This window comes from Myotis myotis, unplaced genomic scaffold, assembly GCF_014108235.1.
Source record: "Myotis myotis isolate mMyoMyo1 unplaced genomic scaffold, mMyoMyo1.p scaffold_m19_p_2, whole genome shotgun sequence".
Classification (NCBI taxonomy): domain Eukaryota; kingdom Metazoa; phylum Chordata; class Mammalia; order Chiroptera; family Vespertilionidae; genus Myotis; species Myotis myotis.
The window spans coordinates 159,547,062-159,835,419 of record NW_023416324.1 but is presented as its reverse complement, the minus strand read 5'-3'; the positions used below and the strand labels follow the sequence as shown (position 1 = coordinate 159,835,419).

General features: G+C 45.3%; 4 protein-coding genes and 1 long non-coding RNA gene across 10 annotated transcripts; 2 read left to right on the top strand and 3 right to left on the bottom strand.

Moving 5' to 3' along the window:
* The first annotated feature begins 18,644 nt into the window (after window positions 1-18,644).
* SEMA5B (semaphorin 5B) lies at window positions 18,645-134,335 on the top strand. The gene is made up of 22 exons (XM_036351839.1): window positions 18,645-18,904; window positions 95,109-95,313; window positions 100,757-100,856; window positions 105,999-106,044; window positions 116,481-116,543; window positions 116,899-116,997; window positions 117,719-117,932; window positions 118,625-118,910; window positions 120,757-120,892; window positions 122,301-122,508; window positions 122,618-122,825; window positions 127,602-127,719; window positions 127,876-128,057; window positions 129,183-129,326; window positions 129,526-129,673; window positions 129,790-130,015; window positions 130,169-130,387; window positions 130,851-131,021; window positions 131,125-131,274; window positions 131,494-131,538; window positions 131,983-132,188; window positions 132,413-134,335. The coding sequence occupies exons 2-22, from the start codon at window positions 95,160-95,162 to the stop codon at window positions 132,569-132,571; spliced, it is 3,282 nt and encodes a 1,093-aa protein (XP_036207732.1). The 5' UTR covers window positions 18,645-18,904; window positions 95,109-95,159; the 3' UTR covers window positions 132,572-134,335.
* A 6,189-nt stretch (window positions 134,336-140,524) lies between these two features.
* Window positions 140,525-149,532, bottom strand: LOC118677029. 3 transcript variants are annotated; one of them, XR_004974299.1, is made up of 3 exons: window positions 149,340-149,532; window positions 147,975-148,015; window positions 140,525-142,673 (listed from the first exon to the last, which is right to left on the bottom strand). It is a non-coding gene; the product is annotated as an uncharacterized LOC118677029 (long non-coding RNA). The 3 variants fall into 3 exon arrangements; XR_004974298.1 differs by lacking the exon at window positions 149,340-149,532 and having other exon boundaries at window positions 147,975-148,174; XR_004974300.1 differs by lacking the exon at window positions 149,340-149,532 and having other exon boundaries at window positions 140,525-142,618; window positions 147,975-148,174.
* A 10,209-nt stretch (window positions 149,533-159,741) lies between these two features.
* On the bottom strand, window positions 159,742-231,723 carry SLC49A4 (solute carrier family 49 member 4). 4 transcript variants are annotated; one of them, XM_036352192.1, is made up of 9 exons: window positions 231,110-231,715; window positions 222,612-222,705; window positions 204,748-205,013; window positions 199,975-200,104; window positions 194,998-195,106; window positions 188,299-188,366; window positions 184,056-184,183; window positions 167,925-168,107; window positions 159,742-160,834 (listed from the first exon to the last, which is right to left on the bottom strand). In XM_036352192.1, exons 1-9 carry the CDS (start codon window positions 231,450-231,452, stop codon window positions 160,719-160,721), a joined length of 1,437 nt encoding a protein of 478 aa, XP_036208085.1. In that variant the 5' UTR covers window positions 231,453-231,715; the 3' UTR covers window positions 159,742-160,718. The 4 variants fall into 4 exon arrangements, with proteins under 4 accessions (XP_036208085.1, XP_036208087.1, XP_036208086.1 ...); XM_036352193.1 differs by lacking the exon at window positions 159,742-160,834 and adding an exon at window positions 165,897-165,922 and having other exon boundaries at window positions 231,110-231,719; XM_036352194.1 differs by lacking the exon at window positions 167,925-168,107 and having other exon boundaries at window positions 231,110-231,722.
* A 1,244-nt stretch (window positions 231,724-232,967) lies between these two features.
* HSPBAP1 (HSPB1 associated protein 1) lies at window positions 232,968-280,272 on the top strand. The gene is given in 8 exon segments (XM_036352196.1): window positions 232,968-233,559; window positions 248,631-248,816; window positions 258,834-259,015; window positions 269,732-269,868; window positions 272,472-272,643; window positions 275,233-275,316; window positions 279,435-279,545; window positions 279,659-280,272. Coding segments are annotated over 8 exon segments (1,695 nt in total). The 5' UTR covers window positions 232,968-233,270; the 3' UTR covers window positions 280,193-280,272.
* A 2,020-nt stretch (window positions 280,273-282,292) lies between these two features.
* Window positions 282,293-283,318, bottom strand: LOC118676340 (protein mono-ADP-ribosyltransferase PARP14-like). The gene is made up of 2 exons (XM_036350099.1): window positions 283,060-283,318; window positions 282,293-282,717 (listed from the first exon to the last, which is right to left on the bottom strand). The coding sequence occupies exons 1-2, from the start codon at window positions 283,301-283,303 to the stop codon at window positions 282,428-282,430; spliced, it is 534 nt and encodes a 177-aa protein (XP_036205992.1). The 5' UTR covers window positions 283,304-283,318; the 3' UTR covers window positions 282,293-282,427.
* Between the last annotated feature and the right edge of the window lie 5,040 nt (window positions 283,319-288,358).

Sequence of the window (288,358 nt, the reverse complement as noted above, 5' to 3'; positions counted from 1 at the left end):
ACGCTCTACCCACTGAGCCAAACCGGTCAGGGCTGGGTGATTTTTTTGAAATGCCTGTATTCCTCACTGGGCTGTAAGCGCCATGAGGATGGAGAGTGTGTATCTCAGCACCTGGGACAGGCCTGGCACCGAGCAGGCACTCAAGACACGCTTGTTAAATGCGTGAGGGAGAACCTCCTGTTGTATGATGCCCTATATTAAGAAGGGCTCCCTTGGTTGTGCTGGAAAAGGACTTTTGCTGAGCTAGACAAAAATGGAGATGTATCAGAGAGATTTCTGGGGTCTCTAATTGAGTCCAAGCACTGGGAATTGACTGGGACCAGGCTGGAGCCCTAAGATTGGGGGCGTCCAGGGAAAGTTCCTTCTTCTCCTCTCTGCTGATCTTTGGGCTCCTCCTTCCTTATTTTCCTTTATTGCTGACAATCTGTTTCTGCTCTGCAGATGGAGCAATCTTCATATCTTCAATTTATTGGGCCTCAGTTTCAGTATGAGACTAGTCCTTCTCTCTAGGTTGTTTCAGTTCCTAAACTTCCCTGGATAGGACTCTAGTTGGCCTTGTTTTGTGGATGTGCGTCTTGGACCAATCTGCTGTGGCAAAGGGTCAGGGGTCATGGTACCATCAGGATGACGGCCCTGGAAACCTTGCAGGTGTAATGAGGGCATGGTCTCCAGATAAAGGGATATGAATCCACAAATCTACTTCACCTTATCTCCTTTAATCCGTAAAATAATCTTCTGAGGCAGGTGGGTCTGTTATCTGCTTTTTAAAAAAATAAAATATATTATTGATTTCAGAGAGGAAAGGAGAGGGAGAGAGAGAAACATCAATGATGAGAGAGAATCATTGATCGGCTGCCTCCCGTCTCCCCCCCTCCCCCCCCTCCCCCTGGGATCGAGCCCACAACCCTGGCATATGCCCTGACCTGGAATCAAACTGTGACCTCCTGGTTCATAGGTTGCTCAACTACTGAGCAACACCAGCCGGGCTATTATCTGCTTTTTACAAGTAGAAAAATGAAGGTCGAAAAAGGATAAGGAACTTGCCCGAAGTCACACGACTAAGGACAGGTGGATACAGGAGGCAGGAGTGGTAGGAGATAGGTGGCATCAGAGTCTGGGGTGTCCCCGCATGTCACGCACTCTCCGGTCAGCCTCCCCAGCACCAGCCGTCAGCTTGCACGGCAGTGCTTGTGGCAGACAGGATGGCCCGTGGGGATGAATGGCCACTGACCCCGGAAACGCTCTGCAAATGGCTCTCTTGGAAGAGCCCCAACGTCAGCTTGCTTTTTGGTTCTTTGCTTCTTTCTCATAAAGTGAAGCGAAGGTTGTATCCTGTCTGCTCTTGGGGGCAAGGTACTGCAAGTCACCTTTCTGAAAAATTAACTAGCCAATTAAAGGTCAGAGCTGCCTTCTCTCCAGCATCACTGGGTCCTACAGAACAGCTTCTTCTTCTTCGCCGTGGCCTTCCATGCCTTTTAACCCCCGGCAGCCATGGAAACCGTATCAGTTATTTCTGCATCTCTGCCGCCATTAACTAGACTGGGACCCCCCATCCCCCCCCCCCCCCCCCCCCCGCGTGCCTTCATGTGGAGGAGGCTTGTGTTTGGATGTGAAGGAAGGTTACCTTTTGCCATCGCCGAGAGATTGTGCGGGAGTGTTTCGGCACCAATGTATTCAAAACATCGTTGACATGATCATTCTCCTCCTCCTTGGGTGACATGTCTCTTCAAATACGCTTCTAGTCGTGATGTCCTCAAGTTCTTTTGAATGTTTGACTTCTGTGACAGACTCTCGGGCCCAAGCAGTGTGAAAGCCACCTCTTAATATTGTCATAAGGCAATCCTCTGTAGTATCTACATGATAGAGCAGCTTGCTCATGACATTTGTTTTGTAATAATACCTCATATTCAGAATATCCCCCTGGTCCACAGGTCAGATCAGGGAAGTAACACAGAGCGGGGAGGGTGACGGGCGATGGCAGGAAGCTGGTAAAAATATTATCAGACCATAACCTCGGGGAGCATTTTATAATTACCTAGTAATAGGACAGCTTTGCTTACCTAGGGAGTTCTGTGGTCTCAAGCAATTTTTCATGTAAGGTTCAAAAGGATGTTAGGGAAAAATATCTTTGTCTAAAAGAAAATGGTACCATATGTTTGAAAGATTCGTTCTGTGAAATTTATAAAAGGAGATTGCAAACTCCCCGGGGGAAAAGGCTTTCAAATAATAGAAAACAACTTAAAATGACTGAAGTACTAAAGAGACTTACCATGAATTCACCTAACAAAAAGGCGAGAGTAGAGGTAAGGCAGTTTTAGGGTTTTCAGTTAATTGGCTTAACCTTATTGATGGTCCAAGTTCTATCCTCCCTTTCTGCCACCCCAAGCACACTGGCCAGCTTTCTTCATAGTCACAAGACAGCTGCACTGTCTCCAGGCATCACATCCTCATACACCGCCACCCAGAGGCAGAAAAGGGGCACCCTCTGTCTTGTGTTTCTGTTTAAGACTAAGAAACCTCTCTTGGAATTCTGCCAAGCGATGGGCACTATGATCCCCCTGGACAGAATTCAGTCACAAGTCCTTTTCAAAGCCGATCACTAGCAAAATAAATAGAATTCTTTGGGATGACTAAGACTGTCCATTGGAATGGGACTGAGGTGACCCACCCCTGAGATAGGACTGCTTGACATCTGAACAGTACACATATTCTATTAGCAGTGAAGTGATGGTTGGCATGGGGAGGGCTATGGGGCAGGGCACCAACAATGTCTGTTACAGGGCTCAATGCACATTTCTTGATTTTAATCTGTTTTCTTCTGCTTACACCCCAGGATATTTGACTCACCTACTGGGGTAGAGGTCATTAAGCCTCACATAATAACAAACAAGTTTCAGAAACACTATAAAACCACTCAAGAGAGACAGTATCGGGAAAAGATTTCCTTGAAAAGGCCACAAAATGGGTCTACAGCTTCATGAAAAAGGGATTTGTTTTCACTAATTTGGTATAACCTAATTCTGTAGCTCATTTGGAAATTCCAAAGCAGCCCTTCAGAAAATGCACGACTCCACCCCTCACTGCTAGTTCAAATCCATTTGCCATCTCAAGTGACACTGGGCCAGAGAGAGGATGATCATGCAATCTAAGATATAAAAATATCCCTACCCACCCCATATGCCGGGCTATCTCTCTACCTTCCTACCTGCCACCTTTTATAAATCTCCATATCCCACAGAAGCTGAGATGTGCTCTGTGACATTTTCATTAGTGGAACTGGTCATCCCTCTGATAGGATGACACTTGTCACATCGCCAGCTCTGCTCTGGCACATACAGTTTCCCTCTACTTTGACTTAGGATCTTCCCATTGCAAGCAGGAGATATTGGCAGTGGCTACTTCACATGGAAAAGAAATTTATTTGAAGGACGTGGGGGTGCCCATAGAATCAAGGAAAGTTCCAGAGATCGGGCAGAGGAGCTGATCGCAGTTGCTGGAATGAATGAACTCCAGCATGCCAGTCCTGTCCTCAAGGTCTGAAGTCTGGAGATAAAGTCCAATTGGCTTAGCTTGGGCACATGTCCTTGTCTTAGGGCACCTTGATTAACATGCCCCCCCAAACTGCAGCACCCGGGAGGAGTCATTCCTCACAGAGAAATCCGGTGCTGCTACCAGAGGGGGCGGGTTGCTGGGTAGCAACAGCTGAGCACTGCCTAAAACAATACCCAATTAGTAAACAGTACTCATAGGAGGGAGTAAAAAAAAACACAACAGTTTGTTCTCTGCTTCCCATGTCTCTTTAAACCTGCTTAGGGGAGGAAATCTATTCCCTGTCCCCGACTGTATAAACTCTACTCACTTTTAAATAAAAAACCGTCTATGCTCCCTTTTAGATGATGCAGACACAATCTTAAATTCAGGAATAGAATGTTAATTCTATTAACACTTCAATTCTTATCTTTCATTCACAGATAAGACTTCTCCCCCATCCTCCCAATGGGATCAGTTGCAGGCAAGCTGTCTGCCTTTGGCAATGAGAGTAGCCAGCCTGTTTTTCCTTCTTCTCACTACCTGCTGCTTCTCATCCCTTTGTGGTCACAGCAGGAGAAGGAGTGGGATGGAGGAAAAGAAAGTTTTGATTTTTTTAACTGACACTGACATGCAATGGGCTTGTGCTGTCACAGCACAGTAAATATTTAAAGCTGCCCCTTTCTCTTGGGGGCACTTTCATGTATTTTTTCAAGACTTCCCTGCTGTGTCTCTTTGAGGGCAACACTCTCACTCTCAACCCTGAGTGGTCCTGTTGAATCCCCTTCACTGGGCTGGAGTGGAGGACCGGCACTGGCATCCCACACTAGTGGTGTGTGTGTGTGTGTGTGTGTGTCTCAGCACAACTCTCCCCAAAGAAATCCTCTTAGAAGAATCCTTTCCTCCCCAGTCACCATCCCCTCAATTTCATTTATATCTTTATAGAATGTGAAGGGTTCAAGAATTGTAAATAATTAAAAAAATAATTTCACCTACAGGTGACAATGGTGTTTTGTTTTCATTTCCATTTCCATTTCTTTCTTTTTTTAAAAAAAAATATTTTGATTGCCTTCAGAGAAGAAAGGAGAGGGAGAGATGGAAACATCAAGGATGAGAGAGAATCATTGATCAGCTGCCTCCTGCACGCCCCCTACTGGAGATCAAACCTGCAATCCGGGTAGGCACCCCATCAGGAATCTGAACTGTGACCTCCCGATTCATAGGTCGATGCTCAACCACTGAGCCACACAGGCCAGGCGCCATTTCTTTAAGTATTAATAGATGTACCAATTTTTCATATGCCCTGTAGATATAGCTAATAATAGAAATAACACACATTGAGCTCTTATTATGTAGCAGCTTCTTCATCTATGCTAACTCATTTAATCCTGGCATGCACCTGGGAAAGTAGCTACTATTACTATGTCCAAGGTCATATAGCTAGTGGGTAAGTTCCCTAGTGCTCCTGCCTGACGTTTGCACGTTTCCTGTTACGTTCCTCTACTTCCTGCCCCATTTCTTTTCCTTCTTCTCTGTATCTCCTTGGATCCTTCCTTTTCCCAGGAAGCATTTTGAATTTACTAGCTGACATTAACCTGTTCAGTTCAGTTCAGCTCAACACTGATAAGGAACATTTTGCACAGGCCAAACACTTTATTGGGGGCTGAGGGACAATTACAACCCCAGTGTGACCTGAAGTGGTCAGCTCACAGGGGAGTTATGCATTGCACATGTACCGCTCATCATGGTTTCCCAAGCATGTTCACAGTTCTCTCACCACAGGGCTTGTCTCAGAGAGGCTGCATGACTTGTCCAAGGTCATACAACTAAGAAGTGGGAGAAGAGAGAAAAAAAATATAAGGGCACCTGGCATACAAACCAAGTGGTCTCAGTGTGAGCTCTTCAGACCTTTTCTACTTTTACTGTTTTCACTGTCACCTCCATGTCCAGGGACTACTTGCCATTTGAAATAGTTTTCATCTCCATTTGGGGGCTATTCCTGAAACGCAAAGCTCCGGTTAATTGAGGTGTTGCTATGGCAACAAGGACAATAAAAACCAGAATAGCAGGTACAAATTTCACATCCAGAGACTATGATGTGCAAACATGCGACTTCATTCCCTTATAACTCAAGTTAATATCTGACCTTGAGCCCCTATTCTGCTTGGTGAAATAAATATATTCTAGTCACTTTCAAATAAACTCAATAAAATGCAGTATTTCTTAGCCATTTTTATGTAAAACTTAATCAATTCATGATGATTTTCCCTTTCCCCTTGGGACTGAATTCCTGGAGGAAGATGGGATTCTGCAAATGCTCCCCCAGGAGTGTTGTAGGTGGGGTGGTGTCTGTTTGCAGCTTTTATGGGCCTCATGGTTGGCACTGGCCCAGGTAAGGGTAGGTCTTCCTTTGAATGGAGACTGGTGAGACGGATCCCTGAGTTGTGGTCACATCCCCATCAGATTTGCTGGGGAGACAGTCCAGACCACATCCCTGTGATGCATGTCTCCTTATTCTAACTGAGCCATCCCTTCCAGCTCTCTCTCTCTCCTCCACCCCCACTCATAGAAACTGGATGTACCTTCTTGTGCCACTCCCAAGGTCTAGAAAATCCAGGGGGCTTTCTTTTCCTTTGCCCTGAGGTCAGAATGAGATGGAGAAAATGAAAAAGAGAAGAAAAAACACCGTGGTTAACATCCCAAACATCATTCTGTGGCATCAGTACAAATTGCTTTCTTCAAAGCAGTACTATTTTTCCCTTCCAAGTTCAAATTTACTGACATATCTCTTTTGTTGCCTTTTAACCAGCTTTGTACTTTCTTCTCAGATTGATCAAAGAAACCTCGAGCACTTCTATCCCAGGAACTACCACGGATGGGCCTCTTTGGTCTCCATCCAAACACACAAGCTGTGACACAGTCATCCACTGACACGGGGCCCTGCACCCGGGACCTGCCACTCTGTTCTCAGCCTCGCTTTTCACTCTCTCCATTCCTGACCCACATGAACCCAACCCAACGTTGATAGCTCTATGCTTCCTTTCCTTCCTTTCTTATACATAAATGTGTGTTTTCTAACTTTGTTACTTGCCTTCAGTTCTCTTTGGAAATAGATGATGTCTAAAGTAAAATTGTAATAAATAAAATCCTCGTGGAGCCTTTTAAGGTTTAGTGAGTTAGAAACCTTAGGCCAGACGTGGAGGCACCATAATTTTCCTGACTCCAAATTGCTTTCATTTTGAATCAATTTCTTTGTATGAACCCTTTGATGTCCCCCCCACCCCCTTCTAAGTGATCCTATAAGGCAAAAGAAAGAGAAGGAATTACAGTGTTGAGTTATCTCTGCTGTCCTGGGCTCTATGCTGGACACGTTCACCTACATGATCTCATTGCAGGCACCCTAGATGTATAGGGTCCTAGTTGGAGCATACGCCATGTTTACTGGAAGGTTCAGACACGTCCATCTACCTGGCAGCTGCAGGGAGAATGAGGTGGGCAAGGATGCAGGGAATGATTTGAGCCTCCTGGGGAAAAATTAATTGTCTAAGTTTGAAGAAAGAATCCACTGGAAGAGATAAATTTGCCCACTAACTCATTTAATAAATATTTGTTGAGCGTCTACAATGTACCCAATGCTGTGCGAGGCACAGGGGATACAGTCATGAGAAATTCAAGGGCAAGGAACTTTGGAGTAGAGGGTGGATTCTAGTGCACCAGGGAGTGTACCACTCGGATTGCCCTGTAACCCAGACCCCAGTCCTAAGGCATGGAAGCTGCAGAACAGAACAAACAAATGCCAAATGTTACTCTGGTTCCATTTCCAAGAAACAGTAGAAAAGAACAGTGAGAGAAATCCGGGGCCAGCGGTTTCTGCATCCTGGGAGATCATCCTTCTGCGAAACTTGGAGATATTGTTGGACACCAGGAAGGCATTCACATGGGACATGAGTGGAAGCTGGGACATTACCCAAACAACCATAGTGAGGAGAAGGAACAAAACAGGGGCAGCTGACAGGGTTGTGCCAGGACTTGGCTGAGATTTATGCTGGGGCTACCTGGGGAGAATTTGGGGAAAGCTACAACTGCACAGAGCTGAAGGGGGTGGAGCCTTGCAACTGCTGCCTTGTCTTACTTTTTCCTCTCAAAATAATGTGGCGGGGGGAGGCTTCTGTTACTTCACAGAGGCTCAGAGGGGCCAAGACACTTGCTCAGGGTTATTGATTTAGCGCAAGGTCTTTCTCCACAGTCCTTTCCAGTCCCAGTCCATCATGAGGTGTAGTGGCAAAGCCTCAGGATTCTCATCTCTTCTCTGTTGTTAACGTGTTATGGGGCCTTGGGGGGAGTGAATTTATCTCCTTGAGCTCTTTTTTTTTTTTTTTTTTTTATTCTTCTGATTAAAGGAAGGGGTTGGACTAGAAGAGCTACAACATTTTGTGATGTTTGGACTGATTTTAGCTCCTCAGCAGTGGTTCTGGATACTCTTTTTTAAAGTATATTTTTTATTGATTTCAGAGAGGAAGGGAGAGGGACAGAGAGAAAGAAATGTCAACGATGAGAAAGAATCATGGATTGGCTGCCTCCTGCATGCCCCCTACTGGAGATCCAGCCTGCGACCCAGGCATGTGCCCTAACTAGGAATCAAACCGTGACATCCTGGTTTATAGGTCCATGCTCAGTCAGTTGGGCAGTTCTGGATACTCTTAATAATCTAACCCAGTCTTTCGTATTCAGATAAGCCTCCCCTTCTTCCTCACATGGCACATTTGCTCCTGCCAAACCAGTGTTCTCACTGTCCCCAAACATAGCCCATTCATATTCACTCCTGACCTTCTGCCAAATCCCCCCATAGGGACGCTAAGAAAATTGGAATGCACATCCTGGTCAGGCCACGGTCTCTCCAGGAAAGGACATGGCCACTGCCTTCCCTGATCCCGACCTGCAGGCGGACATATGTCAGCTCCCCCGGGAATCCATTTACATCTCTGACATGAATTTGCCCAGGCCCTTGTGAATTCATTTATATTTCCCTCAGGTGCTACACTGTGGAGCAATGTGTTTCACAAGTTTATTACCCATTTCTTTTATTTGTTCTGACTGTTCCCTGCTCATCTTCCCCTCCAGCGAGTGTTTGGGTTAAATAAGTCCTTGTGTACCTTCTCCTGGTTATTGATGAGTTTATTGTGTCCTTTTTCAGTCTGGAGAATTCTAACCTTTACGGCCTGCCTCCCTTCTGTAGCTGGGACTCACCACAGATCAATGAGGGGAGGGGGTATCGTGTTTAGAGAAACGCAAGGGCGGCATGGACTCAGTTATTTCGTCTCCCCAACCCCTTGCTGATGCCTGATGTGTTTGCTTGGCCTTTGGAGCAAAACAGTACTTCAAACACATGAACTGGAAGGGAAAATACTTCCTAAGACACGAGCCCTTTCCCTGCTATGATAGAGATGTTAGTCACAAAGTTTGGATTTGTTTATTTTTAAACATATTTGCACATGCCATGTGAAATTCATCTGTCCCTTTTCTGCCAATTTAAGCAAACTCAGCTGATAGCAAAAATAATTAACATTTAGCGAGCTCTTAAAATGCCTTTGGCACTGTGCAAAATGTGCAGTATTTTTCTTAATCCTCTCTGCACCCCTTTGAGGTAGGGATTATTATTATTACCCAATTTCGAAGACAAGAATATTAAGAAACAGAGAAATTCAGTAACCCGATCATCAAACAGCTGGCAAATGGCAGAGCCTAGAACCCAGCCGGGGAGACTGAGATTTTCAGCCTTGATGCTCTGCAGTTACTAGTAACTCTGGCTATAGATTTGAATCATCTGGGAGTTTTGAAAAAAACACACAAAAAAACCCCACCCTCCAGGCCCCTCCCCAAGGCAGCTAAATCAGACTCTCTGGGGGCTGAGGTCCTGAACCAGACACCTTTAAAAGCTCCCCCAGGCAATGCTACTGTCTATCCAGGGCTGAGGACCACTGCTCTGGTGCCTCCTACTGTCAACGCCTGCCAGTTGATGTCTATTGCAACCAGGAGAATGTGTTTAGTCATCTGTAATAGGAGGTTTGCCATGTGACTTTCCCCTCCAGCACATGGATAAGGGTGTTAAATCTGATCAATCTGGCCATAGATTCTTTTGTTGTTGTGGTGGAGAGGGTGGTGGTAATGTATACATAATATAACATTTAGCATGTTAACTATTTTAAAAAAATACCTACTTTTAAATATATAAACTGGATCATCCTACAGATATTGTGTTTTTCCTCTTTTAAAAATATATTTTTAATATTGATTTCAGAGAGGAAGGAAGAGGGAGAGAGAGATAGAAACATCAATGATGAGAGAGAATCATTGATTGGCTGCCTCCTGCACACCCTACACTGGGGAATGAGCCTGCAACCTGGGAATCTAACCGTGACCTCCTGGTTCATAGGTCGATGCTTAACCACTGAGCAACATCGGCTGGGCATATTGTTCCTTTTTAATTGTGGTTAAATACACAGATAACATAACATGTACAATCTTCCTGATTTTTAAGTCTACATTTCAGTGGCATTAAGTACATTCATGTTGTGCAACCACCACTATTATCCATCTCCAAAACTGTTTCATCATCCCAAACTGAAACTCTATCCTCATTAAATGCTATCTCCCCATTTTCCAATCACCTTAGTCCCTGACAACCACCTTTCTACTCTATTTCTCTATAAATTTGACTATTCTAGGTACTGCATATAAGTCGAATCATACAATGCTTGTCCTTTTCTGACTGGCTTATTTCACTCAGCATAATGTCTTCAAGGTTCATCCATACTGTAGCATGTGCCAGAATTTCATTCCTTTCCAAAGCTACATAATATGCCACTATATGTTTATGCCACATTTTGTTCACCCATTCATGGCATCGATTCATGAGGACGGAGTTTTAACAGTGCACCATCTAGAGAAGCCAAAATTTGCTCCTACTTTTTTTTTTTAACTGCTACCTTTTGTTTTCTAAGACATTTGCTAATCTTGATAACAGACACTATCATCCCCTCCTTTAGCCCCATAGTGACTTACCCTTTTAAAAGAGCTTTTTAAAGAGAACTTTGTCAAAGCTTTTTAAAAGTCTAAGTATATTGTACTTGTTTCTCCCTTATATCTTTTTTTTTTTTTTTTTTTTTACTTTCTCAAAGACCTCTACCAAATGTGTCTCTTCCCTCCCCTGTGCCTGTTCACTCCTACATTTTCTGGGTGGTTCATGGCAATTCCCACCTCCTTCAGGAAGCCTTCCTGAACCTGGCCCATGTGACTCAGTTGGTTGGGCATCCTAGGTGCATGGAGAGGTCACAGGTTAGATTCCGGGTCAGAGCTCATGCCCGGATTGCAGTAGGGGGGTGTGCAGGAGGCAGCCAACCAATGTTTCTCTCTCTTTCCCTCTCCATTCCTCTCTCTCTAAAATCAATAAAAGCATATTTTTTTTAAAAGAAGAAGCCTTCCTGGACACAGTTCTGTGGACACCCCCACTCTTGAATTTGTGTGGTGTTTATTGCCTGGAGCAGCTGGTTTGGCATTTACCTGCTATTTACTTCTTGTATGCACCTCACATTCCCAATGAGATATTTGTCCTTTAAGCACTGCCCATCTTCTATCTGTGTCCTCTCTAGCCTCAGTGCAGACCGAGCAAATAACAGAGGTGGAAAAATTTGTATTTAATTGAAATGAAGGAGCCCGCTGCCTCTCCCTGAGAATTGGTACTTCTCAGCTAATGTCTGAGAACCGAGTTGCCTGCAGCAGCAGCACCAGAATGTGTTCAGGGCACATCCATCCCCCTCCACTTCTCAGATTTGGGGCAACATTATCAGGGAGCAACATTCTCTTCATCAAGCCTTCTCTTATTACTCACTTGGCTCACACCCCCAACTGTTCTAGGCATCCATATTCCTGCTCTTATGTTTTTTACTCCTCTCCACCTCAGGTCCCTATTCTGTATTCCAATCCCATAGGGTTCTACCTCATGTTGCTAAAGTAGACAATGAGTTTTCATTATTTTTGTCATTGTTGCCCTCACCAAGGTCTCAGTGAGTTGTAGGGGTTGTTGTAACAGTCTTCTAACTCAAGTGCACCCACTGCCACCCATCTCACCCCGTCAGGCTCCGGCTCCAAACCTCAGATGACGCTCCTTGCCTGGCCTGTAGGATAAAATCCAACCCCCACTCCATAACATTTGAGGCCTCTCTAATCTGGCCTGCTCTCAGTCTAGCATCATCCATTCCCTCCCGTATCCCTTCAATGTATTAGCCTATAAGAATGTGTTGAGCCATAACCGGTTTGGCTCAGTGGATAGAGCGTTGGCCTGCAGACTGAAAGGTCCCAGGTTCGATTCCGGTCAAGGTCATGTACCTTGGTTGCGGGCACATCCCCAGGAGGAGGTGTGCAGGAGGCGGCTGATCGATGTTTCTAACTCTATCCCTCTCCCTTCCTCTCTGTAAAAAATCAATAAAATATTTTTTTAAAAAAAGAATGTGTTGAATGATTCCTCTCCATGGGCTGGAGCTCTGGGTGTGTTGCGTGGTTCTGGTATAGTGGTGTGCTCACTAGATAATTTGGAGGGAATTACTGTTTATTCCCCACTCCTGCTAAGGTGCAGTTAATATATAGATTGCTTGTCTAAATCAGGCATTATGCTTACCTATTGTCCCCCCTCTGTGAGGATTTCAGGGGCAGTGACACACCTGAGGAGAGACATGTTGTCCAGGACAAAGGAGTCTTTCTGGACCTCTCAACCATGTTAGTGGGCTTCTCCCCTGATTCGGGCAGCAGGATCTCCTGCAGATTCCTCCTTGCCTCCTGTTCCGAGGTCCGGCCCTGCTCCAGTCCACCAAGTTACAACTTGGGATCTTCTTGGTTACAACCTGGGATCTTCTTAACAGGATTCTGGGGACACTGCCTCAGGTTTCCTTGGCCAACACCCGTCCAGATCCATCCAGAACCTCTGTGGCTTCAGCCTGGTCCTGGGAGAGAATCATAGGTCTCTTGTTTTCAAATGTCTTCCAGAAGGTGACCACACCTTGTTCTTCTTTGGGTCCAAATGTCCTGAGAGTGACCCCTCTCTCCTGGCCTAGAATGGAGCACTTGACTTGGCCTTTATCTAACTCATCTACCAGGAAGCCTGGTGTCATCTGCTGGACCAGCTGTGCTTCCTTCTGATCTTCATACCCCTCCCATACCTCACTTCCTCCTGACTCATCCTCACCCCTTGTCTGACCGTGTTTGCCAGAACAACAGGAAAGAGGGAGGTGGAGAGGCACTGAATGAATGAGGAAAGATGTGTGATTACTCCTGGGTGTCAGCCCAAGGGCAGGCTGCAAATCCAACCTTTCTTCTCTCTCATCACACCCCTGGTTTCAGAGATGTGAAAGTGGTGTGTGTGTGTGTGTGTGTGTGCGCGCGCATGCGTATGTGTACATTTATTTACACATATTGCCAGAGATAACATGTGAGGATAAATACGTGAAGGCCTGAAAGGAACTTTTTTTTTTCAGGAATCAAGAAAAAAACACACTAGAACTATAACAAGAAACAAAGATGCCGCCAGGATGAATGTGCACTGTGGTGACCACTTTAAACATTCGGGTTTTCAGAGCTAACTCTTCACTCTGTTGTGATTTACAGAATTGCTGTGTGGGTCAGGGACCCATGTGTTTAATTGGGTGGGAAAGATTTAGTAGTTGTTTTATGCTAATATGCATTTTCTATTAAAACGTTTTTAAAATGCAAGTATAGAGATTGATGAATAACCACTTGGAGAAAATAGTTTGATATGGAAAACTAAGTTTAAATCTCAGCTCTAAAAATGACCAATTGTGTCAGTGTGCCTCAGTTTCCCTATCTGTAAAATGGGAATGATAGTAATAATTTGCTCATTAAATCATTATTGTGCACTTCCTTTTACCAAGCACTATTCTGTGGGCTGGGATTATAGCAAAGAACAAAACAGGCAGTCTCTACTTCCGTGGAGCATGACAGGGGTTTGTAATTTTTTAAAGGATCATAATGCCTCGCTAATGAACTGATATTTGAGCAGAGACTGAAGGAACGACCTGTGTGGATATCTGAACGAAGAGCTTTCCCAGCAGAGAAAAACATCAAGTACAGAGGCCCTGAGGTGGCCTTAGGTGTCTGGGAAACTAGAGAATCTGGTGAGGCTAAAGAGAGGTGAAGGAAGGTAGATGGTCCAGGTGATATAAGAAACGTCCTGATAGACTTGGTGAGGATGTAGCTTTTCCTCTATTGGGCTGGGGAGCCATAGAAGGTTTTTGAGCACAGGAGTGACAGGCTCTGACTTAGGACGGCTTCTGTGTGGAGAAAAGACTGTACGTATAAAGGTAAAAGCAGGCAAAGCAGACATCCAGGTGAGAGAAGAGAGTGGTTTGAATTGGGGTGCTGGTGGAGGAGCTGGTGAGAAGATTCTGAAAACATTTCACAGATAGAGACCATGGCATTTATTGATGGTTTACACATGGAGGGTGGGATGGCTTCAAGATTTTGACCTTGAGAAATTTGAAGAATGGGGTTTTTGTTTGCTAGGATGGAGGAGTCAGAAGGAAAAGCTAGTTTGGGGAAAGAATCAAAAGTGAAGTGTTGGACATACTAAGTTTGAGTTGCCTATTGGATGTGCATGTGGAGAGCAGCAGGCAGTTGGTTCTCTGCATCTGGTTTCAAGAAAGAGGTCAGAGCTGAAGATACAACCTTGGATGTCATCAGCATAGAGATGGTGCTTATAGCCACGGGCCGCACAAGGTCATCTAGGACAGCAGTGTAGCGATCTTCACAGGGGTGTAAAGGTCAAAAGATATTGTATGGAAAAGACTTTTGTAAACTGCGAAATGTTATACACATGGAAAGGGCTACATGCACAACTATGGTAAAGAACATGACGTAAAGAAGTATCCGTGGGAAGAGTTAGGGTGATAGAACGTGCATGCAGGAGGACCTCAGACACCAGTTGATCAAGCCCTCTCATCCATGAGGAACTGAGGTCAGAGAGGGTAAGTGCTCATTCAAGGACACCCAGCTGGCCAGTGGCCAAGCTGGTCCCAGAACTGAGAAGCCCCAACTGCTGGTGCGGTGCTCTTTCCACCACATGATGCACCTGCTCACACTTACCGCTTCGGCTCTCCAAATCGGTTAACCAGGGCCAAGCAATTATTCCAAAGCAGAAATCTAATGATATCACTTGGTGCTTTCATACATGCTATTTCCTCTGCCTCCTCCCACTTCTCTGTCTGGTAAATGCCTGCCCTTGTCTCCATTCCCAGCGAGAAGGCCCTTTGCTGTGAAGACTTCCTTGCCCTGTTGGATAGAGCAAGTCATCGCCTGCCCACTTTGCTGGGTTTTATGTCTGCCTCTCCTGCCTGCCTCGGAGGCTCTGGCTTTCTCTTCCTATGACCTCTCCACCTGGTAGAGTGAGTGGCACTTAAATGTTTGGGGAGGAAGGAAGGAAGGAAGGTCTCTTCTCTCACATTAGCTCAGGACAATGGCAGAGCTGCCATTTAGTGACACTTCAGTTCCTCTGACCTAAGTGTGCTTTTGGTTCACAGGTTGGCAATGACTCCTGGAGTGGGAATTTTCTTTTTTCTTTCCCATCCCCAGGCACAATGGGCAGATAGTTCAAAAATTATAAATGATTGCTGCCTTCTTCTTTTCAGTTCTCTCTATCCTATTCTATACAAGTGGATGGTGTTTGTGTGCCTTTTGCTGCCTGGCCAGACTTGTGTTTGTGCTTGGGCTCTGCACAGGCATGCATGAGCACGCGCGTGCACACACACACACACACATACACACACACACACTCCTGGGAGAGACTGCACTCTTGTTTTTCAGAGGCAGCCAGATCTCCTAGAAAATGCCCTCTGGTGGAGGCAGGAGAGGTCAGGTTTGTCACCCTGAAGCATAAGAGTTTGGGCTTACTTCTTAACCCCTTAGCACCTTAGTTCAAGATAAGTTTGGAATTTCTAGGTCAAGAGTGAATTCTAAGAACTCTTTCCCACCCCTGTTTTTGCTATTCTTTAGCGTGTTTGTTTTGGATAATTCTGTGTTAATTATGGTATGTACACTCTGCTTAATTAACACTATTCCAGCCGAAACCGGTTTGGCTCAGTGGATAGAGCGTCGGCCTGCAGACTGAAGGGTCCCAGGTTCGATTCCGGTCAAGGGCATGTACCTGGGTTGCGGGCACGTCCCCAGTAGGGGATGTGCAGGAGGCAGCTGGTCGATGTTTCTCTCTCATCGATGTTTCTAACTCTCTATCTCTCTCCCTTCCTCTCTGTGGAAAATCAATAAAATATATATTAAAAAAAAAAAACCAAAAAACAAAAACACTATTCCAGTAGGTGGAGAACTGCTCCTAATAGAAGTAATCATTGCACAGGTTATTGCAAAGGTTTAAAGAGGGCGACAGAAAGTGGTGGTGACACTGTCCTGATGGGGTCAGCGCTCCAGGTTTTCTCCAGATGATTCAGAGATTCTCATGAGGCCGGGCTTGCCAAATTCTAGGGGTGCCTGAAGTGGTGGCGAGCCAGGCTAGTAAAGCAACGGTCCCTTCCTGAGGGCTGGACTTCAGAAGCTGTCTTGCACTGAGAGCTCTTGAGTAATCACTGTTAATCAATACAATACTGTGGGATGCAATTAGGATTAATTAGCCCAGCATCCCAGGCAGCTCTGCTCCTCCGTCTGTGTCTCCTCGGGTGTCTCCCCTTCTTGGCTCCTGCTTCCCCTGAAAAGGGAGGATTCCTTGCCTGTGTCCCCAGACTGGGGTCTGGTGTCTTCTCTTCCTGAACCAAGACCCTCCCACAGTCATTGATAATGGGGAGGAGAGCCAGGACGGGGCAGGAAATGACGGTGGGAAGAGAAGAAAGAGAAAACCATCAAGGCATGGTGGAAAAGAGAAGGAGGCTGAGAGAATAGGGTGAAAAATGGAGAGGATTTTTATTGTCTTCCAAGAGAGAGCTGCTGCTAACAGAACAACTCAGAAGGCATTTTATCTATGCTGCCAACTAGACAAATGGGAAACTCTCAAGTCTTCGTATTAATTAAGAGGTGTCTATATGTCTCACGCACTTATATTGTTGCAATGACAAAAGCAGTCCCCACGGTTCTGTAGGGAATGGGGATGAGGAAGGGAGACAGCACTCATAGCCCTGCTCCCACCCCAGCCTGGGACTCTGGGAGAATTGCTTCCCCTCTTTAGGTCTCATTGCCCTTGTCTGTAAAATGATATGTTTGGACTGGATGCCCTGGATTTACCTCTTCCAACTTGATTTCTACCCTTAATTAAATGTTTGGGCTGCCAGAGTGGTATGCCCCCACACACCCATTTCCTTCTTTTTATCCTCTTCTCTACATCTCTCTCCTCTAGGCCAGAGTGTGTCTTATCTTTGCAAGTTTCTTTCCATTCTGCACATTATGAGTTTCAGCATTTCTGTTGCCCTAGAAAGTCTTTATTTCTGAGATTGTGCACTGTTTCCCTTTTTAGAACATCTCATAAACTCCCTTCTTGCTTTTCCGTCATCCTGACCAAACTGCTCTCACCTTGGTTCAGAGGGGAGTGTGAGTGTGTGTGTGTGTGTGTGTGTGTGTGTGTGTGTGTGAGTGTGTGTGTGTGTGTGAGTATGTGTGTGTGTGAGAGAGTGTGTGTGTGTGAGAGTGTGTGTGTGTGAGTGTGAGTGTGTGTGTGTGTGTGTGTGTGTGTGTGTGTGTGTGTAGGGGAAGTTGCTTCTCTGGGATTCGTGCTGTCTCCATTCCTCAGCTTTATCTGGAAATTTCTTTACCTAGAATTTTGTTATGTAAAATGCTTTACTCTACTTCTTCAATTTCTGGCATACACTAGAAAGTCTTTTTAATGTCTTCCTTCTTCCAACGTATCTATTTTTATTTCATAATTCTCTTTGTTTATCTCTTAAAATCATACTTCTGGAGGCTTAATTTTTTCAGGTCCTTGGTCTTTCTCCTTCATTCTTTGTTTTGTTTTCCCCCAACCTCCCCCCCCCCGCCCCCCCCCCCCCCCCCACACACACTTAGGTCACCTTTTTTATTTTAAATACCTTTTTTTCTTCACCAGAGGGCTCCCTTCCCCTCCCTCTCGCAGCTCGGGCACAGGATTTGAAGCTTGCCCCTCTCCTTCCCTCCGCTTTCTCGCCACCAGAAACACTAGACATTAAACTTGTCAACAATGCAGCCTTCCTCAGCTTGATCGCTAAGCCTCCTCCTCAGCTCCGAGCGCTCGCCGGCTGCCTCCCAGAATCGCTAATCTCTTGGATGCCCTCCCAGCGTTCCTGGTGTTATTTTACTCACTGTAGCCCCCTACTTGGTCTTCAAATTGTTCTGTATGGTAGGTATTGCCCACCCTGATTTACAGAGGAGGAAACTGAGGCTTGGAGAGGTTCACTTAAGGTCGTCCAGCTTGTCAGCCCTAATGCGGCCAGCTCTGGCTTTCCAGCCCAGCCCGGCAGCCTCGCCGCCCTCTCTTCTACTGCAGTTCACACCAGATTTCCTCTGTGCTGCACGCGGTTCTTTCCGCCTTCAAATCCACAGGCAGGAAGATCGTCCCTAGCAAACTGGGCTGGGGAATTTGGGAACGGGGGAGAAGGGAGACGTTCTTCAGGCCCCAAGTTTTGGGTGGGCAGGGTGAGGGTGGGAGGAGGCCCCGGGAGGAAGTCAGGTTCCAGATGGGGATTCATGAAAACGGGTGGGCGGGACGTACCAAAAGGCGGCAAGTGCTCGGGGACTTGGGTCTCACCGCTCCAAAGCCGACTGCTGAACGGGACTTCAACCCCCCACCCCTACGCCCGGGTGACGCACCCTTGGCAGGCCAGGGGCGAGGGTCGGGCCGGGTCGGGGACGGGGAGGTGCAGGGCGCCCCCTCGCGCTCTGGCGCACGCCTCGGGACTGGCGACAGACGCGCGCGCCGCGGCTGGTCCTCTCCACCCCCTCCTCCGTTTCGCTCCAGCTCCCCTCCTCTTCTCCCCTCGCTCTCAACTCCTCCCCCACTGCCGATCCCTCCGTCCCTCCCCCTCCAGCTCCCTCCGTCCCCTCCTCCCCGTTCTCACCCGCACGCCGGGTCGGGAGCTAGTTGGAGCGCGAGGACTGCCGCCAGCGCCCAGCGCCGCGGAGCCGGGCGGGTCGGCCGCGCGTCCAGCGGCGGCTAGAGGAGCCCGAGCCTAGCGGGCGCGGGCCCGGGTCGGGACAGCATCGGAGCGCCGAGCCCAGAGTCAGAGGCCGTTCCGCGCGGCTGCCCAATCCCCAGACCGGCCGCCAGCCCTCCGGGTTCGCCTCCGCCTCTCCCGGAGCCGGGAGCCACCGGGGACCGGGCACCTGCGCCCGCAACCCGGAGGTGAGTCCCGGGAACCGCGGGCGCTGCCCGTGCGCGGGCTGGGGCTGCAAGTTTCAAACTTCAGCAACTCGGCGGGGAGAGGGGTAGGGGCCAGGGACGCGGGCAAGTTGGAACCAGGTGGCAGAGGCGTCGGGCCGGCGAAGAGGGGGTCCTCAAGCTTCCGCGCCGCCCGCAGACACCTCGGCTTGGGCGCCCTCCGCGCTGCCTTTTCCCCCGCCGCCCGCTCGCTCCGGGCCTGGCTGTACGGGGTCCTCGCCCGGCCGGGGTCGGCGCGTCTGGGCTGCCTGAGGGGGACCCGGGGGCCGGCCTGTAGGAAGGGGACGGTGGAATGAATGGCGGGGAGAGAGCGGGGCGGAGGCTCTGAGACCCGCGGAGATGGAGGTTCAGAGAGGGCGGGCGAGTAATCCCGGCGCAGGGCGCGAGCGGGCGGGCGAGGTGCGTGGGGACCCGTGACCCACGCGGAGTGTAAAATCTGTTGCTCGGGGACGTTCCCGCTCCATTGCCACCTTCGGGGCCCCCGCCCTGGTTGTTCCAGGACCTTTGCCCGGGCCCGGCCCTGCGGAGCCCAAACTCTGCCCTGCCAGGCCCCGGACGCAGCGGCCGGGGAGCCCCGTGTTCCCGCCTCGGCCAGCGGAGAGGGAGGGGTGCGGCGGCGGGAACCGGGGCGCGAACGGCGATTTCTCGATGTATTGGTCTCATGGTAATTTGTCTTTGTGGTCGGGCTGCCCATTCACTTTCCGCTCACGTCTTGTCGGAGATCCAGCGCGGAGGGAGGGAGCGGGGGCGCGGGCCCTGGGGAGGGATGGAGACCGGAGAGGGGATCCGGGACCCGAGCGGGGCGGGGGACCCGAGGGGAGTGGCCGCCGGACGCGCCGAGGGTGAGGGGAGGCTGAGTTGATCCGGCCGAGCCGCGGGCGCCGGCTGCAGAGGGTGGACGGAGTCGGTTCCTTCGCCTGCTGCAAACTTTAAACTACGAGGAGGAGCCACCTGAAGCGCCGATCTCGCCTTCTTCCCATACCCGGTGGCCCAGTCCTCCGGTCGTACCGCCCGCCCCCCGCGCCCGGCCGCGGCGGGCCCGAGTTTGGACGGGGAGCAGTGACCGCCGGACTCTGCCCCACCCTGCGATCCTCCCCAGGCGTCCGCGATGGGAACCCGAGCGGCGAGAGCGGGAGCGGAGCCGGCCCTCGGGATGTGTTCCCCCCCCCCCCCCACCCCCGTCCTGGAGCCTACGCAACTGCGATGGGGGCGGGGAAGGGGGGCCTGGAAGCCGGCCTGCGTCTGGACCCCAGCATGATCCCACTTTCCCCGGCCCCACCCGCCATAGTTCCCCCTCAGCCCTAGAAAATCCAGTCTCCTCCCACATTTCTCAGCCCCCCACCCCTCGGATTCCCATTTAGGGCTCATTCTGCTCCCTAGGGCTAGGCAGAGACTCCGCCTCCAGCGCCCCCTGCATTACCCCGCCAAGCCCGCCTCCCAGTCCTCCCACCCCCTTTCCCCCTCATCTTTTAGGCTATTCTCTTCCCTTCCTTCTCCTCACTTGCCCCGACCCCCTCCCGATTTCTTCTTGACATTAAAAAGTGGCCTCGCCTTTTCTGATCCGGGATAGATGACCTTGAGGAAGGGGCAGAGGGGAACTTGAGTTTGAGAAATGGACCTCACTAGAAAAAGGGAGCCAGATGAAGCAGCAGCTTGGGAAAAGCTGCAGTACCCTGCCCCAATCTAGATTCCCAACCAAGAAGGAAGGGAGAAGGCAGGCGGATAAAATATCAAAGAGAGAGAGGGCAGAACCAGCAGGAAGAACCCTTTTGGGAGATCACTCAGGAAGAAGGGTTGCCCCTGGTTGTGCCATGTGGGGGAAGGTGTGTGTGTGGGGGGGGATTTCTTTCTTCTGGGCCCATCTCTGTTCTCTTTCCAGGGAGTCAGGCCCTTTCCAGGGAGTTAGCTCCTCCTCCAGAGCTGCAAACAGCCATCATTACCATCACTATGGACATGGTTAAGCACCTGGTGTGTGCAATGTACCATCCAGGTTCTGGTAGATACCAGGCTGAGCCTGTGCTAAATTCACCAGCTTTTTTTTGGGGGGGGGGCAGGGGGAAGAGTGAGGAGAACATGAACAGAAAAATGCAAAGGCTGTACAAGGCAGCAAGGGCTCGGTGCCAGATGGTGACCCAGGGCTTAGGGGAGGACTGGCTGAGGAACGCCTGATGACTCAGGTTCGACTGAGAGCTGGGCTTGTAGACTGATCCCTTCCCCACAGCTGTGCTGATAGGGAGGGTGGGACAGGAGAAGGGATGGACAGGGAGGGGATCCCTTCCCACTCCCGGAGTGGGACTGGAAAGGCAAAGAAGCCAGCTGAGAGGTCCAGCCTGGCTCTGTGGCTTGCCCCTCCCAGCTGGGATTGGAGGAATCACAGAAGCCTTTTTGTCCTAGGGTATCCTTCCTGGCCTGGTTGAAAGTCCCTCTATCAGTTACTTCTTACTGAGGTTCAAAGCTGGAGGAGACTGTCATGCCAGGGGAGTCACAAACTCAAATGCCTACAGAGGGCAGGCAGGTAACAAGGTGCTAATCAAGCAGTTTAAAGTGGCTGGGCCTGGGGACAACTGGTTATTCAAAGTTAAACTGGCCAAATAACAATGTCCAAACAAAACCAATGTGCAGCCCTTGAGTGGTCTGACCCCTATATCTGCAGATTAAGAAATTATGATTCTGCCCTAGCTGGTTTGGCTCAGTGGATAGAGCTGTAGGATAGAGCTGCGGACTGTAGGGTCTCGGGTTCGATTCCAGTCAAGGGCACATGCTCTGGTTGTGAGCTCGATCCCCAGTAGGGGGTGTGCAGGAGGCAGCCAATCAATGATTCTCATCATTGATGTTTCTATCTCTATCTCCCTCTCCCTTCCTCTCTGAAATCAATAAAAATATACTTAAAAAAAGAAATTATGATTCTAAGATGTGATCTCGTCTCGTTGTGTGCACATGGTATCATGTTTCCCTGTACTTTGGGGATTGATTGGAACGCCCCACCAGCCTGGTCCTCCCTCTGACCTGGTGGACCCCCAGCTCACCCTCACTCTCAGGGCCACCAGGACTCTTCTATAGAAGATGAGTTCCTTGAGGTCGGGGAGCTGTCCTATCTTATACAGATCTAGCACTTCATATCCATTGATACAAGATTTTAGACGCAGAGTCAAGACTGGAACTCAGGTCTCATGTCCCTCCCCTCCCTCCTCCACCTGTGGAGCCCAGTGGGTGTAAACCAATTTTTTCCTTTAGGAGAGAAAAAAAAAAATCCAAACCTAACTTTTTGCTTCTAATATAGTAATGCTGTATGCAGGGGTTGAAAGAGAAAAGGCCAGAAGCTCATATTAGGTTGTTGGGGGATCCCAAGGAATATTCAGAAAGCCCTGGGCCTCAGATTTGGGTCTAAAAAGGGAAAGAGGAGCTCTATCAAGGGGGCAGAGGGATGGCAGACGTTTATGGAGGAGCAGCCTGGTGAGGCTGAAGATTGGTGGATGGAGTGTGTGCACTTGGGAAGAAGATGCTGTCGGGTTGAATTATTTTGAACATCGATCATGACACTCCTGTTCTTAATCTTGGTCACCCTCCTGTATCCCACAGGGAAAGTCAACAAGATAGCAACTCAGATCACGGCTATACAATCAACGAATTCACCACTTTTATTGAGGACTGAGGTGGTAGAATGGACACAGAAGGCAAAGGACAAGATCCCTGATTAGAAGTGCTTGTTACCTTGTCATCTTGCCTTAAAGGACCCAGAGCTGAGCTCTGCTGCCCCCCAGTCAGGTGTTCCCCATGGTTCTCAAGCATTGACTTTTTATTGCCTATAAACCAGGTAGATGAGATAAACCAGTGGCAGTAAACTAAGGTGTTTGTCAGTTACTGAGCACCTGCTGTGTGCCAGGCACTGTGCTAGAAGCTATGGATACAACAGTAGACAAGTTTTGTCTCTAAAATCCCTGGATGGAGGTGAATCAGCGTGCTAGGGGAGCACAATTACTAGCATTGCCTCAACTTCTAAGATGAAATTTACTGTGGGTTGTGTTTTACCTGTGGGTTTGTCTGCGTGACCTGACCGCTAATGTGGAGTTGTCCAAAGGATTTGGGGGGAAGGCTGAGAGAGCTAGTTGTTTCCCTATTTCCAAGTCCCCTCTTCATGCCTCAGATTCCTCACTCATTAAGTGGGGTTGAACACCTGCCTTGTGCCTGGTGATCTGGGGATGAGAACTATTGGGAGGCAGTATTGGTTATTTATATTTCAGGGTCTGAACCCCAGTGTGTCCTGGGACCATCCTTTGCCTCATTCAGTCATCTTGATGACTAGCTTGTTTTCATCAACTGATGACTTTGTGTGAATGTGTGTGTGTATATTGGAAATAACTACCTCTAATGAATGAGTTTTCTTCACATTCATACCTTTGCATTTGAGTTGAGCCATCGCTAAATTGGTCTTAAATTTATGACAAAGCCTAACTAATTTGGTCTTAAATGTATAACAAGAGGCCAAAGCAAGTGTCTTGACGAATGGTTTCATTGAGTTGACCGAATTAAGCCTTTCTCTTACAGCGTGTGTGGGCAACCCCTGGATTTGACTGGTATAGTGCATACATTTGGAAACTTTCTCTTTGAATTTTGGTTTGGTGACATCTGCCTCAGCTGAGGAGATGGCTCCTTGATGGGTAAGCTGGAAGGGGATCTCTGTGTATGCCATTCTCTGTCTCCAATGGAAGAATCTCCTTTAAGACTTTCTGAAGAAATCCCCCTTACAACAGGCTGGAAAGCTAGAGAGTGGCAGGGGAGGGTCCCAGCTGGGAGCAGAGTTCAGAAAGGGAAAGGGGTGCTGACTGCTCTGTGGCCTTGCATGTCACCGTCCTGCCCTTCTGCTTTCGTGCTGTGCTTTAGTGAGCCTGAGAGATGAAAACCAAACCTTGCAGAATGCACTCTTTAATTCGGTCATTACTTGGGGGCTCACCAGTGAGAAACTGCTGTACATGGTAGCTTCAAAGTAGAAAAAAACGAGATGGCACAGTGGGGAAAGCCAGAGAAGGGACCCCTGGGCTGGAGACTGGGCTTGGGAGAGTTTGACCTTGAGCACATTTCCCCACAGTTGGGCTGGTCATCCTCCTCCACTCTGACTTGAAATAAGAGGCCAAGGATTTCATTGGGCTTTTCCCTGAGCAAATGAAAGCTTGGAAGGCAAGGCTGTGTGCCGAGTCCTGCCAGGACGGTGTCATGGTGGGACTCAGCCCACAGCATTGCCTTTCTGCGTTTGTTAAGGATGACTTAATCAGCCTTGCACCTGGAACTCATCTGAATTTGAAGCCTTGTCAGTATTATCGGCATATCTTTGCATTTGAAAGAACAATATCTCTGTGGCCTCTCCTGTGACAGGAAGGGTTTGTTCTGGAGGATGGCTGGTGACCGTCTGTTCTGCCAGTCCCCCGAGGATCAAATTCGAGGAGGTAGGTTTACTTTCCCGAAGGAGGAGGCTGGGTTGGAAACGAAGGCGGCTTCTCCACGGGCGCGTTTCTGCTTAATCCAGACTCCCCATCTGTAAAAATGAGGTGTCAGATGAACCAACCCACAGGCTCTTTCTGACCATCAAGGCCAGTGGTTTTGGATGGAGTTTATAGTCAATTCTTGATTTTCCAGGAGTGGTTCATTCCCCTCTTTGTGGATTATTTATTATGGATGTTTAGTCTCAAGCCAGTTTCTAGTTACTGTCCAGCCCCACTGTTGATAACCCCCTGAGTGCCAGTCCAGGCATCTTCAGAGAGTGCATTTCCCGCTATCCTCCGCCTGTGCCAAACATCATTTGGAAGGTAGATCTGCCATATATGTGTGTGTGTGTGTAAATATACTCACATACATGCAGGTATAAACTTTGTGTATGGTTTGATCACCCAGCATCTTGGGTTATCTGCAGCTTTATTCTTTCGCAAGAGTTGATCTGAGGCAGGCAACTTCAGGGAAATGGCTGGTAGGGTAGCAATTTAGATCCATCCCTACTTGCCAACCCCACTAGTCCACCGGAGCCAAAACTCCCTCCATACTGCCCTGGGCATTGTCCTGAAGGCCCCCCCAGGGCCCCCACTTTAAGGAGTACAAAAGAGCTGCAGTTCGCCCTTAATTATTCAGGGATGTATGGCTCCAGTGTGTACACCACCCGACCCAGGCCTCCTCTTTCCCTTCTTTTGGTGCCTTGAGTAACTCTATGCCTGTAATGAGAGGCTGGGAGATCTTATCATTTAATACAGACTTTTGTTTCCAGCAACCTGTTCCCTCTGCTCCTCTTCTCTCAAGGCGCCTGGGAGAAACTAGGAGGCCCTGGGAGGCCTCATCCACTCAAAGCAGATTACGTTTAAGGTTTGCACATGGCTCCGTTGGCCCGAGTGTGTTTCTGCTCAAAAGCAAAACAGAGAGGAAAATACCACTAGTTCCAGCTTCTGCAGAGTCAGGTCCCTGTAGATTTCCCAGGATCCCGGTTGCCTTCCCTTCTCCCTTTTGTAGACTCACCTGTACTTGCAGTCTGTGGAGTCAGCTGATAACAGGGTCCCATCAGGACTCTCAAGTGGAGAGCAGTGTCCTTGTGGCAAAAGCTCCCAAATAGGCCAGCTCTTAAGGAGCACTTCTGTGAATTGTCCCCCAAAGCTTAGAGTCATTTCCCTGCGTAGACCAAGTGTCTTGGGGCCACCTGCTTCCTTTTAGCTTCTTTCTAGCTTCCAGGATGAGTCTCTGTTCACATGCTGGGCTCAGTCTAAATGGGTTCACATGGACCATTTAGAGAGCAAGGCTCCAGTGTCCTCTGTATACAGGTAACAGTAGCCTGGTCCAGCGCAACATGAGTTCACTGGTCCCTGTTAGAATCACCTGAAGAGCTTTGAAAACCATAGAGATGACCAGCCTTATCCTAGACCTCAATGAAGACAGAATTCCTGAGGATGGACCTGGGCATTGGTATTTTTTCACCTTCTAATATGCAGCCATGGTTGAGAGCCACCGACCTAAGTCTTCTTTCCTAGGCTCCACCTGGCCTCACGCCACAGGCATGCCAAGTCTCTTCGCCCTCAGCCCTTCCAAACAGCCAGGGCCTCCCTCGTAGGTACTAACAAAGCTCCTGGCATGCAGCTCACGCTACTGTGTGTGTTCCCGTGTTCTGAATTTAACCACTTTCTATTTATAAGCTGATTGTGGGAGCTCCTTTCTCGAGTAACTTCTTTTTGGTCATTTTGTCTTAAAACATTTATGAAAGTAATATGCAGTCATTCGATATTTTAAAATTGTGACTGTACTGTCTGTGCTCTTTTGTAACCAGCCTTTTTTATTTTGTAACATATTGTGATAATTTCCCCACGTCTTAAGTATTCTTCTAAAATGGGCTTTTTAATGGCTGCCTGCTATTCCATCCTATGGATGTGCCATAATTTATTTAACGAATCCCCTGTGGGTCAGACATCTAGCTTGTAAATCATTCTTTACTATTATAAATGATGCTGCAGCGAGCATCCTTATATATAAATCTCTGTGCCTATTGAGGATTATGTCTTCAGAACAGGTTTCTAGAGGTGGAATATTTGTACTTCTTAACATGGACCATTTAGACAATTTTTGACTGATTTCCTATAGCAATTAAAAATTGTTGTGTTCAGAGCTGAAGCAAACAAACTTTTCACAGAACTCCTCTGAGGCTTCAAACTGGCTGCTCTGTCCGACCTGACCTGAAGGTCCCATCCTTATCTAGCCTCATGCCTAGGCTCCACCTTCAAGTCAGTTTCACAAATTGCTGCCTCACCCCTCAGGTGAGCTCCACTCTGCTCCCCCTAACCCCAGACTTAAGTTTCTTCTTTTACCTTCTTAGCACTTTTCTCTTCACACCTCCAGCCCCAGAGCTAGCAACACTCAGTGCCCTCGAGCTGTTGTTCCATATACAGCTGTTATTTATTGAGCTGTTACTATGTACCAGACGATCTTCGTACATGCATTATCTCTTTTAATCCCCATGTGCCTTGTGTGCAGGTACTATTTTTGTCTCCACTTTCCACATGAGGAAACTGAAACCTTGAGAGAGAAAAACAATTTGCCCAAGGTCACACGGCTAATAAGTAGTAGAGCTGGGGTGTAAATCTAGATTGTCTGGCTTCAGAGCCTACACACTTCACCACCGCATATACCTCTCTCCATCCTTGGCTCATGCTCCAGCAGCATCCCACGAACGTATAGCATGCCTTTCTGCAGCAGAGAAGGGCGGATCTCACATGTGAATGGCAGAAGAGGGGGGATGCTATTCATCAAGGCGCCCTTTTCCTTTCCACTTCCTTGAATCTGTCCTCACCCCTTTCTCCAGGGATCCCACGCCAGAAAACATTTCTTGCCTCCTCACTGACCAGCTGCCAAGATCCCAGCATGCCTTGCAGCTGAGCAGGTCCAAGTTGTGACATATCCCTATGACAGCTTCCCCACCCAGTTGGAAGCATTTGGATGCTACTTTCCCAGTCTGGATCATAAAGCTGTCAGGGAGGCATGCTATAGTAATGATGGGGGGATAGATGTCCTGACTTCTGTTGGATATCAAATACTGTTTTAAGTGGAGGATCAGATACATTTTTGCGTTCTTGCCTTTATAGCATCGTCATTGCCCAGAAGGTAGAGAAATAGCAATGGACCGTCCTTCGGATATGATTCTGACCATGACCAAGAACTAGGTGATGGTGTGATAGTACTCAGATGAAAGTGACCACATCAGCCTGGCATTTAAAACAGCCAAGGAAAGAAGTGACATGCCCAGAGATCTTCCCTAGACTCTAGAAAGTCTGTTTTGGAGAAGTATGATCATATGATTAGGGCCTCCAAAGGGGAAGATGTTTTGTGGCAGGTGAGATTCTGAATAATGAAGCTTCACATTTTTGGCATGACTTGGATGAAACTGGAGTAAGCGAGCTTATCAAATATGTTGGTGACAAGGCTGTGATGGGCAGCTCCTATAAAAGCTAGAATAAATATTCAAAATGATCTCAGCAGACTGCAATGCTGGGTTTAAACCAACAAGATGAAATTTAACAGGGGCAGATGGAAAGTCGCGTTAAGATGGAAGAAATTAATTACTCAAGTTCATGAGGGGGTTGTGGGTGGCGCAGACTTGATTTGGCTGCAGATCCTGAGAAAAAGATCCGAGGGGTTTAATTGTTCACAGGCTTCATAGGAGCTGACAGGGTGATGGGATGGCTCACAGCACCACCATCTTCCACCACCTCAGAGACGTGCAGGGTCCAGATTGGGTTCTCTCTGGTCACTATGTTCTCATTTCCGAGAGGGCTCAGTGGAGGGCATGCAACATCAGCCACACAAGGTCTGGGAAGGCAGCCTGTCTGTTTAGAGAGGGAGAAAACCCTGGAGGTCGTGATGGAAGAAGAAACTGGACTTTCTATAGAAGAGAACAGAGCTTGTCAATCTGGGAGAACCAGGAATTCCAGAGTGGAAAGTACAAGACGCTGGAATTTTTAGGAGGAGCATCTCCCCAACCAGACGGGTTCCTAGTGAAGCAGCACCGGCTGGCCGTCCTGCTGCCTGAGATGCTGTTGGGGCCCTCCCTCCCCGAGACAGGTGACCCACCAGGCAGCACACCTCCATCTCTGCGGCCCTGAGTCTGGAGGACACCGCTCTCTTTCCTGATTGCTCTAGAGCAGTGGTTCTTTAGGTGAGGTCCCCGACCAGCAGCACTGTCAAAACTTGGGAGTTACATTCTTGGGCCAAACCCCAGACCTACTAATTTGGCAACGCTTGGGGAGGGGCCCAGCCACCTGTGCTTGACCCAGCCCCCAGGCCATTCTGATGCATGCTGAAATGGGACAGGCTACTTTAGATCACACTAGGTAGGTCTTTCTGTTGTTGGACGTTTGTGGCACTTCTACAACCTGCAGTCCTTTGCTGAGGAAGCTGTGTAGAACCTTGGGAAAAGCATGGGCTTGGGGATGAGACAGATGTGGGTTCAAACTGAGCTTGATTGGTTTTTGGTTGTGGGTTTTACATAAATTCTTTTCCTTCTCTGAGCCTCCGTTTTATACTGTAAAATGTGGGAGGCCTAGTTTAAGGGAGGATTAAATAAAGTGGCATAGCTCATGTGGGTGCTCACTATAGTATCAGGTCATCTTGGGATGGCTCATCGTATTAGCATGAGCGTTGCCTCACATGCAGAAACCTCTTTCCAAACCCCTAGGCTCCTTTGTATCCCCTCACAGCACCCACCAGCATGGGGCTCCCTCAAGTGAGGAGTTGGTTAAGTCTTGGGCTGACAGTTCCCTCCATCCCTGGACAATGGAGATCCAGGGCCACTTTCCTTCCCACCCCTTGTCCTTCTGGGACCCCTGTCCTTGTGAGCTTGAGCAGGTTCATCCCTCCAGTGGACCAGGTCTGGCCAAACTATAGGTTTAGACTCACTGCCCTCCACAGGCAATTGTATTTGCTAAAGCCATCAATGAAAAGTCTTGGGGCTAGGCCATCTCACCATGGCACTTTACTTTAAATGGGTAAAAAGCCTGAATTGCTGGTGTCAACTCAGGTGGAGAGTGTGAGTGTGCCCTTCTTGGTGCTGTAAGACTGTGGAGTCACCTGTACCAGTCCCTGCTGAGTGGTCAGCTGGTGGAGGCTTGAGTTCCTCAGAGACAGAAAGCTCATCTCCCCACAGGGTGGCCCATTCAAGTTTAACATGTCTAGTAGAAAAGTCTTACATTTCTCTGCAGTCTGTGTCTCTTCCTATGGGCTCTGTCTCTTCCCCCATGTGACTGTTCAGGCATAGCCAGTCACTGCATGCCACAGCTTTGCAAATACTGGAGACCAACTGCCTGCCACCTCTTCCCCACCTCCATTAGTTCTTCTCTGACTTGTCTCACCACCTCTGGACAACCTCCTACTTGTCTTAAATTGAGGTCATCAGGACCAAACCTGGTCCTCCAGGTGAGATTCAGCTAGCACATCTTCAGCAGTCCAGGCACCACACCTGCTATTAATGCAGCCTCAATTCTGCTCTGACTGACTGTGGCAGCCACACCTGGTCCTTCTGACTTTTACTGAGCTTACATCCAACCAATACCCCCAGGTTGCTAACGTGATCTGGTAGTCAGTTTCATCTTCCAGTTGTGTCTTTGTGCTTGCGTTAGTTTGCTTGGGCAGCCTGATGAAGTACCACAAACTGGATGGCTCAAACAACGGAAGTGTATTGTCTTACAGTCCTGGAGACCAGAAGTCCCAGGTGTTGGCAGGGTTGGTTCCTTCCGAAGACTATGAAGGAGAATCTGTTCCCTGCCTCTCCCCTAACTTCTGGTAGTTTACTGGCAATGTTTGGCATTGGTTTATAGAAGCATCACCCTGATCTCTACCTTCATGTTTGCATGGCGTTCTCCCTGTGTGCCTGTCTGTGTCCACCTTTCCCCATTTTATAAGAACACCAGTCGTATTGAATTAGGGACTACCCTCCTCTAGTATGACCTCATCTTGACTAATTACATCTGCAATGATCCTATTTTCAAATGAAGTCACATTCTGAAGTATTGGAGGTTAAAAGTTGAACATACGAGTTTTTTGGGGGGACACAGTTGAACCCATAATAGTATTGTACTTTTTTGGGGTCTTATGTTTGGGACTCTCCATTTTTCCCTAATTCACTTCAGCAGTCCATCTCTCCAGCTAAGATATTGTGGATCCTGTCTCTTCCCATATGTTGACCTAAGGGTTTGTTACAAGTTACACGTGGTGGGGTAGGTCAGTGCCTTCCAGCACACGCACACTTCCCGCCCAGGGGCCTTGACCCCCTGGTGAGTAATCTTGGGTGCGATTGTGTGACCACCTCCTTTACCCACTAATGCGACCACCTTCTAGCTTCCCTTTCTAGCTTGTACACAACAGTTTCAGGAAGAGCCTGTCAGATGTTTTCAAGATCAGTTACATGGGTGAGCCCCATTTCCCTCATCTGCCAGCCTGGTGACCCTGTCAGCGGAGAAGAGTTTTGCCTGACAGGACTTCATTACTGAGCACACGCTGATCGCATCTCCGCTGCCCTTGCTACGTGCCCACTGCCCTCCGTGCATAGTCTCTTCAGTAATTTTGCTCAAGAGGCACATCAAGCTTTCTTCTTTGTGTTTGCAGAAACCACCTCAGACCCCTCTCTGGATGTGAGGACGGTGTGGCCGGCCTGAGGCCTCCCAGCCCTTCCAGTGCTTGCCAGGATCCTGTCAGGATTCCTGCAAGATCCCCACAGCTGTGCTCGGCCTCATTTGCATGTTTCAAGTCCCTGGGATGTGCACCGAGCCAAGTGGCTTGAACTCATTCGGAGCAGCTGGAGCTTTTGCAGTCCTTTCACCAGCTCCGGCTTCGGCCTCCTCTCTCTTTCCTTTCCGTGGAATACCTTGCCCGGATGAGAGGCTAGATCAAGCTAGAGACTGTAGGGCCTGCCAGAGAAGTCCCCCAAATCTGTGGACACCATGCTAGTTACCTCTCAACATTCTTTTCTTTTCCAGCTGCTCCCTTTCTGAAATTTCTCTCATTCCTAAAATCTCTCTTTGTCTCTTCTCTATTCTTGCTCTTTGATTCTGTGAGGGTGAGTGCATATATGAAGGTGAGGTGTGTGCATTGGACTGGCAGGGCATGAATCAGGGGCAAGGAGGGATGCTAAGGCACAGAAGGCCTCAGGTGCTTTGCTGAGGAGTCTGGCGTGGAAGGTAGCCTGGAGCTGCCCAGATCTGGGTTTGAATTCTGGCTCTGCCGTTTACTCGTAGGGTGACTTTGGGCAAATTATCTCTCCTCTCTGCAGCTCAGTTTCCTCGTCTGTAAAGTGGCCATAATACCTTCAGAGGGTGGTTGTGAGAATTGAATTAAATGAGTTCTTTTTAGTAAAGCAGGTCACCTGGAAAAGTACCTGGGGCCCAAGGGTACCAAACGATCCGGTCTGCAGAATGGCCTGGTGAGCTGGAGACTGATGTGGCGGGGGAGAGTGAGGCCCATGGGGAGGAGGGAGGGGAGGTCACAGACTGGGCCCAGCGTGTGGGGTTGAGGGACAGGACTGCAGAGCGGCCATTGGAATGGAGAAGGAGCGAGTCTAAGAGAAATGGAGAGGAAAGAAGCCCCAGGACCCTGAGCAATTTGCAGAATGGGGTGGAGTGTTACGAAGTTTCCTAAAGTTTACTGAGAACTTACTAGTATATTGTGCCAGGCCATTTAAAAGCTGTATGTATTTTAGCTCCTGGAAACCCTAGAGCAGCTATGACTTTTTACCCCCATTTTACAGATGGGCTGACTGAGACACAGGGGTATTAGGTAACTAGTAAGGCAACCCCAGACATCCGACCTAAGTGGGCCTGCTGCCTCCCAGCTCTCTCCGCCATCTGACTGAGGTGCTTTCCTGCTCCCCCTTCCCCTTCATCCATCACATTGCCTCCATCCCGGGCTTCATCCTGCAGGACCACCACACCATCTTCTCATGGTTGGGGGTGGGGTGGGGCTCAAGGCTCTGCCCTTCTCAAGGACACTTCTCAGGGCACCTTCATGAAGCCCACACTCACATCTGTGTCACCTGTCCTCCTCCCTCCATCACTCTGTAGAGGGAAGAATTTAAGTTAGACTGCAAGAGAAACTTCTTGAGTGTGAACTGCAAGAGAAATTAAAACAGCTGATTGAAGACAGCTGTGGCGTGACTTAGGTGGAGGAGGAGGAGGAGGACCGGGACTTGGAGAAGTGCTGTGGCTTCTGCCTCCTGGACCTTTGGGCCAAGTCTCTGGGTGCAGGATGAGTGGTGGTGAGGTGCTCCTCTTGGTGAGACGGCTGCCACTCCTAATGCACCCGTGGCTTTAATTACACTTCACAGCCTTGTCCTGCTAGGTGAGAGATTGCTCTGAGATTGGCACACTGGGCTAACTGTCTGAAGTGGTTTCCACTTCAGAAACTTCTCTCAGTGAGAGCCAGGACCAGGGAGAGGTCTCCACATAGGCCTGGGCCTGGGTGGGACAGGAATGGGGAGGGGGTGCAAAGGAGCATGGGGGGGGGGGGCGGCGGGTAGGGGAGAAGAAGGCACAGGCAGCCCAGGGTGGAAGAGTGTTCCAGTCCTGGGAATTAATGCAGGTGGAATCAGCTTTGTATTCTCAGTAATGACTGCCATGTGTGAGGACCTACTGTGCACATCTCATTTTAGTTCTCATGGAGGTCTATAGGGAGAGATGAGCCACCAATTTGCACATGAAGAAAGACTTCAGAGAGGTTAAGAAACCGTTCTAACATTGTGCGGCCATATAGGGGTAGAGTGCGTGACAGGATTTGAACCCAGGGCCCAGTGAACAGAAGCAAGTGCTCTTTCCACCTGACAGAGGGCCTCTCCCAGCAGTTGGCTGGCTGCCTGCAGACTCCTGTCGATCAAGTGTCAGAGAGCCCCAGCTGGTTTGGCTCAGTGGATAGAGCATTGGCCTGCGGACTGAAGGGTCCCAGGTTTGATTCCTGTCAAGGGCACATGCCCGGGTTTCGAGCTCGATCCCCAGTAGGGGGCGTGAAAGAGGCAGCCGATCAATGAGTCTCTCTCATCATTGATTTTTCTATCTCTCCCCCCCTCTCCCTTCCTCTCTGAAAGCAATAAAAAATATATATATATTTTTTAAAAAGAGTGTCAGAAAGAACCAGGGAAATGCATTTGGTGATGGAGTGGAGGTTGGACGCTAGGGGTTCGCGCATGTTGGGTGTGCAGAGCTTTCCTGATGGAGGCTGTTGAGACTGCAGTTGTTCAGAAGCTCTGTCACTGCTGGGAAGCCCAGGGCTCCCGGTTTCTCTGGATCATTCTGCGTCCTGAGGGGAAGGTGGGGAAGCTTTTATGGGAAGCCATTCTACCCTTCCATGACACAGCCTGGTCTCTGCCCCCAGCCCTGCCCCCACCCCTATCCTGGTTCCCACGACTGTGACCTACTAGGGCAGCAGCCTCTGTGCCATCCCAGCCCTCTAGTGACCACACCCAGGCCTGCATCCCTGCCAGGAGCCTGTGTCCTGGGCACTTTCTGAGCCTCCAATAGGAAAGTTAACCGTGTGTGTGTGTGTGTGTGTGTGTGTGTGTGTGTGTGTGTGTGTTGTTTATTTCACGGAGGCCTGAGGGGTGTCTGCCACCTTGTCACTCTGGTCTGAATTCAGATTTCCCATTCTTGGGCAAAACTCCAGACTCCATCTCCTGTTTTCTTATATGCACAGGGCATCAGGGTAAGTCAATGGCCAGGCTGACCCCTGATGTCCCACAGTCTGCTGTGTTGGACCCACACAACCCTGATCTTGCTCATGTGCGACTAGGCTGCACTGGGGCGACCCTGCCTTGGACGCTCACTGTGCCTGACATTCTCATCTCTAAACTCACATTCTCTCATCCCCAGGGGACCATCCCAAGAGTTGTTCCCTATCTTATGAATGGGGAAACTGAGGCTCTGGTTGTTAAGTAACTGGCCTCAGGTTGTAGTCTCTACCTTATTGGTTCTCTCCATTCCCTTGAAGCCCTGACAGGTGAAGGGGCTCAGCAATTCCAGGAGAGGGGCTTAATCACCACCTCCTTCTGTGCATTCAGCAATGGCCTGTGGGTCTCCCACGTGAGGACAGATTGTCCATATGACTGGTGCTCCTGCCCTTGCCTTTGAAGGAATCCCCTAACCTCAGTGACAGAGCCCCCTGGCTGCACAGCCCAGATGTGTAGCCTGAATCACACCCTGTATTGGTCTTAGAGGTTTGGGGTGATGGGGCTGGTGAAGAGCTTTAGAGAGGCTCAGATCTCAAAAGCACTGACAGAAAGCTAACCCTGCTCACCGCAGCCCTCGGGTCATTTCATCCGTGATAAGGAGACCCGTTTCCTGGGTCTGACACGTCTGGTGCCCTTTCTGAGATGGGAAGATCGGTGGGTGGGAGGCTGAGCTCTGGGCTGCTGAGTGGCCTGTGCTAGAATGATCCATCATTTGAGGCACCAAATAAACCATGTTTCTCCTGTTTGGGCTGACTCTGATGGGACTGTGCCCAAACTCTGCCTGGTTCTAAGTTAAAACCTTGTGAAGCACTTGCATTATGGGTAACGGTGTTTGCAGTAAACTGGAGAATCATGGTGGCATCTCTGTGTCAGGACCCGTGCAGCCTCAACACCCTACATGTGGGTCCACATTCAGAAGGAAGAGCCGGCCAGGAAAGAGAGGGTGGAGGCTGGCGTTGGTGCCCAGGATCCGGAAGCCTGTGGTGCTGCCTGCTCAGTGCTCTGGGCACTAGCAGCTCTCATGGTGGTGTAACAGATGGACCTTCTTCAAGTTCACAGACTCGACCCCTCGACCTGTGCTACCAACCTCTCTGATTCCACCTCAAACTGACTGAATGTCCAATAGTGACAAACATTGACTTGAGCCTTCACCATGTGCCAGGGTTGTGCTGGATGCTGCAGAGGTGGGGTGAATAGCGCTATTCCTTTCAGACGCTAACAGCTACCAAGTGAAGCAGGAACCAATGATCCCACTGAAGTCTGCTGAGCTCTGGGCCACACCTCTGCCTGCCCTGGGTGCAGGGTCAATCCCTGTGAACAGTCTGGGCCCCTCATACTCTTTGTGGTCGCAGATAATTCACTTTCACCTGCTCTGGCCTCCGTGGCACTGATGATGTTGACAAATCCCTTTTTAATGGAGTACTTTACTGTTGTCCAAGAACATTTTCTTCTTCCAGAGGCCACAACTTCCCTTTACGGAACCCCATGCCGGACACCATTCCCATCACTTTCTGTACATTATCTCATTTAATTCTTAAACCAATAGCAAGCAATTCTGCATCTGGTACAGCAGATGAAGAAATTCTCCAGAAAGAATGAGTCCCAGGCTGCACGTCTACTAAGAGGCAGTTTCAAGCCCTTGTTTCCAGTTGCAAACTCCACGCTCTGTCCCATAATAGCCCGAAGCCCCTGCTGTCAGTGTGAGGATCCTGGGGGGCTCTCGGGTGCCTGGCCTCTGCTCTGCCCTGAGCCCTGGAGTTCCAGACGCACCAGGGACTTCCTGCTGTACACCCAGCAGGGTCAGCCGCCTCAGGTTCTTCCCCATCCCCCCAGGGTAAGCCCCGCCTCTCCTCTCCAGACCTGTGTGGGGTTGGTTGACCTTGAAGACCTCTACCCAGAGGGCCCACCAGCCGCAGCAGCAGCCTCTCCCTTCTTGGGCAGCTCTAACATGGAGTCATCCCTCCGGCACACTGGAGTAGTTTTTAATTTTTATTTATTTATATATTTAAATTATTTTTATTGATTTCAGAGAGGAAGGGAGAGGGAGAAAGAGATCGAAACAATGATGAGAGAGAATCATCGATCGGCTACCTCCTACACGCCCCCCACTGGGGATGGAGCCCGCAACACAGGCATGTTCCCTGACCAGGGACCAAACCGTGACCTCCTGGTTTATACGAAACCATGGAGCCACGCCGGCCAGGCTGCACTATTTTTTTTTTTTTTAAAGGCAAGAAAAGAACTCAGAAGGAGTTTCAGAAAGGGAGGGACAGGATGCTTCTGGGCTCTAGGTCAGCAAAACCACTTGGTCTTGCCCGCTTGGTCAAGGTTGTAAGGAAAAGAGGCCAACCTACTCCCTTCTAATTCTGGGTTGTGCCGGCATTGGGTGGGGTGCCCCTGGTACCTGCTGGGCCATGCTTGGAGAGGAGGCCCATATTTGAGCTGAAGCATATCCCTGAGCCCTGGGCCCTGTTTTCTGTTGCCATGCCCATTCTGAAAGGGATGCATGATTTAACTGTTCTCCCTGGCAGCACGTTAGAATCCCCTGGGGGCTTTAAAATCGACTGCAGCCCAGGCCTCACCATCAAAGAGGCCTTCCATATGTCCCGTCACCGTGTGGCGTCTGTATTTTCAGGGCTCCAGGTGAATCGCAGGGACAGCGGGGAACGAACCCCTGGCACCTTCCCTGCCTTTGCCTCGGCGCCTGGGGCCCTCTGTATGGCTGCACAGTTGCCATGGTCTCCCTGCGGGAGCTCCAGCTGCCAGGGCAGGGGCAGGGACAGAGCCATATTTATCTTGGTGTCCCTTTGCCCAGCTTGATGCCTGGCACCAAGGCCTCAGCAAATGTGTGTGAGTTGTTAATGAGAGAGCTGGTGTCAGAAGACATCCTGGTTTCCCCTTCCCATTAGCTCCCTCAAAGCATGGATGGGACATGTTCTCAAAAAGGGGTCCTTGATTTCATGTCTCTGGTGTGGGGTGAGCAGTGGGTCCTGAACCCCTGTAGGGCTTCACAGTCTCTGGTGAGTTCTCAGGGGCAGGGTCCTTCGGGGGCAACCAGGGAGCTGAATTCTCTCGCAGTCCCTGTCTCAGCCTCTCTCACACGGGAATATGAATGCAGATGGAGGAGATCTGTAAATATAGGGGTCGGGTGGGGCCTGATGTGCTCTCTGCATTCATACCCCATGTAATCACAGGCCCCTCATTGTCCGGTCTCAAGGGGAGACTTGGATCATTGAAACACACAGAGATAACGCAGACCCTTCCCTTAGCCCAGAGTCGCTCTCCTTACAGACATCCACACGGGACGCTTTTCCCGTGAAGGAAGTGAGGAAAGAAAGTGGGAGCCTCTAAGGCCCTACCTCCACTGAGACACCGCCCCCTCTCCCCAACCTCCAGAGTAGACGTGGAGTGTGGGTGCCTTAGAGGAGTCTGGGTAAAAACTCCCTTTCAGCTCTGGCTGAAATGCTGTGCCTTGGTTTCGTGCCAGCTGCTCTGTCTATAGAGCAGTTGCCCTGCCACCGGCCCACGGGCCCACATCTTCTGAGGCCTCATTGAAAACTGGGTGGCATTGATGCAGTGGGCACCACTGGGAAGCTCCGGTTTCCTCTGCCCAGCAGCCAGAGCCACATCAAAGGCGCACCTGACCCTAGCTGGTTTGTCTTAGTGGGTAGAGTGTTGGCCTGCGGACTGAGGGGTCCCAGGTTCGATTCTGGTCAAGGGCATATGCTGGGGTTGCAGGCTCATTCCCCAGTAGGGGTTGTGCAGGAGGCAGCCAGTCAATGATTCCCTCTCATCCTTGATGTTTCTATCTCTCCTCTCCCTTTCTCTCTGAAATCAATAAAAAGTATATATTGGGGAAAAAAAGGCGCACCTGCAGTGGGGACAGGGCACTGCCCTACAGGAGGTCTAGAGACTCCCAGCCCTGGGCAGCTGCAGGCCCCCCTCCAGCAGGACGCTCAGCCCCCACTGCAGCTCCTGAGCCTGGGCCCAGGGAGACCCCTGCCCTGTGGGCCTGCATCCCACCTGCCGCTGGACAGCCTCATCTCTCCAAACAGGCCTGATTTGGCCCTTCCCCAAAACACTGCAACCAGCTCGGCTATCTCTGGGTTGTCTCTGCTTTCTCTCTCAGATGCCAGGTTTTCAAATGTGTGGTTTCTACCTGAGACATCTGTGCAGAAACCACACATTTGCTAAAGGATTCTTCAAAGAATCCTTTAGCAAATACCCACTGTGTGCCCACAGGTGCCGGATGCTCTTCCATGCCTGGAAGGGAAAGAACCGGCCAGGAGCCCTGCCCCCGTGGAGTGTATAGTCTAAGCAGGGGAGACAGAGAAAAACCTGTAAATCTTAGTGTATGAGAAGATTACAAACATGTGATAGGACGTTGTTGTTTTAACTATCACCATGAAAACAATTTGAATTTACCCAAAGTAGAGAGAACCATGCGTGAATTCCCACGTACCCTTCAGTGGACTTCAACCGTTACCAATATTTTGCCCATTGTTTTTCATATATTCTCCCCCGAACTTCTGTCTGTAAGCAAATCCCAGACGTCATGACATTTTGTCCCTGGCTGCTTCAGTGTGCATCTCGATGGATCAGGATTTATTCACATTGTACACAAACACTGTGCCATTGTCAGGTCAGGCCTAACAAAATGAACAGTGATCCTTCTGGGACCGGTTAACATGAGTGTGTGTGATGGCCTTGCCTCCCCAGGTATTGAAACTGCTTGAGGGCAAGGATGGTGGTGGTAAGAAAAAGCACCCAAAACTTGGAGACCAGGCAAGGATGACTGCCCATCCTGGCTACCTCACACTGCCACCCAACAGGTCCACCCCACGGTCCACCCAAAGGGTATCTCATTCTCAGAGGGTACTTTTGCTTGACTTTCAATTGATTATTGGTTAAGGCTGGACTTTATGAAGTTAGATGTTAGCATATCTATATATATCTATATCTACATCTATATCTATATCTATCTATCTATCTATCTATCTATCTATCTATCTATCTATCTATCTATCTATGGCTAAGTGTCCAACCATGTTTGTTGGACCGACTGACCGGCTGGTACATATGACGCGCACTGGCAATTTAAAAATAAACATTGACTCGCACATGCACAATACATATAAAGCTCTCGCTGGCGCCAATCTAGACAGAGTAGGAATATTCCTACCTGAACCCGTTTTCAGACATGGTCAGTTATATGTTGCTTTCTCTCAAGGTCGAAGAGTGTGTGATATTAAAGTTGTGAGTACTTCATCGTAAGGGAAATTAGTCAAGCACTCTGAAAGTGTTTTTTACTCTTATTGTGGTATAAAAGGAGATATTAGAATAAGTTTAATCAATTTATCAGTCATTGTTTTTATCAATGTTGTTCTTATATCATGTTTTTATATCATGTCTTTGTTGTTATGTTATTTATTAAGCAATTTATATATTATTTTCATACACATTTTGCTAATTTTCTTTCATCTCTGACACTTCTATTATAAAGGGCAAATAGCGATATTAAAATATTTCTTCTAATTTCCTTTCAATGTGCACAAATTTGTGCACCAGGCCACTAGTAGATTGATAAGATAACACTGCTCTTTACCCAGTAGAGATGCAAGTGATTTCTGTCCAGTGAAAAGGTATCTCCAACAGTTATGGTTCTATTGCCCTGTAGGACATTACCAGTTTTCTCCCTACTTAGCAAACTCATTTCTACATGCCTTTCCTGACTGATTATATAGACCCGTGCTCTTCATATTCTCTGCTGAGCTAGCCTTACCATTCCTCCTTAATGATAAAATAATTCTATGGGAGCATGTTGAAAACTGCACTTTGAAGGTGGCCTGTGGATTTTCTGGGTCTTTCCTTAGTCCAGTCCACCGCCTGGCACTGATCATATGTCTATGGAATTGGATTCATACTTGATGTGGGATCTATAAGGGAAGGATCAAGGTTTCAAGTTGAGAGATGCTCAGCAGATGTTGTGAGTTCTGGAAAGAGGGTGGAAGCGGCCAAAGCAGGCCTCTGCCCCCCTGGCTCTGCCTCCCTGCCGTCTCGTCTGAGAGTGAGGGCTGGGGCAGGGTCTGTGAATGTGGGGCTATTGAGAGAGCCCTTGGCCACCCCTGGCTCCAGGGAGCAAGGTCCCATCCAGCTCTAACAGTGGGTGAGGAGAAAGGAAATGGGGCAAGAGCAAGGGTGTGCCCAAGAGGGTATGCTGGCTTGCCAATGTTCCCTGTACTCAGAGGGCAAGGTTAATGTTGTGGGAGGGTTCTTTTATGTCTAAAAATTACCACCTCTGAGTCCACGTGCTTTTCCGGGTGGGGAGTTCTCTTGTATATCTTGCCCCAATGATTGCATTACGGTTTAGGCCCAGGGGTGCAGAGGGGGCAAGAATATCTAAAAACATAGCTGGGACTCGTGTGTGGTGGAAGGCAGCTGCCCTTTTCATCTCTGAGAGGCTGTTTCTGTTCTGAGGACAGGGTGGTGGTGGTGGTGGTCGTGGTACCAGTGGTGGTATCAGTGGTGGTGGTAGATCACTTCACATTGCAGAGCTGCTGAGGGGTAAGGACTGCCCTGTGGTTCCCAGGACTGGAGCTGTTCCGTATGGAGAAACAAGTTCACCCTTCACATACCCAGTTGCCACCCTGGCTCGTTCAGCCTCCCGAGGGCCTGTTCCCCCAGGAAACCAGAGCAGTGAGGAGTCAGGGAAGGCTTTGCCCTCCAGGGCCCTACCCAGGCATTCAGTCTCCCAACCATTTTGGGGTTCATGGCAACACTAGCCAGGGCAAGCACGCACCTGAGAGCGTTGTTAGCTAAAAGGGATTTTCCGTTGAATTTAAAGGTTGGATGTGTTCCATATTTTATGTAAATTGCCGTGGAAGAGCTTTAATGACGTCCTTTTCTGTATGGAGCTAGAGCAACATTTAAAAGTTATCTGTCTGATCAATGAGGGAGGCACTATGGGAGCATTGTCAGTCCCCGCAGACGAGGGTGGTGGGAAGGGGGCGCATTTCTTCCATCCCCGACTCTTCCTTGTCACCATCCTGACTTGTCAGGCACCCCCGTCCTCCTCTGATGCCCTTTCCTCATTCTGTTCGTGTAACCCCGCCATTCCTCGGGAGACATTTGCCAACGCCAGACACTGGCGACACAAGATGAATGAGATGCTGCTCCCAGCTGGAGACGCTCTGAGCCCGGTGGACAGCGATCCTTCATGAGTGAACATTGCTGTCTGGTTGACGGAGCACATTCACATTCGTTGTGGGTTTGAAGCCTCGCGAGAACTGGGGAGACAATCCTGATCCATCCCAGAGAGGAAGCCGAGGCTTTGGGTGCAGGGCAGCTCCCAGGACACACAGGTGGTGCTCAGTGGAGCCAGTGCTGGAAGAGCCTCTGAGTAATGGTCAAGCCTGGAATCTCCGGTCACAGAGGCTGGTGACTGAAGGTCACAGGAGTTGGGGAGGTGGAGAGTCAGAAGCTGAAGGTTGACTTGCAGGATGTGATGCAGGGCAGGCTCCTGACCCAGCTCTCCCTGGCTGGCGTGTTCCAGGGGTTGGGACATTGCTCTCTTCCTTGCCTGGAAAAAGGTGAAGAGTATATATCACCGCCTCAGGCCAGCCACCTGTTGGTCCCTGGTAGTGACATGCCAGTGACCAAGGGATCCCTGGTCCCTATTCCACTCCCTTTCCTCCAGTCCTCAGCCAGTTGCAGTGGCAGGACTGGGGCTAGACATAGTTGAAGAGGGAAACGGGATGGGGTGGTGGGTCAGTTACAAAAAGGAATGTGTGAAGTAGAAACTGGCAGAGGTGCCATTTAATAGGTGACATGGGATGTCCTTCCTGGCTGGGGAGGGACCATGTTGTCTAGCTGATCCCCCCCAGGACCCTGATGCTGTTGGGTGGGGTCTGGGGTGTGTGTGTGTGTCGGGGGGGGGAGGGGGGGAGAACTATGGGCAGGAAGAGGGTGAGTAAGCAGTTAGAGCCGAGAGGCGATTGGCTGTGGCTCTCAAGCGAGAGCGTTACTTGGTGGGTGGTGTGTGTCAGGAACTGCTGGGCCTGTTGCCGGGCAGGTGGATTGTGCTTGTCCCCAGCAGGGCGAGTGCCTAGCGCTTCTGCTGTCAATGCTGGCCTTCCTGGAAGCAAGAGGGAGTACAAAAGAGATGACCTTGTAAAGCTCCAGGAGGCCTGGCTCCTACTCAGAGGGCTCTTCCTCCAGAGCATGCTGGGTTGGTAGGGAGGTAGTGTGAGGTTTGGGCTGGCTGATCATCAGATTTACGGGGGGAATTTTAAGGGAAGACAGAGTATGGTCCATGCCCATGAGATTCCGATTTGATAGGTCTAGGGGGGACTGGGAGTCTACATACTTGTTCTAAAGAGCAACACCATAATGCAAATACCTACTATTTGTTTGGCATTGGTAATCAGCTACCCAGCCGTCGGGAGATGAGGAGCAATCAATTTCCATCAGCCGAGGAGCCCGGGGGAAGGCCAGCATGACATCTCCCCGCGTGCGGTGTGACTGCTTGCAGGCTGCACATTAAAGCCCAGCTTTCCGGAGAGGCTGGTGTGGGTCATTCCAAATTTCAAAGTGTTTTAACTAAGGTGCGATTTGTCCCTTTCAGCAACACCACTTAGAAATTGTCAGCGACTGTGTCTGTGATTTTCTATAAAATGTATTACATGCGTCCCTGCCTTTTTAAAGAGTCGCACAAGCATAAATGTAACCTTTTCTTGATGTCCCACGGGTATGTTAGGAACCTTAATTAATGTACTGAGCTCTAATTCAGCGGGATGACTTGCTTACACCAAATGGCCCCTTTGAGGTTTTGAGTGGCTGTGCCTGATTTTTAGTTTTTCCCCGCTATGCTTCTTGCTGACTGATGTCCCTTCTTGCTAGACACAGTGTACCTGTGCCTAAAGCAAATGTCTCTTCGCTTTTAATTCCCACTTATTATGTGGGCTTGGGAAGTGGGTAGCTGAAGTTCTTATAGCTGAGTGGGGCATCTTGTGGTTAACTTCCCATCATCCATTCCGCACCCCCTCCCTGAGTAGCAATAATGAAATTTGGGATTGACCTCAGCCTGGTTGGGGGTGGTGGTGATTGGTTTAAGGGGGACCCTCTTTTCCTTTGTCAGCGGTTGGCTCATGGATGGACACGTGACACAATTTTGACTAATGGGGTTTGAAGAGAGGTTCTCAGCTGATTTCTGGGCGTCTTCTCATCAGCCACAGAGCGCCACAGGGAATCATTCTCCAAGGAAATGTAAGTGAGGGGACACAGCCCTGATTGCTCTTGGCAGCCGAATGATAACTTCCAGAACTTTCTTTGGGAATGAGCCTACTGGGGATGGCAGAGTGGGGCTTGGCATTCCAGAGGCGGGCACAGTGGGGAGATGGAGAGAACTGTGAACTAACTGGATGGTGTGTGTTTTGAACCGCTCAGGCTCCTCTCCTGTGAATTATGTGTTCTTTGGTGTAAGCCCCTTTGAATTGAGTTGGGTTTTTGGTTATTTGTAGCTGAAAGGATACCAGTGGGTAAATAGCAAATACATGGAACAGTAGAGTGGGTTCCTAGTGAAGCCGGAAGGTTTTGGTAGGTGTACTTCATGACTGCCTTTTGTTCCCCAGGAATTTGATTTGGGCTTTGACGTGGGGGCTTATTTCTTCCTGAGCTTTGCTGGGTGGGTAGTGACTGCTCCTCAGTCCCCTTCAGGTACCTTTCACAGTGCCTTGCAGTTAACTGGACATTCAAAAAACTCTTGCATTGACTTCAACTCAGCAGCCTGCGTGTAGCTGCAGGGTGCTCTCTCCTTCCTGTTGGCAACTATAGCTGCTCGTTGCGCTTTACCTATCAGTTTTATTAGGATGTTAAAGACACATCACAAACTCTCCGGGCTAATTATTTTTTGTAGCGCTTTCTAGCTTACAAAGTGCCACCTCATCCTTACCTCAGGCATAGGTAGTGCCAAGATCCTCACCATTTCACAGATAAGGAAACCATAGGTCAGTGTATGTACACGAAGCTTAATTATATAATTAGCTCTTAACAAATTTAATTTCAAACTGGCATCCAAAGCACTTTCTTGTGGAATAAATAATGCTGTGCTCAAACAAAGAGCCTCTCTTATGCGATGTCTCCTAAGCAGGTGCTCCTCTGGTCGCTGAGAGACATAAGTCATGTAACGATCAGCCTGCAGTCGGGTCTGCAGGAGGGGGCTGCCTCGACCTCCCACCGCCAAGAAGAATTGCAATTTGCCATTAGGTTAAAGCTCTTCAGGATTCACAGCTTGAGCTTCTCAGGAAGCTCATTGGTGCTTATTCTTCAAATTGGGTTGCTCTCTCCAATGGAAGAGAAGCAGGGGTTGCCTCTGTCTGCTCTTGTAAGTTGTGCAGCTAAAAACGAACTGTGAAACTTGAGTGTCTCTTGCTGTGGACGTATCTCACAATGGTTATCCACACGGAGGGGTTTGGGGGCTCTGAAGTAGATCTGCTTCAGAGGCAATACCTTTCCCAATCAGAAACGAGATGTAATTCCCCTGCCCACAGGATCAGAGTAGGATCTTACTATAAGTTGAAGGGAGTTTTGCCCTAACTCATGGATTGTGCAAGAATGGACTTGCTATTGGGTTGGACTGATTACAGTTAGGTTGTATATGCTGTACTGAAGGCTATTGAATGAACTTACAATGCTTAGGAAAAATATTTACTCTTTTTTAAAAAATGTTTTTATTCATTTCAAAGAGGATGGGAGAGAGGGAGGGAGAGAAAGAGAAAGAGAGAGAGAGAGAGAGAGAGAGAGAGAGATCAATGATGAGAGAGAATCATTGATCCACTGTCTCCTGCATGCGTGCCTCCCACTGGAGATCGAGCCTGCAACTCGGGCATGTGCCCTGACTGGGGATCAAACCGTGATCTTTATTCTTTTAGTATAAAAAATACCTGAAGAGCTCCTTCAGTGTGCAATGCACTGGGTTCACTGAATAGTTAAAAGTTAGCTCTACCATCACCCCTAATCATGATGCCTGTCTGTCTGGACCCAATGCAGAGCCCCAAGAATGATGCTCTCAAGTCGTCTCTTCTCTTCTCCCTCCCCAGGGCCCCATGGACCTAACCATTTTCATTCTCCTACCCTTGGACTTCTCCCACCAGGACTGCTTTCATGATGCTTGACACACTGCCCTGCACAGCCCACCGAACCGATCTCTCCACTTCCAACTATTGATAGAAATTTTTGTGTAGAACATTTATTCTGACATTGCTCTGAAAGCGATGTGGTGTGTATACCTTGTTTCCTGGAGGGCAAGGATTATGTTTATGTTGCTCTTACATGGTGCGCAACACCTAGCATTTACCTTTCAGCGTAGAAGTTGAGTTTTCAAAGGAGTGTGTTACCCTGTAAACACCCAAGGAAGGACATCGCCTCTTAGTGATCTGCTTTATGGATTATCTGCCCTCAGTCCTCCTGCCTCTCAGTACCGTGTCTGGCCCCTCACGGTGAGGCCGAATGGAAGCTGGGGCTCTTAAGGGGATGAGAGGGTGGAATTTAGGTTATACTGTCTGCATGCTTTCTTCGGTACATTACAAATACAGCCTGGATTTTTGGTCCCTGGACATTCTGAAGCGGAGAAGGGTGGGAAAGAAGAGCTGGGTGCAGTGGGGTTGGTGTATTGAATATTATAAGAGTGAGGTTTGAAGGGTTCTGACACCTCTGAGGCGGAGAGCAGGGGGTTCCCCACAAAAGGCACAAAGGCCCTCCAGCCCACTAAGCTACCGCAGCTCTTTGTGAATTTTCCGCTGCCAGCAGCCAAGGCAGCAGTTCTCAACCTGTGGGTCGCGACCCCTTTGGGGGTCGAACAACCCTTTCACAGGGGTTGCCTAAGACCATCGGAAAACACACATATAATTACATATTGTTTTTGTGATTAATCCTATGCTTTAATTATGTTCAATTTGTAACAATGAAATTGGGGGTCACCACAACATGAGGAACTGTATTAAAGGGTCACGGCATTAGGAAGGTTGAGAACCACTGAGCCAAGGTTAAAAACAGTGGTGGGGCGGGGGAAATTCTTTCCTTTCTAGTCTATGGCTTGGGTTCTCAGACATGTCCCCTTTTTTATCCACGATATTATCACTGTTAACGAGGCCTCTGCAGGAAAAAAAACAAAACACTCACCAGCTGAGGTTCTGAGAGCTATGGCCAGTCTTTGCCACCGCGAGAGAGAATGTGGAAGTGAGACCCAAACTCAGATTCGCCTTCAGTTTCCCTTTCAGGCCTTGGGTGTCTGAGTTTATGGCTTCTTCTCGCTCCTTTTTTTCTAGCCCCAGCATCGTCCTTCCTCCCCCTTCCTGCAGCAGCCCAGTACCCTGAGCTTTGGGGGCCCTTGGAGGACTGGGGTGCCCTTCCTGTGGTTTGGCCGGCTTCCTTTCCAGCACAGCCCCTGGAGAGAGAGGCCAGGCCTCTGGTACCCAGTGCATTTTCCCACTCCATCCTTGATCCCCACCTCCAGCAGTGTTCCTGGGTTGGACCCACTACCACACACGTATCTGGAAGTGTGGGACTGTGTGTGGTTGACAAAGTGACTTGAGAACCCCATTGTCATTTGGTGACAGAGGCCAGGGACACGAAATCCCTGCAGTGCACAGGGAAGGTGCAGCCCTCAAAACATGCCACAGCTCCCTTGACAAAGAATACTGTGCACCCCACGCCGAATGACCCGCTTCGGATCTTCCCCGGCTGGAGGCTGGAGGCAGGAGGCTGCGTGGAGTCAGGGAGGGTCTCAGTCCTGCTCTGCCACCCCTGGCCCGGTGGCTAGTTTCCTAGCCTGTGTCCTCCACATGACATGATAACAGTGCCCCCACTTCACAGTTTAAATAGGATCAGATTTGTTAATCTACGTACAGATTTGGGACAGAGCCTGGTGTGTATTGAGCGCTGTGGAGACATTTGCTCTTCCTGCCTGGGCCTCCAGGGCCACCCCCTTGGCCTCAGGTTGGAGCTGTTGTCCTGGCAGACACTGGTCTCATCAACAATGGGCCTGTGGCCACCATGACTGAGAACCTTGGCTCCAGGTGTGGGCACTTCCCCAGGGCCTGGACCCGCGCCACTGCTGGGTACCTGCGCTTCCTCGAAGCCGCTCTCGCCCAGCTTCTCCCTCCAGCTGCTCTGGCTCCCTGAGATCACTGGGAGGGCTGCTCCTCTGTTCTCCTTCTCAGGTGTCTACCTCTGCCACACTTTCTCTTTCCTTCTCTGTCTCCATAGTTGTATATGTTTGCTGGTTTTCTCTTTTTAGAAGGTCTGGCTTGTGGTACTCAAAATGCAGATCCTTGGGCCCCGCTCCAGAGACGCTGAGACAGAATGTCCAGGCAGGGACCACGGACCTGGATTTCACCGGAGCCTCTAGCTCCCTTGGTCCAGGTTGCATGTCTGCTCTTCCCCAGGAAGGGGAGGCTGCTGCTGCCCTCACCACCATTTGCATGTTACAGCCGGTCAGATACTTATACCCTTATTCTTAGTGGGGTTTTAAACAATCTACTTGAAATTCTACATTTACATTTTCCTGCAGCTGGAGCCAGACCTCCATCTAGCATGGCTCCTTTGGAAGAAGGACAGAAGATAGACGGTGAGGGGTGACAATGCTTTCCTTTAGAAGTGGTGTCCTGGGAAGGAGGGGAGGAACGCTGTGCTGGGACTGGACTTCATCGCCAGCCTGCTGTGTGGCCTTGGTTGGGTTACTTAATCTCTCTGGGCCTCACTCTCCTCATTTCTAACATGTTGGGGTTGAACAGGTTGGACCTGCCAAAGTTCTCTTCCAACTCTAAAAAAGTCTGTAAGTCTGTGAGTCTATTGAAATGTGCTGACAGCTTTAGAATGGCTAATTAATGAGTTTTTAGTGGAAACACAATTAGGTGATAATGAAGGCCTCAGAAGTAAATCTCTCCACTTGTAATGAGTGAGCAGATGAGACTTGGAGTGTGTTTTCACCAAATGGAGCCCCTGGGACGAGGCCGCTAAAGTGACAGCCTCCTACCTGGGGACTCAAGGAATCCACCCAGAGAGGAAGCGAGGCGGCACCATGGCCTCGCAGGATAGGCTCGGAGCTGTGCTGATGGAGTGGGACATTGGCAGCTCTGCAGACCATGGAATAGCATTCCTGCCTTATGGCCATTCCATTTCCAGAACATGATCACCTGCATGTCTTTTTAATCCTCTTACACTTGGTGAAATAGATACGCCTGGGCCTTTTATCTCCCCCATTTAATGGATGAGACATGGAGGCGTAGAGGACTGACTCGCTCAAAGTCAAGGAGCTCAGAGGGGCCAGATCATCCAGCCCAAGCCCCTTGACTCCAAAGCCCATGTGCCTTTTCTGCCCAATGCAGCTAGCTCCTCTTGCCTGGCAGACCACAGCTGCTGACTGCTCCCTCATAGGGGTGAAACAAGCCTCCCTGCTTACTCAGAGCACTCCAAGGGGGTTTGCAGAGTCACCCTGGGACACTGCTTTGTAGGACTGGCTCTGGGAATGGGAAAGATGAGGCTGGTGTGGAGGTTGGGAGTGTCCAGTCTGTGGTCAGAGGGCCCCAGAGAGGTAGTCGTGGCCAGCACAGCAGTGTCCAGCAGGGCATGCTCTGACGGTTTGCTGACTGCATCTAAGGGGAGAATGCCCTAACTCGGGTATAAGGACAAGAAAGGTGATGCATAGAGGTGGGGGGAATCTCTATCCCAGGGAGACCCAATAAAGAAAGAAACCCATTGTGCGTGGTATGAGGGAGCAGCAGGGTTGCCTGGCCTGGGGTACAGGCAGGTTGCTGATAAACTTCTCAAACACTCCTCCTGAGGCTGGCTTTGCCTGCAGAAACACGACCTTGACCTTTCCCTTCTAAGTGAAATAGGCCAGAGGTGCAGCATTTTTGCTGCAGAAGGAGGGAGGGAACACACCAGCGAGCATTTGTCTAGGTCCTGCCCTAGAAATGCTCCAAGTAATAAAACCAGGATGACTTAAGCAATCTGTGACCCCTCCTGACCTCCCACAGCCACCTGCCCGCCCTGGTGGAGACAGGGAGGGGCCTGGGGACCCAGCTAGGTAACATGGCCTCCATCTCCTCACCTGTAAACCCGGGGATGTGGTGAGATGGTCCTGAGGTCCACCTGCTCTGACCTTAGGTGGGTCTCAAGGAGATCTTTGGGGGTGGGGGACGCAGAGGAATGATTGAGAAGAGATGCCAAGGAAAAGGGGAGGAGAGAGGATGGCAGTGGTAGAGGAGAAGAGAGAAAAGTGAGGGAAGCTGAAGAGAGGTGAGGAGGAGAAAGCCACAGTAAAGTGAGAAACAGACAAGGCAGTTCGGGCTTCTGGCTGGATGGGAGCGTCCCAATTTGTCAGACTTATAACTCTGGTGTGACAGGGCGTGGTAAAGGCTCATGGTAGAATCCCGAGCAAGAGGGAAGGATTCAGAAGGCAAAACCAGAAAAATCTGGCTGAGGAACATTCTGAAAAGCCAAACCAAGACAGGACCCTGAGCGCATGTGGGCCTAGCTCCATGCACAGTCCCTTCTGCTGCTCGTGCCTGGATCCCCATCTTGGCATGAGGCGAGGCCAAGAACGGGGAAGTACAGGGCCGGGGTCAGGGCAGCCAGCTCCCCTGGCAGGCGAGATTTATCATTTGGCTGAAGCTGGTGAAAGAGGGAGCCTGTAACGATTCAGGGTATGAAAAGCAGCCCAGTGTTTCTTGAGGAGCCTCGGTGCCAAAGGCAGGAGCATCCATCTGGCATCTCTGTGCGGTACATTTGTCACCCTGGAGCCTGGGACCAGGCTGCCATCTGTAACCACAGCTCCCACCTTCAGCAGCCTCTGCTGCAGGGCCTACAGCCCCACAGGTGCTGTGACTGGGGAGGGGGCAGTCTGTTCCCTCCCTTGGGACCCTGTCGTGCTGGGTCCTCCAGCTGGTGCCCTTCCCAGCTGGTACCTAGTTAACTTTCCCTGAGGACCAAAAACTGTGGCATCAGAGAGGTGAAAAGCCCTCAAAGACAGCCAATTACTGTAGTTTCATGCTGTATTCTAGAGCGCCCTGGGGTTCCTCCAGCTGCCATGAGAGCTGCTGAGAGAGACTGAGCATCCAAGGACCAGCCCCTCCCCATCAGTGCACCTCTGCTTCTATCTGATCCAGATCTAGATGTTCTCGACAAGCTTTCCTTTGAAGAATGGGTTCTGCTGATGATAAAAAAAAAAACAGTTTGAAGACAACAAATCTGGTCTCATTTCAAAGAAGAAGACACAGAAGGCCAGAGAAGACCAGTAGCCCATCCATTGTCGGCAGAATGGGGATTAGGATGCAAACCTTTTAGGTCCCCCATTTCTCCACGATATTGGGCTGTTTCTTTAGAGGGGCCAGTCTGAGCATCCATGGCCAACACCTCTTCTCTATCCCAACAGAGCTTCCCCTCCCCTTCACTAGCCAAAAGAGCAAGGCCCACCTCACAAGCTTGGGTGCGTGCTTTCTTAGCTTTTCCTCTGCCAGAGACTGTTTCAGGATGTAAACCATGTGCAGCCCAAGCAAACCCATTAAAGGTATGAAGCGAGACCTCCCTGGTCAACCCATGATTACAGCTGCTTCTTCTCAGGGCTATCTCTAGGCCCAGATCATTAGGGTTGTGGCGCTCCCATCACCCCTGTGGGCACTGGTTGTTATCGAGGGTTTTCCTTAGAACATGGGTCATTTTCTTTATGTCCCTCTTGTTTCTGGAGAAACTTGGCTCTGTTCTATTTAGGCCTCAGGTTGTCCATTTTGGCTTCTGATTGTAGTTGCTGATCCAGCCACTCTCTGCCATGGTCCCCGGATTCCATTCCAGAAGATCCCACACTAACATTTCTCCTGGGCAAGGGACTTTTCCCACCCCCAACACTGTGTCCTGTTCTCTCCTGTGTTTCCTCCAGCCCTTGCAAGGGTCCCATTCCCCAGCATGATTGGTTTTGTATTCTGCCTCCTCTGCTGGACTTGCTTTTCCAACACGCTGCCCCTCAGCCTCTCCTCTCTGGATTTACACCCTGGCTCTGCTCCTCCTAAATGCCTCTCTTAGCTCCTCAGAGCCCTTCTTCTTTAAGCAGCCCACTTGGAAGCTGTTTCCCATGGCAGGAGCCACTGCATTCATCTGGATTCTGTAGAAGAAGAAAACAGGAATTCTCTGAGGGCCTCATGCAGGCCAAGCATGTGGGTAGCACCTTACATATTTTATCTCACTTGATCCTCATGACAATCCTAGAAAGTAGATAGTAACATTCCCAATTTTCACGTGGGGACACTGAATCTCAGAGATTTAGCAATTTGCTCAAGATCACACCGTTAATAAGTTTTAAAGTCTTGGTTTTGCCTAACCCCTGAGCCCAGGCAGTTACCCACAGTTCCCAGCCACCTAGGTGGTCACCTTGCATGGTCAAGCTAATGGGGTTCCTCCAAGGCCTGGGCTGTCACAGCCTGGGGGTGACCTTTCTCCAAAGCACCTTTATCAGATCCTTTGCCCTGGTTACCATCTTTCCCGTTTCTCTCTAAGAATCCATCAGCCCAAACCAAGTGTGGCCGGGAAATGTAGGAAAGAGACCAAAGCCCCCACTAGTTTCAAAGGTCAAGAAAGGTTCAAGTTGCCCGGGCAGCATGGCTCAGTGGTTGACTATTCACCTATGAACCAGGAGGTCAGGGTTTGATTCCAGATCAGGATACATGTCCAGGTTTTGGGCTCAATCCCCAGTGGGGGGTGTGCAGGAGGCAGCCGGTCAGATTATCTCTCAACTACATTGACGTTTCTATCTCTCCTCTCCCTTCTTCTCTGAAATCAATAATATATATGAAAGGCTACAGTTGAGAGCAAGCCATAGTCATCTCCAAAGAAGATGTTGAAGCTGCAGGTGGAGTCCTGGACTGCTCTATGGTAGCCAGGACATGACAGGAGAGATGTTCAGGCCTGTTGGCAATTCATCTTATGGAAGCGGGGAGACAAGAGGCTATGGAATATCCTTGACTCCTCACCACCACGCCCCCAGTCCTGTGTTCTGTCAGGATGAGCTGTGCAGACAAGGTGAAGTTACCGCTCACCCTGTTACTGTGGCACCTCTTGGTGAGGGCTGTGGTGCATGATGTTGCAGGAAGTCTGTGGTTCATTAGAGTCCTGCTGACAGGGACCTCCATGGTGGCCAGCCTCCCTCCCCTCAGCCCAGGACCCCAGGAGTGGGGTGAAGAGGGGCATGGCCCTGAGATGGGAGCAGGTGGGGGAGGCTTCTGGGTTCTCCGTTTTCTGGAGAATGGGCACTGGGACGGGGAGCTGGGAGAGCAGTGACCAATGGGGACAGGGAGGGACCTGGGCTGGAAAAAGGAGGGACTGTGCTGTAGATGCTTTTGTGAAATGCTGCTTCTTCCAAAGTCATTACCCAAGAGTGTTCCGCAGAGGAAGCCGCCTGCTGACAGCAGCAGCTGTGGAGGCGGCAGGAGGGAGAGGGGTGGCATCATCACCCTCCAGTCAGGGAGGAGAGGATGGTGTCTCCTGCTTCTTCTGGAATCTGTGAGTCTCTCACCACCCACCCCACCCCCACCCCAACCCAGGCATCTCAAAACCGGGGAGGAGAGAGGGATCAGAGGGAAACCAGAGAGGAACAGACACCCCAGGAAGATGCACACAACCTTTCTCTCACACTCGTCCCCTGGCCACATGTGTGTGCAGACACACATACACACACACACACACACACACACACACACTGGCAGGTCTGTCTTTACCCATTTCCCTAAACTAGGGCATTATGCCACTGCTCTCTGGTCCAGCTGAAGTTGGAATTATTTCTGGGATGAGCAATCCACTCCACGAGGATAAATTGTCCTCAGCCATCCTCAGGCACCTTTGAGGAAACTCAGGAAAAGAAGCCAGCTGGGGTGGCTGGGGCTTGGCTGGAGGACAGCCTGGGCGCTGGTGATTGGTGTGTCGCTAGGGCTGTGAGCTGTCTCCAGCGCTTTTGTCTGGTGCTGGGAGCAGGCTCCACAGTGTGAGGGACAACTGGAGCCGTTCCAGCCGGCTGCTGCCTGGGCCCTGCTTTCCCTGCAGCTGGACCTGCCACCTGGAGCCACCAGGCAGGATGGAGATGTTTTCTTGCTAACCTGCCCGCAACAGCCTGATCTTACAGAGAAGTGTTTTCTCTCCAAAAGCAGTAGCAGCAGTCCTGGTCCCCTGCACTGAGAAACACTGGTGGGGACTCCAGTCCTCATCAGCCCAAGGAAGCCCCAGCCCCTTTCAGGCACCTGGGAGCTGAGCGTGTCTGCAGCCCGGGTCTGCTCCCTGCCAGGGCTGGGGTCCTGCGCTGGCACTGGGGTGAGGAGTGGGAAAGCCCGCAGCTCCCCAGGCTCTGAGGGACTGCCCGGCTGACTGTGCCGGCTCCCCCAGGATGCATCTCCTGCCGGCTGCCTCTGATTTCCCCACCCCCGGGCGGAGCTGCTAGGGGTGAGTACTGGACAGACGTCCCTTTCCGTGCACTGGCCGTGCCCACGTGAGTCACAGCGGACTAGGACTGCAGCTTGTTTTTCAGAGATGAGGCACTCATTTCCCTCACCTCCTGCCAGGTGGGTGGGGTGGGACCTGGGAGGAGGAAGTGCGGCGCCAAGGAACCAGACAGGGGCGAGGGGACCCTGGAAGGAGAGGCATCTCTCGCTGCTTTCCTACCCTGGTTAACAAAGATGTGCCTGAGGGCATGTGGAGGGATGGCACCCGAAATGCCCACCACTCACAGGTGGTTCAGGGTTTGGGGCTAACTTGCACTCTTGCTGCCAAAACCCCGCTGAGTGAAGGGCTGGGGACACGGCGAGGTTGCCCCTTGCTTCCCCTGTTGTGTGACACATTGCCTCCTCTGCCCTGACATCACCATCCCGGGGCGACTGACAAGGCCCCTTGAGTTCTTCTACTTGCTCACTTGGACAGGTGGCTGCTGGCACGGCCAGGAAAGGGCATTGGAACAGTGGCAGGGCCCCCCTGGAATGTGCAGAAGGAGACATGATGAAGCTGGGAGATGCAGCACTTGGGACCCAGGGACCCTCAGCCCTTGCCTGCCCATCTAAACCGCAGTCCTCGGTCATGTTTTCAGCCTGGGCTGCCCCTGGGAATAGGAGGCCACTACCTGCTGAGTAAAGCTGCGCCTCCTGTTCTCCTGCAGGGCCCTCCCCCCACCCTCCTTGGACCCCACGGGAATGCCCATCTTCTCAGCATTCCAATGTGTCTGGGATCGGGTTTTCTGCTCTCTTGTAACCGTAGTCTTTACTTGTGGTTCCATAAGTTTCATATAAAGAGTATAGTTGGATGTGATGACTTCTGACATCCCCTTGGGGAATATCTCCAACTTCCCAGAGGTTTCTGAGGGGGCAGCTCTGCACCCTACGCTTCCAAAATATCCTGATCCTTTGGGGCCTGAAACCCAAGGCAGGGATGGAGGGCCGGGATGCTGACTCATTTGACAATTCTGAGCTGGGATTCCAAAATCATGGTGAGAGTGAGGGGCACCAGTGTTTAGGGCAGGACTTTTTAAAAGTGGTGCCACTGACATTTGGGGCTTGATAACTCTCGGTGGGGGGACTGTCCTGTGCTTTGTAGGATGTTTAGTAGCATCCCTGGCCTCTACTCACCAGTAGCACCCTCATTTGTGACAATCAAAAATGTCTCCAAGTATAGGATTATCTAACCACTTTGTTGTACACCTGAGACCAATACAAAATAATATTGAAAGTAAACTGTAATTGAAAAATAAAAATTAAAAAAGCCTCCAGACATTACCACATGTTCCCCCAAGGACAAAATTACCCCAGTTGAGAATGCTGGTCCCTGTTAATTCTGCCGCTATTGCTGCTACGTTCTCTCCTTTGAGCCTCAGTGGTGTTGGCCTTGTAGGGCAGGGTCTCAGCATGGCCAAGGGCAGTGTAGCCCTCTCTTCATGGGAGTGCGGACACCTGGGGCTCTGGGATCGTGCGATCTCACTCATGTTGCTACCCAGTTTAGGCTGAGTCCCTTCTTGTCCTCCCAGCCTCCACCAACTTCCAGGTCTTTCCAGTGGAAATGTGGTGGTGAGGCTCAGGGGGGCCAGGTTGGGCCTCCATCCAAGGGGGATGAGGTCTGGGGAGGAAAATCCCACTGCAGGGACCACCATTCTCTCATGACATTTGCCTAAAAGCCAAAAGTGGAGAAAGGGAGAGAAATCTCATTGTCTGGGCAGCTTTGGGGCAGTGTGCAGCTCTGTGGTTTGTGGTAATGTTCTGCGGTTTGCAGGGGTCCCATCTACCATGTGTCCATTCTGTTCTGGGCTGCCTGGCCATGGGCAGGGCCAGGGTGGGCGTAACTTCCAGCACTGACATGGGACTCAGCCAGCGTGGAATAGGGATAGAGAAGTGGGCCAGTTCGAGGTTCTGTTGCAGGGAGCAGCCACGTGCAGCTTCTCACGAAGGACTCTCTCCCCACCATTGAGCCTGCTCAATAGCAGACAATGACCCAAACTCACAGCCCTCTCTAGCCTCCCAGGGGCCTCTGTGTGGCCACTGGAAAACAGGGGGCTGTGTGCCTGGGAGTGGATGGGTGAGCATGTAAAGCTTCTGATAGGTTCAGGGGTCCCCAGCCCAGCCCCCCACATCCGGGTGTTGAATCTGTCAGGACATGTGCTGGCCAGAAAGATTTTCCCGAGTGGAGCAAGGAGAGCGATGTAGAGAGGCCATCTTGGAAAAGGGGACTCCTGCCCATATGTTACGTGCCAGTTAGTGACAGGGCCTCCCTGGCCATCCCCACACAGGGAGATGTGCTCTGAGGCTTCAGCAGATGCGAGTCCTCTCGAGGAGAGGAATTATACGGAAGCAGCGGCCGCTTCCTCTGGAGCAGGAGGGCTGCATTCATTTCTTTATTCAACTTTTATTGAGATTATACCCGCTCTGTGCTGGACGCCGCCGCCTCTGGCTTTGAGCAGCGGTCCCGGGCCGACAGAGGCTGATGGCGACGTGGTGGCCTGCACAGCCCTGGGAGCCCCGCCCAGGTCCAGGCTAAGTGGTTTTCTGGCCATTCTCCCAGCAAAGCTTTCCAGGCCCCACCTAAGTAAGACTTGGGGGAGATAAGGGAGATCTGGGGTCAAGTCACAGCTGGAAGCAGCAGGGCTGCTCCCCAACTGCCAAGTCCTGGAGGAGCTTGTTAATCTCCGTCCCCCAGGGCTGGCAGGAGGCTCCCCGGGGCCCCTCCATTCTCAGTCTGGGTTAATTGCTTTCCACAATCTGTTCCTTCTCTCTCTCCCTCTCTCTGCTCTTCCCGCTGCTGCCTGCCTGTGCGGCTTTGGGACTGATCCCTGCCTCCCCCTGCCCCCCACCCCCACCCCCTGCCCATTCGGACCCTCCAGCAGGATGTAGGCGGCAGTGTTGCTGTGGACCCGGCCTATACACACGGGAATAGAAAGAGCGTGTGCTTGATTCTCACGGTGTCGTGTGCGTTTCCTCACCTTTCAGACTCACCTCCACATTCTCCTGTCCCAGTGGAGGAGGGGCTCAGGAAAAGGGGCTCAGGGGCTCCTAATTAGTACCTGGCTCCGCCGTTGAAGCCCCGTGCCTGCTCCTCACATATGAAATGAGGGGGTGCTCTGGAACCGGGGTCCTCACGGTGTGGACCTCGGATCAGCCACATCAGCGTGGCCTGAGAACTTGTTAGACATGCAGGTTTTCGGGGTTCATCCCTCTCCCCCACCATACACACAGAATCAGAAACTCCAGGGTTGAGACCTAGCCGCCCATGTTTAGCGTGTCCTCTGGCTGATGCTGAGGACTGCAGCCCCAAACACTTTGGGGGCCCCCTTCCAGCTGCAGCTGTGTGGCTGGTCTCATCATTGCCCTCCACAAAAGCTTCTCATTTACATCCTGGCATTTTCCAGAAGGGACTTGAGGTGGATTCCTTGTCATTCCCTTTAGGGAGGAGCCTGCTGAGCGGGCGGCGGTCTGGTGAACACAGGGCATCTGCGGTGCACACCATGGGCCTGGGACCCGCCTGGCCTCCAAGACGCCAGCTCCACCCTCCCCACACGCTCCCTGTAGCAGCGGAGGCCGCAGCACACACTGGCCTGCCCTTTCGGAGCCTCGGTGGGAGCTCTGCCCGGTGACTTGCCCACCACCTCTCCCCCGAGGAGCGGGTGCCCTAACATCTCTCCCCCGCTGCTGGCGTCTAGCCCAACGCCGAGTTAATTCAAGCAATACTAATGACCGGCTTGCCTGTGCGAAGGCCTCTTGCAGACCCCTAAATCCTGCTCGCTGAGGTGCTGATAACAGGCTCAGAATCCTGTCTGGCCACCTGCAGTCATTCACAAAACAGAATGAGAAAGGCCCAGCGCTGGGTGGGATTCGGTGATGACACCAGAAGAAAAAGAACTTTGTCCCTGCTCTCCCTGCGCTCCGGTGTGAACCTGCTCTTAATAGGGGTCCTCCCTCCTGCTCTTTCTCCCCTAGATGCCCTTCCCCTCGCCTAAACCCTCTCTCCTCCCTCAGTGCAGACCAGCACAGGTTTCCTGGAGGTCCTCAACCCCCCCCCCCCCCCCCCCCCCAGGTCGGGCTCAGCATCCCGCTTTCCACTGGTTCAGTGAGCCGCCCGGCCTCAGCTGAGACCTTTCCTGGCCTTTCTCTGGTCTCCAAGGAGCGTGCAAGAAATGCAGCCTTAGAAAACAGCCTCCTTCCCTTCCCCCATGGCTCTGTTCTCCGCCCCCCAACTCCCCAAGGCTTCCCCAAGCCTGCAGCTCCCGCCCCACCCCCACTTGCTCCCTGCCCTCCCACACTCATGTTTTATGCAGGAACATCCCCATTCTCATGGAAAGTGCAGCAAAGTTTGGGAAAGAATGTTAAATCTCTTGTGAAGAGGGGTGGAGCGAAAGCAAGGTTATGGGGTTAACCTCAGCTGAGAGTTTTGTCCTGGCTGAGTGGAAACCCCGTGTGTGTGTGTGTGTGTGTGTGTGTGTGTGTGTGTGTGTGTGTGTGTTGTCCTTGTTTCCCTTCTACCCACCATTTGCACTGCAGGGGGACGGGGGGGAGGGCCAACACCATACACGGACACACAATGGACCCACACCAACACACAAAGGGATCCACATATACACACATGTGCCTGGAGCCTGCCTCAACCCTGGTGCCCATCCTGCCTCCCTCTGACTTCTGGGGAGCAGCAGGAGTGTCTTATAGGATTTAAACATTCTCAGAAATTTGGAAGGCACGGGGAAAGAGAATGATTTCGTAAATACTAGAAAGATAGCGAACGTATGTATAAAACTTTCTTTATTGGTTTTCATAAGCTCTGATGCCCCTTTGTTTTGGGACCTCAAAATGATTGCCTATAGTTGATTTTTTTTTAAATTAGCTTATTGGGTATTTCAAATTGTATGTTACAGTTTATTCTGCTAATAATTCCAAGTTTCCTGTTATAGAAGTGCCTGCCCTTTCAAAAGTCTGTCATCTCTTCTGACAGTTAAGTAGGCAAAACCTTGAACAGAAGAATCTGTCTACAATATACTTAGAGTAAGACAAAGGACAGTATTATGTTTTCTGGACCTGGTGCTGGCGAGGAACAGAAAAGCGCTTATTTTCAGAAGAGGAATTGTGGGAAGAGAGGAGAGGGGAACCTTTAAATCCCATTGAGCACAACTGGCTCCTTAGAACTTGATGTAATCAGCCTCATTCTCTGTGCCTTCACCTGGAGTCATTTTTGATTCTTCTAACACTTCATTTTTATCATCTTCCCAGAGTCCTGAAAACAAGTCCTGAAGATTTGCCTAGATTGAGAGGAGTCTCTCTCCTTTTTTCACATGCTCTTTTACCTTTTGATTTACACCAGGTTTTTCTAAATGTCTCCATTCCTTTCATATGCAGTAGGAGACTCAGGGGCAGGTTGGAGTCTATAGTAGTGTGGCCACTGTGTTGGGGGATTTGCTTTCTCCAGACCCAAACCCCCACAGATGCCCACTGTCTGCAGCATTGAACAGCTGGGGCATGTTCTGTGCTGGTTTTCGTGGATCTGTTAAATGCTGTGGCCATTTCCCTCTCCCCTCTCTGCAGGTTTGCCTCGGGTCCTAGATCCAGTGCTTCTGCAGCAACATGAGTTGCGGAGGACAAAGTTTTCCACATACTTGATAGTAAAGAAATTTATTTTACTTCCCTCTGTACTTATAAGTGGAATGTACTTGGATTCCCAGGAACAATTGATTTTTCTGTAGGTCATTTAGAAAGGAATGTCAAACAGGTGCATCATTATATGCCGACGGAAGGATTGATGCAGCTTGTTCAACATAAAATCCTACTGCATAATTTTTAGAAACAGTCTGGGAATGTAAAAACACTCCATTCTAAACACTTCACTCATTCTAAAACGTTGCAGAATACAGAAATATATTTGAAATATTTCGTTTCAAGGAAGTCTTGGGACCAAACAGACCGGGAAAGGATTTTTTTCCCTAATGTGCTTTTTTTTCTGGGCCTTCACATTTTCAGTCTTGTCTCTGGGGAATCTCCTGTATTGAATACATTTAGAATTAAAATCCATCCTGCTCTTTCTTCCTCTGTGGCTTCCTTTGCCATTATTGTTAAAGAAAAACATTTTATGATGTGCCCAGAATTCCACCATGACTCTTGGCTGGAGCAGGAGAGCCCAGAGAGAGAAAGAGAAAGACATGGGCCCAAACTGGAGAACACCGGTGGACATAAAGAGGCATGGACAGATTGGCAGCTCCCAACTGACAAGGGACAAAGAAAGAAGACTTTAGTGGAAAACCCAGACACACATCTAACCATGGGTCCATCCCCTGGCCATCATGGGAGTGGTTAGGGCATTTTCATTAGCTGTGGGGGTGGGAGGTTGGGCAGGCAGACCTGAGGGGAGGGCCCCTTCTGGGCATTTGAACCCACAAGTGATGCTTCCAGTCTGGGAAACGGCCTTTTGTGAATGAGCCTGTGTGGGTACAAGGGTTCCAGTATGTGTTTCCAGGCCCTCCCACACCAACAAGCAATTCTTGGAGGCCAGCAGGGTATCCAAGAATTCAACTCAGTTCTGATGCTATCTACCTAGAGATGCCAGCAGGTTCCACAGGTTGAGGGTTCAGTTTTACAAGACGGCTCACCCCTCACCCCCCCCACCCGCTCCACCCACTTCAGATGCCGGGTGCAAGCCCAAGTTATTACCTGTGCTTCTGATCAATTAGCTACAGACTGCAGGTTTAACGACCCCCTCCAAATCAGAATGCCAATTGCAAGTCCAGGCTGTTACCTGTACTTCTCACCTACAGGCTATAAATCAGAGGCTCCCACGACCCCCTCCTTGGGTTGGATTAATTTACTGCAGTGGCTCACAGAACTTAGAGGAACATATGATTTAGTAGATCACCACTTTATTATAAAAGGATATAACTCAGGAACAGCCAGATGGAAGAGATGCATAGGGCAAGAAGAGGGTATAAGGAGGATAAATGGTGATGGGAGGTGACCTCACTTGGGGTGGTAAACACACAATACAGTGTACAGATGATGTATTGTAGAACTATACCCCTGAGACTGATGGATTTTATTAATCAACTAGTGGCCCAGTGCACAGATTCGTGCACATTGAAAGGAAATTAATTAGAAGAAATATTTTAATATCGCTATTTGCCCTTTCTCTATAATAGAAGTGTCAGAGATGAAAGAAAATTAATAAAATATATATGAAAATAATATATACATTGATTAATAAACAATAACAACATGATATAACAACAACAAAGACATGATATAAAAACAACAAAAACATGATAAAAACAAAAACATGATATAAAAACAATAAAAACATGATACAAAAATGACTGATAAATTGATTAAACTTATTCTAACATCTCCCTGTATACCACATTAAGAGTGAAAACACTTTCAGAGTGCTTGACTGATTTCCCTTGTGATGAAGTATTTACAACATTAACTTTTACGTCACACGCTCTTTGAACTCGAGAGAAAGCAACATATAACTGACCATGTCTGAAAACGGGTTCAGGTAGGAATATTCCTACCCTGTCTAGAGTTGTCCTTGTGATTTATTAATAGTCATTGCAAATGCTGGCATCGCGGGAAATTGTCTTCGAATTAATTTAAATAGGAGGCCAGTGTCGAAACACACGCGTGCGATTGGTGCCAGCGAGAGCTTTATATATATCGTGCATGCGTGAGTCAACGTTTATTTTTAAGTTGCCAGTGTGTGTCATACGTACCAGCCAGTCCATCAGTCAGACAGTCGGACGGACGGATGATAGGTCACTTAGCCTTTTATATATATAGATGTCACCCCATTAAATTCAGTTTTTTAAAAAAGGTATGGGAAAAGGACACAGAGCTTCCATGGCCTCTCCAGACATAACTCTCTCCCCAAATCTCCACGTGTTCACCAACCCGGAAAACCCCGTAATCTTGGATTTTTATGGAGGCCTCTTTACATAGGCATAGGTGATTGGACCATTGGGCACTGATGATTGATTACACCTCCAGCCCTCTCCCCACCCTAGAAGTGAGGAGATGGTGGGGGGGCGCGGGGGGGACTGCTGGGAGCTAAAAGTTCCAACCCCCTTATCACAAGGCTGACTCCCCTGGCAACCAGCTCCCAACGTTAGGTGCTTTCTAAAAGTCACCTCATTTAATAACCAAAGACACCTTTATGCTCTCATCACTTAGGAAGTTCCAAAGGTTTGGGTAGCTATGAGCCAGGAATTGTAGATGAAGACCAATATTCAGATGACCAAATACATATTTCTTACAAATCACAAGATCTAAGAAGGCCACTTGGGGGAGGCAGCCAATGCGAAGAGAAGGGGGAAGGTTAGCCAGAGATAATGGGTAAACTCTCTGTAGCAAAACGCTGTAGGGATGGTGAGGGTGGCCTCCATCAGCCTTGCTGGCTGTTTATTTACCCCTCTTCTGAGCAGGACCAATGAGGAGGTTGATGAATTCGTATCTTCTAAAGGCCAAACCTTGAGGGTGACCTGCCCTTGCTTCTCTCTCCTCCTTCCTGGTTTCCCTTCACATGCTGTGTTCCCTGCCACCCTCCCCTCCCCTTCACATCAGTGGTAACAGAGAGAATCACAATAGCTAACATTTATTGAGCAGTTACTAGGTGTCAGGCTGAGGTGAACTGCCCCTGGCCCACCAGGTCCTGCCTGGTTCTTAGGTTCTTTTGTAAATATCAGTAGCCTCCAGCAACTTTTAGGGGTAGGTAAGGAACATGAGTCTCCTCCCCACCTTACAACCAGGTTACCAGGAAAGGCAGCCTCAGGCCTCATTCTCTCTCAGATACTGACCAGTTAGCCAGCACGAAGCAGTCACACAACCTGTTTTGGAAGCTCAAGGAAGTCCCAGCTCTCTGTCCTTCTAAGTGGTCCAGCAGCACCTGGCCTGAAAGCTTCCCTTGACACGTGTCACGGCATTTGGCTAACCACCTGGTGCCGGGGTCCTGAACCTTGGAGGAGATGCTAAAGGAGTTGGGGTTGCTCACCCCAAAGGAAAGCTAAGAGCAGGGAGGCCTGGGTGATGACACAACTGATTGGCACTGACAGTCGTGTTATTTCCATTTAATTTTCCTCTTTCAACTTTAAATTGAGACATTATAAAACAAGTATCACAAACCACAAAATAGATGTTTTAGTAACAGGTTATATTAAGGTTAGCCCCTCACACCACCACCCAGATGCAGAAGGAGAACTTGGGCAGCCACTTGCTCTAGAAGCTCCTCTGTGTCTAATCTCAATCTCCACCCCTCCACCCTCCAAATAGCTTGACCTCCTTGTGTGTCATTCAAGTTTATTTTTTTTCCTGATGGTTTATTATACAAAGGAAGGGGGCGGGGGGCTGTTTCAGCTTCCTGAACCCAGAACTACCCACAATTCCTCAAACCCTCAGCAGAAAAGATTTCAGTTAGACTGCAGACAGAACTTCTCAGATTTTAGAATAGAAGTCAGTGACCGGGAGACAAAAAAAAAAAAAAAAATGCTTGTGATGACTTTGATGTGGTTCTGGTTGGGACAGGGAAATAAAGGCGATCACCCCCTTCCCGGGGCTGCCCTCAAAGATTTAGACTGACTGGACACTCCCTGCCTTTCTGATCAACAGGACTGAGGAGCCCCCGCGCGGCTGGAGGGATGGAGACAGGTGGCCCTGACTGGTATCCTCTGAGATCGGCCTGGCCTCAGAACCCGCTTCTATGATCAGAGGCCAGCTCTTCCTCCTCAAGCCTCTAATCCTGCCTTAGCCCCACAGAGAGAGTGACTCTCGAAAGAAACAATGGCCAGCTGGGGGACAGGCCCGGGATCTGAGCCCACTCCATTCCCCGGTGACCAGGGCAGCCGAACAAACACACTCTGGCCCCGGGCCCGAGGGACACCAGGCAAGGTGCCTGGAGGAAGTGGGGCAGTGGAATAAGAGGAAAGTGAATGGTCTCCTGCTTTCCCTCCATTTAGTGTGTGGTTTCCATGGAGCCCCAAGTGTGTTTACAGGCAGCAGACCTGGGGGGCCCTGGGGGACCTGGGCTGCAAGGCTGCGGGGATAAGAAAGGGAAGCCTGGGAGGGGGAGGCGGGAGGCAGGGAGGGCTGGGGCACTTGAAAAACCAAATACAAAGTTGGCTGTTGAATGCTTTTTGCCAACCATAGTCAATTCTTAATTATCCCCGTAATGGGAGGGAGCAGTGGCAGGAATGATTCAAAGCAGCAAATAATCCCAAACCATTTAAGCTACATGATTTTTAAAAGAAAGGAAAAGAGATTTCCCTTCCTAATGATGTCTGGCTCGGGCTGATGTTAAATGAGGGAAGTATTAACAGCGAGCTCCCCAGGGAGCAAGGCCAGAACCAGTCTTATTTAACATGTTTCTAAATTATTTAGAGTTCACATTTCTCGATTTTGTGAGCAGGTGTGGGAGGGGCTGTAAGTCCTCCCAGGAGCCAAAAGAAGCCTCCTCCAGGAATTCCACACTCACAGGAGGGAATCCCTGAAGTGGGAAATGAAGCAGTTGGAGGTGTCAGGCCAACAGGCCAACCTCATGGGAAGGACACAGGTCCAGAGAGCCCTCCTCCCCTAAGCCTGTGCCTAAGGAAGAGGAGTCTGAGTCTAAAACACCGAATGGCTCCCAGCGTCTTCCTGAATTAACTGCATTCAAGGCCCGCCATAGCATGGTCCCAGCCTCCGCCCCCCTCACTCTAGCCCTGCTCCTGACATTAGCCTGCAGGGCCTGGTGACTCGCCAGTCACGTGGCTAAGTGCATAGCACTTGGAATTGTCCCCAGAATTCTGACTCAGAGTGTCTCCATCCATCCATGTCCCACTGATCCTGGCTGACCCCCAAAGCCACACCTGCTTTCCTGCTCCTTCTCCTGTGTCTACTGGCAGGATTCTGTCCACCTCAAGGGCCATCTACTCTGAGGAGCCATCCCTGCTCCAAAGTGCTCGCTCTCTCTCGCTCTCTCCCCCCCCCTCTTTAGAAGGCCAGCGGCTAATGTGCCTCTCTCATGGCTCGTGTTGGGCTCTAACGGTATGACAGCCATGGTGTTCTTGCCTTATTCCACTCAGATGCCCCAGAACACCTCTCCTCCCTGCAGAGCCCCCAGCATCCCGCCTTGCCCTCGGTGCACAGGCCAGCGGTGAGCTGAGTGGGGAAGCAGTGAGAGCTGACTCTCATAGGGCAGGCGTGCCCTGGGGCATGTGATGACTCGATTTCCTGCCAGATCCCTCACCTTTTGGTTTTTCCAGAGAAACCATCTAATGCAGACCGGCTGCACGTGAGCCAAGGCTGGGGTCAGGTCCTTCCCTTGTTGCATATGGAGCAACCCCTGTGACTACGTGCCTTCCTAAGTGTGTGGCCCAACCGCCTTCACCAGCATCACCTGCTGCCTCCTGCCCCAAAGGGATCTCTTCAGGCCTGGGGCCCGCATCATGACCAGCTCTACAGGTGTCTCTCATGCACAGGGAGGGCTGAGAACTGCTCCCAACGTGCGGGAGGGCGGCCCTCTCAACCTCGTGGAGGTCATGCAAAGGGGAGTGTGCAAGCACAGGCACATTTACACACGTGGAGCAAGTGTGTGCACACGTCCACATTTATGGGTGCTACTCCAGTAACCGCACCTGTTCTTCCCCACACTCCTGAAGTGCCACCTGGTGCCTTAACAATAATTTGGTGAGCATGCTACGGCATGGATAAACCCGAGGACCTCATACTGAGTGAAAGTAGCCAGTAACGAGAGGACAAATGCCCCTTCAATGAATAGTGAAAGTCATAGGGACAGAAGGTAGGATGGTGGTTACCGGGGTGGAAGGTGTGGGGAAGGAGGAGTCAGTGTTAATAGGCAGAGAGTTTCCATTTGGGAAGATGGAAAAAGCTCCAGAGATGGATGGTGGTGATGGTAGCAGTGTGGATGTACTTAATGCCACTGTGTGCTTAAAGGTAGTTAGAATGGTAGATTTATGTTAAGTGTATTTCAACACCATAAAAATTATAATAATTTAGGCCATTGCCCATCTCCAAGAGGAGCCCTGCCAGCCAGAATGATTGGTTTGCTTTACACTTTTGACCTTAAAGCTTTCCAGGGAAGGTAGGATTGCATTCATCCCTGCCCTGCCCAGCATGTCATTCACGCACACACACACACACACACACACACACACACACACACACACAACCACCCCCTCCCTCCCACCTTCCTGGGTCCCTTAGATCCACACCACAGTAAGCCATCCTGGGACAGGAGGGGTTTGGTGTTGGGAGTCAGAGATGAAGGGAGCATTTTTGGCACAGAAGAAGCCAACCGCAGAGTCCAAACGAAAGTGTGGCGTCATCAAAAGCTCCCCAGTGATGGGCTATCCGGTCAGCTGGTGGTATGGCCCCAACAGTGTCAGCCTCATTTCAGCCCATTGCCACACATTTGGGGAAAAATAAACTGGGAGTTGCCAATGATCTGACACAGTCCAGCAAATCTAAGGAGTTGCTGGGAATGTCTCCCTAAAGCAGCGGTTCTCAACCTGTGGGTCGCGACCCCTGAAAATATATCCTGCATATCAGATATTTACATTATGACTCATAACAGTAGCAAAATTACAGTTATGAAGTAGCAACGAAAATAATTTTATGGTTGGGTGTCACCACAACATGAGGAACTGTATTAAAGGGTCGCGGCATCAGGAAGGGTGAGAACCACTGCAAGGCTTTGGCCTGGGGTGCCGGTTCTGCCAGGAAGAGCAGACATTATAGTGAGGGGGTTGGAAACAACGTGGCGTTTGGTTCTGACCTCAGCAAAACCGAATGTGTGGCCTGTTTTCCTTAAGGATTGTCTTTCTGATGTGAGACTAACAATCTATCCGGACTCCCGTGCAGGCCAGAAGAAGTGAGGTGGGCCATCCTAACTGTGCTCCCCTCCCCATATTAAGGCTGTGGTGGAGGAGACAGGGACTGGGTCTCCAAGTAAGTCCCTGAGATCAGGACTGGGGGAGGAAGTGGTGGGGGGGGGGTGCTTTGAAGCTGGTAAAAGGCAGCTTTAGCACAAATGAAAGTAAGTGCTATTTACACAGCAGGTAGTAAACGTATATGGGACTTATAACCCCCAGCGGTGGCATAAGCTAAATATAGGAGCAGGCTCAGGGGGCCTATGGCAGTGTTTGTGGGTGACAGCCGTCATGGGCGGGCAGGGGGTGCCGGGCTGGCTCCTGCCACCCCTGTTGTCAGACAGAGTTGCGTTTCCTCCTGGGAAGGGGCCTCTCTGCCGCACGGCTTCGCTTCTGATGTCCTCTCTGCCTTGCTTTGTCCTCACAGCAATGGGCATCCCCGGGCATCCCCTCCAGGCAGTAGCCCTGCAGAAGCTGGGTGATTTTGATTCCCGCCTACCTCTCATCCGTTGATATTTGTGTTCCTTCCTCAGCTGTAGCATCCCCATCCTGTATCCTTTTAAGGTGTTCTTTGCACCCCACATCTCCCTCTCTGAACCCCCTTCCCAGCAACTGTGCAATCACAGGGCTGGTTCAAGAAGGTCACCAGGACCTGGTGGAGGGAGCACGGTGGCATTGAGATCACACAAGGGGCTGGAACAGAGCACCCAGAGCTACAGGACCCATCACAGGTGCCCAGGGAGCACAGGACAGCCATCCATGTCCTATCTTGCCCTGGGCTTGACCTTCCCCTTTATCCAGTTGAGCTGAGCATGTGTTTGTGGAGCTCCTAGGCTCCCTGCAGTAGGCAGGGCAGGCTGCTGAGGACAATGAGCCTTCCAGCAGGTAGTCTCTGTCCTCGCTCTCTACCCCTTGGAGCTTCACTCTTCACTCGGGGCCACCTGGCCTGTGATGCTGGTACTGGATTCAGGCCTAACCAACCACTCCCAGGCTGTTACCTATTTCGCTGTTAGTTTTTCTAGGACATAACTTTGACCCATGGTCTGTGGGAGTGCATTAAAAACAAGCTGTGTCATAATGGGCTTCTACTGTCCGGGGTCGATTTTTCCTCCTTTCTGCAGGAAAGGAAGAATGCTGGCAGGCCGGCTGTTGGTTGGGATGCTGCAGGGCCCCAGCAGCCCTAGCCCCGCCTTCCCGCTGGCCTGCGAACATTCAGCTGCTCTGCTCGCTTCCCCAGCTGAGTGAGCGGTTCTTTTCAGGGGCAACCGACTACACACAGATTCCTGAGCCATGATCTCATCGGACTCTCGTGAGCCTGAGCACGTCCACCGACGCACACAGAAGATAGAGGGGCACTCTAGGGTTCAGATGGGCTCTGGAGTTTGCCCTTTGGGTTAGTGTCAGGTGGGACTAGCCAGCAGGCTCCCATCTGCCACTGCTGCACCTGCACCACAGCCCCCAGGACATAGTCTTGGAGGGTGGCATGGCCCTGGCGTGGGTGCCTTCCTGCCCATACTGTTGCCTTCAGCGCCCCTTGACTAGGCAAATATTTACTGAGCTCCAACTGCAGTGCTTCCCAAAGTGGCCCATGGAGCTTTAGGATTGGAACCATCTGGAATGATGGTTAAAAGGCTGGCTCCTGGGCACTATGCCAGACCCGCATCAGAATTTCTAGGTGGAGCCTGGGGAACCTGCATTTTAATTGTTCCCCCAAGTGATACTTTTGTGCCCTTGTGGTTGGGACTTGCTGACTGTGATGGTTAGTTTTGTGCCAACTTCGCTGAGCCACAGAGCCCAGGTATTTGGTCAGATGTTATTCTGGACTTTTTTTTGAGGATGTTTCTGGAGGAGATTAACATTTAAATTGATGGACTTCGAATGAAGCCAATTGCACTGTATAATGTGGGTGGGCCTCATCTGATCAGTTGAAGGTCTTAACAGAACAAAGACTGACCTCCCTTTGAGCAAGAAGGAAGCCTGCCAGCTGATTACCTTCAGACTTGATCTGCAATGTCTTCTCTTCCCTGGTCTTTAGCCCACCAGCCCACCCTCCAGATTTTGGACTTCTAAGCCTCTATAATCACATAAGTCAATTCCTTAAAATAAATATCCATCTATCTACCTACCTACATACACACACACACACACACACACACTCACACACACACGGCCTATTGATTCTGTTTGTTTAGGGAACACTGATTACTACATTGGCTCGCTGTGTGCAAGGCCCTGGCCATCATGGTCACACCTAGGCAGATGTCAGCTTAGAAAAGACCCCTGACTGACCCTGTCTGCCAGCCAGGCCCCGCGGGCGCATGCTCCAAGACACCAGAGGGGCAGAGCAGTTGTTGCTCTGGTTCTTCCCTGGGCAGAGGGTCCCAACCCAGAGGCCCCCACAGAACAGGACTTAGCTCCTATGGCCACACTTAGCAAAGAAAGACACGGGATGCCCAGTGAAATTTGAAATTGGAATTTCAGATAAGCAATGAAACATATTGCAGTATAAGTATGCCTCCTGCGGTATTTTGGACTTACTTGTACTAAAAAATTGTTTGCTGTTTATCTGAAATTCAAATTGTGCTGAGCATCCTGCATTTAATCTGGCAGCTGCATGACAGCTCTGGACACTTCTTTCCAGCCTCCGGTCATTGATTGTTTCCTATTAACCGCAAAACGTTTTACATAGGGCTTCCTCAGCTGCGATTTCATGCCGTCCTTGCGATGGTGGAAGGCAGAGCAGGCCTCCTTCTCCTCCTCCTCCTCTGGACTTCACAGTGGGAACTGAGGCTAGGAGGCTCTCAGAGCCCCAGCTGAGTTCAGAGCAGACCTGGCTGCACAGCGGAACCACCTGGAGGGTTTTTAAATTGCTCACACGTGTTTGGGTGATGTGTGTGATGTCTGCAACTTCCTTTGAAATGCATCAAAAAATAAAATGGATGAATGCATGGTAGAAGGATGATAGCTATGTGGTAAAGCAAACATAGCACAATGTTGATGATAGTATCTAGATGGTGGGTATATAGGTGTTCACTGTACAGTCTTTTTAAAGCTTTGTATGTTTGAAAATATTCATAGAAGGTTGGGAGGAAAAAAGGTAGTAGATGCATAGTCCCCGCCCCTCAGACCAATGACATCTCTGCAGGTGAGGGCCAGGCAGCAGTACCTTTTCAGCATCGTTTTAGGGAGAGGATACCCTACATCAGTGGTTCCCCACCCGAGGTGTGTCAGTCTAGGGCATGTTAAAACAGGTTACTGTGCCCTGTGCCCAGACTTTCTCACCCAGTGAGTCAAGGGTGGGGCCTGGGAATTTGCATTTCCGACAAGTTTCCTGGGGAGGTAGATGCTGTTGGTCCAGGGACCACACTTTGAGAAGCACTGCCCTCACCTTCACAGCCAGGCACAGGGGGGAATGGTGCCAGGAGCAGGATAAACCACACGCTGCATCCGTCAGCAGAGGAAGCCATGAGCTGAGCAAGGGTCAGAATGGGCTTCGCAGAAGAGAGGGCATTTGTGTGAGCTGGAAGGACGGGAAGGTTTCTCTGGAGGAGAAGGCATTCTGCGTGGGGGGAGCAGGAGCTGCAGAGGCACGGAGCTGGCAGCTGCACGACTCGATTCGGGATGAGCTGAGGCAGTGAGGATGCAGAGGGGATGGCCAGAGAGGAGGCAGGAGGGTCGTTTGTGCCAGATGCAAAGAGCATTTGGATTTGATCATGTAGGTATCGGGGAGCTGGCATATGTTTATTAGCAGCAGAGAAATGCGACCAAATCATCGCCACTGCTGTGGACTGTCGTCCTGGCAGCTCAGTGAGGACGGATGGGAGCAGAGATGACAGACAGGAAGCGCACTTAGGGGCCTATTGGGAGCGTCTGGAGTGAGTGATGTGATGGGTCCGCACAGTCACAACACTAACAATGACCATAAAACAACGACTGACATTTATCCGGTGCTTTCTAGGTGCCAGCCAGTGCGATTGCAGACATTATCTTTTTAATCTTCCCAACAGACCGGTGTGGTCTTACAGATGAGGAAAGCAACTCAGAGAGGTTAAGGGGTGCGGATGCTGGGATTTGAACCGAGGGCCATGCGTGCGTGTGTGTGTGTGTGTGTGTGTGTGTATGAGTCTGTGTGCATGTGTGTGAGAGAGTGTGTGTGTGTGAGTGTGTGTGCATGTCTGTGAGTGTGCGTGTGTGTATGTGTGTGTGAGTGTGTGTGAGAGTGTGTGCATGTGTGTGAGTGTGTGTTGCACAGACAGGGAGGGGTGGGGAGGAAGAGGTGGTGGGCAGGCTGCTGCCTTGGTCACCTCTGCAGGCAGTCATCAGTGTTTCCAGGCTTAGGGTCTCATTGTCCTTCCCCTGCCCAGGCTCAGGCCTGAGCCTGGAGGGGCACAGCTGGACAGGGGAGCTTCCACCACTTCCCTTCCCCACCAGCTGTGCCTCCCTCTCCCCCACTCCCTGCCCCTCCTCCGCCAGTTCCCCCCACAGCTGCCTGCAGACCACACCTGCAGCCACTTGACTAAAGCTTCTAGGAGAAAAATGACACTGCTTCCCAGCCCCTTCTACATCCCTGCTGTCCTTGGGCCTGAGCAGAAGACACTTGCAGGCATCCCCCCTGAATTTTTGCACTTCAGATGCTGCAACTGAACTCTGTACCCAGGCAGTTCCATTGTGGAAAAGGAGATGGGGGTGGGGGGAATGGGGGGCAGGACCTGCATGGTGAGTTAACAGATAAAGTCCTTTTAGAAAAATGCCTGCAAATAGTAAGCCTGTTAGTTATTCTTCTTATAACTGGGCTCTATGAATGCAGAGCTGAAGGGGTTTTGGCACCAATGACCAGGTTTAAACAGAGACATTCATGAAGCACTGGAAGGGCTTTGTCAGAGCTCGACCATCTTTCTGTCTCTAAGAAGGGCTGCTTTTATACGGGTCAGAAAGAGCTCGCTGTGCTTCTTTTAAAGACCCCCTTCTCGCCTCTCATCCCCGGGCCCAGGGCTGAAGCTCTCTGTTCTGCCCCCCACCAAGCCCCAAGGCCCACTCACCTCCTAGACACTATCCCCTTGAGAGGTTCTCTAGCACGTGCCCTGCCCTGCCCCCCCCCCCTTCCCCCAAACTAGACGGGCCAGTCACCTGCCTTGCAGCTGCCTACAGCTGGGGAGCAGTGCGGCTGCCATATTGCGCCTGCAGGGGAAGCCTTGTAAGAAGGAGCCTGGATCGTGGGCATCTTAGCGTGTGTGCATGTGCACAGGTGAGTGCACCCAGGTACACATTTGCATGTTGCAGGGGTGTGTTTGGGACAAGGGTGGTGGTGTTGTCCTGGAAAGACCAGTCTAGCTGCGTGTGTCCTGCTCTCTGTCCCCTCTCCATTAGCCAACCACCTGTGGGCCTCCTCCCTCCCTGGACTGCAGAGAGTAGATGGGCGGGGAGCAGATGGGGGATGGAGAGCAGATGGGGGTGGGGAGCCTGGGCTCCTCCCAGCTTCCCTCAGCCAACCATTTGCTGCCACATGGGTCTGAGTGCTGACCAGTGTGCTTGGGGAATGGCAGCCAAGTCCCAGCAGATCCATGGCCTTACCCTGATGAGGTGGGACACAATTATATTTTGGAAGTTCAGGAATCTGCACTGGCAGGGCCCAGATCAACAGGATCTGAGCCTTTTGTAGAAAACTCTGAACCCTCCAGGAGCAAACCCTGAAGGATTTGCGGAACCCCAGGACCTCCCCCACTTCCTCCCCCCCCTCCCCCCCGGGCTCCACACCGTCTGCCTTCCCTGGGAATCTGCAGCATCACACAACTCCAGCCTCCCATGCCTTCACTGTTTTGTTTAGTGCACAAACGTCATCATAACAGCAATAACAGAAACCAAAGGAAAACCTCCCTTTATCTCATGGCCTTGACAGATGAACTTCTCTTTCCTTTGTTCCTTTCCAGTCCTGGTCCATAACACACCCCTTCCTCCTCCCACCTCCGTGTCTCCCACTCCTTTTAGTATCTTCCTCTCTACAGGAGGACAGGGGCGGGCTCCAGCACCTTCCAGGGCAGGCCAGCCTCTGCCCCTCTCACCTTGGCAGGACACTCACCTGCAGCGCTCGGATTTGGAAAGCTGTCCTCTCCTGGCTGCCTCTCCCTGGGTTTGAGAGCTCATGGCCTGGGTCCCCTCAGGGCTGGGGATGCAGGCCTGCCTGGCACACCTGCTTGAGAAGCAGGCAGTGGGAAGGGAAAGAAGGACAGAAACATAACCTGGACATAGGCTGGTGTCAGGGGCCAGGGACCCAGACTGGCAGGAATAGCCATCATTTGTTCTTTCCCGCCATAGTCTCACTTTCCAAAGAAGGTATTAAGACTGACTCTTCTGGGGATCTTAGGATTCCGTCATTTTGAGCTCTCAGGTCCCCAAACAAGGCATGGAGATTCTCTGAATGACCTGCCACCCATCAGTGGGGGCTCTCTCTGTTTCTGGCTCCCAGCCCCAAGTCATTGAGAGCCATATCCAGGGTGACCCATCCAGACTTGCCTGGGGAGAAAGGGACTCTCCAGGAGCTGCAGCGGGAGAGGGTAGCTCGGGTTAACTTACCTTTCTGGGCTGCTCTCAGAGCCTCTGACGTCTCCTCCATTAAGTGGAAGGGATGGCAACCTGCCTCAGACCCCACAGGGATCTGACTAGGTCCTGGTTGTAAAGAGCAATGGAGCCGGCAAAGAGAAGGGGTTATGTCTCATCCCTGACACTAACCTTTCTGCTGAGTCATTTCAACTGCTCCCAGCCCCGCATTCTTGCCACTCTCACGACTCACGACTCATGGCCCCCTCTCTCCCAGAGCTGGCCTGTTTGCCCAAGAGCATCAGTGGGATCAGCCAGAGCTAGTGAGTTAAACAAAGAGCAGAATAAAGTCAAACCACAGCACAGGCAATGCAATCCAATGTGTAATCCAAGAATGACTGTTATTTGACTCAAGGTCTGAGGTGGCTGATGCAGGCTGAGTTCTACGCACACACACACACACACACATACACACACACACACACACACACTGGATGAAGGGAGAGATCCAGAGTGTGCTGGGTGGCAGGGGAAAGATTGGCATGCTCCCCTGGGGAGCAGAACCCTATGTGTTACCATGTGATTTGGAGTTGCATTGATTGGGCTCATCCGACGTTAAGTCGATGCACGCTCTTCACAGCATCAGTGCATGACTGCAAAGAGTCTGTTACTGCTGGTTTCCTGGAAATGCTGGAGAACCATGATTGTGGAAAGATCCTGCCATCTGCCATCTTATTCCCTGTCACCGTGGAGGGTAGAGTAAGGGTTCATGTTGCAGTAGGAGGGAAGCAAGTTAGACGACGGAAGAACTTCCTGTCTGGAGAGGTGAGGGACCCTATCCAGCCTGGAGAAGAGACCCAGACATGTGGGTCTCAGTGAACTCATCTGGTCAACAGCATCTGCCGAGTGTTTGTTCTACTCACCGTGTCACCATTTCCACAGCATTTCATCGTCACAACAAGTCTATGAAGCAGTCGTCATTATTGCTATCGTTGCTGTTACCATTATTCTTCTTTTAAAGAGAGGAAGGCAGCAGGCCCCAGGGGTGAGGAGCACAGTGCCTGGCACTGCACCCACTGGGACTGTCTATTGACTGGTGCAGGGCGAGAGCCAGGGCTTTCCACTCGGTCCACATCCTTCTGAAGCCTTGGGGAAGGCTTCCCCTGCAGAGGCAGCCACCACCCATGCGGCAGTGTGGGAGCGCCTTCCCCCTGGCTTTCAGGATGGGAGGCTCACATCCATTCACTCAGCAGACACAGTGGCTGGGGACCCAGAGGGGAAAACGTTCTTGCCAGTTCTCAGCAGACCTGTTAATACCTTTGCTTTTAGCCCACCCTGGATTTGGAAAACCTTTCCTGTCGATTCCATTGAGCAGAATTATCACCTGCCCACATCTTCCTTCTCAAGGCTGGCTGCTTTATGAGTGGGCACATTAGCCAAAGTCCCTTTGGCTAAGAACAAAATTCCCCTACCCTTTGTTCCACCATTCAGCCATTCTCATTCAACAAGTAATTCAGTGTCTACTCTGTGTCAGGTGTTGTGTTAGGAGCTAGGGATATAATCTGAGCAAAATAGACATGGTTCTTGCTCTTAGGAGTTTATGAACATTAATCAGTCCACTCTATCCTGCTCTGATGTGTTTCCAAGGACTAAGGAGCTTGGTTCAGGGGCAGCTTCCTCAGGCATGGCATCCCTAGGGCACTATGCCACCCAGAGTTGGCCCATCCTGCCTTCTGGGAACTATAGGCCACTGGGCCAAGGACAAGTCTTGGTTGGCCATTCCCTTTGGAAGAAGGCAACCGATACCTAAAACTCTCCAGGTCTCCTGGCTCCTGAGTCAGCCCTTCCCGTGAGAGTTGCCCTCTTGGGCAGACTCAGAGGGCCCCTAAACAGGAGACCATTCTACGCACCCCCAGAAAGGGGACATTTGTTGAAGAGGAGCCTTGTTTCTCTGGGGAGCTCAATGACTTGGGGAAGGGGGCACTGAAGTTAGGCTGATGTGGATTCCAGTCCCAGAACTGTTCCTTATTAGCTGTGTGACTTAAACAAGTCAGAAACATCTTTGTGCCTTAGAACCAGCAGTCAAGCGGGGACAGTAAGGCCTACCTAGCAGGGATGCTGCAATGATTGAATGAGATATTGTTTATGAAAACGTCTGACACATCGTTGACATGTAAAAGAGGTAGGCCCACCCTTCCTTCAGTGTACATCCGACTTTCTGCTACTTAAAGACATGATTGCCTCCTGAGTTGACACTTGCTGGGGAAAGACTAGCCAACGTTAAGAGGTAAGGAAAATCAGGTTCCCCAGTTGTACAGGCAGGAGGCTAGAACCACAGTTCCCAAAGTGGGTCCTGGACTCAGCCTCACCTGGGACCTTAGAAATGCAAGTGCTTGGTTCCGCAGCTCAGGAACCACTGAATTGGGAACTCTGGGGATGGGCCCAGCCCTGTTTTAACAAGCCCTCCAGGCAATTCCGAGACTTGCCCAAGTGGGCTGGAGATTGCAGCCCAGTTGTCAGTGGGCCAAATTCTTTCACAGGTGTGTTTTGTTTGGCTTCTGTCATCGGCTGGAGCTGAGTTGCAGCTACCCTTGAGGTGTGGCTGTGCCCTTCTGAAGGGGTGACACTCCCTCTGAGTTATACCCTCTGGCCTCACTTGGCTGCCCAGCCCCTGTCAGCATCTGAGTTTGCAGCCAGGGCTCCAGGTCAGGGGACTATATAGGTCTGATTTCTAGAGAGAAGGAGCAGCTCAGCCGGTGTGGGACCCCGAGCTACCCAACCGGGCAGGAAGGAGGAACAGGGCATATGGCTTTCTACTCCCTGAAGCCCGCAGTCAGGCCCTGCTGGTTTCTCTTCAGGGTTTGGTTTGAAGTGTTGTGAAGTCCCAGCACATCGCACACACCCACATTCAACTGTGGGTCCAAAAATACCTTCCACAGCCAAGTAGAGAGGATTTTCACATTCCCACTACCTTGGATTATCTGCCTCACTGCTCTCTGCCACCCCCGCCTCTGGCCCAGCTGATGAGCAGTGACTGGAAGGGGATGGCTGACGTGGAGGAGCAGCGGGGCCAGGGCCTCCAGCTCCTGCAGCAGTGAGCAGCTCAGCGAGTCCCTGAGGACTCAGCCCCCTACACCCCCCCCCCCCCCCCCCGTAAGTGAGGCTCTGAAGGGCAGGAAGACCTGGGGCTGGATGTCTCGGGGTGGAGCAGGATGGAGTGGAGCTGAGAGCTCTCCTGGCAGAGGCTGAATCAGAGAGGCTGAGTGAAGGCCCTGACTCCAGCATTCCAGCCAGGAGAGGAGAAGGAAGTGGGTCTAGAGCCCAACATGGAATGGGATGTGGAATGAAAGCTCTGAGCGGCAGGGGAGGAACTGAGCTGGACTCAGCCTTGGGTACAGGGGTGAGGAGGAGACCTGGGAAGCTGCCTGCTCTGCACCCATAGCTGGCGAGAGCACCAAGCCCCACCTTCCTTCCTGAGGGAACTGGCACTACAGAAGCCAGGTATGAAAGTGGGAAGCAGGCTGTCCAAGAGTTGGGCTTTGGCACTGAAGGGACACACGATCAGACCCTCGCTCAGCTACTTCCTATGTGACTCTGGGCAAGTGACCCAACTTCTCAGTTTTCTCAACTGTCAAAAGGCAATTAAACCCATTTTAGAGGCATATGGTGAGGATAAAAAGAGACAACATTTGTGAAACCATTAACACACTGTCATACAATGAAAAACTCAATAAAGCTTAGATATAATTATTTGAGATCAGAAACCACATATTTTTATTGGAAGACCTGGTATCTGGAATTTGGCAAGTTGGGGTCATTGGTGAGGAAAATGGAATCAGAGGTGAGTATTCATACATGAGCAGAAAACCATGGAATTCTCAAAAGAGGGGCCCTCCAAAGAGAGATAGTGTCCTCCCCAGTACTTGGGGCCCATGACATTTATTAGGGCCCTTGATAAATGTTGGTTCATGGAGTTGAAAAGATTAAAGAATGTCCTTATAGTGACAGGCCACTAAGTGCTGTTGACCTGAAGTGGCCCCTCCCCAAATCCAGCTGCTCTGGAGTGAGGAGCTGCGGTCTTGCCTGGAGCCTGAGGGAAGGGAAAGGATGACCTCAGTTGTCTAACCTCAGGAAGATCCAAATTTACCTGATTTCTCCATTTTTTTTAAATAGAGAAATATTTCCGATTGTGTTGGTATAGAGGGGAGGTGGGGTACACAATTGTGTAAACAGCTTCCTCCTCTTCCCATCTAAGGGGCACAGTACCTGGGGGCTAGACCTCTCAGGCCCCTTCGACCCCCACCCCACCCACTACTCCGCCACCCCGGGACCATGTTCCTTGCTTCTAGGGAGACCAGTTCTGAAAAGAGGGCCTGGGCGGGGGGAATTAGCATCCATGCATTTCCCACTCTGTCCAGCTGTGGTAATGGCTTAGAGGGGAATAAAGCAGACCATAATTATAACAATTATAACGAGAAGGAAGAGCATGGGTACAGAAGTATAATCCAAACTAAACTGTGCAGGGGAGTTACACTGTCTCCCAAGGCCCTTTCTTCACTAATACCAGGAGCCTATGGGCCGAAACGTTCCTGGGGCCCATCCCGATAATCTCCTGACATGGAGGCCAACTGATTTTTGGATTTACAGCTTTCCAGGAAAATGTGGAGTCTTGGAGAGGATTTACACATTTCCATGGAGAGAGGGGAGGTGCTGAGGAGAGCAGGAGATCGTGGAGGATGGAGGTGTAGATACCAGCTCTGGTCAAGGCTCCCGTCCTGGAAGATTGAGGGCTGGGCCGGCCCCATGCTTGTCTTGCATGCAGGGTGAGGGGCAGAGCCCTGGGCCCACCAAGAGCTGTGCACTTGGGTCCTGACACCCGCTTCTTGTCAGCCCTCCTCTGCAAAGGGCTCCTGCAGGCTTAGTCTTAGCACAGGTTTCCTAGAAGCAGAGCCTGAGGCGACACTGGTGTGCAGGTGGTTGCCTGGGAGTGCCCACAGGAAACACCAGAGAGGGTGAGAGGGAAGCAGTTTCATAGAGGCTTTTATACCCCTGCACCTGGCATCTGGCAGTGGTTGCCCAGGGCTCTGTGTGAGGGTGAGAGCTGCAGTCTCCCAGGCATCTCTGGGGAGGAGACTGCCCTCGGCTAAGGGCCAGCCCCTTGAGAATGTTGCTGGGGGATGGGAGGAGGGTGCTGAGCCAGGGAATGAGGATCTGCGCAGGGCACCCGCAGCACCTGCTACAAAGCTGTCCCTCCCCCACACGGTCCTCTCCTCTTTCTCACCTATGAATTGTCACATCAATTCAACTCAAGAAGTTCCTCACATACTTCTGAGATGGCCCAGGGGGCATTTGTGAAGCGGGTGGGAAGGTGGAGGTCTAGGGTTCGTCTCTATCCTAAGAGCTGCAAGATTACATTCAAAAGGAATAACTGTTCGGATAATTCTTCCAAGACTAAGCACATTGAAAGGCTTGTTTTAATAAGCGTTCTCACAATGTACTTTGGTGCTGATTTGGTTCTCACAAGAGCAGTTTGAAAGGGGTTTTATTATTCTTCTTCCCGTCATACAAACTACCGCTCAGAGTGGTTAAGTGTTTTACTTACGGTGACCTATCTAGTCAAAGTAGTCCATGTCTAATGGTACGTTTCAGGCAGTCCTACAGATCTGGGGACTGTTCCTTTTAGGGTTGTCTCTTTTCTGAGCAGCTCTTTATATCATCAACCTCTTAGCTTTGCTCCAAAGCATCAACCTGAAATGAAAGTACTTGGCAGCTACCTCCGGCGTTCTAGACACTGATGGTTTCTGGAGGCTTCAAACGCATAGTGGCATCTGCCTCAGGGCTTCAGTCAACACAGGGAGCCGGATGTGTAGCAAGCAGGGAGGTCTGATGGAATTCTAGGTAAGAGGGTGGGTGGGCATCGCAGGATGGTGGGTGGGGGACTTTTGAAGGGCAGGAGTGTTGCAGGCTGGCCTGTGCGGAAGGGTGGCTCTTGAATCAGCTAGATTCAAGCTAGCAGCTGGGGGTCCCTTCCTGCCTGCTGGGTGTCACTGGGACGGACACCTGTGCCAAGCATTGGCACATCCCTCCATTCATGTATTCATTCACACGTGGGTCAGCTGAGCTCCCACTGCATGGCAGGCTCTGGCTTGTCGCTGGAGAGGCTGTGATGAGGGGCTTTCCTCGGAGCCCACCATCTAATGCAGCCATGCCCACACTGCTGTCCACGTTCCAGTCCCTAGTTCCAGGTCCTGGGCAGTCCAGGCTGGGAAATGCTCTGAACAGCAACCTCTGCTCATGACTTCACTCAACTCTAATTAAACAAGTGGTCAGTTTATCTCCCTGGAGACAAGAGGGTTTAGAGGCGAGAGTGTATCACTAAGGAATTCTTTTGGCTGCAAGTAACAGAAAACACTACCTACAAGAACTCAAAACATAGGGATTCATTTGATCACTTAACAAGAGGGTTGGAGATGGCAGCAGCTGCTGGTCTTTGCACACTGGCTCAACTGCATCAAGTGCATGACATCCCCTTGTTGCCTCGTGCCTTTTGTCTCCTAGTGTCAAAGTGGCTGCTGTAGCCAAGACATCACATTCTCTGGAAGGCAGGAAGGAGACGGGAGGGAGGGGGTGGTGTCCGCTGAGTCTGTTCTCTCATAAGCAAAGCAGCACTTTCCTAGGGTCTGTAGCAGACTTGTGCTTATTGTCAGAACTAAGCACATGACCATCCCTAACTGCGTGAGAGACTGGGAAAGTGTGTCACCTGGGGCTACTAGGCTCATTGCTAGTCTATGCAGCTTGGGGGTTGTTACAGAGACCCCGGTAGAGGAATGAATATCAGGCAGGCAACCAGCAGTGTTGCCACAAGGAGAGCCATGGATTCCCAGGTTCAGTCTCCTACTGAGTCATAAACCTGCTTCTTCCTGACCTGTCCTCTTCCTTTCGGCACAGGGAACCTCACACCCTCTCCTCCCCTGCCCTGCCTCCAGCCGGGACCTCCCATCCCATCTCCCGGTCTGCCCTCCAGCTTCCAGCTCCTGTTTCCTTCACCCAGGAGCCCTGCTGGGAAAGGGAAACAGGAGGGAGAATGAGAGAGGAGGTAGGGTGTTAATTAAGCACCAGATGTTTAACTCTGTTAATTAATGGCTCTGTCACCCTGAGTGGCATCAGCCTTCTTTTCCATCTCTCCCCCTCTTGGGGGCTGGCATCTAAAGCAGAAGAGCCCAGCATTGTTTCAGGGGGAAGATGGAGAAGGTAGCCCTGAGGAGATGGTCGCGTCCTGAGGTCACAAACAGACATGTTTTGTTTGGTGTAAATAGGGGTTTCAAAAAATGCAAGTAATTGCAGCATTTAGAAACAAGGGGATGTCATAAATCAGATGCATAGCCTTTCTTTAAAAATGGACAGATCTGGGCCCATGTCCTGAGAAGGCAACAGTCGGCTGGTCAGAGGAGAGCTGAGTCACTGCTGTCGTGTCCACATGTGCACCTGTCCTCCAGCCTCCCCGGCTCCTCCCTGTGCACTTAGCTCAGAGGTCCCCTGCTAGCCCTGAGCACAGCTGCCTTGGGATCTGCTGTAGAGGTGCAAGTGCCATGACTCAACAGTGGGTTGGATGTGGGAGATGAGGTAGAGGGGAGTCTGGGAATGCTGAGATATGAGTCAGGTGGGGGTTGTAGTTCTGGTGACAGAAATGGGGGCGCAGGAGGAACAAGTTAAGGGAGAAAGGGGACAAATTCATTCTGGGCAGCCTATGGCGGGGGTGTCTGGGTGACGGTGGAATGGCATACAGTCTAGAGTCCAGAAGAGAGGGACTGGAGGTCTGGGGAGCCGGGTGGAAACAGAAGCCCTGGTGGCCGCTGAACCCCGGCTGGTGTGGCTCAGTTGGTTGGAGTGTCCTCCCGTACACCAAAAGGTCACAGGTTTGATTTCCAGTCAGGGCATATACCTGGATTGCTAGTTCAGTCCCTGATTGAAGTTTCTTTCTCTCTAAAATTAATAAAAAGTCTGTCCTTGGGTGCGGGCTTTAAAAAAAAAAAATAGAAGAAACCCTGGCGGGCTGCTGAGACCCCCCTGGGAGCAGTGGAGTGAGAGAGGGGAGTTGGGAATTGGGAACTGAACCTTGAGAACCACACGTTTGGGAGAAGGAACCAAAGGTGAAAGTTAGGGCTGACTGAGAGGTTAGAGGGAACCTGGACGGTGAAATGGCACAGAAATATGTACAGTGGCCAACATTTTTATGGCACCTTCCTTTACATTATCTGCTTCGAGGCCAAAGGAGGATTTCCAGGGCCCTGTGCTCTGTGGCCATGAGAGGGAAGGAAATGGGGCCAAATTCCTGGTTCCTTCCAGTGCCCTGTGCTCACCCCAAAGAGACAAGGAATCAACTATTCACATCAGATTTTACCTGTTTCAGGTCATTTGGATTATTTTCTCTAATAACTTCAGGATGACAGGCTTTGTCTGTAAGTAAAAGTTTCAGTGAGACCTAGTAGGCAATGTGGGAAGGGTACAGCTTCTGTTACCAACACACTCAACCTTCACCCCGAAAAATCTCTCCTCCCTAGGAAAGGCGGAGGGAGCAGAGGCTGGGGGTGAGAGAGCCTGGGCCAGCCAGCCCTGACCTGCTGTTTTCCTTTCCCTCGTCCCTACAGGCTTGGTTTGTGCCTGTGGAGTGAGGACAGGTGCCCGGAGGATGAAATGGATGGCGTTCCAGGGCCCAGCCTGGAGTCTGAGCCTGTGTTCTCCCCCTCAGTGCTTCCTCCCCGCTCCCTGTGACACCACGCACAGAAGGCGGCAGATGTTACCGCTCTCACTTCCTTTCAGTAGATTTACAAGCATCCCTTTATGTGCTTGTAAAAACTGGGTGTAAATCCTATTTTAAGAACACAGTGGAACTCATTACTTGGAGAATGCTCTGGAAGACCCTTTGGAGAAGTGAATAATAATCGCCCTTTGGTAAAACTTTTGTGCCAGTGTCATGAATTTCTTTGAAGTGCAGTTCACCTGTGAGCCTTTCCCTCAACCTCCCCTTTGTATTCCGTGGGTCTTCGTTCTCATAGGACACACCACTCGCCTTCCCTGTGCGTGTCCTCTCCCCTCCGCCCACCACCTCGTGCTCACACCTCATGCTCACTGACACCTTCCTCAGCTATAGCTTCTTCTTTCCTCCCTGAGACTGTGGCCATGACCTACCAGCTACTGGACTTCCTTCTTCAGAAATTCAGGCCCAGATGGGTCTTGGTGCCACGTGTGAACAACTGGGTGGGAGTGCGGGTGATGGGTGTGGTCGACAGAACAGCCCGCCAAAGGCCTCCATTTCTCTGGAACATGGCATACAGTCTAGTAAATATGTCAAGAGATGCTGCTGATGTGATTCTGTTAAGGACGTTGACAGTAATCACCTCAGGTTACTTGGGTGGGCCCAGTGTAACCACACGGGTCCTTGAGAACAGAGACCCTTTCCCAGCTGTGATAGAGGCGGTGCTGGGGGCCTGGAGATGGAATGTGGGCGGCCTCCCCAAGCTGGAAGAGCAAGGAAACCAATTCTCCCAGAGCCTCCAGAGAGGAACGCAGTCCTGCTGACACTTTGATTTTAGCCCATTGAGGCCCATGTTGGATTTCTAACCTAGAGGACGGTAGGAGAGTAAGTGTGCTGTTTGAAGCCACTAGGCCTGTGGAAATTGGTTACAGCAGCAACAGGAAATGAATACAGCGTCAGGCTCGCTTCACTCACTGGGCAGGGGCAGGCGTGCCCTGGGGGACAGGGAGGGGCTGGCACTGGGCACCACTCTGTGGTGGGAGAAGATCCCATGATCTGGGGTGTCAGCAGCACGCCTTCTGGCTCTCCTCAGTCCCCTGGGTTTGAGGAGCTCTTTTTTAAGAAAATTATAATAATATATACATGACATAAAATTTACCATCTTACCCGTTTTTAAGTGTACAGCTCGGTAGTATTGAGTAGATTCACATTGTTGTGCAACCGTCACCACCGTCCGTCTCCAGCACACTTTTCGCCTTCTCAGACTGAGACTCTGTACCCAGGAAATAACCACTTTCCCTTCTCCCCTCCCCCAGCCCTGGCAACCACCATTCTACCTGCTGTCTCTAAGAATCTGACTGTCTTAGGTCCCTCACTAAGTGGAATTATGCAATACCAGTCCTTTTGTGTCTGGCTTTATTTACTCAGCATAATGTCTTCAAGGTTCATCCACGTTGTAGCGTGAGTCACACTTTCATTCCTTTTTAAGGTTCAAGAATATTCCGTTGCATGGATAGGCCACACTTCGCTCATCCATTCATCCATGGATGGGCATTTGGGTTGCGTCCCTCTTTTGGCTGTTGTGAATAATGCTGCTGTGGACCCGTGTGTACAAATATCCTTTCGCGTCCCTGCTTTCATTTCTTGGGGTACATACCCAGAAGTCATTGCTGGATCATATGGTAATTCTATGTTTAATTTTTTGGGGAACCATCATACTGTTTTACATAGTGGCTGCACCATCTTACCTTCCCACCAACGCATTTTAACAACATTTTTAAATATGTTTTTATTCGGTTTAGAAAGAGAAACATGGATGTGAGAAAGAAACATCAGTTGATTGCCTCCTGTATGCACCCAACTAGGGATCGAACCTGTAACCCAGGCATGTGCCCTGACTGGGAATTGAACTGGCGACCTTTTGGTGCATGGGATGACGCTCAACCAACTGAGCCACCTGGCCAGGGCCATTTTAACAATGTGTAAGGGTACAGGTCAGTGGCGTTAAGGGCATTCACACTGTCCTGCAGCCATCAGCACCACCCATCTCTTTAGAAGCTCTTTGAAGAAGAGCAGAACCAGCTCTCTGGTGCCGAGGAGCCATGCTCCAGAGAGTGAGGGGACTAGGCCCTCCCACACGGGTTTATGTTGAGCAAGTGGGTCTGTCACTGAAACCCCAGGCCGTCCGCTGGATTTGCCGTCTGCTTCTGAGCTGTAGGCATGGTTTCCAAAGCAGTTTCATTTTCTATAGCAATGGACTCTCTGATAGCAGAATGCTTCCACGGAGAGAGCTGGCCCATGGGGAGGAGAAAAAAGAGGCTGCTCTAATGACTAGATAAGCTTGATTTATGTTTAGCAACATCCTTAGCATTTAATTCCAGCAATTAAAGCAGGCAAGCCTCCTTTGTTTTCGTTTTCATTGCAAAAACAATAAAATATTATAGAATGTTTGGAAAACAAAACAAAAAAAAAGAAATCCCTACTCATCGTCATACCACCTTAGTGCGACCACCACCAGCACCATTCATAGCACTTACCTGTGCAAGCCGTAATCTAACGTGTTAGTTACTGCGATCCATTACAGCTGCTCTGCAGCTGCTAGGCAGGGTCCTGCTTCCAGCCCATGGTTTCTCCCTCCAGCGTTCTCTTCCCCAGGCTTTTGGTCGCCTTCCTCCACGCGCGTGTCGTCACCTACAAAGTTACCCTCACGAGGTTCCCATTTGCTCATTTTCCCTAGTGATATAAACATTCCCTTTCTATTCTTTTCAGTTCTGACCTTGTGTTGACATATGCTGTTCACAGCAGCAAGTCCGGACTCCATGATTAGAAATACCGAATGGGTGTGGCCGTGCTTTAGAGGTTTCCCCATCTGCAAATGATTGCTGGAGCAGCCTGCGAGCCCCGGCAAGACGCCCACTGGGCCTGTGCTCCTCTCACAGGTGATGTCAAGTAAAGCCATGTTCCTGTGTGGTCCGCTGAGACTGTGCAAGGGGCAGGTCTGGAGCCCCACTGCCCCAGTTTGGATCTGGCTTCTATGTGTTTGGCTTTATGCAGGTTACTTAACTGGCCTGTACCTCAGTTTTCCCATCCATAAAATGGGGATGATGACAGTATCTGCCTCACAAGGTTATCTATATATACGAAACCCGAACATGCAAATAGACCCAACAGCAGAACAACCGAACAACCGGTTGCTATGACGTGTGCTGACCTGAAAATTCTTTGCTCCTGTGCACCATGGTCCCTCCTGGCACTCGCACCTGCTGCCAGCGCTGGCCCCACTTGCACCTGCTGCTGGCATCGGAGCTACTGCTTGCACCCGCTGCCGGTGCCTGGCGCCAGTCCCAATCTCTTCTCGGCGCCATCAGTGGGTGCAAGCAGTGGCTGCTGGCCCTGATTGCTCCTGTGGGGTGATTGGGGCAGCAGCCGCCGCTCGCACCCGCTGATGGCACCAACCCTGCTCACACCCACTGCTGGCGCTGGCCCCAATCGCTCTGTGCCATCAGCGGGTGTGAGCGGGGCCAGCGCTGTCAGTGCATGGGAGCTGTGGTGGCAGGAGTGGGCTGCTGGCAGACAGCACCTTGGCGGGAGGGTCTGGGCGGGGATGCGGAGGATGGGTCAAGACCTGCCCCTGTGCCCACCGGTCGTCTGTCGGCCCACAGTTCCTTTCAAGGTGCATGAATTCATACACTGGGCCCCTACTTTGAAGATAAACAGCATAAATGTAAAGAGCATAGAACACTGCCTGTTGCATAAGAACATGGTCTTTGTTGTTGCTTTTGTTGTTATTTAGTCTTGGTTCTCCCACCAGCTTCCTGCTCAATACTCTCTCCCAGGCCTCAGTTTCCTCACCTGTAAAACACAGGGTTGAACCAAATGATCTTTCAGAGCTCGTCTTATTAAGCTTTTGGGGATCACATTTTTACTTTTAATTGCAGCCGGGGGGAGGGGGGACTGCAGGAAGGACTGCCAAACACTGATGTGACAAAGGCACATGACTTTTAGTTTGCTAGGAAATAGAGGAGAGGACCCAGCCGGGCGGGGTCTGGCCCAGCCCAGACCTGAGAGCAGAGCTCAGAGGCAGGGAATGAACTTGCCCCTGGGAAAGGGGGTGGGTGGAGGTGGCACCCGCACCCTCACCCCCAGGTTCCAGAGCTGGAACGTGCTGGGCAGTCTTTCAGAGCCTCTTCCCTCCCCCACCTGGTCCCAACCTTCCCTCTGGGCCCCAGTCGCCCAGATGGTCTAAATGGGAAGAAAAGGGGAAAATCCGTATCCAATCTGCTCTATTCAGAGCAATGGGAAGGAATCTGCATCTCAATTTTATCTTTGTCCTGGGCTTGGCTAAACGTTGCCCCCCAAGTAGTGAGTGATGGGTGGGTGGGAAGATGGCATTCTGGCCCTGGGGGGGGGGGGGGAGGGCGAGGGAGGGAGGGGCCCCCACACCGTCCCCTCCCCACTAAGTTGCAGACAGAATACATTCTCTCCTGCTCTTGGTTTTCCCCCTATTTCCTCTTCTTTTCTTTTCCTTCAATTTTTCTCCCCCTTTTCTAGGCAGGCAGCCAAGTGGAGACTTTGAATGGAGGCGGGGGGGGGGGGGGGGGGGACCCAGGAAGGAGGATCGTTGAGCCCCCTTCCCCAAAGTCCTCAAGGGCTCAAGGGCCAAGCTTGAGATGGGGACAAAAGGAAGCATCTGGGTCCCTGCCCCCACACCAGCCCCCACACCGGCCTGGCTGTCCCCTGGGCTGGGGAGCCTCCCAGGCAGTCCCTGCTGTGAGCTGGGCTGGGCTGGGCCTCTGGACTCCCCTCTGTCCATCAGCAGCCAATGGAATTTCTCTCTCCAGAGCCGCTCAGGGCCTGGAAAAGCTGCTCCCACACCCCAAACTCACAGGAGGCTCATTTGCAGCAGGAAGTCAGTTTAATAATTTATAGTTCGAAAGCGCTCATCCTGGTCAGGAAGCCAACTCAGGAAACCAAATTAAGCTTCTAAGGCTGCTTGGGGAGTTCCTGGAGCCAGGGCTACGGAAGGTGAGCCGGGCCCATTCTCTCCAAGGAGGACGATGCATGTCGGGGCCCAGGGCACGGGCTTCTGCAGCCGACAGTCTGGGGTGCAGATCCCTCTGTTCCTAATGGGCACTGGGACCCTGGGCGCCTTCCTCAGCCCCACCCGCCTCTGTTCCTTCCTGTCAGCTGAGCATGGCCATCACAAGGCACTTCTTGGCTTTCTTGCCCCATGGCCACCGGGTCTTGCAGGGAAGGAGCTTAGCCCAGCGCCTGGCACATTCTTAGGACATGGCAGCCGTGTTTGCCAAGCCCCATAGGTCAGAGATGGTTCTTTCCTGTCTGATTACAGCCTTTTTATCAGCCAGTAATTTGAGGGCTCAGCTCCCCTACCTGGTCCTCCATCTTTTGCAGTTGGGCTGGTATGTCTTCCACAGGGAGCACTGGGGGCCGAGATCCAGCCGTGCTCCTGGTGTGGGGCTGGGTTCTCTTGGAGGAAGAGGCACCCAATCAATTCTGGTTCTGAGGATTGCCCTGCAACCCATCCCTCCCACTGTCCGCTGCCCTTTATTTTTTTTTATTTTTTTTAAAATATGTTTTATTGATTTATTACAGAGAGGAAGGGAGAGAGATAGAGAGTTAGAAACATTGATGAGCGAGAAACATCAATCAGCTGCCTCCTGCACATCTCCTACTGGGGATATGCCCGCAACCCAGGTACATGCCCTTGACCGGAATCGAACCTGGGACCTTTCAGTCCGCAGGCCGACGCTCTATCCACTGAGCCAAACCGGTTTCGGCTCCGCTGCCCTTTAACTTCCCCAAGCGCAGACCCGCCCCCATCCTTCCACCGCCTTAAACCATCAACGTGTCCTCCTTTTCAGCAGAAGAAAACATCCCAAAGCTTTAGGTTTGCACTAGACTCTCCCATGAGTCAGCCTCAGTCTTCTGTTCCAGACTCATCTCCCTCTAATCTCTGTCTGTCCCTTTCTCCAGCCTCCATGGATTATGCGAGGATGGCCCAGGGCCAACCAGGTCTTTGCCTGTGCCCTCATCCGCTGTTCCCTCAGTCTGGAATGCTCTTGTCCTGATGCCTGGGGAAGTTCCCCTTTCTTTTCTTCAAGATTGTATTTGAGTTCTGCTTTCCAGGCGAGGCACCTTAGACCTCCATCCTATTGCATCGTCTCCCTGCCCTTGCCCAGGGCAGCTTGCATCTTTCTTCAGACCCCTCCCGGTCTGCTGCCTACTCTGTCTAGCCCTGCTGCCATCTCCTTTGCAGCCCTGGAGCCTACAGGAGGGCTGGGACCCCTTCTTCATCCTCAGCCTGAAGGATCTGAGGGTTCTCTGCGTGGCAATTCAGCCTCTCCCAGTAGGAAGGCTGGCTTTCTGGCTAGCAGGGGAGGGCACAGTTGTGCAGGGGGAGCCTGTTGGGAGGCCAATTTGGGTTCATGGGAAATTCAGCGCGCACACACACACACACACACACACACACACACACACACACTCTACCCCATGCTCCTCATCCTTTGCCCCAGAGAGACGAGCAGGAGTTCCTTCCAACAGCTCTGACCTGGCCCTCTGCCCTTCTCTCTCACGCAGCAATGTCATCCCCTGCCACAGTTTGAGCTAATCCTTCTCCCACTCTCTGTGCTGGGAGAGTGAGCGCTGGAGAAGTCCCAGAGAAGGCGTCCTCCAGGGGTGCCTGCGTGGGTGTGCATCCTCTCGCACATACATGCACACGCGTTCACATGCCTCCAGGCACCATTAGCGTGACCCCATATGGAGGACTACAGGGAATTGGGGCAGCAGCAGGAGAGAAGGCAATAGAAACTCTGGCTGGTGATTTGGGAAAATGCTTTCCTTATCACTGGGGGTTTCCTGAAATAGCAGGAGTCAGCTGGTGCTGTGCCTCCCTTCCTCCAACTCCTGGAGCGAGCATCCTGCAGCTGAGCCAGGGACCGGGCCCTGAGACAGGGCCAAGCACAGGTTTCCTGTGTCCCCTTATCCGCCCAGACCCAGGCCCCAGGCGGTCATTCTCTTGGCTGTGACACAGTGTTCCTTGGGGAAATGTCTCCTCTCCTCTATTAGACTATAAGCTCCTTGAGGGCAGGGACCATACTTATGTCATATGGGCATCTCCCCTCCCTCACTTTCCCCATCTATACAGGCCCAGCACATACCAGGTGTTCAGTAAACATCCAGTGAAGTTATGTGTAAATGAATGAAAAATGAGCCTGAGACAGACACCCGGTAACTAGTGGAATATTTTATGTATATGAATACATGTATACAAACATGTTTCATAAAGGACCTCCTCTGTGCCAGTCTCCCTTCTGGGTGCATTATGAGCTCTCTCACTAAGACAGGGTGGACTATTAACCTCCTCACACAGGTGATGAAACAGATTTGCACGTAGGTCTGGCAGTCCCCCGAGCTCAGAACTTCCACGGCACTCCACACTCCTCAGGAACGTTGGCCGGCTTCTGCTACGCCCCGCCAGAAGAGACATTCTGGGATTCTTTTAACATCAGATCAGACAAACCTATTAAAAATAGAAATTCTTGTCTGTCTTAGGAGAATTGGTTGTACGTATGAGAACCCAAACTGTAGGGATAGGAATGGTACTTGGCTAGTGATAATTGAGACCTGAAAAGCAAGGGTGTGAACAGAGCAGGAGTGAATGAGTCTCTAGTAATAACAGTAGTAATGACAGCCGACCCTTATACGAGGCCTGTTGAGGGGCAGGTGCTGTTCTAAGCCGGGTAGACAAAATAACTCATTTAATCTTCACAACAACTCTGTGAGGTAGGCGTTATCCCAGGTCCCACATCCTTACCACCCGGCTGACCGTCACTTAAAGCAGCACAGGCTAACGCAGCCCCGCCCACCCCACCTGCAGGCCAGGCGGAAAGAAGGCGAGCCCTCTCAGAGTGTTTCCCCCAAACCCCCACCGTGACTTCCTCCGCCCCTCACTGGCCACCCTGTCGGAAAGGCTGGGAATGGCGTTGAGCAGGGCACACTGCCCCGCCCCACACCCAGGCTCCTTCAGGGAGGAGAGGGCAGGAGTGGACGTGAGGAGGCAGTGCTGCGTGGGCGGCTCCTGGTCTGACACCACCCACTCTGATGGCCTTCAGCAAAACTTCACTACAGGATCCGGGACGGGTTAGCTCATGGCAGTAGGACGTAGTCTGACCTCAGGAAAGGGCTGAACTGGGAGTGGAAGGCTATCAGCATCCCTTATACGTTTCTGCTCTGTCGCCTGTCACTGCCTTAAGTCATCTCTGCTCCTCTCCTCAGCCCATGTGACCGGTGGAAGATGGCCACCCCACCTGTCCACATGACATTTTCCTAGATCCTCTGGAAAGACTGACCGGACCCTGGAGGGGAGGAAGGGGGGACCAAAATTGCCATGAGAGGGCATCTGATTGGTCTGTTTTAACAACATGACTATCCTTGATGCAGCAGCTATGGTGTCTATATGAGGTGCCAGGGGCCTTTGACCTGTGGATGGAGGGGGGATAGTTTCCAAAGCTGGGGAATTCTTGGGAGTTGGGAAGTCACTGCTCCCCCTACATCAAGTATCTAAAAGTCTGCTCAAAAAGTCAGACCCTGGCCCTTGTTGGTGTGCTCAGTGGTTAGAGTGTCGGTCCACACACCGAAGGGTCCCATGCAGGCTTAAACCCCAGTCCAGGGCTCAGACCTGAGTTGCAGTTTCTATCCCTGGCCCTGGTTGGGGCAGTTGCTGGAGGCAACCAATCCATGTGTCCCTCTCACATCATCAATGTTTCTGATGTTTCTCTTTCTCTCCCTACCTCCCACTCTCTCTAAAAAGCAATGGAAAAAAATATCCTCGGATGAGGATTAACAACAACAACAAAAGTCAGTCCCTGTAACACCCTCAGTGATTGGGGGATTAACCACTCTGTTTTCCAGTGTGGCACCCCCTGTTCTGCTGGCGTTTGCAAAGCTGCAAGCCCTGGCTCATTGAGCTCTGTCCTGACCATTAGCACCCACACTCCAGCCCATGCCTCGCTGCCCGAGTCCTTCTGTCCCTCCTTTGCACCCTTCTTAGGGTCTCCGGTCTTCCTTGCCAAGGGCAGAGGAGGTCCTGGAAGATGATGGCAAAAGAGGGTGTGTGTGAGCCCCCTGTGGGATTCCTAAGTCATCCCCCGAGTCCCCCTTTGCACTCCTAAGGACTGGAATGCCCATCCTGTCTCCTCCCTGACCAGTACCCGTTCTCTCTACCTCTGGGCGACTCTCCCCGGTCTGTGTGTTGTATGCACGTCCATCTGCTGCCCAGGCTCTCTCCTCCTCTCTCTCTCCCCCTCACCTGAGTGGAGGAGACCTGGAATCCAGGTCCGGCCCTCAGACCTCACCCACCCCCATTCACAGCTGTGCGCCTTCCTTTCTCCTCAAACAGAGAAGCACTGTGCTGGAGCCCAGGTGGAGGAAGGGATCTTAATCTAGCAATTATTGATCAGGAGGGCCTTGGAAGACATAGTTACATAAAAACCATAAGTATGGAAGTTAGGTACTTTAAGTACCTAAGGGGAGGGAAGGGGCTAAGAATGTGCTCCTAATTCAGGCCCAGAGCTCAGGATCTGGCCACACCAAGGGACAGGCCTGGGAGCAGTGTGGGTGGTAGTCAGACCTGGGGTGGGAGGCAGGAGGCCTGGGAAGGGAGCAGGGGAAGGGCGAGGGTTGGGAATAATGAGGGGAGGGCAGTTGTCCTAATACCTTAGTCAGCGGTTCTCAACCTGTGGGGCGCGACCCCTTTGGGGGTCAAACGACCCTTTCACAGGGGTCGCCTAAGACAATGGGAAAACACATATATAATTACATATTGTTTTTGTGATTAATCACTATGCTTTAATTATGTTCAATTTGTAACAATGAAAATACATCCTGCATATCAGATATTTACATTACGATTCATAACAGTAGCAAAATTACAGTTATGAAGTAGCAACGAAAATAATTGTATGGTTGGGGGTCACCACAACATGAGGAACTGTATTAAAAGGTCGCGGCATTAGGAAGGTTGAGAACCACTGCCTTAGATGTTCTGAGCAGCTGAGAGGAAAAGCCCAGCTAAGGTCAGATGATATTTGCATATGCGTTGAATATCACCAATTAGGTGTTGTAACCCCAAGGAAACAGATGGCGCAAATTGGGATGAGGGAAGGCAGTTTAATAAAAGAACGGTTTACCAAGCTGTGGGGAGGGATCCGGAGCCACATGGGAGTGCTCACCGTGGGTCTCTGGGGCTGGTGAAGGGGCTGGTAAGGAGGCGGTGGTACCCCTGGGTGTGAGGGGGGAGGGAGAGAGGGGATGATTACTGAAACCTGGAGGCACAGAAGCTAGAACCAGGGTTCTGACAGGAGCACACTCTGCTGCCTCCTCCCTCTACCCTCCCTTCTCCTATGTCCTGCCAGTGCCCTCCCCCCACCATTGGTCAAACAGAGGGAAGGGGTCCCTGGATGCTGCTCAGGCACAGAGCAGGAAGGAGGAGAGAGAGTGGAGGGACAGGTAGAAGGCATCTAGCACAGGGGTCAAAGGGCAAAAGGAAATACCTCTAGGGCATCAGAAGAGTTCTCACTAAAGGGTGCCCACTGTCTGCCAGGCACGGTTCCAGGCCCTTTAAAGATAGTAATTCCTTTAATACTTACATCTGTGGAGGGAGCTGATTTTGCCCCTGGGAGCAGGATGGGGCAGAGTAAGGGAGAAGGGGGCACTCCTGGGCACACACATTGTGTGGTCATGGGGATATTCTTTTGAAACCTTGCAGCAACGCAAGGGCAAAGAGGGTGTTAGCCATTTCACACACGAGTGAGGAAGCTTAGGCCTGGAAGAACCCATCCTACTGTGATTCTCCAGACCTGGGGTGGGGCAGTGGCAGTAGGAGGGGAAGAGAGAGGAGGGGTTGGGAGCAAAGGCTCTTAGAGAGGGACGGAACCCCAGGGGCCTAGTCTCAGGGAGGCTGGCAGAATCCCCTTGGGATCACTCACCTGGGGGCTCCAGGCCGCCACCCCCAGTGGAAGTGATTCTGATTGGTTCCCCCATGCACCCTCTGGAAAATCCTGAGCTCATTTAACCTTTCATTTCACAGATGAGGAAAGTGACACCAGGAGGTCATGCAGTGAGAGGCCTGAGGCCCAGGGAGCCTGGTGACATAGTGGATGGCCTCTGAGGAGAGCTGGGAGCTGGTTCAGATGGTGTAAGGGAGGCCGCAGGGGAGCTATCCAGCCTCCCTCTTAGAAGGTTTAGGGAACCAAAACTAGTTTTTAAAAAGGATTAATTTTTAATAGACTAGGTAATATTAGACATATTTATTATTCAAAAATGAAAATAATATAAAAGGTTTATATTGAGAAGGCCAGATCACGATTTTGCTATTTATAGGTAACCATTTTTTATTGGTTTGATTTTTTTTCAGTGTATGTTAATGCTAAGATAAGGAAATAGAAATATATATTCTTGTCTCTACCCTCTTTTTACACAAAAGGTGGCATGCTATTACCCTGTTGTGCACCTTGCTTTTTTTCACTTAATATCCCTGGAGAGTTCTCCATATTAAAATCTAGAGAAAACCTCATTCTTTTCCAGAGCTGCACAGTATCCCATTACAAAGATCCAGGTACTGGGTTGTTACCCGTCTTTTCTTACTTCACAGAATGCCACCGGAATTATCGTGTGCCTCCCTGACTTTGCAGATGTGCAGGTGCCTCTGTAGTCTATTGTGCTTCTCGATAACCTGTGATGAAGAAACAGGTTTTACTTATCAATTTACAGCCTGTCGCAGGGGGATGATCATGTAAAATGTGATAAACGTGAATCCCTAGGGAAGTGAATTGGAAAAAACAAAACCAAACACAAACAACCTGCAAAATAAAAGCCCAAATATTTTGTTATTAGATCCAATAGACATAAAAAGTATTCTGTCAGCCCTGACCGGTTTGGCTCAGTGGATAGAGCGTCAGCCTGTGGACTCAAGGGTCCCAGATTCAATTCCGGTCAAGGGTATGTACCTTGGTTGCGGGCATATGCCCAGTAGGGGGTGTGCAGGAGGCAGCTGATCGATGTTTCTCTCTCATCGATGTTTCTAACTCTCTATCCCTCTCCCTACCTCTCTGCAAAAAATCAATAAAATATAAATTTTAAAAAAAGTATTCTCTCAAATAACTATGCAGGTTTTTAAACACTTACTCTCCAATGTCTGCATTAATCTTGCCACAGAGTCATCAGAGTGCATACTGGCCTGTGGACCATACTCTGAGTAGCACTGATCTAGACTCCCACGATTAGGTCAAAGGGTAAGCGCCTCTGTTGTTTTGCCAGATGCCCCGCCACGGCTGTGCCATTTTGCACACCCACCAGCAGTACATGAGTGTGCCTCCTTTCCCACAGCCTCACCAGCAGTGGTCTAACTTGGATTTTTGCTAAACCAATAGGTGAGCAGAGGTATCTTAGGCTAAGTTTTAATTTGCGTTGCTCTTATTATGAATGAGAATAAGTGTCATTCATGTTTTTAAGCCCAGTTTGCATTTATATTCATTTTCTACTGGACTGTTGCTTTTTCTCTTCTTGATTCCCAGGAGTTATTTACATAGCAGGAATATTAGCCCCTTTGTCTGTGATATGAATTGCAAATATTTTTTCCAGTTTGTTATTTGATTTTGCTTAACATTGTTTTTTGAGGGGGTAGGGGGAAAGGGAGGCATGCAGAAGTTTGTGGGTTTTTATGTAGTTAAATATTGTCTATACTAACTTCTGGATTTTGAGTCATGGTTCTCCACTCCAAGGTTATAAAGATTACTGCCCACATTTTCTTCTAGTATTTTGTTGGTTTTATTCTTAGCATGTAATCTTTTATCCAGTTGGAATTTTTCCTAGTATAAGGTGTAAGTTATGGGCCCAAATTTATCTTTTTATAACTGGCTATTCATTCGTCCTAGCTCCATTTATTAAAGTCCCTAAGATACCACTTTTATCATTAAAACAAATTTTAAGCCATTTGGGATCATAATAGGAAAAGCTCTATAATTTGTCAGTTCTGTGTAGAATACCATTCCAAGGGAAATTAGCTTTCAAGCTATGATCTATAACTTTGTATTTCTAGAGCAGAATAAACTCTAAGTAACATAAATTTATTTAAACAAACAAAAACCAAACCTGTGGGGCCACTGACATCCACGAGGAATGTCGGAGAAGTGGGCCTTGCCGAGGGAGCACGTGGTGAGCCTGAATGTTTGCCTTGCAGGTCCTCCCCGGCCTGCCTGCCGCTGGGAGCCGGGACCCAGAGGGGCCCACCATGGTGCTCCCCGGACCCCTGGCTGCCACCCTGTTGCTGCCCAGCCTCATGCTGCTGGTCTTCCACCTCTCCAGCTCCCAGGATGTCACCAGCGATCCCGGCCGTGAGCAGCAGCTGTGCGCCCTGAGGGAACACCCCACCGTGGCCTTTGCAGGTGAGAGACGCTGTACATGTACAGCTCTTTCTGCAATGACATGTCTGAAGGGCTCAGTCCCACCTAGGATTCAGATGCGTAAGGACAGCAGCCGTGGGCGGGATGGGTCTGACTTTAGTCTCCAGACAATGTGTCCAGGCCCTTCTCTCATATTTACCTGGGAGGCAGGGCCTTCCTTTGCTGGAGAAAGAGGTGTGGACCCCCTGGGTGAGCTGCCGAGGGCTGGTCGGTCTCTCAGCTCTGGCTCTTCTGGAAGCATGAGCTCTGCTTCTTGGCTTTTCTGGGGGGAAGACGAGGATGACTCATTCCTTGGAAGTGCCTCGTGATCTCTGCACAGCCTCCTTCTGCTCTAAGACGGCTGCAGGGATGCCCATCTTTGGGGTCCTCGGAACCCCCTGGGAAAGGGGCCCTGGTGACTGGTAACTCCTTTGGTCTGTCAAGGGAGGGCATGGGAGCGTCCAGCTAAAGTGTTTCCCAAGCTGGGATGTGTGAATCGCTGGGCATACTCTGAGGGTCTATCAGTTTTCACTAAGTTTCTAAAATTAGTACATACGTTTGATGATCATCTAAAAACAAAGCAAAAACAAATACGGGAGCTTCCTGGATGTTCTCCCCCGACCTGGGAGCCAGGGTGGGGGACCCTGGTGGTGTTACATCACATCAATACTTCAGATCCATTGCCTCGCGGGAGCTCACACTGATGTCGTCTCAGGGGTCCCCAGATCCTTAAGTCTGATAAACACCTATCCTGTCTCCCCTTCACTATAACCCTGGCTGGGAGGCAGGGCAAGGCCACCACCCCTTTTGACAGATGCGGGCCGAGGTGCAGAGGGTTGGGGAGACTAGTCAGAGCCTCCTGACTCGGCCCAGGCAGAGGGATGGAGCGCTCCCCCCCCCCCCCCCCCCCCGGTGCCAGGCAGGAGGAGCAGCCCGTCCTCTGGGATGCTACAGCCCGTCAGGAGGGGCAAGATGGAAACCAGCGCTGCCCTGGCTGGTTTGGCTCAGTGGATAGAGCGTTGGCCTGCGGACTGAAAGGTCCCAGGTTCACATGTCCGGTTGCTGGCTCGATCCCCAGTGGAGGGCATGCAGGAGGCAGCCGATCGATGATTCTCTCTTATCATTGATGTTTCTCTCTATCTCTCCCTCTTCCTTCCTCTCTGAAATCAATAAAAATATATTTTTTAAAAAGAGATGGAAACCAGCACAGAAAAATAAACCCATGAGTCGGAGGCTGGCATGGGATTGAGGGCTGGGGACCCCTAGGAATAGGAGTTGGGGGCTGTGGGGGGAAGGCTGGGGCGTTTAGAAGTGTGGGGTTCCCAGCAGCGGGCTGCTCCTGTCTCCTGTCTTGGGGAGGTTTTCCAGCTGGTTTCTCCGTGCTGTTTTCTCTGTCTTGCTTGAGCGGGGATCCAGGCTTTGAAGGCTTAAGTGGATTATGGTAAATTAACCATCCCTTTAAGCCTACAAAACTGAGCATGCACACCCTCAGACTTCTGATGCCGCTGAGGTGCTGCTGGTGGCTGTCCCTGAAGGGAAGGACCAAGTGGGGGACAGAAGGAGCCAGATTCTGAGGGTTGAAGATTGTCCCCTTCACAGAGGGCTCCCCTGTGGCGGCTCCTAATACCACATTTCTCCTCAGGGCTTCCCAGGGGCACTACTAGCTGACTGTGGGGCAGGGACAATGGGATGAGCGCAGCGGACCCCTGTCCCCCAGCCAGGCTGCTCTATACTGGGGGTGGGGATGGCAGGGGGTGGGAGATGTGTTCCTTGAGTTCCTGGCTTCCTTGACACCATTTTGTATCTTCACGTGTAAATCACTTGACTTGCCACCGCACCCCTTTCAGGATGAGGGGATGGGGCTCAGGGTGACATCGATGGTGACATAGAGTCATGAGGGTTTCCCTTCTTTCCGAGCAAGAGGAGACGGTCTGTCGTCTGGGACCGGCAGCCCTGCGGAGTGGTGTCCTCTCTGCTTCTCCTCCCCAGCCCTCCTGGCCTCCACCAGCTCACCCCCTTCCCCATCCTGACAGCTCTGGCTTTTCCTGTCCACTCGCTAACTTTTTATTGGGCCCTGCTTGACGCCGGGCACAGAATGGGACCCAGTGGGGCCTCGGAGGTGAGCAAGAGTCTCTTCTGGGTACTCACGTGCCTCTCCTTGCTTCTTCAATGTCACTCCCCGGTGGCCCCCAGTGCAGTTGGTCCTGGACCAGGACTAGCCCGTCCTGCTGTCTGCCCACACCCTTCTGAACAGCTGAGTATGCACTGGGGACTAGTGATGGACTGTCTTCTGGGTGACACCGTGTTCTAGAGAAGTTGCCGTAACCCATCCCAGCACAACCCCTGGCTTCCAGGGTTCCCTTAGATGTTGCACTTTATTTCCGACCGAGCTGTAGGCGTCCAACCCCGTAGCTCTGAGTTTCCTTCTCCCCGGACACCTGACTGATCTGGGAATAACCCCTCGGTACCCAGAGGAGCTGCCAGGTGCAGGGGCTGACATCCTCCTGTTGTGGAAGGTTACATTCTCTGCTGTGTGTTTCTTTTAAGGGGGGCCCACCTGTGTTTCTCTTTTTTTTAATAGATATATTTTTTATTTTAAGTATATTTTTATTGATCTCGTAGAAGAGATAGAGAGGGAGAGGGAGAGATAGAAACATCAATGATGAGAGAGAATCATTGATCGGCTGCCTCCTGCACGCCCCCCACTGGGGATCGAGCCCACAAACCTAGGCATGTGCTCTTGACTGGAATCGAACCCCGGACCCTTCAGTCTGCAGGCTGACGTTCTATCCACTGAGCCAAACCGGCCAGGGCCACCTGTGTTTCTCTTTGGCCCTCACAGTATTCCTCTCGCCACGGCATGGCCTTTCCAGGCAGCGGGAGAAGCCAGTATGGAGTTAACGCTGGCAGTGGTTAATCCACAAAGTGGGTAATTGAATTGACTATACATAATTAAAATCACAGGCGCGTCATGGAGAATGTCATTTTTCTCTTAAAGACGCTGTCCAAAGCCTTCGCTGCACACGGAGCTCAGACGTGCTTGGTGTTTTAAAGACAGCCCTCCCTCTGGCCCTCTTTGCCTGTTTATTCGGAGGAAGCTGGCTGCCTTCCCAAGAAGGCTCCCCCGATCACGGGGCTGCACATCTCCCCGTTTCCCCTTGGCCCACGTTGGCCCCTCCTGTGTTAGGGGAGAGGGACAGAAACTGGAAGGGGCCTCCACCCGCCCCTCCCCTGACTCCCCCCAGTTGTCATCCTGGCTCCTGCCCTGTTTCCTCTCCCTCTTCCTTCCTCCCCAAGGACCCACCTCAGCAAAGACTGGGCTGAGAAGTCCCCAGATGGAGTTCCTCCTGGTTTGCTGCAGACCAGTCATGCCACCTCTTGCCCTGTTTGGCTGCCCACATCTGGAATACCTCTGTTGGAAGGGGAGAGAATTAAAGTGTGACCCAGTTGCTATTTTGGGGGAGCACCCAGTCTGATGGGCAAGCTCTTTCACACTGCCCCCGCCCCCCGCCCCGTGAGAAAACACACTTGAGCACATTGAGTGACAATAACATACAATGTGAATGGAACAGAAAGGGTAGAGAGAATGTAGACCAAAATAAGATCACCTGGAGGGGAAATAATCCAGGAGAGCTTCCTGGAGGAAGAGGACCCTTGGCTTAGTCTCTCAGGTAGTATAATATCCTACCAGGATTTCTGAGAGGGGCCCTGAGGTCAGCTAAAAACCCAGTCTACCTGACTGCAAATCTACTTCTTATACTGATACTGCAAAAATGTCATTGCAATTACATGACAATTGTTGCCAATCCATAGTCACCTGCTGGGGGCAGAGGCAGAACCAAGGGGTTAGCTTCATTTTGTTGTAGAATTCCTTTCTTATTTTTTTTAAATTATGCATAACACAGTTTTCTAAAAAACATCCAACTCGTAAAACCTCCAGTTCTCCAGTGAGCGATTAAGTGTTTGCCTGTTGTGCAGAAATGAAGGGCTGCTTTTACTCTGTAGTGGAGGGATAATGAGCAATGATTTATTTCCCTTGGATTACACACACATACACACTCCTTTGGGCCTCCTGTGAGCCAGTCGCTAATGCGCCGTGGGGAGAAAGCACAGGGCCTCACATTCCCCCCTCGTCTTTACCCCATCAGCATGAATGTTCCTCTGCTCAAGGCTCTCTCATTACTGGTCAGTTCCCTCCCATCCATGAGGCAGGGGTGAGGGGCAGCTATTACATGGCCATGCACTGAGGTGGGAGAAGCAGGCCTCCACAGAAGGGAAAGAAGGAGTCATCCGGGTACTGTTGCCCAGGCCTGCCCTCCCCACACCGCTGCCCATCCACCCAGAGGGCTGCACGGTCTCCTCTCTGCCCACCCAATGCCCATGAAAAGTGTTGGCCTTGTCTGGGAAGACCTTTCCTTGGAGACAGGGATGGACACTGCTTGCCCACCCTCTGTGGAGCCTTGTCTGATAACCCGATTCTTCTTGTACAGAAAGAAGGGAGCTGAGGATTATTCATCCATTCATTCAAACACTGCCAAGTACTGGGAGAAGCCTGGCACTCCAAGAAGCAAGATCTTCCCTGTCCCCCAGGACAAACCACTGGGATAGACACCCAGGGATATGGGGATGTTGATAGCAGTAAAGTAGAGGTCTATGGGAGCCCCTTACTCAGGTTGGGGGCATCAGGGAGGGCTTCTTGGAGGAGGTGGAGTAGGGAGGACAGAAGTGCGAGAGTGTGCAGGCTCTTGTGGACTAGATTGGAGAAGTGCATAGTGTTCTGTTTAGTGTGGCTGGGTGAGGAGTCTAAAGGGGATGTGAAAGATGAAGCCTCATTCTTTCCATGGATCACGAAATAATGGCTGTGTCAGGCATCTGACTTGGGGGGACAGTGGGGCCACGGGTTGGGACTTTTTCTCCAGGAGCTTTTACAGGCTCCAGCTGGAGAGTGACACAACCGGATTTGCATTTTGGAAAGATCACTCTGGTTGCCCTATGGGAAATGGGCTGGAAGGGCAGGAGTGGAAGCCAGTCTAGTGAGGAGGCTGGCACCAGTCCAGGCTAGAGCTGCTGGTGGCTGGATGGGGGGTGGGGTGCAGAGGGCAAGATGGATGGGTTTCAGAGAGAGAGTTGGATGTATACCAGTCAGGATTGGCCAGCACGTTTGATGCAGCTGGTGAGGGTCTGAGGGAGTCAAGGGTGATTACAGGTCTCCCTTTGGGCAGCTGGGGCAGGTGGAGCCCTTTTCTGAGCTAGGGAACAAAGCGGGAACAGTGACAGCACCCCACCCCTGCTCCCCACCCCCTCCCAGCTGGCTGCTCACAGGTCTCCTGGCTGCACCCTGACTTAACGCTGACCGATTCTTCACCTTTCCATTATCCTGTCCAGTGCTGGGTAGCGGGTAACCTGGTCAATGGTAAGTGGGTGTTTGCCTCTCTCCCTTCCCCAGACCTGAAGCCCTGGGTCTCTAACTTCACCTACCCTGGAGCCCGAGACTTCTCCCAGCTCGCTCTGGATCCCTCCAGGAACCAGCTCATCGTGGGAGCCAGGTAAAATGGGGCAGGAGGGTTGGGGTCAAGAGTGCAGGTGCTTAGAATTGGGTGGAGGGAATGTTGTTTGGGGTGAGCCTACTGTGGGCATTCTCGTGTCCTGGGCTCCTGTTCCTCTCAGCCAGGCCCTCTCTGTGCCTGAATGTCTGTCTCCCACAGAAGGAAGCATTTGTGGTTGGGGGTGAAGTGACCTCCAGATCTCAGCAAGCCACGTACCTCGGTGGCTGGCAGTTACTGAGAGCGGCCTCCTCCTGTCCCCTGTCCCTGCCATGCGGCCAGACCCAGCCTACCTGGCACCCTCCCTGGGAGCTCCGAGCAGAGAAGGTGCCCAGGAGCCCCCTGCTGGCTGGCCGGCCACCTGCACCTGGGACTCCCGGACATAGGCCTTGCGCTTCTTTTAGGCAGGACCTGGCTTCCCTGTTACCTGACCTCCGTTACTCCCACTGTCCAGGGCCAGTATCCAAAGGATAACACTCTCTAGGGAGAACTTATGGGGACTTTGTGGGGTGGCGCAGGAGGAGATAATTCTCACAAAATTATAGACCATGAGTTCTGGTAGGGAAGGGAGCTCGGAGATGGGTGATTCCAGTGGGTCTCAAAGAGTGGACCAGCCACACCAGCAACATCTGGGAACTTGTTAGAAAGGCAGATCCTTGGGCTCCACCCCGACTTGCTGAACCAGAAGCTCTGGGGGGCCAGCAGCCTGCACTTCAGCAGCCCCTCCAGGGAGTCTGAAGCACACTCAGGCTTGAGAATCGCTGGTCTAATCCAACTGCCTTTGATGTGAACATGAAGAGGTAGAGAGGCCTGTTGAGGGCAAGGTGACCTTCTCAAGGTAATATAGCCAGATGACAACAGTGCTGAGGACAGAACCCAGGTCCGCTGAGCCCAGGGCTGGAGTTTGTTCTGCCAGCCCGTGTAGTCCCTCCTCCTGCAGTGGCATGTTTCAGACGCTCTCCACCCGAGAGGTCCTGATTCTGCTGTTCTGGGGCTGAGGGAGGGTGATCACCAGGCGGCTGACCAGCCTTGACGTCTGGGCTTTCCTGAGTGTTCCTGTCCCCTCACTGTCGTATGACAAGGGGCAGGTGAGGACAGAGCTCTGGATTAGGACTCGAGGAGTTGCATTCTTGTCCTGGGTGATCTTCTTTACCTTTGTTGTTGTTGTTGTTATTAATCCTCACAGGAGAATATTTTTTTCCACTGATTTTTTTAGAGCGAGTGGAAGGGGGGGGGAGACAGAGGGAGAGAAACATCAATGTGAGAAAGACACATTGATTGGTTGCCTCTGCACGCACCCCCGACCAGCGCTGGGGATCAAGCCTACGACTGAGGTACTTGCCCTTGACCAAAATCAAACCTATAACCCTTCGGTCTGAGGGCCGACACTGACCACTGAGCAAACTGGCTAGGGCTGATCTTCACCTTTGAGCCTCAGTTTCTTTATCTGTAAGGTCTGGGTTACAGTCTCTGTGCTGCCACCCTCACAGGGCTATGGCGAAGCTGGGCTGAAAGCATTTCACTTTTTATTTATTTTCTAACTTTTTTTTTTTATTCCTCACCTGAAGACATGCTTAGAGAGAGGAAGGGATAGAGAAAGAGAAACATTGATTATTTGCCTTCCATAGGTGCCCCTACCAGGGATCAAACCCGCAGTCCAGGTATATGCCCTGACCAGGAATTGAACTAGTGACCTTCCAGTGCACAGAATGAAGCTCAACCAACTGAGCCACTCCGGCCGGGTTAATTTTTATTTTTAAAAGAACCAGTCACAGTGCATCGGTGCTATGTGTTCTGGTATAACATTCAGAAGGTACAAAATAGTATACAGTGAAGAGGAGGGCCACCCCTCCGCACTCCAAGCAGGACCCCTCCTTGGGGGCACGCCCTGCGGTGAGTGTGTGTGTCTGCCCAGAGGTAATCTGTACATGGGCAAGTCTACAAGAGTATGGATTTCATTTTCCAGCTAAGAGAGTAATTGTTCTACTTTTTATTTTGAGATACTCATAGATTTACATGCAATTGTAAGAACTAACACAGAGGGATTCAAACCATAAGCCTTCCACCCAGTTTCTCTTAATGATAACATCTTGCATAACAGCCGAACAGCAGTAGTCAGGAATATGACCGATAAGAGCCTTCCACCTCATTCAGGTCCCATCTGTTTTCTGTATGTACTTTTAAAACCCTGATGTCTGGCTCTGGACTGTGTGGAAACATTTTAGAAGCTGTCATTCATCCTGTGCCGGCCGTGCACCAGGCACCGTCTTACGTACCATGTATGTAGTGAAGCATCTAAAACATGTAGGCAGTCAGCCATGTAAAAACGCATCTAATCTTCACAAGAACCCCAGGGATGGTGTTCTATGGCCCCATTGTATGGACCCGGAAACTGAGGCTCAGAAGGAGAGGTGGCCTGCCTGTGGTCACACTGCTCTTCCTGACCCAATCTGAGGCTTCCTCCACACGGTGGACACATACCTTTTCCTATCCTTGTTTCCCCCCAATCCTGGCTGTGCCCCAAGGATCGGGGGTGGGAGGGAACCAGTCCTGGACTTGCCCCTTGCACCTCTGGAAACAAATGAAGTGGGTCCTTGGCTTCTTTCTCCTCCCTTTCTTTCAGTCACTTTCCTTCCTCCTCTTCTGCCTTTCACATTTCCCCCTCCTTTCTGAGCCCCTCGGCCTCTGGAATTCCGGCTAGGGGACATATTTTTGCTCCTTTACACCCCGCCTTGTTTCCTGAGGGATTTAGGGTGGGTCAAGCTACAGAGATTTCTCTCTGTTCTCATCTCCCAGAAGAGCAGACCTCGACGATGTTGTGATGAATGATTTTTGATGGGATAAAAATGAAAACATAAAAAAGTGATGCAATGTTTCCCCTCATTCTTTAAAGCTGTGGCTGGATGCCTGTGTTACCTAGCAGACAGCCGGGGCAGAGCCATGAGCCACAGCCCATCTGTCCCCAGGCCAGGAGGGAGAGGGCGGGGCAGCTCTTCAGGGCAGGCGGCTGGGGAGGGGCAGCAGGAGCCTGGAGCCAAGGTCATGGGTGAGGCCCGCCAGGACAGCAGAGCAGCTGAGTGAGGCCCGGGCCAGCAGCCAGAGCTGGGGAAGAGGAGTCCCCAGCCCGAGCGGTCTCCTCCAGGCCCTGGGTTCATTTGGCAGGGCCCCTCCGCATTCTGGCCCACTCCACAACCTCTCCCCTCATTTCTCTTCCCAGCACAGCTGAGGGAGGCCAGAACTTTCCAAAGCAATTACTTCTAAAAACTCCAGGAATGAAAAGAGGAATGACCAAAGATGTATGAAGGAGAGAAGACTCTTAGGGAAAACCAGTATTTTACATCTGCTTGACATTAATAAAGCATCTTAACATGCATCTTACCATTCATTGCCCTGTCTCCACCACCCTGTGAAAGAGGAAAGACAGCCACATCCGTTTTAGATGCAGACGCTGAGGTGCTCAGAAGGTCCCTCACAAGCAACTGAGCTGGACTCCCCCGCCTCTGCCCCAGGGTCTATGCTGTGAACCTGCACTCTCACATGGCCCTCGGACCAGTGGTTCTGTCACCCTCGGGTCCATGCAAGGGGGCCTTGTGGCTCCAGAGCAATTTCAGCAGTGCCTGACACTGTGTGCTCAATAGGTAACATCATCATTAAGAGTCTTTTAAAAATATATACATATATTTTTTAATTGATTTCAGAGAGGAAGGGAGAGGGAGTGATAGAAACGTCAGCGATGAGAGAGAATCCCTTGATCGGCTGCCTCCTGCATGCCCCACACTGGGAATCGAGCCCGCAACCTGGGCATGTGTCCTAATAGGGAACTGAACCGTGACCTCCTGGTTCATAGGTCGACGCTCAACCACTGAGCCACGCCGGCTGGGCAAGACTCTTTTTTTTGAGCAGTTTTAAGTTCACAGCAAAATTAATGGGAAGGTACAGAGAATTTCTATATACCCTCAGCCCTACACGTGCAGCCTCCCCCATCGGAGCGGTAAGTCTGTTACAATTGATGAACCTACATGGGCACATCATTATCTCCCAATGTCCACAGATTATGTTATGGTGCACTGGTGGTGGTATGCATCCTCTGGGTTTGGACAAATTTATAATGATATGTATCCATGATTATGGCATCATATAGAACATTTTCACTGCCCTGAACATTCTCTGTGCTCTGCCTGTTCATCCATTCCCTCCCACCACCACTCCTGGCAGCCACGGATCCCCTTTAATGTCCCATAGCTGTGCCTTTTCCAGAATGTCATATAATTGGAATCAGACAGTATGCAGCCTTTTCAAATGGGCTTCTTTCATTTAGTAATATGCACGTAAGGCCCCTCTGTGGCTTGTTATGGCTTTATAGCTCATTTCTTTTTAGCGCTCAGTAATATTCCATTTTCTGAGTGGACCACGGGTTACTAATCTATTCACCTACTAAAGGACATCTTGGCTGCTTCCAGGTTGGGCAATTATGAATAAAGCTGCTATAAACATTCCACGTGCAGGGTTTTATGTGGACAGATTTCCTTAAGGTTTCTGAGCAGCAGGCTGATCTGATGAAAACGGTGTTTGAGGAATCCGAGTCTGGCAGCCCGGTGGGGAAGAGCATCGTGAAGAGGCAGAGGGGGCGATTGGGCATGAAGAGACAGGTGGTCCAGGGAGGTGGCCATGGGAAAGTCAGACCCAGAGTCACTGGGCCTGTTTGAGGAGGGGAGTGGGTCCGGGAGGGGGGTGAGGGGAGAAGGCAGGTGGCCTGCCTGGGTCCCTACAAGAGCTGCAGGAGGCTTTAAGTTGAACAGAAACAGGCTCCAGGGGTGGGAAAATGGTGGAGGCTCTTCCTGGACCTGCCAGGGTGGCCAGACACATGGAATAGACAAGTCTGGGTTTTAACTCGTCCTTGGGCCATGTACCCACCCTGTTTCCTCGTCTGTAAAATGGCTTTCTTTTTTTTCTCCGTGCTCCTGGGGCTGCTGTGAGGATTCCATGAGCTAAGGGAGGTGAAGCTCTTCTTGGGGGTCCGCTTACCGAAGACCCTCTGCACTCGGCACCTGTCCTGGCACCCGGCGTGTGAGGCAGGAGCAGCTGCCTTCCGGGACTGGGCTGCGGGCCCAGCTTGACTGATGATTTCCGTCTCTGTTTTCACAGGAACTACCTCTTCAGGCTCAGCCTTGCCAATGTCTCCCTCCTTCAGGTACATTTGCTTCCCTTCCCTTCTCTGTAATGTCCTTGGGATTTGGGAGCCCAGCTGGGGCAGCTCAAAGAGCAAGAGTCACAATTTAACCCCTAGCGTGGAAAATAGGAGCCCCAGGCTCTTCTCACTGGCCATGGATTCCCCCTGGCTGTCAAGGTGATTGCTGGGAAGATCATTGGAAGCGGGAGTGAGGCCTCTCGAACAGGGAGGCACGCACAGGGCTCCTTCCTGCGAGGAGGGGAGGAAAGGAGGCCCAGAGCTCGGTGGCCCTGGCCCTGCTTGCCTGGGCCTGAAGAGCCTCAGGGTGCTGGGCCCACAGTGCTAAAGCCAGGACAGGACTGGGAAACCAGGACGGGTGGGTCATTCTAAGTCCAGCGCCTAATCCACAGGAAGGCATCTGAGTTTGGGCCTCAAGGGTCAGGATGCTGCTGGTTCCTTTCTTAGCCTGGCCTGCGTAACCCCTTCTCACCCAGCAGCTCCACTGAGCTGTGATTTGTTAATTATTTACTGCCAAGGACTCCCCAAGCCTCATTCCCCAAGTACCCTGGGTGAGAAGGCATGTTAATGGGCCTTCTTGATCCAGAACATTTGTCCCAGATTGAGAAACAGCTGCCACACCATCTCTGCAGGGGCTGAACATTCCGGAGAAAGGATGGCCGTCTCTTCTTCTTCGATGAGGAGAGAGCCCCCGTCCTCCTGTCCAAGAGGCTTGCTGGTCTCTCAGGGATCAAGTATCCATTCAGCGCTTGCTGTGTGTCCGAACTGAGCTGGGGCAGAGGGGCAGTAAGACAAGCAGAGTCTCTGACCCTCCGGTCTCACACTACAGCCCAAAGAAGTTGATGAGTGATGCGCAAAACTAGGGAATGGTACGAGGAGTTAGTCAGGCGCTGGGCTGTTTGGTATACAGTCTCACTGCAGAGGCCAGTTGGAAAAGGGGAGACCTCCTTGGTGAGCTGGTGTGACATTCTGGTCTGGTTTTTTCTTGCTTCACCTGGGTCTACACCCCACGAGCCATTGCCGCTGGTTTTCCAGAGGGGAGGTTGAAGGGAACAGAAGAGATCTATCCTTCAGTCTATACCCTTACTGGCCAACTCACCTATGCATCCGTCTAACCCCGTGGTCGGCAAACTGCGGCTCGCGAGCCACATGCGGCTCTTTGGCCCCTTGAGTGTGGCTCTTCCTAAGGAGTGGCTCTTCCTAAGCCTTAGGAGTACCCTAATTAAGTTAATAACAATGTACCTACCTATATTTAAAATATAGTTTCTTTAAAAATTTGGCTTTCAAAAGAAATTTCAATCGTTGTACTGTTGATATTTGGCTCTGTTGACTAAGGAATTTGACGACCACTGATCTAACCAGCTGCAATCACCATTGTTGAATACCTGCTAAAGCCCAGCTCCAGTCCTAGGCACGGTCCCAGGCATTTAAGATCCAAAGGTGAATCAGGTTCCATCCCTTGCCTCAAGGAGCACATATATGAGGGACCATAAATGACCCCCTTTCCTGTTTGGGACCTGTGTCGCGTGTGCCTGGAGTCTGGGCTGGAGCAAGGCAGAGGACGTCTGTCCCAGAGGCAGCATCCTGTGGCCGCCTGGCTCAGTCACAAGCAGCCCACCCAGGGCCTAGTTGTCTCTTGGCAGCCCCAGTCCTCGTGTCCAGGAGGCTTGCTGGTCCCCCCATGATCAAGTATTCATTCAGCACTTTCTGTGCATCCGAACTGAGCTGGGGCAGAAGGGCAGTAAGACAAGCAGCGTCTCTCACCCTCAGGTCTCATGGACAGCCAGGAGATGATGAGTGATAGATGCCAAGCCCAGTAGGTCAGGGTCTGGGGGATCCTGTGCAGAGGCGATTCACAGTAGGGGCAGGAAGTGAATCCAGGGGTGCTGCCCTGAGCTCAGGCAGTGGCTTTTTATTAGGCTCCCATGGCCTGCAAATGAAGGTCTTCTGGGAGGAGTAAAGCGGCTAAAGGCGGGAAGAGAGACAGATGTGCAAAATGAATGGCAGTGCTGGGGGAAGACTGCAGGGAGGGGCTTGTGCTAGGTGTAGTGGTGGCCCAGCAGGGTCTGCACAGGCTTTGCAGGAGCTGCCTGTGGGCTGGAGCTTGAAGGATGAGAGTTGCCAGGCAGCTAAGGAGGAGACACGATGTGGAACAGCATGGAGCACTGAGGGGTCCAGTGTGGCAGGATCATGGGGTGTGAGTGGGATAAGGGTGGGAGATGACGCCGGGGAGAGACAGAGGCCACGTCACAGAGGGTCTTCGTTGCTGAGTGGAGAGGTCCATGTTCTATTTTGAAGGCACTGGGGGCTCCTCAAAGGGTTTAAAGCAGAGAAGTATTTTGACCACTTGGCCCAGTGCAGAGACGAATAAGTGGAGAAGCCAGTTAGGACTCAAGTGCAATAGTCCAGACCAGTGATGGGGAGAGCTGAACTAAGGCGGCAGAGTGGGGATGGAGAGCACTGGGAGGAAGAGGTCTGCAGGTGGCAGAATCACACAGGGTCACAGCACTGGGGGGCACCAGGCACACTGTCTTCTGCATGAAGGTGACCCCTGTTGTTGGGGAAGCTGGCAGTGCTGAATAGCTTAGGGAGGCTTGGGCCACAGTGGTGCCATCCAGGATTCTGGCTGGCATAGCTGAGTAGCATAGATCAGGATGGGCATGGAGCTCGCCTGACTCCAGGCAGTGGTTCTCCCACAGCTGTCCACTGGAATCACCAGAGGAGCTTTAGAAAACAGTGATGCCTGGGTCCCACCCTCAGAGACTCATTTACTTGGTCTGGGGTCCAGCCGGGCACTGGGATTTGTAAAAGCTCAAGGTGCAGCCAAATTTAGGAGCCGCTGCTCCAGGATGTCAAGGAGGCTTTTTCTGTAGGTGCTGCCCAACTGGTTTGGCTTCCCCAGGTGTCCTTGAAGCTGATGCCCATTTCTGGGTCTTATCAGATGTTAGACACTCCGGGTTGATGACCAGGCCTGGGGTTTGGTTCACCCAACTCCATGTTGATCTCAGCCATAGGAAGATATCTTGGGCGAGCCCATAACTTATGCTGAGGGCAGGCTCAGCTTCGGGGGGCTTTCTGAAGGACTCTGCCAACCAGCCCCAAGTACACTAGGAATTAGTTTACCATCTTTTTAGGTTGTCTCTTTGGAGCCTGATCTCTGGAATTCAGACTAAATTCTTCCCAATGAAACTAAAAAGAAAAAAAGTTACATTGCATGTCCATGTCCACACCATAGGGGGCACCATCTGGTCACAAGGCAGAGAGAATGGGAGAGTTTGGAGTGAGTGGTTGTAGTGTTCCCTCAAATAGGCTGGCAGCAGACCTCAGCCCCTGGCCACCAGGCCTAATGAGAAATTCCCAACTCCAGCGAGCCAGTTCCCTGCCACAGCCCAGCCCAAGGAGGCTTCAGGTCCCTGCTTGTAAATGTTCAGTCCCCAAATCTGCTACCACAGGTGGCTCACAGCAAACAAGTGCTAACAATGAGCTGCACTCCTACCCCGGCCCAGCTTCCTTGACTCTCCAACTGCCTGGGGTCCGCATGGCTGTAACGTAACTCTCCATTACAGCCCACTGCTCCTTCCGTATGACCCCAGGGCATGCTTTAACCAAACTTTAAAACTCAGTGCTTTATCAGTAGTTTAAATAATTAATATCCCTTAAAAAAATCTAAGTGCAAACAGTTCATGCAAACCAGTGTCCATTAAAAGGATGTTTGAGTGCCTACCCCTTATGAAACAGTTTATGTAAACTACTGCTCCTTAAGACAAATCGAAATACCCCAGTCTCCAAGCACTGAATGGAGGGGCGTGGGTGGGAGGGACACACACACACACACACACACACACACACACACACACACACACGCGCGCGCGCTTTCGAAGGGAGCAGAGAAATCAAATCAGCTCACCTGTGATGTTATTTATCAGTGTAACTTAATAAACTGGCCTGGGAAAGGAAAGGTGGCACGTGGTCGGCAGGGTCAGGGGCAGCTGTGTGATGAGCTAAGTTGGGTTTGGCAATTAGGAGAGGAGTGATGAGACGAGAGCATGGCATGGCTGGAGGTCTAGTGGCAATGGCTTTCTAAGCGCAGGCTGCCAGGTGTCCTGCAAGTGCAGAAATGAGGACTGAAATGCACAGACGCATCGGAACGCATCCGGGGCTGGGTCCGGTCTGGGCCTGGGCACGCGGTGAGGCTGATTCTGAGCTCTCGCCTAGTTACTTCCACATTCTCCGAGCTAGTCTGGCAGCTCTAGAGTTGTTTGAAATCTAAACTCTGCTGAGTACTCAGAAGATGTCTTAATGTTCAGCCACTGTCTCTCGTGTCCAGGGGAGTTGCTGAGTTTGCAAGGAGATTACCCAGTTCCTGGCTGCCTCGCCTGCTCTCTCGTGGCTGAAAACCATGCAGTTATTCTGCTACTGGAGATCACCATCCTGGAATTTCCAGGACAGTCCTAGTTTAAAGCACTATGTGTGGCAGATGGATCATTCATGTCTATCTGGACTCCTTCATAAAACTCCACGAGAGGACAGTGACAGATGTTAAAGGCACAGATGCACCATGACAGGACAAAAGAGATGTCAGTGGACAAGAGATTAACTGCATTCTGCAGAGATGGAGAGTGGATGGAGCAATCGCAACTGATTTATCAGAAGAGTTTACAGAGGGGATATGGCAGACTCCTAGAAGGCTCAGAAATCAGGTGTCAGATATTGTGGACTTGTGAGGATGAGGTGCAAGCCTAAAAGAGGGGAATGGTTGAAATTCTCTAAATTGAGAGGTTGGAACCCACATCTGTCCCATCCCACACAGCCATTTTACCCCTCCCCCAACAAAGAAAGACTAAGGCCCTTTCTCTAAAGACCCAACTGTTGAGGCTCCACATTTGGAGACTCCAGGAAAGGGGAGGACACTGATAGGGTTTGAGGCTCGAACAATGTTTCTCCTCTTCCTCTCTTTGTGCAATTTATTCATTGAATAAACCTGGTCATGTGCCCTACAGAGTTTCCCACAGTCTGGATTTTGCTGATTGCAATCCAAGCATAACTTAACATGTTCTCCTGTCCTCTGTATCATTTGTAAATTGATTGTTAGAGCTAAAGACTTTATTCCATTTAGATCCCCGCAAGATTACTTTATAGGTGTTATTGAGTATCTTTAAAGATTAGTATATGATTTTCTCTAGAGGATGAGCTTTTTTTATATATATATTAGCAATTACTGATGATTGTTTCCTGGATCCATTAATTCCTTTGGCATTATAATGTATTAGCTGGACTACTTCTGCAAAGAGATACTTCCCTTCATCTACTATTTGGTTACCCAACAATAGTCATATAGGAAAAGCAGAATAAATGTTTGATACTCTATCTTTATTTACCAGTTGGTAGTATCTGTCAATGGTAATCAATTAATTGTATTCTTTTGTTATTATTTTTACAGACTCCTGGCTTTAAACATTATCTATCCATTGCATGACTATCCCATCTTTTGTCACTAAGGGGCTGCTTCAAGTTGGCTCCTTGGTCCTTTGACATGATGATGCCAATCACCTGTGATTGCATCCTTGCTATTGATAAAGGAAATGTTTGAGGCTCACCTTGCACATTCCCTAAACCCAGATCTGGAATAAGCCATTGCTCCAAGAAGTTTTTGTTCCTTTCAGTGGGAAATGGTTAGAGATTCATTTTCCAATATAAACAAATAGTCAAAAATCCCCAGACATTTGAGGAAAGCCTCAGTGAAAGAGAAGGATCAAAACAAACAAGAAAACTGAGTGAAGGAAGCTGTCAGAAACAGGGTCAATGCAAGAACTAAAAGAAAACATTAAAAATTAATTAGGAAAAATAATTAGACTCTTCTGAGATATAAAAATATATCTTGTTACATAAAACAATAAGTTAAAAATATGGACATTAAAAATATGCTTGTGGCCAAAACCGGTTTGGCTCAGTGGATAGAGCATCAGCCTGTGGACTGGAAGGTCCCAGGTTCGATTCCGGTCAAGGGCATGTGCCTGGGTTGCGGGCACATCCCCAGTGGGGGATGTGCAGGAGGCAGCTGATCGATGTTTCTCTCTCATCGATGTTTCTAACTCTCTATCTCTCTCCCTTCCTCTCTGTAAAAAATCAATAAAATATATTTAAAAAAAAATATGCTTGTGGAAATAAAATTTGAATTTAGAAGATAACATTGAAGAAAAATCTCCCAGAAATTAGAACAACAATAAAACAAGAAATGAAAAACAGGAGAGAAATAACAGAAAACTAGGTGAGAAATATACAAAGACCAACAGTGCATTGGATTAATAAGAGTTACAGAGAAAGAGAACAGAGAAAAAGGTGAGGAAGAAATTAAGGACAAAATAACATGAGAATATTTGCCAAAACAGAGGATGAGCCATTACACTGAAAGAGTTGACTGAGTTCCCAAAAGAGACCTGCACTAAGGCACATCATCCGTGTGAAATTCAGGATTCGGTTATCAAAGAGAAGACCCTGAAAGCTCCCAGAGCCTAAAGAAAATGCTCACTACCAAAGATGGGGAATGAGACTCACACCAGACTTCAGAATAGCAATCCTCGATTCTAGAAGACAATGGAGGAATAAATGCTTTGGAAATTCTGAGTGAAAAAATATTTTCAGCCTAAAAATCTGTATCAAAACTGTCAATCAAGTATGAAGATAGGTTGAATCAGACATGCAAGAGTTTTTAAAAATTGATCTACCATGTTCCTTTCCTTAGGAAGATACTGGAGATGTGCTCCACCAAAATAAGCATGTAAATCAAGAAAGAGGGAAACATGGGATTCAGCAAGCAGGAAAGGAGGGAAGGTAAGTCCCCGGTGAACAGGCATGCAGGAGGCTTCTGTCCACACTCAGGCAGGAGGAAGAGGATGGGGACTCAGAGATTATCTGAACCATTTGTGTGTGCAGTTAGCCAACAACATCGAGAGGGGTTTGTAACACCTGTTGAGCCCCTGGGGAAAATTAGTAATTTGCAAAACAAGCAAATGAAGAAAATTATCCAAGATAATTATTCCATTCAGGAAAAACAAAAAGTTGATCAAGAAAGGAAATCTCATCAGAATAGGCAAATTTCCTTGATTCTCAGATGCACGTTTTCACATTTTTAAAGAGTCTGAAATCAGGCCACGTCTTTCCGTCGAAGGCATCCTACAGTCGCTGTGGCCAGACAGCAGTTCTGGTGGAGCTGTCATTGCCTGTGCTTGAACCTGGTCATCATTCCCGTATTCCAATTCTACAACACCAACCCGTTGACATTTTAGTCCACAAACCATTTTCAGATGATGTGAGGAGGGAATAGGAGTTCTGCTTTGTCAGAGGACCTTCTTCGAGCACCTTCTGGTAAGACCAAGAAAGTGCCAGCATCCAATCTTGCAGGATGGGATCAATAGCTTGGAAGAAAACTCTGGAGAACAGAGTGGAACATTCTTTAAGAATTGCTGTATCACTGATACCCTGGGTAGTTCAAAGAATGATATGCCAAGACAAGCAAACAACAGCAACAAAAAATGAGCGCTGACAATGGAATAGAAAAGTGATTCAGACGAGATGAACTATGAATTCAGAGAAGATTTAAGGATACTCAGTTCTGCTTACATTTTTCTTTTTTGTATACAATACCGGTATACGATTTTAAATGTCTAAATAAGAGCACTGTCAATAAATTTACATTAAAACTTTAAGTAATAAAGGTTTGGCAGCAAATATTCTTTCTTAGTGGTTCATATTACAATCAATGATGCAACCTGGGGTATTAAGTTGGTAGTAGTGAACAATTTTTACATATTTACAATACTAATTAAATACTAATGTTGATTTTTAATTAAATTACTATCACATTCAAAGATTAAAGAATTAATGTTACAGAACTGTAATGGGAAGATGGGGAGGGTGAAATGAATGTGTGCTGTGAGGTAGGAGAGATGGGGATGAGTAGGCAGGGGAAATCCTCACCTCCATAGCAGAAGTCAGAAGATGAGTCTGAGGTTGACACATATTTTTCAGAAACTGAATTAAACACACACAGAGGAATAGTTGAAAGTAGTTGACCTTGAGAAATGGGGCTGGGGTATGAGAGGAGTAGGCTACTTGAGCTTATTTAAATAATTTTTTCATACTACCTAACTTTTTCAACTCTGTGCATCATTACTTTGATAAAAATAATTTTTAAATAAAATAAATGACTCAAGCCCATTTTATGCTGTTATCATTATAAATATACATATTCTTTGCAGGCCATCTGCTCTCGCTTTTGGTTTGAGAAATCTATTTGCTGTGAGAGGCTGTAGGATGCAGCAGAGAGAACTGAGCGCTGGTCTCGTCTGAGTTGGCACGTTGGGTTTGTTGCCTACTGGCTTTGTGACCTTGGGCATATGGCTCCACTTCTCTGAGCTTCATTTTCCTCACCTGTAAAATGAGCAAAGGGCTGCGTGTTTCACTGGCTGTGCTGAGGATCAAGAGAGAAGGTGTGGCAAGTGCCTGGCACAGTGCTTGTCCTGGGGTTCAGCCCAGGGTGACTTTATTTTTTAAAAAAATATATTTTATTGATTTTTTACAGAGAGGAAGGGAAAGAGATAGTTAGAAACATCGATCAGCTGCCTCCTGCACATCTCCTACTGGGGATGTGCCCGCAACCCAGGTACATGCCCTTGACCGGAATCGAACCTGGGACCTTTCAGTCCGCAGGCCAACGCTCTATCCACTGAGCCAAACCGGTTTCAGCCCAGGGTGACTTTAACTCCTTTTGACTGAACACACCTGACCCCACCCAGTGAGATTCCCACCTCCTTGGGAACAAGCCTGACCCCTTCAAAGTGTCCCTGTGCTGAGGAGTCCCAAGGCCCCAGCGAGGCCCTTTGCCCACACAGTCCTCCGCAGCCATCCGCGTTCCGGAGCTTTAGGCCTGGACATGAGCAATGTTTGTGAGTCACTGCGCATTTCTACCCACAAAGCCCTGAGGTTTCTTGTCTATGCCCCTCTTTCCTTCTCACACTGGGCTTAGCCTGGGAGCTGCTGGGGCCCTGAGGATGACAGTGGCTCCCTGGTTTCTGTCCAAATGAACCCCACAGCAATGTGGCTAGATGCCAGGGGTCATTTGACCTTCCCCTGAGCCCCTGGCCTGGCAGGATGAGCCCAGCCTGCTCCCGGGTCTGATGGAGGCATGACCAAACTTGTCACCGCTCCTAAATCCAGGAAGTCAGCCCTCCCTCGGCCCCACAAAGCAATCACCTCAGGCCTGTGGGAGGCTGCAATCTGAAAATCAGAGAGCACCCCTGCCCCCCCTCCAGGCACCCTTCTTGCCCTCTCACCCCCGGGCCCCTAGACCCTAGCAGGCAGTGACTGCACAGCTAGAAGGAGCTTTGTTAGAAATAAGAAGAGGGGTTCTTTTATTGTCCTCGTTTGGGTGGGAGAGCTGCTTGCTCAGGGGTCCTGCTCCAGGGACAGGTAGGCAGTTCATATTTATACATGTGACCCAGAAATCTCTAAAGAGCCACACACCAGGGCTGTTGACATTGCCTGGACCTGAAAGGTATCACTTCTCCTTCCAGATGCTCTTCGGAGGCCAGGAGGGACTGGCTGAGAGTAGAGACAGAATAGATAAAGCGGGGAGGGGAACAGCCCCTCCCAGGCCATGGGCACTTGGGAACATGACAGTGTCCTCTGGGTCCCTGAGTGAAAGCTGTGTCCCCGGGCACGTTGCCTCATGATAGAGCATGCTGGATGCTAAAGGAGAGCAAGAAGGGATGCAGACAGCTCAGAGCTGGGGCAGGGAGAGCAGTGGGGAGAGTGGAAGTCCTGAGTTCTGGAGATGGTGGGATAAAGACACACACACAGAGCCCTTGAATCTGGAATGTGGGTCCCAATCCCAGCTCTACTCTATAGCAGCAGCAAGTCACACAGAATGTGAGTTTCTTCATCTAAAAACAACAAAAAAGCACTTTGCAGGGTTGTAGTGGGGAAATTAAACAGATCTCTGAGGTTTACAGAATCTAGCCTTCCTTGCCTCCCACTCATTGAGGGACATGTGGTACATGAGGGAAGCACGTTTCCCGTTGCCCACTCAGGCCTGGGGTGGTCCTGAAGGTGGACCACTTCCAGCTCTTGCTGCCCCGGGGAGCAAGGCTCCGGGAGGTCCTAGGATGGAGCTGCAGGGGATGCAGCTGAGGAAGCTGGTACTTCCACCTCCCCAGACCCTAGCAGGTGCGGAGGGTGTTGGGCTGAGGGGATGGTCACTCCTTAAAGAGTGGGTACTGAGGTCTGCAGCCCACTGGGTCCCCGTGGATATAGTGAGAGGAACCCTTACCCTGCAGGCTGTCCCTGACCCATTCCCAGCTTCCTGTCCACCCAGACCTGACAGCTGCCTGCCCTGGCGGCGAGTGGAACAGCTGTGTGATGTCTGTGTCCTCCCCCCACAGGCCACAGAGTGGGCCTCCAACGAGGACACGCGCCGCTCCTGCCAAAGCAAAGGGAAGACGGAGGTATGTGGCCTTACTGGTCCCGGATCCTGGCTGGGGCCAGTAGGAGGCTGGTGGTTTCGGGATGGACAGGCATGCTGTGGGCACAAGGCCACCTTGCACAGGCCCAGACTGGATGCACTGGGGGCTCCTGGGCAGGTGAGGTCAGCCCTGAGCATTTGAGTGGGCAGTGATGCAGTAAGACAGCCGGGGAGGGAGATAGAGGGGCAGAGGACACCCACACTGCGACCTGAACTTCAGATCAGGGTGAGCTGGGACACAGGGCAGTGCTTTTACGTATCTGTGGTGCAGTGCTGAGAGGAGAAGACATCCAGAGCCTGGAGAGCTGTCCCTTTATCACCTCCCCTTCTTGCTTTAGGAGGAGTGTCAGAACTACGTGCGCGTCCTGATTGTCACTGGCCGGAAGGTGTTCCTGTGTGGGACCAACGCCTTCTCCCCCATGTGCTCCAGCAGGCAGGTGGGGACCGCTCGGGGGGTGGGGAGGGGCAGTCAGAAATGGACATGGCAGATTCTCCCGCCCAGGCACATAGACTTGGAATAGGGGTGCCAAATTTAGCAAACCACAAACCCCAAAACAAGAAAGGATGCCCAGTTAGATTTAATTTCTGATAAACAACAAATTATGTTTTAGCCTAAGTATGTGCCATGAAAGATTTGGGCCATACTGCCCAGATGGCATGGCTCAGTGGTTGAGTGTCAACCTATGAACCAGGAGGTCATGATTCAATTCCTGGTCAGGGCACATGCCCAAATTGTGGACTTGATCCCCAGTAGGGGGCATGCAGGAGGCAACCGGTCAATGATTTGCTCTCATCATTGATGTTTCTACCTCCCTCTCCCTCTCCCTTCCTCTTTGAAATAAATAAATAAAAAGATTTGGGACATACTTATACTAAAAAATTATTTGTTGCTCATCGAAATTCACATTTTACTAGGCCTGCTGTGTTTTCTCGGTGTACCTGACTGCACAGGGGCCAGAGGCAGGCGGAGCTCCTGACACAACCTTCCCCTCCATGAGGGCTGCTTCTGCAGAGGGACTGTGGGGTGGGCATTGAGGGGGAGGCTGGGAGGGAGAGGCTCACAGAGACCAGGGGCCCAGGAAGAAATAAACTCTGAGGTGGGAAAACAGGCAGCCCTTGGATCTCAGGGGAAAGTGCCCCATCTCCCCGCCATCCCAGGTGGGGAACCTCAGCCGGACGATGGAGAAGATCAATGGCGTGGCCCGCTGCCCCTACGACCCTCGCCACAACTCCACAGCTGTCATCTCCTCCCAGGGGGAGCTCTACGCAGCCACAGTCATCGACTTCTCAGGTCGGGACCCTGCCATCTACCGGAGCCTGGGCAGTGGGCCGCCCCTTCGCACTGCTCAGTATAACTCCAAGTGGCTCAATGGTAAGGAGACACAGCCCCAATGGTGGGGTTCCCCCAGCCCACCCTGACCCCCATTAGACCTCCTCCCTGCCCAACCTCTGAAAGGTCTCGCACTGGCTTCATCAAGGGGCCCAGAGTAGGGTGCATGTTTGCCCAAGGAGATGGACTCTGGCTGGAATCGCAGATGCCCTGAGCACCCAGGGCAGATGAGGGGTAGGCTGTGAGGAGAAAGGAAGAGTTGGGAATTGATTTGGAGGCTGGATTATGGGGGGAAAGTGACTGGGGAGGGTAGCATGAGTTTCCTGTCCCTTGGAGTTGAATCCCTGCTTCTCCACTAACTAGCTGTGTGACCTTGAGCAAGTATTGACCTTTCTGTGCCACAGTGTTCTCATCTATGACCTGGGGCTGATCATAGTGCTAACCTCCTAGGTGGTTAAGAGGGTTAAATGGCTGATGCATATAAAGTACTCATAATAGTGCCTGGTACATAATAGTACTGGGTACTATTATGTGCCCAGTAATGCATGTTAGCTATTATTACAACTGCCCTTTGCATTGGAGGTGGGAGCAGGGTTAGTTAGAACCTCCAGGTCGCCAGGCTGTCAGAGGGTGTCACGCCCACCTGGGAAAACGGAAGTAGGCGACTACTCCCGACTCCGCCCCCCTTCCTCCCTGCTGGCCTGACCCAAACCTTGTTCCTCTTCTGCCCCCAGAGCCTAACTTTGTGGCAGCCTATGATATTGGGCTGTTTGCGTACTTCTTCCTGCGAGAGAACGCAGTGGAGCATGACTGCGGGCGCACCGTGTACTCGCGGGTGGCCCGCGTGTGCAAGAACGACGTGGGGGGCCGCTTCCTGCTGGAGGACACGTGGACCACGTTCATGAAGGCCCGGCTCAACTGCTCCCGTCCGGGCGAGGTCCCCTTCTACTACAACGAGCTGCAGAGTGCCTTCCACCTGCCCGAGCAGGACCTCATCTACGGGGTCTTCACCACCAACGTGTGAGTCCCTGCCTCCGCCACCCCTTCCCTGGGATGCCTGGACAGGCGCTGGTCTGGCCTCACAGCCTGGTGGGCTTGGGGAAGTTCCTCTCTGAGTCTTGTTTCTCTTTCTGTGCAATGGGAACTGTTGTGCCTTCTGCACCGGGTCCTCTGAGGATTTAGTGACTTGCTGCCCTGCCGTGGTCAGCATGTATTCTGAGTTGCCATAAAGGCCAGGCTAGGCCAGATATGAAGAAATAAAAGGAGCTGGGTTGTGGCTTCATGAAGAAGTTGTGGTGATAAGAGAGAAACAGCTGCCTTGAAGGAGGGGATGGCAGCTCCAGAAGGGTCCGGCAACAGCCTATTGGGGAGACTCAGAGAGGGTCTTACAGTCCCTTCCAGCCTCAGGACTCCATGGCCTTGCTAACCCTACCCAGCAAAGCAAGAGCAGACCTTAAGGAGCTTACCTTCTAGAGAGGGTGGTTATCAGTAGCTGTGATATTAATATCTCACCATTTTAATCGTGGTAAATGCTACAAAGGGAAAGGGTAGTGAGTGCACAGGGAAACCTCTAAACATATAGAAGGATGGTGATCAGGGGAGACTTCCTGTAGGAAGTGACGCCCACAGGATAAATAAGAATTAACTAGGGGAGAGGAGCAGCCTAGCCCAAGGGAACCACACATGCAAAGCTTTTGGGTAGGAAGAAATGTTTGAGGAACGGAGCCAGACCAGAGTGTCAAGACCCTGGAGGGAGAGGAGGAAAAAGACAGGAGGAGGCAGAAGGGCTGGGAGAGGGAGGATTATGTCCTGCAGGCCTTGTAGACAGTTTTACTGGTTTTGATATTTATCCTAAGAGCAATAAATTATTGAAGGACTTGAAGCAGGCCAGATACTAGCTGGGATGTGCATTTTGAAGCACACACTCTGGCAGCTGAGTGGAGAATGGATTACAGGAGACGAGGCAGCGGCAGGCCCAGGGCAGCATCCAGGGGAGATGATGGCGGCGGAGACCAGGCAGAAATGGACACATTTGAGAGAGAACTAAATGCAGAGAACGGAACTGGAATCACTTGGTGTAGTGATATCATCTCTGAACTGTTCACATCAGACTCATAGAAACCTGAGACTCTGTGACTGAAAGGGGTCTTAGAGGTCATTTGGCTCAGGATGTTGTGGGCTGCAGTATATCAGTGGTTTGGTAACCTGCTTTTAAAATAAATAAATAAATAACACAGAATAGACTGGAATAAAAATATCAGAGTATAATATATTTAATAAGGGTAAGTATTATTTCATAAAACTTCATTGCATATGTGTGTGTGCATATATGTGTGCGTTATACTAAGTTGTAATATAAAATACTAGAGGCCCAATGCATGAAATTCTTGCAAGGTGCTTGGCCCTCACAGCCCCGGCTGCCTCAGCCCTGCCCCTCGGCCCTGCCCCATGCCCCCCGCCCACTGGTCGTTCTGGAGGTCATTCCAGAAGGTCAGTCTGCTGTTCAGTCTAATTAGCATATTAGCTCTTTATTATATAGGATATTTCCTATAGTGGCCATGGATAAAATGAAAACGCTGAGTTTATTTGACCCTCCCACGGGAGAAGGGAAGGGGATGAGGCGGTAGCACGGAGAAACCCACCAGGGCTCTCATCAGTGGCCTTTGTTTCCCAGAGGTTTCCCAGAGCATAAGGACCACGTTTCCTCCTCTGTAACCCCCCAGCATGTAGGAGGCACCAGGCTCGTCGTAGGTGTTCAGTCAGCCTTGGAGCAGTGCCAGGTGGTGCCTGGACTGCTGGCTGTGGGGTTGAAGGAGAGTGCTGAGGCCTATGCGGGGGCAGCAACCCATCAACTCTTGCCTTTCAGAAATAGCATTGCTGCTTCAGCTGTCTGCGCCTTCAACCTCAGTGCCATCTCCCAGGCTTTCAACGGCCCGTTTCGCTACCAGGAGAACCCCAGGGCTGCCTGGCTCCCCATCGCCAACCCCATCCCCAATTTCCAGGTACAGCTTCTCCTCTCTGCCCCTCTCTGTACACATGGCCTTCCACCAGACTACCAGTCACAAGCCGACTCCCAAGCCTGTCCCTGCTCATCTGCGCCCATCTGAGGGGGTCTGCAGTGGTCCCCTACGAGGGTGGTAACCTCTAAGCCTGTGGGACAAGAAAGGTAGAGCGGTTGGGTCACAGAGCAAGGGATCATGGTCTGAGCCAGCTCTAAATGTGACCCCTCTTCCAGGAAGGTAGGGAGGTCGGGCCAGGAGAGCACACATGTTCTGTCTGGCAGAATTTGGGGATTTTGGCTGAAGCTTGCTTGCCGTCTGCCTGGGTACTAATGCCTGGAGGGTTTCAATGTCAGCAGTGGTGAGGGTGTGTCATCACCTGATTGATTTCCTCAATTGTTTTTCCCAGCAACGGATCTAAACTTTCCCTGTTTCTCTGTGTTGTTTTTCTGTTCCTGTGTTGAACTTTTTCTGTTTCTATGCGTTAGTACATCTTGCTTACTGCAGGCCCTCCCTTGTTTTCCCATGCCTCCCGCTTTGAGTCCAGAAACATTTTATTATTTCTGCTTGGTTGATTCCTATGGTTAGGCTGCTCAAAATGCCATGCCTGCCCCTGCCTATGTTTTACCTGCCTTTGTTTCCCACTGGACCCCTGCCCTATCTGCCTGCGTTTCAAGTTAACCCTCTCAAGGGCACTGGGTGCCCTGGGTGGAATGGGAAAGAGCCATGGGGCAAAGGAATCTACAGATGGTGGACTTTAATGTCCATCAACTTCCTGTCCAGGCCAGAAGCGAGCAGGGGGAGACTTCAGGCTTTGTGGTCCAACAAGCTTGACCCAGACCTACCCCCCCTCTCTCTGTGTGTGACCTTGGGCAAGTCGCTCAACCTTCTTGCGTCACTTTTTCTTTATCTGGCATGCAGGGACAATTCCACTGGCCTCATAGATATGTGTGAGGGTTGATAAGCACCTGATGTGGTGCCTGGAATGTAGTAGGTGCTCATTAAATGGTGGTAGTCTGCCGGTTTTGGTTTGGAAGGCATATGAACTTGAGCAGGTAGGGACAAGAGAGAGGAAGGCAGAGCTGACACAACATGAGGGAGGGGCGCCTAGAGCCACAGCATAAGATCAGAGGACACTTGTTATCCGCACTCAAATAATCCATTTTTTAGACAATACAATCAGTCTCCCCTCCCCAGCCCTGGCAAGTCCTTCCTGCCCCACCTTCCCAGCCTCAGTTTCCCTTAGTTCCCAAAGAGGCATCGCTTCCTGGAAGGGGGTGCAGGGGACTGGGTGGGGGAGGACTGAAGAACCAGAGTGTGCCAGTGACCGCCTGGGTTACACTAAGGAAGGAGGGAGTCAGGGATTGCGCAGCCCAGTGGCTGCGCACCGGTGACCCGCCTCCCCGCGCAGTGCGGCACCCTGTCCGAGGTGGGCCCCAATGAGAACCTGACGGAGCGCAGCCTGCAGGACGCACAGCGTCTGTTCCTGATGAGTGAGGCGGTGCAGCCGGTGACCCCCGAGCCCTGCGTCACCCAGGACAGTGTGCGCTTCTCACACCTCGTGGTGGACCTAGTGCAAGCCAAGGACACGCTCTACCACGTGCTCTACATCGGCACGGGTGAGCCGGCCCGCGGGGTCGGGGCGCGGAGTGGGAGGAGGTTGAGGGGCGAGGGCTAGGGCCGTGAGGTTCCCGGCCCTTTAAGGCCACCCTCACCTGACCCTTCCAGAGTCGGGCACCATCCTGAAGGCCCTCTCCACCGCAAGCCGCAGCCTCCGGGGCTGCTACCTGGAGGAACTGCACGTGCTGCCCCCCGGACGCCGCGAGCCCCTGCGCAGCCTGCGCATCCTGCACAGCGCCCGCGCGCTCTTCGTGGGGCTGAGCGACGGGGTGCTGCGCGTCCCGCTGGAGAGGTGCGCCTCCTACCGCAACCAAAGGTAAGCGAGCCAGCGTGGGGGGCGGGGGGGCTCCTCGGGCTCATCCCCGCCCGCCCGTCGTGCTCTCGGGGTCTGTTTGGACCCGCATGGCATCCTGGCACAGTCTCCAGCTGTGTGCCTTTGAACCAGTCACTTAACCTCTCTGAGCCCTGGTTTCCTCCTCGTAAAATCTCTGCAGGGTTCTGGTGAAGGTTAATTGGGATAATCATCATAAATCACTGTCACTGTTGTCATCCCTATTGTCAGCCCCATATAGTTACAGCCCACTTAACTTCTTCTCTGTCCCCTCTGTTCAGAGAGTGTCTTTATCTGTGAAACCACAGTGCTTGTCAGGGAGAGGTGGGGGCAGATGGGAGACGCGCTTTGAGTCACCCCTCCCCCCAATCTTTGCTCCTATTCCTTCCTTCCTTAGAAGAGACACAGAAGCCGGCCTGGGGTGGGATGGAGGTGAAGAACCATGCGGAGCTGTATACCCTTCCCAGCTGTGCCCCCGATCAGGTCCCCATACCTTAGCTTCAAGCGGCTTCACAAATTTGGCAACAGAGACACTGGCATTTAAGGGGGGAAACAAAAGCTTATTCCAAAGCCAAATGGAGATATAGCTCAGACTCCCACCACGCGAGCCTCCCCCAAACTGCAGCTCTTCATTTCTGAGCTAATCAAGAACGGCCTTTAGCTGGCAGAGCCACAGCCACACGGGCTCCTGTGCTCTTTGCAACACAGATACCTCCTGGCTGTGCCCATCTGTCCTTGAGATTTTGGGAGACAAATGGATCTCCTGCTGCCAAGGGTTGTCCTCCAGCCCCAGGAGGGTGTGCTGGGAGCCGGGCAGAGGCCTGGAGAGCAGGGGAAGAGGCCGGATAGTTCTGATGTGGCAGCCAGGGGAAGGGGGAGGGTGACAGTGGGCAGGCAGTGAAGCTGCCCTCAGCCCCAACACATGGCTCCCTCAACAAAACACCAAACATTCACTCAGCCCTCCCGTGCTCAGAGCCCTTTGCAGGGCTGTCCGTGTGAGAGGAGCGAGGCAAGAGGAACTAAGTCTGGAACGCTTTCATTTTCCTCGGAGTTCTGAATGTGTGGCTGGGGAGAGAAATCTTGGCTTGTATCTGATGTGTGGGGAGAGACAGGGGTGCGGTGGGAGGGACTCACATGCTGGAATTGGACACGCCCCGGGTACCATCTCAGCTCCATTGTCAACTATTGATCTGATCTTCAAGTTCTTTAACCTTTTGTGCTTCAGCTTTTTCATTGGGAAAATAGGGTGACACAGTGATGGAGCAAATCCTGTTAAATTTGGGCTGGATCATTGTAAGGATTGGGAGTAATGCTCATGAAGCATCAATCCAGCGAGTCATAAGTGGTAGCTAGTGTTCTTATTCCTTTTTCTCTCTAGAAATATATTCAGGGGTCTCCAGCCTCCTGGGCTTTCTGGAGTCTGCAGTCTCCAACCTTGAATACAGATAGCAATTCTTGGCAGTGAATCACAGGCTCCTGCTGATGGCATTTCCCCCATTGCTTGTGTTCATTAACCCTTGTGTTGCTGTTAAACTTTTCACATGTGCCTTGCTCTTTAAGAGGTTGTAAAGCTTTGAAGGTAAACTCAGTGTCCCAGTATTTTTTATATTCCACCAGGGGCCACGCCCAGCCCAAGGCATCAACTGGCCTTGCACAGATGACTGATCCTTCTTGATTTGTCCTGAAAGGAGGTTGGTGCAGGAGAGGAGTGCGGAATGGGGCTGGAAAGTGGATTGAGGCCAACTGAGAATGCCAAGGGAGAATTTTGATTTGAGTCCTGTGACTGTGGGCACTGAAGTGGTCTTAGAGCAGGGGAGTGACAGAGTGAATGGGTGTTTCATGAAGATCAATCAGAGAGTGGCAGGCAGCACTGTCGTAGGGCAGATGGTCGGGCAGCATGAGCTAATGTGGCTCTGGTCAGATGTGAAATAATGGGGTCTGTAGTGGAAGAGAGGAAGAAAGCTGTTGCTGGGACAGGTCTCCACTCACATAGTGCTTCAGAGAAGGGACAGGCAGGTTGCATAGCATGGCCAGGTGGAACAGCAAGTTAGAAAGAGGTCAATTGGGAGTCTGAAACTTTCATCCTATTTGGCTTCCTGAGTTTGGGATAAGGGCCATTTGTGTGTTCAGTGAAAACCCTGCCATAAACCTCTGGGTGGATGTAAAAATGGAAAATGTGATGTTTCATTATTGCAAAGTTAATAAATTGGCCGGAGTAAACCCGTGCAGCCACCAAGCTGTGCACTTCAGAGTCTGGAAGCCAAACTGTCTATCATACAATGTACATCAGAATTTGTGCAATATGGGTGGGTTGTCACAGAGTTTTATCCTAGGATAGGCATTTCATGTTTTTTTTTTCCCCTCATTCCTTTCAAAGCTGGCAGGAGGATGAGGGTGGGTAAGCCGAGCGCCTTTGGGGGCCCCCCTCCTCTGCCCAGAATCTGGGGGCTGTGTCCAGCCCTCTCCTTTCACTCGGGGAAATCTAGGTTCTGTGGGGCACAACCAGAACCCTAGCCTGGCCAGGGAGAGACCAGGGCTCACAAGAGCAGGAGCAGGGAATGACGCTGACTTGGCTCTATAAAGCAGGTGTTTATGCATGACCCACCCCTTCCTCCTTCCAGCATGCCAATCAGGCTGCACTGGAGGGGCGTGGCCTCTACCTCAGCTCCCGCAGGAGGAAGGCTCTGAGAGTGTCTCTTCCTGACCTTCCCCACCTCTGCTGCCATCTTAAGTAACAGCCACTTGCTCACAAGCTCCTGGGACACCATTGCTACCCTGGACAGCTCCCATTTAGAGCCTTGGTACTTGGCGCTGGAAACTGCCTGCTTGCCACCTCCACCATCCATCTCTGTTCCCCCTCTGAGCCCATGGAATGAGCCTGTTCCCTTCTATAATGGCTGCTTGAGACATTGAAGTAAAAAATACATGGTGATACATTATTGGTCTGATGGTTGCTTTTAAAAAACAACAACACACAATTCTAAACTGCCACCCAGTCCTACAGTAAGTGACACAGTTTAACTCTTCCCTGCTTGGAGCTTTCATTTTCTTCCATGCCCTGAAAGCTTTGGAACTTCATTTGGCTTAAAGCAGTGAATGTAGACAAGAGAGCTCAGGCACTAGTCTCAGTGCAGCCTTGCAGACCTCCCCAGGCAGCCAGAGCCAGGGCCAGACAGAACAGGGCAGGAGTGTCCTTGGAATAGGAGAGGCAGAGAGGGTGAGGGATCCTTAAGACAGAGAGGGTGGGGTGTGCAGGGTGGGTGGGTGGGGGTGGGGGGGCTGGGGCTAGCATCTACTCTGAGGTTTTTCTTCGCTACTTTCTTGTTCCGTGATGGGTTGGAGAAACAGGGTACTTTATGTCTGGGCTTTGGAACATTGACAAAAGTGGCCCTGAAACAGCGGTTCTCAGCCATGCTATTCATTAGAATCACCTGGGGAGTATTTAAAAGCTCCCAGTGACTGGGCCTACTCCAGTCCAAAGGCCCAGATAAAGGCAGGGTTTTTGTTTGTTTGTTTGCTTGCTTGAGGTTTTTAAAAGATTCCCAGGAGATTTTAATTTGCAGTTAAGACTGGAAACCACGGTTCTAGAACTGGCTAGGCCCTAGATGAAAGAATGATGCCTTGCATTCCTCCTGAATCTTCTGCTTTGATCTTGTGTGAACTGATTCAAATGTGCTGCTCTTAGTCATTTTCTCTATTGGCAGACATATATTTTTGATAAATAGCATCTTTATTATTATTAATAACCACTAGTCATGGTTAGTTCTTTTTTTAAAATTTAATGTATGTTGCTTATTAAGTGCAGTATCAGCTGCTTCTAGAGTTTGGTATCCCTTTCGGAGAGCTGGGGGAAATGCACTCAGGAGTGGGCTTTATTGAATTCTAACTGGTTGAGTTTGCTAGCTGCCAATTTGGTCCAAATGTCAGCACGTGAGCAGAATCTGAAAACCACTGGTTGCTGGGGCTATGCTTACACGTGTATTTAGTCCCATAATGTCTAATTTGATGCATTCTGCTGGCAAAACATCCCCCAATCAAACCATTGATCCTAGATGAAAATAAGAGTGTACTTATATACTATACAATTTACACAAATTGTGCTTGAGTGAATAAAGTGGAAACAGATTCTTGAGCAACAGATGATGTTCTGCATTCCCAGGTGGGCCAGAGTATGCTTCCCGGGCTCCAGCAAGGCCCTCACCCACTAAAGCCCCAAGCCCCACCTCCCATATGCAGGTCAAGGGTTGCTGGAAGAAGGGACAGCATTGTCTTCTTTGACCTCCGCTGCTGACAAGGGAAGCCCCACCCTCTTCTCTGTAAGGCCTCTCATAAAACCTCTTTTTTCTCTGGAGCCTGGTCTGGAGGCACGGTCTATTGAATTCACTAAATATAAAGAACTCGCCTGACAGGTGACTCTCCCTGAAGCTTCAAGGAGACACCAACAGGGGCAACCCCTTGACTCTTTAGTATAGCCCTTTAGCCCTTGACACCCCTGGCCCCACTGGCCAATGGAAAGTGCCTCTGCAGACTCCAGGAGGATAATAACAGTGCCTTCATTATTGGGGTGTTGTATTACATTCTTACATGCTTGTAAAGCACTTAAAGTGATGCCTGGCAAATAGTAAGTGTTCAATGAACTTGTCATTGTGGAGGGGAATTGGATGGACAGAGGTGCCCAGAGGGGAGTGGCCAGGTGTATTCTTGGGATGCAGTGAGGCTGGGAGGCCAGTGGGCTTGAGTCTCAGGGCCTCTGTCTGACAGGGCATGCCTGGGGGCTCGGGATCCGTACTGTGGCTGGGACGGGAAGCAGCAACGTTGCAGCACCCTCGAGGACAGCTCCAACATGAGCCTCTGGACCCAGAACATCACAGCGTGTCCTGTGAGAACCCCTTCGTCCTCCCCCACCCCACCCAGGACCTGTCCCCCCATTTCAGGCTGTGACTCCCCAGCAGAATCCCCACACCCCCTAGGACCTCCTGCCTTCCCTACCCCTGCCTTCTGTGACTGGACCCCCGCCTCTGATGTGTGTCTGCAGGTGCGGAATGTGACTCAGGATGGGGGCTTCGGCCCATGGTCACCGTGGCAACCGTGTGAGCACTTAGATGGGGACAACTCAGGCTCTTGCTTGTGTCGGGCCCGAGCCTGTGATACCCCTCAACCCCGCTGTGGGGGCCGAGACTGCCTGGGGCCAGCCATCCACATTGCCAACTGCTCCAGGTATGTGTGGATACAGGGTTTGCATGGCTACTGTCTTAACCTGGAGTGGGGCGTCCCTAGCCAGATGTTTGCACTAAAGGGTGGAAACCACGTCAGCGCTTTACAGGCAACTGGACAGGTAGCTAAAGTCTGAGGCAGGAAACATCAGCATTGGGGGAGCCTCCACTTTAGTGGGAGAGAAGTTCTGCCTTGTGAGAACTCTTGATACAAAGAGGAAGGCTGGACAGACTTGGGAGTCACTCCTGGACAGGCCTTAGCCTTAATAAGCCTTACTGTCCCAGACATGAGGGGCAGCATGGCATGGTGGTAAGGCAGGCAGGCCTGGTGCCAGTCCTGAATTGCCACTGCCTGGAGGTGTGGCCTTGGCCGAGCCACTGAACCACTCTGAGCTTCCCTAAGTGAGGTCAACACTCCCACCCCAAGGGTTGTTGAGAGCGTTACAGGAGGTGATGTGTATAAAGTGTCTGCACACTGTCTAGTACTTGGGGACCTCATGAAGTGGTTATCACAAGTAACCCCCAATTCTGGACACTCGTAAAATAACTTAATTCTGTATACATTTATTAATTTAACTGTCGCAAGAACCTGATGGTGGTAGGCATATAATCATTATCCTTACTTTAAAGATAAGCGAATGATGAGGCACACAGGTTTTAGTCACTTGCCCAGGCTTTTCCAGCCAGTAAGTGGTAGAGCCAACATTTGAAAATTGGAGTCAAAGTAGATGGGAGTGAGTGGTGTCTAAGGTTGGAGCAAAGCACTTGAGGGTGTAGAGCAGGAGAGGGAGCATGGGTTTGAGTGCAAGAATCAGCTAACCAAGAAGGCTGAAACAAAGGTTGCAGATGGGAAAGGCGATAGGGGCCGTTTCTAGAGAATGTGTCCTTTTATCCCTGTGAGCAGAGCCCAGGTCCTATCTCTGTACCCTTTGCCCTGAGCACAGTCTGATATATGCAAGAAGGCTCTCAAACACATGTTTGAGGATGGATGGATGGATGGATGGATGGACAGATGGTTGAGTCACTGTCTGCCACTTCCTGACAACAAGTCTATCTGCCCAGAAGTAGACTAGATCAGAGAAGCAAGGGCTCAGATGTCATCTGTCTCTGTCCCCTCTGACCCCGCCAGGAACGGGGCGTGGACCACGTGGTCGTCGTGGGCCCTGTGCAGCACGACCTGTGGGATAGGATTCCAGGTCCGCCAGCGAAGTTGCAGCAACCCTGCTCCCCGCCACGGGGGCCGCATCTGCGTGGGCAAGAGCCGGGAGGAGCGGTGAGCTAGTCTGTGCTGGGGGGTTCTGAGAAGCTAGCCCTGAGGTCCCAGGCTTTCCCGGCCTCGTAGAAATGGGCTGGGGTTTTCCAGGTGATCCAGTGGACTCTCGTCCTTCTTAGTTTGCACTCCCAGGGCCTCTTACTAGGGAAGGGGGCGCTTGCTCCCCAGAGGGCTGACCCCCTCCCTTCATGCCCCTCAGGTTCTGCAATGAGAACACGCCCTGCCCAGTACCCATCTTCTGGGCATCCTGGGGCTCCTGGAGCAAGTGTAGCAGCAACTGTGGGGGCGGCGTGCAGTCGCGGCGTCGGGCCTGCGAGAATGGCAACTCCTGCCCCGGCTGCGGCGTGGTGAGGGCCGGGCTGGACTCGGAATCTGTAACCTACAGGAGGGTGGGCCGGGCGGGACCGTGGGGCAGGCCTGGGGGCTGCAAGGCTATGAAACAGCCCCAGCTTCTCTCCCCAAGGAATTCAAGACCTGCAACCCAGAGGGCTGCCCCGAAGTGCGGCGCAACACGCCCTGGACGCCATGGCTGCCCGTGAACGTGACCCAGGGCGGGGCGCGGCAGGAGCAGCGATTCCGCTTCACGTGCCGCGCGCCCCTGCCCGACCCCCACGGCCTGCAGTTTGGCAGGAGGAGAACGGAGACCCGAACCTGCCCGGCAGACAGCTCGGGAACCTGTGATACAGACGGTACAGCCCCTCGTCCATCCCACCCTCCCCACCTGCCTCCCAGCTTCCCCGGCGCAGAGCGAGGGGCGGGGCCGGGGCCGGGGCGGAGCTCTGGGTGGCTCGGTTAGGTTCGGAAGAAGCCCCTGTTGCTGAAGCCAGTCCCTCCACCCTCAGCCCTGGTGGAGGATCTCCTGCGCAGCGGGGGCACCGCCCAGCACGTGGTGAGCGGGGGCTGGGCCTCCTGGGGCCCCTGGTCGTCCTGCTCCCGGGACTGCGAGCTGGGCTTCCACGTCCGCAAGAGGACCTGCACGAACCCCGAGCCCCGCAACGGGGGCCTGCCCTGCGTGGGGGACGCCATCGAGTACCAGGACTGCAACCCCCAGGCTTGTCCAGGTAACCCTGTGCTAAGTAATCCTGGGAAACCTCCACCCGGGGAACCCCCATCGAGGAGGCTCCCAGGCCACAGCTCATGCTCGGGTGACCTCTTCTCCCTGCCGTCTCTGTCCAGGGGCCTCAGAGCAATAGTCCTGAGCAAGGACTCAGCAGCCACTCCCACAGAGCAGAGCTTTCCTCACCTTCCTGTCATTTCTTTTTCTCTCCTCTAGTGGGTTAGCCTGATAAGGAGCTTGTTTTGAGTTGGTTTTTGATGACTCCTCTGCAGCCTGCCTGGGACAGGGAGCCGCCCCCCCGACAGGGAGGGGCTTCTCCCCACAGTGAACTGTGGGAGTCGGGTGGAGCCGGTGTTGAGGTCTGTGTGGCCCAGGGCAGAAGTGGCCTTGCCTGGGGAGGGGCAGAAGACTGCCTCCGGGTCCTGCCTGCACCTGCAGCTCCCCTCACACACCCTATCCCCTTGTAGTGCGGGGCTCCTGGTCCTGCTGGACCGCCTGGTCCCCCTGCTCAGCCTCCTGCGGTGGTGGCCACTATCAACGCACACGGTCCTGCACCAGCCCCGCGCCCTCCCCAGGAGAGGACATCTGCCTGGGGCTGCACACGGAGGAGGCACTGTGTGCCACGCAGGCCTGCCCAGGTACTGAGTACAACCGGCCCGGGCTGGGGAGCACCACGGAGCTCTCCAGTCCCCACCAGAGGGTGCTGGGGCAGTTAACCTTGTCCCAACCCACAACCCACAGAAGGCTGGTCACTGTGGTCCGAGTGGAGCGCATGCACCGAGGATGGAGTCCAAGCCCGCAGTCGGCACTGTGAGGACCTGGTCCCAGGGCCCAGCACCTGTGCTGGCAACAGCAGCCAGAGCCGCCCCTGCCCTTACAGCGAGATTCCCGGTAGGCCTTCCAGCCAGCCCCTTCTCACCACCATTTCCCACTGAGCCCCAGCTTCCTTCCCTTTCTGAAGCATGTGCCCTGGGGGGTGGGGGTGCAAGATAGAACATCAGAGTGGGAGGCAGGTAGCCCCAGGCCTATCCCACAGCTCAGTGCTGACCCACGGGGACCCTTCTTGCCCCCCTCCCTGCCCCAACATCCTCTTTGCTTGTCTTCCTGCAGTGATCCTGCCTGCCTCCAGTGTGGAGGAGGCCACCGGCTGTGAAGGTAAAAGGAACCTGCCCCCACACCTTTATAACACTGTCCCCTACCCTCCTCTTCCAGGAGGAGGCCCACCTTACTTTGAAATTTGGAACCTCTCCACCTCCTACTCCAGATAGACAAACCTTGTGGAGGTTCCCCACTGCTTCAGACCATGTGGAGGGGGCTCTGGGCAGTTTCATCCATGCCCCCATCTAGGAGGCAGTCATCAAGTCTATACTCAAGAAGTCACAAGTCACCCAACTCCACATCCTCTGCTCGCCTCTGACCCAGGCCCTAGGAGGTCCTGTGGGAGCGGCCCTGGTGAGGGGCTGCCCAGCCTGCCTGCTTCCATTGGCTCTGGGCTCAAAGCTCTTCCTTTATGTCTCTGAGCCTCCTATTGGGAGGCAGCTGGGAGGCTCTCTGCTGCACAGTGGCCCTTTCCTTACCACTTACCTCTCCCTCTCCCAGGGTTCAGTCTCATTCACCTGGTAGCCACGGGCGTCTCCTGCTTCCTGGGCTCTGGGCTGCTGACCTTGGCCGTGTACCTGTCCTGCCAGCACTGCCAGCGCCAGTCCCAGGAGTCCACACTCGTCCATCCTGCCACACCAAACCACCTGCACTACAAGGGTGGGGGCACCCCTAAGAATGAGAAGTACACACCTATGGAGTTCAAGGTGAGAGCCCTCCTATAGAGGCAGAGGGCAGGGTGATGGGTGCAATGGTTCTGGCTCTAAGGTGGGCTTACTGGGCTGGGCACTTGGGAAGGTGTTGTGAACAGGATACTACATCAGCAGTTAGAATGTCCTTTCATTGACTGGCTCCTGATCTCCTTAACCTGGCTGTCTGCTTTCCCTGTCTGTCCCTTGCCCCCTTTTTTTGTTCCTTCCTTCTCCCACAGACCCTGAACAAGAATAACCTGATTCCTGATGACAAAGCCAGCTTCTACCCATTGCAGCAGACCAATGTGTACACAACTACCTACTACCCCAGCCCACTGATCAAACACAGCTTCCGGCCCGAGGCCTCACCTGGACAACGGTGCTTCCCCAACAGCTGATACCACTGTCCTGGGGACTTGGGCTCCTTGCCTTCCTAAGGCACAGAGCAGGTGGAGATGAGACTGTGGAGCCAGTTTTGTTTTCTCCTTCTGCACCAGGCCAAGAACTTGCTGCCTTGCCCTGTGGGGGTCCCATCCGGCTTCAGAGAGCTCTGGCTGGCAGTGACCATGGGAGAGAGGGCTGGCTTCAGGCTGGCACGTGGCTGCAGTTCCAGCTCAGCCCAGGTCTCTCATGGCCGCCTTTCGACTCACCATCATGCTAACCTCCCCTGCCATGTCTGGGTTGTGGACCTAGTGGGCATGTGAGGAATTGGAGAATAGAGATGGCAGGAGGGCAGGCTCTTAGGTTTGGGTTGGAAATGACAGCCATGTAGCCATCATGGGCTGAGTCTGTCCCTCTCTGGCTGGCCCCAGAAAGGGCCTGGGCTACAACCTGATTATCTCTGAAAGGAATTAATCCAATGGCCTCAGAAGCTCTGGATTTTTTGCTCAGGGCTGGGTCATTGTGGTGCTGCCACAGTGTGACAGAGGGACCATGGCTGGCCCAGGTTGTCCACCTGTGCCTAGCAGTGTGTACTTTGCCCAGGCTCATACCTCTGGTCAGAGGCAGTGAGGACTGAGGACTGAAGACTCATATTTGCTGAGAAGCCCTTTAATCTGGGCTGGCCCAGACCTCAGCCCTGTCCTCCGAATGCACGGGAGGTGGCCCAGGAGGAAAGGAGGCAGGAGCCCAGCCTCCGTGCCGCTATGGAGACTGTCTTCCAGTCGCTGCTCAAAAGAGCTGTTGGCTGAGACCTGCTTGGGAGCTTCTGGCCCCTCATCTGTTCAGGAGCGCGCGCACACACACACACACACACACACACACACACACACGATCACAACCGCTACAGCAACAAAAAGGGTGCTGGGCTGTGGCATTATTATTACAGGTGATATCCAGTCTCCAAAGGGATCTCTGTCTTCGTGCGTATGCGTGTGGGCTCCTCTTGGGATGGCCTAGTCAGAGTGGCACGCTGGGGTGACAGGTGGCTGCTCAGGGTGGAGGAAATGACCCGAGTAGAGTTTGACTTGAATAGAGGATACCTTTCCATGTGTGAGTACAATCACACACGTCTCTTTTTGGAAAAGAGAGTAGGGATAAACAAATCCACAAGTGGGAACACAAGGTATGCCAGTGGCAACACGACAGGAGAAATCTCTGCCCGTTCTCTTAGCAGCTCTTCCAGAGCGGGAATGTGTGAGTCCAGCAGGGGAGAATTGATGAGGGTTCTTTTATGAGGTTTTTACAATGCTGAGTTTAATAAAATCAAAATTGACTGAGAAATGAGTAAAGCTGTGAGGTGTAAACGAGTAAACCTGTGAAGCCCCATGCAGTTTTTGCTGGGTTAAATACAAATCACCTCAAAGTCTCAGCCCACCACATCAATGCTGCTCTTTTGGATGAGAATGATGGACATGTTAAATTTAGAGAGCAATTTCCTCACTAGTAATTAGCTGGATCAATTCTCATAGGAGTCCCAGCAAAATCTACTTGTAGGTCAGTCTGTAAAGGCTGTGATCCTAGTGGTAGAGGAGGAAGAAAAGAGCATTGCTAGACCCCATGTCCTGGAATCCCTGTGCTTACCAGGACAACTGAAATAGCAACGTCCTCAGGCCAGGGTGGAGCCCGTCAGAGAGCTCAAGGACAAGGGCTATTTCTGCAGCTTTGGGATTTCTCACTGGGTTCTTGTTAGCCCCATGAGTCCAGAACTTGTGGAGGCCTGGCCGGGGTGGGGTGGGGGTGGGGGAGAGGAGGCGGGGGGTGGGCGGTATTAGTGGTTAGAACTTAGGGTCTTGATTTCCCTCAGATCTGGTAGAGCCAGTAAAGTTCAATTGTGTTTGAAAGCCGTGTGCCGGCTTCCCAAGGGCCACTCATGTATGTCCAAGTGGAGGGAGTATATTGGTCTGTAGGAAGTAGTCATGGAAAAATCCCAGATAATGCCCACCCCCTGTTGACTGCAATGGCACCATTGGGAAGAAATCAATAGACGCCATGGCAAAATGCCACACACACACTCTGAATTATCTTTTTATAAAAACTGTTGTGGTTTTGAAGGCATGACCATTCAGAATGCATGAAGGGATCCACGTCATGCATGGTTGATATGGCTACTCCATAACCAGCCCTGGCTCAGAGATGAGGAAACCAGGATTGTGCTCCTTGACAAGGAGGGTGTGGTACTCTTTGGCAGATGCTTGAAGCCTCATAGGTGGCTGCATGGTGTCAGGAAGCTGAGGGGTGAAAGATAAGGGGGCTTCAGGAGCCCAACTGGCTCAGCAAGAGAAGGAAGATGCAGGGTCTAGTGTCCCAGGCCTTCAATAACATTGTGTGTGTGTGTGTGGGGGGGGGTGTGCTTTTTTTATTATTAAAGTAATATGTGTTCATTGCAGAAAATTTAGAGGATACAGGAAACCAAAAATATAATTACAGTTATATTAAAAACCAAGGCAGAGACTTAGGGATTTAAATGGTGGTGTGAAGACATTTCTTCCCCTTCTCTCAACAGCACTCCAAAAGCAAAGAATACAAAAAACAAAAGCTCTGTCACTATTTTCAATAAAACTAGGATGTATCTATAATCCCAAATCATAACACATGAAGACAGAAACAGATGGAGGAATCTCAGTCATCTAGTGGAGTGGATGTAGGTCAAATCTGGGCACCAAAGCAACATCAGAAAGAATCAGTAATTGGAGGAACCAGGTATTAAGAAAGGTGAGATTAAGGTGGGAGCATGAAAAGAGAGGTTGGTTGAAAATCTGCATGTAAACTTCAGCTAGACCCTCAAGTTGTCTTCATTCTGAACTTTTACAGCTAGGTCTCCACAGGGGGCAATATTTATGTTCCCTTCAGACACTGAACCAGAGAGGCCCTGGACATGGGGATGCTAGGCACAGAGGTGGGTGTGTGGTGACAGCCTGTTTAGACAACTAGTGACTGTATGATTTTCTATGGACTGTATGATTATCAATGGGAATTAGCAGTTGCCCTTTCCAGCTAACTCCAAGACCCTGGCACCCAGGTTTCTCCCCCCTCTGACTCTAGGCAGGAGATTGGAAGATGATTCTTTGAAGAAACAAATCAAGCCTACGGATTCCAAAAGAATAAGCCAGCTAGTCATCCATTCATCCATGCAACAGTCCTATAGCGAATACAGTCAGTAATAAGCAGCGCCCAAGCACAGAGAGTAATGGGCACAGACATCAGAAAAAAGTGCCAACATGAAAGAAAGACCAAAACAAGTAAACAGATAAAGAGGACTTCAACGAAAATACAGATGGCATATGGAAAAGCACATTTCAAAGACACCATAATTCTTCAGAATAAGTGAAGATATTGCATTCGTGAACTAATATAGGATGCAATAAAAAATTTGAAGCCAGCCCTTAGAAATGAAAAAATATATATGACAGCAGAAAAAAATAGTAAAGGCATTTAAAGATAAAGGAAATTTCCCAGAAAGTCAAACAAAAAGTCAAAGAGATGGAAAATAGGAGAAAAGAGTAAGAAAATTAGAGGATCAATCTAGGAGGTATAACAGCCCATTAAAAAACTCAGTGGAGGGCCCTCACCAGGTCACTCGGTTGGAGTGTCCTTCCATACACCAAAAGGTTGTGAGTTTGATTTCCAGTCAGGGCACATACCTAGGTTGCGGGTTCCATTCCTGGTCTGGTGCATACAGGAGGCAACCAAGCAGTGTTTCTCTCTCTCTCTCTCTCTCTCTCTCTCTCTCTCTCTCTCTCTCTCTCCCTCTCTCTCTCCTTCCTCTCTCTCTCAAATCAATTTTAAAAAACAACAGCCCTGGCCAGTTTGTCGTAGTGGTTAGAGTGTGGGCCCACAGACCAAAGGGTTGAGGGTTGGATTCCCAGTCAAGGACACATACCTCAGTTGCAGGTTCAATCCCCAGCCCTGGTTGGGGCCTGAGAGGGAAGGCAACCAATCAATGTGTCTCTCTTACATCGATGTTTCTCTTACTAACAAAATTTAAAGTTAGAATACAGTGGAAGTTATCCTCAAAATTCTGGAAAATAATGTTTGGGTGTGAATTTTATACCCAGCCAAACTATGAATCATATGAGAATAGAATAAAGACAATTTCAGGCATGTAATCTCAAAAAATGTATCTCACATGTGCTCTTGTTTCACTAAAACAAAAGAGTAAAAAAAGAAAATGTGGATGCAAAAGAAAGGGGATCTAACACAGAGGGGGTGAGGAGAGAGCAGCGATACAGATTAGGAGGTTGCCCTGCACCAAGAGGAAAAACTGGAACATCAATAAATCGACAAACAGTAAGTGCAGGTGAGGATGCAGAGAAAAGGGAAACTTACTGCACTGCTAGTGGGCATGCAGACTGGTGCAGCCACTGTGGAGAACAGTGTGGAGTTTCCTCAAAAAATTTAAAATGGAATTGCTATTTGACCCAGTAATCCCACTTCTAGGAATATATTCTAAGAATCCTGAAACACCAATCAGAAAGAATATATGCACCCTTATGTTCATAGCAGCATCATTTACAATAGCTAAGATCTGGAAACAGCCCAAGTGTTCATCAGTATATGAATGGATTAAAAAAAAACCTGTAGTACATTTACTCAATGGAATACTATGCAGCAGTAAAAGAGAAAGGATCTATTACCCTTTGAGACAGCATGGAGGGACCGAAGATGATTATGCTAAGTGAAATAAGCCAGTAGAAGAAAGACAAATATGATCTCATTTATATGTGGAATCTAATGAACACAATAAACTGATGAATAAAATAGAACCAGAAGTATGGAAACATGGAACAGACTGATGAATCTCAGAGTGTGTGTGTGTGTGGGGGGGGGGGGGGGGGGTGGGCGGGGTGCAGGAAGAGGTTAATCAAAGAACTTATATGCATATATGCATAACCCACAGACAACAGGGTGGTGAAAGCCTGAGGTTAAGTGGGAACCGGGTTGGGTGGGCAAGGAGGAATAAGGGGGGACATCTGTAAACTCTCAACAATAAAGATCTATAATAATAAAAGTGTAATATGCTAATTAGACTGGACATCCTTCCAAACGACCTTCCGGACAAAGCCAGGGCTGCGAGGGAAGCCCGGGTCCTGGGTGCCAGAGGGAAGCCAGTGCCAGCGGGAAGCCAGTGCCAGCAGCCGCTAGGGGAAGGAAGGCCTACTTTTGCATGAATTTTGTGCATTGGGCCTCTAGTAAAATATAAAAATAAAAGTCTTGGAGCCTCAGAACCTCTTTCAGCAGCTGCCCTAGGAGTGAGTCAGGGAGGGGACACAGGGCCTTGTTTGTAAAGCTCCACAGGGAACCTCCTGCCCCACCCACACCATTTGAAGTTCAATTTATATATATCTCATTTGTTTACATCACGGAGGATGTAAAATTTGCATAAAATTTGAAAAATCCTAACCTAAAACATTCTATTATATAAGTGCTATTTCTGTTATACAAATTTATCTATTCTATTACATAAATTTATTCTACTCTATCATATAAATGTATCATTCTATTACATAAATTTATTATAATTTAAATTACTCTCATTTGTTTCAAAATTTTCTTTATCAAAGAATGCTATTATGGACCTTATCCATATCTCTATCTCCTCAGGATAAATTTGCAGAAGTGAGGGCTCCTAACGTCTAAGGACAAATATCTTGCTGGTGGGAATGCATCCCACCAGCAGTGTATTCTCATTTTATTATTACTAACCCTAACCACTAACTCCTTTCCAAGCACAGTACCAAGTGCTGTGCATTAATATCATCTTCAATTCTCACTGCAATCCTAAGAAGGTACTAATGGCATGCCCAATTTACAGATGAGGAAACTGAGGTTTAATAAATTTCATTGCCCAAAGTCACACAGTCTGTAAGAGGGCCAGGATTTTAAACTAGGTGGTCCATGAGCTTATTATCAACTTGATAGTTTTTTAAAGCACAATGGTTTACATTTTCATTTTTAAATATTTAGTGAGTGACCATTCCCGCCCCCGCCCTGCACCCCCCGCCATAAGCATACTGGCTATTTGCATTTCTTCTTTTTAAGGGGGATGTTCTGTTCCTTTTCTCTTAGGTGGTCACCTTTTCCCTATTGGTTTATAGGAGCTCTTGTATATAAAAAATATTAATTCTTGGTCAACGGATTTAAATATTTCTCTAATTAAGCCTATGCCTATTTTCAAACATTGATTTTTTTACATAGTCAGAACTATTGATTTTTTAAAAATGAAAATTGCACTGATTTTGCATGAACGACCCTGAAGTGATGACCCTTCTTGCGGTCACCACCATGAATCTCAGGTATGAAGACTTTAGGGGACACATCTCTCTCCTGTACACCCTGCCTGGTGAGCAAGTAAAGACGGGTCCAGGTTGGGGAATGATCAGTTTGGAGTTTGACTTAGGAAGCTCCCATCCTTATGCTGTCCCAAGGAAGGGGAATGCTTAAGCGAGAAAGAGAACAGAGTGTAGGTTGAGCGGTTCATGTCTCTGGGAGAAGGAAATACAGCTGGGCCCCTTCTACCTCCAGGACAAGTGAGCTTTAGATGAGAAACAAAACCGAGGGCTTTTCTCTCGGCTGGCAGGGACTGGCCGCAGTGGTCAGTAGTTATTCCAACCCGGAGTACAGGGCACCCTTGATCACAAGCCAGGTCTCTGAGCAGATCAGATGGGCCCCTCAAGCACCCCAGGGTAGGAGCGCATTGGTGATGCAAAGAGATCCGCTCCCCACAAGGCCAGGGAGGGGCCGCTAACAGGAGGCGGTACACCTGCATGAAGGCCAGGTCCTCTCTGACTCGATGCTGGCTTCTGAGTCCTGCTTCCAAAGTCATGCAGCACAATTTAGCTCGCTCTGTGCAAAATTAAAATTAGTCTGACTTGGTTCACGTAGTCTGGGGACAGAGGATATTGCCCCAAACTTGCTCTGACAGCCAAAAACAGGCAGGCACCTCTCCCGATAGGGCCCATTCTGCTTGCTCATTCTGTGGGAGAACAGACGTGGTACAGAATGTCAAGAGCCCAGAGTCTCTGGCTTTACCTCTCACTAGATGTGCGACCTCAGCAAGTCTCTTCCCTTCTCTGGGTTTCTGTTTTCTGGCCTATGTAATGGTAGGTAGGACCTAAGGTCCCTGCCAAATTCTGTGATTCCCAGAGCTTTGGAAAAAAAAAATCTTAGATATGGTGTTTTTTTCCCTTTGGGATGTTTTACTAGCCAAGTGCTCCAGTGTTGCCCCAGCCCTGGCCCCACTGTCCTCACACAGGAGCCTGGGGAAATGTCTTCCTCAGAGAGTCATCTGGACGAGTGCTGTCTCCCAGACTTGCAACCTTCTAAAAGGCGAGCTTCATTAGAGAAGGGGCATCGCCATTAATACCACACAAGGGTCCAGAGTCCCGAGTTCCTAAGACCTGATTGGGTGCCCAAGGATAGTCTTCCATATGACTCTGTGGTCAAATGGCTTGGGTGTCCGTGGCCCTGGGTCTCTGACCAGGTCACTCTGGCCTCAGCTGCACCACTAGGTTATCCCCCAGAACTCCTGGAGAACCTGCAGGCCAGCCTGGGAAGGACTTCTGGCAAAGCTTTGGACTCATCCTGAGCTCCCTCAGTGCCCGAGGGCTGGCCAGCTAATTCCACGTCTGACTGTGCTCAGCCTCAGGGTCGGACTCCTAACTCTCAAAGTCATTGGAAAGTTCATCTCTATCCGGGGCATACTCGGGGCATTCTTATCCAGCTGTGCCCAGCATTGGCCATTCTCAAACATAAGGGTCACACCCCTCCCCCCCAGTAAGTCTCCTTTGCAAGATTCCCAGGGGGGCAGGCTGTAAGTAGGCCCTGCCACACAGCTCTCCTAGGTGTAAGTAGGTAGCGCCAAATTCCTCCTCAACCAACAGCATTTCTCTCCTTGAACGTAAGTGTACAACTTTCTTCAATATATTTTTAATACATTTCTTTAATGAGCATAGTGGGTATTTAGAAAGAATGCATGCATCGGGTTAAAAAAAAATCAAACAGTACAAAAAAGAAATCCAGTGACAAGTGAGTCTCTCGTTCTTGGTTCTTGTGCCCCAGGTTCCCCTTCCCTGAGGCAGATAGAGGTGGACAAACAAACATATCTGTATCTTTATGTGGATGTACATAAAATGCACCAATGTTTGGCTTTGACCTTGATATTCAACCCCAAATCTGTGAATTGGCCTCCACTCTCAACTTCTGGAAGTCTAAATCGCTGAATGTGTACTTTGTCATCATTTATAGAACTCCTGAGCTTGTGCCTGGTCTACAGGCTTGATTATATAGGTTACCATTGTATTGAATCAGCACATCAACTCTAGTGGTTTGCACAGGGCACGCCACTTAGATTTATTGTTAATAGATGATACTTGCTATAAATGTATACCCGGACCTTGAAATAGAAATCTCCTTATGCTTCATATGTTAAAATACTATATATGTATATTTAGTATTGTAAGAGTAAAATGCCACATTAATGATGACTGTGAAACTGCTAATTGTATTTCCAAACACAAGTAAGCATTTTAAAATAGTAAATAAATATGGGAAAAGGTTGAGAGTTAAAAGAACATTGTGAGAGAATGATTCATGATAGTCTTTGTGAGTCAACAAATGTTAAACAATTTTACAGAGAGTTAGTCAAGGTGATTTCATTGTCCCTCCACCTCCAAGGAGTCCCCTCCTTCTCTGCATGGCCTTGGTTCCTCAGGCACCTGGTCAGACCCTCTCAAGGATCCTGCCACACCTGTTCTTTCATCATCCAACTCTGTCCGATGTCTTCTGTTTCCTAGGACCATGTTCTCTAAAATACTAGCTGGGTAAGCAGATCCTTGCTTCATGTAATTTCCTAGCATTAAAATAATTAGGCTTTCTAGGCCTCACCTAAAAGAAGTGATGCTGGGACTTTCAAGCCCTACCTGGCAGGTGAGACCGACATTTTAGGTAGAGGGACACTTGACACTTGACACTTCCTTCTTCCACCCCTTTCCATCTTTCAGGAGTTGGGAAAAGACCTGGGGTTCTCTCAAATTCCTCCATGGCTTCCTCCAGACCCTCTACTGAGCACTTTCATCTGCACAAGGAGTGGGGTCTCTCTGGATGCTTGGGGCATCTTTTTGTACTTAGAAGGCTCCTGTGTTTTCTTGATCTTCATTTTAATGTCTGCATAGGATCCTGGTCCCTAAATAGCAATATAAAGGCATTATTTCAACTTGATTTGTGGCAGGAGATTGGGACAAGCAAGCATGGAGAGAACCAGACTTCCATCTCAACCCCACAGAATGACACTCAAAGGAACTCATCAGACCTAGTCCTGTCAAGTCTATTGTTCCCAAAGCTCTCAAGCAGCCCCACCCTCACACCAGGCCTCCTCCCATCAGACAAGCAACTTGGTCGTTGGTTGGCTCCACCTGCCACAGGGTGGCCTGGCATGAAGGACTCAGAAGCCCAAAGGAAAATCAGCTAAGCCAATCAGATTGGAACTCTGTGGGATTTGTGATGAAGAATAAAGATAAGATTGGCCAACAGCAGTAGAAGAATGGAGCAGACACACAGAGACTCCACCGAGACAGACTGGGCTGACTAAGAGAGATGGGGGAGGGGTGGTGATGCCCTTTCTTGGCTCCACACACCTTGCCTTGCTGGAATGGCTGAGGTAACTCTGTGATTCCTGTGACCATGGAGGACACTGTCTCATGGACAACCATGGTGCAGCTCAGAACTCACTCTTCTGGTCCACCTTCTCTTCTACCTTCTCCCTCCACTCAATATCTGGCCAAGGAGATTCTCCACCCACAGGGTGTAAGACTGGCCTGGTTCATGATCTTTACTTTTAAATTTTTCTTGCATAGAAAAGAGGAGTCTGACATAGTCGTGTTTGCCTTCCTGGCCACATCCAGAAGCAGTCGATGTGCTCAGGCAAATCCAATTTCCTGAACGTCTTCTCACCCTCCTCAGAGAGGCACACCAGCACCCAGCCAACAACTCTTGTACACCTGCTGGTCCTGAAGGGTAGAGCAGTGGCCATTATTATTATCTTTTTTTCCCCATACATACTTTCTGAAAGAATTTTGAAAAATTTAGTTACATCTTCAGATTTTTACATTGACATCTAGAATATTTCATCATAATGTAAAGAGCTGCAAAGGATGTAATTTCTGGCATATTGTAAATACCGTCATCCTATATAATAAAAGGTTAATATTCAAATCAACCAAACGGTGGAACGACTGGTCACTATGATGCACACTGACCACCAGGGGGCAGGAGATTCCTCCTGGTGGTCAGTGCACTCCCACAGGGGGAGCTCTGCTCAGCCATAAGCCCTGAGCAGGGCTTATGGTTGGTGAGCACAGAGGTGGTGATGGGAGCCTCCCGAACTGCAAGAGGGTACAGGCTGGACTGAGGGAACCCTCCTGAGTGTACAAATTTCATGCACTGGGCCTCTAGTTTAAAAGTAAAGTTGTTCTTTTAAATGTAACTAATAGAACCTAAAAAGCACAGCATTTAAAAAAATACAGGAAGAGTTCTTTAACAATTGGAAATTCACATTGTTCCTTTACCCTTGACTGTGAATATCATCCCACTTACCCCACAGAATTTTACCCCAATGTAACATATTTTTAAGCTCAAAAGTCTCTTAATATTCACACTATCATACTTCTCTGCAACTAAAATGTGTACATGGATTATAATGTTAATTTTTAAAAATTTCTTATAACTGTAAGATCTAAGTTAATCAAGTATTGGAATTGAGATATCATAATTATTATTAACATTAAACATTATAGAGATACTTGAATTTTAAAAAATATTAAATGTAAAATAAATTTTAGGCAACAGTGGTTTAGAATAAATATTACTTACTACTAAAATGAGAAAGATTAACAATAGAGAGAGAGAGTCCATCTTAGGACTTGCAAAACATGTATTAATGCTGAGTATCAAGGGCATTATTTACAGAACAACACTTCAGAAAATGGTCTGGCCATTTCTTAAATAGTTAAGTATGTATTTACTACATGATCCAGCCATTCCACTTCTAGGTATTTACTAAAGAAAAAAAGAAAGCATATGTCCACACAAAGAAAAAAATAGAGGTTTTATTTGCAAAGCCAAAAACTAGACACAGCCCCTCATCAGGTGAATGGGTAAAAATTGTGGTATATCCATTCAATGGAATACTATGCAGCAATAAAAAGAAACAAACTATTGATACACACAGCAGCTTGAATAAATATCAAAATAATTACACTAAGTAAAAGAAGCCAAAAATAAAGGGTACATACTGTACTGTACTGTTCATTTATATACAATTCTAGAAAATGAAAACTAATCTATAGTGGCAGAGGGCTGTTCAGTGTTGGCCTAGGATGGGGTATAGTGATAGGAGAGAGGGGTATTAAAGGGGGCAGTAGATATGCCCACATAGTTATGGTAGTGATGGTTTCATGGGTATGTACATGTATCAAAATGCATATTGTACACTTTAAATATGTTAGGCAATTATACCTTGATAAAGCTGTTAAAAAAATGTGAATAAGTGTCCAAGAAAATATAAAATACATAACTTAGCTCTTACAGTGTTTCCTTTACTTGAAGATGTACTATTCAGTGGTCGGCAAACTCATTAGTCAACAGAGCCAAATATCAACAGTACAATGATTGAAATTTCTTTTGAGAGCCAAATTTTTTAAACTTAAACTATATAGGTAGGTACATTGCTATTAACTTAATTAGGGTACTCCTAAGTCTTAGGAAGAGCCAAACTCAAGGGGCCAAAGAGCCACATGTGGCTCGGGAGCCACAGTTTGCTGACCACTGATCTGGCTGAAGTAAATAGGGAACTTCTTTCCCCCCTGGTCTTTGGAATACTCTCAAGGCTTCCCCTGGGACCCAGGCCAGGCCTGGGTGAGAGACAGCCCTCTCAGAGCACTTCCTCGGGGCTGGGCATGTGGAGAGGCAGAGAGGATGGATAGCCTTCACACGCAGCAGGTGTTATTCCAACCTGGAAGATTCTAAGACAGATACAGTTAGATAAGGCCCTTAGCCCAGACAAGGGTGTCATGTGGGGGAGATAAGGTCCTGCCACGGTCATCATCTCTCACTTGCTTTGCTTTCTTGGTCTGTTCTTTAGGAGTTTCATGATCTTTGACAATAGTTGGGGGATGGAAAAGGTGGGGTTATTTTTTAAAAAATATATATTTTATTGATTTTTCACAGAGCGGAAGGAAGAGGGATAGAGAGTTAGAAACATCAATGAGAGAGGAACATCGATCAGCTGCCTCCTACACACCTCCTACTGGGGATGTGCCCGCAACCAAGGTACATGCCCTTGGCCAGAATCGAACCTGGGACCTTTCAGTCCATAGGCTGACGCTCTACCCACTGAGCCAAACCGGTTAGGGCAAAGGTGGGGTTATTAAACAAAAGTTGTCATCCCTCCTGCTCTCCCATTCTATACTACATCTGAATTCTGAGCCAGAGCACCCCATTTACAATGCCATGTTTTCTGTAACAGAAATATGTATAAGAAAGGGATAGAGCCCTGACTGGTTTGGCTCAGTGGATAGAGCATCAGCCTGTGGACTGAAAGGTCCCAGATTCGATTCCGGTCAAGGGCATGTACCTTGGTTGCGGGCACATCCCCAGTGGGGGGTGTGCAGGAGGCAGCTGCTTGATGTTTCTCTCTCATTTATGTTTCTAACTCTCTATCCCTCTTCCTTCCTCTCTGTAAAAAAATCAATAAAATATATTTTAAAAAAAAGAAAGAAAGGGATAGATATGAAGGTCTATAATAACTTACTATAGGAGGCATTGTGGACATGTGTATTTCTAATTGTCCCGATACCTCCCCTTTTATGGGGCAGTGGGCAGGTTTTCACATCCCAGGACCTCCATAGTAACATTGCTAAGTGTGAGAGATACACCTGTCACTTATAAAGTAGAAAATGGACAAAGATGAAATGGTAAGTAGGAAAAATAGAACCCAGCTCTCACCTCCCATCAGCAGGAGCCATGTACATTAGGAAAGTACGTTAGGAAAGGCCGTACTTGGTTTCCTTAAATCCAGCACCCTGTGAACCTCCTGCACTCACATGCCCTGATCTGAAAGCCCCTGATGCAGAAGGATGACCCCTGGACCTTTGCATTCTAGACCCACCATTTCCTGGCTGGGCGATGTGTGAGGTGGGAGCAGTGACACCTACCTGGCAGGACTTTTGTGAAGAGTAAATGTTATAGAACAGAGCCTGAAACAAAGTCTGGCAGTGATCTTAAAAATAAAGGAGAGAGAGAGAGAGAGAGAGAGAGAGAGAGAGAGAGAGAGAGAGAGAGAGAGAGAGAGAGATTTCCAGGACCTGTGCCTCCTGGTTGGAGTCGGGGGTCTGCATCCTCACAGCCTGGCCTCTAATCCAGCACACCGCTAACCAGCAATTTGACCTTGGGCAATTTGTTCTTCTTATGCAAAATGGAGCTAATAATAGAATGTACTCTGGGTTTGCTGTGAGGGCTAAAGCATGGAAAGTGCTTAGAACAGTATCAGGCACCCAATAAGCACCCAAAATTGTTATCATTGTTACTGAGCTAAGCATGGGGGTTAAGGTTTGTTTCAGCAATCTAAGTCACTGGTATGTCAAAGTAAATATGGAAAATATAGTCTTGAGCTTCACAAAAATTGCTTCGTTGACAAAATTCCAAAATATGTCCTAGCTTCCTTTGGGGACAGAAGATACCAGTCCAGTAAATTATGCATGAAACAGCTCTGCAAGACACCACTAGTGAAAAACTAAAGTCTCCTCTATAGGGCTTTCCATTTATCTCCATTTATCCGAACTTGAGAATTTCTCTTCTTCCCTCCATCCCTTCTTATACTGCCTCCTTCTGGCCTCTTACTTACTGGAATTCAGAATTGAAGGGGATCTTAATGCTCAGCAGATCCAGTGTTTTAATGTAAGAAAGAACTAAAGGGTTGAAGCAAGGCTCATACATGTCAAGGGTGTGCAATTTATGAGAAGCGAAGAAAAGAACAGGGAGGGGAAAGAGAGACCAGTGTGACTTGCCCTCCTGTCACCCTTACTGGTCACTTTCCCACCAGAGCAGCATCTCTGAATCAAACTCATTTGCTGGTACACTTAATGGGGCTTGTGACACAATAAGAAATAGACATTTGGTCTCTGCCTCCACTTTCTGGCACACAGATCCTAAAATCAGGAGAGTCTCCTAAGTGCTGTGTCTTTTTGTATGTTTATGAGACAAATGGGGGTATAGCTACAGTACAGGGGCTCGTTGCCAGGGGAACTAACCACGGTGATTAAACCGAACTTCAGTCCCACTCTGAAACCTCCTGGGAGGGCAGAGGGATGGGAGGTTGAGCTAATCTCTAACAGCCAATGATTTAATCAATCATTGCTAATGAACCCCTATAGAAACCCTAACTGAAGGTGCTGGGACCTGAGCCTTTGGTGAACACATGGAGGTGCTGAGAGGGTGGTGTGCCTGGAGGGCGCTGAAGCTCTGTGCCCCTTCCCCCATATCTCCATCTCCTCCACCTGGGTCACTCCTGGGTTGTATCTATACTAATAAAAGGCCTCTGGACGTGACGCCATAACGCCAAGACCAAACAAGCAGCAGCTCTCCTGGCGGGTGGGGCAGGGCGCAAGCTACTAGTGGCGGAGAGCTATGAGGGGTGGAGGGCAGGGGTGTGAGCTAGAAGCGGGTTGTCCAGCTGAGGCAAGCAGAAGCGAGCTACTCATGCACGCTGGGCCTCTAGTTTAAATGTGTGATCTAGTACATAAAGTGTTTTCCTGAGTTCCGGGTCATCCTAGCAAATTATCAGACCCGAGGAAAGGCTCATGAGAACCCCTAATTTAAAGCCTTTCATTGGTCAGAAACACAGGTGACAACTTGGCTTGCCATTGCACCTGAAGTAGTGGGGAGGGGGTGCATCTGTGGGGCTGAGGCCTTAACCTTGAAGTCTACCCTAACTCTGGGCAGTTAGTGTCAGAATTGAGTTAAATTGTTGGTGTCTCCTGAGAATTCGAGAATTGCTTTGTGTGGAAAACCCCACACATTTGATGTCAGAAGTGAGAATAGACCTGCCTCATTTTATTGAGCTTCAGAGACACTGCCTTTTTTTTTACAAATTAAAGGCAAGATCTTCCACCAGCAGAAAGATTCCAATGCATTGAAGGCTCAGCTGATGGTTAGCATAATTTTTTAGCAATAAAATATTTTAAAATTAACTTACGTACATTTTTAGATAATCCTATTGCACATTTAATAAACTACATTATAGTTTAAACTTTTATATACACTAGGAAACCCAAAAATTCGTGTGACTCACTTTATTGTGATACTCACTTTATTGCAGAGTCTGGAACTGAAATATCTCCAAGGTATGCCTGTACTGAGTGTAGAGAAGAAACAGTTTTTCCATTGAGGCTGGATAAATAATCCTATATAATAAAACACTAATATGCAAATCAACCGAATGGCAGAACAATCAGCAGAATGACCAGTCACTATGACTTGCACTGACAACCAGGGAACAGATGCTCAATGCAGGAGCTGCCCCTGGTGGTAAGCGTGCTCCCACAGGGGAAGCACAGCTCAGCCAGAAGCCAGGCTCACAGCTGGCCAGCCCTGGAGGCGGGCAGTAAGGAGCGGTAAGGAGCAAGGGGTCCGACTGCCAGCTTAGGCCTGATCCTCAGGGGATCAGTATAGTTTAAGATGGACTTCCCCTGAGGGCTCCTGGACTGTGAGAGGGCACAGGCCTGGCTGAAGGACCCCCCCCCCCCCATGCACAAGTTTTGTGCACCAGGCCTCTAGTTAAATTAATATGAGGATATGTGTCAGGAGCTAAGTCTCCATACCTGAACCAAGTAATTCTCCTTCTAGATATCTTTCATAGGAAAATACTGAGAAACTAGGACAAAGATAAATATCAAACAATGTATTTCCCCAGAATACATCTCCTCAGAAACAACCTTAATGTCCAAAAATAAAATTAAAAACCTTAAATTATAAAAGTGTCCCTTGTCATGGGAAAATGTTCATGACATGTTAAAAATATAAAACAAAAATACAGTGATGATCCATTCTATATTAAAACTATTCACAATGAGATGTAAAGAAAGCATTATATTTTTCTGTATTTTTAAAAATGAAGATTTTGGAACCTGTAAGAGGAGAATAGGACAGTTTGGAAACTAATCCGGGAAGATTAAGAAAAACTTTCCTCCGCAAGGTTAAAGGACGTTCACGACTCCAAGTGATTCCAGGACTGGGCTCCTGGCCACTCACTCGTGGATGAACTTGCTTAGAAACTAAGAAAGGAAGTGCCCCCATGTTTTAGCAATGGATCTGGACCTACTTCAATGGCTTTTGCTGCTTGTTCATTTGTTTCGAATTCCACAAGGCAAATCCCGTTGGGTCTCCAGTGGACTTAGGGTACTGTTTACTTACATAAACAACATCACCTCATTCCCCAGCTGCTCTTTCAATCCAGCTGTGATCAACAGTTTTGGGAATTAGCTTCCATGAAAAATTAGAAGCAGCATTAAATATGTAAACATCTAATCACAATCTTCTTTCTCAGATGCCAATACATTTTAACTTGAATATTAAAAAAATAAAAATGACTTTGGGAGAGATATAAGAGGGAAGGAAGGGGAGAAGGCAAGTAACACCAGGCATAAAAAGGAAAAAAAAAAGAAAAATACTCACGACTTCAACAGTTCCAATGTGCCAGGTGCTCCATGTTCCTCACTTTTTGCTGTCATCACAAAACTCATGGGAGGGAAGCCTAATTTCTCCCCCCTCCTTTATTTTTATTATGTATTTTTAAAAATATGTTTTATTGGTCTTTAGAGGGAGAGGGAGAGAGAAACATTAATTGTTGCCTCCCACACCTACTCAGACCAGGGATAGACCCGAAACCTGGGCATGTATTCTGACAGGGAATCAAACCAGCAACCTTTCGGTGCACGGGATGATGCTCAACCAACTGAGCCACACCGGCCAGGGCTTTATTTTTTTAAATATTTTGTTAAATATATTTTTTATTGATTTCAGAGAGGGAGAGGGAGAGAGAGATAGAAACATCAATGATGAGAATCATTGATTGGCAGCCTCTTGCACGCCCCCTACCTGGGGGATCGAGCCCGCAACCTGGGCATGTGCCCTTGGCCAGAATCGAACCTGGGACCCTTTAATCCGAAGGCTGACACTCTATAACCAGCGAGGGCAGGGCCAGGGCTTTAATTATGTATTTTTAATGGATGAGAACACAGGATTTCCAAAAGAGATGAAGGAGTTCCCAAGCCTCGGGGCTTGTCTGTTGAGGGGCAGGGTTCAGTGGCCCAGCCTGTTCTGCTCCCAAGCTCACGTTTTTCCCACCACATCTTGCTGCCCAAACGCTCAGGGAGCTTTGGCTTCACGTCTCCTGCCATTTGGAGTTTGGTTAAAAACAAAATGCGGACCACGCTAGCACAAGTGCTTTCAATACACATTTATTGCAAAAGCACAGCACAGTCACTACACCGTCAACATCACCGTATTTCCTGACTGAACAGGCGATCGCCATTCTAATGTGAATTCTCCCCAAAAGCCAGCCTGTGTGGAAGCTCCCACACTGCGAGTAATGACTAGAGCCTCCATTCTGAGCTCAGAGTTCTAAACCATTAAACATTTAATTACCACTTTGGCAAAGCAAAGCACATTACCATTTCTACAACGTAACAGCACAGAGATTTTAAATGCATCTTTATTTTTTAGAATCTTCAGTATGCACAACATGTAAAATGAAGTTTTAAATAAAAAGCTATGCCAAAACAGTTTCTTAGAAAGGCCCAATGGAAAGGAAGGAAAATTGCACATGAATAATATTGATCAGTGCTTATAGTTGACATGAACTATGGTTTTAAAAGAACAAAAATACGACTTCAACATTTCCTTACAAAAGTATACTTGGCCATAAAATAAAAATCTAGAAAACCTCAATTGTTGAAAAAGTAAAATGCAAAACAATTTCTTTTATTAAAATGTAATACAACCTTTACATGGTAAGAATTATTTAAAAACTCACAGAACCCTTTCTAGGAGAATTCATCCCACACACTCATGTTCTGACAGTTGCATAGACCCACCAGGTCGCAGAGCTGGGACCCCCAGCATCGTCTCTGTGCGGGCAGATGTTAAGCCCCCTCTCTGCACCCGCTCATATTTGCACCACACCTCCTGCCAAGAGACCACGGGGCATCACAGGAAGAGAGCACCGGCTGTCAGGAGCCTGTAATCACCTGGGACTTAGAGGTGCTATTTTAAAGTCAGGTCCTGGAGGTGGGAGAAGCTCAATACATCATGTGCTCTATCCTCAGTCCCCTGGGACTGGCCTGGCCTGTTCTTAACTCAGAGCCCAGAGGCAGGCATTAGGGCAGCCGGAACTTCTTATGTCTGTCCCACTGCAGCGGTTTCAACCGGAACCACTCCCAGGACCCCCATAGGTAAGGACTTCGTTCTTCCACAGACTGAAAAGGAGTTAAGGGCTTCAGTGTGGCCGGGACTGGGAGGAGGAATAGGGGAAGGCATGGCATTCAAGGTCTAGAGGGAGGCCTAAAGCCAAGGGCTGGGTCACCTCCAGGAACCCCAGGGAATGGGGTGAGGGAGACCCTGTTTGGCATGTGAGGCCCCCGAGTGTGGAGAGTGGTGACAATGGGACTATTAAAGGCTCCCACACCAGCAGCTGCCTCTGCTATTTCTGCAGCCATCCCACTCAACTCTCTTCTGCCTGCTGCCCCTGCAAAATGAAACCAAACACACCCTGGCTTGAGAACAGGAGAACAAGAGTGCTTGGGCGTTGGGATAATGGTTTTGGTTGGACAGGCTTTGTGGCTTGCTTCTAGGAGTGTGAGAGGGTGGAGGCAGATGGAAAAGTCTGAATGGATAAGACATGGTCACCTGACTTGAATCTAGGTCCACTTGGACAACTCAAGGTTCCTCTGCCCCACGCCCAGGTATGAAAAGTGATTACTCAGGCAGAGTGCACGAAACACACTGGGGAGCTGAAAGCGTGCCTTCACTTACATTCCTTTGAAAATGGGAGGGGGCATTGTGAGAGTAACAGCCCTTTGAATTAAACACAGTTCCTCTTGGGAGGCGGTGCAGGTCTAGATTCCCACTGTTTCTCAGAGCAGCACAGGCACCTCCACTGTGCCAGATGGGGCATCTGGGTGGGCGGGCTCCACCTTCCAGTGTTGGGGGGGGAGGGGTGGGCGCTCTGGAGTGTGGAGGAAGTGCGAAATTCCTCGTCACCATTCCTTGTCACTGGGTCCTCTGCCCTGACTCGGGCTGCTTGTCTTCCCTCTGACCCCATCTCTCCTGCCGCCACTCCTTGAAAGCAAGCACTTCTAAGTGAGAAGGGGCTGGCTCTGGAACAGATGACAGGGGGACTATAGAGCTGCCATCTCTCAAGAGCTGAAGAAGCAGGTGGCCAGACGCACTGCAGACAGGATGTGTGTGGAGGCAGGAGGCTGGGCCAGATGAGTCAGGAGATGAGCCAGCTCGAGGTTGTTTTCTGGAATCTGCTTCCACCACAATTCCCTGCCTCCAAACCTGCTCCTCCACTTTTGCTCAGCAGACATGCTTACACATGCCTATAAGCCAGTTACACCTCACTAACTCTTCCAAGGGGGTCTCCTGGGTTTCCCGTGCTGGAGGCCCTTCCCCCTGCCTCACCCCATGCCTGAACGAACACTAGCAGATATGAATGCTTCGGAAGCTTGTCAACTTTCTCTAAACTCTTTCCAATGCTTTTCAAGCCATTAAACCAGATTTCTCTGCCTTTCCCTTCGAAGGCTGTCCACAAAGGTTACACATAGCTATACGTTGATTAGAGACAGCATGGACTTTTAACAGACCAAGAAAACAGGATTTAGAACATATTTTCCAAGGAGGGAAAGATACCATAGACAGCTGTAGAAATAAGCTGCAGAACTTCCAACAGCATTTAGGTGGTGTTGCTGGCTTTGAATCAGTTTTTATGAATGGATTCTTCAGAATATGAATGTCTCTGAGGGCCAGGACCCTGTCTTACTTGTTTCTGTAGCCACAGTGCCTAGCCCAGTGCCCAGTCTCCAGCCCCCAGAGTAGCCTTCTCTACCTGAATAGGTGGTATCCCAAGTTCTGTCATTAGATGCCCTAACCGGTTTGGCTCAGTGGATAGAGTGTCGGCCTTCGGACTCAAGGGTCCCAGGTTCGATTCCGGTAAAGGGCGTGTACCTTGGTTGTGGGCAAATCCCCAGTAGGGGGTGTGCAAGAGGCAGCTGATCGATGTTTCTCATCGATGTTTCTATCTCTCTCCCTTCCTCTCTGTAAAAAATCAATAAAAAATCTATTTTAAAAAGTTACCACTAGTCCAAAAAAATGAAATCAAAATGATGAATCCACATTTAAAAAAAAAAAAAGTTCTGTCATTAGAAATCCTTCTTTTTGGTGTTTAGACTTTGTTCTTTATTAAAACTCAAATCTCTTTCAGAAAGGAGACTGACAGGCCTTCTGAGCATGCGTATTTCAATGTGTATGCATTTGTTAAATTTTGTCTCCAGGGGGAGTTGAGGAGCCAACAGTATCCCCAGCTTCCCTAAGGAACAGTCACGCACCCCCCAGTCATGGAATTATGACAGGGTCTGGGATTCCTTGAAATTGGTCCTATGCTCCCAGGCAGGTACAGGTTCTGTCTATGATGGCAACTTCAATGGAACAAAATATCCTCCCTTGAATTCAGTGATAGTCAATGATGTTGTGAGAAAAATATTTGGGTTCCTGCTACGCATAATTAGGTATTTGGGAAACTCTCACCATTCCTTTTGTTAGTTCAGGAGAGTATTTGCAAATCAACGCACAATTCAAGGATCAGCTTTACCACCTGATCTATCAATTTGATTCCTGCGGGTGCAAACGCATTGCTGGCCCATGATGAATCAAACCAAACCAAAGGACGTTCCTGTTAGGCCTGATTCCCGCGAGCAAACGCAGTACTCTGGCCTGGTGCCAGAATGCTCTCTCAGCATCAGATGGCAGATTTTCTCTTATTGCATTTGACAAATTTAATAAACCCCATGTCATGTATATAGTCCTCCAGGGAAATAAATAGCACCTGTGGTTTATCTCCTGGCAGAAAATGAAGAAACCACTTCTTATTGCACGTGAGTGCGATGGAGCAGCCCACGTGTTCACATTCCAGCAGGTACAGTAGGAGGGCTACTGCACAAACATGACCGTGACCGTACCGCAGGCTGTGCAGTTTCACAGACTGCATGACCTTCAGTCATTTTCTAATACTCAGATAAGAGTGGCCCCGAATTTCCTGGAAGAAACCTTAGCGAACATCGTTGCTCACTCCCTCATTTCAGTGATGTGAATACATGAGAGACGAAGTGACTTACTCTCAAACAGCTGAAGACACCAGGGCTGGGACCTGAGCCGGGCCTGGGGCTCCTCAGCCAGGGTGCTTTCTCTAGGTCCTCTCTCGTCTAGTTCAGCGGTTCTCAACCTGTGGGTCGCGACCCCTTTGGCGGTCGAACGACCCTTTCACAGGGGTCACCTAAGACCATCCTGCATATCAGATATTTACATTACGATTCATAACAGTAGCAACATTACAGTTATGAAGTAGCAACGAAAATAATTTTATGGTTGGGTCACGTGAGGAACTGTATTTAAAGGGCCAGAAGGTTGAGAACCACTGGCTCTAGTTCATTACGACACTGGTTGGCCAGCTTGTCTCCCTGATGCTGGCAATTCAGAAAATCTGGGTTTCACACAACTTGCTTCCAAGCATAGTCAGAAATAAGTAAGAACACAACCAGAAGGGACAGCTGGATGGGAGGGAAGGCAGGAAAGGAAATGACCACACAAAGCTAAGCTCTTGTCCTGCTGCAGCTCATCATTTTCACTGCTAGCGGGAAAGATAGGAGAGCTGAGGAAGCCGATCAGGAAAACAGTAAGGGTTACCAAATCTTCCTTATCTGTTATTTTGAGCAAGTGGAATCACATAAGTGCATCCTCCAGATGTTCTGCAGCATTGCGTGCCTCTGCTGAGATGGGGAGCCAAGAAGCCCTGTCAAGAAATCTATTTGGCCGTAGCTGGTTTGGCTCAGTAGATAGAGCGTCGGCCTGCGGACTGAAGGGTCCCAGGTTTGATTCCGGTCAAGGGCATGTACCTTGGTTGCAGGCACATCCCCAGTGGGGGGTGTGCAGGAGGCGGCTGATCGATGTTTATCTCTCATTGATGTTTCGAACTCTCTCTCTCTCTCTCTCTCTCTCTCTCTCTCTCTCTCTCTTCCTCTCTCTCTCTCTCTCTCCCCCCCTTCCTCTCTGTAAAAAAATCAATAAAATAAAAAAAGAGAAATCTATTTGGATTTTGGGGGGTCACTCATCTTCTTCCCTCACTGTATGTGGACCTTAGTTGGTGACTTAAAAACAGAAGCTCTATTTCCCAAAAGAAAAGCAGAATGTTGCATGTTGGAATCCATCTTTACATTTTAGAATATGATAGAGCTTGAAGGTATATAATGAAGCCGGTGAAATGCTGCTAAATATTAACCACTGTGACATTTGATACAGACTCATGAGGAGACAGATAAGGATCTCAGAAACTCCTGCTTCTGCCCAAAGTTAATGCCAATGTGGCCTGAGAAACAGTTCCTTAGGTAACTTGATTTTAAATCCCAAGTTTTTATACATTTGTAGGAAATTGCATAGAAAGATTTGAGAGGCTTCTTAGGGATGACCTCTGGAAAGGAGAACGGACTAGCCAGCACTTGTTTGTAGGGTTCACTTTATACTTCTGGACTAAGAATTTTACAATGAGCATACAGTCATGTATTTTTAATTTTCAAAAATTTTAAAGAAATGAAAACAATTTACCTGTAAGAATTTACTTCTGGTTAACACATTTATGGGGGGAAATGCTGGTCTGGGAGGAGGTGACCTGCTAAGCCCTGGCTGTGTCATTAACTTCTCAGGCTCTATTTTTACTTATCTGTAAAATGAGGTGGTTGGATTAGATCATCTTTTTGATTCTATGATCCTTCTGGGTACATGGGAAGAAAGCCAATCTGAATTATAGGAAGTCCAAATTAAACTGTAGTTGCTTAAAGAAGCATCATTTTCTAACCTTGAGGTAAATTAAAAGTATCTCCAAGTCATTCTGGCCATTAGTGTCGAGCCTGAAGCCGCCTCTCTTTCAAACTGGAAGAGCCAGGCGGGAACCCCGAGGGCCTGTGACATGGGGTGGATCTCCTGGCAGTCCCTCTGGAGCCCCAACCCTCAACATGTACCAAGCCCAGCACATTTAAACTAAAAGAGTTTGACGTGTGTGTGTGTGTGTGTGTGTGTGTGTGTGTTTTAAATCATTTGATCAAAGTTGCTGAAATGAATTCTGTGCTTTGTTTCATTTTTTAGCTGTGTTTTTTAAAATTTTATTTCAATGCCCCCTTGTTGAATGAACACAGCAGGTGGGCTGGGCTAACTTTCTGCTCTTTCTCAGTAAGGGCTGCGATGGAAAGTTACTGTTTGAGGCCCACCAAGTTCCAAAGCACAACAGAAAGACAACGTAAGGCAATCTAATGTCCGTATTCTAAAATGCAGCAAATAACAAGTATAGAAAGTTGTTAGAGACCTTTGTAATTCTCATCTCAGGGAGACAGTCTAACTTATGAGCCTTGACCCTAAGAATCGCTAAAATCTTTCTGGAGTACCTGGATTTACTTGTGTTTGGGTCATGTTAGCATCCTTTCAGGAGAGGGAGGTCTACTACCAGTCAGGACTGAGCCTGGGACTTTGGCCTGGGAGCTGAGGGAGGGGTAGAGGGCGTGAAGAAGCCTGTGCCAGGAAGTCAGTTCAAGGAAGCGGGCACCTAGGAGTCGCAGGGATGGAGCTGAGGTCTGACTCATGCAAGCGTTCCGAAAGCTGAGGTGCCAGGCAATGAGGACAGTGGAGAAACTGTTCGGTGAAACAAGAGGCTGATGTTTCTGTCCTGCCCCAGAACAAACTGAAAGTTGTTATAAAAAGAAGCATGGTTCAGGGGAGAGACTGCCCACAGCCTCTATCCTTCCCATCCCCTGGCCAGCAGTGACCCTTTCAAGGGCCTTGGTATTGTTCACCTCCTGACTCTGAGGTTCCAACTGAGCTGGGAGAACTCCTGAAAGGAAATGAATGCTCAGGGTGGCCTACATGATGCCTGCTTACCTGATGGATGCTGCTAGAAGGAAATCCCCTCCCCTGCCTGTCAAGTTTTGTTCTTCTAGGATGGTCCAACACTTTCCCCAAAGTATTGCTTCAATTTCCTAACAAAGTAGCAACTGTTTGATATTATGGAAATAAACTTTATCTTTCTTCTTTCTGCATAATTCCCAATTAGAATGGAATTCTAGTTTTCCTATATTTAGGTCAAACAGGTCTGATAATATTTTCTCACAGTTTTCTATATATTTCTTTTTTAATATGGCACTTTCTTCCTATCACAGCTTTTGCACTTGCTTGATAATATGGCATAATCATAGTAATTCCTTTATTTATTACTTCAGGGACAAATGTGGAAATGTGGTTGTTAACATTAAAGCAAATTTACTATGCATTTGTATTGGATCTTAAAGTGAAGCTTGTACGTATGCAAACAGCAGGATGAATGCCTAGATTTTAATAAATATAATAGTAACAAAAACTAATTAAAAGATAAGTAGATGGGAATTTAACCTCTTCAATTTAAAAGCTCTTAGCTTGAATCCTTCATTAGAAGAGCTTCATCAACAACAAGTTGTAAACATTCTCAATAATTAAACGTGAATATGTGATCTATGATAAAATTTGGCCCTTAGGCCATATATGCTTAACTATACAAGATTATACTTGTATGGATTCCCTCTTTTTATTTTTTTTTATTTGCTCCATCCTCCAGGGAAATGTGTGTACTTGTCTTATTCCTATTCCTCCATCATGGACCATATTAAAAAATGTGTCTTCCCATAGACTAAGTGTTCATTGGTAAGCCACAGGGAACTTAGACTATAACATGTCCTTACCAATTAATAATGTTGTGGACTTGGTTTATGAGGACTGAATTATTCATCAGAATATTTCTGTATCATGTCATTGCAAACTAAGACTTACAGCACCAACTGGAGAGTGAAGAAGAGAATAGAATGATTTCACTTAAAAACAAAATAATCACCTCAATTTAATCCCTGTACTTTCCACACAAAATAATGGCAGTTTACTCTTAAGCCCCATTGTTTGTGAACATGGAGGAGTATTCATAAACTCCCCCAAGTGTCCAAATTAAGCTGCAATTCTGTGAGGTAGGAAAAAAGTATTTTAGAAGTCAGAAGATGTGGGTTTTAGTTCTACTTTTGTCACTAAGAGTGTGACCTTTGGCAAGATCCTTGACCTCTCTGGGACTGTTTCTACAAATTCTAAAATGAAGGCTTGGGTTAGTGGAAAGTTAAGATTTCTTTTAGTTATAAAAATTTCATTAGGATTCTATAACATTTGTTTAGAAAGTGCAAAGATAGCAGCTGGCCTATTTTAATGCAAGCTAGAAATAAAAACAAAGATAAAAAAATATGATTTGAAATATTCAGGTAAATAAATAGTGTGTAATCCTCCCCCACTCCAAAGCTTTTTGGTTCCCTTTCTATCAGATTTGGTATATGAAATTTTAATCATTTAAAACAGCTGCAATTTGTGTTGAGAACAATGAATGATCTGCTGGAGTGGTAAGTGGATATAAATGAGACAGAGGGGCTCATCTCCTGCTAAAAACAATGGCTGGTGTCTGGCACATGTGAGAACTTTTAATCACTACTCACTTGAGATGTTGAATTAACCAATGAGCTGTTAACTAATTAGTCATTTAGGTAGTAAGTGTTATTCTTTACTTTGTGTTAAAACTAGAATTAACCATAATGAAAATGTTCTACTAGTATATCAGAAGCATTACAGCAAAATTTTATACAGCAACATCCTCAAACACAATCGATCTGGCTAAAACCAAATACTTAAGAATTCTTCCCTCTGCTCTCTATCTTCTTTCTAAATAGAAGGGCTGGTGGTTAATTTAGGTTCTGGGGCATGAACTAATAATATCCTTAGTGGCTGCCTTTCAATCATCTTAAAGAATTCTGGTTTTATTTTATTTTTATTTAAGGAGAATGATCGAGTTCATTGGAAATAAGTCTAGCTTTCATGGGTTTTCTTCTACTTTTCAGCAACTTCCTTAGTTCCTTTGTTTCTTGTTGCTAAGTCAGCAGAGTGGTTATAAAAGGGAGATGATTTAAAGGTGACTTACAGATGTTAAATTTCAGGGTTTTTGTAAGAAACTTTCCAAGTTGCACAATTTAGGATTTTAGAAGAAGGCTCAGAAGTAATAGAATCTTCCTCCAGGAACGAGGTGAGTTAATAAATAGCTTTGAACTTACTAAGAATTGGAACTATGGATGAGTGTGTGTGACGGTATATGTACACATGGAGAGATGAGTAATTAAGTGCTGACCAGCTTTCCTTAACCATACGTCACCGCCGTGGCTAACAGAAAGAGCTGGCTTGCACCTTGTCTGCCCAAAAAAAGACAAATATAAGTTTTATATTTAGCTGACAAGGAAGACACAATTTCAAGTGAGGAAAAAGGAAAGAGGGTTGAATGAAACTGAGAATAATGAAGGCAAAGTATTACTCTTGACTTCTGGGGGAAATGTTTGGTTTTCCTGTGTGAGGGGAATTATGTAAATGTGAATGGTGGTAATAATCCCACCAGAGCATATTTTATGTGACAGTGAAGTACACGTCTGAGAGCTGTTCAATGAGTTACTGTTATTTTTTACAAAGCTATCCTCCTTACACAGAAAATGGGTACCGGCAAAATACTGCCCTCTCAAATACATCGACTCCATATAGAACTGAATATTTTTCAACCTGAATTGAAATACAAAATGTAATTAACAGAAGTTTCAATGTTATAAATTATTATTTTCAAACAAGGGTCATTTAATAAAATGTAACCCCTGTAAATAATATCTGATACACACACACACACACACACACACACACACACAACCGAAGATATAGAATGTCCTATGTGATTTGTCATTTCTCTTTTAACAAAGTGCTAAATCAGAATGGAATTACATTTGTCATACAATTTTTAATGAGGCTACATTAAACGTTTAGTCACCTTTAATATAATCATTTAAGAGTCTAATAGATGAAACTGTATTTCACAGAAACAAGGATAACTTTAGGTCGAGACACAAAGTGTGTGTTCTGAAGTCACTGGAAAGTGGTTGGTCACCATAATAAGATGGCCAGGGGTTTCTGACCTAATCTATAATAATAAAAGCGTGATATGCTAATTAGACCAGACAGCCAAATGACTTTCTGGACATCCTTCTGGATGACCTTCCAGACGAAGCCGAGGCTGCGAGGGCGGAGGCAAGCTGCCATGGCTGCGAGGGCCGAGCCCTTGCATGAATTTCATGCATTGGGCCTCTAGTTAAAAATAAGGAGTCATAGAAGAAATGACTTTATTAGAAAAAAATGTAGTGTACATGGGGCTAATTTCTATTCTGGATATACCTGTTGGCTGTTTTTTTTTATTAAAATCGGATATAAGGTTTAAACTTCTTTAGAAGTTAGTGGCATTTCTTCCTGTTCTGATATGTCCCTTAGGGAAGGCGTTATCTCCATGTGATAGACGCCCTTTATTTCTTTTCATAATAACAATGGATCCATCAGCAGTGTGGCACTGGCACAGAGCACAGAGGGCATTATTTAGGTAGTGCCCTGTGTGTAAGACAGCACACTGCCAACCCCAGCAGCGAGCACAGGCATGCCATTTAGAGAGTTTTTAAATCCCCGGTTATCATTGGAGTCCCACATTATCATTACCTAGTAGTAATTAAATTAATGTGATCACCAGTAACTTCACAAGACCTCTGAATGAATTTTCTGTCTTCTCCTTTTTATCCGTCAGGTGTGCAATTCCGAGCAAATGTGCAGGATGCAGAATGGATCTCCAGTCTCTCTGTAAACTCCTTCGAGTCTGTGCTATTACACTGAGACAACCACATCAAGATAGAGTCTGTCATAGGATTCCCTGAAGCACAGAATGAGGAGGAGACTGAGCAAACACGACCCGGGAAGGCACCAGTTGAACCAAGACAACTCTGTAAGACAAAAACACGCAGTTGTAAGCATTCACGTGGCACCAGCAGAACGCCTCCTGTAGGCTGGGAGCAAGCTGCTCTGCATTCAAAAGCACTTATGATAAACTCACCCTGGAAGGCCTGGCACTGGCTTTCAATAAACAGAGAGAGTCTGGGGTCTAAGTGATGCATGTAATATACTACAGGGCTTTCATGTGGAGTATTTTTAATCACTTTGCTAATAAGTTTTCATCAATTTAATCCACCTTGACTTTGGTGGCAAAAAAGAATCTATTAACTTCAAAGAAAAAAAATCAATCATCTTTAAATGTTAGTTTGTTAATTATTTTTAAGGGCCCTCTATCACTCTCACTTTTGTCCTTATTTAGAAATAGCTGCTGGATTAGAAAGACAAATAAGAACATCGCCTGAACTTTGAAATAACACTTTTATTTTTTGGATAGAAACATCTAATTCTCAGCAAAAACATCAAGTAGTAATTCACTGTAAAACAGATGAGAAAATATATAAAAATTAAAGAAAAACAAAAAATTAATCCTAATTCTGCCCTCACGGAAACTACTGTGCATATGTTGGCTTATTTATTTCTTGCTTTTTCCTGCTGGCATCATAGTTACATATGATGCCAATTACCAGAAAACCTACAAGAATCACCTAAACCAGTGGTTGGCAAACTGTGGCTCGTGAGCCACATGCGGCTCTTTGGCCCCTTGAGTGTGGCTCTTCCACAAAATACCGACTTCTGCGCATGGGCCACGAAGTTTCAATTGCACTGTATATGCGTGCCCGCACGTGGTATCTTGTGGAAGAGCCACACTCAAGGGGGCCAAAGAGCCGCATGTGGCTCGCGAGATGCAGTTTGCCGACCACTGACCTAAACAGACAATTCTGTTATGAGCTGATTTAATGGAATTAAGAACATGCTTCTTCAAAATGGCTTGCTCCTGAATTCAGGACTTGCCAACAGGCCAATCCTGGGCCTCTCGCTATGAATACACACCAGCCCACTGTGGCTGCTGCCAGCTGTTCCTCCAGCTCCAGTGGCCCTTCAGCGAGGCATCTGCTCAGCCTTCTCCTATCCCGACCCCTTGACCAGTCGATCCTGAGGTGCTGGGTGCAGAAGTGCGCAGCTTCTTGGCATAAAGAGGTTGGTGGCAGTGGTGGGGATAACTTCTATAGTTTAATATTCATGTAGCATTTTTAATTTAAAGAAACAGCAAATGGCCCTAGCCGGTTTGGCTCAGTGGACAGAGCATCAGCCTGCAGACTGAAGGGTCCCAGGTTCGATTCCGATCAAGGGCATGTACCTTGGTGGCGGGCACATCTCCAGTAGGAGGTGTGCAGAAGGCAGCTGGTTGATGCTCCTCTCTCATCAATGTTTCTAACTCTCTATTCCTCTCCCTTCCTCTCTGTAAAAAAACCAATAAAATATACTGAAAAAGAAACAGCAAATGAGATAAAGAAGTTCCCTGGGACATCTTTTCTTTGGGCACTGCTATCAGTTTATATTTTCCCTTTGTACTTCTACCGAATGCTAATACTGCCCTAATCTTCAAAAATCATCCTAAAGATGCCCACAGTTTAATCCATAATTCATATGGCTAAAAGAGCAATTTATGCTCAGAATGGAAACCCAAAAACCAACAGGTAAGAGAAGGTGCTGAAATACTTTTTTTCTGTAATATGCTCAGAAAAGCCACCTCCTTACCTCTCAATTTCTACATTTTAAGTCAGACATGCTATTATATGGCATGTAACAAAGGCATGTAACAAAGGCATGTATTTCAATCATATTTCATGCAAAGCTATTTTCTGTGCTTTACTTGGGCTGAATATAATCTAAACACTCAGAGAGGCTGTGACCTCTGGGATCTTGTCTTTATTCTGACATTCCCTGAAATGACACACCCAGTGTCTTCTGCTTTAATATTAACCATATTCTGGATTTCTGATGTTAATTTTAACAGGCAAAAAAAAAAGCAGTATAAAAATAAGAAGAGAAAAAGCAGCAAAACAGTTGACAACATCATACCATTTGTAGTGAGTATTTTGACTTTAAGGAAAAATTTTCAGCTGTTTTTTATGGGGAACTAGAGCAAACACACATGCAGCAACAATCAACTTGTCCTTGCTCTTCTTAAACCTAGCTAAGTGTTTGCCAAAGCAAAACTTTGTCAATACTAAGCAAAACTTGGTCAAATATTGCCAAAGTGGACCTTCTAGTTTATCAGAGTTATAAATTCTTCCTTCTACCTACATTCAGATGAAGTCTTTAAAAATGCCTCATCATTACTCTTTAGTGTCATGGTGGGTTGGTTCATGTTTACTATTATGCTTCTCTCTGAAAAGTCAAACCCACTTGGCTCAGTAACTATAAGTGTTCTTTGAAATTCTTTGCCTTTTACGAAAGCAAAAGGTCAGGGACGTGAACCTGTACATTTTCCCACCGGAAGCCACTCACATAAACCACCATGTAGGCGCTCTAACAATCAGGAAATGGTTTGTGTAAAAGTGTCATTTAACTTAGCAGTCGCAAAGTCAACTGCTGTCCTTTCGAGCCAGATGTCATAAGACCCAATTGAGCCAACAGAGTCCTAATCCATTGGATTTGCTTATTCTTATCCTTAAATCTTTTAAAGTGAGCACGGTTTTCTAACATTCCTTTGTCCTTAACTAGAGAAAATACAGATCTATACTCCAGGCTCCGCAATTCGCCTCTCTGCTTCTGCTGGTTCTCTGTCAGTTATTACGTACACTGTAACCTGAGGCTCTCTGCCAATTTACAGTTTGGACAGGTGCTATATTTCACTCGGTGTAGTGGCTCTGCACCAAATGGTGATGTTCTGTTGGGACCAAACTAATTAGGGTTTTGCTCATCCTTTCACCTTTTTCTACCAGAAGCACTACTGTGCTTTCCACCTGCTCTTTCCATTCAATGATGCCATGGCTTCGTCTCTATCACCTTCAGGTACTTTTCTGAATCCAGATACCACCCTCCAGAATGAATCTTCTATTTGTTTTTGGTGGTTTAACCAGATGATTTAGCAAAACTGTCTCCATTCTCATTTGTGAGGATCCAGCTGACATCATGATTTCACACACAGAGTAACACCCTGCTCCCTTCGCTCCACGTAAATTACCCACCAGATCTGACCATCAAACACACTGCCTGATTTTACTCCTTAGATGTCAGAATACTTCTCACAGGCCCACATATGATGAAGCTGTTGTAACCACTAGTCAATGCCTCCCACCTCAGCCAGACCCCTGAATCTTTTGAGCCACATCGTAGCCTCAAATTCATGGTCAGCTGCTTCAAAAATGAAAGGGCTGAGGTAAACAACAACAACAACAACAACAACAAACTTTAAGGCTTTTAGCCAAAACCTGCTGCGAAGCTTCTAGAACAACAACAACAACAAACCAGATAAAACAAACTGCAGAATAAGTTACAAATCATACAACAGAACGTTGGGATACATTTCAGAGCATATAAAGAATATAAGAGCACTCCCTAATGATGCTGTAAGTGAAGTTATTAGAGGAAGGCATCACTGTGCTGTGTGAAATAACTCACTGAGATTCTCAAAGTAAATATTATAGGAAACAACTGAGTTTTAGAAACATGCTTATATTAGGGAGCATGTAACAATTTTTTTAAAGTGACCATGAAAAAGCCGGGTCAGAACAACTCTAAGAAACTTCTGACACGGTCCCAGGTACCCAAAGCAGAATCAAAGCAGGACCTGGGGAGCCCTGTGACCCCGGCTCCAGTGCCTCGGTGTAGGAGCCTGAGTGACATTCACTGTTGAGGGTGGCGATGGCCATGAGCTGCAAGCTAATTGCCAGTGGAGCCTTTCCTGCGGGGCAAGCCTGTATAAAGGGCTCACTGCAGGCCAGTCTGTACGCCCTGAAAAACTGTCTGACGTAATCGCCTACTGGGCAGCACACTGTGGGAGACAGAACTCCAGGCAGGAAGTGCAGTGCTTCTTTGGGAAGAGACCTAAAGAGTCGCAGATCTTGATGATGATTAAAAAGCTGGCCTTCCAATCATGTAACTAACAGCTGAATTCTGACATACAACTTAACTTCTGGGTGAATTTTTCAAGTTTTAAAATGACTAAATGATGACATTTGAACACTGGCTCTAATGGAAGGGAATCAATGTATCATAAAAACTGTCAAGGGTACTAGGCTGTGGAGCTAAAAGATATTTTTAGGAAATAAATTTACAGAATTTTGAGATTTGCAATTTCTGTATCATCATGCCTCAGTTATAAGGCACGTGAACTTTTGCTGCAGGACTTTTGGGACAACACCAATGAACTGTATGTGTAAGATTCTCAACACAGTTTTCCGAGTTCTGAGGACTGCCGCCTCAGAGAGATGTGGGGTATGTTTGTGTGCCTTTAATAGACACCCAAAAACAAATATATAAAAGAAATTCTTTAAAATAGAAGCCTAGATATTTAAATTACTAACACCAACCAGCTAGTTATCTACAAGGAAACAAAACAAGCATTGGGGGAGTGTCAGGATCTCGGGCGTGACAGGGATATTCTACTGGCCAAGCAGGTAGTCAGGAGTGCCCTGGGCTCTTCCAGTCAGACAGTGTAAGGATATTCCCTGCCCTACACTGATCAATAAATACGTGTTACAGTCCAGAGACCGCACACAAGAGGGTTATTGGGGGAAACAATATCTGGCATCGACTGTTGTTTCTAAATACTGGGAAGACAGAACTCTATTTCCAGCAGACAGGAAAAACCACGCTCTACTGGGCTGCAAGGATCACTACCAAACCTGTGCCCATGAGCTGGAAAATTGCTTCTATCACCCGGAGAGGCAACACAGCCATCTTTGATACTTTACCTGGCAAAAGAGAGGTGCTGAGCCTCTTAATTGCAACTGTGACATAACTGAAGTAGATTAAAGCTGATAGGTGGTAATTATCAGGTGGTTCTGTTTAGAAAACTCCCTGGAAGCAAACACCTTAGTCCAGTAGGTGGTGACGGCATTTTCTCTAAAGGAAACACACGTTTCCAGGACAGTCAGGAGTGGTCTGACGTCACTGACGTCACTCTCCATCTGATAAACCAAGCACACATCAGGTTTAGCAAAGCTAAAACCTACTTTACCTGCATTACTGATTGACAGAAATAATCTAGTTTGTTGTTAATTATAATCAGAAGTGAATATATCATGTGTATGCTTTTTGCTGTTAAGTGAAAGTATGATGCCGAAAGTTGCCCAAAACTTAGGGCAAATTCTGTTTCATCAGCTTTGAAAGTTTCAAAAATGTCTTTTCCAGGTAAGCAGGTTATCGTGGCTACGATTTCAATTATAAGCTTGTCAGAAAGCTTCCTATAAACAATTAGGCCTCTTGGAGCAACACATTTTAGAGCATTTCTTACATTTGAATCTTAAAGATTCTTCCATGTACAAATTATTCACATTTACTGGCATTTGATGAGTAGTAAGAGAATAGCAACCAGAGTGTGGGAGGGTAGTAATATTAGGTTGATTAAGATGAGAAATAAAATGGGACATAAATCTAGTAGAAATTAATAAAAGCTTTCTATTCAAAGAGTCACAAGCATGAGTTCTTATTTTAACATGCAAAAACAATTCTAGTTAATTATGCCCAAATTTTCTGAAAACAGTAAAACAGAATTTGGATTGCAGAAGAGAGAACATGAGAGAAAACCAGACAACTGTACAGAAAAAAACAAACCACGAACCCGAACACCAGTGGCCCTGCCTTCAACATGCCCTGCAACCTCTCCAGCTGTCCCCGTAGCGCCTCCTCCCGCCCCTCAAAAGTTATGTGAAAATTTCATTCTCTCCTGAAGCCTGTTCTCCACCTTCTTTCTACCAACTCTTAATAGATGAACTGGCTTCTAAGCAGAACGGTGATGCCATCTAGAATGAACTCCTTCAATATTCTGCCCAGCAAAGATATCTGCCTCCATGCCCATCGACACAGCCTTCTCTCCTATCTCCTTTTGTGCAAGGCAAATCCTCCACTTGGGTTCAGGACCCCATCCCTTCCTCCTTTGTACGGATTTCCCTCTTCTTCAAATGTGTACCCTGGGGTCCTAACTTCAACCTTCTTTTCACTCTATACTTGCACGACTATGAGTAGCTACTTAAACTTGAATTAATTAAAATGAAATAAAAAATCCAGTTCCTTAGCTGCACTAGCTTCATGTGGCCAGTGGCTACTGTACCGGACAGTGCAGATAAAAACATTTTCATTATCATAAAAAGCTCCGTTTGGACAGTGCTGTTCTATACACTCCTTGGGTGACCTCTCATTCATTCCAAGGCTTCAAACTATGTACCCCTGACATTAATATATACCTCTGTTAAGACAGGAGATTCTAAATATTCTTTAAAGTAATATACCAGTGGTTCTCAATGGGAACCTGCATTTTAGAATTTATAAAAATTATAAATGCTGGGCCCTGGTCCAGGTTAATTAAATCAGAAATTCGAGGAGGGGGGTAAGGGTACATTAGATCATGTTAGGATGCATTTTTAAAAAAACTGAAGGTATTTTCTTTTATTAGTATGTAAAACCTCAACTGAAGTAATTGGTCTTAATGAAAATTCTCCATATAAATTCCCTATATAGCAGTGCCACAAAACCCCTCTCATAACACATCTATACTAATAAAAACGTAATATGCTAATTAGACCAGTGAAACAGCCATCTTCTGGATGTCCGACTTCCTTCCGGACATAGCCATGGTGGTGGGGGCCGAGGCAAAGGCAGTTAGGGGCAAGATCAGGCTGGCAGGGGGATAGGGGTGATCAGGCCGGTAGGGGAGGGCAGTTGGGGGGTGACCAGGCCAGCGGGAGAGGGCAGTTGGGGGCGGGCAGACTGGCAGGGGAGGGAAGTTGGAGGCATTAGGCAGGCAGGCGAGTGGTTAGGAGCCAGTGGTCCTGGATTGCGAGAGGGATCCCAGATTGGAGACTGTGCAGGCCGGGCTGAGGGACACCGCCTCCCCCTCCCCCCCGCCCCCCGCACGAATTTCATGCACCAGGCCTCTAGTTTAGCTCATAAACAAGAAGCCAAATTTCTTACCTTTGTGATAAAATGTGAGAAAAAGTAAAAGCACTCCCATGAACATATTACTTAAAAAAGTGACAACTCCACAAGTAATTCCTTCTGGAACTGGGTAGACAGTTTCCACAAACAGCTCGAAAAATATAGGTATACTGCTATTCAAGAACACTCCCAGGAGAATACAGGAGGCATACAACGTCACTGAAATAAAAACACAAACAGGTCAGTTTCCCGGTGGCAGCGTGAGTCCCAGCAGGTAGGTCTTCTGGGTCTTCTCTCTTATAAGTATTGACTCTGCAGTTTCATCTCTTTTCAATGCAGCTGATAATGTTTGACAAGGCATCATATATCCGTCAGCTCTTTGCTCCGGTGAGCAGATAGGGAGAAGTTTTGTTGCTAGATGCTTAGCAGTTTAATTGTTTTATCTTTTTGGTGGCTTATTCCAAAGCACAGAAACAATTTTACCATTGTAATATAATTAAAAGGATTCTTTCTCCTTAGTCATACACTCCTGGCACATAGATAGATAAAATATAGCAACTAAATTTGAAATCTAGACTCATTCTATCATTTTAAAGAGAACTTAAAATCTAAGAATAAGTATAAGAAACATTAAGTATTACTGAAAGTTACATCTTTAAAGAGACTGGTAAAAAACAACCCTCCGGGTACAAAATAAAAATTATTCAGTATGTAATTCTAGAAGAAACACTTAAAATAGAATTAGTCCTCAATTTTGGAATGAGTTTTGTATCAACTATTGTTTTAAAATTTGTAACTTTTTGGAACACAGAAAAATTTCATCCAGAAATGCATCATAAATAGTAATCAGAGTCCTGGTCAGTGAGTGTCGGCCTGTGACTGAAGGGTTGTGGGTTCGATTCCCAGTCAAGGGCACATACCTAGGTTGTAGGTTTGATCCCCAGCCCTGGTTGGGGCACATACAGGAAACAACTAAACAATGTGTCTCTCTCACATTGATGCTTCTCTCTCCTCTCTTTCTCTCTCTTTCTCTCTCTCTCTCTCTCTCTCTCTCTCTCTCTCTCTCTCTCTCTCTCTCTCTCTCTCTTTCTCTCTCTCCTCCTTTCTTTTCCTCCCTTTCTCCCTCCCTTCTACTCTCTCTAAAAATCAATGTGAGAACTAGACCACCAACTTACACCATACACAAAAATAAACTCAAAATGGATAAAGGACTTAAATGTACGACAGGAAACCATAAAAATTCTAGAAGAATCCAAAGGCAACAAAATCTCAGACATATGCCGAAGCAATTTCTTCACTGATACAGCTCCTAGGGCACTTGAAACTAAAGAGAAAATGAACAAATGGGACTACATCAAAATAAAAAGCTTCTGCACAGCAAAAGAAACCATCAACAAAACAACGAGAAAACCCACTGTGTGGGAAAACATGTTTGCCAATGTCATATCTGATAAGGGCCTAATCTCCAAAATTTATAGGGAACTCATACAACTTAACAAAAGGAAGATAAACAATCCAGTCAAAAAATGGGCAAAGGACCTAAATAGACACCTTTCAAAAGAGGACATTCAGAAAGCCAAGAGACATATGAAAACATGCTCAAAGTCACTAATCATCCGAGAGATGCAAATCAAAACAACAATGAGGTACCATCTCACACCTGTCAGACTGGCTATCATCAACAAATCAACAAACGACAAGTGCTGGAGAGGATGTGGAGAAAAAGGAACACTTGTGCACTGCTGGTGGGAATGCAGACTGGTGCAGCCACTGTGGAGGACAGTATGGAGTTTCCTTAAAAAACTGAAAATGGAACTCCCATTTGACCCTGTGATCCCACTTCTAGGAATATATCCCAAGAAACCAGAAACACCAATCAGAAAGGATATATGCACCCCTATGTTCATAGCAGCACAATTCACCATAGCTAAGATCTGGAAACAGCCTAAGTGCCCATCAGTAGATGAATGGATTGGAAAACTGTGGTGCATCTACACGATGGAATACTATGCTGCTCTAAAAAGGAGGGAACTCTTACCATTTGCAACGTCATGGATGGAACTGGAGAGCATTATGCTAAGTGAAATAAGCCAGTCAATGAAGGAAAAATACCACATGATCTCACTCATTCATGGATAATAGAGACCATTATAAACTTTTGAACAATAATAGATACAGAGGCAGAGCTGCCTCAAACAGATGTTCAAACTGCAGCGGGAAGGCCGGGGAGGGTTGGGGGGCAGGAGGTAGGGGGGTAAGAGATCAACTAAAGGACTTGTATGCATGCATATAAGCGTAACCAATGGACATAAGACACTGGGGGATAGGGGAGGCTGGGGGACTGTCTAGGGCGGGGGGATAAAATGGACACATATGTAATACCCTTTGTAATACTTTAAGCAATTAAAAAAAAAAAATCAATGTGAGGATTAACAACAATAAAAAATAGTAGTTAGAACCCTAGATTAGTCAATAAAAAGCCCATTAACCCTGTTCTGTAGTAAAATTTTTGAATAAGGACATTATTCTTTTTCTTAGAATAAAGTTTAGAGACATGCACCCCACTCCAAATAATTATATCCTTTGCTACATACAAACTGCTTACATACAAACCTTCACAAATTTTAATTTGAAGGTAAAAATGGAACCAGTGAGGAAAAAATGATATCCTATTTAGAAATCTAAAACATGTTTCCTATAGACTAATAAGTATATCATACCCACTAGTGATAATGCATAGAACTTATTCTAAGGTTAAGGTTACCAGGAAAATATTTTTAATAAACATATTTGTTAAGAAATTTCTGTACAGAAAGTGAAGGAGTGATCCCAAATCTGTTAATGTATTATTCATAGAGCATAGCAAATTACCACAATTTATCATACTGATTACAATAATTAACAGTCTACGACACTGTTGAAGGGGTAAAAAAATAATATCCACTGTTTTCTAATAAAATTTCTCCAATTAACCTCAACTCCCACTTCCTCTTCCAATTATACTGGCCTTTCAGGGTTATAAAATATTTAGTTCCTTCTAATAACATAAATAGCTGGTGATTACTTTGACTTTCTTTGCATCGACGACACATGAAAATAGAGAACAAAAGGATGACAGTGAATAAAGAACATGCTACTGGCTAAAGCAGTCCCCAAATTACCCACAAAATTAAATGGGAAGCATCTAATAGTTACAATAAATACCATTTAAATCATGAAGTAATTGTCAAGAGATTCCTGGAAACAACAAAACCTAACACTACATGCTCACTGTATATTTACTAGACATAGATCATGCAATTCAGTCACCAATTCTACCTAACACATGACTCACTAGTGACCCATTAGGAAATCCAGGGATGGAATATCACTGGTAGCTTTTATAAAGTATTCTATCTACAAAACATTTTATAATAATTTAATGGGCAGTTAATGGTAATCAGAGCAGATTTGGCTATTGACCCAAACACCGACAGGCCTAGGAGTGTAAAACAAGACAACACTTAAATAAGTGACAGGAAAAAAGCAAACCCTTAAGAACTAGAAAGTGCTACTGCTAAGAATTCATAAACCTTTGACAGACTTACTATTCTTTAGAAAATATGTTTGGAAATAATCCTTTTGACATTTGTATTTCTGAAGGGTATATATATCCTCACATGTAATGTATAATCAGGCAAATTCAAATGTAATACCTACAAAATAATCATAATCTCTGTATAATAGAATAATTGCATGTTGTTAAAAAAAGAGAGATAATGTAATGATGACATACTGAAAAGGGACCATCTATGGGTATGGAGTCTTGAAAAGAGATATCTGAGTTTGCTGATTTTTATCAATCATGATACAAAAAAGAGAGGGAGGGAGGGAAGAAAAGAGAAAGAGAGAGAGAGAGAGAGAGAGAGAGAGAGAGAGAGAGAGAGAGAGAGAGAGAGAGAGAGAAAGAAACTTGGGATATCTTGGAGAAGGAGAGCCTGGTGACGCAGGGAAAGAGCCCTGTCTGAAAACCTCTCATGGCCATGCAGCTCCCGTGGCTTCAGTTTATGCTCATTATAAATCTTCCAGTTTTGGTTTCTTAGGTATCTAAACTGTGGGAAGGGAAGAGGAAATCTTGGTCATTGGAAAAATAAAATTTTTATTGTTGATGGAGCTGTAAATAATTCATCTTCTGGTGGGTAATTGAAAATGTCTATCAAAATAAATAATGCACACTGTTTGACCCAGCAATTCCAGATCTAGGAATTTATCCTGCAAGTCCAAGTATATAAAGCAGACTCACTGAAATATTGTTTGTAGCATGAAAATATTACAACCAAGCTAAATGTCTATCAATAGGAGGTTGGTCATTAAAAAATTTATCAAACATCCAACAAAGATACATTACACAATCATTAAAAATGAATTAACTTTATATGTACTGATATTAAGGACATCTAAGATATGTAAATAAAAAAGGTACAAGTGTTATATTTTTAAAAAGGATACACACACATTTGCAAATGTATAGAATTCTCTGGGCAAATACCCATGAAACTGACATTCAGGGTTGCCTCTAGAGAGGGAAATTGGGGGCACAGGAAAGTAGACATTTTTCATTGTATACCCTTTATCTACCATTTGAATTTGAGGGTGTTTTTTTTTTGTTTGTTTTTTTAACTATGTGTATATCTTGCCTATTTGACAAAATAAAAAGGGAAATTTCATTGGTAATAAAATAGTGAATTGGTAGCTCATCCAACTCCCCTTCATGCAAAATTGTTAGCTCACTGACTCATCAATGATGTCTGCACCTGGGAGCCACATAACCCAGTCTTGTTGCAGGAGCCTTGACATAATCATTCCCATTTTATTTACTAGAATTCCTGTTATACACAGGAAAAATGTGCTGTGATGAATAATATATCACTTCAGAGGCCAGTAATAAAAAAGTGAGTATTTTCATTCAACTCTCTTACTCTCAATGTTTCCTTCGTATCTCTATATATAGAAGGCTAATATGCTAAGTGTCCAACTATACGACCGGTAGCTATGATGCGCACTGACCACCAGGGGACAGATGCTCAATGCAGGAGCTGTAGAGCTGCAGTGACTTGGCAGCAGCAGTTCTCGGGTGACGCACCCCGAAACCAGAGAGGAGGGATCCCGATTCCTCATGGGGTCACGTGATCCCACCTTTGGCTGTGGGTTATGCTGTTGCTGGGGCACTGTTGGCCCTGAATCTGGTTTACTGCACACTTGTGTTTGCATTCCACACCCTGCACAACAGCAACTTTGCAGAGTGCCCTCTTGCACCCTGGGACCCCTCAGGGGATATCGGAGTTTCAGCCTGATCCCCACAGGCCAGGCCAAGGGAACCTACATGCCAGAGGGACCCTGCTCACTATGGAGACACCCTTCGAGCCACGGTGCCACCCCAGGTGCAGCCAGCCGGGGAGGGACCACAGGAGGTTGGCTCCAGGATGTTTCCGGCCTGTCTTGCCCAGTCCCTCCCCGCTGGCCATCTTCTAATTAATTTCCTTTCAATGTGCACGAATCCGTGCACTGGGTCACTAGTCTATATACATAAAAGGCTAATATGCTAAGTGTCTGACTGGTGCTGCCGTGATGTGCACAGAGAAATGGCACCGTGGACGTGGCACCCACAAAGCAACACTTGGCTTCTCCCAAGTGGGACACAGGCCCTGCCACCACCCTGGAACGACACCCACCCCACCAAATTGCAACTGATGCTGCCGGGACCCTATGGTGCAAAATGTGGCCCCAAACGGTGGCTGTGGGCGCTGGGTAATGATGTCACGTAGCAACGCCTGGCTTCCTCTCCCTAGCGACTAGCCTCCTTGCAGTTTCTTCAGCCCAGGAAGACGACTTGCTTTATAGGCAGGTGGAAATATTTCACAATTTAATCAAATGTCTGTGAAGTGTTTTCCCATGCCTCATCTCATTTGATCCTCACAGAAGTCCTGGAGTAGGTAGATAGGAGACTCAGTGGAATCCTATTTTCTTTTAATTAGCTGGAAAACAGAGATTTAGGAAGTTTAAAAACTTGACCCGACTGAAAAGAAGTAAGAAATGGTGGACCTTGAAAATGACGTCAGGTTTTCTCACTGCGCAGAATATAGTCAAACACTGCTGCAGTTCAATCTTTTACCCTTTGTTCTCCCTGCATGATCTATAATAACAATTTGCGTCGTGTTGATATTTCCTGCTGTGTTTCTGACAATTACCTGAAAGAGAAGTTGGGGTGCTTCACTGGGCTGGAGAAAGTTTAGCTAAATCAGAAAGCAGGTCTAATTAAGCATTATCTATATATATGTAAAGCTCTTGCTGGCGCCAATCACATGCGTGTGTTTCGATCTGTCACTGTTGATCGTGATTTTGGTTAACACTTCTATTATAGAGAAAGGGCAAACAGCAATATTAAAATATTTCTTCTAATTAATTTCCTTTCAATGTGCACAAATTCTTGCACTGGGCCACTAGTATTACTATAAAAATGATGAGCAAGCCCTAGCCAGTTTGGCTCAGTGGATAGAGTGTCAGCCCGAGGACTGAAGGGTCCTGGGATCGATTCCAGTCAAGGGTACATAAATTGGTTGCAGGTTTCCTGGCCCTGGCTGGGTGCATGCAGGAGGCAACCAATCGATGTGTCTATCTCACTTCGATGTTTCTCTCTGTCACTCTCTCTCTCTCTCTAAAAATCAATAGAAAAATAACCTTGGGTGAGGATTAACAAAACAAAAAAAGATCAGCAAAAGGTTGTTTTACACTTGATGGTTATGCTGAAATCACTTCTTATTGTAGAAACTAAAGAATCAAAGTAATTTGCACAGGAAAGGGTTAAATTAAGATCTCCATAAGCAGAATGGGGGAAGGTGGCTGTCAGGACTGATTTAAAATATTCCTCCCCAGTGTTCTGGGACATGCCGAAAGTAGAAGCTGATTTTTAAGAGCCTGAATTTGACTTCCATTTGAGTTTGCAGTTTAGAGCCTGATACATTGTCTTTATATACTGGTTTGGCAGATCTAGTGGGTGAATGTCATCTATTAAAAGTCAGGCAGACAAGATAATTTCCTGCTCGTCAGAGAGGGTTCAAACTACATGATCATTAAATATTTCCATGACTTTCTATAGTACTCATACTAAAATTATAACTGACTGCCTTTCAATTAAAAAGCCAAGGTAATTTAGCAGAACAAACACAATGCTGATGTAGAGTTCTTTCAAAGAAGCTAACAAAATTCACAGGCCCATAATTTAAATTATAAAAACACAAAGCCCTGTGTAGCACAAAATACAGTTACAATGGATGTGTTTCAAGAACATGAATTGGATCATAACCCTGAACATCTGGTCCCCCAACCCTGCTCCCAATGACAAACCAAATTACTAAACTTTAGGGAATAAAACTATGTATAAATATATTTTTTAACCAAAATACTCAAACCTTAGATGAGTAGCAGTTATAAAACAAACACAAAATTTCAGATAAGGACTATTTCCACTCAACATCTAATGAGATTCTCAAGATATCATCAATAACAAGAACAATTTCAAATCTTGGATTTACATAATTTTAAAAACATTTTTGAAAATACTTTCAAATATATTATCATATTTTATCATCTTATCAACTCTTTGAGGCAGGTAAGGTATTTTACAGATGAACTGACCAAAGTTCCGAAGGTCAAAAGGACTTATTTAGGAACAAAGTGAGTTAGCAGTGGTAAAAATAATGTAATTAAGGCCTACAGAATCTAGCATGTTTTCCATCAAGCCACTGTGTCAGGTTGGAAAAACACAAACAAGGCTTGGTATTTCTTTTATTCAATGGTATTGACACAACAGGCATGCTCCTCAAATCTGTATTCAGTACAAAGCTGGAAGTGACTGCACATAAGACAGATGACAGAAATCAAAAATAGAGCACCAAAAGGTTACAAAGAAAGAGATGAACTTTAATCGTGATAAATGCAAAATAAGTCCAAAAATTATTGCTTAGGCATATAACAGGGAAAACTTTAGCTTAAGTCTTTCTTCAAAATCATTTATCAGGAGCCTATTATATATATGTAAGCCACTATACTAGAACAATTAATAGGACATACTCTGTCCTCAAATCACTCTGAATCTAAAGAAATATGATAGATGCCTATTGGCTCAGCAGCCATTTACATGCACAAGAAGAGTTCGGGAGATAATTATTCTTCATTCTCTTAGAAAAAGCAATGTCTAACCATGAGAAATAAGAGCCTCCTGATCTTAAGTGCTGAGTGCAGCAGGAAAGGTGTGCTAAACTCTAGCAGTACATTTTAAGAAGGACAATGACAAGCAATGGTAGGTTTAGAAGAGAGTGACTATGCTGGTTAGTGGTGTGGAATCCAAGTCCAGTGAGAAAGAGTTGTAAGAACTGGGGGATGGTTAGCTTAAAAGGCTAAGGCCAGACATGATAAATGTCTTCAAATGTTTTGAGGGCCATTAATGGAAGAGGGAGGGAGCTGGCCTGCTCTGTGGAAGCTGTGTTGTTCCACATCAGTTATTTCAATGGAAGGAACAATTTCCCAGGACCCAGAGCTGACTAACAACAGAATTGGTAATGTACGTTTGGGGAGGTATTCAAATTGAAGTGTGATGAAGATCTATGTGGATGGTAATGAAAGAGATACACTGATACATTTATGGGATGATAAGTTATATCAGATGATGACCAGGATTTATTTTAGTAGATCAATAACAAAATTAAAAGATGTGCACTGAAACCCGTTTGGCTCAGTGGATAGAGCGTCGGCCTGCGGACTGAAAGGTCCCAGGTTCGATTCTGGTCAAGGGCATGTACCTTGGTTGCGGGCATATCCCCAGTAGGAGATGTGCAGGAGGCAGCTGATCGATGTTTCTAACTCTCTATCTCTCTCCCTTCCTCTCTGTAAAAAATCAATAAAATATATTTAAAAAAAAAAAAAAGATGTAGGCAAGAGAGCTTAACTAGGATATGAAAAACAAAAATCTTATAGGTGCTTCTAGAATCTAGATAGATAAGAATAATAGAGAATTTGTTTGTGGTTTTATTAAAAAGCATTATAAATAAGAAATAAGGATTACAAAATAACAATACATTTTTATTATGAATTATTAACAATTAGAATCAAGAAATTTCCCTAAAGAGTAGGTTTATAACATTAATACTCTTTATTAGATAAACTTTTATTCTTGTGCATATTGATTGAATTTTTATTTTATTTTATTTTATTTTATGATTTAGGAAAATAACTGGGAGTTATTATATTAGACCCTTACTAAAAATATTTCTACAATCTAAACTTGATATTGCAAATCCTTTTGGAAATAAAGACATACCTATAAAGAGAAAGAGTAAACACCCACATTGTTAACTACACAGTCTTTCTTCATAGATTTTGAGCGTGTGGAACAGGCAGAATACATATGTATGCATACACACTCACTGATACACATTCCTATATCATTGAGCTGTGTTTCTCTTCTCAGCCTCATATTTCCTTCCTAAAAATGACTGCTGTGGCCTTCGTGATCTACCATAATTAAAATATGCAGTGCATGAAACTGTGGTTCCAAAAGAGGATGGGCATATTTTGCTGCAGTATTCAGTAGTGGAGATGATTTTCTTTCTTTGTGTTATTAATTTGTGGTGTCCCTTGTTTAGCCTCTTTGTTGACACAGTCCAGTCCTCCAAAGGTGATGGTTATGTTTAGAGTCTCTAAGGGCTAGAAGTGATTATCTCGCAGGAACGAGGCACAACTAATAATCCATTGTAACAATGGTCCCAGAATAGAGACTAGTGTGGAATCAGATATTGTAGATATAGGTTTAATCAGTAACTTTCAAGCTCCCAAAGAATTACTTAAGGATCTGAAGAAGGCGATGTACTATTAAATCACGAAACACTGATCACCTGGTCAAGCCCTCTACCTTCAAGAAATACAGATTCTGCCTGGAAAATTATTTGTTCTTGACAATCTCATGGATAAACAAACAGTACATGGTCTTCCCTAATAGGTCCTTTGAGCATTTCATGACTTACATTTCAGATTTTTCACAAATTCATTTTCTTCTTTTAATCTATGTTCTATTTTTTTCACTCTTGATCAGTCATAAACATGAGTAATAATCATTTTTAGTTCATAAAAATTGAAAACAATAATTAAGTCATTTCTAATCTTTTTTTTTTTTTTAAATATATTTTATTGAGTTTTTACAGAGAGGAAAGGAGAGAGATAGAGAGCTAGAAACATCGATGAGAGAGAAACATCGACCAGCCGCCTCCTGCACACTCCCCACTGGGGATGTGCCCGCAACCCAGGTACATGCCCTTGACCGGAATCGATCCTGGGACCTTTCAGTCCGCAGGCCGATGCTCTATCCACTGAGCCAAACCGGTTTCGGCTCTAATCTTCTTAATATCCCAAATTTATCCCTCAATACCTCTAATTTCCTTAATAATATGCATTTCTTTAATCATGTTCATCATTCTTTTCTGAATTTTCTTTTTAAAAAATATTTCTGTTTTCTAATATGTTTTTATTGATTTTAGAGAAAGAGGAAGGGAGAAAGAGAGAGAGAAAGACATCAATTTAAGAGAGTAACATCGATTGGTTGCCTTCCATACATACCCCAACTGGGGATCAAACCAGCAACCCGGACATGTGCCCTGATCGGGAATCGAACTGGCAACCCGTCAGTGCATAGGACGACACTTAACCAACTGAGACACACCGGCCAGGGCCTGAATTTTCTTATTTACCACCCATTTTTGGCAATTATGTTTTTACTTCTTTATATGCTAATTAAAATGGGACATAATTATCTTAATAAATGCAACATACATGAAAATATATTAAGAGGTTAAAGCTCTCCCCTATTTATGTCACATGCCGTTCAGTACAAACAAATATGTTTTCTTTCTTCAAATATCACTTGAAGTCAGCTTGTAGTCAGGTATCACTCTCAAGGGGCTCATGTCTAGCTAATTACCCCCTTTATTCCCCTCCCACTATCTGTTTCTGATGTCATCATCATGGCATTCTAGTAACTTGAATTAGAGGAAAAATGTCTCCCAAGGCAACTTCTGTTGAATACCCAAATTATATTGTTTCAGCAAACTCAACACCAAAGTGCTAACATTTTTCAAAATGCCATTTTCAAACTATTCATCTGTTCTGTGAAAAATGACTGAGTTGTGGCTAACAGGGCTAGGCATCAAGTTCTCAGATAAGGTGAATAATGTATTTTCATAATTTTTTTCATGGCATAGCTTCAAGATTTTGAAACCTGCATTATCTAGTCAAGAGTTTATTTATTTTCCCTATTGTAGATATTTCAATTTATAAAGATATAATGCAATTTTAAATATTAAGTTTCCTTAAGGAAATAAAAGCATATTGCTGGTAGCCTACAAGAAGATGTGTGTAAGCAAGTACATATAGCAAAACAGTATGTCTTTACACAACTGAAATGATCCAGTTTTCTTCTGTATGGCACAATAATGTCAAGATCAGTGGATTACAAAATGATTGCAATAGAAGGTTTTTAGTAGTAGTTAGCACTTACAACACATGGGTTGAACAAAATTAACTAGCTTTTAATTTATTATGTCAACTGTTATAATTAATGAATATATTTTCAAGTGTTTTTCATGTAGATTCTTCTGATATAGAAAAAGCAGTAACAGACATACTAAGTTTGCTAGAAATGGGGAATAAGGCTAGATATTTTCCTGATTAAAAAAAGAATGACTGTGGTAAAAAAAAAGAAACATGAAGTTGCCATTACTGACTTTAAATAGCTCCAAGGTCTAACTTTGTCTATAATTAGGTTTTATAGTAAGTTCCTTTTTGTGAAACCTCTTTTACTTAAGAGAAATGAGATCAGATTTTTACAAAGGTGGGAAGAGTATCTGTGACAGATTTATTCAAATGCTCCACTGTTCCATTAAAATGTGCCCTTTTGCCTTCCTACAGCTAGTGCTGAATAACAAAGAGTGGGCATGATTGCTGACTACTACTTGCAATAAGTCATATCTACTGAGAATCAAAAGGGAGATAATACATACATTGCATTCATTCATTCATTCACTCACTCATTCATTCATTCCTCAGGGCTTGTGGTAGGTACTGTGGTGGGAGTTGAGGTCAGAATTTATAAGGCACAAGTTCATGCTCCACATTTTTAGAGGAGATGAAACATACACTCAAGTAACTATTAAGTGGTATCAGGAAAGACAAAAAATATATACTACAATCAAGTGAAGGAATGTGAACAAATCTAGTCCTTAACCCAGTGTATGTATAAAATATAAATGTAAAAAATATTTAAAATGCATCTTTCAGGAGTATCTAAGTGACATTCAAAAACTGACTTGCAGTTGAAAACAACAGTAGAATTTATAAATTCAGTAGTTGTTAAGACGGCCAAGTCAAATTCAACCTTTCAATTATGGTCTTGATTTAATTTAGAATTATGTTTTTCCTTTCTGTCCAACATATTTTCAGGGACAAATTGGGAAAACAGTTGTGACCAGGTTCAGTTACATCAATTTTCTTTTAAGGTTAAAAAAGATGTATTGTTTTCAAATATATACTTTTTTCCCCTGATTATAAAAGTATGTTCATTATACAAATCCCAAACCAAAAAAAGGAGGTAAAAAGTTAAATTCATTCCTAGTGCCTCCATCTAGAGATAAAACTGTTAATTTATGTTAATTAGAAAATACATATAATTTAATGAATGTACTATCTTATAATGAGTATTTTCCACTTAATTCAAGGGAAAGAAATCTGTTCGTTGGGTACTCATGACCGTGTTCTTGTAAAATCTAACAGATGCATACTTGACATACAATATCACACAAAAATCTGAGCATAATGCCATGAATAAGAAAAGTTATAAACCAAAACTGTTCCACCAGAATGTTGTACAACTGCTAAACTATGAAATTATACCAGAATAAAATAAAATTATGGCCCAGAATATTTCCCAAATTGCTCAAAACCCTAAAGTAGGAATGTTAATGTATAAAAAGTACGTAATATCCAAAAATGATTACTCTGGACACTGGGCAAAGCAATAAACATTACAGAGGATTCCCAGGGTGGTATAGAGCAGAGGTTTCAAACCCGCCCTCTCAGCAGCAGTTCTCAGTAAATTTTTCATGGTGCTCCAAAGCCAAGAGAAACAGCTAACAATTGTGTTAATTACATATAGTTAGAGCCAAACAATTTAAAAAATATATATGTCCTAACAGTTTAGTAGCTATTTTAAAAAATAATACCCAAATATTGAAATAAATATGTTTTTATTTCATTCTTAAATAACCGCAGTTACCTACTAATGGGATGTGTGCATCTAATGGGCACTGTACAACTTCTCAGATCTTAGAATCAGACTGACACCACCACCCTCATTTCCTGTTCCACATTGATTTTTGGCAGTATTTGCTTTTTATCACAGCAACTGCAGAAAACCTAACTTTGCCAAGACATCATCAAAAATAACGTAGCAGGATCCATGCTGAAAGTGGAAACTGCCTGGAACTAGAGGCTCACACCGTGCCTGGCAGATGTGGAATATCCGTTTCCTTTGGAAATTTAAAATAGCCCGTGTTGCCTTGTGAGTTTGCTGTGGCACTCCAGGGCAGCTCGCTTGGCACAGTTTGGTAATCATGGCTATAGGACAACTGTATCCTGTTGCCCTATTATTACCATGAAAGTGTAGGAACTCCCAAATAAATGAGTGGACTTGCCCCCCTCCCCGTTACATCTCAAGTGTTGGTCCTTTTATTACAGACAGTATAAGTCCAAATTGGGATGTGTAGTATTCCTTAATTATCTGTAGACAAGGAACCCTCCTCTCATGGAGTCCCAGGGAACATGCATGCCCCTGGATAAGAGGTGGCTACAGAGCCACTTTCAGACTATTCACTCCTACCCATGTAAGTGCTTGGTATAACAAATAACCCTATAATCCTACAATCTACCTTCACAACAAATAATCCTAGAATTATTTAATCCAACAGGTGGCTGAATATTAATTGCAAATGAAGTAAAAAAAAAAATATGGTAGTCCCCCCTTATCTGTGGGTTTGCTTTCTGCAATTTCAGTTACCCGAGCTCAACTTTAGTCTGAAAATATTAAATGAAAATTCCAGATATAAGTAATTTGTTAAGTTTTAAATTGCACACTTTTCTGAGTAGGGTGATGCAATCTCTCACTGTCACCTTCCCAAACTCCATCCAGGTTGGGACATGAATCATCATTGTCCACACATCCATGATGCATACAATGTATACGCTACCTGCCTGGTACTCACTGAGTAGTCTCTGTTATCAGATCAACTGTCATGGTAGCTCAGGGATTATGCCAGTAACCCTTATTTTACTTAATAATGGTCCAAAAGCACAAAAGATGCTGGCAATTAGAATATGCCAAACTGAAGCCATAAAGAGCTTTCTTTAAGTGAAAAGGTACTTACGTATAGGAAAAAAACATAGTATGTTTAGGGTTTGGTACTCTGGACTTTCAGGCATTCACTGGGGGTCTTGGAACATATCCCCCATGGATAAGAGAGACTAGTGTATGAATCTTAATCTTTTGTTAAAGTGGAAAAAAAAAAGGAACAGAATCCCTTGATTTATAAAATGATTTGTCACAGTAATTTTTAAAAATGTTTTAATTCAGAGAGGAAGGGAAGGGAGAGATAGAAACATCAATGATGAGAGAGAATCACTGATCAGCTGCCTCCTGCACATCCGCCACTAGGGTTTGAGCCCTCAACCTGGGCATGTGCCCTTACTAGGAATCACACTGTGACCTTTGGTTGAAGGTCATAGATTGAAGCTCAACCATGGAGCCACACTGGCTGGGCTGTCATAGTAATTTTACAAAGATTCTATGGTAGGCAGAACAATGTCCCCCTAATCCTAACCCAAAATATATTTATGTCTTAATCCCTGGAATCCATGAACATGTTATCTTTGGAATTAAGTTTACTAATCAGCTGACTTTAAAATTGGGAGACTACCCTAGATTATCTGGATGGGCTCAATGCAATCACAAGGATCCTTAAAAGTGGAAGAGGGAGACCGAAGGTGAGAGTTCAGAGGAAGATGTGGCTTTGGAAGAGAGGCACAGATGATACAATGTGAGGAGGATGTAACAGGCTGTCCTGGGCTTTAAAGATGGAGGAAGGGAGCTACAAGCCAAGGAATGTGATAGAAAAGGCAAGGAAATAGTTCTTCCCAAGTCGGCCCACACTTTCATTTTAGCCTAGGCCTTAGGGAGATCCAAGCAGTGACCTGTCCTGTCTGCCTGGAATGCTGGTACCCCGGTTCTTCACATGAGTTACTCCTGCTTCTTCCTCAGGTCATTCAGGTGTCAGTTCAACAGGCTCATTTAAAAGCCTTGCCACTTCTTTATTTTCTTCATATCATTTACCTCTATTGCAATTCCTCCTGTTTTTGCATTTGTTTTCTAACATACAGAAATGTAAGATAAATTTGTGTTGGTCTAAGCCACTACCTTTGTGGTAACTTATTACAACAGCCACAGAAAACTAATACAGACCCCCAATGATATTAATAACAACAATAAAAACAACAACTATAAATGTTTCAGGTTAATTGGATGAGCTAAGTAAGCTGCCTCTAATGTACTTCCAACAGATATTTCCAGTAAGTTTTGTTTTGATGATGTAATGTTTGTATTGATGATGTAATTATACTAAATATAAAATATTGTTGCTGGTTCAAAGGATTTTACTAAAGTGTACTACAAACATCATAGCTTTTTGCCTTTGTTCATTTTCTTTACTGTTCTACAATGATGTAATGGCTATAAAGAAGATAAAAATCTTTGTATTATGCACTGATATGAATGTTAAAAGCATATAAGCTTATGTTATATAGCTTGGGTTAAAGATAATATTTCTTTTTCATATGTAAAATACCAGTGAAATATTATATTTTTAGTTATTTATTGAGCTTTTTTTAGATGGGATAATGGTTTGATGGCTGGCAAAGGACCTTTTTGCATATTTAACAATTACTTATAGAAAGCAAGAAAAAGTCCTACTGTCAAAATATACATACTTCTATGAACTAAAAATATTTATTCAAAGTTCAAAAGTCAGTGTTTACCTGTGGTTAAAGGCAGGTGTGTGATGCTGTTCAAACAGGTGAGGGTAAACCACGTGGATGATAGTGTAGCCCCAGAAAACAGGAGGAGAAGAATTAATTTCAGCATACCCCTGATAAAATCTGCAAACCTAAAAAAAGAAACAATAGTTTATTAATCCTAGCTGAATTTTAAAAATACTGTTTAAATCAATGATACACTTTCATTTAACATGTTAAGCACCCAGCCTTTTTTGTCTTTGGGACAGAAAGTATAGTGTCAGTCACCGGTGACTGACAGTGTTAAGGACTAGAGGCCCAGTGCATGAAATTCGTGCACAGGTAGGGTCCCTTGGCCTGGCCTGAGATCAGGGCCGATCGGGGCCTTCCTTCAGCTGGGGCCTTCCTTCCCATGGCTGCTGGCTGCTGGCTAGGGCCTTCCTTCATTCCGCGCTGCCCCCTGGTGGTCAGTGCACGTCATAGCGAGGGATTGAACTTCCAGTCTCCTGGTCAAACTCCCGAGGGGACACTTTACATACTAGCCTTTTACATATATAGAAGAAGATAGATAATTTCTTAAAGAAATTTCCATACATTCTTTTAAAAGCAAGTTTTAAATTTTTTTAACTGATACATTGTGTGTGTGTACATAAGTGATAAATGTTACTTTGTGATAAATGATTTTCTTCTCTTACAAAACACACAAAAGGTGATCTCTGGCCGAAACCGGTTTGGCTCAGTGGATAGAGCGTCGGCCTGTGGACTGAAAGGTCCCAGGTTCGATTCCGGTCAAGGGCATGTACCTGGGTTGCGGGCATATGCCCAGTAGGAGATGTGCAGGAGGCAGCTTATTGATGTTTCTCTCTCATCGATGTTTCTAACTCTCTATCTCTCTCCCTTCCTCTCTGTAAAAAATCAATAAAATATATTTAAAAAAAAAAAAAAAGGTGATCTCTGTTCAGGATCTATAACTTACAGGATGGATTCTGAGCTTTTCAATACCACTTTTACTTTCTTTATATTTTTTCTATAATTGCTAAATATCCTCTAATGAGTACATATTGTTCTAGTTTTAGAAAACAGGCTAATTGTTGACATAAACTTGCAGAGATGGCTCTCCCAAAATTCAGAATTAGAGAACCAATACTAATGCTTTGTGGTCCTATATGGCCTGGTCTCTGCCTCACCCTCCCTTTGCTTTACTATGCTCCAGCTGAACAGCCCTGATTCTGTTTCTCATACATGCAACGCTGTTTCCCCAGCAGTGACCTGTCCTGTCTGCCTGGAATGCTGGTACCCCGGTTCTTCACATGAGTTACTCCTGCTTCTTCCTCAGGTCATTCAGGTGTCAGTTCAACAGGCTCATTTAAAAGCCTTGCCACTTCTTTATTTTCTTCATATCATTTACCTCTATTGCAATTCCTCCTGTTTTTGCATTTGTTTTCTGTCTTTCCTATCAGACTGTAAGCTTTGTGAGAGCAAGAACATGGCTCTGGAACAGTGAATACTATTTTTTAAACCTTGTGACTACTGTTTCCTAGCATTTTAAGTTCTTAAAATCCCTGCTTTTCCCTCTGAATTAACGTGAAACTAAAAGGCATCTGGTAGAGATGCTTACCATTTAGTTATGACCAAAACCTTTTCCATTTGTTAATTGCTTTTCCTCATCTGCTGATTAACTGTTGACTGTACAGGCACAATCCTCTGGCTGAGCCAACATACAACTTTCTCTGTCCTTCGGAATTGTTTCCATTGCAGAAAAACAGATCCCATCCCAAATCTGGCATTTACCATGTTTTCTCTTTGAAGCTTTATAAATAAATTTAGTTTCTGTTGTAATTATGTGTCTGTCCCTATCAACATACTTTCAATACTATCTTTTGTATTGCACTTACTTGGCATGATATGGTTAATCATGTTTGTGAGCATTCTAGACTAAAATGACTTCCTCTGAGAGCTGATGCCATCTTTTGGTAGGAAAAATGACTGCACCTTTGCCCAGTGACAGGTTTGTTCTCAACTATGAAAGTTCACAGACAGAAGATTTTGATCTTGAAGCTGTGGAACCTTTTTTAGAAATGTCCCTCAAGAAAATCTAAAAATCACACATGTTTCTGGTATATATTTTTGGTATGCTTCCTGAACATACTTGTCAGATAGGCAGGTGGCCAGGTCTGAGAGAATAGAAGAGTTTTCTGGTACAAGCAGAGCTGAGTGAAGTTGAACTGGGAGACAGTTTCGCAGGGCCAGATGACCCAAGAATAAACTGACCACTGGGATCTGCTTTTTTTGGAGGCCTAGACCTTTCAAATGGGCAAATACTATAAGTATACTGCTAGGACCAAAGTAGTACATTTATAGTGGCCTTTGCCAACATAATTATAAAATAATCACCCAAAGCACTCATGTCTACAAAGGGACTGCAATCTAGGGGTCCCAAAAAACTGGTGTTATAAATGTAATTTTAAAATTTATTTAAGGTCTAGGAGATACCTATAATTGATTTCAGATCCCAGAGTAAGGGTAGTACTTTATAAAACTTCCATTTCAACATATTAAAACAAATTGTTCTCATTCTAATTTTCTCCTCTAATTCTATTTCTATAGAGTTAAAATGAAAGGTTTATGGAAAGAAAATGAAGAGAAAGGAGAATGTGAGATGTCATTTTTGATAATGGTTTCCTCTAATCTATTTGGTGCTCAGAATAGAATTTGGTAAATGATGACTTACTCTAATTGGCTTGGAGATTTAATTAGAATAATTAGGTATGATTTTTGTCAAATGTAATAGGTCAATACATTTCAGTATCAATGTAGTGATTTGCTACAAATAACTATCTTTTAGATTTTATTCTTATATTTTCTTAACTTATAAAAACCTCATAAAGTGATTTAGAAATTAGTGTCAATTTATTCTTTCATTATCCAAGAAACACTTTGCAAACTTTAAGATCTAGACTGCCTTAGCCAGTTTGGCTCAGTGGATAGACCACCAGCCTGCAGACCAAAGGGTTCCAGGTTCAATTCTGGTCAAGGGCACATACTTTGGTTGTAGGCTCCTCCTTGGCCTGGGCCCTGGTTGGGGTTCATGCAGGAGACAACCAATCGATGTGTTTCTCTAACATCGATGTTTTTTTCTGCCTTTCCCTCTCTTTTCTACTCTCTCTAATAATCAATGGAAAAATCTCCTCAAGTGAGGATTAACAAACAAACAAAAGATTTAGATATAATATTATCCTGTGTCAATTATGCTTAAGTATTTAGATATTGAGGTGATTTACCCATCTTATTTACCTCCCCAAATATGTAATTAAATTCTTCCTCTCCTGGCAAAGTTGATTGCCTAATTTTGTTTCTGATTAAATAGGGTAAAATTATTTGGGAAATGAATGAATATCATCGCTTTGGAAAGACCAAGAGTAGCTTTATAGGCAGTCACATACATGAGTGACACTGTCATTCTTTCCTTTTTTAGAATAAATGAAACTTTTTCCCTCTCTTGACTCATTCTAAAAATGTGTTGTTGCTGTAACTGGTTTGGCTCAGTGGATAGAGCGTCGGCCTGCGGACTGAGGGGTCCCAGGTTCGATTCCGGTCAGGGGCATGTGCCTTGGTTGCGGGCACATCCCCAGTGGGAAGTGTGCGGGAGGCAGCTGATCGGTGTTTCTCATCGATGTTTCTAGCTCTCTATCTCGCTCCCTTCCTCTCTGTAAAAAAATCAATAAAATATATTTAAAAAAATGTGTTGTCATAATGTGTTAAGATCATAGGCAGTTTGATGAAACTGGAAGTCTTTATGAACATTTTTAATCAAAATAGAATAACCATTGAGATACATGCCAAAAAAACCCAGAAGTCAATATATGCTAATCAGGACAGTACCTTTTCATGGAAATTTCTAGACATGCTCTTACAAATGACTTTTTTCAATTCTTTTCAATTCTCGATAACTATCAATTTGCCTCTATTACACTATCACCTTTCTTTGAGTTCCATCTGTAGATGTTCTCTAATAATATGGAAAGAGGCAGCTCAGTTACACTGGAAATACATCTCCAGTCTACAAAAACATTTCAGGATGGACCACTCTTGAGGTTTCTTCTAGCAGCACATTCTCCCTACTTTATGTCGATTTTCTTGTAGCCCCCTTCTCTGACCTTTGACTATTTACTTTTCCTTAAATTTTAATTTTTATTTAGGGGAGCTGATTATTTCTTTGGGCTTTTTGTTTCTGGCTACTCACATGTTTAACATGAAATGTTCTTACCTTGCCATAGCTATTCCAACAACACAGCCCCCAACTATGGACCAAAATCCAATCCAGCCAGCATCTACCTGTTAAGAAAATGGCAGACACATTAAACATAAGATTATCATGTTGCAATTTAGAAGGCTTGAAAAAAGTCCTCTTTAATCAATATTAATAGCTACACAACAACAAATCTAGGAAATGCCATTAAAGAAAATGAATCAAATGAAAGGATTTATGTGTGACTAAGTAATACAAATGTATCTCAGTAAATATGTCTTCCATTAACTTATCAGTGTCATACCTTACAATTAATGTCACAACAAATTTTTAAAAATATATTCTACATGCCTAGCTTTATAATAGGAACTCTTAAGAAAACACGAAAAGGACAAAAGATGGTCACTGACAGAAAAAAAGTTTAAAAATAGCCAACATGCCCTAACCAGTTTGGCTCAGTGGATAGAGCATCAGCCTGTGGACTAAAGGGTCCCAGGTTCAATTCCAGTTAAGGGCATGTACCTTGATTGAGGGCACATCCCAAGTCGGGGGTATGCAGGAGGCAGCTGATCAATGTTTCTCTCTCATCGACGTTTCTAACTCTCTATCCCTTTTCCTTTCTCTCTGTAAAAAATCAATAAAATATATTTTTTTAAAAATAGCCAACACAAAGGCAACTACTAGGAAATAATTGAGTGTTAAACACCTAGCAACAACTAAAAATGTATTTAACAGAACACAAAAGGGGGGGGACAATGTAGGTTTGAGGGTTGAGCACCTGGAGAGACTGAATAGAGCAAGAGAATTTGAGTTGAGTTTCAATTGTATAGCTCAGTCAGTTCTTGAGAAAACATTTCTGGCCCTGCCATGTACCCTGCTCTGTGACCCTGAGAAAAATGTTATTACATCTTCTTACCTACAAAATAGACTAAATGAGATAATTTATGTATAGGTCTTAGATCAGTGGTTGGCACAGAGGAAATGCTCAATGAAGGTTAGAGCTGTCATCATTACCTGATGATGCTTCTCCATCTACCTGATGTCTTAATCGCTTTCCTACCTTCACGGACAAACTTATTCAGAGCAATCTACAAATGCTGCCTTTATTTGCTCATCATGCCTGTATCTTTAACTCTTATTATGACTTGGCTTCTGTCTCAACTCATACTCTAAGTTTCAGCTTTCTCACTAGGTAGGTGGGGATGATAAAGAATTTTTTTTTTTCAGAATTAAATAAGCTAATAAATGTAAAGTGCTTGGTACATGTTAGTTGTTGTTACACTGAAATCCTTGTGTCCCTAACAATACAGATGCAGTCTGTCTCCTCTTTCCCTTTCCCACGTCCACCACACTTGCTTATCTTATTTCCTACTCTAGACTCCTGTAATAGCATCTGGAATGGTCTCCACAATCTACTCCTCCCATCCTGCCAGAACAATTATCCCGATCATTCCCCTTCGTTTCTCAGAAACAGTTCCTGGATTTCCTTGTGGTTACTGGGAGAAGTCCAAATCTAACCGGCATTTGAGAGCTGCCCATACTAACTTCAACATTTTATTTTTTCTAGTCATATTTTTCATTATACCTGTGTCAGAAATGTTCAGCTGTCCACCAAAACATATTGTTTTCTTCTGCCTGGGCATTTGGCTAGATTACACGTCCCAACCCCCATTCATTTCCATGTGACCACGTGACTAAGTTCTCATTACTGGAAGTGGCCAGACTGAGGTGTGCCATCTCTGGGCTAGAACCTGGAACACAGTTATATGCCTCCTCCATGCTTTCTTTCCCTTCTGCCAGCTGGAGTCCAGATGTGGTCACCCAGCTTCACCCATGACTATAAAGACAAGGTCTTAGGAGACAAAGAGCTGCAAAGTGGAAGCAACCCAGGTCTCTAAATAAGAGTGAGGAAAATACCTGTCCAAACTGTAGACAACTGTCCTACATTACCAGGCAAGCTGTCCTAGATTGCTAAGCGAATGACAAATGGATTTCTTCTTAAGTCTCAGAATTTTGAGATTCTGCTCCAAGTAATACAATACTTTTACACAAGTCCTTTGTTGTGCCAGTGTTTGGTGCTAAAACAAAGAAAAACTCTCTCTGGAAAAAAGAGAACACCCTGAAGCTTAAATTCTCTCTACATTTTTTTTATACTATTGGTTTTTGGAGCAAGAGAATTCTCTGTTCTGCAGAATTGCCCCTCTCATTGCATCCATCATCTAAGGCCCAGATAATGCTATCAGGCTCCCACTAACATTTCCATCTGTCCCCTAGGCGAGTGGGGTCCTGTACCAGGGCAAGAACCACCATGCTTCTGACCATACTGACCCTGGTCCTGTCAGGCTTTTGTAATTTCCTGCTTCCTTTGCTCATGATAATTGCTTTGTTTAATAACATTCTACACAATAATTAAAATATTTTCTTTGTTTTGATCTGCTGCTTTCATTTAATTTTAAATTTCGCTTTACTTAATACCTGGTGTGATTTATGGTCTCTATACCTCTCAGAGTTTGTACAGAGGCAGATGCTTGGAAGGATTTATAAGATGAAGCATAAGATGTTGCAAAATTAGTCCTTGCCTGTTTGGCTCAATATTTAGAATGTCAGCCCTGAAGGGTCGCAGGATCAATTCCTGGTCAAGGACACTCATCCTCCCTGCCTAGCTGGGGTGTGTGCAGGAGGCAACCAATCCATCTGTCTCTCTCACATCAAAGTTTCTCTCTGTCTCTACCCCTCCCTTCCACTCTCTACAACTCAATGGAAAAATATCCCCTAGTGAAGATAAAAATGAAAAAGGATTTGCAGAATGAGAATCATTTAAATGAGTGCTACACTTTTCCTTCTTGAAAGTGAACATGCTTGAAATACCTGCCATCCAGAAAACAGGTTAGGAAATTAAGGCTTACTTCTTATGGTGAAGGTATACTAAGTAATCTGGATTAATATTCTGGTTGAGAACTAGGAAATCTGGAAGGAAATCTATCTGATGGCATCAGAGAGCCAAGAAGGTAATACATAATTATGGAAACACTAGAGGCCCAGTGCATCCCTCTCGCAATCCAGGACTGTTGGCTCCTAACCACACACCTGCCTGCCTGCCTGATCACCCCTAACCACTCGCCTGCCTGCCTGATCACCCCTAACCACCTCTGACTGCCTGCCTGATCGCCCCTAACCACTCACCTGCCTGCCTGATCGCCCCTAACCACTCACCTATCTGCCTGATTGCCCCAACCACTCACCTGCCTGCCTGATTGCCCCTAACCACTCACCTGCCTGATCGCCCCTAACCACTTGCCTGCCTGCCTGATCATCCCTAACCACTTGCCTGCCTGCCTGCCTGATTAGCCCTAACCGCCTCTGCCTGCCTGCCTGATCATCCCCAACCACCTCTAACTGCCTGCCTGATCACCCCTAACCACTTGCCTGCCTGCCTGATCACCCCTAATCACTTGCCTGCCTGCCTGATAGCCCTAACCACTCACCTGTCTGCCTGATCGCCCCTAACCACTCGCCTGCCTGATTGCCCCTAACCACTCACCTGCCTGTCTACCTGCCTGATTGCCCCTAACCACTTGCCTGCCTGCCTGATCGCCCCTAACCACTAGCCTGCCTGCCTGATCACCCTTAACTGCCTCTGCCTGCCTGCCTGATCACCCCTAACTGCCTCTGCCTGCCTGCTTGATCACCCCTAACCACTCTGTCTTGGCCCCGCCACTGTGGCTTCATCTGGAAGGACGTCCAGAATGATGTCCAGAAGATCGTTCGGCTATCCAGTCCAATTAGCATATTATGCTTTTATTATTATGTAGAATGGGAAGGAAACTCAGATACACCTGGTACTTGGTGACACTTTTCCCTTAGGGGTGGGGTGTCTGCTGATTTTAGAAAAAGTGGCTAAGGGGCTGAGAAGTTATCAACAGCCTTATTGACATAAGGGGGGAAAAATGAATTTGAGGCTTATTGTGGGGTGAGTGGCCTTGTGAAAAATCCCAGGCTTTAGTTGGGGGCTCTGAAGGACTATACTTAAGAGTACTGTGACCTGAAAACTATATTTTGAGGGACTGAAGCCCAGCTATAAATAATCCCTATTTCTGGAACTAGATTAAATGATCTCTAGACTCCTGCAAGAAAAATATAAGTTCTTTTTGGACAAAAATAACATCATCTTGGAGCTTAAATTATCTCTACAACTTTTCATAATGCTACTATGTCTAGCACTCAGTCAAAAATAGAACATGTAAGGAGATTAGAAAACATCAATGAATACCACAAATATAAAAATACCCACAGGGGATCCAGAAAAGGGAATTATGAGATGCAGACTTTAAATAACTATTTTTAAAAGTTTAAAAAATAAAAGATAAGCTCAAGAATTTTATAGAAAATTGGAAACTACAAAAAAGTACCCAAACAAATTTTATAAGTTAAAAATATAATTGAAATCGGTAACCCTTAGATAAGTTTAATAGCATATTAGACTGAAAACTAAAATTGGATTTGGAAGAAAGGCTAGATAAAATATCCAGTCTGAAGCAAAGGAATACAAAAGGATGAAAAACTCAGAATTGAGAGTAAGAGACTTAGGAAATACAATATGAAGGTATAACATATATAGTTAGAGTTCCTAAAGGTGAAATTAGAAAAAATTTAGCATAGCCCAGCCATCATGGCTCAGTGGTTGAGAGAGAATCATTCATCGGCTGCCTCCTGCACTCCCCACCCTGGTGATGGAGCCCACAACCCAGGTATGTTCCCTAACCGGGAATCGAACTGTGGCCTCCTGGTAATTTTTGAAATTACCAATGACAACAGCTTCAAAAAATATCAAATACCGGGGAATAAATCTAACAAATATACAGATGACATCTTTGCAGAAAATTATAAAGCATCATTCAGAGACATTATGGCCTAAGTAAATGAAGAGAAATACAATGAGCATAGCTTGGAAGACTCAGTATTATAAATAAGTTAATTCTCAAGCTGATCTATTGATTCAAAAATATTTCATCAAAATCTGAATAAAAAAGAGTATTATTCTATCAGATACCAAAACTTGTAATATGAAAATACTTCAGACAATTTGGTATTGGCACAAAGACAGACAAATAGACTAGAGGTTGACACACATAGACTAAAGATGACAAAAAAACTGTATACAAGAGGAAGGAATGGATGGCATCAAGGATAGAGGGAAAAAATGATTTAGAAACACATTCATGCACACGAGGGCACTTCATTATGACAAAGATGACACTAGAGACAATGGGAAAGCATGATGTTTTCAAAGACTGATATTAGGTTAATGGATATTTATTTATTTATATTGGGGGAAAATAAACTCCTAACTATAACAAGCACAAAATTCCATTCCAGGTTTAAATATGACAGGCATAACGATAAAGCTTCTAGGACAGCTGTTAGCAATGTCCAATAGAACTTTCCATGATGATGAAAATGTAATATATCTGCACTGTTCAACATGGTAGCCACAAGTTACAAGTGGCTAGTAAGCACTTGAAAAGTATCACTGAAGAAGTGAATTTTTAATTTTTATTTCATTTCAACTGATTTAAATTTAACAGGCACATGTTGCTAGTGGCTACTATACTTTCAGGTCTACGAGATTAACAAGGGGAATATGTTTATGAACTTGGAGCAAAGATTTCTCTCTCTCTTTTACATTACAGTCTCTGTCTGCTAGATCCAACGTCAGGACTATCTCCAAGTTGGTTTCTACTGACTACTTTTCTTTTCACTTTTCTTTTTACTTTTATTTTTAAAATATGGGTCACATTTTCCTGTTTCTTTGTATGTCTAATGTTTTGGTGTGGTTTCTTTTTTTTTTTAATTGTAAAGTATATGTCATGGAAAATACAATATAAAGATTCCGAACTCTTTCAGTTCAGCTACTAAATGATCACTTTGCACTTGGGTAGGCTTGATTTTGTGCTTCATTATAGCAGAGAAGTAGAAACCAAGGTGAGAGGACTCAATTGCCTCCTCTGCAGATTTTCGTTGGGGCCTGGTTTTAGGCTTTGTTTCTGGGTTTAAGTAGGCTAGATCTTACTCTCTCTCGGGCAGAGTCCTACATTCTAAAGTTTGGCCTTCCTGGTGTCTCAGCAGAAGCCCAAGATGTTAATGAGGTCTCTCCACTCTGGCAGGGCCCGAACTCCGAGAGCCCAGTACTGCTCACCCTCTACTGTATTTGTTCTGCTTTCAACCCTGTAACAGTCTCTCTGTTAAACCTCTGGTAGCTTTGCCCTTTACATGTGCAGCACATTTCTCACTTGCTGAGGACCCCACACCACCAAAGAAATGGCTACTTTTAAATACATGAGATATCCTTATCCTGAGACTAGAGAGAAAGTGAGAAATTAGATGTAGGAATAGCCATATATTTGATGATGGGATCTTAATCTTCATAAAGCATAAAGCAAGAACGTAAAGGATAGAGTCAACAAAACTAAGATTTTCCTTCTTTATTTTTTGTTTAGTAGCATCATTAATAACACCCAAATAAGTGTGAAATTCATGGCTTTTTTCAGGAAGAAAATAAATATTGTTTATAAGTATTTCACATGGACCTTGCTTTTGCAATAATGGTATGGACTATTGTTTTATCCAGGCCTTGAAGCTAAAACCAAGAACATGTAGACAACAGTTATCATTTAAATGAACTAAAAATACCTTCAAATATAAAGATAAAATGCTTACTTGGCTGACATGCACTGGTGTTAAAATTAAGTCCAGAACTCCAGACCAGCCAGCAAATACACCGAGCGGTATGGCATATGCTAAAGCAATCATCAAAAATCTCACATTGCTGTGAAAGAGAAGTGAAAAATATTATTGCAGATTCAAACTCTAGAATTTAAACTTACTCATGAAAACAGTCATTTGAAAATTAGAACATCAGAGTCAGAAATAAAAAATAGTTGTCAGTTCGTTAATAAAATCAAAGTTCTTTAAATTTTTTATTTTAATAAGAATAGTCTTTTTTGTTCATATTGTTTAAAATTGTCAATGTTTATTACATCAACGAATTACCAACATTATTTCATAGAATGACGTAGGTAGGTTCAATTTAAAAAAAGCTCTATTTGAAAGGATAAATTACTGTTGCTTAAGTGGGTACTGGACTTATCAGGTGATCACTTTATAAGTTATATAAATGTCTAATCACTATGTTGTATGCCTGAAACTAATATAATATGTCAACTGTAGTTGAAAGATAAACAATTCAAATGTTAAAAAAGTTATACTTTCTCCTCGAACAAGTTAGAAAAAAAGATTAAAAACAAATGTATAATTTGCTAGTTTTACCATTTTCAGAAAGTCGTTTTAATTTTTGTTTTATTATTATTTGTTTTACTATTATTTTTTAGATAATTATTTAATAGGCAATACAATTCAAATGGCTCACAACCAAACAGGGAAAAAAATATGGGGAAAATATCTCCCTCTATTCCCTCTTCCCCTCTTCCCACAATTCTCAATGTTATCACTTTCTTTGGTAACTTCCCAGAAATATTACAAAACATACAAAATATATATTTTCCCCAATCTTTTTACATAAATGATTGCATAGTACAACCATTTGCTGAATTTTACTTTTTCAATTTAAGTCTTAAAGCTCTTCCATAGTCAATACATACAGAGCTTCCTCATTCTTTCTCATAGCTGCATAGTATCCCATTATGTTGGTATATCATAATTTATTTATCCAGCTCCATACTGTAATATAGACATACAATTTTACATTTTATATAATATGTAGTTTACTATTTTTGTATATGTATATATAACATAATTTTATTCCTTTGCTCTTCCTGTTAGAAGAAGGAAGCATCATTTATGAAGTAGTCTTGTAAAACCAAAACCAAAGCAAAAGCAAAACCTTGAGTTAGAACATAGCTCTGACTACAATTTACAGGAAATACAAAGAACAGAGAAACATGGCAAATTACACCATAAGGAAGCAATCCTCAAAACCTAGACCCTGGAGACAAAAGAGTTGGCTCCTCAACAAAGAAATTACAAGGGTGAGAGAGAGAGAGAGAGAGAGGAAAGGAAACCTACAGATTGTAATGGATTTGAGCCAAATGCAGTATGTGAACCTAATTTGGGTCCTGATCCAAACAAATTGTTAAAAAAATTTTATGACATTTATGACAATTGGAAATATAAACTATGATGTCATATTAGTAAACTATTTTTTTAAAGATTTTAGGTGTGATAATGGTACTATATGTAAAAGTGTCCCTATCTTTTTAACATATATTACACATATTGAAATATTTATGGATGAAATAACTTGTCATCTGGGATTTGCTTCATGATACAGGAATGGGGGAAGTAGGTAAAGTAGAGCTGAAATAATATTAGCTATAAATAGGCAACTGTTGATACTGGGTAATAGGGACATGGAAGTTGAACTATTCTACCTTTGGATATTTCTATAAATTCCCCAAATGAAGTTATTTATTTATTTTTTTTTTAAAAAAATCTTACCATGTTTAGTGAAAAGAGTAAAAAAGAATGAGATACACAGACAGATACACATTAAATGCATTTGAAAGGTGGCCTGGGCAAGGGAAGGGGAGAGGAATGAAAGTGGGAAATATAAATAAAAGAATGAACAAGTAAATAAATGAGTAAATGTGTTCATCTGCCCTGAAGTAAAGAACATGTTCAACTCAACTCTCCACCCTTGAAGTTTGAAAGGCAAAAACAACCACCACCGTCATCGAACATTAAACCAACACATAAAGGGAGAGAAATGTTTACATTAGGTTACACAGTTTAAATGCATATTAAGAGATGAGAATGGTATGAATAGTACAAGAAAATTGTGGTGGAAACCTTAGCACATAACCATTGCTTCCCTTCACCACCTACCCCAGATAATGCAATTAGTCTAGAAAAAGAAAACAATTATTCCAATGAATCCAGGAAATAATAAAGTAACCAGGGTTTCTTTGAAAGATCAGAGAAAATTTAAATTACATTGGTAGGCTAGGGGAATACAGCATGGCAGGCCCAAAGAACTCCCCTGAGGAAACTCTGTATGTACTGACTATGGCGAGCCAAAAGTAGAAGCAAGCAATTCTGCAGAGTAAACAGTCGAATATGGGAGAGACAAAGGAATGTTAACATTAATGAAAATGATATTTTTTAAATAAAGAAAAAAAATCTTACATTTCATGGTTTACACAGAAAATAAAGATCTTGACTCTGGGGCGATTAGAAGCAGGGGGTAGTCAGAGTGATAATTTTAAGTTGTTTTCCCTTCTCAGAACAATCTTTTATGTAACTTCTTTCATTAAAATCAATCAATGACCCCACATTTCCCACAGAATAGTCCAAAATTACTAATATGGCATAATATGACCCTAATCTACCTTTGTGACCTACCCATATATATGTACATATAGATAGACTGAAACTCTCACAAAAGATATGTATCATTACTATAAATGATTCAATAATATTATTCTATTTTATTCTACTTTTTTTTTTTTTAAAAAAAAGTAAAGATGGTCAACCTTCTTTCATTAGTTGGCTGTGAACCAAACTTGAAAAATAATGTTACATAGCTATGCTAACATGGTAGTCACAAGCCAGATGTGGCTATGAAACACTTGAAATGTGGCTAGTGCAACTTTAGAACTAATTTTAAATGCAACTTTTTTTTTTTTTGGTAGAACTACAATTCACTTTAACTGCTGCACTGGGTAAGCTATTGTAGTGTGCATGTTGTAGTATGTGTTGCTTCTAGTATTATAACCTGTCACTGACCTTCTTGGTGTCAGTGAACTAACTCAATTCTAAATATTTTTTACATAATAACATTGTAATTTGCTTATCTAAATGTTTTATAGAGAAAAATATGAGACTGGAATAAAATATGTTGCAAATTTCGTAATGAATAGCAATTGCAACTTGCTGCAGCAGAGCAAAATGATGTCTGCTGTGTAAAACAAATTTTAAGATAATTAAGTGGATAATATTAAGAGACATGTTCAACAAATACACAATGAATTTTATTAAGAAGTTTCCACGAAAGTGAAGTGAAAGATCTTCAATTAAGGCCCAAACAATTGTCTGTAGAATATAAGACCTTTGAAATAATATCACAGATGCAATGATTCCAAGCTTGAAAAATTGCAGGTGCGTATTTTTAACTTTAGATAAAATAGTGCAATATGGGAGACACTGCTCAATTGTTAATATAACAAAATTTAAATGCAGACCAAGTATTTCTAATGAAAATCTAGCATCTGAATTGAGATATGCTGTAAGTAAAACATACACCAAATTCCAAAGATTTTGTATGAATAAAAGAATATAAAATACTTCATTAAGATTTTTTAATATGGATTACATGTTAAAATAATATTTTAGACATACTGGCTTAAGTAAAATATGCTACTAAAATTAATTTTTACCTATTTATTTTAATCTTTTTAAATGCAACTACTAGAAAATTTTAAATTACCTATTATGTGGCTCATATTATAATCCTGCTAGAGGCCCGGTGCACGAAATTCGTGAGGGTAGGGTCCGTAGGCCTGGCCGGCGATCAGGGCCTGCCGGGGCCTTCCTTCCCCTGGCTGCTGGCTGCGGGCCAGGGCCTTCCTTTGTTCCATGTTGCCCCCTGGTGGTCAGCACACATCATAGCGAGCAGTAGAACTCCTGGCCGGTTGAACTCCCGAGGGGACAATTTGCATATTAGCCTTATTATATAGAATTAGGTAATATTACTGTGGACAAAAAGACATAGTTTTTGACCACAGGGTCTTATCATCTGGTGGGAGAGGAGGACTAGAAAAGAAAGAACCAACCAGAGAGAGTTGCTAATGAATCACTAAAAACTTATTATAACAAACTGGGGGAAAACTTCAAAAGATAAGTTCTAATGGTCCAACTGCAAATCATAATCACCAGTGATGGTCTATATATCCAAAGAATCGAGTTCAGTACTATAGCATTTGAGCCTTCAAGGGCAGAATTTAATCTAATTACAGTTAAATTATACCAATAAAATAAAATATTAAATTTCTCAAAGTATGATCCTACTGGAGGCATATAAATAAGCACTATTTATTTTATTCACTTGTTATTTTAATGTGTATGGAGAAATACAAAATGGCCCGACTGGTGTGGCTCAGTGGTTAAGCATCAACCTATGAACTAGGAGGTCACGGTTCAATTCCCGGACAGGGCACATGCCAGGTTGCTGTTTCTATCTCTCTCTCCTTCTCCCTTCCTCTCTGAAATCAATAAAAATATGTTTTTTTAAAAAAAGAAATACAAAATGAATAAAAAGAATTTACATAATAGGAAAAATATAATAAACACATAAAATCCATGATTTCACAGATACTATTATGTGATATGGCTCCTTATAAAAGAAATCACTTAAATTAAAGATTTAATTTTTAAAATGTTAAATAAATAACAATAGAGATAGAGAAGGGAAAAATTATGGAGGTTTTTGTTTTGGGCAACTTTTTAAGATAGATTTCTGATAGGAAGTCCCATTAAAGTATTTAATCCATTTTTTATCAATTATTTACAACCTGATTAATAGATTGCTGAAAAATTACTATTTTAAATTATCTTAAATAAATGTGAAATTCTTTTTAAATGTGCTAGTCAAAACCACTCAGTAATTCTAAGTACATTTACCTTAATAATCTACAAAAGCTCCGCCGATAACTCAGTCGCTGACTAGCTGCAGCAACACTGGGAGGAAGGGGAGGCCGGGGTGGGAAATAAGCGAGAGTTGCAGAAAATATTAAGCAGACCACTCCAAATTCTGAAAAAAATAAAAAAATAAAAAATAAAATGTTAACCGGATGACACAAACAGTTCAACATTTCAACTATTACTTATCTAACAAATATTTATTGAGCATCAACTAAGCACTAGGCATATGAAAATAGGCGAAATATAGTACCTAACCAAAATAGCTCAGTCTTGTGAGAAAAATAATATGTCAAGATAAACATTTCAGCAGGTCATAGGTAAGAAGTCCTTCTGTAAGCAATGAAGTATGGTGGTACTATGGTGCACTATATAGACAAAAAGATTGAGGCAGTAAGCACAGGTTGCTCTATGGAGAAAAGGGAGGGGGGCTGGGTGGAGGGGGGCAAAGAGGAAGGAAGGGGGGAACATCTGTAATAGTGTCAACAACAACAGCAAACATTTTCCTCATCCCCCCAAAATACCACCTTTCCCATTAGCAGTGACCCCACTCCCCACCCTCATCCTCCCCAGCTTGTGGAAACTGCTAATCTATTTTCTATCCCAGTGGCTTTGCCTTTTCTGAATATTTCATATAAAAATATAGATACAATGAAAAAGAAACCCACAGTATTGAACTGTAAGAGATTTTGAAACAGGTCTGGGATGGTTGTCTAATATGCATGGTCCTCATAAATAAAAAATATGAGAAAATATGTAAGAAGAGATCAGGAGGTTTGGTTGATCAATGATATGATATTCTGATGTAGGACAGACTCAATTTACAGGCTATATGGGAAATTTGAACAGAACAGGAAAGCATACAAAATAAGAAACCAAGAGACAGAAAGTAAAATTTATAAACACAAGACTAGCTACTGCAGAATATTAAACCATCAGAATTAAAATGAATATTGCAACAATCTTAGTGTGGCATTATCACAGGAGGAAAGGTTCCTAGCTATCCCGATTATTCCCTCCAGAGATTTGTCTCCTAGAAGTCCCACCTTTTGTTAGCTGTGCTTAATTTAGTAGAAATGTCTGGAAGCCTTAAGGTATATACCTGTCTATGCTATCAATTAACTTGAAATCTGAATGAATCACTTACTCTTTCTGGGCCAATAAAGGTTTGGGTTAAGTGATTTTCCAGGGATCTTTCAGTAGGATAATTCTAATTCTAGGGCTATATTCTTTGCAAAAAATACAACATTCTTATGACACTTAGCCACAGATAATATCTTTATTCTTTGTCAATCTGAGAAGCAACTAAAGTTAATGAATTGTTTTAATTTACAGTTTTTATTAGTAACAATGAATGAGCAGCTATAATAATAAAAGCATAATTGCTAATTAGACCAGGATCAAGGATCCAAGCCACTTCGGCACCATGGCTGCGAGGGAGGGAACTAGGCAGCCACCATGGCTGTGAAAGCCTACTCTTGCATGAATTTCGTGCATTGGGCATCTAGTCTTCTATATGCTTATTGGCCACTTGTATTTCTTCTACTGTGGTTGCCTTGTTCATATTCTTTGCCCATCTTTCTTCTGGCATTTTTGTAAACAGCTTGAGATATAATTCACATAATATACAATTATAAACATGACTAGCTACTGAAGAATATTAAACAATCAGAATTAAAATGAATATTGCAACAATCTTAGTTTGGCATTATCACGGGAGGGAAGGTTCCTAGCTATCCCGATTATTCCCTCCAGAGATCTGAACTTTTAAAGTGCACAATTAAATGGTTTTTAGTATATTCACAATTGTGCAACCATTACCTTAATCAATTTTAGAACTTTTTCATCATCCCAAAAAAGAAACTCTGTATTCATTACCTGCACAAATATCCCAGGCCTAGGTTACCATTAATCTACTTTCAATATCTATGGATGAGTATTATGGACATTTCTTATAAACAAAATCATATAATTTGGGGGGTTTTGTGACTGGCTTCTTTCACTGGCATGTTTTCAGGGTTCATCCATGTTGGAGCATATATCAATACGTTATTATTTTTTTGCCAAGTAATATTCCACTGAGTAGATATACCACATTCTTAATCCACGTATTTGACAGACATTTTGGACTGTTTCTACATTTAGGTCATCATGAATAATACTACTATGAACATTCATGTACAATTTCTTGCACAGATGTGTTTTCATCTCACTTGGGTATATACCTAGAAATGAAATTGCTGGGTCATATGGCAATTTCTGTTTAACATTTTGAGGAATTGCCAAAATGTTTCCAAAGTGGCATTTTACATTTCTACTAGAAGCCTGGTGCACAAAATTTGTGCACTCGGGGAGGGGAGGTGGTCCCTCTGCCCTGCCTGTGCCCTCTCGCAGTCCAGGATCCCTTAGGGGATGTCCGACTGACAGCTTAGCACTGCCTCGGAGGCAGTAACGGTTCCCGCCACCACTGCTGTGCTCGCCAGCCTTGAGCCTGGCTACTGGCTGAGTGGCACTCCCCCGTGGGAGTGCACTGACCACCAGGGGGCAGCTCCTGCATTGAGCGTCTGTCCCCTGGTAGTCAGTGCGCATCATAGCGACCAATCGTTCTGCTGTTTGGTTGATTTGCATATTGGCCTTTTATTATATAGGACTAGCAATGTATAAGGGTTCCAATGTATAATTTCCCCACTTTCTCACCAACACTTATTTTCAATTTGATTGAATAAAGCCACCCTATTGGGTGTGAAGTTTATCTCATTATCGCTTTCATTTGCATTTTCCCAATGACTAATGAAAGTGAGCTTTTTTTTCAGGTACTTCTTGGCCATTTATATATTTTCTTTAGAGAAATGTCTATTCAGTCTTTTGCCCATTTTTTAATTGGGTTGTCTAACTTTCTGTTGTTGAATTGTAAGTTTTAAAAAATATATTCTGGTTAAAAGTTCCTTTTCAGATATGTAATTTGAAACTATTTTCTTCCATTTTATGGATTGTCTTCTCAGTTTATAGAAGGTGTCCTTTGAAACACAAAGTTTTAACTTCGATTTAAAAAAGGTTTTGCCTAACCCAAGGACATGAAGATTTACTCCTATCTCGTCTTATATAAGTTAATTGTTTTAGCTCTCACATTTTAAGTCCATGATCTATTTTGAGTTCATTTGTGTATGGTGTAAAGAAGGGGATCAAATGGATTCTTTTGCATGTGGATATCCAGTTATTCTAGTACTGGTCATTGAAAAGACTTTTCTTTCCCCCATTGAATTGTCTTGGCACCCTTGTGAAAAGTCAATTGCACATAAATTATGCAGTAGTTTATTTTTTGGAATCTTACTTCTGTTCCATTGACTTATATGTTTATCCTTATGCCAGTACAATCCTGTTTTGATTGGCATTGCTTTGTAGTAACTTGAAATTGGGAAGTGTGAGTTCTCCAACTTTGTTCTTTTTCAAGATTGTTTTGGCTAGTCTAAGTCCCTTGAATTTCTATATAAACTTTAGAAGCAGCTTGCCAGTTTCTGCAACAAAGGCAGCCAAATATTATTTGGGCTTGCACTGAATTTGTAAATAAATTTGGGGATATTAGCATCTTCACAACACTAAATTTTCGCATGGATTCTCTTTCCATTTCTTTAGGTCTTCTTTAATTTTTTCCAACAGTGTTCTGTAGTCTTTCAGAGTGCAAGTTTTACCTTATTTTGTTAAACTTATTCATAAATATTTTATTCTTTTTGAGGCTATTGTAAATTGCATTGTTTTCCTAATTTCATGTTTTCACTTTTATTCCCTTCAAACCATATTTGGAAATGTAAATCTCACCATGTAATTCTCTAGCATAAAATTCTTCAGAGTATGGCCACTGCTGAAAACGCGGTGAATTTCAAACCCTTTAGTCCTGTTTACAAGGCTTACAGGGCCTGGCTTACCTCTCTAGCTTCATCTACTCTCACCACACCTAAGCCACTCTGGGCTTTAAGTTGCTTGAATGTAGCACTCTCTCTCCCCTTACTGGGCTTCTCTCTCTGGTTCTCTCTCTCTGGTATATTCTTCCTCCTGCCCATTGTACTTGGCTAACTCTCTGCCATCCCTCAGTTTCCAACTTAGATGCTATATCTCTGGGAAGCTCTACTTGACCTCCAAAATCTGGGTTAGGTGTTCCACTTCTCAGCTCTTAGAACAAGTGTAGGCCTTTGGTTATAGTACTTACTACCCTCTTTAACAACTGTTTGCTTTCCTGCTTGTATCCTTTGCGACACTGTAAGTTCTATGAGAAGAGGAACCATGCTTACCTCAGTGCCTAGCACAGTGACAGATATATAGGAATGTAAAATATAGCTGTCAAATTAATAAGTGAATAAATTAATTCAAAGTTTATTATAATCTGGTCCCTTACTTTTCCAGTCTCATTTTCTGCCACTTGCTATCGACACCTAAACACAAATACTGAATCTACTGTAGACATACCAAGTTATGTACAGTTCCCGCCTCCGAGGCAGCACTCCTAAGCAAGCAGGCAGACATCCCCCGAGTGGTCCTGGACTGTGAGAGGGTACAGGCCGGGCTGAGGGACCCTCCCCCCCAGTGCATGAATGTCGTGTACCAGGCCTCTAGTATTATAAAACAAAGAAAGCACATATATGCATATGTATATATGAGCCCTCTTAAGTATTTCATAAGTGCTCTGTTACACAAAAGCAGAGTGAAGATGACTGGGATAAAAGACAAAGTATAACAGGAAGGAAATAAACTTCAAAATACCTGCATATAATACAGTCTCTATACGGTCTTTAATGTGGGCCCTGCTATTCTCGGATGCAAGAAGAGGCGATGTGCCATTGGGAGCTGGAACAAAAAGCGGTCCAACTAAAAATGCACATGCTCCACCGAGATAACTGAGCATGGACGCGATAGCTGTGGCAGTGGCTCGTTCATCTGCAGAAAACCACGTTGTGGACAGGAATGGAGCTGCATTCATTACGGTTGGGCCTGCCAATCCATTTAAAAGCTGTCCTCCATGGATTAGTCTGGAATTAAACAAATTAAAAGGCTGTGAGGTAGGTAAAGCAGGCATTTTCTAGACAAGACAGTAGCCAAACAGCAGTTAACTAGGGCAATAAGAATACATATCTGTAAATAATATCCCACACCTGAAGGGTAAAGAATATTGACTCTCTCTGAGAAAGGTTAAATACAGTAATAGTTATCCCTTATTCATTTCACAAACATTTACTGAAGCCTATGATTTGTGCAACACACCAAACTAAAGACTTCCAAATAATCTTGTTTCATTTGTTATAACACTATGTGGGAGCTATTATTATCCCCATTTATTGAGATGTGAGAGCTTCACGTAGAAAGAATAAGAAACTTGCCCACGTGCTAACAGGCAAAGCTGAGATTTAAGTCTGACTCCAAAACCCATACTCATAAAGAGACCTAGCAAGTGCTACCAGCCCTACAAATGAAACAGTTATTTAATGAGCTCCACATTTCATGCCTACTCTGTACCAAGCGACAGAATTATAAAAACAGAAAAAGTTATCACAGTACCTTTTAATAGAAGAGGAATTAGTGGAGGAATCAGATGACGTGGTGTGCAACTAACTAGCTGAATGGCACTGGGTAATGTACCTTTGTGGGATTCCCTTTCTTCTCCCGTAAAATGTGGGGTTAAGTTGCATAAGCAGGTACTAAGCACCTGTTAGGTTAAGGGACTGTAATCACAGGATCACTAGGTCCCTTCTGGTTCTAGTTCTCTGACTCACATGACTTGTAAGGGTTGGTGAAGAATAGTGTCTTGCTTCCATTCCACTTGTTCTCTTGTCCACCTTTTCTCAGCATTCTAGTCAATGCTTCATCCTGTTCTTTGCTGAGCAAACCCTTTCCCAATATTTCTTTATCCATCCCCAACATTCACATTCACATTCATGAATAGCCTTGAAGAAGAAAAGAAGCCAGAAGTCCAAAAAGGAGATGAGTCCACTTTTTCTGTCTTAAAGGTAAAGGAAAGGGTAGGGACAGTATATGTAACATATACATGATAATAACTACTTTTTTTTGTTGCTTGTTTTGTTTTTTAATCACCATATGGGCGTCAAATCCTCTTTATAAAGAATTACCACCTTAAGTTACTTACTTAAAGGTTTCTTAATGCAGAAAGAATAAACAAGTATATGAAAGAGAGGTAGGGCCTTAATGTAGAAGCATAAGTGAGTGGGAGGTAAAATATGTGAATTAGGTCTGCTCACATCTTTGTAAATGTTGGAAAAATTATTTGAAGGCAAATGGTTTCACATGTCATTATTAAATTAAAGCAACTAAAAACATTTTAAAATCTTCTTGTGTAAGGGGAACTATTTTCTAGATGACAAAAACAATTTAGTGTTTATAAATTGAATGCCTCCTCCAAAAGTCAGTGGATACCAAGCTGTCACACAGCAATTTCATCATAAAAGTATTCTTGAAACAATGTCACTAAGTGGTTTTAATCATGACTCCCATAATCATGACTCGTTATGGCGCAACAATTAGACAGCACATGATGGCTCACACAGGTAACTGCTTTCATATTTAATACTTTTAATAAGGTGTTCCTGAAAGACTCGTCTCATCTGGAAAGGGGAGGGGTGGAAGAAGTACATTTTATTAGTCCTAAAAATGTTAAGAATAGAAGGAGAATAAGGAAGAAACAACCCATTAAAAAGACAAAACAAACAAAAAAAAAATGACAAAACAGTATGAATCCTCAAAGTTAAGGTTAAAACTAAAGTTATTGCCATGGCTTAACATTTTGGCACTCTTCTGCGGAATCATGAATTGACTATTTTCCAAAGAGCAAACCTAAGAGTCAGAACATGTGAGCTTGCGATAATGTAAGGATCATCCAAATCCAGTTTACTCAATTCTCCTATCAGAGTATTCCTCACTATAGTGTGGTACATGTGCTCAAGTAGAAACCAAAGCAGGTATGATACTAGGGGCATTCAATCTCTAAGGTCACTGAACTTGGTGGTGGTGGTGGTGGGGGGGTGAACCTAGAACAGTGTTGGCGAACTTATGACACGCGTGTCAGAGGTGACACGCGAACTCATTTTTTTGGTTGATTTTTCTTTGTTAAATGGCATTTAAATATATAAAATAAATATCAAAAATATAAGTCTTTGTTTTACTATGGTTGCAAATATCAAAAAACTCCTATATGTGACACGGCACCAGAGTTAAGTTAGGGTTTTTCAAAACGCTGACACACCGAGCTCAAAAGGTTCCCCATCACTGACCTAGAACATATGTGTATTATCACACTGAAAAGTCATCTTGAATTAAAACATGATTTGGTACTTTAAAATTACTCAAATTTAAATAATTATGTCTGTTTTGTATTAAAAGTCATCACACACAGACACACCCCTCACAAATGAGCTCAGTAGAACTGGGACCTCAGTAGAACAGGATCTTGGGGTTACTCTCTGAATTCATGGGAAACCTGGTAAGGAAACCCAATTCCATTCTTACCAGCATCTTTAAGTTTTCCTGCTCCTTCTCACACTAGTATCCCAGAGCCCCTCAGGGCTTGGTAGTTACTAATATAACTGGTTATAAGCACTGTTGTCCTGGTAACCATGATATAACACTAACTTGTATTATCAAGAATTTTATGTTTGCCTGACAGTATTTTCTGCTACCTACCATTAACTAACTCTATTTTATAAATTGTTTCTAAATATATACTTAAAAATAAAATTCAGTTTTATATATAAAATCTAGTTTCTCAAAAAATAGTAATGCAAAATTTGAGGCATGTTTTCTGGAAAAATGCTGGCCATAAGACATAATAAAATCTATAAACTTTACAATGACAATGAAGAAGATGAATAATTTTAAATTATTCATTATAAGCTGTGTTGTTAACTCATTCAACAAACATACTGTGTATTCACTGCATATTGAGGTAGGTATTGTGATAGGCTATGTATACTGGAACATAAAGTTAAAAAGGTAAAGCCCCTGCCCTTAAGAATCGCTGAAAGTAGTTGAAGCCCTGTACCAGGAATATAAAGGAAAGTAAGGCAATGATTAGTCCTACCCCTAATGCTGTGGGCCTCTGATGAGTACCAGTGGAGGTCCCTGTGTGTCCTCCTCCTCCTCTGACCTCTGGCTCTGATCTATAGCACCAAGGGCTTCACAGGTATGCACATGACCAGCTCCATCCAAGCACCATCTATCCCCTTCAAACAGCTGTCCTTGGGCATAGGGAGCACGCATGAGGCATGCAGTCTACACTTGGAAGAACAGACCTGGGAAGGGGGCCTGTTGCAGGGATTTCTGGGGTCTGTGTAGTTAGATAGCGGTCGGCAGGGGTGAGGGGACACACACACATTTCACATTTCCTTGGCCCTACAGACTCCTCAGCTCATAGGGAATGGCAAAACTAAAGGAAAACCAGAGTGGGACACTTTCAAGCATGGAGTCCAGGACAAGGACCCTTTGGCAGTGATGGCAACAAGAGTGCGGCTACAGAGGAGAGGGTGGTTTGGAGAAGTGGTCCTAGCCATACTATATGGGTAGGTGAATGACTGGATATTGGGGGGTAGGGGGAGGGAAGGCCTGCAACCATATCTCTGTAAAAATGTCCAGTACATTTTTTAAGATAGGTTAGAAGCTAAGGAAAGAGGTCTAAGCTAATAGATGTACATTGGGATTGGGAACAAAAACTAGAGAATACCAATATATATATATTTTCTTTTTTTAATCCTCACCAGAGGATATGCTTAGGGAGGGGAGGGAAGGGGAGGGGAGGGGAGGGGAGGGGAGGGAAGGGAAGGGAAGGGAAGGGAGGGAGGGAGAGGGAGAGGGAGAGGGAGAGAGAGAGAGAGAGAGAGAGAGAGAGAGAGATATCAACTGGCCATCCAATCGCCACCCCCGCCCTCCCACACCCACACACACACACTCCCCTACTGGGAATCAAATCTGAAACCCAAGTATGTGCCCTGACCAGCAAGAGTCAAGAAAAAGGATTGAGAAGGGGCAATTATAGAGCCAGGAAAAAAATAAAAGGAAAGATGAACATTATAGCAACTGAGAAGAAAAGGGTATCAAGAAGATGAGAGTGAGTGGTTGATAGCATCAAAATTAACAGAGAGACAGTTTAACTGAAATGTGACCACTGGATTCGGCAACAAGGAGGTTATTCCTGATCTGAATAAAAGCAGTATGCTTCCTGAGGAAATGGAAATTTCAATTTAGACTATTCATACTTGTAGTGAGAAACAGATGCCAGAACAGAAGTTAGGTATATAAGCTTAGCAATGTGAAAAAGAAAAGCACCCTGCTTAAATGAACAGTCTGGGCTGAAAAGTCTCTCTGCCTTCATGAAATGAAAGATAAATGCACCTCATTATGATTGTCTTAATGCTTTCTAAGCACGCGTGGAAGAAGTTGGCTTTCAGAAATTAATACTTAGCGATCTGGGCTGACTGTTAAAAATAATGCAGATAAAGAAAAGAGGAGTGATTCTCAATCTCCAGTGAAGTGAAGCGAATCGTATAACCTAATGTCTATTTTTGTGTGTCATTACATGCTTCGGTTTTGTTTTGCAAGTAACAGTTAAATTCCTTGTGGGTAAGGACCATGGCTTCTGAATTCCCAGAGTGCTTCATGAAGAGCTGTGGCAGTGTGGACGCTCTCTAGGAATGCAGGGACCGATTCAAGTAGAGGCAGGTAGGGTCACTGAGATACATAGCTAACCTGCCCTTTAAAAATCTCAGTTACCTTTCCCGGCCGGCGTGGCTTAGTGGTTGAGCATGGACCTATGAACCAGGAGGTCATGGTTTCGAGTCAGAGCACATGCCTTGGGTGGCGGATTCGATCCCCAGTGTGGGGCATGCAGGAGGCAGCCAATCGATGATTCTCTCTCATCATTGATGTTTCTATCTCTCTCTCCCACTTCCTTCCTCTCTGAAATCAATAAATATATATTTTTAAAAATCCCAGTTACCCAACACATGCATCATGTCAGTTGCACTTGTAGATTTTAAATGTTTCAAATTCAGCAATATGAAAAACAAGGTGATTAACAAATATTTGGAAATAAACCTTTTTAAAAAGACACTCAGGGTGGTAAAAGCAAGGCCAACACTTTAGTACTGTCCCAAGCACAGTGGACTTGGGAAGGATGAGAAGTTAAGAGTGTGAGGAGGCAGTTTTGTCTCCTGGGCAATAAGCTCTGCAGCAGAAAGGGAGCACCCTGGAAATTGACTAATTAATTCAAGGGGTGAACTCTTGCTTCCTCACCTGAAACTTCATGCCTGAAGAAAGAAGCAGGTGCATATTCAGAGTTAGGGGATAGCAAGTCTGACCTTTGCAGGCCAATCTGTGGCAGATCAACCCAGTCTCCTCTCACTGACCCCTAAACTTACTCCCTCTCCCAGTCTCCCACCCTCCTCTTTTCTCCCTTGGGTCTTTTCCCTTTCTCTTTACCTAGCTTCTGCCTGTTTCTGAGGTCTGGTTTGTGCCATCCCCATAGGCCCAGTAGGAAAGTGGATAAGAGATAGGGGCATTTCCATAGAGGCTGAGAGGAAGAGTAAAGATTCGTGAATTTCTCCAGCATCAGCAGAACTATACCATAGAGACTGGGAAGGCCGAATGCTGCCCACCAGTGTCAGTCTTGCTGAGGTTTGCTGGCCTGTGGTAGGCCGGGGGGACTCCTAAACGGGACTCACCAAGTCCTGCCCTTGCCTGTGTACTTTCTGCCCTCAATCAGTGGCCCTGCCCATAGAGAGGCTCAGGCCTGGTGGTCTGTGTGGTATTTGTGTACAGCTGCATTCCCTTTTGTATTATTCAATATTCTACAGCTTTTCAAAGAAATGCCAATAGCAAAAGTTCAAACTGAAGATCTCTTAGTTCACATTTTCTAATGTACTTGACATTTCCATTTGTATTTAATGGTATTCTAATATCCTAACCTTTTACTTTCTGATATCCTGAAACAAACACCTATCATTCCTAAATTATTTTCTACTTGGAATAATCTATATATATAAAAGCCTAAGGGTCTTTATGACCAGATGGTAGCTATGACTCACACTGATCACCAGTGGGCAGATGCTCAACGCAGGAGCTGTCCCCTGGTGGTTAGTGGGCTCCCACAGCCAAACTCCCACGGTTGGTCAACCTCCCATGGCCCCTCCTCCCGGCTCCTGACCTCATCAGCCCCGATCACCAGCCAGGCTGACATACCCCACCCATGCATGAATTTGTGCACCAGGCCTCTAGTATGATATATTAGCCTTACAATTTTTATAGCTGGAAGAGACCTGAAACTTCACCTAGATAACCCACCCTTCTCATTTTATAGAAATATTGAGTTCCAGAAAGGCTATTACCATGTTTAAAATAACACTCATAATTTTGTAACTTTCCTTACCCCTAAAAGTATTGGGGGGAACTCCAAAGTCATACAATTAGCTATTGGCTGAGCCAGGACTAGTAAGAAAAATTAGAAATGATTTCATCAGCCCACAAATTTCTCTATTCTTCCACATGGTCTCATTCTGAAGGTTCTCTGTTAATAACAGTAATAATAAAAATCATTGATTGCTAAGACAACCTAAGGTTCTCAGATCCAAAGGCATACAGTAGCTAGTATATTTTTATTATGTGCATAAATCTACTTTATAAACCTTCAGTTTATTATGACTAGCATTGGTGATAACATTGGAGAGTCAGCTTTTTAGAAACTTAACAGATACAGCATTAGTGTAAGTACAGCAATCTTAACTTAAATTATATGTATTTTTAATATGAAATAATTTAGAATCTATAAAAATACTTCCCTGTAAGGCTCAAGATGCCAATGGCTCACAAACATGTTTTCCAATTCTTAATCATTGTATATCAGAATAAACTCATGTGTTATAGAATTTCCTGTATATTGAAAATGTCAGAAGTGCTAGAGTTTTCCTTTATGTAGCCCAAGAAAAGATAGGGCAATAAAAAGGATCAGAGATGTTATGAATCAATTACAGGAGAAAGGAAGTTAGGAAGGACGAAATAGAGATAATGGTGGGAAGGAAGTGAGCCCTTAAAGACTGTTATCACAGCCTCAGTTTTCTTTTATAAAAATCTATTTCACTTTTGTATCTTTAATAATCTTGGCCAATTAAGATTCAATTAAAAATATCTATTGAATATCTATTATAGTGAAGGCACCTGAAGCTAGACACCAAAGGGAATACAAAGATGAGTATTACAGTCTTGTCCCTAAAGAAGCTTATAATTACTTATCAAGTACCAGTTATAGAAAGCACAGAAAAAACACAGAAAAAGAATATTGGATTAGATATCAGAAGACTCAGCTTCTAGTCTTAGCTAAATTTATTAACCATGTAATCTTTGTTGAATCACTTATTCCCTTTCTGTTCTATCTCACGGAGTTTTTATTATTATTATTATTATTATTATTAGTCACAGAGTTTTTATTAAGGCCAAATGCAATAATCTCTAGGCAAGGTACAGGGGGAAATGAACTGATCTGAGAGATGTCAACCTCCTCACATTTGTCTCATAACTTTTTTCTTGTCTCCTACCTTATATTTTGTACTCTTAACTTAAAAGTATATGTACTCATAGTAGAGGAGTACAAAGAGAAAAAAAAAGAATACATTCAGTAATTCAGTTAAGTAACTCACACAAGCACTACTAATACTTTGTGTGTTTTTTTTAATCTTCTTTTTTTTTTCATTCCCCTCCCCCCCCCAATCAATACTTAAGCTTAAGGTAACCACAGATATCATATAGAATATATAGTTTTATGCACCAAATATTTTTAACTTTACAGCCTATCATAAGCATTTTATCCTTTCACTAAAGATTCTCCATAATTTATTATCATAATCATAATGGCTCCATGGCAGTCTATTATGCAGATGTACAAAAACCCATTTAAGCATTTTTCTAATGTTTGCTACTTATTTGCTAATATTAATAATGCTGTGTGACCATCTTTGTACGTAAATATTTGCCACTTTCCAAATTATTTCTTTAAGATCAATGAAACAAAGGTATGAACATTTCAGCCCTCATGAAACTTACTTCAAAACTGATTTTCTGCCGAAACCGGTTTGGCTCAGTGGATAGAGCGTCGGCCTGCGGACTGAAAGGTCCCAGGTTCGATTCCGGTCAAGGGCATGTACCTGGGTTGTGGGCACATCCCCAGTAGGAGATGTGCAGGAGGCAGCTGATTGATGTTTCTCTCTCATCGATGTTTCTAATTCTCTATCTCTCTCCCTTCCTCTCTGTAAAAAATCAATAAAATATATTAAAAAAACCCAACAAAACAAAAAAAAACAAACTGATTTTCAAAAGAGTTTGTAGTAATTTTCATTCCCCTCAGTAGTGGATGACAGGATGTGCCTTATCAGCACTGAATATCACTAAAAAATTATGCATACATGCACACATGCACGCACGTGCGTGCGCCCATGCACACAGTCAAACACACACACACACACACACACAAAAGTAACTTGGTGTACTAGTTTTCTATTGCTCTTATAACAAAGTATCACACACTCAGTAGCTTTAAAACAACACTAATTTATTATATTACAGTTCTATAAATCAGAAGCCCAACATAGGTCTCACTGGGCTAAAATCAAGATGTCGGCATGGCTGTGTTCCCTTCTAGAGGGAAGACATTACAAAACAGTTCTAGAAAAGTTTATGATTGCAGATGCCTAAAGCAATCCTCAGGTCCCCAAATCAGCACCAGGCAGAAAGGGAAATGCAAAGCTGTGTAGCCCTCACAAAGAGCATTTCTTCCAACATTCGCAGGCATGGACAATGAGGATGCTGGACAAAAAAAGATCCTTGCAGAGGACAAACGCAAAGCCACAAACAACAATCAAAGGAAATACTCCCAGAGAGCCACAAAAACTCCGCAGAAACCAGAAATCCTGGAATTTGAGTTAGATGCAATAATTGAACCTTTGAGGAACTTGTTAAAATTATTGATTTGGGATTCACGCCAGAGACTAACTGAGTAGGACTAGAGTGAGGCCCAAGAATCCGTATTTTTAATAAGCATGTACCATAATCTTTGAACCATACTTCTAAAAAATATTGACCTAGGGGAATATGAATCTTACGTAAAAACAGAGAAGAGCCTTAGTTCTCAAATCTATCAATTGTTCATTTTTACATCAAAAGGTTTCTATTTCTGTACTAGGGAAATTTACATATAACCCTTACCTTTCCTTCTCCTATTTTCATTATTAAAGCTCTAATTATTTCACTTAACTGGTGTTCTCAGTCAAAAAGATAATATATGCAAAAATAAAAATATTCCAAAGACTAGAAAAGAGTATAAAATAAAAAGTAAATCTCTTTTCAATCTAGACTTCTAGTTCCCTAAGCTTCCTCCCACGAAATAACGAATGGTAATAGTTTCTTTTAGAAATAGCCCTTGCCAAACAATGGCATATACACTGAGTGGCCAGATTATTATGACCACCTGACGTTTGTAGGCAAATTAGCTATAATTTCATGCTGAAGTTGCCAGAGGGCCAGACCATTATAAATAGGGAAGCAGGTTGTTTACCAAGACAGTAGAAGTGATATTTTTCTGAAGATATGGGTAAATAACGCGATTTAACAGCCTTTGAACGTGGGATATATATTATTATGAATGGCCAGATTATTATGACCAACTGACGTTTGTAGACAAATTAGCCATACGCTGTATCGTATGGGATACGTATGGGATATGGAAGCCGAAGGCCTGTTCAAACACCTTTGCTGTCTGCAGTTACTAAGATAAAACATCTCCAATTCACACAGGAGCCCAAGGATTGGACATTCGAGCATTGGAAAAAAGTCATGTGGTCCGAAGAATCACGTTTCCAGTTGCATCATGCAGGTGGCAGAGTGAGAATTTGGTGGCAACAGCATGAAAGCATGCACCTCACCTGCATGAGTACAACCCTTCAAGCTGCTGGGGGCAGTGTTATGGTTTGGGGCATGTTTTCCTGGCATGATTTGGGCCCTTTAATTCGTGCGGAACAACGTCTGAATAGCACAACATACCTAAGTATCGTTGCTGATCAAGTTCATCCTATCCTGTTGATGGCATATTTCAATGGAGATGGCTTCTTCCAACAAGACAATGTGCCATGCCATGGTGCTCGTACTGTGCAGGAGTGGTTTCAAGAACATGAGGGAGACTTTAGCTTGCTTAGGTGGCCCCCACAATTACCAGATTTCAATCCAATTGAGCATTTGTGGAACAAAGTTAAAAGAGCCATCAGGCAGCTGGTTCCACAGCCATCAAATCTCACAGAACTGGACAGTGCTGTTCATCAGGCATGGTGTCAGATTCCTCACATCACCTTTCAACATCTCGTGGAGTCAATGCCAAGAAGAATCGTAGTATTGAAGGCAAAAGGTGGTCCAACAAAGTACTAATGAGGTGGTCATAATAATCTGGCCACTCACATTCGAAGGCTGTTAAATTCCATTGTTTACCCATATCTTCAGAAAAAAATCACTTCTACTGTCATGGTAAACAACCTGCTTCCCTATTCATAATGGTCTGGCCCTCTAGCAACTTCAGCGCAAAATTATAGCTAATTTGCCTACAAATGTCAGGTGGTCATAATAATCTGGCCACTCAGTGTATATCCTTCTCACTTATTTCTATTTAAGAAGATATAAAACACTATATATATATATATATATATATATATATATATATATATATACACAAAAAAGCCTAAGCAACTGTTCAACCATTCGACCAGTAGCTATGACACGCACTGACCACCAGGGGGCAACCCTCAATGCACATGCATGGAAACATGGAACAGACTGATGAATCTGAGGGAAAGGGGGTGGGGGGAGGGCAGGAAGAGATTAACCAAAGATCTTATATGCATACTAGAGGCCCGGTGCACAGATTCATGCACCGGTGGGGTCCCTTGGCCTGGCCTGCAGGGATCAGGCCGAAAATGGCTATCCAACATCCCCCGAGCGGTCCTGGATTGTGAGAGGGTGCACGCCAGGCCAAGGGATCCCACCGGTGCATGAATCTGTGTACTGGGCCTCTAGTGTTACATAATATGTAAACTTTGCCTTTTTATAAAACTCTAAAATGTATATTTTGGAGATTATTCCATATCAGCAGTTACAAAACTTTACTTCTATTTCATCGCTACATACTATTCCATTATATACTTCACCATAACCAGTCCTCTGGCGAAGACAGTGAGTTGCATCCAGCCTTATCCTATCTAATAAAAGAGAAACATAGTAATTAGCCGTACTTCCGCTACCCTTCCCATTGGCTAATCAGGGCGATATGCAAATAACTGCCAGCCAAGATGGCGGCCGGCAGCCAGGCAGCTTGAAGCGAACATGAGGCTTACTTGCTTCAGTGACGGAGGACTCCAACATTCCCCGCCTGCTGCTGCCGGCCTCTGAGTTTGCAGTTTGAAACATTGTTACAAATATAGAAGCTAAACAAAACCCCAGAAACCGGCTTTCAGCCAGCCAGGATCTCAGAGCTGGAATTGATACAGTGTTTCGATTATAGAACCCAAACAAACCAGATACCTGCTTTCAGCAGCATTGGCCTAAGAGCTGGAGCCAAGCCTCAGAGCTAAAGGTGGCCCAGAATAAAAAAGAAAAAGAAAAAAAGGAGTGGTTGGGAGCTTCAGTCACCCACCAGCCTGAAAACAGCCCTCAGCCCCTCACCCAGACTGGCCAGGAACCCCAGTGGGGACCCCCACCCTGATCCAGGACACCCTTGAGGGCAAACCAGCCAGCCCCCACCCCTGCACCAGGCCTCTATTCTATATAGTAAAAGGGTAATATGCCTCCCAGCACCAGAATCAGCGGAGCAGTGAGGCCTCCCAGCACCGGGATCAGCGGAGCTGTGAGGCCTCCCGGCACCAGGATCAGAGTGACGGGGCAGCGACCAAATGCCCTGATCGCCCTGCGGCTCTGTGTGTGACAGGGGGCGGGGCCACAATCTCCCTATCCACCCTGCTCTGTGTGTGACAGGGTGTGACGCCCCAACACCCCCCCATTCGCCCTGCTCAATGTGTGACGGGGTAGAGCCATAACCTCCCCATTGGCCCTGCCCTGAGTGTGACAGGGTGCGGCGCCCCAACCCCCTGATCCGCCCTGCTCTGTGTGTGACAGGGGGCGGTGCCCCAACTCCCCTATCGGCCCTACTCTGTGAGTGACAGGGGGTAGCTCCTCAACTCCCTGATTGGCCCTGCTCTCTGCATGACAGGGGGGAGCTCCCCAACTCCCTGATGGGCCTTGCTCTGTGCGTGACAGAGGGGAGCTCCCCAACCCCCTGATCGACCCTGCTCTGTGCGTGACAGGGTACGGAGCCCCAACCCCCATGATGGGCCCTGCTCTGTGAGTGACAGGGGGCAGCGCCCCAACCCCCTGATTGGCCCTGCTCTGTGCGTGACAGGGGGTGGTGCCGCATCCTCCCCATCGACCCTGCCTTGAGTGTGACAGGGGACGGTGCCCCAAACCCCCAATTGGCCCTACCCTGAGCGTGACTGGGGGTGGCATCACAACCTCCTGATCCGCCCTGCTCTGTGCATGACAGGGGGCGGCGCCCCAACTCCCCAATCAGCCCTGCTCTGAGCCCGACCAGGGGCTGCACCCAGGGATTGGGCCTGCCCTCTGCCACCCGGGAGCGGGCCTAAGCCAGCAGGTCATTATCTCCCGAGGGGTCCCAGACTGCAAGAGGGCACAGGCCGGGCTGAGGGACTCCCTCCCCACCGAGTGCACAAATTTTTGTGCACCGGGCCTCTAGTCTATAATAATAGAAGAGGATTATGCTAATTAGACTAGATAGCCGAATGACCTTCTGGACATCCTTCTGGACGAAGCTGGGCTGAGGGACCCCTCCCCCGTGCATGAATTTCGTGCACTGGGCCTCTAGTCTATATACATAAAAGCCTAATATGCAAATTGTCCCCTCGTGAATTTGACCAGGAGATCAGGAGTTCAATCACTCACTATAATGTGCACTGACCACCAGGGGCGGTGTGGAATGAAGGAAGGCCCCAGCCAGCAGCCGGTAGCTGGGGAAGGGAGGCTCTGATCACTGGCCAGGCCTAGGGACCCTACCCATGCATGAATTTCGTGCACCGGGCCGCTACTACTATTATAAGCAAAGCTACAAACTGGTAGAGCTTTATATGTGAGCCAATTTTCTAGACATGCAAATACTGGGTTAAAGAACATGTGCATTTTGAATCTGATAAGTACTGCCATAATGCCCTCCAAACAGGATGCATCAAACTACTCGCCCATCAGAGGGTTCTGTTTTTCCCTATACTTCAACAACGCAGCACATTATCATATTTTTTCATCTTTGCTAATAAACAGATATTTAATTGCTATCTTAATTTTCATTTCCTTAATTATGCTGGAAAGTTGAACATCTTAAGTTTATGTCATTTGTATTTCAATTTCTATAATTACTTGCTCATATCTATCACCCATTTTCCTACTGAGTTGCTATGTTTCTTATTGTAGAGAACATTTCCCAGTTTTTAACTTGTCTCTGACTTTGTTTTATAGTATAATTAATCATGCAGATATTTAAAAGTTTTAAGTAGTCAAATATATTAAGCCTTTCTTTTATCACTTTGGGGATGTGTGTTTTAGTTGGAAGGCCTTCTCCCTTCTAAGGTTATTTAAAAAAGTCTTATTAAAAAACAGTCTTGTTTTCACATATGTTTATGGTTTATTTTTTGCATTTAAATCTTAGATCCATCTGAAATTTACTAAGCGTTGAGGCAGAGATTTAAGATTCAACTTTATTTTTTTCCCCAGAGAGTAAGCAGTTGTCACAAAACCATACACTAAACAAATCATTTTTTTCTGTTATGATCAATTAAAATGTAATTTTGCCAGTTGCAAAGCATTTCAAAATGGAGCATATTTCTAGAAAATCTATCTTAACTAGATGCATAGTATTTAACCATATAATACATATTAGTAAATGTTATCTATTGTTAATATTAATTAAAATTACACTGAATTGAAAAATAATGGTAATACTAATGAAAATTACACTGAATTGAACAATAGGAATTATTGAATACATCTATGATTAAAAGCAGGTATAACTTACTATACACGTTCACCTCTAGGTCTTTAAATTGTTCACTGGGTAGGCAAAATCACATTTCACACTATAGAGCAATGCCATCTATAATTTCTTAGGTTTGAATTGCTTTTGGATCATAAAAGAAGAAATGTCTCATAGTTCATTATTCTAAATTCCATATTTGTCTATGATATAAATAAAAGTAGTAAAATAATTTTTCTTGAATTTTCATTGGTACGATGTACATAAAATAAATAATTGATACTATGCAGTGGTAGAACACCATTTGGAAGGTGGTTAAGTCTAGTTCTGATTGAGGAAAGAGCTTGCTAGAAAGCCACTATTCTCGAGATTTACATAAGCTAAGATACAGGAAGCCATAGGTGCATGGACAATATTCTACAGGCTGGGTCAGTAGCTCAAAAGCTCCAAGTGAAATAGGGCCACAAAAACACAGACTGCCAAATGCTGCTTCAGTGCTGGACAAATGCACATTAACAGTCTTTATCCCCTTCCCACTGAGTGTCCGATGAAGCTTCAAAGTGGTGATGAATTGAACTTACTAGTCAACAATACATATTCCAGTTGTAGCATTTTCATTTTAACAGCTGTTAATAAATAATGCTGCTTAAAAGAAATACTGTATAGACATAAAATGAAGTCTAATTTCAAGGGGATAATGTCACTAAATTCTTTATAATTGAACACTTGAGGACTGAAAATTCAACTTATATGGTTTTTTCATAAACGATTCAATCTCTCTGAACTCTTTTATTTCTTCTCTTTCCTGCTTTGTTTACATTTCTTTATGAGCTTTAGTTCTTTTTCATACCACTTTCTCCACCAAAACAGAGAGTCAACTCTTTATTATTCCTGGAATTTTATGTCTGGAAAGTATATGAAGGGATGGATATAAAACCAGAGAGAATAATATGGATGGCCCCAAACAGAAGAAAAGCCAACAAGTATATTAATAAGCATTTTACAAGAATGTATTGTAGAATTTAAGCTTACCCTGAAATTTGTACTTAAAAGCTGAGGATGCTTAGGGAAAAAAAAACTGGATGTTTGAAAAAGTAAGACCATAATGATGGTCTTACACAATAATGAAAGTAATCACAACACAATAATGAAAGTAATCTATTAAAACCTCACTCAGGATAGGAAATAAGACTAGCTTTCCATAGGAACCCAAATGATTTGGCTGTTTTCCTTTTAAAATATGAAATACTTGCAGATTATATTTTCTGGAAAGGTAACATTTTAAAAATTTGAAAATGAACAGTATTTATTTTGAAATGGAAAAATCCTTTTCCAAATGAAAGTCAACATCTTGTCCTTAAAATTCACTCCTCCCTCCTGTGTTCTTTGAGTGAAACCTTAAACATGCCTTCAATTTCTTTCTCTCATATCTGTGCTATTCTTTTCATTCCCACAACTTCCCAGAGTCATTCTGAACCCTACTCTTTTTCTTACCTCCTTATCTAATCCATCATCAAATCCTTCAAAACATAATCAGAATTTGTTCACTTCTAGCCTGGCCGGTATGGCTCAGTGGTTGAGCATCAACCTATAAATCAGGAGGCCATGGTTTGATTCCCTGTCAGCGTACATGCCTGGGTTGCAGGCTCGATCCCCAGTATTAAGAAGTGTGCAGGAGGCAGCCACTCTCTCTCGTCATTGATGTTTCTATCTCTCTCTCCCTCTCCCTTCTTCTCTGACATCAATAAAAATATACTAAAAAAAAAAAAAAAGACCACTTCTCACCACCACCATTGCCACCACTCTGGCCCAAGCTACCATCATCTCTTACCTAGTTTATAGCACTGGTTTCCTAATAGGTCTCCTTACTCCTGCCTTGACCTCCAGCTTCAGTCTATTCTAAGTAAAGCAGAATATGACTCTGGTTCTCGTTGGCTCAAAACTTCCAGTGGTTTCCTAGCTCACACTCCCACCACCATGCATAACTGCGCTGGTCTCATTTCCTATTATTCTTCCCATGAAGTCTCTCACTCGATTCCAGCCATATCTCCCTGCCAAGCTATGTCGTTCCCTTCCCACCCATTTCCCTTGTTATTCTCTCTGCTCAGAATTCTTGTCCCCTAGATAATGCATCATTCCGTCCTAGGTTTTTATCCAAAAAAGTGAACTTCCCAATGAGGTTTTTTTCGTTATTTATGAAATGTTACCATCCTTCCCCTGACATTTCAAATCTTTCTTTCTTATTTTACTTTTTTCTCCATAGCACATACTACATATTTTACTTACTTACCTAGTTTATTGCCAGCCTCCCCAACTGGAATGTAAACTCCATGAGGCAGGGATTTGTCTACTGTGTTCCATGCTGTATCCCCCACGCCCAGAACACATGATAGGAGCTCAGTTAACTTTGTTCAATAAATAAATAAACAAACAAAAGAATGACTCCAGCTTGGGCTCTCACTGCATCTTTCCTGGTCTCCTCCCGGCAGGCTCTGTAATTAATCCTACACACCTCAAATCAGTAGTTGACCTCACATGGGTCTGACTCTATTGCTGCTCTGGTTAAGAACCTAAGTGGCTTGCAAACTGTCCTTTGAGGAAAATACAGCTCTATAGGGTGGCATCAAGATCCTGCATAATCTGGATACTCTTTTCTGAACTCATATCTTTACATTCCATTCTTATACCTTATTCTATAGACCAGTGTCTCCCCAAATCGAGTACTTTATGGGTCCTTTTTAAAGGGAAAAAAAATTCTTAATGGCTTACAAGGTCACATCTAAGGCCCCCACTTAAGAAACACTAATTTAAGAAATTGAAGTTCAGATCAATAAAAATCTTTTTAAAATATGGATTGTTACTGATAAAATAATTCTTAATACAGTATCATAACCAAAAGGAAAACAAACATTTTAAATCTTCGTATATTTTACACCCTCGGAGAATAAACCCATGGACCCCAGTGACAGAAATGAAACTACCTATCCAGCCCAGAAGAGGCCCTACACTTACCTGCCTCCATGCCTTTGTTCCTAATGTTTGCTATCCCGGAATATCCTTCCCCTGACAATAGTTATCAGAATTCTACTCATCCTTCAATACCTAGTTTAATTATCGGCTCCTTCACAAACTCTTCTTCTTCATACCCTCAGACAAAACTTCTCAGTCTCTCAGAGCAATTTTAACCTCTTCTATGACATTAACTACATCATTCTTCCTTAAGTTACACTATTATTTTCCTGTGGTTATTACAGCACCTGGATAGCATGAAGATGAACTTGTTCTCTTAACATAACTAGTATAATGTCTTCCATATAACAACTAATAAATGTATACTGAATTAATCATTATATAGGGGGGAAATAAATGCTACTATAAATATGACCCTCTATTTATCATTTTAAAAATAGAACTGTTCACTAAAAGTTTATAAGCAAACATGCATAACATACTCATAACAAAAGAAAAATTGGGAAAAAATTTTTAAGTTATTTATAGGAGTTACCTTCGTTTAAGCACTAAGTCTGATATAGGTATGCATCTTAGACCAGTTCCCAAAACCATGAGGAAGGATGTCAGAAGCACAGTTATCCGAAGACCTAAAAGGAAACAAAAACATTTGGATTATTTTCTATTTTCTCTTCAAGTAAGTCCAGTGTTAAGAACAAAGATTTTTATACTCAATCATAATAATGTTATAACCTAATATTATAGCTTTTCCCCATAATACCCAACATGCAAAAAAGACCTCTACATGCTGAAAATGAAATTTTTATAACTTTAATAGAAAATTTAATGATCACATCAAGGATAAAAGAAGTTCCATTAGCTCTGGTTTTTTCAAAATAAATGGCTATATGTTTTGTTCATATGGAACACTAAAAATGTAGAAAAAAATTTTAAAGGACTAGGTATTTTAGTTTTATATCTCCAATATAAAATTTCTAATTTTCAAATGCAAACTGCAAAAACTCTAAACTTTCACTAAAATATATATATTTTTAAAGAGTGGTAGTTTTAACTTTAAAAAATTATTTTTATTGATTTCAGAGAGAAAGAGAGAGGGAGAGAGAGATAGAAACATCAATGATGACAGAGAATCATTAATAGGCTGCCTCCTGCACGCCCCCAACTGAGGACTGAGCCTGCAACCTGGGCATGTGCCCATGACCGGAATCAAACCCGGGACCCTTCGGTCCACAGGCCAACACTCTATCCACTGAGCCAAATTGGCCAGGGCGCTAAAATATTTTTTAATGTGATATATTATTGCTTTAAATTTTCTCCAAAAATGGAGAAAATGGCTAATTACATATTTTATAGTATAATCAGGATAAGCTAATGCTTGTTATAGGGTCATGGGGGTGATCTTTAGAATCCTTTGATTAGTAGTAACACAATAATGGTCTTTCTTTTTATTTTTCTTGATTTATCAAATGGCTTTCAACTTACAGAAAGATGTTGTTTTAAAAAGAAAACATAGCTTAGGACTTTAGAAGACAATTTAGGTCAGATAGCTTTCCCTTTTGTATCTCAATATGATCAATTATTTCTAAAATGTTTGCCTCTGGTTGGTCACATGGATAATAGGGTAGGAGAGAATATAAACAGAAGGTACCAAAAAATGGACACAATAATATAAGTAATAAAGTGGGACTATATCCTCTTACTATCGGAAAGCTGCTGTTGCTTCTAAACGAATGCCGCCTTCTTGTTTGCAGCAGCCACATCACACAGTGGCTCATAGTGAGCATGTGGCAGAGGTGGCAAAAGTTCTTTCAATTTCTCCCAAACTCAACACCTCTCTGAAACCATTTCACAATGAGTAGACAAATTGTTTAATGCAAATTTTTCTCTCTTTTCAGATCTTTCTCATTTTTTGGCAAAGGGGAGATGGTTAAATGTTTGGTTTCCAAAGGGCTTCTCTGCTTGAAGAAAACTGAAAATCAACAAAACTATAATTATTCAGATTAAACATAGTGAAGAAAATAAACTTGATATCCAGATCAGGCACACGTAGACACTACATTGAGGACAATTTGTGATATGAACGTTATAATATTCTTATATGAGCTGAACATGATTAATGCAATTTGGCAGAAGGAATAGCACAGAAAATTGTGCTTCTCAGTAACAAGCAATGCATACACATTGCTCATTTACTGCTTCTACTAACAGAACACATATTTTAAAACCACATTATCGTCCTGGCTGGTGTGGCTCAGTTGGTTAAGTGTTGTCCTATGCACCAAAAGGATGCTGGTGGGATTCCTAGTGAGGGCACATGCCAGGTTTGTGGGCCCAGTCCCCAGTAGGGGATGTGCAGGAGTCAGCTGATCAATGTTTCTCTCTCTCTCTCTCTCTCTCTCTCTCTCTCTCTCTCTCTCTCTCTCTCTCTTTCTCTCTCTCTCTCTCAAACATTACACTAGAGCCACAGGAAATAGAATGTAATTAATAGAAAGTACATTTATGATCATACATATCCTAAACTTTCAAAATGGGTGCCCTATGAGATACTGAATAAGATTTTTCAGATTTGGGACTATAAGGCTTACATTCTACATGATATTTATTTTTCCCTTAAATATTTGATTTGTAAGTGAGCAGTAGAGCATTGGTTATGGCAATATGGCCCAAATAACCAGATTCTCTATTACTACTGTTCAAGGCTAGCACATGATTCTACTCAAGTATGCTTTTTATCAAACCAATGATAATATAACAGCTAATACAAACATTTAAGAATAAAGAGTTGTCAAAATCTAATTATGAAAGCAACCTCGCAAGTACAGCTTGTGGCTTTCTTGCTTATTTTTAATTGTTGCTAAGTATTACTTAATCCACCCCAGCTGATACTCAATTTTGAAAAGAATGCTTTCTTTACCTCATTCAAATCTTGACGAGGCAGGATTCTATAACTGCATGTAATCAAAAAGATATCAAGAGGACCCCAGGAAAATAGGCTGAGGAGACATCTAACACCTTTAAATAACTAGATCCCAAGTGATTACAGTAGTACTAGGACATGAGTGCAAAAACCATTTGACGAAAGGTATGAGAACAATTTTGGAAAACATGACTGAAAATAAAAATAAGTTCCATTCTAATGTAGAATCCAGACATGGTAGGAAGCTTCCTTCCAGTAAAGGAGATAACTCCTTTTTTGCTGGGCATCTATTTAGTACAGGAATGGAGTCTCTACATCAGGTGCCTGGGAAACAAAGCAGTTATGGCCTCAATGTTTATCTGGAAAGACTACTCTTTCCAGCCTCCATGCTTCTATCAGCTGGAGTGAAGGCAAGCCTTGTTTTGCTCCTTGCAAGACCTCTAGCCTCCCTGTCCCCAACAGTCACAGCCAGGCCAGCACACTCTGTCTTAGAGCCCATCAGGACTAATTACATTGTGCCTGTTATTCCTGTTTGCATTAGTCAACAGAGATCCCATGATGGGATCCAAGCCATATCCCAGTATGGCTTCATATACTCCCTAATCTAACCTCACCTGCCACCTCCCCAACTCCTTCCTGAAACCTTTCCACTGTGCCTGCCTTCTGAGGTACTCAGAATCAGTGGGTCAGTGGAATCCCTATATCCTCAAGCTCTTCTCTAAATATTATCTTCACCTTCTTACTCCCACCGAAACCTCTCTCCTGAGAAAATTGTTTCCCCAGCCACTTGTAGCTCACTGTTACTCTCTCATCCCTTAAGCTTCCTAATCTCTTTTCTCTCAATGCTTTTAAGGTTTCCTCTGGTTTTAGGCAAACTGATTATGATGTGTGTTGGTATAATTTTCTTCATGTTTCTTCTGCTGGGATTTTTTTAATTTCTTAGATTTGTGGATATCAAATTTGGTACTATTTCTACCATTATTTCTTTATTCCATCCCCCAACCCCCCGTGCGTGCATGCGTGCACACGTGCGCGTGCACACACATACACATACATACACCTCATTTCACTCTATACTCTTTCCCATTACTTCTCACTTCTTCTTCTGGGATTCTAATTACATGCAAATTATTAGGCTACTTAAAACTGTCCTGCAGCCCACTGATGTTTGTTGGGGGTTTTGTTAATTTTTAGCCTTTTATTCTCTATGTTCCAGTTTGGAGAGCACTTATTGCTGTCTTCAAGTTCACTTACCGTTTCTTCTGAAACATCTAATCTGCCCTTAAATCCTGAAGAGTATATTTTTTGGTTTCAGACATAGATCACATTTTCATTTCTAGAAGTTTAATGTTGGTCTTTTGTTTCTGTGTCTCTCCTTGCTTTCTTCTATCTTCTTGAACATATGTAGTACATTTAAACTAGTTGTTCTGATGTCCCTGCCTACAAATTCTATTATCTGTGACATTTCTGCGTGTTTCTATTAACTGAATTTTCTCATCTTTATGAGTTGAATGTTCCTGCTTCTTTGCATGTTTGGTAATTTCTGATTTGGATGTCGGGTATTCTGATTTTTACCTTCTTTGCGATGGATTTTTTTTATTCCTTTAAATATATTTGAACAATATTCTGAGATACAGTTAAGTTATCTTTGATCTTTTAAGCTTTACTAGTTGGAACCAGAACATCCTTTAGTCTAGGAATCATCTATCTTTACTACTGAGGCAATGCCCTTCTGAGTATTCAACCCAACCTCCTATGTATTACAAGCTTTTTCCATTATGGCTGTTGGGAAAGTGAACTATTCCCAGCCTTGTATAACCTTTGGGAATTGTTCTGCCTGCTCCTTTTCGGTGGTCCTTTCTCCAGACTTAGTTTCCTTACAACTACCTACTGACCAGGACTAATTACATTGTCAAGAGGAACAGTCTTCTACACTAAGCTGGCTGTGACCCATGGCAGCAGGAACTTGACTCAAGAGGAACTCCCTATAGATCTAGATCTCATTCTCTATGAAGCTTTCCCCTCTCTGGTAGTCTACACTAAGAATTCTAGCTCTGTTTGACTCTTTGAATCCTCAATTGTCTCCTCAACTTTAGAAAACCACAGCTGCCCTAGCTGGTTTGGCTCAGTGGATAGAAAGTCAGCCTGAGGACTGATGGGTCCCAGGTTCAATTCCAGTCAAGGGCACATGCTGGGTTTGCAGGCTGATCCCCAGTAAGGGGGTTGCAGGAGGCAGCTGATCAATGGTTCTCTCTCATCACTGATGTTTCAATCTCTCTTTCACTCTCCCTTCCTCTCTGAAATCAATAATAAATGAATTAATTAATGAATGAAAACTGCAGGACTTGCCAGCTCTTTAGTGTTGCTTGGAAATTCTCTCCAGGTAGTAAGCTGAAGCAACCACATGAATCACTATCCTGCTCTGCGGGTTGCTCAACGTCTAAAAACCAGCTTCATGTACTTTGATTTTGTTTTTAGTTGTTTAAAGTGGAACGATATATCCAGTTCTTGTTACTCCATCATGGCCAGAACAGCCTTTGATTTCATTCTATCTGACTGTAATACTCACCACTCCTGGCTGCAATTGTCTACAGACCACCACATACCTGCCTCCAGGTCATTCACCTTCACTACTTGAAAATGAATTGGCTCATTATTCCTCCTTAGGACACCACTTCTTTCATAAGTCTGGTGATTTCTTGTGCAGATCCTTTCAATATCCTGCCTTCTCAGTCTCCTGACTTCTTATTCCACAATCATGTTCTCTACCCCAGCTTAGTCCTACTCTCTGTTGGTTACACACTGACCTTAAGTTTGCCATAATTGTATCCATGACACAATTGCAATTTCCCTCATGGATCAACTCCAGCCACACAGGCCTCATTGCTCTTGGATATACCAAACTTGTTTGCGCTTGGATATTTTCCCTAAACAGTCATATCCAGAACTGACAAATCAAGCTTCCTTTTAACCTCAGGTCTCTCCTCAAACACACGCATCAATAAGGCCTTCCCTGACACTCTATACCAGTGGTTCTCAACCTTGGCTGCACATTAGAATCACCCGGGAATCTTTTTAAAATCCTGATTTCTGGGCTTCATCCTCCGGAAATTATGTTTCTTTGTTACTAATGTTGTGGCCTCACCCCATAACAAAGAAACAGAATTTCCAGAGGATGAGGCCCAGAAATCAGGATTTTAAAAAGATTCCCAGGTGATTCTAATGTGCAGCCAAGGTTGAGAACCACTGCTCTATATAGAGCAGTCACACCCCTTTCTCCCTTGCTTTGCTTTATTTTCCAAAGCACTATTTGCCATTTGACATAGTAAATATTTAATTTTATTGTTGCACTAGTGACCCAGTGCAGGAAATCGTGTGAGACTGGGGACCCCAGACCGTGCGGCACCACGGGATCCAGAGTCAAGTCCCCGCCCACCTGGTGATCAGCCTTTGGTCGTTACAGCGTTAGGGCCACTGGGTTTTTATAATATAGATCAGGGGTCCTCAAACTACCGTCCGCGGGCCACATGCAATTACAAATATTGTATTTGTTCCCGTTTTGTTTTTTTTACTTCAAAATAAGATATGTGCAGTGTGCACAGGAATTTGTTCATAGTTTTTTTTTAAACTATAGTCTGGCCCTCCAACGATCTGAGGGACAGTGAACTGGCCCCCTGTTTAAAAAGTTTGAGGACCCCTGATATAGATGATGCCTGGGTCTTCTCACTAGAATGCAGACTCTGTGAGGGCTATCTCCCCCGTGCTTAGTACACATGTAGATGCTATCTCTTCTTAAACCTTTCTTCATTTGGCTTCTAGGGCACACTAGCTTTTGGCTCTCCTATTATCTCACTAGCTAGTCCTTTTTTATCTCCTTGCTGGAAAATGAAAAGGGGTGAAGGAGTACAAAACCAACCTCAGGAAGAAAAACAGTCTTCTACACTAAGCTGGCTGTGACCCATGGCAGCAGGAAGGCCAGATAACTCCCTCTACCTTCTAGGAAGAGAGATACTGTAGAACCCAACAATAGCACGAACTCACTTTCAATGTGTGCAGATAGACTATCTGCAGCAGGACAACCAACATATAAACGTTTATTAGCCTTCTCCTACTAAAAAGGAAAACCACTTCCTAAAAGAGAGAATTTTTAAATCTATTTTTTATTGCTTCAACCAACTGAAAACATAAAATTGAATTCACTACATATTCATGGGAAATCTGAAACAACTCTTAAAGTAACATGTTTTATGAAGCAAATAGGTAGTCCCTAATTTATCTGCCAGAGATAGCAGATAGAATTATAATCATAAGGGTGAAAATTAACATTTCTCCACCATAAAAACAAGGCTGGCTAAATTCAGTGAACAATATTGAAAATTGCTCTTGGTAAAACGAAACAACAAAAAGAGCTTTCCCTCTAAAGTTAGCCAACCTTGTAAGAAATGACTGAGGAATTGTCACAGATTGGAGGAGGTTAAGGAGAAATAACAACTACACAATTTGGGACCCTCCACTGAAACCCTGGAACGGGGGGAAGGGAAAAGACATTGGAAAAACTAGTGAAATCTAAATAAAGTCTATAATTTAGTTTAAAAGCGAACAAAACAAACAAAAAGAAAAGAAGAGAAAAGAAAAGAAAAAACACCTCCTCCTGGCTCTTGGGCTTCAGTGGTTGAGCATCGACCTATGAACCAGGAAGTCAGAGTTTGATTCCTGGTCAGGGCACATGCCTGGGTTGCAGGCTCAATCCCCAGTGTGGGGCATGCAGGAAGCAACCGATCCATGATTATCTCTCATCATTGATGTTTCCATCTCTCTCTCTCTTTCCCTTCCTCTCTGAAATCAATAAAAAAAAATTTTTTTTTAAAAGAACAGAAAACCTCCATTCAGAACAAAAACCCTATCTCAGCACCTAGTGCACATCTTCTGCATAAGTACCTGCTCTACCTGGAGGTTCCACGCCAACCGAGACACACCTTCCAGGGCTGGGCACCTTTCATTGTTAGAAGGTTCTTCCTTGTGTGGCTTCTCCCTTCGTAACTTCACTCAGTTTAGTTCTTCCTTCTAGACCCACGCACATTAAGTCTAATTCCTCTTTCACTTGATCTCCACATATTTTATATTCTGCCTCAAGTTTCTTTTTGAAGCCTGACACGCCCAGTTCCCTTCATGTTACACATTATGATTTTTACATCCTTGATTATCCTTGCCCCACAACTTCTAAGGTACTCCAGCTTGTCAACAGCCTTCTTAAAATTAATGTTCAGAACTGAACACTGGAGTAGAGCCTATCCAATTTTTTTTCTCTTCTTGTTTTTGACACTATGCTCCTCTGCCTAAAATCGCCTGCCCTTTTCCAGCAGTTCTGTCACATCTGTCGTGAATCATTTGCTTGTACTTGTGTGGTAAAAATCAATGCCTTATCATTCAATCCTATGACCTTTCCTTCCTCCTCAAAGAATCATACTGGCAAGTGGTAAAGCGAGATATCTGACCAGAGTATTCTTCTGTGAAGAGAGAGACTCGATTATCTACAAGTTTCATCTGAGAATTAAAAATCTCAACTGACACAGCCACCTAGCCACATTCACACACTTTAAAGCTGCGGCGCACCAGTTCCCAGAAACCAGAGTCAGATCCGGAGTTTCCCAACAGCTCTTCCTGGGCTGGACTCATCTATTAGGCAAAGCCAGCTCACTACTTCCCTAGATCTGGGCATACCTATTTTCTGACCTTTCACCCTCAACATCCCCAAGTTCCCATGAAGTCAAAGCATCAGTCATTTTTGTGAGGGGTAAAAAAACATACGCAGCACGTGCACGGGAATGCTCTGAGGTCCGCAATATGCAAAAAACGCGAACGTTCAGAGAACGCTTTATCTCTGCTGTTGCATAATGAGCCTTGATTAAAAACACAACACAATAATAATAGCTGCAAAGATGCCTTCCCGTAGCTGCGGCTTTGGGCCCAGAGGGTTCCTAGACAGGAAAGGGATGCCTGCGACACTCCCGTCACCTCTGACAACCTCCAAGACGAAACCGAGAAGGAGCCCCCCCCGCCCCCCCCCCCCCCCCCGGGAGTGCCAGCGCGGGCGGGTGTTCCCCGGAGCCCCTCACCTCTCTTGTCCAGGAGCCACATGAACGCGAAGCAGGGCAGGAAGCCGATGGGCCCCCACAGCACGAGCAGCGCGATGTCCCAGCTGGAGAAGCCATAGGCCTGGCACGCCGAGTTCTGGATGGGGCCCCAGGTGTTCCAGACCAGGCCCTGCGCGAACCCCAGCAGCGAGAAGAGCAGAAGCACCAGCCAGCGGCGCCCGTACACGCGCCCGGGACCCGGGGCCGCCGCGGGCAGCGCCGCCGCCGCTACCTCCCGGCTTCTCCAGGCGGCGCCCGGCGCAGGCCCCGGCCCCGGCCCCAGCAGCGGCTGCCGCTCCTCCTCGCTGCTCCAGCCGGAGCCCATGGCGACGCGCTGCCCGCGGGGCCCCTGCCCAGCGCGGTCCGGGCGGCCGCAGACCAGCCCCGCGCGGAGGCGACGGGAATCGGCGGAGGCCGGAGCTGCTCCGGACGCCCTCGGCCTCCCGGCCGCGCCTGGTGCGCCTGCGCCGCGCGAGCCGGTCCGGGCTGGGCGGGGTGGCAGGTGCGGCGCGCCTGGGGAGGCTGGGGTGCAGGAGCGGGACGGCCCCCGGGTGAGGAGAGATGGAGCGGAGCTGGCGTCCCAGAGGAGGACCGTGAGGAATTGGGACGGCGGGGAGGAGGCGGCTGGCCCCGGGAAAATGCCAGAGAGGCTGTATGAGAGGAGGTTGGGCAAAGAACCCGGGTTGCTTGAGGAAGTGTCCAAGTTTTACATCATGTGCCTAGTAAACAACTTGTTGACCTCTAGTCACTCAAGCTAATGCTTGCTTCTATATTGGGTTTTATTTTTTGTTGTTTTTTTTTTTTAACTTCAGAAATTATAGGGGGAGGTAGAATAAAATTCAGGTGTAGTAGGGACCCAAATGTCGCCACTTGAAAATAATTTTTAATGTACAGTAAGTACTGCCTAGTTTTAGCAGCTTTTTGTATTACATACCCAATGAGATTATAAACTAGCTAATTTTACTCATATATAAAAGATGATGTTTCTGTTTTTTTTCCTGTCATCAATAAGCGAGCAATAAAGATATGGTCCTGCCCTAGCTGGTTTGGCTCAGTGGATGGAGGGTCCTGGGTTTGATTCTAGTCAAGGGCACATGCCCAGGTTGCGGGGCTCGCGCTGCACCCCCCATGTCCCCCCCCACCCCCCAGTTTGCAGCTGGCAGCCAATCAATGATTCTCTCATCATTGATGTTTCTCTCTCTCTCTCCCCCCCTTCTCCCTTCCTCTCTGAAATAAATAAAAATATATTTTAAAAAAAGATATGTTCATTAAACTGGAAGATTTGTGCCCTGGCCCGGCGGCCAATTTGGTTGGAGGGTCCTTCTGTATACCAAAAGGTTGCGGGTTCCATTCTGTCAGGGCACATGTTGCAGGTTCATCCAGGTTCTGGGAGCTTAATAGAAGAAACAGATATTCCTTCTTTCTTTTCTTTTTTCTTCTCTTTCCTTTTCTTTTTTCTTTTCTTCTTTTCTCTCTCTCTCACCAATCTCTTCTCTCTCTCTCAAATCAATTCTACTAGTATATATCCTCGGCTGAAGGGGGAAAAAACCTACACTGGAGGATTTGTTCCCAAATGACCCAGATCCATATCCAATTATGATTTTGACCTGAGGAAGAGTAAACGAGAAGGGTGGGGGTTGTTGATCTCTAGATCAAGCTGACGGTTGTTTATTTTGCTATACAAATCCAGACGCCTCACAGCTGCTGGTTAGTGCCCTTGAAAACCTAAGCGATTTGGCCTGACTGGGTGGGGAGATGAGTCACAGGGAACACAATTAAAGGACATCTGATCGAGGTTCATATTCCCGGCAGCCACGAAAACCAAGTGGAGTCATGCTGCTGCCAGAAGGGCAAAGCAGGTGGGAAGGGAAAGGAGGAGAAGCGTGCGATCTAGTATCCAAGGCTGTAAGAGCGTTAGCAGAGTAAACGGACGCAGGGCCATATTCCACTGCTCCGAGCTCCACCAAAAAAAAAAAAAAGCAAACATCCCCTAAAACTCCAGTATAATTGGAGAGAGGAAATCACCAAGGCGGAAAGGGAGGATCTGACTAGAAAACGAGGAGAAGCAGAAACGAAGCCAAGAAAAGCCAGCATTGAAAGAAGGACAAAACTGCGGAAGGCAAAAAGAACCACAACCGAGACCATGTGGTTACATTACGGCTCCGGTGGAATCAAAACAAACCTGCGTGGCCCCGCCCAGCGCCGGTCACATGACTTGCACGTGAGCGGCGCTTCCGGAAGAGCCGGTAGCAACCGCTGGAATTCCTTTCTGTGCACGGGCTGCAGAGCCAGAGCCTTGGCCCTGCTGGGACCCTCTCACTCTCCACTCCACGTTTGGGTTTCGGGCGGAGCTGGAGCCGTGCTAGCCATGGCGGCGGGCTCGGGGGCCACCACCGCTGCGGGCGCTGCAGTTGGAACTGGAGAGGAGGAAGGTAGGTGCCAGCCTGAGGTCAACCCTGTGCCAGTTGACTCTCTTGGCACCTCTCCTGTGGCCGTTTGGTCTGGCTCCTGTCTCAGGCCTCTCTAGCCCTGCAGTAAGCGGTGAGGGGAATTGTTTTCTAGCGAACGTGGCTGTTCTCACGTTTTGGCATCCAGATTTTGGGTCCTCGCACAGGCCCTGTATCCCCGCATCCTACCAGCGCTGTTGCACGCTTGACGTTGTTTCGAATGTTACAGTGGATTAAAATTAAATGTGTGAAATTGGAGCCCACTCTTGAGGCAGATGGAGATGTCTGGGGCCTTTGCGAACAGAGATTGTGAGCTTTTGTTTGATTTGGGTGGAATCCTGCTTTAAAGGACGGGTGAGGTTTGGAAGCCCAGTAGCCTGAGATCGCTGTTAGCATTTATGGAATGGTTGCTCGGTTCCTGGTGCTGTTCTGGGGACTGCCGCAGGACCAGAGATTGTTTATAACAATGCCTTTTCCCAACCGAGTAAAGAGGTATAGAAAGGAAAAACAGTGACTAACATGTGGTAACGGGAATACTGTCAGTACACACTGGGTGAGATCTGCCACCAGGAGGAGAGAGCCCAGTAGAGTGGGATAAATGCTTCAAGGTGGGGAGAGTTTGAGGTGGGCCTTTATGATTGGATGAGATAGTGACAAACTCAGGTGGTAGTCATGGGGAATCTTTGGAAGACAGGAGGGGGCAGGATGGATGTGATTCCGGATAAAAGTCATGTTTGCCTAGAGGGGGAAATGACCGTTCCAAACAGAAGAAACAAATTATAACTTAATATCTGACCCAAATCTCCTGCATTTATAACTCACTTGCTTGTGTACCCCAAGGGGATAATTCTTTTTTTTCCAATTACATTTTACATTTAATATTATTTTGTATTAGTTCCAGGTGTACAGCATAGTGCCTAGACAGTCATATACTTTACAAAGTTGTCCACCTGATATTTCAAGTAGCCACCTGGCACCCTACATAGTTATTACAGTATTATTGACTATATTCCCTATACTGTACTTTACTTTTTTTTAACTATTTTTTTTATTGTGTAAAGTTTTACATATGTCTCCTTTTTCCCCAATTGACCCCCTCCCCAGCCATTCCCACCCCAGGCAAGCCCCCACCACCCCAGTGTCTGTGTCCATTGGTTATGCTAATATGCATGCATACAAGTCCTTTGGTTGCTCTCTAACCACCCCTCCCCTGCCATTTGTCTCTGGATCTATTCTTGTTCATCAAATTATGTTGATCATTATATCCCACATATGAGTGAGATCATGTGATATTTATCTTTCTCCGACTGGCTTATTTCGCTTAGCATAAAGCTCTCCAGTTCCATCCATGTTGTTGCAAATTGTAAAAGTTCCTTCTTTTTTATAGTGGCGTAGTATTCCATTGTGTACATGTACCACAGTTTTTTTAATCCACTCATCTGCTGATGGGCACTTAGGCTGTTTCCAGATCTCAGCTATTGTAAGTTGTACTTCTATGAGCATAGGGGTGCATATATCCTTTCTGATTGGTGTTTCTGGTTTCTTAGGATATATTCCTAGAAGTGAGATTACTGGGTCAAATGGGAGTTCCATTTTTAACTTTTTGAGGAAACTCCATAGTGCCTTTCACAGTGGCTGCACCAGTCTGCATTCCCACCAGCAGTGCACGAGGGTTCCTCTTTCACCACATCTCCGCCAGCACTTGTCATTTGTTGATTTGTTGATGATAGCCATTCTGACAGGTGTGAGATGGTACCTCATTGTTGTTTGATTTGCATCTCTCAGATGATTAGTGACTTTGAGCATGTTGTCATATGTCTCTCGGCATTCTATATGTCCTCTTTTGAAAAGTGTCTATTTAGGTCCTTTGCCCAATTTTTGATTGGATCATTTATCTTCTTTTTGTTAAATTGTATGAGTTCTCTGTAAATTTTGGAGATTAAACCCTTATTGGAAATATCATTGGCAAATATGTTCTCCCATGCAGTGGGCTTTCTTGTTGTTTTGTTGATGGTTTCTTTTGCTGTGCAGAAGCTATGTATTTTGATGAAGTCCCATTTGTTTACTTTCTCCTTAGTCTCCATTGCCCTAGGAGCTGTGTCAGTAAAGATAAGGGGACAATTCTTGAACTTCATCTAAACTTCCGATTCATTGATCCTTCCACTTTCTGCCTATCTGTATCCCCTAACCCAATTAGGAATGCATGTCATAGTTTATCATTATGATCTTGTCCTTGAAAATACATTATCTCTTATCTCTCCCTGCCTTTTATTTTTCTGGCAAAACCCACACTCTGGATGAACCCAATCTTTTTGCCCTTTTTGCACCTGCACCTATCTGGATTAACTTTGCTGGGAAAAGTCCTGGATAAATTGATGACACTGTAAAATGAAAATGGTCAACCACTTGAAGATTCACTCAGTATGGGCATGAGATCCTTCTTATCCTTCTTATCCTCTGTTTCTGTGGTAAGCCTACTTTCTTTTTCCAATTACAATTCCCTAAACTTTGTATATACTCTCTTCATCTCTTTCTCATTTTCAGCTGATGACTTCTTCGTAAGTCAGGTCCGTTCTGCATCTAGTCTGTCAACTTTTTCCTCCTTCACTATCAGATCCTTGTCCAGATCATTCACATTTCTCAACTAAACCTCTTCAGGCCTTGTACCCCTCCAATCACTTCTCTATTCAGCAGCAAAAGGTGACACTTCCTTACTTAAAATTCTTCGATGAATTCCATTGCACTTAGAACTTAGAATAAAATCCAAATTCCTAACCACAGCCTACAAAAATTCTTGGTTTGGGTTGTATTCTTAAGGACATCTGTCACTCACCCCCTTCCTTTACCTGCTTTTCACATAGCTGGTTCCTCAATCATCAGGTTTCAGAGTATGTCACTACCTGAGACCTTAGTAGGACAAACCTATTTGAAACATTCTTTGTAGTTTTCCACGACCTCTAACCCTAAATGTTCTATAACACAGCATGCTTCTTCCTTTGTTTCTCTTATCACAATCTGCAATTACTTGTTTATTTTTATTTCTTCCATTAGACCTTAAGTACCTTGAGGGCAAGACCTATGTCTGTTTTGTTCACCACAGGCAGCAAGTACAATGCCAGACATAGTGAGCACTTGTTACGTATTTGTTGAGGGAATGATTAAGGGAACCCTGTGCCAAGTCCAGAGCAAGAGAGAAAAGAGCTTGGCCGGGTCCAGGAACTGAAAGGAGTTGGTATGAGGAGTGGTGAGAAAAGAAGAAGGATCATAAAGGGCACCTTATACCAAGTTAAAAAGTCTGGACTTTCTATGACCGTGGGAAGCCTTTGAAGAGCTTATCTGGGAGAGTGACATGATCAGATTTAGTTTTAGGGAACATCACTCTGGCTGAAGGATGGGACATAGATTCAAGGGAGAAAGACTGAAGGACAAAGTTCTTAATCGCCATTAATTTTAGTTACCTCTGTAAAATGCATAATTATTGTGAAAGTTAAAGACACTTATAGATCATCCAGCACAGTATCTGGCAGGAATTATGTATTTAATAAAGGTAACCATTTGTATTATTAATAGAAAGTACTGGCATTGCTGACTGACTGATGTTGAAACTGAGAGAAAATAAATTAGAGATACCTGAAAATTCCCAGTCTGAGAAATGACATATAAATTAGGAACCTGAAGAAAAAAGGAGGTGGTTGGGAGAGCACCGTCGAGTTTTCATGTGAATGCACAGAGTTTACGTTTGGAGGGATACTGCCAAAGAAGATGTCAAGCAAGCAGAAGGGGAAGATGAGCTTTTTATTTTTTATGGTAGTCACATACCATAAATTCATCCTTTCAAAGTCTACAGTTCACTGGTTTTTACTATTTTCACAAAGTTGTGCAGCCATCACTACTATAATTTCAGAACATTTTCATCACACCCAAAAGAAACCTGGTACCCATTAGCAGTTACGCCCCATCCACCCCTTTTTCCAGCTCCTGGCAATCACTAATCTACTCTCTGTCCCTACGAATTTGCCTATTCTGGACATACTATATAATAACAGGGTAATGTGCAAATTGTCCCTTCCAACTGAGTTTTGACTAGGGGGCAGGGCTGGTCCGCCAACCGCCCAGGGCCCCTCTCCCCAGCCAACCCTGCCCCCGATTGGACCCCCACCCCAATCGAGGTCAGGGTTGGCCAGACCCCACTCGTGCACGAATTCGTGCACCGAGCCTCTAGTTTCATATAAATAAAATCATAATATGAGGCCCTTTGTGTATGTTTGTTTTAGCATAGCATAATGTTTTTAAGGTTCCTCCACATTGTAGCATGTGTCAGTACTTTATTCCTTTTTATGGTTGAATAATATTCCACACATAGTATGGATATACCATATTTTATTTATCCATTCATCAGTTAATGGGCATTTGGGTTTTCACTTTTGGGCTATTATGACTAATGCTGCTATGAACATTCATATCCAAGTTTTTGTATGAGCATATGTTTTCAGTTCTCTTGGTCATAATATCTAAGAGGAATTTCTGGGTCATATGATAATTCCATATTTAGCTTTTTGAGGAAACTGGTGATTCTTCATCTGAAGTCCTAAGGAGTGGGCGAAATGTGATCAATTTAGGCTCATTCCTGGTAAAAATGTACCATCCTGATGAGTGATGTTGATAATGGGAGGGGGGGGGTGGAGTATGCATGTGTGAGTGGAGGGGTATGTGTGAAATCTCTATACCTTCCTCTGAATTTTGTTGTAAGCCTAAAACTAATCTAATAGTCCTAAACAAACAAATATAAAACTACTTTGTTAAGAATCAACTTAAAATTTGAGTGTGAGATGTTACTTCCAAGATCGCACATTGGTTAAAGCATTTAGTGAAATTAAAAATTGTAACTCTTTGAATCTGATTTTGTCTTTCAGACTGAGGTTATTATGTTTATTTCTATTAGGCTCTCAAGTTTTAGTTATAGCTAGGTTTATATCTTTATGAAAAGAAGGATGTATTCTATTGTTCTTTCAGTCTTGCCCAAGGAAATATCTCATTTTAGCATTGTATGGATTTGAGTTTCATATATAGCTGACTCTCCTATACTAGATTTACTTTTTAGTTAGAGATACCATACTCTTTGTGTCATTCTTATTCTCACTTTTTAAAATAAGGTCAGGGGGAGGCACAAGAGTTCAAAGAAAAATACCTGTATGATAAAGGGTAAATAATTCATATGTAGGTAAAATACTTCATACTTGATAATAATGAATATTGGAAAAAGTATACCATTGATTTTTTAATAGTAGTAAAAAAACAAATAATATAAATTTTATCATCTTTGTCATTTTTAAGAGTACAGTTCAGTAGTGTTAAGTATATTCACATTATTGTGAAACAGATCTCCAGAACCTTTCATCATGCAAATCTGAAACTTCCTATTCCCCCTGCCCCCACACTCCCGCTGCCATCAGCTCTGGTAACTGTCATTTTACTTTCTGTTTCTATGAATTTGCCTGTATTAGTTCCTTTGTATAAGTTGAATAACACAATATTTATCTTTTTGTGACTGATTTCTTTCACTTGGCATAATGTCCTCAAGGTTCATCTATGTTGTAGCATGTGACAGGATTTCTTTCCTTTTTAAGGCTGAATAATATTCTACTGTATGTATAAATATTTTGCTTGTCCATTCATCTCTCAATGGACATTTGGGTTACTTCTGTTGTTGGCTATTATGAATAGTGCTGCTGTGAATGTGGATGTGCAGATACCTTTTCATGACTCTCCTGTTGAATATTTTTTATGAAAATTGAGATAAAATAACCAAGGTGTGGTTGTTGTTGTTTTTTTTGATTATGAAAAATTTACATAGTGAAAGCTGAAGAGATGGAAACATTTTGGTAGAAATTTTAAAGATATTTTGGAACATTATAAAGAGCTTTATTGAGACACCATTTTTTCTAGTACTAACTTCACTTAAAATACAGATTTACTATTCCTTGCTTTAGGTTTAAGACCAGTATTACTTTTGAACTTGTAAGTAGTATTTATGAGCCAGTTTCTGGTTCATGAATGGATTAAAGTAAGAAAGAGGGGTAACTGGGCAAGAGTGATAAGTGTAAGAAGATGGGAAGAGGATGGTAGCTGTCCAGCATGTAACTGTCTGCCATCCCCAGGTGAACTTGCTTGAGGGTTCACTACCACACCAAGTATTGTTATTGGCAAGATGAAGTCATAACAGCCTCAACATTTCTGCTTGTGGTATCTTCAGTGGCACCATCTTCTAGGCCTTGAAATTTAAAGGGTTTTTAAAGTATACATCAGTTTACTTAAGCATTATGTTAACTTTCAAGAGAATTATCTTCGTTTGTATTGACATTTTAAAATAGTGACTATAAAATGAAAAATTATGTTTGGTGTAAATTTTACCATTTAGTATTTAGTCATTTTGTTAAGTAGTACTTGCATAATTCCATTAGTGTTCAGTATTTTTCTGACATGGCCCAATGTTCATGATTTGTTACCCTAATATCTACCATTTCTAATATCTACCATTCCAGAGGTTTTAAAATTTCCTGTATGTATATACAGTATTTGTCAGCCTGATGAAACCGTCATAGGGATGTATGTGTGTATACATGTGCGTATATATATGTATATGTACATATGTATACACATATACATTGTATACACACACACACACACACACTCACACACACTGTACCATTATGGTGGGTCTGTGTATTGTAACTTTTTAAAATATATTTTTATTGATTTCAGAGAGGAAGGGAGAGGGAGAGATAGAAACATCAATGATGAGAATCACTGATTGGCTTCCTCCTGCAGGCCCCCTTCTGGGGATCGAGCCCACAACCCAGGCATGTGCCCTTGACCGGAATCAAACCCAGGACCCTTCAGTCTGCAGGCTGACGCTCTATCCCCTGAGCCAAACCAGCTAGGGCTGTATTGTAACTTTTGACTTACTCTGATATCACCTTCTGAAAGTTTTTGAATAAGATTGAAAGCTATCAAATTTAATAATTGTTAAATTTTTATTAAAATTATATGTGAGTTTATTTTAATTTCAGGATCTTTGTTGTAGTATTCTATTAACATTAGGAGAGTATTCTGGAAACGTGTATTAGTACACACAGACCCAGGTAAAGGTCCCTGGACTGGAAATCTACCTCTGCAAGCCGCGGGCAGGGAAAGCTGAAGGAAGAGGCTGACCACTCCAGTATGGTGATTAGTAGAGAATATTAAGGGAAATTTACATCTGAGAAGTATCTTGTATTGTGCAGAATGAAATGGTTCCCCCCACCTCTTGGCAGGGATCAAAGAATTATACAGTGTAAAGAGCAGATATCATAGGTCTAGTATGTGAATGCTACCAGGTACAGAAAATTACTTTATGTGCTCAAAACTATGGCCTGTTCCAGGAACCAGCACCAAGTGGGAGGCAGGGGAGAGGTGCTGACTTATATCAGCATGAACATGGATTACAATCAGACTGCCTCTAAGGGGGATCTGTGCTAAGTGAAAGGGCGAGGGCTACGCCCTCCATCTTGCCTCGGATCCTCCATTTTTGGGCAGCAGCCATTAGCCATGTGCTCAGCAAGGAGCTTCTTCCCGGAAGCCCAAGCCTCTGTTAGCCACACCTAGGATTTCTTTAAACTAACCAATGATAATCAAGGGAAGTGCGCGCCATAGACACAACCACATCCTGTGTAATAAGACCCCGACTTGCGCCTGGCCAATTGGCAGGGCCCACAGTTCTCTCTCCTCCCCTTACTCCAACCCCCCTATAAAACCCCTCTCCCCACAGAGAGCTCTCGCGCTCTCTCTCTCTCTCTCTCTCTCTCTCTCCCTCCCTCCCTCCTGCCGCTGCGTCGGCGAGTGTGATGGACGGGGAGCTCCAGCTAGCTCGAATAAAGGCTCTTTTGCTTTTGCATCGGACTCGGCTCCCTGGTGGTCTTTTGGGGATCCTGAAATCTAGGCTTAACACTAAGCAATCTCTGTTCTGGCCCATGTCCAGCTCTCAGGTCCTGCAGTGATCACATCATTGAGCAGCCTCTCCTCCACAACTTGGTATATTTTCCTCATTCTTGTCTTGAATTCTAACTCTCAGATACAAATCCACGCCAGATATTGACTGAAGCCAAATTGCTAGCAAATTCAGAGAAATTAGATTTCAAATTATCTTGTACTTTGCATTAACTAAAGAAAAAAATTGCCGAGAAAAGGGCAATTTGCTTTTTGATGGTGTATCATTATCTACAAAAAATCAGTTATTAATCAAGCTGTAATAAATTGTCTGAATAACATGCTACATTTAGAAGAAATAGAGACTAGACTGTTGTGCAACACCTAGGTCACTAATCTGCTTTTTCGGGGGTTTCTAGGTCATCTAATTAGACATCGCTGCTTCCTAGAATTTTAGACTTAAACACACTTATTCTTTAAAGGCTGTCAAGTTTGCTCTTTGCAAATACTGTTGGCATGGAGTAACTGGTGCATTCCTAGACTGTTTAATTAATACAGTATAGATTGCATTCTTCTGAAAGGAAATTGTAATACTTAAATTTGTTAATTTAATGGCCCGGTTCATTGTTGATTAAACTATCAGAAACCAAAGTAGTTTTATCTCACAACCAGCTGGTTGTTTTATTTCACTGATAGGCCTGAAATCCTGTAACTATGCTGATTTCCTATTACAGGGAGCATCCTATTGCTCTGCATTGTATACGTTTTATAGCACTTTTAATTCATTTAGCAAATATTGGAGCATTTAATGTATTCTAATCACTGGACCAGATGTTTTAGTTTTTAGAGTCTCCTATTAAATAATGTCTGGAATTTTTTACATCAGATAATTAAATTAATCATTTAATATTAAATGTTAAAAATTTTAACATTATGTTAGAGGGAAAAGTACTTATTTTCTTCGAAACTGTTCTGTCAAAACACTAGTCATGTTTTGGGAACTTTCAAAGCCATATGATCTATCAGCTCTGATTTAAGATAAGCAGAATAAATAAAAACCCAACCCCAAACAGACTGGTGCTTCTGTTTATCTCTGTCCTTTAAATTCCTAGGAGCAAAATGTTCAAAGCTTGAATATCTTACAACCTTAGAACTGACAGAATGCTACAGTGGATTAGACCAGCCATAATTCATCCAACTTAAGCCACAGAGCACTTTATAGGAATGTTTAAAAAAAAATCAACTTAGTAAAATGTAAAGATCTTATTGGTTTTATTCAAAGATTGATGAGTCGGGCAGCATCCCATCTAGTAGATAGAAAGGAGCTCCAAGAAGCTGTACAAAATGAAAGACTTTATAGGCACAGGGGAGTGGGAATAAGGAAGTTACACTAGCAAAACGTGGATTGGCTGTGGCAAGGTCATTTTTCTTTAGGGATGTCAAGGTTTATCAGGCAGATTGTGTCGCCAGTACTAACCAGGTGATTCTTTTTTTTTTTTTTTTAAATATATTTTATTGATTTTCTACAGAGAGGAAGGGAGAGGGATAGAGAGTTAGAAACATCAATGAGAGAGAAACATCGATCAGCTGCCTCCTGCCAACCCCCTACTGGGGATGTGCCCGCAACCAAGGTGCATGCCCTTGACCCGAATCGAACCTGGGACCCTTCAGTCCACAGGCCGACGCTCTATCCACTGAGCCAAACTGGTTAGGGCTAACCAGGTGATTCTTGATTGGTTCAATGTTCCATTTCTATGAGAGCTGAAACTGTAAGTTTGAGGTTGGTGACTTGGGGCTTAACATAAGCAACTCCATTTTGAGCCTGTTGTCTTTGTAACAGAGAATATATGGTTGTCCTTGAAAACCATAGCTTCAGAAGGCAAGATGTTATACCATTTATGAGCTAATAACAGTGTATTGACTATAAGAGTTAATTTTTTTTATTATGAAAGGATTCAGGAAGTAGAATTTGGCTGGTGGCTCAGTGGCACAAAGATGGACATCTTTGCATTCTTTCAGCTGACATTACAATTTCCTAGGCTGTTCTTTTATCTCTCAAGATGGTTAACCATTACGTCTGTTTCCCAAGCCAAAGATAGGAGAGGAGGATAAGGGCAAAAAGGATGACTTGCAACTTCCAGATGTATCTCTGGCCGTTCCTATCTGCAAAGGGGTCTAAGAAATGTAATTTTTCAGCTACTCCCAATGACCAAAGTTCTGCCAGTAAGGAAGAAGAGAATGGTAAGTTAGGCAGCCAGTAGCCTCTACTACAGGTATTAACACCTCCCTCAACACATACACGATGCACAAACCAAACCATTTCTCCCTCCCCAACAGCACATATGGATTTATTATCTATGAGTCGATCTAAAGCTTTCCTGCACCTATTTATCTTTTCAGCTTATATTATCTCTCTTGAGATTTTAGTGCCAGTGTAAGTCCCTCAGTGTTAATCCTCTGGTAGCAGGATTATGCAGTGGAAAGAGCACTGGACTTGGAATCAGGAATGTGACCTATAATTTCAGTTCACCACCAGGGTGTTGCCCTTTGATATCTGAGCTTCCATTTCTTCCTTTGGGTAGTGGTAATAAAATACCTTATCTGCCTTCTTAGAGGATCACATGTGCATTTTTATTTTAATGTATATAGAACTATGTGGCATATTTCTCCATCTTTACCATCTCTGCCTTCCTCACTGCCACTTCTTGTTCAGGGCCTTGTTATCACACTTCTCTCTTGGCTATTGCAATAGTTCTCGGAGTCAATTCCAGTCCTTACAACTCTACAGATTTCTACATAGCCCTCATTTTCATTGTTACTGGACATATGTACCATGGGGGAAATATTTAATTATAAATTTTACTCTTAGACATTAGGTGTATATTTTCAGATTTATTTTGTGGTGGTAGATATTTTATATGTATTTATATACATATATTACAAATGTATATCTTATGATTAATTATTTTGTTAAAAGCAAATTCCTGAGTTACTAGGTTAGTGGGTGGTTCTTTGAGACTTCTGCTTCTTTTTCCCAGTTATTTCTCAAAGGATAGTTCTAATTTTTATGCCACAAATGAGAGAGTATTATGAATGTATTAATAGCATTTCATACATAGTCTAGTAAAACTTTAAAAATATATAATAGCCCTAGCTGGATTGGCTCAGCAGATAGAGCGTCAACCTGCAGACTGAAGGGTTCTGGGTTTGATTCCAGTCAAGGTTATACGCCCGGGTTTCAGGCTCCATCCCCAGTGTCGGGTGGGCAGGAGGCAGCTGATCAATTGTTCTCTCTCATCATTGATGTTTCTCTCTTGCTCTCCCTCTCCCTTCCTCTCTGAAATCAATAAAAATATATTTAAAAAAAATGTTTTTAAATATAATAAAAATGCACCTTGTCCATTTTCATGCACATGAAATCTGGCCCTACAAGTCCTGGAAGATTTGGTGCACTGCAATCTGGTAACCTTGTATGTATAGACCAGTATGAGTTCAGACCTTAAATGTGCATTTATCATACATGTCAAAAGTGGTAAACATCTCAAGGAAAGATAGACATTTTTTTTATTCCTCATAGCATCCTGTTTTCTTTAACAGGGTACTTCAAGGTCATTTAAGGATAGAGTTGGGGCCTGGCTGGTGTGGCTCAGTGTTTGAGCATCGACCTATGAACCAGGAGGTTATAGTTCGATTCCTGGTCAGGGCACATTGCCGGGGCTGCAATCTCAATCCACAGTATGGGGCATGCAGAAGTCAGCCAATCAAAGATTCTCTCTCATCATTGATGTTTCTTTTTTTTTTTCTTGTAACAGCTTTATTGAGATACAATTCACATACCACACAATTCACCTATTTAAAATGTATACTTCAATGGTTTTTAGTGTATTTAGAGTTGTGCAACCACTAATCTACTTTCTATTTCTATGGATTTGACTATTCTGGACATTTCATATCAATGAAATCAGACAATATGTGGTGTTTTATGACTGACTTCTTTCACTTAGCATAATGTTTTCTTCAAGGTTCACCTATGTTGTACTCTGTATTAGTACTTTGTTTTTTTTCTTTATTGGCTAAGGTATTACATATGTGTCCTGATCCCCCCATAGCCCCCCACCCCACCCCACTCATGTCCTTACACCCCTGGTGTCTGTGTCCATTGGCTAGGCTTATGTGCATGCAAACAAGTCTTTTGGTTGATCTCTCCCTCTTACCCCCACCCTCCCCTACCTTCCCTCTGAGATTTGATGGTCAATGCTTCTCTGTCTCTGGATCTGTTTTGGTTCATCAGTTTATGTTGTTCATTATATTCCACAAATGAGTGACATCATGTGATATTTATCTTTCTCTGACTCTGACTGGTTTATTTCACTCAGCATAATGCTCTCCAGTTCCATCCATGCTGTTGCAAATGATAAGAATTCCTTTTTTACAGTAGCATAGTATTCCATTATGTAGATGTAGCATAAGTGCTGGCAAGGATGCAGAGAAAAAGGAACCCTCTTGCACTGCTGGTGGGAATGCAAACTGGTGCAGCCACTGTGGAGAACAGTATGGAGTTTCCTCCAAAAACTAAAAATGAAACTCCCATTTGACCCTGTGATCCTATTTCTAGGACTATATCCCAGAAACTAGAAACACCAATCAGAAAGGATATATGCACCCCTATGCTCATAGCAGCACAATTTACCATAGCTAAGATTTGGAATCATCATTGATGTTTCTATCTCTCTCCCTCTCCGAAATAAATAAAAATATATTTTAAAAATATATTTTAAAAACATAATAAAGATAGAGTTGCGGCTTTTTTTTCATTGAGACCTAAGAGAGTCTCTCCTTCCTTACTCCGTGTAGTCCCCAGCTCTTCTACCTGCCCTTACTCTCTCTAAGCATCCATACCGATTTCCTCCTCACTTGGAAGCCCTGACTTCCAAGGCAACACACTGTTATCAAATGTCAACTGCTGAAGGCTTAGAGCTTGCTCACTTTCACCAAGGATTTAGGAAAGGATTCTGAGTTTTAGCCCTTGATTAAGAAAGGAAATCAAATTGACTTAAATTTTCATTTTCTTTAAAAGTAAGTCTTATATTCAGACAAGTTACTCAAGTTCCTCGATGAGTCCTGCCCCATTCCTCTTCTTTTATCAGAAAGTTTATAAAAAGTTGGATGGTGGGAGAACTTGGATTAGTTATGAGCTTTTCTAAATTTTTTTGCATTAAGTGTAATTACAGATTATGTAACTGAAATACACAATTTAGCTGATTCAGAGAATCATAAATATATGTTTTGGGGGTCAAAGTATCAAGCATTTTTTTTACCTTTCCCAGAACACTTTCATCTTAACACATTGCGGCTGGATCATGAGAATTCTTGCTTCATATTACACAGTGTTTTACAAAGTATCATACTTTAAAAAGATCTTAGCTTGTAAGCATATGTAATAAATAACTTCAAAATGCAATGGGTATTTAACTTTAAAGCGTGCCTTTAACATTTATGTAAAACTTTTTTGTACTCGTTCAATAGAAATTTATCTGGCTACTGGGTAAAGCTAGCAATAAAACTACTGTGTGTTTAAGATGTCTTTAAAGAGAAACTTATTCTTTTATTTAGCAAATACTAATATTTACTATCCTATCCAGAATTAGCATTATATAATTCTGTGGAATTTATTGCAGTACTCAGTTCTTAGCCCCTATACTCTTTATAAATGCAGTTGAAGCCAATGATTATTTTTTTATTTTTACAAATGTTTTATTTATTTAGTTAGTTAATCCTCACCCAAGGACAGTTTCCCATTGATTTTTAGAGAGAGTGGAAGGGAGTGGGAGAGACAGAGAGAGTGAAACATCTATGTGAGAGAGACACATCAATTCATCAATTGGTTTCCTCTCACACACAACCCAACCGGGCCTGCAACTGAGGTACATGCCCTTGACCAGAGTCAAACCTGCGATCTTTCAGTCCACGGGCTGACGCTCTATCCACTGAGCCAAACTGGTCAAGGATTAACCCTGATACTCTTCCTAGCACATTTTTTTATCCTTTTTAAATCTTTCAATAAAAGTAAATCCCCTTTTCCCACTGACTGATGTATTTTTATTAATTCAGTTGGTTTTGGGGACATAAATATGTGATAGAGCAAGTAGAATTATTGCTGACCCCAGCAATTATGGTTGTTCTAGAGTAGCTTATATCAGCTTTTCTTATATTATCCTCTGTTTAGAAAATAATATTTTCAAAAAAATTGCATCTTTTAAAATTTAAATAGAAAGCCTTTTAAGTCTACCAGACCTGAGGCCCTGAACCTAGGCAAAGTACCGAAAATTAGGTACAGTGGTATAGCGGCAGATTCGGAAATTACCGAAAAATCGGTACAGCGGTCTGGTAGGGTTAAAAAAATCTTGACGTTAAAAATTGTAAGTATTTTCTAACATTTAAAATTTAATATAAGAAATATCATTGATGAATTATGGTTGTTTGATATTTATATTTATACTAGAGGCCCGGTGCACGAAATTCATGCAGGGGGCTGGGGGGTCCATCAGCCCAGCCTTCACTCTCTCCAGTCCAGGACCCCTCAGGGAATGTTCAACTGCTGGACATCCCTCCCGCAATCCAGGACCACAACTCCTAACCACTCAACTGCCTGTCTGCCTGATCACCCCTAACCTCTCTGCCTGCCTGCCTGATTGCCCCTAACTGCTCTCCCCTGCCTGCCTGATCGCCCCTAACTGCTCTCCCCTGCTGGCTTGATCACCCCTAACTGTTCTCCCCTGCCAGCCTGATTGTCTCTAACTGCTATCCCCTGCTGGCCTGATCGCTCCTAACCTCTCTGCCTACCTGCCTGATACTCCCTAACCTCTCTGCCTGCCTGCCTGATTGCCCCTAACTGCTCTCCCCTGCCAGCCTGATTACCCCTAACTGCTCTCTCATGCCAGCCTGATCAGCCCTAACCGCCTCTGCCTCAGCCCCCGCCACTGTGGCTTTGTCTGGAAGGATGTCCAGTCTAATTAGCATATTACCCTTTTGTTAGTATAGATTTATAACTATAGTTACTTATCTGTTGCTTTATTTATTTCTCTTCCTAGGTGAATATGTCAAACCTTTCACACCAGAGAAAGCAAAAGAAATTATCATGTCTTTACAGCAACCTGCTGTCTTCTATAATATGGTTTTTGATTGGCCAGCACAACACTGGACTGCTGAGCACCTTTCCAAGGTCCTTCATGGCAAGCAGATACGATTTAGGATGGGAATGAAAAGTACAGATACAGGTAGGTATGATTACCACAGGTAATCATAATAATAATGTCTCTTCAATAGTATTTCCACATTCCCAGCAGTGTGTTCTTTATCTCTAGAAAATCCTTTATTTCTGATTCTCTTTTTGACCATTTTCAGATAGAGAATATTTTATTGGAAGTTTTAGGACAGTTTGTGTTAAGATTTTTTTAAAGAATAAACAACCTATAGTTTATAACCTCATCTCTATATATAAAAGCCTAAGCGACCGTCTGACTGTTTGCCTGTCCGACCCATAGCTATGACATGCAATGACCACCAGAGGGTAGATGCTCAATGCAGGAGCTGCTGAGCTGCAGTGACTTGCAGCTGCGGTTCTTGGATGACACACCCAGAACCAGAGAGGAGGGAGCCTGATTCTGGGGTGCGTCACCCGAGAACCGCCCTCACGCAATCTGGGACCCCTTGGGGGATGTCTGAGAGCTGGTTTTGGCCCAGTCCTCACAGGCCATACTGAGGGACCCCACTGGTGCAGGAATCCATGCACCAGGCCTCTAGTATAAAATGTTTTTGTTCAAGCATGTGGCAAACACTTAATAAATATTTGTTAATCCGCTATTATTTCTGTTCCCACATGACTGAAAATGACCAATAGTAATCTAATAGTTGCTCCCACTTTTGACTTGCATAGAATGTGTCCTTTTATGTGTGGCTTCAGGCACTATTTATAGTGCTCAGTCTTAGTTGAAATTTTATCTCTTTGCCTTATCAGCTGCCTGACCTCCATTGCAGGTAATATGCATAGCTATTTTCTTTTTCTCTTAAGCAATTAGATTTTGCCAGCTCCCTCTTCTTCCCTGAAGACTTGTAATGTTTTGATTGGTTTGCCTTATAGTCAGCACAATTATTGTTACCTCTCAGATACTTAATACTTAATATAAGAGAAGGATATAGTTTCTAGTCTAAAGGAGTCCACAACATTGTCTTGCTTCAGAATGTGTGTTTAACTTATATTTAAATATGGGCAGGTTTGGTAGTATAGAAATTCAGCGTTTTAAGTATTGCTGTGAGGTGGCCGATGAATATCTACTAACTGAGACAGTTTAAGAAGGTGTCCATCTTCTCAAAGCTTCTTTCTTTCATGTTAACCTTCTAGTAGATCTCATAGAATTATTTGGTTTTTCGTGTCTAGAGTCTCCTTGTATTCCCATGACAGACCGAAATGTTTTTACTGTATTTTTAAAATTAAATGCTAGACTAGCGGCCGCCACATAAAAATCAGCTTGTGCTTTTTCCTTCTTGATTGTAGTCAAATAAATCTTCCACTCATTGAAGACAATAATTTGGAGAGAAATAGGATGTAATTTTTTCCCCATCCTGGTTAGACTCCAAATACAATACTACTACTAATAGCTAACAGTTATTGAGAGATATTGTGTCAGTCACTAGTGTAAGTGCTCTATAGATATTAACTCTTAATCTTCTTCAGACTTATAGATGAATCACAGTAATTTGACACTTTCAAGTTGATACTTAAGCATAAGAGAAAGTAGAAAGTCTTTGTGGTTGTAACAACTCCTCTGAGTTTTTACTAAAGATATTTTGTTCTTTTTAAAAATTAAGATAAAATTCACATAGTGAAAAGTTGACCATTTTAAGTATACAGTGGTTTTAGCATATTCACCATGTTGGGCAACATCATCACTATCTAATTCTAGAACATTTTCATCGCTCCATAAAGAAGCCCAGTACCCCTTCAGCAGTCACCCTCTGTTCTACCTCACTGCCAGTCCCTGGCAACCACTAATCTACTTTCTGTTTTTGTTGATTTTACTATTCTGGGCACATCATATAAATGTAATCATACAATATTGTGGCTTTCTGTGCTAGTTTCTTTCACTCACATAGCATGTTTTCAAGATTCACCCGTGTCGTAGCATGTATCTGTACTTCATTTATTTTTATTAATGAACTAGAGGCCCAATGCACAAAATTCGTGCACGGGTAGGGTCCCTAGGCCTGGCCAGCGATCAGGGCCGATCAGGGCCTTCTGGCTGCCAGCAGGGGCCTCCCTTCGTTCCACGTTGCCCCCTGGTGGTCAGTGCACATCATAGTGAGTGATCAGTCTCCCAGTTGAACTTCTACAGGGACAATTTGCATATTAGGCTTTTATATTTACAGACTAGGGGCCCGGTGCACGAAATTCGTGCACTGGGTGTGTGTGTGGGGGGGGGGGGGAGTGTCCCTCAGCCCAGCCTGCCCCCTCTCACATACTGGGAGCCCTCAGGCGTTGACCCCCATCACCCTCCAATCGCCTGATCGGCCCCTTGCCCAGGCCTGACGCCTCCGCCAGAGGTGTCAGGCTTTGACAGGGGACCCCCATCTCCCCCCGATCACTGGCTCTGACCCCCGCCCAGGCCTGAGGCCTCTGGCCCAGGAATCATGCCTGGTCAGGGGACTCCCATCTCCCTCTGATCGCTTGCTCCACCCCCCGCCCAAGCCTGACGCCTCTGACCCAGGCTTCAGGCCTGGGCAAGGGGACCATCATATCCCCCCAATCCCCGGCTCCGCCCCCCACCCAGGCCTGATGCCTCTGGCCCAGACATCAGTCCTGGGCAGGGGACCCCCAGCCCCCCGCCCAGGCCTGATGCCGCGGCCAGAGGAGTTGATCCTCATCACCCTCCGATCACCAATCACCGGATCGGCCCCTTGACCAGGCCTGAGGCCTCTGGCAGAGGTGTCAGGCCTGGGCAGGGGACCCCCAGCTCCCCGCGGTTGCAGGCTCCGCCCCTGCCCAGGCCTAACGCCTCTGGCTGAGGCGTCCGGCCCGGGCAGCGGGGACCCGCAGCTGCAGCGGCCCCGCGATCGTGGGCTCCGCTTTAGGCCCAGGCAAGGGACCCCTAGCTCCCGGGACTGCCAGCTTCAACCGTGCCCAGCTCCCATTGCTGGCTCCACCCCTACTTCCTGCTATCACTGGCCAGGGCGGCAAAGGCACCCGATTCTCCGATCATGGCTGGGGGGCCGCCTTTGCCCTGCCCCCCAGCTCTTAGCTCCCCCCTGGGTTTCCGATCACTGTCAGTGGCAGGGGGCTTCTTCCTGCTTTCCCTTTCGCCTCCCTGCATTGTGCCTACATATGCAAATTAACCGCCATCTTGTTGGCAGTTAACTGCCAATCTTAGTTGGCAGTTAATTTGCATATAGCCCTGATTAGCCAATGAAAAGGGTAGCGTCGTACGCCAATTACCATTTTTCTCTTTTATTAGTGTAGATAATATTCCATTATGTGTATATATCACATTTTGTTTATCCATTAATCAGTTTCTGGCCATTTGGGTTGTTTCCACTGTTTGGCTATCATAAATTAGGCTGCTATGAACATTTATGTACAAGTTTTTGTGTGGACATACGTTTTCATTTCTCTTGGGTTTATACCTAGAAGTAGAATTGCAAAGTCATACAGTAACTCTGTATTAAACCTTTTGAGAAACTGCCAAACTGTTTTCCAAAGCAGCTGAACCATCTTACATTCCCATCCCAATGTATGAGTGTCCGATTTCTCTGTCCTTGCCAACACTTAACTCCATTTTTTATTCTGGCCATTCTAGTGGGTGTGAATTATTATCTCATTAGGCTTTTGACACACATTTCCCTTGACTAATGATGTTCAAGCATCTTTTCATATGCTTATTGACCACTTGGATATCTTTTTTGGAGAATGTCTATTCAGATGCTTTGCCCATTTTCTAATTGAGATATTTTTTGCTTTTGGGTTGTTTGGTTTGTTTTTGTTTTTGTTTTTTTGTCTTTTGTTGTTGAGTTGCCAAAGAGTTCTTTATATATTCTGGATACTAAATCTTAAAGTTATTCTTTGAGTATAAATGCAATTCTGCCACAAGCAATAAGAGAGCTGACTCAGTCAGCTTGCATGGATTCAAATTTTGGCTTACTGTGTGACTTTGGGTAAGTAACTTCTCTGTAATAGATTAAATGTGTTCATGCACATAAAACATTTAGAACAGTGCCTAGCACATAGTAAATGCTCAATAAATGTTATTTTAAAAATAACATTGTAGAGAATATTGCTTATTGTAGAGAATATTGAAAAAAATGGGAAGATCCAGAGAAATTAAAAAGCTCTTGGTCCTATCACCAAAGTGTACATATGTCCATTTAGGCCTTTTTGTCTTTTAAAAATAATGTATTAATGTTCATAGCCTGGTTTTTTTTTTTTTACTTAACATATTCTGAGCAGCTTCTCTTAACATTAAATGTGACTTTTAAATGGCTACCTAATATTCCATTGTATGATAGTATCAGAATGTATTTTTTAAATTCTCTTATTTTGATATATAGGTTGCTTTGAAGTTTTAAATTTTTAAATAGGACTGTAGTAAACAACTTTGAAAATAAATCTTGTCCAAGTTTGTGATTATTTCTCTAGAATAGATTTCTAAAAGGATTGTGACTAGATCAAGGGATATGACCATTATCATCAGTGGCAGCAATATTCATGAAGCTTCTTAACACAAGAACCTTCTGAGTTGTTCGGGAATGCCTCGCTTAAGTGGTGTCCGGTGACTTGATGACTGACACCCTAAATATCTAGTAGCAGCCTGCTTCTCTCTTTCTCCATGGCCATCTTCTAGTTGGGGTTATCCTGCTTTCTCTTATCCCAGTAGCCTCATCTATAGTCCCACTGCACCTCCTGCTCTCCCTACCTAGGCTATTCTTATACTGAAACCAGAGACAGTTTTTGTTTTTTAAACTCATCTTATTTCTCTGCTTAAACTCTTAAATGGCTTCTCATTACCTCTAAGGTAAAGGTCAAAATTTTGTTTTGGTGTAGAAAGCTGTATTTGTCTCATCAGCTTAATCCCTCTTCCTGAGCTCAAGCCAGACAAGCATTTCTGCATTTTTCGTATTTCCAGAGGTTTGTTTCTTACCTCAGGGCCTTTGCGTCTGTAGTCTAGCCATGCTTCTCTCTGTTCCTCTTTCCCCTTACTCCACCTTTACCTAATTTCTTCCTTCAGATCTTCCTTCAGATATTAGCTCAAATGGCATTTTCTCCTGGAAGTTTTTCCTGACCACATCTCCCTCCCCTACCCCCAAATGTGTGACTCTTAAATTATCTCCGAGCACCTACTATTTCTTAGTAACATTTAGCATAGTTATGATAACTGATTAGTTATGTCAGTAATGAACTGTTCAAAGTCTCTCTTCCCATGAAGAAGTTCACTTTCTCATCGTGGACTGAGCTCCTAATGGATATTCAGATATGTGTGGGGTGAAAGAATGAAAGACCTCTGATACTATCGCCTACCTCTTTGCAGACAGCACTTTTCAAAAAATAATCTTTCTTGGGATGGTGAACACACAATACAACATACAGATTATGTATTATAGACTGTATCCTGAAACCTATAAAATTGTTTTTAAGATAGATAGATAGATAGATAGATAGATAGATAGATAGATAGATAGATAGATAGATGATAGATAGATTTCAGAGAGGAAGGGAGAGGGAGAAAGAGAGATAGAAACATCAGTGACAAGAAGGAATCATCGATCGGCTGCCTCCTGCACACCCCCTCCTGGGGACTGAGCCCACAACCCGGGCATGGGCCCCGGGCCGGAATCAAACCCTGACCTGGTTCATAGGTCGACGCTCAACCACTGAGCCACGCTGGGCAGGCTGAAACCTATATAATTTTATTAACGAGTGTCACTCCAATAAATTCAGTTAAAAAGAAATGAAAACAATCTTGCTGATAGGTGAAAAGTAACATCTCATGAGTTTAATTTACATTTTTTTGGTTGCTGGTGGTATTGAACATGTGTTCATGTTTAGTGGCAATTTGTATTTTCTTTCTGGTAATTGTTCTCTGACTATTCCTTATTGGGCTTTCAGGTTTTTTGAGGTGTGTGAGTTTTTTTTAATAAGTGCCTTACATATTAAGATACTGTATTTGTTACTGATCTTACCAGACTAAAAGGGTCCATTTGCCAGCACCCATCAAAGCCCAATAAGATGTGACCAAGAGTTTACAGCAAAGAAAGTAAAGATTTATTTAAGGAAATGGCACAAGCCCGGAGTCACAGGTAAGCTAGTACTCTAAAACCTGGCTCCAGGAGGGACCACACAGGGACAGATTACGAATGGGGAAAATTAGTAATCATGGTGATTTTGGTTGGGGCCAAGGTAGGGAGTAGTTGAGCATTGTGTTAGGTCCTGAGGTCAGCCATGGCATTGTTCTGCCTAGCGCTGTGAGGGTGTGTGGTCAGTGGGGTCCTTCTGCTTTATGGGCCTGGGACTGAAACACAACTGAGGTCAAGATGTATGGTTGGTTTTACCACAGCTCTGTTTCTGTGGTCAACAGACTTGAGGCTTCATTCTTAAGACAGTTGATGCTAGCTGAAGTCTGATGTCCTAAGGACTTAAGCATTAAAAAAGAGAGGATTGGCAGAAAGGAGAATGGATCATGTTAAAGAAATGCAGTTTCTACAAGGATACATAATGTGTTTCCCATGTTATTATTTGCTGTCTGATTTTGCTTCATTATTTTTACCTTTTTATATAGTCAAATCATATATTTCATTAATATTTTTAATCCTATTTATTTAGAAATTCCTTCTGTATCCTGAAAATAAATATTTTTAAAAAATATTTTTATATTTCAGAGAGAGAGAGAGAAACATCAGTGATGAGAGGGAATCATTGATCTGCTTCCTGCATGCCCCCCACTTGGGATTGAACCCCCAACCTGGGCATGTGCCCTGGAATCAAACCATGACCTCCTGGTTCATAGGCCATTGCTAAACACTGAGCCATGCCAGCCAGGTCTGAAAATAAATATTCTAATATTTTTTAATAACTTAATGATTTCTTTTTTATATCTTTTTTTTTCTCTGTCTTATTATCCTTTTATTTTTTTATTTTTTTAATTAAATCTTTATTGTTCAGATTATTACATTTGTTCCTCTTTTTTCCCCCCCATAACTACCCTCCTCCCAGTTCCCGCCCCACCCTCCGCCCTCACTCCCCACCCACTGTCCTTATCCATAGGTGCACAATTTTTGTCCAGTCTCTTCCCGCATCTCCCACATCCCTTTCCCCCCCAAGAATAGTCAGTCCATTCCCTTTCTATGTCCCTGATTCTATTATAATCACCAGTTCATTCTGTTCATCAGATTATTTATTCACTTGATTCTTAGATTCACTTGTTGATAGATGCATATTTGTTGTTCATAATTTGTATCTTTACCTTTTTCTTCCTCTTCCTCTTCTTAAAGGATACCTTTCAGCATTTCATAGAATCCTGGTTTGGTGGTGATGAACTCCTTTAGCTTTTCCTTATCTGTGAAGCTCTTTATCTGACCTTCAATTCTGAATGATAGCTTTGCTGGATAAAGTAATCTTGGTTGTAGGTTCTTGGCATTCATCACTTTGAATATTTCTTGCCATTCCCTTCTGGCCTGCAAAGTTTCTGTTGAGAAATCAGCTGTCAGTCGTATGGGTATTCCCTTGTAGGTAACTGAGTTTCTTTCTCTTGCTGCTTTTAAGATTCTCTCTTTATCTTTTGCTCTTGGCATTTTAATTATGATGTGTCTTGGTGTGGTCCTCTTTGGATTCCTTTTGTTTGGGGTTCTCCGCGCTTCTTGGACCTGTAAGTCCATTTCTTTCACCAGGTGGGGGAAGTTTTCTGTCATTATTTCTTCAAATAGGTTTTCAATATCTTGCTCTCTCTCATCTTCTGGCACCCCTATAATTCTGATGTTGGTACGCTTGATGCTGTCCCAGAGGCTCCTTACACTATCCTCGCATTTTTGGATTCTTTTTTCATTTTGCTTTTCCGGTTGGGTGTTTTTTGCTTCCTCGCATTTCAAATCATTGACTTGATTCTTGCGCTCCTCTGGTCTGCTGTCGGGAGTCTGTATAATATTCGTTATTTCAGTCCGTGTATGCTTAATTTCTAGTTGGTTCCCCAATATAACATCGAGGGTCTCATTAGTTTTCTTGTAGATCTCATTAAGTTTATCGTCGGCTTCTAAACAGTTCTTGAGAGACCTTAAAAGTGTGGTTCTGAACTCTATATCTTCCATTGACAATTTTGTCCTGTTTCTTTGTCTCCGCATTTTGTTATGCTTCCTTGGTGCACCCCCTAGTGGTCTTTGTTCGCAGTCTTATAGTTAAACCTTGATTGTTGTAGCTAATACCAGGGAGGGTTTGACCTCCAGGCCAAGTGGCTATGAGAATCAGCTGTGTCAGCAGTGAGAGAACTTCTGTCCTCTAGGGAGGTGCTAATCTAGCCTTTGCCTGAGGCTATCCGGCAAATGCCTCTGTGCTGGGCTTGGGCGGGGCGGGTCGCACAGGATCAACAGGGTGGGCCAGAGAGAGCAGTTATGGCGGCTCTCAGTCCCGTCCCCAGGGGCTCTGCCTCTCTGAGTCCCAGCACCCGCTGCAAAGCTCGGAGAGAAAGCTGCACTCGCTCTGACCGAAGCCAGACAGTCCCGCTTCTCCCGTTTGAGTCTAGGTCCCTAAAGACTCGCCTGTATCTGGAGCTCAGAGTCTGCGACTCCCTCCCAATTGAAAACGCCAACCGCGCCCTCCGCCGCCAGCCCGCTCCGCGCACTCCGCACCTCAGAATTTGACTTCAGCCCTGCGCCTCCTCTGAGTGTCCGTATGCGTTTCTCTTTCCTCCTAGTTGTAGGACTTCCACTCAGCCAGCGTTCCTGTGGTTTTGGGTGATGTCCGTTCAGTCTTTTAGTTTCACTTTTGAAGTAGTTGTTCAAAGCAGCAAACTCCGGCGTTAACCTATGCCGCCATCTTGGTTCTCTTCTCTTTTTTATATCTTAATAAAAGCTTTCTTTCAGAAGAGCTTTTGGCTTTGTTGTTTAACAACTGAATCAGCCAATAGTAAGGGTAGTTTTTAGTTCTAAGGTTAAAACTGTCTTTTTATAAAAAAAAATCTTAGAATATTTTACTATTTTATTTAAAAATGAATGCTTAATTCAATAGTGCCTTTAAAATTTTTTTATTAAATTTATTGGGGTGACATTGGTTAATAAAATTATACAAGTTACAATTCTATAATATATCTGCATATTACATTATGCATTTACGACCCAAAGTTCAATCTCTTTCATCACCATATGTTTGATCCTCTTTACCCTTTGATACCTACCCTCCACTTCCCTTTTACTCTGGTAACCACCATACTGTTGTCTGTGTCTTTGAGTGTTTGTTTGTTTTATTTGTTCATTTGTTGCTTCCAGTTTTATATCCCATACTAGAGGCCCAATGCACAAAATTCGTGCAAGGGTAGGCCCTTGCAGCCCCAGCTGCCTCACAACCCTGCTGCCTCGCAGCCCCGCCTCCGACCCACACCTGCCTTGGCCTGGTGCTGCCCGCATTGGCCACCACACCCCCCTGGCTCCCTGGTTCTGCAGAGTGCCCCCCCACCCCCCTATCAATTGTCCTGCAGCAGGTGGCCTGGGCCTCTCTTTGCGAGGCAGTCATGGAGCCACCCGATCGATTGCCCTGCTGACTTGTGGCCTGGGCCTCCCTCTGTGGGGCAATCCTGGGGCAATGGCAGGCCCCCCGACCAATCACATCACACCTGCCTTGGCTGGCCTGGTGCCAGTGCGTGTCATAGCATGGTCATCGGGAATATTGTCTGGATGGTTGTTCTGCTGTTCGGTCATTCGGTCGATTTGTATATTACGCTTTTATTATTGTAGATAAGAGTTAAATTCATATGGTTCCTGACTTTCCTGTCTAGTTTTGCTTAACATGATATTCTCAAAACTCATCCATGTTGTCACAAATGACAGTATTTTATCTTTTCTTATGGCTGAGTAATATACTATTGTATATATGTACCACAATAGCATTGTGAAAGTTGTAAATGATTTTAATTATATAGCAAGTGCAAAGTTAATTTTTAATTAATTGAAATGATAGTTAACATTTTTGGTTGAAATTATTTTTAAAAAAACAATTTTGAAAACTGTTTCAAATACATTTAAAGTTGGGTTCTCTTACTTTACAGTTCCTCAGTTTGAAACTTCATGTAATTATGTAGAAGCTACACTTGAAGAGTTTCTGACCTGGAACTGTGACCACTCTAGTATTTCTGGACCATTTATAGATTATGATTATTCCAAATTCTGGGCTTATGCTGACTATAAATATGTTGTCAGTCTATTTGAAGACAAGACAGATATTTTCCAGGTAAGTCAACACATTCTTTTTAATCACGGTAATAATTTATTCTTGAGAAATTCCCTGGTACCATTTTTCCTCACTGTCATTTTTCTCTCAAAAGAGATTCACTGGGGGTGTTGAGTATTTTATCCACTCTAGCCAAAAAGATTTGTTCAAGAGAAGCGAAATGTTGGGCACACACACACACACATGAGCAGCCTTCTCACTGGTTTTCTACTCATCACATTTCCTATGCACTTTCTCCTGTGCCTTTAAACAGCCCCCAAGCTGGTTTGGAGTGTATTAGAAGCACAGATTATGTATAACACTTCATTTCCTCTGACCTACATAGAAGTTTTCATTCATTCTGGTGAGACAGAGGTACAGAGCTGATTACATGAAGAAGCATTCCAAGCTGCTGCTTCCATCTCTCCCTGTTCTGAGGGTTTAGTGCAGATTTAAGGCCTGGGTCAGGTGCTGGTTCCCACTTTATTGTTGTATTTGGTTGTAGAAGTCCTGAAGAAGTGTGGGCGTACTTGCAGAAGTAAGAATGTGGAAGTTCTTTGCCATGTGTTGACATAATTGACAGCAGACTTTGCAGGCTACAATATCCTCTTTTCTTTTATGTGTTTTCTTCTGCAGACTGTCAGTTTATTTTGTGGAGTGATTTTGCAAACTCCCTGCTCTGATTCCTGGGTGGGTGTCTTAGGCCTGGCCATGAATGGGAGTAGTCCCTGAAGCTGTTAGGATGACTTTGCCTTGCCCACAGTCAGGTCAAGGCTCCAGAGTCCTTTACCCTGCCCACCCTTTGTGGAGAGAAGTCTTAGCCGTCACTGCCAGCTATTCACCCCCCTCTCCTCCCCTCCTGCCCGTTACCACCACTCCCTCTCTGGACTTCCCTCTCACATAGGCTGTAGGCCTTGGACTCATGAGAAGTTTTTAATGCAGCCTGCGTTTTGTTTTGTTTTTTTCACTTTGAATCAAGGTGTAGATGCTGATGTTTACATAATTAACTATGATACAATTGTTAATACTTTGTAGATTTCTTTATTAAATTTTTAAATGCTTGTTTTTTGCTTTTTATTTAAAAAATGAAAATTATCTCACCTGTTTCATAATTGTTAGGTGAGGATATATTTTTATTCTCATAACCATGAAAGAAATCCATCAGTTTTAAAAAAATTTCGTAGATGCTTTCTGAATCCAAAGTCTATACCAAATCTACTCTTTACTCATTTTTAAATGATAATTTTGAGGTAATTTTTTTCTTACAACCTTAGTTGTGATCTCTTTATGGATGTTTAACCCTGACCTTTTAAATATCATAGTTAACTTTTAGAGTATTTCATTATTATTTCTTATATCCCCCACTCAATCTGTAGATTAGATTAGTACTTTTTTACTCTAAATTTCAGGCAAAATGTTGTGTAATAGTAATACTTATCAAGTACTTATAATTGATGCTTTTCTAAGTACTTTACATTTATAATCTTCACAGTAACCCTATGATTTAATAATTATCCTTATTTTAAGAAAAATGAGGCACAAAGTGGTTAAGTGAAAAAGCTTCTGAAAATATACAACTAAGAAAAGAATAACCCGAGCTGTCTGCCCTGCGACCTTTAACTGCTTCTCTGCTTCACTGCCTCCAGCGGGTCTAAACGCATTCAGTTCTGTGGGAACTCTACAGCCAGAATTAAGGAATTCCATTTATGCTCAGTCTAGGCTCACTCTGCCTTGGATGAATCTCTGATCTGACCCCCTCAGTTATCTGTCTTAGCCCGGGCATAACAGCACTGGGCATACACGTATCCAGTCCATTAAGTGTGGACATAAAAACAGTCTTTTGGCATTGTGCTGGAATTCTAATTGAGCCCTTATAAAATCTGATCTTTTTAGTTGAATGAGTTTTCTGTCTGCTCACATTATGGTGATTAAGTCTCCGGATTAGAGCAGGTAAATCTGCTATGAAAAACCAAATCTATTGAGATTATTTTATTTTTTAGCTCAGAGTTTTCTGAGTACCAAGTGTTCTTACATCAGGTACCAAAGTTGTTTACCATTTTACTTTTACTGCTATAACTCATTTGGCCACTTAGTCTTATTACTTATTGTTTCAAGTATTCTTCTGTCTGTCATGGTAGGTAGTTAAACATTAAAACTGATCAATGTTTAAAGTATTTATTAATTCATTTTAAATAAACTCATATGTGAACATAAGTAACATTTTAATGAAAATAACTATATTCAGACTTGTAAGTTCTGAGAGGAGTGGTATTATTTTACATTTTTGTTAGTCTTTTTAATGTCTGCTTTAATAGAAGACAGCTGGATTCTTCTGTTTCTGTATTCAGTCTTTTGTAATTTATTGGTTTATTTGAAGTATATGAAGAATATCTTACCTCGTGCATATGCAGCTGAAAACAGTTTTTTAGCAGCCTTTTTAGATAGTTGTGGATTTTTAAAAATACTCTGCCAAACTTGACAAGGAGTAATTTCTCAAAAGATTTGTTTGTTGCAGTAGAGTCTGAACCCATAATCACTGAACTCTTTGCACTCTCACAATAAACTCCATTGGTCTCTCTTGTATAGAATGAAGCTTTTATAATACCGTTCATTGGCCATTTGGAAAATATTGGTTTATTGAGTTATGTAGGTCTTCAACTATTGACACATTTCTATATGCATCATCATAAAAAAAGTGACTTGCTAATATTACCATTCTCATCAGAAAGACTTAAGTATTAGGAAGCTTTCAAATTTATGGGTTTCAGGATACAAATTTCCAAAATCATTTTCATTCTGTTCATAATATTTCCTTTTTCTTTTCTTTTTGACATGTTAAAATGTTATTTACAAAGCTTCTTTGTTGTGCAAAAGGTAAAAATGCTGTTACAATCTTGGTGTAACTGGAAGCCACAGGCAGTTGACTCACCAATCACAGCTATCCACACTACAGCAAGAGTCTTACTCGAAAACCTAACAATGCTTACAATTTTGTTGGTATGCAGTCCCCCAGTTTGGTGGTGAATTTCCAAAAAGGAATAAATGGAGGAAGGCAGATGTTATTCAAAATATTTTCTAATTTTCCTTGTGATTTATTCTATGCTTATGAAGTATAATATCTAGTTTCCAAATATTTGGAGGTTTTCTAGCTATCTTTCTGTTACTGCTTTCCAGTTTAATCCCATTATAATCAGAGAATATACTTCGTATGATTTCACTCCTTTTAAGTTTATGGTTTTATGGGCCAGAATATAGTCAGTCTTGATAAATGTTCCAGGTGAACTTGAAAGTCATGTGTATATTGTTGTTTTTTATAAATATAAGGTATTGTTGAAGTCTCCTGTATCCTTACTAATTTTCTGTGCACTTGTTTTGCCCATTATATAGAGAAAGGTGTTGAAATTTCCCAACTGTAATTATGTATTTATTTCTTTTTCAATTAAGATTGATCAGTTTTAGTTTTGTGTATTTTGAAACTATTAGATTCATGCACATTTAGGATGATTATTTCCTCTTAATGTATTGATCTTTTATCATGATGCAATGACTGTCTCTCCTGGGTTCTTCCTTGTTTTGATATCTACTTTGTGTAAAGTCAACTTTGTTTAATTTGCCTTTGGATTAATGTTAGCATGAAAAAGGAGTACTGAGTATATGCTTCCATTTGTATGAAATTGTAGAACTCATAAATAAATGGACAGAAAGTAGATTAGTATTTGTCTAAGAATGAGGGAGTAGGGAGAGATGGGTTACAAAGAGTCACTGGGGAACTTTTGGACATGATCAAAATGTTTCTCATCTTGATTGTAGTAATGGTTTCATATATATGTGTGTGTGTGTGTGTGTGTGTGTATATATATATATATATGTAAAAATTCACCAAATTATACACTTAATATATATGCTGTTTATTGTATCATTAGTTATATCTTAACTAGAGGCCTGGTGCATGAATTTGTGCATGGGTGGGATCCCTTGGCCTGGCTGGCAATCAGGGCCATCGGGGCCGTCTCACCCAGTCCCGATCGGAGCTGGGCCAATTGGGGTCTGCCAGCTGGGGGGAGGGACTGCAGGAGGTTGATCGGCCAGCTTGGGGGAGGGACCACGAGAGGTTGGCCAGCCAACGGGGTGGAGGGACTGACCGTGGAAGGTTGGCCGGCTTGCCAGAGGGGGATACCGGATGGGGGACAGACCACGGGAGGTTGGCTGGCCGGCCGGCCTGCGGGAGGGACCGCGGGAGGTTGGCCAGCCATGGGATGGACAGGGGGAGGTTGGTCTGCCACGAGAGGTTGCCTGTGGGAGTGCACTGACCACCACGGGGCAGCTCCTGTGTTGAGCGTCTGCCCCCTGGTGGTCAGTGTATGTCATAGTGACTGGTCAACCGGTTGTTCAGTCATAACGGTCACTTAAGCTTTTATAGATAGATAGATAGATAGATAGATAGATAGATAGATAGATAGAGCTGTAAAAAAAAAGAATGCAGTGCTACCAGTATACTTTGGTTCCACTGTCTTGACCAGCAGTTTTATTCACCATTATTTTTGTGCCCTCAGTGTGAACACAGTGCATCTTAACATAGCTAAGTAACATCTTAGTAGTATGATGAAAATAATTTTAACCGTACAGATTCTGTGAAAGGATCTCAGAGACCCCCAAGGGGATCTATGGGCCACTTTGAGAACCTCTGGTCTACATCACTTCTGAAATTACTCTTTATTCCTCCAGTTCTGACTCTTCCTCTACTTACTTCTAAAACAGTTTCTTATGAAAATACATTTCAAGTCATGCTCCAGATTAAATATTGAAATATGTTAATCATGTTCACAAACGTTTCATGACTTAAAATTAAGGATAGCATTTAAGACTCTCCCCAACATGACTGATGCAACCTTTCTCCTATACTTTACTTAGTCCCTTGTCTAGTCTCCTCGCTGAGTGCTGGGCCACTATGTTCTCTCTCACCTTCTGGCCTTTGTTCATGCTCTTATCAGTTTCTCCTTATTAAAACTCTACTTCTTAGGGTCTGGCTAAGGTTCAGCCTTGGCTATAAAACCTCAACCACTTGCACCCACATCCATTCATCCCTTGGTTTCATTCCTGTTTTATTTGGATTGTTATTTAAATGGTATATTACATAGAATTTCTCTATCTAAGCTCTTTGGGAACAGGGACTGTGTTTTATAATTTTTTTTTATTCCCCAGAAGTGTTAACATAGTGCTGACTGCGTAGTCCCCCTTATCTACTGGGCGTATGTCCCAAGACCCCCAGTGGATACCTGAAACTACAGATAATACCCCATGTATACTATTTTTCCTAATCATACATACCTTTGATAAAATTTAATTTATACAGTAAACATTAACAATAACTAGTAATAAAAGAGAACAGTTGTAAAATATACTGTAATAAAAGTTCTGTGAATGGCTTTGGAGCCATTGTTAAGTTATATAAGGGTTACTTGAACACAAGCATTGAATACAGTCTAATAACCCAGAAGGCTACTAAATGTTTAAGGGTAGATAGCTTATGGAATGAATATACACTAGACAAAGGGATGATTCATGTCCTGGGCGGAACAGAGCCATTCCCTGTAAGATTTCATCATGCTGCTTAGAAGGTTGTTGAATTTAAAACATGAATTGTTTATTTCAGAAGTTTTTCACTTAATATATTTGAACTATGGAAAGTGAAACTGCATAGAAAGTGGGATGGGACCAGTGTATGTAGTAAGTAATTGAATGATTACATAAGTGTATTTTTTTCTTATTTCTTGTTTTGATATTTCTTTGGTCTCTAGGGCCCTCCAAAGAATGTTTTAACTTAAACCCCTAGCTTCACCCTTGTCAAATTTTCTGTGGCTTCTAGTTAATCAATTATAGCATTTGTTAATCTTGATATGAAATTCTTAGCTCTCTTCAGCCTTCTATTAGTTTTATAAGTTTTTACTTAGCTTTACTTAAAGTTTCCATTTATTAACCATGTTATTTCACAAATTAAAATCATCCACTGATAAACATGCAATACACATACTGGTAAATACACCGGCAAATATGTTAATATTATTGGAAAATGTCCGGTGATCAAAATTAGGATATTGACAGTTAACTGACTTTCATGAGTGGAAAATGAAATTAATAAGTCTCACTAATTTTTAGTTATGTATCATATCATTGACTAATCTAAGTAAAGCATTTATTTGAAACATTTTGTGTTCTACTTCCCAAGGAAAGTAGGGAATTTGTGACATTCCATATAAAATTTCTTTACCTCTGATTCATTAGGTTAAGAATGACAGGTGTGTTACCTTTTATAATTATCAATGAGTATCATCACAATTGAAGCTATTAAGAATCAATATATAGGGGAGAACCAAGATGGCGGCATAGGTTAATGCCGGAGTTTGCTGCTTTGAACAACTACTTCAAAAGTGAAACTAAAAGACGGAACGGCCATCACCCAGAACCACAGGAACGCTGGCTGAGTGGAAGTCCTACAACTAGGAGGAAAGAGAAACGCATATGGACACTCAGAGGAGGCGCAGTGCTGAAGTCAATTTCTGAGGTGCGGAGTGCGCGGAGCGGGCTGGCGGCGGAGGGCGCGGTTGGCGTTTTCAATTGGGAGGGAGTCGCAGACTCTGAGCTCCAGATACAGGCGAGTCTTTAGGGACCCAGACTCAAACGGGAGAAGCGGGACTGTCTGGCTTCGGTCAGAGCGAGTGCAGCTTTCTCCGAGCTTTGCAGCGGTCGCTGGGACTCAGAGAGGCAGAGCCCCTGGGGACAGGACTGAGAGCCGCCATAACTGCTCTCTCTGGCCCACCCTGTTGATCCTGTTCGACCCGCCCCGCCCAAGCCCTGCACAGAGGCATTTGCCAGATAGCCTCAGGCAAAGGCTAGATTAGCACCTCCCTAGAGGACAGAAGTTCTCTCACTGCTGACACAGCTGATTCTCATAGCCACTTGGCCTGGAGGTCAAACCCTCCCTGGTATTAGCTACAACAATCAAGGTTTAACTGTAAGACTGGGAACAAAGACCACTAGGGGGTGCACCAAGGAAGCATAACAAAATGCGGAGACAAAGAAACAGGACAAAATTGTCAATGGAAGATATAGAGTTCAGAACCACACTTTTAAGGTCTCTCAAGAACTGTTTAGAAGCCGACGATAAACTTAATGAGATCTACAAGAAAACTAATGAGACCCTCGATGTTATATTGGGGAACCAACTAGAAATTAAGCATACACGGACTGAAATAACGAATATTATACAGACTCCCGACAGCAGACCAGAAGAGCGCAAGAATCAATTCAATGATTTGAAATGCGAGGAAGCAAAAAACACCCAACCGGAAAAGCAAAATGAAAAAAGAATCCAAAAATGCGAGGATAGTGTAAGGAGCCTCTGGGACAGCTTCAAGCGTACCAACATCAGAATTATAGGGGTGCCAGAAGATGAGAGAGAGCAAGATATTGAAAACCTATTTGAAGAAATAATGACAGAAAACTTCCCCCACCTGGTGAAAGAAATGGACTTACAGGTCCAAGAAGCGCGGAGAACCCCAAACAAAAGGAATCCAAAGAGGACCACACCAAGACACATCATAATTAAAATGCCAAGAGCAAAAGACAAAGAGAGAATCTTAAAAGCAGCAAGAGAAAGAAACTCAGTTACCTACAAGGGAATACCCATACGACTGTCAGCTGACTTCTCAACAGAAACTTTACAGGCCAGAAGGGAGTGGCAAGAAATATTCAAAGTGATGAATGCCAAGAACCTACAACCAAGATTACTTTATCCAGCAAAGCTATCATTCAGAATAGAAGGTCACATAAAGAGCTTCACAGATAAGGAAAAGCTAAAGGAGTTCATCACCACCAAACCAGGATTCTATGAAATGCTGAAAGGTATCCTTTAAGAAGAGGAAGAGGAAGAAAAAGGTAAAGATACAAATTATGAACAACAAATATGCATCTATCAACAAGTGAATCTAAGAATCAAGTGAATAAATAATCTGATGAACAGAATGATCTGGTGATTATAATAGAATCAGGGACATAGAAAGGGAATGGACTGACTATTCTTGGGGGGGAAAGGGATGTGGGAGATGCGGGAAGGGACTGGACAAAAATCGTGCACCTATGGATGAGGACAGTGGGTGGGTAGTGAAGGCGGAGGGTGGGGCGGGAACTGCGAGGAGGGGAGTTATGGGAGGGAAAAAAGATGAACAAATGTAATAATCTGAACAATAAAGATTTAATTTAAAAAAAAAAAAAAAGAATCAATATATAGCAAAAGGGATCTTGCCCCAAGAATGTTTTTCAGGTAGGTTCCATGTTATGTTGTGATTCAGATTAGCTACTGAGAGTCAGGAAATCACCAGGACACAGAATCCCAAAATGCAATACATGGAAGATTAGTTTTATCTAACTGTCTTGGACTTTACTGTATAACATACTTATGAGAGTATGTTGAAATTGAACCAGGTGGTTTAGTAATGATTTAAAGGGATTTGTTTGACAGCCAGTAATGCTTTCTGATGAAACAAATTGGAATGTAAGAATTTGGGTGTTCATCCAAGCCTACCTGTTTTCTGCTTATGTTACGTAAGGTAATTTCCTAAGGAAAAACAGAGTCTTAAGTACTTGCTAATTTGTAATGTCCATTTAAGGGTTGTTTGAAATTTAAATTGAAATATTTATTCTTTATAAGTTTTACATAGCATTTATTGTTAAGAGGTCAAAGGGGAAAAAGGGAACATATGTAATACTTTCAACAATAAAGATTTTCTGGATATAGATGATTTCTCTGGCCTGATTGGCATGGTTCAGTGGTTGAATGTCGATCTATGAACCAAGAGATCATGGTTCGATTCCCAGTCAGGGCACATGTCTGGGTTGTGGGCTTGATCCCCAGGGGAGGCGTGCAAGAGGCAGCCAATCAGTTATTCTCTCTCATCACTTATGTTTCTGTCTCTCTCTCTCTTTCCCTTCCTCTTTGAAATCAATAAAAATATATTAGAAAAAAAAAAAAAAAGACTTTTCCAGTGCTTGAGGTGGATGCGAGAATAGATTCCAGGGTGGATCACCCCATCAATCCCCTGTGTTGGTTTCACTGATGTTGTGACCTAACGGGGTCACTTGTTTTTAGCAAGACTTGAGGCTGATTCCTCCTGGGCCTATATTGATTTCAGACATTTGGCTACCTGTAAGTAGCTGACCTCGATTGGTAAGAAAGGCCCAACTCTTAAGAGCCTGTGGGGAAAGAAACAAAATGCTATTCGTTTCCTGACAAATTTACTTTGATTCACACTTTCTCTGCAACCCGATCACCCGCCTCCCCAACTCTTCCTCCTCTGGTGTTTCCCAGCCAATATGCTGCTGAAATTTTAGGTAGTTTAGGTCACCTTGATCTAATCATTCCCAAACAATTTCCCTTTGTTAATCAATATTGTGGTAGATAAGAGGTCAGGGAAACCTCTTGTCAGTTTCTCATATATTAACTCCGCTCCCCCTCAACCCCCATCCTGTAGAAAACCTTTTTTCTGTGGTTCTTTCTGAAGCAGTGCTGTGGAACAGAGCTTCTCACCTGCAGTCAGTGCTTCGACTCCCGCAAAACAAGAAATTTTGTGTGTGCTTGCATTTCTCTGTGGATAGGGGCGTTGGCATTCATTAGATTCCCAAGGGAGTGTATTTAGAAGAAGATTAAGAATCACTTAAACCAGCTGCGTCTTAGCTAGGGCAAACCCCTGCTTTTTGTTTTTATACTACATGTCTTTAAGCTGCCTTTAGCTAAATTCCAGACTGAGGTGTGGTGACTTGTTCAACAGGGACCCAGGTTCATTGGCAGCCTTCCCCAAGCTCCCTGCTGGTGACCAGGCGTCCTTCTTTGGTTATCTGCTCACTTCTGTCAGAGCATCCGCCACATTATAGTGAAAGGTTCCACTTATGGGACTATCTTTCTTTATTAGATTTGAAGGCTGGGCCTGGGTTGCATTAATTTTTATATCCCAAACACCCAATGTCATACCAACTATGTGATAGATGCTTTAAAATGTTCCTGGCCTGAACCATTTACCCATAACCAGGCCACAGATTCTTCTCTCCTTCCCAAGCAGCCAGTGTTATGAGCACTCACCCTGAGGCAGGTGTAATTTTAGACTCTGGGAATGCAGAGCTGAGTCACTGCGTGGAGCTTATGGGCTATATCCAGAAGACACATGACTTTTGCCACTCCCTGGAGTGGCTGCACGTGAGCCATAGGCATTTATAGTGGTGCTGACCTTGCGAAAATTCCCCCTTCTGTAACAGACCTTAGTTATGTTCACATGTTCCGCTATTTTCATCACTCAGAACAAAAATGGAAATGTTCATTCTAATCTTCCTCAAAACCATCCATTAACTGTCTCCCCAAAATATTCTTTCTCTGAATACAGCTGTTAATGGTTTGCCTCTAAAAATAGAAAATACAGATTGAAGATACTGATAAAAGAAGTGTCAGCATGTAGGACTATGTTCTGTGCATGGAAGTTTTCTTGTTTTCTTAAACACAGTAGGAAATGATTATGATTGAAAAAAATGAATAAAACCAAACCTGCAAGCTGGTTCACTAGTTTGCTCTCTTCTAGCTTATATATATTTTTTAATTCCATGGGTTTGGGTTTATGTCAGACTAATGTGCAACACTACCATACAGAGGAATTGGTTGATTCTTAATGGACTATAACTTTATTTTCAAAACAGGATGTGATATGGTCTGACTTCGGGTTTCGTGGAAGAAATGGACGGGAAAGTACATTGTGGATTGGCTCCCTGGGGGCTCACACACCCTGTCATCTGGATTCATATGGTTGCAACTTGGTATTCCAGGTACAAGGAAGGTAACACACAGGCCCATGCATGAGAGTGTGTGTGTCTGCGTGCCTAGTGTATCTCTGTGTGTTGCACAGGAAGAGGAACCAGTACGAAACGGGCGGTAGGACCCCAAGGTTTTAGCTCCAGCCCCATCCTGTCAGCCTGCCTCATGACCAAGGCGGATCTCTTGACCTCTGGTTGTTTCCTTCTTTGTTCTCTCTCTGTCTTTCCCTCTTTCTTCCACTCCCCCTAAAAATTAATGAAAAAATATCCTCTGGTGAGGATTAAGAACAACAGAAAGCTGATCCTAGAATCTCAGTTCAGTGAGATAGTGCTCTGCTTACTCTTTTACATGAGAGTCTGCATAATTTTTAAACTTCTATTTAAAAGCAGGAACACCTTTCCTTCAAGCCTAAACAAGTACGAACAGAGCAGTTTGTCGAAAGGAAGAGACTGCTGCCACCCCCCGGCCCCTGAGGCGATGCCAGGGAGCCTAGTTTGAGAACTGCTGGACCAGAACTGCCTCTTTCACCTCTTAAGTTTTAGTTTGTGCCTACCTGTAGACACAAGGCAATATTTTTTTTAAACTTGGGTCAGTTTTGTATCTTCACCTATCTGTGGACCCTAAGAGACATAAGAGCTAAGTCAGCTAATACTTTTGATAGCCCCTGGTTCTAGGAGTTATGTAGGAATGTAAGTGTTCCTGCCAGTTTGGAGATGTACTCTGGCTGTTGTATGTGCAGCCTTATTTCTCCCTAATTAATGACTCCCCAGTCTCTTCTCCTGGCCTTTGAGGGCTTTTATAGGGCAGCACAGAGGGAAAAGCAGAAAGGGTCCTAAGGGTCTTGCCTCCCAGGCAAACACTGCTTATTCTCTGTTCTTTCAGCATGCCGAACCATGAGGGCTTTTTGAGCAGGGTTTGACATATGGATTGACTATGCTTTCTGATTAGCAAAAGAAGGATGCATATATGTTACACTTTAAGCCAAGCCAAGCAAATTGTATGGCCTGGTTATCATTATCGCTCTTCCTTTGGGAACCACAGCTATGGGGCAGAGGTAGGAGCTGGTACCTGGAGAGGTCAGGAGAGCTGTGACCTAGCTCTGGCCCTACCGTTAACACTAGCCCAGTGGAAGACCCAAGCAAGTGCTGGGTCCCTCTTCCACTACTTTGCAAGTAAAATTAGACTGATGATCTCTTAAGAGTCCTTCCAACATTCTAATCATACTAAATATCCAACATTTTTCTAAACTAGTCATAGGTATAGTGGAATGGAGCAGCTTTATCATCTCTAAAGCAAAATGAGACCTGAGTGTATACACCCTAGTTTGAAAATGGCAGACAACTGCTTCCCAGTTCTTTGTTGTTGTTTCTTAATATATCTTTATTGATTCAGAGAGGAAGGGAGAGGGAAAGAGAGATAGAAACATCAGTGATGAGAGAGAATCATTGATTGGCTGCCTCCTGGTCCCCTACTGAAGATCAAGCCTGCAACCCAGGCATGTGCCCTTGACCAGAATCGAACCTAAGTCCCTTCAGTCTGCAGGCTGACACTCTATCCACTGAGCAAAACCAGCTAAGGTTGCTTCCAGAAAAGAATGACAGCCCCAGTGGAACTGCATTGGGTCACGAGAGGGCTTCGGGCTTTTCTCAGAACCCGGTGTGTTTTTCTATCTGTCTTTCTCTTTGCTTCCCCACCAATGTATTTCTGTGTCTCTTTCTTTTTGACACTTGCTCCTCCTTTACCTCCCATGCCCTCCCCCTATTGGCTGGAAGTATGGGTGTGTCTGGTGTTGTGTAAGTTAAAATTTATCACCTCCATTTTTCAAAAATTTTTAAAGTGACTGAAACTTCTTACAGTTTTCTCTTTTTGAAAACTCCTCTATTATACTATACTATATTAGTTATGTGGCATCATTTATGCATTTGTCTTCCTTAATGGATTAACATACCAAATGTTTAACTTAAATTTACCAAACAGGAAGAAGTCTGGAAACTATTTGGAGGATAAAACTACAGGTGGTCACTCTGGATAAGATAAGAATAGAGATATCTGAAAGGGTGGGGATTGCTCTGAGTTACTCTATAAAAGTGGTCCGCAAACTGCGGCTCAGAAAACTGCGGCTCGCGAGCCACATGTGGCTCTTTGGCCCCTTAGGTGGCTCTTCCACAAAATACCGACTTCTGCGCATTGGCCACGAAGTTTCAATCGCACTGTACGTGTGTGCCCGCACGTGGTATTTTGTGGAAGAGCCACACTCAAGGGGCCAAAGAGCCGCATGTGACTTGCGAGCGCAGTTTGGCGACCACGGCTCTAGAATGAGGAATAGGAACAATTTATGAGGACTTTGATTTGGGAAGAAAGAATGACCTTTCAAACTAGATCCTGTCCCAGCAAAGGGCTACCTCAGGGCATCATGAGATTATTCTTTGCTTCCTGCCCTCCCTCCACTCTGTTCAGCAGAGATGCCAGCACTTACTGAGAGGTGGCCCAAGTGACCACTGACATTGCTCCTCTATTCCTTTATGGATTGAATGAAAATGAGTAAAAACGAATATTTACTGTGGCCTTCTTACATGTTTTGTCTCAAGTTCAGAGTCTAATTTATGTCTTTTTTGTTTAAATTAGGAAAAGATAGCATCTCTTTCCCCCTGAAGATACTCCTTTCCTTTATCCAACTAGAGTCCCTTATGAAGAATCTAATGTGTTTAGTAAAGTCAATGTTGTCAATCCTGATGTAAAAGGTTTTCCTTAGTTTCAGGAAGCTCGAAGACATGTGGTTACACTGAGCCCAGGACAGGTAATGCGGAAGCTGGGACTTGTCTCATGGCCTTAGAACACGTGCCTCTCCCTTTCCTCACCTTCCCCTACATAGTACTAGTACAAATAAGAAGGGTTTCTTCCTTGGTGCTCTGCTATTGGAAGGTAGCTTTTCCAGCTCTAGGCTTCACATACATACTGCATATACATGCTTCTCAGGTCATGGAAAGATGGGAGCAGGGATCACAGCTCTTCCTACTGGTAAAGAAGAGAATGCATTGTGGAGGAAGACAGCTCTCTAAGTCATTTTCTTTTTTTCATGTTAAGAGTAAGTGTCAAGGCATGGGTATTTGAGCACTTCTGGAACCTTTATTCAGTTAATATCTGTTCAACCGTGCTAGAACCCAGACACATATCGTTGTGGTGCATCTAGGAGGCAGAGGCATTACAGAGGCAGACTGACTTGCTTTTAAGCAAGAGTGGATGTTGCTTTTGTAATTGTCTCTGAAACATTTCCAAAAGTATTGTATCTAGTGCTGCTACCCAGTAGGGAAAATCACCTTTACAACACTGGCATTTGCTGTCTGATGTTTCATTAACAACTTGAAAGGTATTCTTAGACTCTTACAGAGAGTTTATTCCCTCCCTTATCCCTCTCTCCTGCCTGTTTTCCTTCTTTTTTTCTTTTTTCACTGGCTCCCTTCCTGCTTCCTTCATACTTGAGTATGCCAACACAAACAATTTGACTAAGTTGCTTCCACCCATTGGTGGTTACTCCCCTTCACCTTCCCCTGCCGAACCCCTGGCAACCACTTACCTATTTTCTTTCCCTATAGATTTACCTGTTCTGGACATTTCACATAAGTGCACAAATAAAGCATATGAGCTTTGAGAACTGGCTCCTTTCATTTAGCATAAAGTTATCAGGGTTCATCCATGCTGTAGAATGTTATTAGTACTTCATTCCTTTTTATGGCTGAATATATTCCACTGTTTGGAGATCTTTTTTGTTTATCCATTAATCAGTTGATGGATATTTGGGTTGATTCCACTTTTGGGCTATGATAAGTAATGTTGCTATGCACATTTGTGTACAAGTTTTTGTACATGCATATGTTTTCAGTTCTTTTGGGTACATATATAGGAGTGAAATTGCTGGGTCATATTAGTAACTCTGGGGGAACTGCCAAACTTTTTTCCACACCATCTACTTCATTATATCTTCCCACCAGCAACATCTGACAGTTCCAATTTCTCTACAACTTCAACAACACTTGTTATTTCTCTTTACTGTTATTATGGTTATAAAAATTCTAGTGGGTGTGAAGTGGTTGTAATTCATTTTTTCTTTCATTTTATTAGCCAAATTTCAATGAGTGTTTTTGTCTATTATATCAGATTTGCTTACATCCTGCTCATTACTTAATCCACTGCAAACTGGCTCTCTCTCTTCCTACTTTACTGAAAATATACTCTGTGATGGGACATTCATGACCTCCTAATGATGGAATCCAGTGGTTGTGTTTAGTCCTGTCTCACTGAAAAATGCTCTCTTCCCACATCCCAGCTCTGCTTGTCCATATCCAGTGCCACCAGTTTCCTAAATTTGAAGCCCAAAAGCTTGAGGCATCTCCATGTGCTCTATTCAGCCTTCCGAGGAAATCTCATACTGAGTCTGGACAAGCGCAGTCCTCCTTGACTCTGCCCATTGCTTTTGTCTCCTATACCTTCCTATTTAGATCTTAACATTTAATAACTGGACTATTGCAAGAATCTCTCGTCCTTCCCACACTCTGTGCCATAATGTCACTATTTTAACCATCCCCCTACTCAAAGTTTCTCAGCCACTCCCAATGCCAATAGGATAAAATCCAGACTCTGTGTTCTGATTTCAGAGCCCTCCACAGACCCTCACCTAACTAACTCTCCCACCTCATCTCTCGCAATGGTAAGACTGGCCCTGCAGTGGTAAGACTGGCCTACTGGCCTAGTTGCTGTGCATCAACAGTCCCACCTCCCTTGTCTGTGCCACTTCTCCTTCCTGATAGGTCCTCATCCTTTTCTCTGTCTTAAACTCTCTACCAGCCCTGGTTCAAATCACACTTCCTCCATCCAGGATGCCCCTGACCTTGGTTCGTGCCTGCTTCTCCCACCTTTGAAGCTCCCTTGCACCAGTGTCCACTCATCTACTTCACCACTTATACCACCTTTCTATGTACTACTTTTCCACTGGCTAGGTTTTAGACTGTGAGGAGACAGAAACTATGGCCTATCTTTTTACCTAGGCCCTTTCTCAGAATGCATGCAATTATTTTGCAATGGAAAGGAGGAAATATTAGAATCTCAGAATTCTTTACTAAGACCTAGATGTAAACAGATAAGGTCTTGGATTAAGGAGAGTAGAAACTGGAGGAGCTGGCAGTATCCTTTGTAGAACAGATGAATTTCTCAATAAAAAAGAAAATGAAAGGATTGTGGTTTTTTTCTTGTTTTCCTTTATTACAGCAATATTACTGTAAATTCATTTATATTACTTTTTCTAGTATCTTCAGTTGGGCTTTTATTTTGATTCTGATATAAAAATAAAATGTCCTGGACTTGTACTAACCATTCTTTACTTGGTTTTCAGGTTCTGTTTGTTCCCAGACACTGGTGGCATTATGTAGAATCCGTTGATCCTGTCACTGTCAGTATAAACTCGTGGATTGAATTGGTACTTTTTTTTCTTAATAATTGTATTCCCTGCTTTTAAGATACACAAAGTCTGTTTCTAAAACGTGATTAATTTTAACCAACGTTCCAGTATTACTTTGTGTTGCTGTATCATAAATTGTGTTCTGTGCTCTGTGGATGGATGTTTAGGATGGAAACAGGATGTTTAGTGATGTGCCATTCTTTCTTTTAAGGGTACACAATGGGCCTTGAGGTTGGCTTGCAGGGTCTTTTCCCTTGACCAGTGTTGTTAGATTGTGCGGGCCTGGCTGGCTCTGCCATGCATGTCTCATGTTGCCAGACCCATCTCACACCATCTGGACCAGAAATACTGCTTCTTGATTCAGATCTCTCATAACTAGTTGGACAATTCCCAGTCCTGGTTTATACATTTTCTCAAAGCAGAGTCGTGCTAGGTTTTTATCATTTCATTTCTGCCTGAAGCCTTTTCTCTCCGATATGCTATGCTTAGTCCTGGTTGCCTGCTCTACTCCACAATTAAAGTGGCTGCCCATTTGGCTCAAGTCTATCTCTTCAACCCAAGGCCTTGACTGCATCTATACGCTCTTTCACCAGAGGTGTCGACTGCACCTGTGCCCTCTTTAACCTAGGCCTTCAGTCCATCTCCGCTGTCCTCTCCCACCTTGGTTGCATCTCCTCTCCTTGGCGGCTGCATTCTCCTCTCATTCGGGCTTTTCTTACCCTTTGGTGATGGAAAGGGCTCTGGTGGAACACACAGTAGTAGGAAGCTGTATTGTGTGAGCTTAGAGCAGAGCTGTCGCCCTTGGGAGTTAGGTGAGAGGTGGGACAGATCAGTAGACTCACCGAAGTTCTGCTTGTGGCAGGCTGAATTGGAGTTGGAGCACATGCCAAGGCAGAGTCCATGGACTCCACTTCCACTCCCTGTACCAGTCACATGTGCAGTACCCCAACAGATGCCGCTTCTCCCGAGGTAGCTCATCCTGTTCTTGAATAGTGGGCCTGTCATCTGCCTGCTTACAGCCATACCCATTATTTCTGAAACTATACACAATTTTTTTCCTTTCTAAGTATTTTACAATACCTTTGATGTGTCTCCTTAATCTCTTCCAGGCTCAAAACCTCTTTTTATTGCACGATGTTTTATGTGATTTTCTTTTCAGACTCTCCACCATTTTGGCTGTAGACTTGGAATTAGGTAGACTTAAGCCCCAGGTCTATACCTTTGTTAGCTGTCTAACCTAGGTGATTACTTAATGCCATGAAGCCTAGTTTCCTCACTGGTAGAACAGGGATTATTATTACACTTCAGTAGGGTGGCTGTGAGGTTTAAATTGGGCAAAACATGTATAAGCATCTAATACAGTGCCTGGCACATGGGAAGTGTTCAAAAATAGAAATTGCCATGAGGAGGAGAAAGAGCTGTTATGCCGAGCATAGCCCTCTTAATGTCCGGCACCTAAAACTGAAAACCAGTGGGCCTCATTTGGTGGAGCATAAGATTTCTACCTCATGTGACTTTTGATACTAAATTTCTTCAGTACTGCTTATAATACTACATTAACTTTTTTAGTAATCTTATCTCACTTGCGACTCATACCCAGCCCTACAATATCCATGTGTTTCTCACATGATCAACAGTCACATCAGATTGTCCTTCATCCTGAATCTGTAAAGCTGGTTCTTTAAATTTGAGTCCCATTCTTTAGTCATCTCTCTTAGTTTTCATCATGTCTATTTGGTTGAGTATTGCAGCTTCCCAAGATAATTTTGAATTTGAGTCTTTTAGTGAAACTCCTTCAGGCTGGCTTGTGCCCTTTTGGTATGTCACCATTAATCTTTGAGATTATCCTTGCTTTCTGGTACATAGTAGATACCCCAGGATTGCCTTGTACTTGGGCTGCCCCAAACTTGGAAGTCAATAATTTCTCCAAGTGGCCAAGGTTCCTTTTAGTGGGAATGGTATTTAGAAATCCAGATTTGGGCTCTACGGCTGCTCATTGCTACTGGTGTCACTGTTTCCAGACTCTCTAAGTGGTGAAGCTAGAATGTGATATAGATAGGTAGGTGATTGATAGATTGATAGATAGAAATATACCTATACTTCTAAATCAAAGTTAACATTATAGGGATTTTTCTTATTTATTTCTTTAGTCTTCTCTTACACTGAATTTCTGGGTCCATAATAACAGTAACATATTTACTTCTTTGTTTTATCCACCAATGTTTTTTCAGATGTCGAATTTACAATTCCAAATTCTAGTACTCAGATGTGACTTTCTTTTCAGAAACTATAAAACTTGTCAGTAAAATTTGGTATTTTTTTGCATCTTTTTTATCGTTAGACTATATCCTACTAACTGGGTACAGAGTACTATTTTCAGTAGCCATCATGACAGAATTCTTTTCATTTGTGATTATGATTTCAGTTTTTGCTGTTAAGGCCTTCAACTGATTGGATGAGGTCCACCCACATTGTTGAGGACAATCTTCATTATTTAAATTCAACTGATTATAAATATCAATCACATCTAGAAAATATCTTCACAGCAACATCTCTGCCACGCTTGACCAAACAACTGGCACCATAGCCGAATCAAGTTCACTTATAAAAATAACCATCACATACAGCAACTCTATGTTTAACCTTCTGAGGAACTGTCAGGCTATTTTCCAAAGCAGCGGCACCCTTTACAGTCCCACCAGCAGTGTAAGAAGATTCTGGATCCTCCACAATTTTACCAATCTTTTTTATTATATCTGTCCTAGTGTAAAGTGGTGTCTCATTGTGGGGATTTGCTTTTTAAAATTTAGTATTATGTTTTTAAGATTCATCTGTGTTGTCACATGGAGCTGTTCATTCATTTCACTGTGGTATATTTTCTTGTGTTAATATACCACACTGTATTGGCTCATTGTTCTATTGATGGATAATTGGGTTGTTTACAATTCTTTACTTCTATAAATAGAATATTCTTGTACAAAAGTACAAGTTTCTCTAGAGAATATGTGTGATTCTCAAAGTGGAATTGGTGGTCTGTAGGGTACATAATACTCAAGTTTACTGATAATGCCAAGATGTTTTCCAAATGGTTCTGTCAGTTTGCACTTCCATCACCAGTGTGTAAGATTTCTGTCTGTGCACATTTTTCCACCACTTGAAATAATCAAACCCTCTTTTACTAGTTTCATAATTTATATTTCCCCTATTTTTAATAAGGTTAAGCACATTTTTATGTTTATTAGTCATATAATTGTTTTTTAATTGAAATGCTTATCTTCATGTCTTTTGACCATTTAAAAAAAATGGGTCATTTTCTTTTTGAACTGTGCAGATTCTTTATGTATTCCAGATATTAATCTCATACCAATTATACTAAACTAGAAGCACGATGCACGAAAATTTGTGCAAGGGTAGGCTTTCCTTCCCCTAGCTTCCAGTACTGGCTTCCCTCCAACATCCGGGACCCGGGCTTTCTTCCTCCAACCGCTGGCAGGCACCTGTACCCGGGCTAGCTTCCCTCTGGCCCCAGCTTCATCAGGAAGGACGTCGGAATGACGTCTGGAAGACATCTGGTCTTATTAGCATATTACCCTTTTATTATTATGGATGTTACAGGCATCTGGTTTGTTTTTTCTCTTATGTGTTTGAGGAACAGAAGTTGTGAATTTTAGTACAATTTCTCATTAATGCTATATTTATATTTATTGTGTCTTCACATATTTATATTCTTGTGGCTAAGCATGTTTATTTGAAATTTTCTTCCACTCTTCAAATAATTAGCATATTAACCCCTATAGAGAAAAACATTTTTTTTTTTTTTTTTTTTTTTTTTTTTTTTTTTTTTGCTTGAGACATGTCAGAGAGTAGAGAGAATGTTAAAAACATCACAGGACAGTTCATACTCAAGGCCTATGCCTTATAGACAGGATATATATGTAAGTTTGGTTAGTGAACTATTCCACAGCTCTTCTAGATGTCAGATGATAGTGAACACATAAAACACTGTGGTCTGCCATTCCTTGTGTAACAAAGCTTATGTTGATGAGAACAGAACACACAATTAGGGACTCTAGTCTCTGTTGTAAGCCATGAGACAGAGAGACAAATGAAAAAATGATGTTTTTATCTCAACTTAGGAAGAGGACCACCAGGCTCGGGTAGAAGAGGCAATCACCCGCATACTTGTGTGCGCCCTGAAAACTGCAGAGGACCCACACAGTACCAGGGCTTGGTTAAACCCAACGGAGGTAGGCCGCTCCTGGTTTCCATCATGGCAGTTGGTATTCTGTAATAAATCAACCCTGACTAGATTTATTTTCCAATTTATCTAACCACTTAAAAGATTTCTCTTTTTCCTTAGGTTGAGGAAACATCCCATGAAGTCAATTGTCGCTACTTAAATAGAGTTGTTTCTGCCCTTTTTGATCATTACAGAACATCTGAGACAGTAGAAATCCAATCACTCAGAACAAACGGAGAGAACCTGAAAAAGGAAGAATTCAACGTGCACAACCTCATGGAGGTAGACCAAACAGGCAGCCAGAACTTAACCTTGGGAACAGTAGGAGAGCAGGCAGCAACTCCCTTTGGCCCTGATCTGGTTCCCATACTACCGAGTTCTGAAGATCCACCCTCAGAAATAGGAGGCATGTTTAAAAATGATGGTAAAGACTTTGTTGGCAAAGCTGGAGAGCACTTTGACAAATTGCACTGTACCAAGAAGCAACGAATGATGAGTGGACGTGAGAATGAAATTGTGGAACGCATTGCTTCAAATAGTACCATGGCCCCTTCCCAAACAGTCATTTCTACAGATGACTTACTGGACTGCTTGGTGAATCCACAAGTAACCAAGATAGTGGCACAACTTTTGATACAAGGAAGGAGTTTGTGATTGTAATAGAAAATGACTTTAAATATTTCAAACATTTTTAAAATAGTGTGATTTTTAATTAAAAGATGAAACAATGAAAAGCAGTTTGCACAGGCTTGTATATGTACTTGTTTTTGCCTCGTTAAATTTCAGCCTCTTGCCACCCTCTTGCATGTACATTGCTCTTTGCCCAAACTGGCTCTTTGTTATTTGTGAGGCCTTCTTTCTGAGCCCTTTTCTTTCCTCTCCCTTCCCATCTCCTCAGCCTATTTCAAATGTAAGCCCCAAGTGTTCTCAACAGGAAATAATCCCTCCATCAGCCTTAAGCAGGGGTCAGCCTGCTGCTTGTTTTTGTGATAAAGTTTTATTGGACCACAGCCATGCGATTTGTTTATATGTTGTCTATGATGGTTAGGGTTGTAGCGTCAGAGTTGAGTAGTGACAGAGACGATATGGCCCACAGAGCTGAAAATCTTCACTATCCCCTTACAGAAAATAAAAATTGCCAACCCCTGGCCTAATTCATCCACTGGGTAGATTCTAGCCTTGACCTGAAGTGATCACACTTCTGACACCTGCAGAATTCTTGCTGTTAATCCCTGTCATCAGGGCAGGATACCAATCAGGAGAAAAGTAGGTGGGGGTCCAATATGGAAGGAACTGGGACATGTAGGAACATCAGCCCTAGGAACAAAAAGGCCTGGATGCTACTGACACCCGAAACTGACTAAAAGCTTGGTTTGGTGAAATTGATCCCACTCATTACATTTGCAAGATCTGGGGATAATTATTACCATTACTCTGTAAGAATTTAGAAATTAGAAAAGCATATTGATTTCTGCATAACCACTTATGAAACAAATACATAACAAAAGATTGACTAAGTCACCTTTTTGATTAGCTCACTACTGGCCCCATCCTTCTCAGGCTTCAGATTGAACGTATCAGTAAATAAATAAAAAACTGCCTTCCAGGTGAGAGCAAGGGAGGAAGGTGTTGTGTGAACATGACTAGGAAAGGAGGATCTGGAAAAACCCTTCTGTGGCACTTACCACCATCTAATCACTGTATATTTACCCATTGATTTGATTGTTGTTTATCTTCCCCAACCAGAATCTCACTGCATGAGGGTTTGGACTTTGATTATTGCTGTATTCGCAGAGCCAGATCAGTGACCAGAATATGGCAGCTGTTCGTTAAATATCTGGGCAGGTTATTGTTAAAAGGATGCCTTGTTGGCAATACTCCATCAAATACACTGGGGCAGAGGATGTTGTAGCCAAGGGTATGATGTCCATGAACCTTAATAGGTATATCCCTATTGCAGAAATACATATCCTATTTGTCTTCAAAAATTTTATTTTTTATGTTTGTTACTCCTTTGACCATTGTTTTTCAAGTTGCAGGCTGTGACCCATTAGTGAGTCATAAAATCAATCTAGTGAGTGAGACCAACATTTTTTTTAATTGGACATAATAGGTAATTTCAATGAATTCAATAGTAAATGTAAGTATTCTGTGAAACTTTGCAGGAAAAGTATTTTTTTTTCAGGGTAAATATATTTCATAAAACTTTTCAGGTATATCTGTGTGTGTACTGAGCCTAATATAAAATGTATTTCTTAGTGTAGGTCAGAAACATTTGAAAGTTGTTCTGGGACAAAGCATTTGACTCAGAAGTAATAGTCTTTGACATGCAGAGCTGGAAACAGTTAAGACATTGGGCCCAACTGTTGTGGCTCAGTGGTTGAGCGTTGACATATGAACCAGGAGGTCACGGTTTGATTCCTGGCCGAAGCACATTGCCAGGTTGCAGGGTTCCCGCCAAGTGTGGGGTGGTGCAGGAGGTAGGCTATCAATGAAATCTCATCAGGTGTTGTCCTCTATCTCTCTCCTATTCTCTCGCTCCTCCTCTCCCTTCCTCTGCTTCCCTCTCCTCCACTCCCTCTCCCTCTCCCTCTCCCTCCTCTCCCTCTCCCCCTCTCCCTCTCTTCCCCCCCCCCCCCCCAATCCCTCTCTGAAATCAATAAAAAAATATATTTTTAATGACAACAGCCAACACTATTGCTATTTGGTGTGAATGAATAAAAATTATACCGTTTTTGTTTTGTTTCGTTTCTTTGTCAGATCGGCAAAAAATATATTTTTTGGTGTGTCACAGAATTTTAGTAATTAGTTTATGTGTGCCATGAGTTGAAAAATGTTGAAAATTACTTGTGTAGATAAATAATGTCTTCTGTGAAGGATACCAAAATGTTATTTTTTAAAAGTAATGAGGTATTCTGGGTAAGCCTGGTAGTCATAAAATACCACAAATAAACTTGGAGTGCTCACATTATCTGTGACAGTATCATACAGGTCAAGAGGATTTTGAGGATTCTTTGGAGGAGGTACAAGTAATGAATGATTTCCAGGTGCGTACAATCCAGTGAGCACACGCACATAATACATATGCTTTTTCCCATTTGCGTCTGGTCTGGAGTAAGTATCATGGGCAGAATAACTGGCACTGACAGCAAAGTAGGTTCCCTTTCCGAATGCCACAGCTGTGAAAAGAAAAACAACATTTTAAAGAATTCCAATTTGTCTATAATTTGATGTATTGACTCAATGTCCAATAATGTTAATATAATGTTCAGTTCTTTCTAAAGCCTCCTTAAAAATAATGTGTGTGTGTGTGTGTGTTTAATTTTAAAAAATCATTCCTCCACCTCAAAGGGTCAGTCAGTCCCTTTGGGAGGAAACATAGTGAGTCTGACCTGAAACTTTGGCTGCACCATGACCATGAGCCATGAGGGAACACAATGCAATCCGCGGGACCCCTGAGCCAGCTTGGCTTCTCATGGCTGACACCTCCTTTGGAGCAGCCACGTGACTTACTTCCTTACCATTCTTTCCTGCATAACTGCGGTTAAAGCCATGTTGATTGACATGTGGCAAGGAGTCAGCATCTGTCCCATGGAAGAGCAGCTTCTCATTTTGTGTATGGCCATTCTTGTCATCCATGGTTTTTTTCTTTGTCTGGTAGTACTGCCAGAGACTTGGATTCTGGATTCTCTCAATCTGCAAATCAATAAGGAAAAACATTCTGTCAGTGCCAATGGCCTGTAGCAGATACAGCAAATGAAACATGATCACTATTTTTACTTAAATATTTTTATTGATTTCAGAAAGGAAGGGAAAGGAAGAGCGAGAGAGAATCAATGATGAATGGGAATCATTGATCGGCTGCCTCCTGTACACCCCCTACTGGGGACTGAGCCTGCAACCTGGGCATGTGCCCTCACCGGAATCGAACCCAGGACCTTTGAGTCCTCAGGCCCACACTCCATACACTGAGCCAAACCAGCCATGGCACTATTTTTTGTTTTAATCCTAACCAGAGTATATGTCTAGAGAGAAGAAGGGGAAATGAGATAGAGTTAGAGATAGAGATAGAGATAGGCAATGATGTGAGAAACATCGATCTATTGCCTGCCATATGTGCCCAACGAAGACTCAAAACCACAAACTAGGTATGTGCCCTGACCAGGAATCAAACCCAAAACATTTTGGTGTTCCGGATGGCACTCCAACCAACTGAGCCACCACTGGCCAGGGCATGACCACTATTTTTTATAAGTAAAAATTACTATAAACAGCAAATTCAATGCCAGGTGGCAGCTCTCTGCATTCGAAAATCTTTTTACATCCAGTGCTTCACAAATCAGGCCTTGGGTGAAAAGTTGTTTTAATTTTTAACATCTTTTTTTTAAATATTTTTTATTGATTTTTTTACAGAGAGGACAGGTGAGAGATAGAGTCAGAAACATCGATGAGAGAGAAACATTGATCAGCTGCCTCCTGCACACCCACTGCTGGGGATGTGCCCACAACCAAGGTACATGCCCTTGACCGGAATCAAACCCGGGACCCTTGAGTCCGCAGGCTGATGCTCTATCCACTGAGCCAAACTGGCTAGGGCAATTTTTAACATCTTTTATGCACCACATGCAGCAAGCAATACTTAGGATCTTGGACGACCAAGGCAGCTCAACTCCTGCTTCTTACTTTCACTGTAATTACTGCTCCTATTGCAGGTATTCTGGGTAAGCCCCTTTGCCTCTCCCATCCAAGTCCTTTTAAGATATTGGTTTACCTAGCCAAGTTCTAACCACGGGAGAAGCACTAGAATGTTTAGGCAAGAAGGAAATTAGTTCATGAACTCATCCAATTGGAAGAGTGGGGCATGAATCCTGGTGACAGGGAGTCTGGCTGGAGACCAAAGTGGCCTTGTTTTTTCTTTTCTAATTTATTTTTCAATTACAGTTTACATTCAATATCATTCTCTATTAGTTTCAGGTGTACAACAAAGTAGTTAAAAAATTATGTACTTTACAGAGTGGTCCCCCCGCTGCGTCAAGTACCCACCTAGTCCTATACCCATTTATCTCGATATTATGGACTATATTCCCTACACTGTAATCTACACTTCTGTGGCTATTCTGCAACTAGCAATTTGTACTTCTTAATCTCTTCACCTTTGTCACCATGTCCCCCAGTACCCTCCCCTCTAATAGCTATCAGTCTGTCCTCTGTATCTATAAGTCTATTTCTATTTTGTTTGTTTATTGTATTCACTAGAAGCCGGATGCATGAAAATTCATGCACTGGAGGGTCTCTCAGCCTGGCCTGCCCCCTCTCACAGTCTGGGAGCCCTCAGGGGCGGGAGGCGACCCGGCAATCAGGGGAAGGCGACACCCCATCACACCTCTGCTGCTGCCACTGCCGGCAGAGCAAGTCTCAGCTGGCCCTGGTTACCTGAGCCTCAGGTGGCCCAGGGCGGCTATGCAGCCACCATCTGAACCTTGCATGTGTCTCGAGCCAACCCTGGGCAGCTGAGGGGCTGAGGGGACTGGGGGACTCTGGAGGCATGTGCCCCAGCAGGGCTGAGGGGACTGGGTGCCGCCATCTTGTGGCTGTGGGCACCACCATCTTTGAGGGTGGGGCAGTCAATTAGCATATTCCCTCCTTATTGGCTGTGGGCACTGCCATCTTTGAGGGCATGGAAGTCAATTAGTATATTTCCTTCTTATTGGCTGTGGGTGCCGCCATCTTTGAGGGTGGGGCAGCAATTAGCATATTTCCTCCTTATTGGCTGTGGGCACCACCATCTTTGCAATGGTGTGAGGGTCAATTAGCATATTTCCTCCTTATTAGATAGGATTAGATTCCACATATAAGTGAAATCATATGGCATTTGTCTTTCTCTGACTTATTTCACTTAGCATAATCCCTCCTAGTTCCATTCTTGCTGGCATAAAAGGTAAGATTTCCTTCTTTTTTACAGCCCAAAGTAGTATTCCAATGTGTAAATGTACTATCACTTTCTTACCCACTAGTCTACTGATGAGCACTTGGGCTGCTTCCAAATCTTCGCTATTGTAAATACTGCTGCAATGAACATAGGGGTGCATATATATTCTTTTGAAGTAGTGTTTCTAGTTTCTTTAGGTATATTCCCAGAAGTGGGATCACTGGGTCATAAGGCAATTCCATATTTAATTTTTTGAGGAACCTCCACACCATTTTTCATAATGGCTACACCAATCTGCATTGCACAGTGGCCATGCACTGACCATCCTCTATGGGCAATGGTTCCAGGGCTGTGGTGAAAACTCCTTGGATCCTGGATTGCAGATCAGCTTCAAAACTTCCCTAATCAATAGGTAGTGGTAGTTCCATAAAGTTGTCAGAATCTTCTTCCATTCTAAAGGACTCTCAGTTCTAATACTGTTACCTGCCATCATCTGGTTTGTTTGTTTTTTCAGTTTTGGGATTCCTATTTTTATTAAGATACAGTTTGACCTCTAGCTCAAAGTCTCTGCATTATCATGCATTTTGTTAATCTGATTTGTGATTTTAAAATTTATTTTTCTTTTTATCTACAATTAAGTTTCTAATCTTTAAACTGCCTACTTCTATTCCATTTCTATTTACCTTAAATTTTATTTCTTTTACTCATCTTCCAAAAGCCTTAAAAATTTCATCTTAAAGAGTTTTGAAATAATTCTTACTTCTTAGTCTTTTCATTCTTGTTCCTCACCTTTTTTTTTTAGTATATGTGCTGCTGAAGCTAGCACCCAACCTTCTAAAATTTAATAACCACACAAAGAAAAGAATTACTTCAAGAAGTTTTGAAAACAGTAATCTGATTCTATATTCCTAATGGGGTAAATTATAAGGTTAAAAAAACACAATGCAAGTAAATCTTAAAACTTTACTTAGTAGGTTTATGTTAGCAGTAGGCTTCTGGCTGTAGTAAACTATTTGTATCAGACCAATCCTCTTGCCAACAACTATTAGAAGGGCTTGAGGGTGAGGGCAAGGGGTATAGCTTTTTGAAGGCAACAAGGATTTGATGGACCAAGTTCCAAGATAGAAGGGCAGTGCAGAGTGAAAAAAGGGGAAAAAGTCAGAAGATAATAGAATAACACCTTCAAAGTGCTTAAAGAAAATAACTGTCATCCAGAATTCTACACACAGCAAAGATATCTTTCAAAAGAATGAAAGTGAAATGAAGGCATTTTCAGACAAAAACTAGACTACCAGAAACATCACAACCAGATCTTCACCAGAAGGAAAAGTAAAACCAGAAGGAGAATGATCCCAAGGTGTAGGCATGAAAATGCAAGAAGAATGGAGCAGTGGGATAAAAGGGTAAATATACAATGACTGTATTAAAAAAATAAAAAGTTTTATAGGGTTTCAAATATACATAGAAATAAAATACAGGTAAAAGTAGTACAAGAGGCAAGAGGGGACAAATGTGTTTAAAGTGTTCAAAGTTCATTGCATTGTTTGGGAAATTTGCACTAGAGTTTAATAATCCCTAAGTAACCAATGAAAGGATTATAATAGGATATATAATGAACATTTTAATAGGGCATAAAAATGAAATGATAAAAATACTTAATGTAATATAAGGTAGGAAAAGAGAGAAAAGGAGCAGAGTACAAGTGATACATAGGACAAAAGATTAATACGGCATGTTTAAACCCAAACATATCAGTAAATTCATTAAACAGACTAAGTACTCCAATTAAAAGATAAAGATTGACCCAGCCAGGGTGGCTCAGTGCTTGAGCATCCACCCTTGAACCAGAAGGTTGAGGTTTGATTCTGGTAAGTGCACATGCCTGGATTGTGGGCTCTATCCCCAGTAGAGAATGTGCAGGAGGCAGCCAATCAATGATTCTCTCTCATCATTGATGTTTCTATCTCTCTCTCCCTCCCGTTTTCTCTCTGAAATCATCAAAAACATATTATAAAAAAGGTAAAGATGGTCCAAATGGATGAATAAAAAACAAAACTCAAGTACAGTATATGCTATTATCTTAAATACACAATTATAGGAAGTTGAAAAGGAAAAGGGTTAGAGATGCCAACAATAACCAAAAGAAGGAGGGAGAAGATGGCTTGCCCTGCTGCCAGACAATTTATGTCCCCATATGTCCCTGGATCCTTTCATGCTGCTGCCCCAGCGCTGGAGCTCAGAGGGAATGAGTCTAAGTCCGTGCATGAGCCCTTTAAAAGGAACTGCCTGGGATTCCAGCAGCCTCCATGTCACTCAGACACAATCCCCACTGGCTTTTACATCTGGAAGGAAGTCACGAGAAGTTCTCTTCCCATCACTGGAACCCTGGGCTTGGGGCCTGATATTGGGCTGGGACCTCTTGCTCCTCATGGAAGTCTTCCGCAACCAAGATGTCCCTCCCTCCCGATTAAAAACATGCCACAGATGGGGGTCAGATCAGCCAATTCTGACAGTCTCAGGGTGCTTTCTTCTTTATTCTCTAGCTATAGGACTTCCATTCAGCAGATTTCAGGTGGTTCTGAATGATGGTTGTTGTGTATTTTAGTTGTAATTTTGATGTGGTTGTGGGAGGATGCAAGTGCCAGCGTTTTCCTTTGCCACTATCTTGGTTTCTCTCTGGTATATATCTCTTAGGACATTTCAAATCTTTTTTGAATTATTATGTGCTTAACTACATGAGTAAACAGAATGGGAGAGTACCACAAATGGGGCCAAAAGGCACTGGCACCCTTCAGTTGGCAACAGAAGGGTGACAACATAATGGAGGAAATCAGGATTCCAGGCCAGGGCAGTAAATAGCAATGTAGTCTGGCTGCACAGCACAGGGAGGC

What these genes read in the sequence shown, in the direction of transcription:
- SLC49A4 (XM_036352192.1), bottom strand. Translation starts at nt 231,452, where the DNA reads ATGGGCTCCGGCTGGAGCAGCGAGGAGGAGCGGCAGCCGCTGCTGGGG. An exon ending in GTGGCTCCTGGACAAGAGAG is followed by an intron (nt 222,706 to 231,109) that starts GTGAGGGGCTCC and finishes GTTTCCTTTTAG; the next exon opens with GTCTTCGGATAACTGTGCTT. An exon ending in AGCTTTTGTAGATTATTAAG is followed by an intron (nt 195,107 to 199,974) that starts GTAAATGTACTT and finishes TCTCTTTCACAG; the next exon opens with CAATGTGAGATTTTTGATGA.
- SEMA5B (XM_036351839.1), top strand. Translation starts at nt 95,160, where the DNA reads ATGGTGCTCCCCGGACCCCTGGCTGCCACCCTGTTGCTGCCCAGCCTC. An exon ending in CCAATGTCTCCCTCCTTCAG is followed by an intron (nt 106,045 to 116,480) that starts GTACATTTGCTT and finishes CTCCCCCCACAG; the next exon opens with GCCACAGAGTGGGCCTCCAA. An exon ending in GGGAACCTGTGATACAGACG is followed by an intron (nt 130,016 to 130,168) that starts GTACAGCCCCTC and finishes CTCCACCCTCAG; the next exon opens with CCCTGGTGGAGGATCTCCTG.
- LOC118676340 (XM_036350099.1), bottom strand. Translation starts at nt 283,303, where the DNA reads ATGTTTCATTTGCTGTATCTGCTACAGGCCATTGGCACTGACAGAATG. An exon ending in CAGTTATGCAGGAAAGAATG is followed by an intron (nt 282,718 to 283,059) that starts GTAAGGAAGTAA and finishes TTCTTTTCACAG; the next exon opens with CTGTGGCATTCGGAAAGGGA.